Raw genomic sequence first — 271,241 nt, 5'->3', positions numbered from 1 at the left:
TTTGCTAACTCATGTTCTGTTTAATCCAAGGGGCAGGGAGACAGAGATTTTCCCTTAGTCATCACAGTAGCAATTCTGAAGGTGAGGAGAATGCTGTGGAGGGAACAGCTTGCCCTTTGGAAGGAAGATGGTTCATGTTTCGCTCCTTGAATTCAACTTGTCACGGGGTAGTCATGTAATGATGAAATCAAGTTAATTATCTCTTTCTATAAAAATGTGCTCTGACCACACTAGTTAAACATTAGGACTCGGAGGAATCAATTTTTTAAAAGACTTCCCTAAAAGTTATGGGCTTCCCTAGTGGCCCAGCTGGTAAAGAATCTGCCTGCAATGCGAGAGACCTTCCCTAAAAGTTATTGCAGAGGGGGAATAGTACATAGAAATAATTCAGGGGTAAAGTTTTATTACAGAAACTTGGCCCTTGCACTCACATGATGTGTGGATGGATTGAAGGAAACGTTTTGTTGTCGATCTGATTCTTCATCCTCATTGTCTACAAGGCACAGAGTTGGTGCTGACTGAGTTAGAGTCAATCAAGAAAGGCATGAAAGTGTTGTTTTCCCAAGTAGAACCCCAAACACCTGGACCAGCACAAAACTTGTATTATTGTAATCTTAGCATTTCCAGGGTCCAGCACAGAACCTAAATAGTGGCTCAATTTGTGTTTGTTGAACTGAAAGAAAGTGAAAATCAAATGAGATAATTATGGTAAATGCTTCTCTAATGAGAAATCTTATATATAGTAATAGTATAAAGTTAATATATTATTGATATAATATTAAATACATAATTATTTTTATAACATATGCATTTAGCTGTTTAATTTTAACAATTGTGAAATATGCCCTATTTTTATCCCCCATTTTATAGATGGGAAAACTGAGGCAAGGAGCATTTAATGAATTTTCCCAAAGTCACATGGCCAATAATGGGCTCACCTGGGATTTGAACCCAAGTTTTCTTGCCTCAGAGTCCAATTTCCTAACCATTTAGCAATACCTACTCCAGAGTTGACTCATTGGAAAAGACCCTGATGCTGGGAGGGATTGGGGGCAGGAGGAGAAGTGGATGACAGAGGATGAGAGGGCTGGATGGCATCACCGACTCAACGGACATGAGTTTGAGTCAACTCCAGGAGTTGGTGATGGACAGGGAGGCCTGGCATGCTGCGTTTCATGGGGTCGCAAAGAGTCGGACATGACTGAGCGACTGAACTGAACTAAATTGAACCCCCTCAGAAAGTCTCATAAGAGAATGTTTGTCCTCAGGTCCTGTGTATTTGGTCATGCATTCAGTTGTTATTTTCCTTACTGTGCTGTGAACTCTTGAACTCTTCTGATCTCTTCTAGGAAGGGCCCTGGGGCTACTCACCTGGATCAGCTGACCCTTGAACATAGTAGTCTGTTTTGAGTTGAATAAATACATCAAAACTAAATCCTCATCTCAGAGGAAAGGACAACCTAATGGGACTTCAGAGTGATGATGCATGAGTCCTGAATTCTCATCCATTCAGATATCTCATGACTAAACTCCCCTAAGAAAGGAAAAGTGGGGAAGTGACCAACAAGGACCTAGACCGAACCAAGGAACCCTGAACTCTTTAGGAAAAACCTGAAGCACACAGACGGAAAACACAGCTTTCTCAGAGTCATGTTAACCTGGCAATACTCCAAGCAATTTGGTTGAGATGAAAACAGCAGCAGCTTAGTGATGTCTGCCAAGTGGCAACATAGAGGGAGAATCTTCTCCTGTTGGATCTTTCAGCATCTCCTGTGAGCAGATTGATTACCAGTTTATCAGATTAGTCAGCAGGCACACATGGAATAACATATGGAATGGGAAGGTGTTAGTGAGTGTGTGAAGCAGGAAATGTAAATGGCACAAGATAATGGCCTTTAGATACCAGGGGGCCTGCAGGGCTCAGCAGACCGCTGGTGACAACACCTTGGCCGGTATTTGTACTTGTATGTGTGGGTTATAAAGATGTATTTTGGTAATACACATAATGCATGAAATGTTTTACCAAGTGTAGGAAGACCTGACCTTTCTACAAATGGTGTAACATTGAACAGGTGGTTATATTCTTAGAGTCTCGGTTTCCTCACCTATAAAATAGGAGGGACTGGACTAGATGATTCCTGTGGCTCCTTCCAGCTCTAACATGTGGAGAATCTACTGTGAGTCATCAGGGCCAAAATCAGCTTTAATCACTCAGGGTTCAGGAAAAAAACAAAACAACAACAAAATAAGAAAAAGAAAAGAAAGGAAGAAACAGAGGAAAGAAAGGAAGGAAGAAGGAAAGAAGGACGGACTTCACTGGTGGTTCACTGGTTAAGAATCTGCCTTCCGATGCAGGGAAGGCAGGTTTGATCCCTGGCTGGGAAACTAAGATCCCACGTGCCACAACTGGAGAACTCACGCACTGCAGCCAGAGAAGCCCAAGTGCCGCAGTCAAGACCCAGTGTGGCCAAAATTTTTTTTTAAAAAGAAAGAAAGAAAGAATTGGTCAAGAACTTGCACCACCTGAGAAGGCAGAAGGCCCAACCCAGCCCTCCCGCTGTACTGTCCACCACTCACTTTGCCCTGGATGAAGCTTCCTGTTTTACCATCTTTAAAAGCTACCCAGAACCAAGGTACCTTAAGTAAACAAAAATGTAAAATTAAATTATAAATAATGAAAATCTTCTGAAAGGAAGAATTGAAAAAAGGATATGAAAGGTTACACTCATTTTGGAAATCTCTTCAACTGTTAAAAGTAAAACACGGCAAAATCAGAAATAACTAGAATTGTACAATATTCCGTCACACTGAGGTTGATCACTGCATCAAATATGCAAACACAGTGAAAAATTATCTTCTGGTCTCTCTAAGGGTCCAGGGACTTGAATTTCTAAATTCAGGTCTATCATTTCCACCAAGAAACTGATAAATCTGAGATGAAAAGAAGTTACCTACAGAGAGTAAGTCTACAATCACAGTGTATTTGTTTACAAATGTATACTGTTCTTACACCATATGGTTTGAACAAGGACATCAAAAAGTGAAAACAAGAGCAGGTCTAGGGCAGAGAGGCCATGGAGACGGCTCAGTTTCCAGGTCTGGGATGTTCTCAGAGACACATCCACTCCCAGTCTATTCAATCACAGACACCTCTGTTTTAAAAACATATCTGCACATCTGTACCTCCCTCTCCCCTATGGACGAATTAAATTCACGTTTTACCCACCAGATCCAAAAGAGAAAATGACCCTCCCAGTTCCAATGGGTCCTTCCTTTCAAGAATATTGCTTTATTTGGCTATTCCCTGCCTCCCTCCAAAACTTTGGTCACCTGAGGTGAAGAACCGACACATTAGAAAAGACCCCGAGGTTGGGAAAGATTGAAGGCAGGAGGACAAGGGGACGTCAGAGGATGAGATGGTTGGATGGCATCACCGACTCAATGGACATGAGTTTGAGCAAGCTCCGGGAGTTGGTGATGGACAGGGAGGCGTGGTGTGCTGCAGTCCATGGGGTCAGAAAGAAGTGGACATGAATGAGTGACTAAACAGACTGAACTGAACTGATACTATTTGAGAAGAGCAGGTGGCAAAGGCCCAGCAGACATAATGACAGGAACAAGAGGCTTGTTTGCCTTCAGGCACATCCTGTCACACATTTCTGAGGTCTCTGCTCTTCCTTGTCTGAGTGACCTGATTGCTGCCTCTCTGTTCCCTCCCTCTGCCCCGCCCCATGTGGTTCAAACCACACTGGTTAGCTCTCCTCTGGCTCTGCACCCCTCTCTGCTGCAGGGAGGATGTGGCTCAAAAGAGCTGCTTGGCAGTTCAGTCCAGCAGACTTCTAGGTATTAACACTGAAGCATAGAGGTTTCATCAGAGAACCTCCAAATGCCAATATCTTGCAACATATCCTCCTGTCTATCCACTGATCCCCCCTCCCCATTTTATCTTTTCTCCTTCCTCTCTGTCCTACTCTGGATCCAAGGGCTACATACCCAGTCTCCCTAAACAACTGCAGTGTGGTGGGCAGGCACCAGGGAGATGCTGGTGAGCAGAAAACAAAGGTCAGGGTCTCCCCTCCCCCACAACTCTCTCCCAACTCAGCGAAAGGCTCTAGCAGCATCTAGAACGCTCCACACTTCACTTTCTGCTGAAAGGGCTTTGGCCAACTATTACATTTCTCCCTGGCCTCTATTTCCCTCCCTGTACCTTCAGCTCTGGGGATATGATGGCTTCCTACCAATGCTGGTTGCTAGGTGACTCATCTCTCCCTCATCTGTTCATTTACAGACTGTAAGCAGTTCCTCCATTAATGCCTCTTCATCTGAATCATAGAGAATATGCTTTCCTGCCAGGACAGTATCCATGGGGGTTTTCTTTGGAACACTTCAGTTTCTCCAGTGAAGAATTCTGTAATATTTATCCAGGGGATAGAGGAAGTATATCCCTGACTCAGTGCTCACACACTAAGGAGCATTGGGCTAGGCATTCAATTTTCCATATCATCTTTATTGCCTCTTTCTCATTTATCATTTTTTTAATAGTAGCTCTACCTTATCTGCTGTTATCCTTGGTGTTTTTGAGATTTACTCTCTTCAATGAAAATTTCTGGTTTCTTGGTGGGGTTGGGCTATGGGGGATGGAAGACAGGATCATTAGGTCTGGCCATCTGTCAGAGATTTTTTGATGAGTTCTTGTTTTTTCTAACCCCTTGTTTCATCCTAGTCTCATGTAGAAATAGGTACCATTAAGTTCTGAATTTTTCCCAAGTTTTGTGGTATGACTTGATCTTTTTACTGATATATAGATGCCATGCTATAAATTTCCTTCTAAAAACTCTTTTTCTGCATCCCCAAATTTTGATAAGTTATATGTTCATTTTCATTTACTTCAAACTATTTTAAAATTTCTCTTGAGATTTCTTCTTTGATGCATGCATTGTGTAGAAGTGTGTTATTTGGGAACTTTCCTGGTGGTCCAGCAGTAAAGACTCTGCACTTCCCATGCAGGTGGTGTGGGTTTGATGCCTGGTCAGGGAACTAATTCCCCAAGGGCCGCATGGCAGAAGTGTGTTGCTTAATCACCAAGTTTGTTGGGAATTTCCAACTGTTTTCTGTTCCTGATGTCTTGTTTAACTCCCTTGCAATCTGTATGATTTCTTTTATGTGTGTTTTATGGCCCGGAATGCGGTATGTCCTGGTGAATGCTCCGTGTGAGCTGGAGAAGAGTGTGTACTCTGCTGCTGTTGGACAAAGTGCTCTATAGAGGTCCATTAATCCAGCGGTGAATGGTATTTTTGAGTTCAGCTGTGTCCTAACTGATGTTCTGCTTGATGGATTGCTGAAGACTCCAAGTATGACAATGGGTTCATCTATTTCTCCTTGCAGTTCGATCAGTTTTTACCTCCTATATTTTGAGGTTGTGTTGTTCCATCCATGTACATTATAGATTGTCATGTCTTCTGGGGGCAGAGGGGAAAAAACAAAAAGGTAAAATGGGGACTTTTTATGAAATTTACGAAGTGTTTTGTGTTATAAAACCTCTCCTTCATGTCCTCCAAAAATCTTCGAAACAACAATGCAAAACTTGTTTTACTCACTTACGATTTCTGCCTTGGGGAGGCTCTAAGGGAAAAGGGCTTGATTCCATTATGAGTTAAGGGCACACATGGAGACAAACAGCATTTGAGTTCTGTTGCTCTTTTTATGTTCCTTCCTTCATTTCTTTTTCTTCCCTTTCTTCCATTCAACAGATATGCACTATATACTCAGATATTATACCAGCTGCTATAGATTATAAATATGTGCTTTCAATATATTAACAATAGAGTTGGAGATACTGAGATAGCACTGATATTATGGAAAATTTTGAAGAAAGTGTGTGAAGTGTACAGCAGAGAAACAGGGCGAGTACTTGGTGTAAAAATGAACAAACCAGTTTCGGGGCTTCCCTGATGGCTCAGTAGTAAAGAGACCATCTGCAATGCAGGAGAAACAATTTTGATCCCTGGGTCAGAAAGATCCCCTGGAGAAGGAAATGGCAACCCATTTCAGTATTCTTGTCTGGGAAAGCACGTTGACAGAGGAGCAGAGTTCCAAAGAATGTCAAGGAGAGATAAGAAAGCCTTCCTAAGTGAACAATGCAAAAAAAAAATAGAGGAAAACAATAGAATGGAAAAGACTAGAGAACTCTTCAAGAAAATTAGAGATACTAAGGGAACATTTCAGGCAAAGATGGGCACAATAAAGGACAGAAACAGTATGGACCTAACAGAGGCAAAAGATATTAAGTAGAGGTGGCAAGAATACAGAGATGAACTATATGAAAAAGATCTTAATGATCAAGATAACCACAATGGTGTGATCACTCACCTAAAGGCAGACATCTTGGAATGCGAAGTGAAGTGGGCTTTAGAAAGTATCACTATGAACAAAGCTAGTGGAGGTGATGGAATTCCAGCTGAGCTAATTCAAATCCTAAATGATGATGCTGTGAAAGTTCTGCACTCAAAATGCCAACAACTTTTGAAAACTCAGCAGTAGACACAGGTTTGGAAAAGGTCAGTTTTCATTCCAATCCCAAAGAAAGGCAATGCCAAAGAATGTTCAAACTACTGCACAATTGCATTCATCTTACATGCTAGCAAAGCAATGCTCAAAATTCTCCAAGCTAGACTTCAACAGTAGAACTGAGATTTCAGCACAAGTGAAACAGAGAACTTCCAGATATTCAAGCTGGATTTTGAAAAGGCAGAGGAACCAGAGATCAAATTGCCAACATCCTCTGAAGCACCGAAAAAGAAACAGATTTCCAGAAAAACATCTGCTTCATGGACTATGCTAAAGTCCAAATTGGATGGTGTGAATCACAACAAACTGTGGAAAATCCATAAAGAGATGGGAATACCAGACCATGTTACCTGCCTCTTGAGAAACCTGTATTCAGGTTAAGAAGCAAAAGTTAGAACTGGACATCTAACAGACTGGATCCAAATTGGAAAAGGAGTATGTCAAGGCTGTATATTGCCATCTTGCTTATTTAACATATATGCAGAGTACATCATGCAAAATGTTAGACTGGATGAAGCACAAGCTGGAATCAAGACTTCTGGGGGAAATATCAATAACCTCGGATATGCAGATGATACCACCCTTATGGCAGAAAGCAAAGAGGAACTAAAGAGCCTCTTGATGAATGTGAAAGAGGAGAGTGAAAAAGTCGGCTTAAAACTCAACATTCAAAAAACGAAGATTATGGCATCCAGTCCCAGCACTTCCTGGCAAATAGATGGGAAAACAAATGAAACAATGAGAGACTTTATTTTTGGGGGCTCCAAAGTCTCTGCACATGGTGACTACAACCTTGAAATTAAAAGATACTTGCTCCTTGAAGGAAAAGCTATGACCAACCTAGACAGCATATTACAAAGCAGAGACATTACTTTACTGACAAAGGTCCATCTAGTCAAAGCTATGGTTTTCCTAGTAGTCATGTATGAATGTGAGAGTTGGACCATAAAGAAGGCTGAGCACCAAAGAATTGATGCTTTTGAACTGTGGTGTTGGAGAAGACTCTTGAGAGTCCCTTGGACTGCAAGGAGATCCAACCAGTCCATCCTAAAGGAAATCAGTCCTGAATATTCATTGGAAGGACTGATGCTGAAGCTGAAACTCCAATCCTTTGGCCAACTGATGTGAAGAACTTACTCATTTGAAAAGAGCCTGATGCTGGGAAAGACTGAAGGCATGAGGAGGAGTGGATGACAGAGGATGAGATGGTTGTATGGCATCACCGAATCAACAGACATGATTTTGAGCATGATCCAGGAGATAGTGAAGGACAGGAAAGCCTGGCGTGCTGCAGTCCATGGGGTGCAAAGGGTCAGACATGATTGAGCAACTGAACAACAGACAGTCTCCATCCACAAAGGGCCCACATTCTAGACAAGGGAGGGTGGAACCTAAGTATTACCAGGAGAACTAAGTAGAAGATAATGTTCTGGACCATACAGAAGTTAAGTGCAGGGCCGGGAAACCTGAAGCTGGGTGACGCAGTTTCAGGTACCCATTCGGTATTGGTGCAGGGAAGCATACAAGTGGGAAATTATGCAAGGTGAGCCTAAGAGCAGACTGGGGGAACTAGTGCATTTTGAACATCATTCTGAACACTGTGGAGAGATCTTCAAGAATTTGAGGATGAGGGGTGTGATAGAAACAGATTTAGATTACTAAAAGACCACTTGGCAGCACCATAGAGTATAATGAAGTAGGGCGAGGTGGAGGCACAGAGACCAGAAGAGAAGCAACTGAGGTCCAGTCATCATAACAACTGCTGTCCATGATGGCGAGGCTTGAACAGTGGCAGCGGATCCAGAGATGAAGGAGACAGTAGGGGAGGGAGGATGTTGTGGTGGGTGGTTAAAATCTAGCCTACACTCTCCGCAACTAGATAAAAGCCCACACAGCAATGAAGACCCAGCAAAGCCAAAAGGAAATAAATAAATAGATAAAATTAATTTTTAAAACTTCTATGATAAGCCATCATGGAAAGGAATATGAAAAAAAATACATATATATGTATGTATAACTCAAACACTTTGCTGTACAGCAGAAATTAATACTACATTGTAAATCAAGTATACTTCAATAAAAAAATAGATAAGTGTAAAAAATCTACAGAATCTGGTCATGGGTTATCAGTATGGAGGAGGAAGCAGAACTGAGGCTGGACACATCTGTGAGGGTGTGGGGAAGTGTCCCTGAATACCCTGAGAAACCACCTGAAGGACTCTCGGTGTCCCTCATGGGAGTCCCAGGACATGCCATCAAGTGTATGCTCTTATAACTGCATACAAAGTGCAGCTGAATAGGCACATCTGTTGAGACTGAAAGTGGAATCCTGGTTGCCAGGGACTGGGAGGGAGGGCAATAGGGAAATGAGGAATGATTGTGAATGAATAATAGGGTTTCTTTGGTGAATGATGAAAGCATTCTGGAATTCAATAGTGGTGATGGTTCCTCAACCTTGAGAATATATTGTGCTTAGTCGCTCAGTCGTGTCCGACTCTTTGTGACCCTTTGGACTGTAGCCCACTAGGCTCCTCTGTCCATGGAATTTTCAGGCAAGAATACTGGAATGGGTTGCCATTAAATGCCACTAAATTGTAAACTTTAAAAAAGCAAATTGTATGGTTTGTGAGTTATATCTTAACTTAATAGATAGATAGATAGATAGATATACACATGTATAAATTTACACACATACAACCAAGTCTCAGGGCCCAGGTGCCACTAACAAGACCATGTGGGACATCTCCTTGTCTTAGGACCTTTGGACCATTGCATTGCCCTCTGAACTGGGCTCAGCTCATCTCACTGGAAACCTTTTTTCTTCACCAGTAGAAGCTTTAAGATAGTGGCCTCAGAGCAATGGAGACTCAGATGTAGAGAAAAGACTTGAGGACACGGAGAGGGAAGGAGAGGATGGGATGAAAGGAGAGAGTAACGTGGAAACATATACACTACCTTATGTAAAACAGAGAGCCAGTAGGATTTGCGGTGTGACCCGGGGAGCTCAGTGACTCACAAAGCAGGGCTTTGCGGCAACCCCGCGGGGTGGGAGGGGGTAGGAGGTGGGAGGGAGGTTCAGAGGGAGGGGACATATGTATACTATGGCTGATTCATGTTAATATACGGCAGAAGCCAACACAATATTTTAAAGCAATTATGCTTCAATTAAAAATAAATCAATTTTAAAACAAGATAGTGGCCTTACTCATATATCCAAAGAAAACTCTAAATCAAAAAGAGATAGGCATCCCAATGTTCATAGCTGCACTATTTACAATACCCAAGACATGGAAGTGACCTAAGTCTCCATCAAGATATGAGTGGATAAATAAAATGTTGTATATATGTATATATACATGGATATGCTTAGCCATAAAAAGGAATGAAATGTGCCATTTGCAGCAACATGGATGGACCTAGAGACTAACATACTAAGTGAAGTAAGTCAACAGAGAAAGACAAACATCAAATGATACCACTTATTGTGGAATCTAAAGTATGGTACAAATGAAATTGAAACAGACTTGCAGACAGAAAACAAATGTATGGTTACAAAGGGGAAAAGTAGATAGGAGAGGGACAAATTAGGGGTTTCAGATTAGCAGATACAAGATACTATATATAAAATAGATAAACAAGATAATGCAACAATATTGCACAGGGAACTATATTCAGTATCTTATAATAAACCATAACAGAAAAGGATCTGAACAAGAATAAGAGTTAGAGTCACTTTGGTATATACCAGAAAATAATGCAACATTTTAAATCAACTGCATTTTAATAAATAATCTCAACACATAACAATTAATCTTTTTAATTTTTTAAAAAGAAAGTGGGCTTAATAACACTCTTGGTCGTCTTCTTCTCTTATCCTTAGAGGGGGAACCTATTATCTATGGACAAAAATAGAAGGAACAGGGAGAGAAGACAATTATTCCAGCCAGCCCAGATGAAAAGTGTCTGCAGTTCCCAGCTGACAAGTGGCCATTTTCTGTAGGCCACTGAGACTTAGTTTGTCAAAGAAATAAATGCACACACAAACACACAGTTAACATGTACCTACCAAGGAACAGCGACCTTCATCTCCTTTACCTTCATTATGCTTAAAACCTAGTGAACTTCTTGATTGCATTAGAAAATAACAACGGTATATTAAAATTTCATTTCAGTAAGATTGGACTGGGTTTTCTTTACTAAAAACTAGATACCACATGACTTGGGCTAGTGTGACACAGTGAGAAGATCATGGGCTTCAAAGTCAATATGAGATGAGGCTCACCAGTGGTAGTTTGTGGTCTTGCACAAGTTATTTGAAACACCATAAGCCTTTGATTCTTTAACTCTAAATTGAGGATAATACCTACCTCAAAATATTAAATGCCATAAAATGTGCAAAGTGTCTAGTAGCATTTGGCATGATGTTGTCAATGAACATCACTCCTTCCCTGCTATGACAAAGAGAATATAGTTCTCTGGTCTTCTCTCTCTTTCTGTCTCTCTCTCCACCCCATCCTCCCTCCCTCTCTTTCCCTCTCTTCTACCTTCCTCTAAAAATCTGGATTGTCTGACTTGCACTAAATTTAAGATTCTTTAAGATTCTTTGAATGTCTTCTTTAAACAAAAAAAGGAAAAATACTATATTAATTTTTACTTGTTTCTCTGAGTCATAGAAATATAAAAAGTGGAAGATTCTGGTAGCTCAGTGATTTTCCATTTCTCACGCATAATAATGTAGCTGATAAGTCTGGCCCTTTCATCACTACTTTCATCCAAGCTGTGTTCAGTTAGGATATCATTTGCATGTTGGCAAGATGATTACTTTAATACGCAGTCATTGAAAAAAAAAAGACAGAACCCAAACAGGAAAATAGAACACCTTTTAAATAATTGAGGTATTAAAAGAGGAACAGTTTCCTTTCATGAGAATATATTACTTGACCTTCTGCAAAGACAAGTTCATTGGCTCTAATTTTAAGGAACCAATTACATTTTTTTCTATCCAGAGAGATGGTTTTATTTGATTGAAATCTGGTTAGGATGCAAAGAGGCTATTAAAATGATTTTTAGCATTTTTTTTCCCAGAAAGTGATCCATTAATTGCCTGTGAATATTCATCGCTCAAACCTCCTACTCTATTAGGCTCAAACCAGAGTTGTAAGATTATGATGTTTTTATTGATACAATTAATAACAAATGTTACCCATTAACTTGATTATCATCAAATTGGACAATTGACAAATGTACTCAGGACCTTACTCCAGTGAATTTAATATAAATACGAGGCAACATATTGATATGAAAAAATGAAATCAAGAATGTTACTGTAGAAATAAAAAATGGAGAAAGTGCTTTACCAATCTTTGGGAAAATCTAAAAACAATGATTTTTAAAATGAATTCTCTTTAGATTTTTCCAAACACAATGCTCAAATAATTTAAGACATCTGTTCAATATATGACATCAGTTGAAATGATAAAAGATAGCTTAGAACACCAGATGTGAGAATACCACAAAAAGCAATAATATGCAACATGCAGAGATTAGATTATGAAAAAAATAATAACCTACCATACCACTGTACTTCACTCCTCATTGTACAACCAAGAATCAAGCTCCATATAATCAGAAAATCTCAGAAGTAACAGCAATGAAATCTTTCTGTCCTATTGTAATGCTGCAAATTGTAACCTTGAAGAGCATACTCAGATGTGTACCAGTGGATCTTAATTGCAAAACAGCATAAGGAATGAAATTTGTAAATAGAGTCTAAGGACCTAAAATAAGATTTTAAATCAGGCTACATTAATTTGGAATTTATCCATGTGTTGATGTTTGCCTTTAGGTTATTTGAAAGAAAAATCAGAACGTATCCAGGATTTTCTTTTATTTAAAAAAAAAAAAAAAGCACCTTTTGATAGCTCAGCTGGTAGGGCAGAGGACTACAGAGGTGATTTTTTAAAAAAACAAACATACTTTTTCAAGCTTTAAACAACAAACTTCACTGAGCTAACCCCTGCCCTACATGCACAGTCAGGGTAGGGATGGAAGGGAGGTGAGAAACATTAGAAGAGTGGGACACACATTGCGACTTGACAAAATTAAAAGTAGATAGAGAAGAATGCCGGTTCCTTGAGGCCAGGGTAAGTGCTGCGTTATCCCATTTCACAGATCAGAAGCTGAAGCTGAGCGGTTACTTCTGCAAATCCCACAGCTGAGAATCAGTTCTGAGGGATTTTCTTTTACCCCTAACGCCCCCATTTTTCCTGTTAGACTGTCTTCAGAAAGATAATGCAAGAGTCTCAAGGAGTAGCTGGTTAACAAAACCCTTCTATGATTATCCTTCCTCCCACTAGAAAATGGAATGCTGACCAGGCTGGCTCGAGTGTCCCTACCTCCTACTCTTTTCAATGCTCCTCAACTGAGACTGGGGCTTTGGGCTCAGACAGTAAAGAATCTGCCCGCAATGCTGGAGACACGAGTTCTATCCCTGGGTCAGGAAGATCCCCTAGAGAAGGAAATGGCAACCCACTCCAGTATTTTTGCCTGGAGAATTCCATGGACAGAGGAGCCTGGGGGGCTACCTTCCATGGGGTTGTGAAGAGTCAGACATGACTGAGCGACTAACACTGCTGAGACAGGGCTGTTTCCTTGGTGCCCCTAAGATAAACCAATATGAATAGAGGTCTCAACAGCTAGAAACCAAGATGCCCCCTCCCTCACAGGTCAAAGTCAGCTGTAAGCATCACTGTTAGGCACTGTGTAGGGGTTCAGAGAAATAGAATACTATTGTTGTTGATAAGATGCTTCTAGGCTGATTAGAAGACAAGGCAGGATCATCCCCCCAAAATAAATATAATGAGAATCCCAAGCAACTATAGAGGAAAGTTGAAAGAGGTATTTTGCTTCAGGACTTCGAGAGATCCTACATATTAAACTGGGCTTCGCAGATGTCTCAGCAGTGAGGAACCTGCCTGAAATGCTGGAGACATGGGTTCGATCCCTGGGTTGGGAAGATCCCCTGGAGAAGGGCATGGCAACTCACTCCAGTAATTCCATGGACAGAGGAGCCTGGTGGGCTACAGTCCATAGGGTCGCAGAGTCAGACACTACTGAAGTGACTGAGCATTCACACACATATTAAACCACGTGGGTGACAGTCTAACTCACAAATGCGTAAGGTCATATGGATCCACCTAGGTGTGAACTAGATGGATGTTTTACTCCATTCCTTTTCTTTACCCCCTTTCCTGTTTTCAGTGCTTTAACACCCCTCGTCCTATTGCTCGCCCAGTGTCTCCAGATGCCTAAGCCCTGCCTTGACTGTGCAGGATAGTTTTATGCTCAATATCTTTTCCTTTCATTCCTTTCCTTTCCAAACTCACTAGTTCTATTTCTCCATTCTTGGTACTCAGCTGTCTTCCGGGAAAATTCAAACTTAACTATCGGATATCCCAAATAAATATTATGCCTTTGCAGTTACTGGGAATTACTATTGCTGGCAGTCAAGTTAGGCTGTGTAGATATTTTAAAGAAGATCAGAAAAATAACTTCCAAACAAGTGCTTATAATATATTCTTGCTCGGATTCAGACTATATCTAAGGACAATGGTCCCCAAACCAAACAATCTTAGGAAGTCTCTTGATTAATTTAATTTTACTTAAAAATGGAAAGCAATTAATATTCTTAATGCAGCATCTAATTTGACCTCTGTTCAGTTCTTTTTTAAGTTCAACAAAAAATAAAAGACCCAAGTTACCTTGCTAAATTAGTTAAAAATAATTCATTTTAGGCACTTCAAATGTTTCAATATTTTGTGTATAACTAACTAAAAAGAAATTTATTTTGGCTGTATCTTTGAATTTTCATTGTATTTTACAATTACTGACCCTTACTAAGTATTGAAAACTGAGACTTCAATGTATTTGAGGTCCCAGAATACTTGCATACGTATAAAACAAACAAATTGAGGCTTGAAGAATAATCCTATCTTGGTGAAAATGTGAAAAAATGGATGACTAAAGTTGCCATTTAAATTGCATACATCAGAATATAACCATTTTCAGTTCACTTTTATAAACCTGCATAATGGTTTCACATCCAGTGTGCATGTGCTCAGACTCTAAACCATGTCCGACTCTTGGCCGCTCTATGGACTGTAGCCCACCAGGATCCTCTATCCATGGGATTTTCCGTGCAAGATTACTGGAATGGATTGCAATTTCCTCCTCCAGGGGATAAGGTACAAATACGAACACTCAGTTCAGTTGCTCAGTCATGTCCGACTCTTTGTGACCACATGGACTGCAGCATGCCAGGCCTCCCTGTCCATCACCAATTCCTGGAGTTTGCCCAAACTCATGTCCATTGAATCAGTGATGCCATCCAACCATATCATCCTCTGTCCTTTCCTTCTCCTCCCACCTTCAATCTTTCCCAGTATCGGGGACTTTTCAGATGAGTCAGTTCTTTGCATTAGGTGGCCAAAGTATTGGAGTTTCAGTTTCAACATCAGTCCTTCCAATGAATACCCAGGATTGATCTCCTTTAGGATGGACTGGTTGGATCTCCTTGCAGTCCAAGGGACTCTCAAGAGTCTTCTCCAACACCACAGTTCAAAAGCATCAATTCTGCGGCACTCAGCTTTCTTTATAGTCCAACTCTCACATCCATACATGACTACTGGAAAAACCATTGCCTTGACTAGATGGACCTTTGTTGGCAAAGTAATGTCTCTGCTTTTTAATATGCTATCTAGGTTGGTCATAACTTTCCTTCCAAGGAGAAAGCATCTTTTAATTTCATAGGTGCAATCACCATCTGCAGTGATTTTGGAGCCCAAAAAACAAAGTCTGACACTGTTTCCACTGTTTCCCTATTTCCCATGAAGTGATGGGACCGGATGCCATGATCTTAGTTTTCTAAATGTTGAGTTTTAGGCCAACTTTTTCACTCTCCTCTTTCACTTTCATCAAGAGGCTCTTAGTTCTTCTTCACTTTCTGCCATAAGGGTGGTGTCATTGGTATATCTGAAGTTATTGATATTTCTCCCAGCAACCTTGATTCAGCTTGTGCTTCATCCACCCCAGTGTTTCTCATGATGTACTCTGCATATAAGTTAAATAAGCAGGGTGACAATATACAGCCTTGATATACTCCTTTTCCTATTTGGAACCAGTCTGTTTTTCCATGTCCAATTCTAACTGTTGCTTCCTGACCTGCATACAGGTTTCTCAAGAGGCAGGTCAGGTGGTCTGGTATTCCCATCTCTTTCAGAATTTTCCACAGTTTATTGTGATCCACACAGTCAAAGGCTTTGGCATAGTCAATAAAACAGAATTAGATGTTTTTCTGGAACTCTCTTGCTTTTTTGATGATCCAGCAGATGTTGGCAATTTGATCTCTGGTTCCTCTGTCTTTTCTAAAACCAGCTTGAAGTTCATGGCTCACATATTGTTGAAGCCTGGCTTGGAGAATTTTAAGCGTTACTTTACTAGCGTGTGAGATGAGTGCAATTGTGTGGTAGTTTGAGCATTCTTTGGCATTGCCTTTCTTTGGGATTGGAATGAAAACTGACCTTTTCCTGTCCTGTGGCCACTGCTGAGTTTTCCAAATTTTCTGGCATTTGAGTGCAGCACTTTCACAGCATCATCTTTCAGGATTTGAAATAGCTCAACTGGTATTTCATCACGTCTACTAGCTTTGTTTGTAGTGATGCTTTCTAAGGCCCACTTGACTTGACATTCCAGGATGTCTGGCTCTAGGTAAGTGATCACACCATTGTGATTATCTGGGTTGTGAAGATCTTTTTTGTACAGTTCTTCTGTGTATTCTTGCCACCTCTTCTTAATATCTTCTGCTTCTGTTAGGTCCATACCATTTCTATTCTTTATTGAATGAACACTGGTAAGAAACAAAAACTAACTATAACCATCATTAACATGATTGGATTTTATATTTTCTTAAGAAATAATTCTCCAAGTTAAAGATGTGTAAATAGGCTACTCAGACAACTATATTTTCCAAACCTTAACAACCAATTTCTGATACCTCATGAAAGTAAAGCATTTTGAAATATAATTAACTTGAAAGAACTATGATCTTGGAAAATATTACAATTTTTAAGAGAAAGTATCTTACTATAAGGGCTAAAAATATAGGTGGCCTAGTCATTCTAAATATAAAAATTAAATAGCAAAGATTTATCAGTGTTTCCATCACTGTCTAAGGGACTGGATAATTTTCCTCTAAAAATAAAGTCCTATAATGGAGAAGTGATGGTACTTCCCTTTTTTTTTTTGCACAATTTATGTTTTTTTGGTTTTTTTGGCCACTCCTCACTGCACATGGGATCTTGGTTCCCTGACCAAGGATCAAATTCATGCCACCTGCATTGCAAGCATGGAGCCTTAATCATGGACTGCCAGAGAAGTCCCTAGTACTTCTCAGTTTTAGTGATTCTTTTCATTGTCCCAAGAGACTGTGACTCCCAACTCCAGAATAGTATAGTTACCAGGAAGCCTTCTAGTATTGATCTTACTTTGTAAATAAACTTTCCTACAGGAAACACAATTTACTGTGCAGTTCTGTGGGATTCTAGTCAACTTCTCATTGTTTTTGTCATAAATTAATAAACTGAAATTTTTATATATAAATAAAATCTTTCAGCATCTTTCAGATTTACTTAGCCCTGACTAAACTGTGAAAATTGAGTTTCAGTACCTGAAAATTGCTGGATGTGTGATCAACTCATCTTAAGTAGATACTCTTTGAGTCTCAAGCTCTGGACAGCTTCTCTCTCTGTCACTTGGCATTTGCCTCATGAACATGGTTCAGTTCAGTTCAGTTCAATTGCTCAGTCATCTCCGACTCTTTGTGACCTAATGGACTGCAGCACTCCGGGCCTTCCTGACCATCACCAACTCCTGGAGTTTACTCAAACTCATGTCCATTGAGTCGGTGATGCCATCCAGCCATCTCATCCTCTATCGTCCCCTTCTCCTCCTGCCCCCAATCCCTCCCAGCATCGGGGACTTTTCAAATGAGTCAACACTTCGCATGAGGTGGCCAAAGTATTGGAGTTTCAGTTTCAACATCAGTCCTTCCAATGAATACCCAGGATTGATCTCCTTTAGGATGGACTGGTTGGATCTCCTTGCAGTCCAAGGGACTCTCAAGAGTCTTCTCCAACACCACAGGTCAAAAGCATCAATTCTTCAGCACTCAGCTTTGTTTATCGTCCAACTCTCACATCCATACATGACTACTGGAAAAACCATTGCCTTGACTAGATGGATCTTTGTTGGCAAAGTAATGTCTATGCCTTTTAATATGCTGTCTAGGTTGGTCATAGCTTTTCTTCCAAGGAGTAAGCGTTGTTATGCCCGATGTCCGAATCCCCGAGCGGGAAGAGAGAAAGCTACCAAGAGACAATGCAAAACGCAAGAAGGAAGTTTATTGCTAGCTCGAGCTAGGGCCCCCGCTGTGTCCAACGCAGTGGCGCACAGGCTGAGAGCCCCGAGCCCGGTTTTTCTATCCATATTTATAGGCCATCCAATTTCAAACATAAGCAGGGGTCAATTAGCGAAGCGGATTGGTTACATGTTCGCGCGCGCGGGACTTTTCCGAAAACAAGTTCTGATTGGCTGTATCTGGGTGGCCTGATAATCGTCCTAGTTGCCAGAGGAGGGTCTTTCCCTTCCCGCCTCTGTCTCCTATCATGGCGTTATGTTTGCTCTTCCTACATTCCGTTTGTTCTTCCTACAGCGTCTTTTTATTTCATGGCTGCAGTCACCTTCTGCAGTGATTTTGGAGCCCCAAAAAATAAAGTCTGCCACTGTTTCCAGTGTTTCCCCATCTATTTGCCATGAACATGGTAAATGTTAATTTTTAAGATTAGGTATCATTACTTTCATCTTTTTTGCATACATGTTTAGGACTAATTTCAATTGTTTTCTTCTCACTTTTGGAAAAATAAATCACTCACAGTATTTACACTGATGTCTTAAGAAAAATACTGTTATTCAGTAAATTTTAATAGTGTGTGTCAGACATCATTTAAGAAGGGAATTGGGCTCTGAAATCAATCAGTAAATGAAAGAAAGTAACTCCCAAAACAGTATGGGGCTCCCTTTCTGAACCTATAAGTTCTGTCTATAGGATAAAGCTGTCGATACAAATACTTAGGGCATTTGGAGTGAAAAAGCCCAGCTTGAGGCTCTTAGGCAAACAGAACATGCTTAATTTATAACCCACTTACTCACAGCTACTGAGAGAGTCAGTTCCTAGGCAGGTTGATAAGAAGTCTAGGGGTCCCCAAGGAGAGAGAGGTATGGAATATTCAAGGAGGAAGAAAGGACAAACTTTTTTACTTTTTTTCCTCTACATTCCTTAGGATTATATAACAATAATGTATCCTGCCTGAGGACAGTCTCTGGCTAATTCTGTTATCTTAAAACATAAATTATGGGAGTAGGTCTGGTCTTTACAAGGATGTATCCTGCCTGAGGACAATCTTTGGATTAAACCTTCTAGCCAACTCTGTTATCTTAAAATGTAAATATGGGAGTGGGTCTGGTGAGGTCTTTGCAACCTCCAGACATTCTTTGGATTCATTGGAGAGTATATAACTCCATTGCTAACACTAGCAAAGGGGGTACTCTTTTGCCCCCTTCTGATGCCTATGTCAGAAGCTTTCTCTATCTCCTTTATACTTTAATAAAACTTTATTACACAAAAGCTCTGAGCGATCCAGCCTCGTCTCTGGCCCCGGATTGAATTCGTCTCCTCCGGAGGCCAAGAATCCCGCGTCTAATCGTTCAGCAACAACCTTTCACTACCAAAACCTATGACCTATTGCCTTTTAAAAAACTGTAAAGGACTTTGCCTGGCTGTCTGGTGGTTAGGACTCCATGCTCCCAATGCAAGGGTCTTGGGTTCTGTTCCAAGCTGGGGTCTAAGATCTGGCAAGCTGCATGGCAAGGCATCCCCACCTCCCACCCACCCCCCAAAAAAACAGAAGACAAAACTAACAAACAAACAAAAAATGGTAAAAATTTGGAGCCAGGTGATAATTTAGTGATGATTAAGCTGCAGGAGACCTGGGATCCATCCCTGGGTCGGGAAGATCCCCTGGAGAAGGGAATGGCAACCCACTCCAGTATTCTATTCCTGCTTAGAGAATTCCATGGACAGAGGAGCCCGGTGGGCTACAGTGGAATCACAAAGAGTTGGACACAGTTGAGTGACTAACACTAAGCCAAACACTTAATCTTTCTGAAAAAGGGGTTGTGAGAAGTTCCAGGGCTTACCTGCCATCACACTATCTCCCAGGAGTAAACCGGACCCTTCACTATAGAATTAGAGTTTCCCACGGCCCTATCCTTTCTTCCATTTTAACTTTCACTGAGGTACACAACTCATGTGCTTTAATCCTCTGTGACTTTATCACCTAGAAGCATTATATTGAGCAGGGGTAAATAGTTATTTTATGTAGGTCTAATTAAGTTCAAACTGACTTGCATTTGCCCCAGACCTTCTTTGTTCCTTGGAGTCAGTCTAATAGGAGCAATTGAATCTCTTCAGTTCAACATGTATTTGGGAGGCAGAGGCACCTACTTGGGGTAAGAGAGAAGGGATCACCATTTCACTGAGCAGAAAGTTTCAGTTGCTAGAAAAATGTGAACCAGAACTAAGCCATTCCAGCTCACAAGATAAAGGAATCGCCCATAGCAAAGCTAGTTGGAAACCAGGTTGACATGCACTGTCTTTACTTTTAGGTTACAAAGAAAAAACAAAACTCTCTGAAGAATTATCCTATGGTAAGTAAAATATGTATTGCTTCATTTTAAATAGTCCTAAATTGTAGCTAAAGAATTTTTTTCACAAGAGATCAACATTAAATGAAGAATGACTCTTATCAAGAATGTATCCCACCATGTACAAAAATAACTTATGAAGTATAGTAGTTTTCCAGTTTTTTGGTTTTTGTTTTTAATGTTTTGGCCACAGCAGGGGGGATCTTAGCTCCCTGACCAGGGATGGAAGCTGGCCCCTCTCACACTGGAAGTATAGTCGTAACCATTGTACCTCCAGGGAAGTCCTCCAAACATTTCTTTTAATATCCTTTAAATAATTAACTATAGGTATGACTATAGGTAATTAACTATAGGTATGACTCTAAGAGTCATAGATATTTATCTTTATTTGGTAAATAGGTTTGCCTACTATCTCTTCTTCCACAAATTCAATGTAACTCACCTGTTCTGTGCCTCAAAAATACAGCAGGGCTGTGAGAGAGAGCAGATGGCTCCGGGCAATTTGCCCGTGGGGACAGTTCAGTCCAAGAAGTGCGCCATTAGGATCTTCTAGTGTGAAGGACAACTCCTTCACCTCAAGCTAAACTAATGTCTGAGATTACATGATGCTAGGCAATCTTGAAGTCACTACTAAGCTTTTAGGATTCTCTTTGGAATTAATGCATAACTTCCTTATATCCGTTTATCAGTCAACTATAAGCCAAATATTGTGCTAGGTGTTAAGAATACCAAATCAAATACAAACAGGACTCTTGCCCTAAAGAGCTCATAGCCTGGTTCCAGGTTTTTATTTAGTCCAACACACCAGTGTCATTTAAAGCTGGTTTCCATTCTGATTGATTGACACCTATGTCCTACTGATGCTTACATGTTTTAAATATTCTCTACCACCTTGTGGTCTGTAATTGCAAATTGTAGGAGCATGGAAGAACTTAAAAACATGCCACCAAGTGAGCTTTAATAGATATGTGTACAAGGTCCAGTAGAAAAATCAAATAAGGAGTGGTGAAATCACATGCTGATTTTTAAGCTAGGAGGCTTCACAGAGAAGATGATATGAGAAACTTACAAACTGAAGTTTGGGAGTGAGGGTGGGAATGGAGGAAGGACCTGGAGGAGTAGAAGTCTGGGCGTTACCACAATTACCAGGACACACTCCTTGGTTTCCCGGGTGGCTCAGTGCTAAAGAACTTGTCTGCAATGCAGGAGACGTGACCCAGACGCTTCCTGAGTTGGGAATATCCCCTAGAGAAGGAAATAGCAACTAAATCCAGTATTCTTGCCTGGAAAATTCCACGGACAGAGGAGCCTAGTGGGCTACAGTCCAAGGGATCACAGAGAGTCAGATATGACCGAGTGACTGAAAAACAAGAACTCCTTCTTACTGAATAATATTTGGAAGCACTCAAGTACCGTTACCACAAGGTATATAATATAGCTTTAATAATTTAATACAACAATTTCATTTAGTTGAAAAGATAAGACTACTCTTCATGATTTGCCAAAACATTCAAGGGTATTTGAGAGCATTGGTTTAAAATAAATAAATAGGGTAAGAAAACAGTAAATAACTTGAGAATAGGAAAGACTGTCATTCAAAAAATTTTTAAAGAGCTTCTTAGAAGGACCTTCCTCTCACTTTCCTGTTCCTGGTTACTGGTCTTCACTAGTCATTTAATTCTGACTAAGGATGCTCAGGAGGAATTGTGGGGAACATGGCTTTTGGCTGCCTGCCAGCCTCTGAACTGAAGATGACAAAAACACTAAAGTACAATAATAATGGTAAATTATTCTGTCTTGTTCCAAATGATTTTAATTTTTTTTGGAGAGCTTTCAAATGCTTTTGGATTAAGAGAATGATTGCAATCCTAAATTTTAGGAACGTGACAAAACTTAAAATGATCCTATTAATTTAAAGTTGAGGTAGCTCCATTTTTAACACATGTTATTTTACAAGTGCTTGCATATTTCAAGGCCTAAATAGATTTTTTTTTTTCAAATGTTCTTAGGGCCCTAACTTCTTTATTATAACAGAAATAATAGAGACTCTTACTTAAATGTAGAAATTGAATATATATTCAAATACCCAATAGAAAATGTTGTATATTAGCTTGTTAGTTAAATTACATTTTGTGAGTAAACAAATTTAGAGCTTATGAATGATACCAGATGGGGAACTCAAAGTATCAGTGTTTGCCATATTTTGTCTGCAAAGATAGTTACTGAGGAAGCTCACCTAGCACCATGCCTCAACCCTGACCTCCAGAGGCCTTTCTAAGAATGACAGAGGGTTTCTAACATTTAACCATTGACTGAATTTAGATAGTCAGCTAGTGGGAAGCTGCTGCATAGCCTGATGCTCTGGGTTGACTTAGATGGGTGGGTGGGGGAGGGTGGAATGGAGGCTTAAGAAGGAGGGGCTATATATACATACAACATATCTGATTCATACGGTTGTATAGCAAAAACTAGCACAACATTGAAAGGAAATTATACTTGACTAATACAACTTTTAAGATTATTTAAAAGCTATCATGTTTCAATGCTGTTCTCTTGAAACATCCCACCCTTGCCTTCTCCCAGAGTCCACAAGTCTGTTCTGTACATCTGAGTCTCTTTTTCTGTTTTGCATATAGGGTTATCGTTACCATCTTTCTAAATTCCATATATATGTGTTAGTATACTGTCATGGTCTTAATTTGTCCAGGCTTCCCAGGCGGCTCAGTGGTAAAGAATCCACCTGCCCGTTGCAGGAGATGCAAGAGAAGCCGATTCAATTCCTGGGTCCGGAAAATCCCCTGGAGAAGGAAATGGCAATCCACTCCAGTATTCTTGCCTGCAAAATTCCATGGACAAAAGAACCTGCTGGGCCACAGCCCATGGGGTCACAAAAGAGTCAGACATAACTTAGCACTAAACAACAAACATTCCCAGGATATACAGAATATGAGTTCCACGAATATGAATATGATCAGATTTGAGGACTTGTTATTATGGCCAAATACCTTGCTGAGTATGACATTGTGATTTACAAGAAATATATGTAGAAACAAAACTAAAGCAGAGCCACTTATGTTGGAGAAAAAAAACGAGCTGGCAACACAGGTGCATTAAAGAAAAGCAAAACTTTACCTTACCTGACATAAACTGCAGGAAATTGACAGCTCTTCTCAGAAATCAGCAGAGGACAGCCAGACAATCTATAAATGCCAAGTCTGCTCACACCACCTCTGTACTTCCTTGTTCCCCTTCTTTGTTCCCCTTAGTCCGCTGGACTGATTCAAAAAGAAAGACCATCAGGCAACCAGTCAGGTGAAAAAGACAAATAATTCCCTCATTTAACCCATAGAAACCCTTCAGTCTGTAAACAGCCGGAAACTCACTTTGAGTTTCCCTGCTTGTAGGTTGAAACCCTTGCCATAAACTCATCTTTCAGCTTTGTTTCACTTAGCGTGCAGAGTTTGGTTTTTCACATTCAGGTGACCAAAATTTATTTCTCAGATATATTTGAACTTCACTCGTGGTTTCTAGTTCACAGCTCCCCAAACCTTTGGAATTTCCTCAATGAGTGGCAAGAGCAATGGAAGCATCTTTTGTTATAACATTTGGTCTCTTGTCCTCAGTTTCTGGAAACACTTTAGAGCCACAGAGGTAAAGTAGGTGTCTTGTTATTCATAATAAGCCCTCTATCATTACTGTATTTATGTTAAGGATGTGACTTTGGGATAGCACATAAGGATAGGGACTGGTTGCCAGAGGAATAATTGAAAACCAATGAATTTTTCCAAAGTTACTTCCACTTTCTTACATCTTCCCTACCAATTCCTCCAGCAGTGAAATAAAACCAAACAAATGTACTTAAATATAGTCAAACCAAAGATGGCAAAGAATATTTTCTAAGCAGGGCAAGAAACTGGAAGGAATGATTGGCCAAATCATCAAAAAAAATTTTTTTTTTCAAAGATATTGCTAAAATCAAGCAGTCCCTGTAGTGTATGGAGTTGCTAGGAGTTGTTTCTCAGTTGCTAGGTCATGCCCAACTCTTTGCAACACAATGGACTGTAGCATGCCAGGCTCCTTTGTCCTCCACTATCTCTTGTAATTTGCTCAATTCATGTCCGTTGAGTCAGTGATGCTATCTAACCATCTCATCCTCTGTGGCCCCCTTCTCCTTTGGCCTTCAATCTTCCCCAGCATCAGGATCTTCTCCAATAAGTCAACTCTTCATTTCAGGTGACCAAAGTATTCCAGCTTCAGAATTGGTGTTGGGGGCACCTCTAAAGCAATGGGATGCTCAGAATTCATTAAGAAGTCAATTTTGAATGGGGATGAATAAGAACAGAATGAGAAAATCTTGCTCAAGAAGTCAAATGTGCACTCAAACTCTTACCTGTGTCCTGGTCACTGTGTTTTCTTGGAATTCACTGTGTTCACACCAGAATGAAAGGAGAGGATGGGATCGAGAACCCCACAAATCAGCTTCCATGGTCCCCAGCAATGAGTGTACATAAGAACATGGAGAAGAGTTGTTCTCAGAATATCAAGTCCTCTTTTTCTTTGGGAGAAAAATAGTATACACTGGCCAAAGTTGGAAAGATTGACAAATCTATTTTAAAGGATGTTTAGTGAGGTGTATCTCTGGTATTAAAGCTATGCTTGTTAGTATAATTAAAGGAGTAAAATTCTAATCTCCTCATAAACACTTTCTCACAAGTAACTAGAGAGACAAGAGGATGTGTTACCCTCTTCTGCTCGAGTAGAGGAGAGTCCCTTCCCACGAGAGACATGAGGGAAAGTGAGGGTGTGATTCACCATGAGATTAATTTCCCATCTCTTTCATTACCAAGTGCTTCTCTCAGTTGGGAGGATCGTTTTGATTTTTGGTAAACGTTTTTTAAAAAAATCAGCTAATGTTTTGCCAAGTCTGTAGGGATTAGTCAATTAACACACAATATGATCATTAGCTGGAAGCAGCTTTTGGAATAATCTTGAATTAAATTAGTTATTTTATTATAATGGAGAGAGAAAGACATTTTCCTATGGAATAATTTTTTAAATTGGTTTCTTCTCAGAGTTGTAAGATGTTAGCATTCACATCTCGCCTCGGCTTTACAGCTAGACATCACTTTTTTCATTAGGAGAAGGAAATTATGACTAGCACTCAACAGTAGGAATATTGCCTGGAAAAATGATTGTTTATCTCATTAAGGCTTTCAAAATGACTTCTGAGATGATGATATGTTATTTTACATTCCAGGAAAAGAAGAGACAACTGTAACTATAGTTACCAAGTGTATCAGGGACCTCTGATTTCCAGAATAGCCTCCAGACTAAGTATTTCTTCAAGGGAGTTATCATGTAAACACTGAGAGGCACGAGGTTAGAGAAGGCTTTAAATGCACCTGTCACAAACATTTTAATATGCAACAGTTCTTCATTTTTTTCATAAAACACTATGTACTTTGAAAACCCCCTTAAGAGATATCCTCCCTCGAGCTGTCTAGACAAAAACTGTTAGATGGTGTTAGCCCCACTACAACAGGTACTTATTTTCTAGGCTTTGCATGTCCAGGATGGATTGCTCTTAGATGGCCTTAACTTAATTTTTAACTGGAAAGAGGGAGTTTCCTATTGTTTCAGAAGACAGAAGGGAGAATGTCCGACTCCCTTTGCCTCTAGAAAACACTCCCACCACTTACTTTATGGATATAAAATTCCAGTGTGCTAGGTAACTTCTGGAATCAGCTGTCTTTCCCTGGGGCTGTGCTATAGGCTGTGTTTTATTTATTCTACATATTGATGAACTCAACCTATTTGGCTTATTCAGAGTGTATAAGAACACAGGATTTAAAATCAGGTACCTGGACTTGAACACTGGATACTTCATTTACTAGATATGTGAATATGTCCAAGTTACTTGTCAAACTCTATTTCCCCATCTGTAAAAAAGAGAAAATAGTAGTGTCTTCCTCAAAGGTCAGTTTTGAGGATTAAATGAGGTAACTCTCCAAGGCTTAGTATCTTCCAAGATTTCTCTACCAGTGTTAGAAAGAAGATAATCTTTCTCATTTTCCAAGATAATCAATAAGAAATAATTCTTTAAACATGCACACATACACCTCCAAAGGAGAGGGGTGAAATCTAGAGTCAATATAATATTGAAGAAACTATTTTCCTTAAAAAAACAAAATACAAAGTCCATAACCCATAGAGGTAACAGCTTGATATTATTAGGCACAGCAGCATGAGTTTCCTTTTGTTCATATATTTGATATACATATTACAGCCCTAACCTTGGGCTCTTCATCCTGGTAGGGTTTTAACTCCCTTTGAAAGTAAAAGTGAAAGTCTTTGGAGAACTTCAATTATTGCTACTGCCTTAGCCAAAGAGTCGGACCCGACTGAGCAACTGAACTGAACTGAACTAGGCAAAGTTGAGGGGAACCAAGGACTATACCCAGGGCCACTGTTGCTCCTTTGTCAGGAGCCAGTAGAAGTCTTAGAAGTTTAGTGCACAGGAAGATTCTTGTTTTTTTGGCCAAATTATTGAACTAATATTATTAGATGTAATATTTCAGTTCATTCCCTTTAGATTTTCTAGGCATAAATATAACACTAAATTATGAAAATGCCAATGCTTCTTATCCAATATGTATTCATGACCACATTCTTAGAGGGAGCAATTTTATATACATATTTTCATTATTGATGTTGTTAAAAAAATACAGGTTCAAATATTGTCCAAAAATATTTGTTTTTTAAAAATGACCATTAGTTTAAATAGAAACAAGTTTCAAATCACACAGAAGAATAATAAAACAATTTTATTCACTCAAGTAAAAGTCAAAGAATATAAAGAAGACAGCAGAGTAAAAATTAAATAGGGCTTCTGCTTCTGGACTTGACAGAACAAGCTGGTGCAAATATCATCGCCTCTACAACTATTAAACTGTAGAAAGTATGTAAAATAACCATTATCAGGAATTAAACAACAGACAGCACAACACTAGGATTCTCAACAAAAAAAAAAAAAATACAAGCTGAGCGTCATGATAGCCCTAGATCTCTGCTTAGAGGTTACTTTTCTATTTTGGACTCAAGGAGGAGTGACAGGCATTAAGGAAGCAGAAATTAAAGTTCCAAGTTGCTAAAGGGATTGGCTTTTAAATGGAAGTTACCAGAGGTCAGCAGAGAGATTGAAGGTGGATTATTGGCTTGAATATGCACAAGATGAGATTTTGGGAAACTTAGCAGAGATTGTCTGCTATAGGGCTGCCTTTTGGTTCAACGAATTCTGTAAAGGCATTTTCCAAGTAATTAACATTCATTTGAAGCTGAGCACAGGGAAGATATTATTTAAAATGATCTTAACCCAACCTAATCAGAAAATTTGAATAAACACAGAAGCTTGCTAGATGGAGAAACTAAATGAGAAAGCCATTCAACTGGTAAAATAACTTGGAATGCACAACAATCAGGCCCATTTGTAATATTACATGTAAAGACCCTTGATGAAGTGTCTTTAAGCTTGTTTCAAGAACCATTCCCTTGTAAGTCATATTCAAATTATAGATCTCAAATTTAGAGATCTTTAGCTAAAAAATATCATGGCACGTGACTCATTTCTCATTTGTGTGCATCAGTTCTGTTCTTAATTTTGCTGGACTATCAAAGCAAGAAAAACCAGAGACTAGTACTTATGACTCCTAGATTCTTTACATGTAAATCAGAGGCAAATATCTGTGGCATTCAAATACAAAAGCTACTGAATAAATACTTTTTGATTATTTGAGCTTATACTGCCAAAAAGGGGCTATAAACTGCATACAAATCATAGTTTTATTATATTTTCCTGATTAACTCATTCAACAAACTATTTTTTAGTGTTAACATATGGTGATGTTGTTTGGAGAACAAGAATTAAGTAGCGAACAAAACTAACAAAAATCTTAGCCCTTATGGTGTTTGAAGATAATCATAGTAAGAAAAGTTAATAGGACTTAGAGGGTTAGGTTTGCTTATTTTATTTTTTCCTGGCTAATATTTTTAGGAATAAGTTACCGTTGTGATCTTTTTCATGCTTTGGCTTTATTCCTTATCTTAACAGTTTAGGCTGCTTGTTAAAGAAAAACTGCATTTGATTCATTCATGATAGTCATGTATCAGGGCTTCCCTAATAGCTCAGTTGGTAAATAATCCACCTGCAGTGCAGGAGACCTGGGTTCAATCCTTGTGGCTCAGCTGGTAAAGAATCTGCCTGCAATGCAGGAGACCAGGGTTCAGTCCCTGGGTTAGGAAGATGCCCTGGAGAAGGGAAAGGCTACCCACTTCAGTATTCTGGCCTGGCAAATTCTGCCTGGGTTGCAAAGAGTCGGACATGACTGGGCAACTTTCACTTTTAGTCAAATATCAATAAGTAGTTTTAAATATGTACAATATACTTGAGACTTTATACATACTGAGAATTTATTCTGAAGAAATAACTCAAAATGAAGAAAAGTATTTCACCAAAAGGACATTTATCACAGGTTTATTAGAGCAGATTTTGTTTTCTTTATTTTGTTTATACGTATATTTAAATTTTTCTACAATGGTGGCTTTTGTTAGAAAAAGAATATTATTTTTAATTTTTTAAATATAATGCCTTCTAAATTCCATATATATGTGTTAGTATACTGTAATGGCCTTTATCTTTCTGGCTTACTTCACTCTGTATAATGGGCTCCAGTTTCATCCATCTCATTAGAACTGATTCAAATGAATTCTTTTTAATGGCTGAGTAATATTCCATGGTGTATATGTACCACAGCTTCCTCATCCATTCGTCTGCTGATGGGCATCTAGGTTGCATATATATATGGAATTTAGAAAGATGGTAACAATAACCCTATATGCAAAACAGAAAAAGAGACTCAGATGTATAGAACAGACTTGTGGACTCTGGGAGAAGGCGAGGGTGGGATGTTTCAAGAGAACAGCATCGAAACATGTATATTATCTAGGGTGAAACAGATCACCAGCCCAGGTTGGGTGCATGAGACAAGTGCTCGGGCCTGGTGCACTGGGAAGACCCAGAGGGATCGGGTGGAGAGGGAGGTGGGAGGGGGGACCGGGATGAGGAATACATGTAAAGCCATGGCTAATTCATTTCAATGTATGACAAAAACCACTGCAATGATGTAAAGTAATTAGCCTCCAACTAATAAAAATAAATGGAAAAAATATATATATATAATGCCTTATACCATCTACAGAAAACTAGGTCATGAATAAATAAACATAAAACTAGCTTTTAACGTAACATTTTTTTGAACCTAGAAGTCTATAAGTATACCTATACCCTAAGCAAATTATGAAATTTGTGGCAGCATCTTTGGCTGAAAAATCAGGACATTTCTTAAAGCAATGGACTGGGGGTGGGGGGGAAGCAATGGACTGGAGAAAAACCTTTTTGTGAAATATTCCCTGGGTCATCAAGTTTTAACTTGGTACTTTTTGATGTGCACCGCTATATGTTTCTACATGAATGAGAGAGTTAACTCTTAGGCAGGTTGATAAGAAGTCTGGGGTCCCCAAGGAGGGGAGAGGGGTCTGAGGAACTTGAGAAGGAGAAAAGAACAAGCTCTTTTTCTACATTCCTTCATCTTAGTCACATAAAACTTTTTTTTTCTTTAAGCCCAGAGCTAATGATTACACAACAAAATGACTCATCTTGCCTAAGGATATGTTTTTCCTTAAACTCTGTACCAGTGATTATATAACAACAATATATCCTGCTCAGTTCAGTTCAGTTCAGTTCAGTCACTCAGTCGTGTCTGACTCTATGCGACCCCGTGGACTGCAGCACGCCAGGCTTCCCTGTCCATCACCAACTCCCAGAGTTTACTCAAATTCATGTCCATTGAGTCGGTGATGCCATCCAACCATCTCATCCTCTGTCGTCCCCTTTCCTCCTCAATACCCCACTCAAGGACACGTTTCTCCTTCTTAAGAACCTTCTGACTAATTCTGTCATCTTAAAATGTATATTATGGGAGTGGGTCTGGTAAGATCTTTCTATTGTTAGTTCTAATCCCATTATCTTAAAATGTATATTGTGGAAGTGGATCTGCTAAGACCTTCACAGGCTTTAGACATTCTTTTGATTTACTGTAATAACCAATTGAAAAAGTATATAGTTCCCATGCATCCAGCCCCTGCTAAGACTAGTGAGCGAGGCACTCTCTGTCCCCCTTCTGATGTCCATGTCAGAAGCTTTCTCTGTCCCTCTTTATACTTTAATAAAATTCTGCTACACAAAAGCTCTTGAGTGATCAAGCCTGGTCCCTAGTCCCAAAGTTAAATCTTCTTCTTCAGAGATCATGAATCCGACATCATTCACCATAAGATGTCAATGAAGGAACACTAATTTATAGGAAACAAGCTTTCTGTTGCTTAAATAGAAATGCCATTACATCAGTGATAATTGTCCTGAGTTTAAGAATCAACCTGGATGAATAGTGAAAGCCTTCACTGTTAACACTCTGCTAAAAGTGATGGCTAAGAATTTTTTTTTAATGAAGTCAGGTAAGTACAAAGATACAGATTCACATAGCCTGACTATCTGTGTGAGGAAATTTTTTTTTCATTTATTTTTATCAGTTGGAGGCTAATTACTTTGTGTGAGGAAATTTTAAAGTAAACTGGAACTACTGTTGAAAGTTGAGTTAATATTTGTAGGTATAAGTCTCTCTTTACAAAAAAAGAAAAAGAAAGGCTTAGCCATTGAAAGTTGTCACTGAACTGAGCTAAAGTCAGTCGACGGTGAGCCCCTTTATATGAGTGAAGTGCTCTGTGAGTTGGCATGCATTAGGTTTGAAGTGATTGGTACATGAAGGAGTAATGGAATGTACTATGTTTCTTCATGCCCAGAAATATGATCACTGGTAACAAGAAATAAATATTTGCTTTTACCATATTAGTTAGATTAGATCGAAGAAAAATTTCCCTAATTTTCATTTCAGATTAGAGTTTACTTCACTGGTTGCTAAAATCTGGATTTTTTTTCGTGGAACTTTAAGAAACCCCATTTCTTTTTCAGAGGTAATTTAAGCTCTAATTATGGACACATTTACTTATTTCATCAACACAGTTGCTAACATAGCAGAAAAAACTACTATCTGGAAATGTCTTTTAGGATCATAAATTTGTAAATCTGGTGCTTTTATGTTCTTACTTCATGTTAGTATGTGTTCTCCATTCATATATCCCGGCTCATTTTCTCTATGGCTACAAACTAGACCATCAAAAATACCAATTTTTAAATTATATCATTGCAAATATCAGTAAGACAAGCCATCTATGATGCATGAGATTTTCATACACTGATCTGCCGCTGAATCCTTTCAAGTCAATATCCCAGCTGAACAAAATACTCTGACCAGTCTTTTAAGATTTGCCAAAATGGAAGTAATACACAAATGGCATCTCATTGACTGTCCACTCAAGCCTGGACATTGCCCTAGCGCAACACTTCCAATGTGTCATAGTGGTGCCAGTGTAGGGTGAATTGTGCAGTTGTGCCCCCCTCAAAATGGTATGCTGATGTCCCAATCCCAGTATCTGTGAATGTGGCTTTATTTGAAAACAGTATCTTTGCAGATACAATCACGTTAAAAGGAGGGAATATGGAATTAGAATGAGTTTTAATTGAATTTCCTCCTCATAAGAGGAAAATTTGGACAAAAAATTCAGACAGGGAAGACAGTTGTATGAAAATGGAGGCAGAGATGGGAACAGCGTGCCTACAAGGCATGAAACACCAAGGACAGTGGCTCAGATGGTGAAGAATCTTCCTGCAAGCAGGAGATCCGAGTTAATCCTGGGGTTGGGAAGATCCCCTGGAGAAGGGCACAGGCAACCCACTCCAGTATTCTTGCCTGGAGAACCCCATGGACGGAGAAGTCTGGCAGGCTACAGTCCATTGGGTCACACAGGGTCAGACACGACAAAAGCAACTTAGTATGCACTCGTTCACCAGAAGCAGAGAGAGGAATTTGAAAAAGACACTTTCTCAGAGCCTCTAGAAGAAACCAGCCAGGTGGACACTTCGACTGTGGAATTCTAGATTACATGAACAGAGGAGCCTGGTAGGTTACAGTCCATGGGGTCGCAAAGAGTCGGACACGACTGAGCGACTTCACTTTCACTTTCAACCATGACAGTAAATTTTTGTTGTTTGAAGCCACTCTGCTTGTAGTACTTTATTATGGCAGGACCAGGAAACCAAAGCAAGTGCCAACGGCTTTATGCAAGGGGACAAGCACACAGAAAATTTTCTCAAATGTAATATGCAAATATAATTTTTAAATGACAGAACTTTTAAAGGCTTTGAAAGTTTTAGAACTTTTAAAAGTTAGAAAAAAATCTAACTAAAAGGGGAGATTGATTTATATTGGGAAGACAAAAAATGGCTAGTAGACCCTTCAATTCTTAAAATTCTCTGGCTCTTAAACAAGAAAAATTGTGTAATCAAGCAGTTACCCACACTTTATTAGTCCTCATGAGATTAACTTACTAATGAAAGAATCCTCTGAAATGGGGCATGCTAGTCTGGCAGTCTGAGTTGAGACGCCTTCACTTGTGTTCCTTGGTGATATGTTATGTCAATGTTCCTTTATACCAAAGGAGAACTTTGGCCTAAACTATCCATCTTACCTATCAAAATTAAGCTTCCCATGTGACTCAGTGGTAAGGAATCTGCATGCCAATGCAGGAAACTCAGGAGATGCCGGTTTGATCCCTGAGACGGGAAGATCCCCTGGAGGAGGGAATGGCAACCCACTCCAGTTCTCTTGCCTGGAAAATCTCATGGACAGAGGAGACTAGTAAGTTACAGTCAGTGGAGTCACAAAGAGTCAGACACAACTGAACAACAGAGCACACACCACATGTACCTATCAAAATCAACAAAATCACCTGTGTTGCATAAACATGATTTTAGTGTTCATATAATTGCTTTTCAGAATCTAAATACTTAACATCCTATAAACCAGGGAAACCAATTTTTTTTTTTCTGGGATACATATATTTCCAGTGTAAATTTTTTAGACAAAGAAAAATAGCATAAATCTTTTCAACAACTATAATTTAAACTTGAACCAAATAAAAGCAATTTAGTATTTTCTTAGAGAGGCATGCTCCCACAAAGCAAAAAGAGAAAAATAGAAATAGTTTAAAACAAAAGAGCTTGATTTAAGACAAACATAAACAAAGCAAAACAGAAAAGGTCTTGCTCCCAACCAAACACTGCAGAAAATGTCAGCATAACAGAAAATGTCAAAAGAGAAAAAATTTAACCTTTTTTCAAATCCCATTCATTTCCTACAGACTGTAAGAATCTTTCCTTTTTAAATAAAAATTTGCTTCCTCTTTCATATTGCAGGAAAGAATATAAATCAATCTGGCACTGCCCTATAAAACTCAGACTTGTACTAAACAGAAGCAACAAAAGTGTGAAATGATCTTCCCTTCCCCAGGGCTGCCTTTCCTTCAAAGGCCTTGGAGCATCAGTAACAGAGACGGCTTACAGTCCAAGGTCGAGCAGCAGAGAACCAAAGGAACCTTAAGTTTCAGTTTACCCTTTCCTTTGCCCAGGGCAAGAGAGCAGAGTGGAAGGGCTGCCATTTACAGGGCGCCAGGAGTGCCCTTCCCATCACATGACCTACGTTTCCAGCATCTCAGCAGAAGAGTTCAGAGCTAACCTTTCCAGTGAGTGGGTGAGAGCCAGTGTGGCTCCATCACTTACCAGCCGTGTCACCATGGCAAGTTACTTAAACCTCCTAAGCCTCAAATTCCTCATCTACTAACAAGATAATAACATTCTGTGTTCATGGGATGGTCAAGGAGCATAAAATAATGGAGGTACCAGGCATTACTTGAAGGAACTCAACAAATCACGGAAGTATTGTTAATATATATAAGCTTAGGGGAACGGAAAGTTAGAAAAGAGTAAATCTCCCTTCTGGGTCTCTGCTCCACAAGAGCCTTCATATGTACGTTCCCCACCCTACTTCCTGACATTCTCATTTATTTTGTTCTCACAACTCTTTTAGTAAACAGCTAAAGCTCCAGTTATGAGGTGATATGTGCCCTTGATAGAAAGAGCTGCTATCTCAGCTTGGTATGGTAATAGAGATTCAGCTTCCAATTTCCTACAAACTGTGAAAGGCACTCAGGCTTCTGCCCTGATGCTCAGTCAGTGGCTTAGAGAAGTGACCAGCATGAGTGAAGAGAAACTGAGTTAAAGACACATGTAAGCTGGAGCCTTTGTGGATGCTCACCCATACATAAACATTTGGGGAGTTAGTAATGAGATGAGTATCCTCTCTGACAAAACACTGGCGAGTTTTGACCCAAGATCCAAAAGTCTCAGGTGTGTTGCTGGTCCCTCAACCAGTAAGCCTAAAGATGTACACTGAATTTCAGCTACATCAGAATGAAGTATTTTACCCAAGAACCAAGACAGAAGAAGCAAGCTGACACTGGGTATCTCCCTTAAATGCCAACTGGTGTGTCAGCAATCTTGAAATGAAGCTGTTGGACCAAGTAGACATTTTCCTCAGTGCAAATAGTCCTTCGGATATGTGACACATTAGATCTATGTGAAGGCATCAACTATAAGAGTTTCTTATATTAAGTCACAGTAAAAATTTCAACTTTCAGAATTAATTTTTTTGCCTGCATTCACCCAGAAGTAAGAATGGTGTTATTTTGGCAAGCCTTAAAATTAAGTCCTAGATTTAATAGAAATAAAACAAGTAAAAATTTTAATGAACTTATGTTTGGAATTGGGGGTCTTAGAGTGGGTCATATTTATAGTTTGTTATGTATCCTAAGAAAAATGCTTGAAGATGGGTTTGAATAAAAATTTCAAAGAAAAATTATTTCAAAATGAAATTCAAATCTTTTTATTCTCCATCAATCAAAGTGTGTACTGAGATTTCATTTGTCAGTCAACTATAATTTTTAAAATTCAACTAAAAATTATTATTTTTAAAACTCACTGGAATATAAGCATACTAAAGAGAATTAACATGTTAAATAGCTTATGAAATTTCTTGCTTTTGCTGCATGAGCTGATAATATCTTTTTAAAAAGACAAAACCATTATCCATATGTGTCGTTTATATACTCTCTTTGTTTTTTCTCTTTCTGACTTACTTCACTCTATATAACAGGCTCTAAGTTCATCTCAACATATATACACCACCATGTGTGAAATAGATAGCTGGTGAAAAGTTGCTATATAAAACAGGGATCCCAGCCAGTGCTCTGTGATAATGTAAAGGAGGGGGTTGGGGGTTGGGAAGGGAGGCTCAACAGGCAGGTAAGAGATGTGTAATTATGCCTGATTTGCATTGTTGTATGGCAGAGACCAATACAACATTGTAAAGTAATCTTTCTTCAATTAAAAAAAAAAGTCTAGGAGAATATGTAATAAAATGATAACTTCAGAAAAAACAAACAAACAAACATGTCATCCAGTTTAGAAGGACAGCTCTGGTTATTAAAGAGAATGGTCTTCCCAACCTCTAAAATTGTAAAAACAAAACAAACAAAACTAACCTACTGTGTGCTGACAAAGTAAGAATATATTGTTGGAAGTCTGTGTGAAAGCTGGTTATAGAGACAAATTCTGCTCATGTTTTGCTGTGTGTCCTTTGCGAAATGAAGGCTGATGTTTCCTTAATGAACTGCAATATTAGCAATTATGGTCATTTAGTCATTCTCAAAGATGAAGATTTACTCTGAAGATAATAAAACACATATAGTCAATGTGGTGACTATGGTTCTCAGAAAAGAATTCATCTATAGAAACGTAATAGTCAAACCACTTTTTTGAAAATGTCTAGTTTTAAAAAATGACTGTATTGAAGTGTTCATTATATGACAATATATTTCAACTTATGTCTAATGTGTCCTTTTTCTACAATACAGTATGAACTTTTAGAGAGAAATTTTAGACAAAACATTTCCTTTAATATTTTTGTAGAAATGTTAAATTTTGTAGAAAAGTCTGCTCATGGACAGAATGATTTTTAAATGCAATTAAATGAACTGAAATTCACTCTGCATGGGCCATCATTCTCTAAATGATAGAAACCAGATTCAAAACTTACTTAACTCCATGGACATTCTATTTAAGAAGGGGAAAGAATTAAAGGTTTATTTTGAATGTTATGTTTCCCTATAGTAGGAATAACATTAAGAATTATATTTAATGCTTACAAAGAACCAGATATAACGCCGAGTGTTTCATGCAGCATTCTATATCTTCATTTTGAAGTTGCAAAAAATTCCATGCAATAAACTGAATAACTCTCCCTGGCACCCAGGTAGATAAGTAGCAAAATTGGGATTTGAAAGCAGAGTTCTGACCAGGAACAAGTGCCCTTAGCCACTGCACTACAGACTCTAAAACTGAGCACTTTGATATGCAGGTTCTACACGTAGATGTGAAAACAGTAGAGGTCAAGAATAAAATTTCTATTTTTTGTAGCATGTTTTTCCAGTTTCTAATGAAAGTGCAAAAGCTGTCATCAGGAAGACAGGAATACTTGATATTTGTGCCCTTATTCAGAAATAGATCAAAACAGAGATGATTTCCTCTTTATTTTCAATTCTGTCCTGCCTTCAAGCCTCCGTTATATTTCTCAGGAATCTGTCCTTAGCTCTCTTTTTTACTTGCAGTCCCTGTTTTCTTATTTCCATCTATTTCTGATGATTCCTAAATTTATAACTCAGGCTTCACCCACCAGTCTCCTGAGTTCTGCTCCCCAATCCCCACTGCTTCCTGTATATCTCCTTTGCATGTTTCATAGGGACCATATCTTAAGCAAGTCCCAACGAAGTTTACCATCTCTCTTCAAGCCTGCTTCACCACTCCATCATCAATCCTTCTTGATCGGTGCTATCTTTACCCTTCAGCTGTCTCAAATTTAAAACATCAGGGTCATCTTTTTCCACCCAACTATATTCAATTCCCTGGTGGTTCAGATGATAAAGAATCTGCCTGCAGTGCAGGAGACCCAGGTTTGATCCCTGGGTTGGGAAGATCCCCTGGAGAAGGAAATGGTAACCCACTGCAGTATGTTTGCCTGGGAAAATCCCATGGAGGGAGGAACCTGGCGGGCTACAGTCCATGGAGTCGCACAAGGTCAGACATGACTGAGCGACTAACACTTTCACTTCCATTTTCAATTCAATAATCTATTACTTAAATCTAACATTCTGCTTCTAAGGTGTTTCTTGTATTCACAATGTCTTCATATCTATTCTGCTTCAAGCCCTTAACATTTTTTTTTTCAGGACTCTTGCAACAGAATCTTTAGTGGTTTCTAATCTCTTCCTCTCCAATTAATTCCCTAAATATAATAGTAGGCTGTGATATTGTGATTTACAGTGTAGAACTAAACTAAAATGGAGTCACTTGTGTAGAGGACAGAATGGAGTTGGCCAACCCAGGTGCATTAAAGAAGATGAAACTTAACATTACCTAACATCAGTTGAGGGAATTTAAAGCTCACTTTAGAAACCAGAAGAGGACATCATCAATCCCCAAACATCAAGTCTGTTCACAGCATGTCTGGACTTCCTTGTCTCTCTAATTCAGTTACCCCGATCCAAATAAGGAAGAAGACCACAGGCAATCAACCAGTTGAAAAAGATAAATAGCTTCCAATTTACCACATAAAAAATGTTTGGTCTGTGAGCAACTCAAAACTCAGTCTTGAGTTTCTAGATTGAAACCCTTGTAATAAACTCATCTTTCTTTTTTTTGTTTTCTTTGGTGTGCAGAGTTCAGTTTCTGACCATGTGAAAAAAATGTATATCTCATCTTCATCCCTGTTTCTGGCATGGAGCTCCTAGGATACATGGAATTTCTTAGTGATGAGAACATAAAAGTATATTTTCTCACATTAAGGAGGTGACTCTTGGAAAGTGTTTAGGATGGGGGTTGGTTGCCAGTAGAACCAAGCACCTGATTAAAGGGTTGAAACTTTCAGTAGCCCCTTCCTGCTCCATCTCCCACTGCACCTCCAGACAGAGGAGAGGAGATTGTCAGCAGCAGAGCAAACATAAGGCAGAATTATGGTTGATGACAACTGGACTAGAATTATAAAACTAGAATTATAAAAATTCTAATGACAGTGAAGACTGTCAGGTGCATGTGGGAGGCTTCCCAGGTGGCTTAGTGATAAAGAATCTGCCTGCCAATGCTGGAGACAGAGCAGACCTGGGTTTGATCCTTGGGTGGGGAAGATCCCCTGGAGTAGTAAATGGCAATCCACTTCAGTATTCTTGCCTGACATATACCACGGACAGTGGAGCCTGGTGGGCTGTCATCCATGGGGTCACAAAGAGTCGGACACGACTGAACGATTGAGCATGCGTGCACGCAGTGACAACCAGCTTAGACTAACACAAGAATGTGGCTCAAAGTCTTTAAGGTTTACAGATACATTTGGAATGGCAACCACAAAGTGGTCTCATGGGAGACATTTTGAATATAGAAATTGCAGTTCTTCTCAACAATCTCCCTATAGAACCATTAAGGTTTCACACCTCTTTGGTATTCTTTCCATCATGCCTCAATGCCTGAAAGTCAAAGGTGAGTGAATACTTGGCTTCTGACTTCTTAGACTCTGAGATACACCATAGTTATGATCTTTGACTTGGTTAATACTTCCTCGGGGTTAAAATCATTCTTGACGGCTTTCCTCTCTAACTCAGGTTTAGCAGATTCATTTTTAGTGAACAGTAAAACTTAAGCTAGAGCTCTATCTGAGAAGTCCCAAGACATTTAAAATGCTAATGTATTTATCCTCTCACATCAGTTTGTGAAAAGGTGAAGATAAAGACTAAAATGTCTAACAGAATTATAGAAAAGAGATAGACCCATTAAACTTTGTAATACTACTTTCTCAATCCCCAAATGGATACAGTACACTTGTAGCAAGAGAAAGGATTCATGTTTTCATTTATTAATAAATTCATCTATTCAGGTCAGTTCAGTCACTCAGTCATGTCTAACTCTTTGCGACCCCATGAACTGCAGCATGCCAGGCTTCCCTGTCCATCACCAACTCCCAGAGCTTGCTCAAACTCATGTCCATTGAGTCAGTGATGCCATCCAACCATCTCATCCTCTATTGTCCTCTTCTCCTCCTGCCTTCAATCTTTCCCAACATCAGGGTCTTTTCAAATGAGTCAATTTTTCTATCAGGTGGCCAAAGTATTGGAGTTTCAGCTTCAGCATCAATCCTTCCAGTGAATACTCAGGACTGATTTCCTTTAGGATGGACTGGTGGGATCTCCTTGCAATTCAAGGGACTCTCAAGAGCCTTCTCCAACACCATGGTTCAAAAGCATCAATTCTTCTGTGCTCAGCTTGCTTTATGATCCAATTCTCACATCCATACGTGACTACTGGAAAAACGATAGCCTTGACTAGATGGACTTTTGTTGGAAAAGTAATGTCTCTGCTTCCTAATATGCTGTCTAGGTTGGTCACAGCTCTTCTTCCAAGGAGCAGGCGTTTTTTAATTTCATGGCTGCAGTCACCATCTGCAGTGATTTTGGAGCCCCAAAAAACAAAGTCTGTCACTTTATCCATTGTTTCCCCATCTATTTGCCATGAAGCAATGGGACCAGATGCCATGATCTTAGTTTTCTGAATGTTGAGCTTTAAGCCAACTTTTTCACTCTCCTCTTTCACTTTCATCAAGAGGCTCTTTAGTTCTTCTTCACTTTCTGCCATAAGGGTGGTGTCATCTGCATATCTGAGGTTATTGATATTTCTCTCAGCAATCTTGATTCCAGATTGTGATTCATCCAGTCCAGCATTTTGCATGATGTACTCTGCATATAAGTTAAATAAGCAGGATGACAAGATACAGCCTTGACGTATTCCTTTCCTGATTTGGAGCTAGTCCATCATTCCATGTCCAGTTCTAACTGTTGCTTCTTGACCTGCATACAGATTTCTCAGGAAGCAGGTAAAATGGTCTGATATTCCCATCTCCCAAGAATTTTCCACAGTTTGTTGTGATCCACACAGTCAAAGGCTTCATGTTTTCATTTATTAATAAATTCATCTATTCAAAGGACATTAATTAAACATACTCTAGACACCAAGCATTTTATTTTGACACATTAAGTTTTTAAAAAATAAATGAGCTGCAGTCCCAGTCTTTAAAAAGGTTGAGGAGACAATCAGTTAAGGAGCAATTACAATATAATGCAATAAAGTGTAAGGAAAGCACTGATAGAAGTAAGATGGATGCTATGAGAATCCTACTCTGAAGTCAAGTTGTCAAAGGGAGTGAGCTAGGAGGAGAGCAGGCAGTGGCCTCAGAAGCAAAGCTTGAACCTGAGATTACACATGGTTGCCCTGTAGCTCTTATGTCAGCCTCCTTATTGTAAGAAAGTTTCTTTTCTCCGCATGAGAAGAGGAAACTCAATTAGAGTAACAATTGTCTCTCTTTGTGCCTTAACTCACTGTACCCCTAATGCAGATTCAATGGTTTATATGAATAGAAATTTGGAGGAACAACCCATACTTGACTTGACTCCCCCTTTTTCCTTTTGGAAGCCCATCCTTCTAGAGAGCACCATTCTCCTCATGTGCTCATACAGGGCTCCCTCTGTCGTGGGAAGAAGGGGAGGGAGAAAGGCAAGCTCCTGCCCAGTCTTGCTAGGAACTACATGCTTCCTGATTCTTGGGTTCAAAATTATAAGTTTATGTGGCCTATGAACCTAATATTCCCATAGAAGATGGAACGGCTCCTGAGAATTTGAAACCCAAAGTTGATTCTATTCCAGAATATATGCCTCTTGGAGGTGGCTGAATCATCACCTTTTTTTTTTTTTCATTAAAGAGAACAAGTTTAAGAGTCAAGTGTGAGTGAACTTAAGACCCACATAGGAAAGAATCTTCTTCTCATAGTGGTTAATCTAAAGGGACAAGCAGGATGGTTTGGAAGCCAAGAGTGGAAGAGGGTGTGCTATCAAGACAGTCGTCAACTCTTCATTTAGGATGTAGCATGCTTGCAGGGAATACTGGAAACAACATGGTTTTGGAGTAAAACAGAGATCCCAGTTCTACAGTTGCCATTTGCTTGTAAGCTTCTTTAAGCCTCATTTTCTCATCTATAATATAGGACCTGCTCATGCATACCTGATTGGTTGCTTCAGTCGTGTCCGACTCTTTGCAACTCCATGGACTGTATAGCCTGCCAGGCTCCTCTGTCAATGAGATTTTCCAGCAAGAGTACTGAAGTAGGTTGCCATTTCCTCTGCAAGGGGATCTTCCCAACCCAGGAATCAAACCCACATCTCTTATATTGGTAGGCAGATTTTTTATGACTGGGCCACCCGGGAATCCCATAAAAAAAACACACTAATACCAAACTTGCAGGATATTATTAAGATCAGAAATGTGTTTGTAAATATATAGCAGCATCATGTGTTTACGAGGTAATCATATACTAGACAGCTGTATCCTTATAAAATGAGAAAAATGATAGACAGGGATTGAAAATAGTTGTGCCATGATTTAAACCTGTGCCAAGAAAAGGAAGTACAAGAAACTTGCCTCAATTTGATACAGTTTCCCTTCTCCAATTATTCACAACATAGGGAGGTTTAGTTCTGTCACAGAGACACAAGCCAGCCTTGTATGTGCAACATGGAGAAGAGCCTCCTGAAAGAGGTGGAAGCCACTGTCTGTGGACCTGGACAGATGTGTTAGAGAGTTAACCTGAGTCCTCGGGTTACAGAAAATCTGAGAATACACCTATCATCAGTTTAAAAATCTAAATATGACAAAATGCCAATTCTCTCTCTAAACATTTCATTTTTGTTTTCTGAATTCTTATTAACAGATGCCCCTAACTTAGACTTCACTGAAAAACTATTCATGAGCCTATAAACATCTTTTCAAACGTACTCAGCTAAATCAAAGTATGTTTAAGCAAATCTCTTCTAATCTTTAGTAATCCCCATATGCTAAAATTTCTCTATTTTAAATAATTTAAAGTAGAAATTTCAATAGCACAGTGAGATAAACTGTTAATACAGTAAATTTGTATAAAAATAAATATTGTCATAAAAGTAAAAAGATATATTCTTTCAACAAATATTAATTGCATGCTAAATACGTGTACTGATCGTGGTACAACAAATAGCAGCATGCAGGTCCTTCTTTTAGTTTCTCCTTGAGGCTAAAAAGATTCATTTCCAAGCCAATTTGTTCAACAGTAATTCAAAACTGGTAAATCGATCAAAGACTGATTGGAGAACTCAGCAAATTTTGTAGTTCCATCAAGGAGACATTCAAGTGCAACAAAGGATGCACTCTCCTTTAGAGCCTTGTTCAGTCGCTCAGTCGTTTCTGGTTCTCTTGCTTCCTGACCTAGGAGTCAAACTCATGTCTCGTGTGTTGCAGGTGGATTCTTTACCACTAAGCCACCAGGGAAACCTTGGGCCCTAATTAACAGTTGCACTTTTCAGATTTTTTTGGTAATTTACCTACTGACTCTGTACCTCAGTCTTGGGCTGAATGAAAGATAGCTCGATTAAGCATCAGAGGACATTTGTACAAAGAATAATTTTAACTAAATTGCAAAAGCAACCAATTAATGAAAAAAATGAACTAGTGAAAGTGTTCATCTCATGTCTTAAAGAAGACTTACCCTACGAAGAGAATTGATTTAATTCATATCATCCCTGTCTGTTTCTCAACAGTTCAAAAGGCTTCTTCCCATGTTTGATGTTTTCTTGACAAAGCATTGTTTGTTTGTTTGTTTCAACCCTACTGCTATTAGCTGGATGGCAGGCATTTTTTTCCTACCAAACTGGAGAGGAAAATTTACTAGATTCATTTCGTTTTTCTCTCAGTACCTCTAAAGTTTACTTAAGTAAACTCGATCTCCACATTTACTCTAATTAATCCCTAGTCAAGGATTTTCTCTGAGAACACAACCATATCTTTTCCCAAGGACACCATTATTGATTGACTGTCTATCAGTTACAAAGCAAACTCAAAAGAGTTTACTCAGGTTATACATTTATATAACCATTTCGTTCCAAGAATTGCTGAGACCTTTGCTGGCAAACATACCACTAAGCAAACGTGACATATGGAGATTCAGTTTCTCCTAAAAGATAAAGTGAGGATACTTTTCTTTACAAAAGGAATTGCTGTAGGTTTTGTTCTGCCAACTCTGATGCATACCATCGAACATATTTTAAAAACATTATTAAAACTGGGACTTCCCTAGTAGTCCAGTGGTTAAGATTCTGTGCTTCCTGCATGAGGCACGGGTTCGATCCCCAGGTGGGGAACTAAGGGGGAGCTAAAATCCCACATACCACATGGTTTAGCCAAAAAACTTTTTTTTTTAAATTATTAAATACTGTCGAGAAGTTCACTCTGTGAGGTACAGTGGAGAATGACCATCCTCAAGGAATTTACAATTCAAGTGGAATAGAGCTACATAAACAACTAACTATAGCTCAAAAACTTTAAATCACCTAGAAGTAGGGGTTCAAACAGCATGTTGTAAACATAGAAAGCAGAGAATAATACACTCTGATTAAAATATTAGTGAAGATTTGCCAAGTACCATATCATAAGAATTAACGTATCAGAAACATTTTGATAAATGCTGCAACAGACTGTCTTGGTGTCCTGCTCAGAACTCCTGCCATCCCTGATGAACCCAGGCCTTAGTCGCTGCAGAGTGCTTCAGCTAACAATTCACACCTCCAGTCTCCTCTGGAGGCATGCCTGGGATGATTGAAGCCGTCTTCATGCCATTTGTCCCACTGCAATGGTCAATGATTAACTGGACAGGAATCTAACAGCCGCACTCCCTGTCTCAAGATGGCAGTGTTTGTGATGCAATTTACATTTCAGAATTCCCCACCATATCCTGACGACACTAGAGTCTTCCTGAAACTACCAGGGATTGGATTTCTTCCACGCCTTCTTGTTCTCTATATTGTTTCCATTTCTCAGATTTTACCCTGAAGGAGTTACAGGCCCCAGACTCTACTAGCTGGAACCAGGAAAATATGCCTGGGATGGTTGCAAAGAATACTGGACCAAGTGGTGGCAAAACAGGCTGGATAAAGCAGAGTTTATCAATATGAGGGCACACTTCCTGCAAGACAGACTCTAATGTCCTCTCAAGAGCCTCAGTCCTGAAGCACGGCTGGGGAGGTTTTTAGATGCTTGGGAAAGTGTTAGCTCCCATTAGATGGGTACCAATACCAGAACTCTCTGGCAGTGTGTGAAAAGAGAGCAAAGGCTTAGGAGATGAGCTTGCTAGAATAGATCAAAACTCCCAGTGGACTGTGTTTTTGGAATTCCCAGAGGACTCTCCTTTACTTGGTTGATTAGCTCCTTGGTGGTCTTGGCCTCAAAGAGCAGACCCTAATGTAACAAGACTTGTCCCTCAAGGCAGATCTTTCCAGTTGTTGTTGTTTAATTGCTCAATTGTCTCTGACTCTGGGACCCCATGGACTGCAGCATGCCAGGCTTCCCTTCCTTCACTGTCTTCTGGAGTTTGCTCAAACTCATATCCATCAAGTCAGTGATGTCATTCAACCATCTCTTCCTCTGTCGTCCCTTTCTCCTCCTGCCTTCAGTCTTTCCCAGCATCAGGGTCTTTTCTAATGTGTCAGTTCTTTGCATGAGGTGACCAAAGTGTTGAAGCTTCAGCTTCAGCATCAGTCCTTCCAATGAATATTCAAGACTGATTTCCTTTAGGATTGACTGGTTTGAACTCCTTGCTGTTCAAGAGAGTCTCTTCTCCAGCACCAGAGTTCCAGAGCATCAATTCTTTGGAGCTGAGCCTTCTTTTTGGTTCAACTCTCACATCCATGCATGACTACTGGAAAAACCATAACTTTGACTATGTGGACCTTTGTTGGCAAAGTGATATCTCTGCTTTTTAATACAGTGTCTAGGTTTGTCAAAGCTTTTCCTTCAAGGAGCAAGTGTCTTTTAATTTCATGGCTGCAGTCACCATCCACAGTGATTTTGGAGCCCAAAATAATAAAGTCTGTCACTGTTTCCATTGTTTTCCCATCTATTTGATCTCTCTAGCATGCATGATAAAGGAACCCCTGGCCAGTATGACCAAATGGAACGAGTCTGAATTGCAGTATATATAGATCAGCTGTCTTTTAAAAAATAAAAATACATGGGGCATAAGCAAAAAAAAATAGAAGGGAATTCAAATCTTTCCAAGAAAACCAGTGAGACTAGAAAAATGATTCTGAATTAATCAGAAATGCCCCTCCTCCTTAGAGAAAAGCAGCTACAATGGATGTGAATCCAATTCAGAGGTTTTATGTCAGGACCAGATCAGACCCACATCACCCAGTCCCTTCTCTATTCAACCCTATATCTCAGAGTGGATCAGGGACCTGATACGTGAGACTCGAGGCAGCACAGAGCAGAACATCTCAGTGCCTGCAAAAGCTCTTTCCCACCAGTAGGGAAAACCCTGTTGATGGGACTGAGTGTGCTATAACAAGAGCAATTACAGCATGAGCGATTACAGCCTCAGAGATTAGCACTTCTGTTATTCCATCTCAGAAGGTGCATTTGGAGGCATTGACACATGGTTTGTTGGGAGGAACATAATGTTGGCCCCCAAGAAAGGTGCTCCGTAGCCATGAGAAGTATGGCCCTCCTCCTAGCAACATCTGTCACCTTTGCCGTACCCAAAGTGTTGTCACTGAGGCTTTTTTCAGAATGCATTTGAGGCTTTCCTTTTAGGCAAGCTATCACACTCACATTGCCATCGACCCTATTACAGCATTTGCAGAGACATATGCAAAGAGCGAGGAACAGGATAGCTTTGGGAAAAGTGAGAAAAGGGCAGAGCCAAAACTGGTTCTAATCGTTAACCCAGAGTTTACCCAGCATGGAATTCTAGAAGCAAGAATGTTTGCAAAACAGAAGAAATGTTCATTGCTTTTATATCATAAATGTCTTGAAATAAATCTCTGTCCAACAGCTGTCATACCTATGCTTGAAGATCATATAAATCAGTACAATATATACAAAATAACATGCTCCGAGTTTGCACTAGCACCTCCACTCTAAACACCACACATGATCTGTCTGCTTTCAGTTATTATCAAATCTTTCCTGTTACATAGGGAGCTCAGGCCAGTGCTCTGTGACCACCTAGAGGGGTGGGGGTGGGGGGTGGGAGGGAGGCTCACGAGAAAGAAGATATATGTATATTTATGACTGATTCACATTGTTGTAAGGCAGAAGCCAACACAACATTATAGAGCAATCATCCTCCAATTAAAAATAAATTTTAAAATATTAGAAATCTTCCAGGTTAATAATTTTTATTTGAAATCAGTAGAGCCTATTGTCTCTTTAAAAATGCATTGAAAACAGCAAATCTGGTTTGATTTAACTTGACTTGTTCCTAGATTTGCTTATCACAGCAAAGCAGCCACAAGATAGTACCACAATCCTATGTGACTTTATGCCAACCATCTAGTCCCTCTGAGCTATAAATGTGTCATCTGTACGTCTCCTCTTGGAATTTATAACTATAGAACTGCTGACTTTTGGACCTGATACTCATGTGTAAGTTATTTGCAAGGTCATGAAAAACCCGTGTCAATAAAATTGAATTAAAGTGGTCTATTGCAGGTTCTGTTCTTCAGAAGCAGAACTGAGGTAAGAGATTGAGGGAGTTGTTTATTAGGGATGAATACCTGGGAAGGGAACAAAGAGGGAGCAGGATGGGCTGGAGGAAGAAAAGGAATAGCGATGCAGGACAACGCCTCAGTCAGCCCAGTGGGGTGATCTGGAGTGAGTATTCCGAATGGGGTAGGTATAGCCAGGCCATTATGCCTGCTTCATGGTCTCTTGAAGATCATATAAATCAGTATAGTATATACAAAATAAGGTGCTCAGCATTTGCACATACAGGCAGCTCCACTCTAAGCCCCACAAGTGATCCGTATGCCTTTGGTTATTGCTAAATCTTCCATGCTACACAGGGAGCCCAGCCGGCGCTCGTGAGGACCTAGCGGTAGGATGGGGGTTGGCGGTGGAAGGGATGCTCAGGAGGCAGGAGATACAGGGATACCAGTGGCTTCCTACAGCTGAAAGAAGCTGAATGCAGTGGCTTCCCACAACTGAGCAGAACCCAAGAGGATAAAAACTGGAGGTTGTCTATTTAGCACACTCTCTGCAGTGGGGCAGCAAGTTCTCTCTTGAAAGTAGATCTAGATGCTGTATCTCTGTGTCAATCACACAGTTTCAGAGTGATGCTACCCTCTGGGTCCCAGCAGCAGAAAATATTTTCTGGGAGTAGTTCCTGATTTGTGCCTCTTAGATTAAGTTCAGCCAAATATGAGTTCAAAATAATAAAAGTAGCAAATGCATAAGCAAATAAACCAGTGTGAGAGAGAATTGGAAAAAATAATAAAATATATTGACACCACACAAAACTTGAATAGTGACTAGAAAAATGTTAGCTTCAATTGAGTTTTTAAAGTAAAGATATATTGAAAGCATAATTGAGAAATAAAAAGCTGTCATATTTACTGGACAACTTCATATAATTCTCTGGAACTAGGTTTGAAATTCTAGTACAAATTGTTAGTCTTTTAGGAAAATTAATTTAGCAGAATTGGCCCAATTGAGATAAAAAGTCCAAAGAGAACTTTTAGTTCTTAAAAAGATTAAGAAAATTGTAAAAATAACTTTCATGTTAAAATGTATGAGGCTCAACTAGTTTCACAAGGGAATTTTATTGGATTTTTCAAGATCAAGTAATCCTAAAGCTATTTAAATTATTTTAAACCCTAGAAAAAAAGAAAAACTGAAAAATTATTTTTATGAGGCAGATTCACATTTAATGTCAAAATATGTTAAAAACTGCACAAAAAATATAGAAAGATATCTTTTGAAAGACACCTCCTTTCAAAAAATTAGTACAAAAATTTTAAGTGATTAGCAAGGACACTTGAAAAATAAATTAAAAAACAATATGTCATGACCAACTAGCATTTACTTCAGGAATCTAAGGTGATTCATTGTTGGGAATCCAGTAATATATTCATCACATTTTAAAAGTAAGGAGAAAAATCATGGATTTTTAATGAAAATTTGACAAAATTCAAACACCATTTAAAAACCCCAGTTAAAAAAGGTAACCTACTGAATGACAAAATATTTGCAAATCATATATCTGATAAGATGTTAATATTCAAACAACTCATACAGCTCAACAGCAAAAAGAAACCCCAAACAATTTGATTAAAAAATAGAGAATCTGAATAGTCATTTTTCCAAAGAAGACATACAGATGGCCAACAGTTACATGAACAGATGCTCGACATCACTCGTCAGGGAAATGCAAACTAAAACCACAAGATATCCCCTCACACATGTTAGAATGGTTGTTATCAAAAAGACAAGAAATAACTAGTGTTGGCGAGAGTGTGGAGAAAAAGGACTCTTTGTGCACTGTCAGTGAGACTGTAAATTGGTACAATCACTATAGAAGACATTACAGAGGTTCCTCAAAAAATTTAAAAATAGAACTATCATATGACCCAGCAATTCCACTTCCAGGTATTTATCTGAAAGGAACAAAGACACTATTTCAAAAAGATATATACACCCCCATGTTCACTGCATCATAATTTTATAATAGCCAAGACATGAAAACAACCTCACTGTCCCTTGATGGATGAGAGGACAAAGATGTACTATATATCTATATGACGGGTTGTTGCTCATTTGAGAAAAAGAAGAAAATCTTGTCATTTGTGACAACATGATAGACCTTGAGGGCACTATGCTAAGTGAAGAGAAAAATCAGAAGAAATAAGTCAGAGAAAAATCAAATGCCATATGATTTCACTTATATGTGAAATCTTAAAAAACAAACAAACCCGAAGCTCATAGAGAGAACAGATTGCTGGTTACAACAGTCGCAAGGTAAAAGGTGGGAGAGATGGGTGATGGTGGTCAAAAGGTACAAACTTCCAGTTATAAGAATAAAATGAATCTCGGAATGTAATGTTCAACATATCACAATAGTTAACACTGCTGGATAACACACAGAAAAGTTGTTAGTAAATCTGAGTCCTCATCACAAGGAGAATATTTTTCCTTTATTTTTTTCTCCTTTCTTTTCTATGTATTGGGTCTGTAAGAGAAGATGGATGTTAGTTGAACCTATTGTGGTCATCATTTCACAATATATGTAAATCAAGCCATCATGCTGAACTCCTTGAACATACTTACACATTTTCCAAGCTGGTACAAATCTGCTCTGTCTTCCTGCTTAGAACTGTAATTTGCTAACATTAAAATTGCTTAACCTTGACTTTTGGGGGTATAAATGATTCAGACTCCAGAAGGAAATCTCTCAGCATTTCAGCAGACTTTTCTACTCTTTTGAAGTAAATCTTCCTCATTGCATCTTTCTGATGTAAAATCTATTGCCTTTGCTTTGAGCTTTGGCAGGTGAGAAATCCCCTTGAAACTGTGTGCAGTGGACTCCTGACAGGAAGTGAAGGGAGCTTGAATAAAGCATGGAAAATCATGACTAACCAATTCAATGGCAGACTTCTCTAAGACTAGAGAGAGAATTGTAACTTGGAAAATAGCAAGGCATTTAAGGCACTTACAGGCAGTCCTCCTTTCTGCACCCTTAGAACTCCATAAATTCCACCCCATGAACAAAACCGGGTTCTTAGGTTTGAACCTTTAAGCTCCTCTTGGACGCCTCCCTTTGCTCTCTCCACAACAGGTAGATCAGCTGGTCTCAGTGAGCCTTTTCTCACGTGGTCTCCCAAATCCATCCCTCCATTTCTGCCTAGAACTGCTCTAATTCCATTTTGAGTCACTACTTTCCTTTGCTTCTCCCAAATATCCCATAAATTGTAGCTGGTTGAAGATAAGAAGAATGATGATCACTTTTCCCATCAAGTCAAATGTTGACTCATCTGCAAAGGTCACAATAGCTACCCTCCAGAGAACGACATAAAGGAAACTGGTCAGGCCAAATTTTTCTTTCAGTTTGAAAATCTTGGTTGACTTTGGCAATCCTAGATCCTCAGCCTTTTTTGAAAGTGTCCCTGTTTGGGGCACTAAATTCAACTTTTCCACGTTTACATCAAATTCAAATTACTCACTGGCTATGTCCTCCCAGTGGACATATATCATCTATTGGGATTATTTATTTAAAAAAATAAGAGAGAGAGAGAGAAGAAGAAGAAACAAATGAAAAGGAAAAAACCCTAGTGAGTAGAACCCAGTCAGTGGGTCACATTTAAAATCTACTCAATTCAGCCACACATCAAATACTCTCTTCATTATATTCAAGTCCAAACTCTCTTTCATTATACTCAGTCTTTTGCCACTTCTCTCTCTCTTAACCCTGTATCCCATTATAGATACAATCACTGGGCCTGGAAGTGGGCTTGCTTCAGTAAGTCCTGCTTTACTATTTCCACAACTACAAGGCAATTAGCTTTTGCACATCACCAAGTAACTATTTCCCAAATACTCCTTGAGTTCTATACTGACCTATTCATTCCCAGACAGTGGTTTTATCTGAAGAATTGCACTAATTAAAGATATGGTAGGTTACTTCGAAGTCCATGAACATGGAGTTGGCTGAGGAATCACTCACCTACTGAAATGGAACATTTATATAAATAAGCTAGGGAAAGTCTGCACAACATTTTGCATCCTTCCATAGACAACAGACAACACTAAAGCAAGAAAAGTCCAGGTTACCACTACTCTGTCTTGGGCCCTGACTTTCTGTATTGGCCATGAAGACACATTTCAGAGGATTCATCCATATTTTATTAGTTTTGCAGTTCTTTTGTACTTTAATTTAGCTGTAATTCAACAAGCATGTTTTTGGACATGTGATGCTTAGAACCATGCTGGGCTTTGTGAGAAAGATTATTTCCTTTATTAGTTAAAACAAAAACCTGAAGAAAGCAGGAATGTTATTTAGCTTGAAAATGCATCATTTTTAATAATACCAGTTAGAAGTATGTACTTAGAAACTACAGTAAGGAGAAGAATGTGACTTCCAGGCCGTTTTGGTCTCTATCTGAGAATGTACAAATGTGTTCTAGTCCTTATCAGTCAGTTTCCAGTGAAGAAAACAGAAATTGTTCTAGGTACTTCCAGCAAAGAAGGATTTAGTTCAGGGAATTGGTAACAAATGTGTCAGCAGGTCTGGCTGAACAACACAGAGATAGGATGTCACTCAAAGACCAGAAAGGTGCTGCCACCGAGGCTCCAGAGCCAGAAGGTTAGACTCACCACTGACCCTACTGGAGACTCAACCACTGCAACGGGGAAGGACTGGTCCGGCTGCTTGTCCTGGGTCTCCAGTGCTAACTCTAGAGAGCAGCTGTCTCCAAGGCTGCTGGATCTACCACCACCATGAGGAATCCTGCCACCTCCAGGGCCACGAACAGAGGAGCGCTACCTTCCTCCTGCCTTTGTGTTTCACTTCCATTTCTCCTACTGGAACAGCTATCTGAAACCCAGCCCTCAAAGGAGTCTAAGAAAATGGTTCCAGTCTTCCTGAAAACAGAAGAATGCATGGAAGAGAGGGGTTGTGGTTGAGTATTAGCAAACAGGGGACTTCCCAGGTGGTGCTAATGGTAAAGAATCCACCTGCCAAGGCAGGAGACATAAGAGACGCAGGTTCCATCCCTGAGTTGGGAAGATCCCCTGGAGGAGGGTATGGCGACCCACTCCAGTATCCTTGCCTGGAGAACCCCATGGACAGAGGAGCTTGGCGGGCCACAGTCCATGGAGTCACACTGAGGAGGACAGAACTGAAGTGACTTAGCATGCACACACTAGCAGACAGTCCCTGGCACACTTAGAGATTTTAAAAAGAATATAAAGAAGAAGGAATTATACCATTAAACTGGCTTATATCATAACAGTTCCAGGCTAATGCACGTCTTTAAAAATGCCCATTAAAAGAACTGTACATAGTTTCAAGAAAAGCTTGTTTCTTAGAGAATCAGTTCAGTTCAGTCGCTCAGTCATGTGTGACTCTTTGCAACCCCATGGACTGCAGCACACCAGGCCTCCCTGTCCATTACCAACTCCCGAAGTTTACTCAAACTCATGTCTGTTGAGTCAGTGATGCCATCCAACCATCTCACCCTCTGTGGTCCTCTTTTCCTCCTGCCTTCAATCTTTCCCAGCATCAGGATCTTTCTAATGAGTCAGCTCTTCGCATCAGGTGGCCAAAGTACTGGAGTTTCAGCTTCAACATCAGTCCTTCCAATGAATATTTAGGACTGATTTCCTTTACAATGGACTGGTTTGATCTCCTTGCAGTTCAAGGAACTCTCAAGAGTCTTCTCCAACACCACAGTTCAAAAGCATCAATTAAAAAAAAAAAGCATCAATTCTTTGGCACTTAGCTTTCTTTATAGTCCAACTCTCACATCCATACGTGACTACTGGAAAAACGATAGCCTTGACTAGACGGACCTTTGTTGGCAAAGTAATGTCTCTGCTTTTTAATATGTTGTCTAGGTTGGTCATAATTTAGAGACTACATAATAAAACAGGTTATTGACTCTAGTTGTCTTTTAAACTCTACTTACTAGAAAAAATAAGTAAAAGCCAAGTTTATGTGGTATATCATTAAGCCAATCTTCAGTTAAAGAGATTTCTAATCTGAAGCTTTACTTCGCAGTGAAACAAGAAGCTAAAACACAACATCATTCATTCATCCACTCAACAGTTTGATAAGGGATGGCTCTATCATTTTGTGGATAGATCATGAGAATACCCATGGCTTCATCTGTACCCACACAACTGAGATAATCTCCCAATGAATAATCACAGCGTACTGTAATGTGGTGCAACAGACATTTGCACAAGATACAATAGAGGCATAGAGATGGAGTGAGAAAGAGCATTAGAAGGCAGGAGCAATAGTACATGCAAAGCTAGAGATGCATGAAAAAAAAATGTGGTGGGTTTGGGAAGTGCTATTGAACTGTCTCCCAATATCAATTTCACCTTATTACTTTTCTGTATCTTCGACCCTCCATCAGCATCCCTTAACAGCAAAAGTCTTTACAAGGCCCTGTGCACTCTGTCCCCCACCTGCCACTTGGACTTCTTCTCCTCCCCCACTGGCTTTCTTGTTGTTCAAGCCTCAAGGTCTTGGCTCTTTCTGTTCCTTTGCACAGATCTCTCCACCTCAAAGTATTTTCCTGGTTTACTCCTTTGCATCAATTAGGTTGCTGTCAAATACATGTTATCAAAGAGCCTTTCCTGACCACTGTTACTAGTAGAATTTCTCTCTTCTAACCTTAACTTTTCTTAATGGCATTTATCTACAGCTGACACTATATATTTATACTTTTATATTTCAGTATAGTCAGCCCTCCGTGTCCATGAGTTACACATCCACAGGCATGGAGGACTGACCATACTATTTTATATTCAATATAGGAGATTTAAGCATTCCCTGGTAGCTCAGACAGTAAAGAATTCACCTGCAATGCTGGAGACCTGGGTTTGATCTCTGGGTTGGGAAGATCCCCCGGAGGAGGGCATGGCAACCCACTCCAGTATGCTTCCCTGGAGAAAACCATAGACAGAGGAGCCTGGCAGGCTATGGTCTATAGGGTTGCAAAGAGTTGGACATGACTGAGTGACTAAGCACATCACAGCACAAGCATCTGCAGATTTTGGTATCTGCAGGGGTTTGGAAACATTCCCTGATGTTATACTAAAGGACGACTGTACTTATACATACTTATGTATTTGAACATTGTATACATATCCATTCGCATCATGTGTTACTTACCCATTATTTGTCTCCTCCCCTAGACACACATATGGGTTCAAGGACATTGCTTCATTCATATACTGTTGTTCTGTACCTCAGCACCTAGAACAGCCAAGTACTCGGCAGATACTTAACAATCACTTGCAAAATGAATTAAAACATAACCAAATAAGCAAAAGAACTGACAAGTAGCTGAAAGAGTGAAGACCTGTATAGAGTACTCTGGTAGGAAAAGAGAATGTAATATGAGAGAATCAGACCCTTATATTTGAGGTCAAAGAAGTGCCACCGGAATGAGTGACTACATGGGAGGGTAAGAGGGAGCCCCCATCTATTTTCCCAGGTTCAGAATTTTGCTTAACATTGGCCCTTTGGCAAATCATTGTGGCTTTTCGATTCAAGAGGAAATGCTTCTGCTATACTTAGGAGACTTGCAAGGGAGAAACTCTACATAATGTTACATCAAACTTCAGCCTAAAAAAAAGGAGTTATTTGCTTCTAAACATTGTAGCCAGAATAAATTATGCAAAGGATAAAAATATCACAGATCTCCGGTTGTAAATCCCCTGCCCATCCTCCCTCCCCAATCATTGTCTCCCACAGTAATTTCAGGGAAATCTCTTGGAGATACATGTAGTGAACGCAATCAGTTCTAAAGAAAAAAAGGAACAGTGGAATTAAAATTAGAATGATGACAAGGCAAGTAAAATTAACACCAGAAAGGGAAAAGGGCTTGAAATCCAAGTCAGCCTGACAAGCAACAAGCAACAGCACCACTCACACATCTATTCCCCAGCTGTACTGGCAAGATTGGAGAAAGTTCTGCTTTTCTCTTTCCCAAAGAACCTCTCCCCATTAGCCACCCTGGGTATTTCCACTCCCAAACCGTCACCAGACACTCTCTCACTCCTTGCCTCTGTCTCCCTGACTTCGAATCCAGGCTCGTTTTCCTTGGTGCCTTGCCAAGAAAAAGATGTAAATTCCACATAAATGTGAAACAGGACTGTGAAGCCCCTCCTTGATCTAATAAATTGGCTTTCCTGGCTGAATATTCATTGAAAGGACTGATGCTGAAGCTGAAGCTCCAAGACTTTGGCCACCTGATGTGAAGACCTGACTCATGAGAAAAGACCCTGATGTTGGGAAAGATTGAAGGCATGAGAAAGGGACCACAGAGGATAAGATGGTTGGATGGCATCACTAACTCAGAGGACATGAATTTGAGCAAATCTTAAAACGTGGTGAAGGACAGGGAAGCCTGGCGTGCTGCAATCCATGGGGTCACAAAGAGTCAGACATGAGTGAGTGACTGAGCAACAACCTGGTTGCTTACTTAACTGGAGCACTAACACATAGATTTTTCTCAATTTATTCAACATGTAAGACACTTAACAGAGGACATCAGGGAATCTAGATTGGGAAGCAGGATACATTCTGAGCCCCAGTAGGGCTTTGTAGGATGGTTGAAACACAATATAAGCAGCTTACCTTGTTATAATCATTATAATGATGTAAATTACTTATATAGATAAGCACAGATAAATGTGAAATTAAAATGCCATTAATGAATATCACCATGCTCTGTTCTGTTCTGTTCTGATGCACTTGAAAGCTTTTGAGAATGAAAAGGCATGTTGATGAAGATGAAGAAAGTGTACTAGAATAGATGCCTAATTAATCACTTTTCTGGTTTAGTGAAAGTTCTCTTCAATTCTCTGCCTTTTTTCAAATGAATTGGGATACATAAATGCAGAGAATTACCCTACAGTAGATTTGCCAGATTTAACAAACAAAAATACAGCAAATAGACATTCAGATTTAACTGAATATTTTGTGTGTTATCTGGCAACTCCACTCCATGAGGCGCTTGTCTTATTCAATGTCATGATCAAAAGCATGGCTTAGAGACATACAGCTCCGTTACCTTAGTAGATAGTTTAACCTCATCAAATTTTTGCTCCTTCATATTCAGAAATTATTTTGAGAATTAAATAATTCAGAATGGTGTTTCACACATAGAAAATAATTTTTTATCATCAGTACCATCATTATTATCAAGGGATGATGAATTTTTAATCAGTTAATGAAATTAATTTACAGAGGATTATATACAAGTAAAAATTCAAGCAAGTTTCCATATTTTGATTTTGTTTTGTTGTGTTTTTAACTTTAGGAATTGCTCTTAAAACTAAGAATAAATGGTATATAAAATTATTACATAAATATTAAAAATATCAACTTTTAATTTCTATATTGGCTACCTAGGAGGAAAGGGGAAGGAAACGGAACAGGGGAAGATGAAATAAAGGAAGACAAAAATAAGCAGATGTGCTTGGTTTGGACTGCATGGTATCTTAAACGCTATTTACAACCCAAAAGTTTCAAGTTGTTTTCCAACACTTAAAGACTGGGAGAGTTCACATAAATATCCACAGTTCTGGCTCCTCTGGACAAGTCAGACGCCCAGTCCTTGAGCAGGGTTGCCCTTACTAGATGGAGCATGTGCATTCCAGTTCAGCCCCTACTATCCACCAGACTCTGAGGCTTAGTGTCTTAGTTCCCATCACTCATTGCACTTGGTACTGTTTTCATTCTTAGACCTCATCGGCTTCACTCATTTATGTTACCTGCTTGGCACAACAGGGGGGTCTAGGGCTGGTTTCTGATTGCATTAAACTTCCAAAATAATCTCTAACCCAACTCCAAGCCACCCAAATAACCAAAACATGCAAGCAAAGAACTGGTGGGCTTGATGAGATAAACTGACTTAAGACAAATCACCAAGACCAACAGACTGTGAATATCTTTGCTCAGTTACCTCCTAAAGGAATTCTGAAACCTTTGTACCTCTTGTATATATTTATGTTGAAATTTAAAAAATGCTGTCTTGTGGTTTAACAGTTGAAATGATATAATTTCTAGCATAATGTAAGTACTGTTTTAAATAGAACTCATATCATTCCTTTAAAAGCATCTGATGGACTCTAAATAGATTTGCATATTTTCAGCATTTTATATTGAAATTTTAGATTTTAAGACTCAAAGATAGTACAGAATGCTCTCTGTGCCCTTCCCCCAGCTTTTCCTAATGTTCATATCTTACATAATTTTGGTATAAGTATCAAAACTAAAAAATTAACATTGCTTAAAAAAAGTATTAACCAATACTAATGATGAAAGACTGGATTAGACTGCCCTAGCTTTCCCACCAATATCCCTTTTTTAGTCTAGGGTTCAATCCAGGGTGTGCATGTATGCTCATCCACTCAGTCATGTCTGACTCTGCAATCCCATGGACTATAGCCCACCAGGCTCCTCTGTCCATGGAATTTTCCAGGCAAGAATATTGGAGCAGATTTCCATTTCCTATTTCCGGGTATCTTCCTGACCCAGGGATCACACCTGGATCTCTTGTATTTCCTGCATTGGCAGGCAGATTCTTTACCGCTTGAGTCACCTGGGAAGCCCATCCAGGCTACCACATTGGGTTTATTGTTATGTACCCTTAGCTCCTCCAATCTGTGATTGGTCTTTCCTTATTAGCTTTCAGTATCTTGACATTTGGGGGAGTACTCATCAGGTATTTTACAAAATGTCCCTCCATTTGGGTTGGTCTCATATTTTCTCATGGTAAGACAAGGTCATGGATTTGTGGGAGAATTCCACAGAGATGATGTTCCCTTGTCATTGCATCACATCAGAAACTACATGATATATCAATATGCCTTATTACTGGTGATGCTTTCCTTCATCACTTGGTTAAGGTGGTATCTGGAGGCTGTCAGTTTAAAGTTACTAGACTTTCTTTGTAATTAATATATACTTTGAGGTAGACACTTTGAGACTACTTAAATATCCTATTTCATCCATTGAGTATCCATGAATGGGTCTTGCCCATGACAATCACTCTGGTGTTCTAAAGTGATTTTTCTGTTTCCCTTTTCCCTTCTTCATGTATTAAGTAGAATTCTTCTGTAATAAACAGTTTTCCCATTTATTTATTTACTTATTTATATTAGCATGGACTCATGGATATTTATCTTATTCTTTGGGTTATCAAGGGTTCTCCAGAGACACAGAATGAACAGAACATGTGTGTGTATATATATACACATATATACACATATCTGGGGTGTGTGTGTGTGTGTGTGTGTGTGTGTGTGTGCATGAAGAGAAACTGAGAGAAGAATTTCAAGGAATTAGCTCACACTAATGTGGAGAAGCAGGTCTAAAATCTACAGTTCAGGTCAGTCACTCAGTCATGTCCAATTCTTTGCAACAACATGGACTGCAGCACACCAGGCCTCCCTGTCCATCACCAACTCCTGGAGCTTACAAAGTCATGTACATCGAGTCAGTGATGCCATCCAATCATCCCATCCTCTGTCGTCCCCTTCTCCTCCTGCCTTCAATCTTTCCCAGCATCAGGGTCTTTTCCAGTAAGTCAGTTCTTCACATCAGGTGGCCAATGTATTGGAGTTTCAGCTTCACCATCAGTCCTTCCAATGAATATTCAGGACTGATTCCCTTTAGGGGGACTAGTTGGATCTCCTTGCAGTCCAAGGGACTCTCAAGAGTCTTCTCCAACACCAAGTTAAAATCATCAATTCTTCGGCACTCAGCTTTCTTTACAGTCCAACTCTCACATCCATACATGGAAAAACATACCGGGAAAACCACAGCTTTGACTAGACGAATCTTTGTTGGCAAAATAATGTCTCTGCTTTTTAATATGCTGTCTGGGTTGGTCACAACTTTCCTTCCAAGGAGTAAGTGTCTTTTAATTTCATGGCTGCAATCACCATCTGAAGTAATTTTTGAGCCCCCCAAAATAAAATCTCTCAGTTTCCATTCTTTCCCCATCTATTTGTCATGAAGTGATGGGACGGATGCCATGATCTTAATTTTCTGAATGTTGAGTTTTAAGCCAACTTTTTTACTCTCCTCTTTCACTTTAATCAAGAGACTCTTAGTTCTTCTTCACTTTCTGCCATAAAGTTGGTGTCATCTGTGTATCTGAGGTTATTATTATTTCTCCCGGCAATCTTGATTCCAGCTTGTGCTTCATACAGCCCAGCTTTTTTCATGATGTACTCTGCATTTAAGTTAGATACACAAGGTGACAACATACAGCCTTGATGTCCTCCTTTCCTGATTTGGAACCAGTCTGTTGTTCTATGTCCAGTTCTAATTGTTGCTTCTTGACCTGCATACAGATTTCTCAGGAGGCAGGTCAAGTGGTCTGGTATTTCAATCTCTTTCAGACTTATCCAGTTTGTTGTGATCCATACAGTCAAAGGTTTTGACTTAGTAAATAAAGCAATAGTAGATATTTTTCTGGAACTCTCTTACTTTTTTGATGATCCAGCGGATCATGACAATTTGATCTCTGGTTCCTCTGCCTTTTCAAAATTCAGCTTGAACATCTGGAAGTCCATGATTCACATACTGTTGAAACCTGGCTTGGGGAATTTTGAGTATTACTTTGCTAGTGTGAGAAATGAGTGCAATTGTGTGGTAGTTTGAGCATTCTTTGACATTGCCTTTCTTTGGGATTGGAAAGAAAACTGACCTTTTCCAGTCCTGTGGCCACTGTTGAGTTTTCCAAATTTTGCTGGCATATAGAGTGAAGCACTTTCACGTCATCTTTTAGGATTTGAAATAGCTCAGCTGGAATTGCATCACTTCCACTAGCTTTGTTTGTAGTGATGCTTCCTAAGGCCCACTTAACTTCACATTCCAGGATGTCTACAGAGGAGGTCAATAGGCTGGAGACCCATGAAAGAGTTGTAGTATGAATCCCAAAGCAGTCAGCTTGCATAATTTCTTTTTGCTCAAGGGAAATCAGTTTTTGTTCTATATTCAGGACAACTGATTGGGTGAAGTCCATCCACATTATGGAAAATAATCTGCTTAATCTCATCTTAAAAAAAGACACCTTCACATAAACATATAGAATAATGTTTGACCAAATATCTGGGCACCATGGTGGAGCCAAGTTGACACATAAAATTAATCATCACAGGTTATAATCTTGTGACTATTATTTATTTGGTTTCTCAAAAATTTCCCTTTATCTGTTAGGAGTTCCTTCAGGTTGGCTCCTATATTCTCTTGACAAGCTTCTTTCCTTTTGTACTTTTATAGTTCCTGGAAGTAGGAAATATCCCAGGCTCATTTTGTATTGATATTGTACTTGACCCAGCCCTAGAACCAACCAATTCTCCAAGGAACCTTGCTGTTTTTATGGAGAAAGCTATTTAGAAATAAAGATTGAGACACTAGGTGTGCTTACTGCTACTGGGGTATCAAAGCTTGTAGGACCTCTTTGTGGGCAGAGTTAAGAAACATGTTTATGTACACTTAGCTACATATATGCACAAATACATGTTTATTTCTGTATCTATCTCTTGGAATATTTTAAAACATGAGTTTACATGAATATATCTGACTCCAATTTAGTGCCACAGTTCTAGCCTTCCCTCTTTTCTTATTTGTAATGTCTTTCTCCAATAGTTAAAAACCTTTTCTAACATTATACACAACATATTTTTTGTTTACTTTTAGCTTACATATAAAGTAGTTTCAGTATTGTTAACCCATACCCCTGTAGGAAACAAATTTACCAACCAGTGTTCAACGATCCTGTTTAGTAATTTGGTCTTACATTATCCAGTCAAAACTCTGCTTTTCAAAGCTACTTAAGTCATTTCCTTTCATTCCCACTTCCTTCAGTGTGGTTATGACATTCCTTTGAACTACTTAAAATCATTTGTCACAGTCTATTGGATGAAGCACAAGCTGGAATCAAGATTGCCAGGAGAAATATCAATAACCTCAGATATGCAGATGACACCACCCTCATGGCAGAAAGTGAAGAAGAACTAAAGCGCCTCTTGATGAAAGTGAAAGAGGAGAGTGAAAAAGTTGGCTTAAAGCTCAACATTCAGAAAACTAAGATCATGGCATCCAGTCCCATCACTTCATGGCAAATAGATGGGAAAATGGTGGAAACAGTGGCAGACTTTATTTTTGGGGGCTCCAAAATCACTGCAGATGGTGACTGCAGCCATGAAATAAAAAGACACTTACTCCTTGGAAGAAAAGTTATGACCAACCTAGACTGCATATTAAAAAGCAGAGACATTATTTTGCCCACAGAGGTCTGTGTAGTCAAGGCTATGGTTTTTCCAGTAGTCATGTATGGATGTGAGAGTTGGACTATAAAGAAAGCTGAGTGCCAAATAATTGATGCTTTTGAACTGTGGTGTTGGAGAAGACTCTTGAGAGTCTGTTGGTCTTCAAGGAGATCCAACCAATCCACCCTAAAAGAAATTAGTCCTGAATATTCATTGGAAGGACTGATGCTGAAGATGAAACTCCAATACTTTGGCCACCTGATGTGAAGAACTGACTCACTGGAAAAGACCCTGATGCTGGGAAAGATTGAAGGCAGGAGGAAAAGGGGATGACAGAGGATGAGATGGCTGGATGGCATCACCAACTCAACGGACATGAGTTTGAATAAACTCCGGGAGTTGGTGATGGACAGGGAGGCCTGGTGTGCAGCAGTCCATGGGATCACAAAGAGTCAGACACGAGTGAGAGACTGAACTGAACTGAACTGATCTTCCATCTTTAGTTCTTCCACATCATAGTCAATTTTTTCTTTGTATTTACATGCAGCAAAATTCTCTCTTGGCAGTGGACCATTCTGTGAGTTTTTACACAGTCCTATATCTAATACCATGATCTTAACATTTTGCTGTTTATTAATTTTTTTCTATTTTTGTCAAAATTAACTTTATAGTATTACTTCCATCTTATCTGGGATGGAGTATACCACTAGAATAAAAAGCCTAGTTTTACAGATTATGGTCACTGTTTAGACTTTATCTATTTCACATTGTTTTTCTAAAGGCCAAATGAGATCATCATATAACGTTGTGTGGTAGGAGATAACTGGCTTCAGGCTTTTGGACTATCAAATATTTCTTTCTCCTACAAAAATATATTTTTGGCTCTTGTGGATATTAAAATGCATAAATTCATCTTTAAAAATAAAATGAAATAAAAATAAGTGATCTTTCATTATCCAAGCTTATTATAGGATCTCAGGGATCCATATGTTGATTCTAAAGATACTTTTCAAAAGCCAAATCCATACATAAATTTACACTGGCAAGAATCCTTTCTTCCTGCTGTAGTGCTTTAAAATTCAAATGCAAAGAGACCATCCTGAAATTATCTTGCCTTGTGAGTGACATCCTCCATTAAGGCCTAAATTTACCTCCAGCCCACATAGATCCAGTGTTCACAGAGTTTGCTGCTATGAATTTTAATAGCTGGAGTGAAGAATAGTGAAATAGAGGTTTGAGAGATTACTTGTGCTGAAAAACCTTAGCCTCACATCAGTTTAGATATCCTTTCTGAACATTTAGTTTCAAAGAGGGAGATTTACAGAGAAACCGATTACCGAGTTGGACTCCAGAAAAAATAGGAGGCATGAGTCAATACACCTACAGAGGGCAGCCTGTCTTTTGTCACCTGAAATCAAGAATGGCTTTGAGGAAAAATACCTTGTGGCACCTCTCAGACAGTAAAGCTGGAGTTAAAGAGAACGAGGTGAAATAAGATTTCTATAGTGCATCCCTACATAAAGAATGTCAAAATTTATGGTAATATCTATGGAAATAAAGGGCTTTCCAGGTGGCTCAGTGCTAAAGAATCTGCCTGCTAAGCAGGAGACCCAGGTTCAATCCCTGGGTAGGGAAAATGCCGTGGGGAAGGAAATGGCAACCCACTCCAGTATTCTGGCCTGGAAAATTCCATGGACAGAGGTGCCTGGCAAGCAGCAGTCCATGGGGTTGCAAAGAGTCAGATATGACTAAGTGACTGGGCATACATACATGGAAATAAAGAATAAAAATTGGGTACAACGTTAACTGTAATATTTCAGGTATCAAATGAGAGACTGTCATTTTAAAAATGGTTCTCCATCTTCACTTGCAATGGAACAGAAAGCACAGGTGTAGTCTGTGACATGAAAAATGATTGGTTAAGTAATAGGAATTTCACAGCTGGGAGGACCTGTAGACTGTGGAATGGTTAACAAGTGAAGGTGTTTTCATTAGTGAAAGCATTTTGGAATCCATATTCACTCTTAGATTTGTTGCTTCCTTTTTGGGGAGGGGAGGGTGGCGGGAAAATGCACTTGATCACTAGAAGAGTTCACCTCCCACTGATTATGAAAAGAACACGGGTCACCATAGAAATAGAAAGCTAAGAAGACATAGACGGTGAATATTATCGGAAAAAAGTCTGAGGTAAAAAGGGGCTTGTTTATAAAGTAGACAAAGTTTGATGCTAGCACAGTTCACCTCCCACTTTCCTCTCATTCTTATGTTTCCAGACCCTTGCACCCTGCCTCCAGGTCAGCCAGTTCCTCTAGCATCCTAACACACGGGGTTAATCCTTTCTCTTCTCTATCCTCCAAAACTCAGAAATCGAAGGAGGTTTGCATGTATGTGGACTTCTTGTTCTTTTCCTTATATATGCTCACAAATGTAAGCTGTATCATTGTTTTCTTATTTTGTTCCTCCTGAGGATTTTTTTCTTACCTTCTCTGTCATACTTCCTAAATGTCCTCATATTGTGTTTGTAGTTTCCTAGATCTTGACAGTGTCTTATGAAGATGCAATAATACATGTAAACCACAGGTTGTGCATGTGTCTCCAGATACTCCAGGATTCTACCCCAGAAATTCTGACTCACTAAGTTCAGATTTTTTTTAAAGATCCCTTGGTGATTTCAATGGACTCTCTACTTGGGAACAAGTGATCAATAGATATTTCAAAGGGAAGTTATAACTCATCCTAACACTTACACCGAAATGAGAAACAGTTATCTTGATCAAGTACTTTTAAAAGTACTAAGTACTGTATCTGTTTTCAAGGTGAAGCAGGCTCTTCATCCTTATATCTGTAGGTGTTTGTGTGTATGTGCATATGTGTAATCTCTTTCTCTCTATAGATAGATTGATATTTGCTTCTTTCCTTTCCTACTTTTCCTCTACTTTAATCCCTTTCTCTACTTTTTTTCCTCTCACCTCCTTTGACCATACCACAGATTTACATGCTCAAATGTCTACAGAAGTTAGGCCAGTGATGGCCCCAGAAATTCTGCACCAGGGGAGCTAAAAGCCAGCAATAATGTGAGAAAGGAAAGCAAAGTCAGCAATTTTCAACCTATAATGCATGGCCCTGTGACAAGGAGGGCATAGGACAACTTTTGAGGGATGTAAGGACACCTATAGTTTAAAAGAATTAACTTCACATACTTCCATCATTCATTTGCATTCTTTCATAACATCAAGTAGACTCTATTTTCCATCTCTCTTTTCACAATATCTCATCTCTTACCAATGTGAAAGAAAATATAAAGGCTGAAAATGGTTTTTTTTTTTTAACTTAGGTGTGAGCATTTCCATTTTTCTCAGTATTCACCCACAGAATGAGTGATTAGGTGGAATAAAAAGTTCCTGTAAATAACCGAAGAAGGAGAAGTACCACCTCATTCTAATTACAATAAGACCTGCAGATGTAAATTTAAACTTATATCATCTAAACTCAGAAAAATTAAAGCATACAATGAAGTGATAAAATTAAAAACCTATTTAGTCATCATACAGTAAAATGTATATAGATATACACATGTCTCATAATATATATACACATTATATATAGTATATATAATTAAGTCTTCAACCTTTTAATTCACTTCATAAAATGTTTAATATTTAGCATATTCTATAGTACATAAAAATACACAGTAACTACTGGGTCGATTAGTTTTTAGTAGTGTATACTTCTTTCTTTTGCTAGTATCAATACATCAGAAAAGTTTAATCTTAAAATCTAAAGAAATTAATGGAGCTACTTCTGACATTTCATGTATAATTCTTTTTAAGTTACTCCCTAAAGGTGAACATCACAGTCTAATATATGAATGTACACCCATTTGTTCAAGGAATACTATGCCTTTTAGCATCTTCTTTGCTTCATAAATAATATTAGCTAGTCGCACAATGCATTAGTAAAATTAAGTAATGAATAATAGCATATAATTTATTATTGTCTTTAAAACTCTCCAAAAACTTAATTACAGTAGTTATGTTGGCTACAGTAGTATTCATTACATTAGTTCTTATATAATTTTAATCTTGAATTAACTGCTTTTCATAATCATTAATGAGATTTATTCCATAATTTATCTCAGTTTTATAATATCCTGAAAGTTCATATTTAGGTAATTGTGTATATAAACTGAAAAAGAAAGCCAGAATTTCTGACAGAAATGAAATCTAATTTGACTGACTGTGCTGTCTTTGAGTATATATATGGTAAGCTCAGTTGTTCAGTCATGTCTAACTCTGTGACCCTAGTCCACCTAGTCCTCTGTCCATAGGATTCTCTGGGCAAGAATACTGGAGTGGGTTGCTATTTCTTCTTCCAGGGGATCTTCCCGACCCAAGGATTAAACCCGGGTCTCTTTTATCGCCTGCAGTGGCAGGCAGGTTGTTTAACCATTAGAACCACCTGGGAAGACATGCGTTCCAGCATACAATTCATGAATTTAAGTAATTTAATGACATCACCAAAAAATTGAAATTCCAGTGTATATGACTTTTTGTTGCAGAGAAATATGACTGTGATCAATAAAAGACTTTCAAGCACTAATGTATACTGATTTTATCAAGATAAAGTTCTGTGAGGGAAGTAGAATTGTGAAAATATAATGCTCATGTCATCCTTGAAAAGGTGGTTACATGGACTATGAGGAATATCCAATTGCTATAGTACTAGTTTCACCTTGGAAAACAGAAAAAGCATTATTCCCACTTTTGCAACAAAGGAAAACCTGAAAAAAAAAGTCAAATTAACAAGTTTCCTTTGACCAATAAGATCCCTGGGGACACAAGGGAAGCAAATGACAGAAATCTGATGACAGATGCCTACAGGAAGAGGTAGTTGCTTAACTGTGGTGGATGCTATCAGATGCCACAGACACCAGTAGGCAGCCAGCTGAAAAAAGTTAATAAGTTACAAAGGGATGAACCTAGGCTAGTGTGACAGGTTAAGCTCTTGAAGGCCAGATACCTGCAGGTAAAAGGTCTTGAAATCTCTTGCATGCTTTCCTCCATAAATCCCATAAGGCACTCACTGAACTGACGGTGAAGAATCTAGGGAAAGTTCCCTCGTGGTACAGTTTGGGAGAGGATCAGCAACTACCACAGAAGAACTCTGAAGAACCATTTCAGATGTTACCCTTCTCCTGAGTCAATCCAAATTCAGATCTGGTTTGTATTTCTTATAGACTTAAAATTCTGGGAAATGCAAGCACCACAGACATTGTCGGGGTCAAATGGTTCATTGTAAAGACAGAGAAATTAAGTTGCTTATCCAAAGTTAAACACATAGTACAATGCAGCGTCAAAACTAGAGCCCAAGTCTCTTCAAACATCCCATGGATCCTTTCAATAACTTCTCATTCTCTAGCTTTTTTATGAATATACATTCTAGCCTAAACAGCATATATGGGGACACTATAAAATTGTAAGTGAGATATGCTGTTCAACCTTCAGAATCAGTCACATTATTCTAGCTAATTTGTGTGTTTTAGAGCCACACATAATGCTAACTGGCATTTCTACTTTGGACAGGTGATTTCTCTAGGCATTTTTCTCAGGCATTTCTCTACCCGAGCATTGCTAACGAAAATACAGACCATTGCACAATGTTCATTATTTGGTTTCCTGAATGGCATCCCTTCCCAGAGATATGGGCAATCTCTTTCAATAAATACGAACTTTTCAGAGGCATATTTAGTTTTGCTCATAATATCTCATTAGAACAATTCAGAGAACAGGAAAAGAGAGAGAGAAAAGACAGAAAACTTGGAATGATTTGACTTTAACAGTTGGAAACATTCAACATCTAGATTTCATAGATGAATAAACTACTAAAATAAATTGTGTTTGAGTGAACACTCCTTTCTTAGATTGAGTAGTTTTAAAAATCTAATAAATTCAGTCAGTCTGATATACTCATGCATTATTTCAGAGGATGTAATTTTTATATCTGAAGTCAAATCATGCATTGCATATATAATTGCATTGAATAAGAACCTGCCTCAAACTTTTCTTCTTAGAAATGTGCCTTTAGGTTATATGAATCTGAGTAATATTATATGCAGAGTCAAATATATAAAAGATATATGACTGAATCTTCATCTTGGAAAACATAGATTTTATTCAAAGAGCAGCACTTGACTGTTTTACATTTTTATAAAATAAAACTATATTGCAATTACAACATAGTACATTTGTTGAATATAGCTAAAGCACTGCCTACAGGGAGATTTATAAGATGAAACGAATCTATGAGAAAAGAGATTTTACATCAATTTACTAAATTTCACTTGAAGATCAGAAAAAAATAAGTAAATTAACCCCTCAAAAGTAGAAACAATGAATCAATAAAAGAGCAGGTACTAATGAAATATACAGCAAGCAATAGAGAAATTCAATTAAGGTACCAATAAAAGAAGGGAGAAAAATCTTTTCAATAAATTGTATAAGAACAACTAGATATCTTCCATATTAATAAAAAAAAGCAGAAAATTTTAGAATAGAGTAATTTGCAGTTACTAGCCTATTACATTTGAGTTACATCATTCAAACTTTGATATTATGCACAGGATCATTGATTTTTATATATGATTACAAGCATTTTAAACAGAGTTTAAAAAGAAGATATGCAGAAAACACCAATTCATTGAGAGTTTTACCATGCGTTATTCAAGAGTGTTAACATTCTAGGAAAGGGGTGCAGGATGAGGGACAGAGAAAGTGAAGGAAGAAAGAAAAGTATTGCATGTATAGATTTAGTATCCAATAGAAATTATTATAAATATTTAAACTATATTATTATTTGAATATTTTTCATCACAGGCATGAGTTAACTTTATATAAAATAAATTTATTTTGTAATTTCAAAATAAGAAATTGAAAATTTAAAAAAAATTTTTTTTAAGAAATTTTTATCAGTCCTTTTCTCACATAACGTCCAGAAATTAATTCAAGATAATCAAGGACCTAACTATAAAGCTTAAACTAGAAAGTAGAAGGAAATAATATCAATATTGTATATCAATATCAGTGTATCAATAATATCAATAACAATAATATCAACTTTGGGGAAGGAAAACTTTTTTTAGAGAGGAAACAAAAAGTATAGACTGCCAGAGAAACAATTGATCAGTTGGATTTTAACAAGTTGCAAACTGTTACTTGTGAAAAGACACCATTAATAAAATTAAACAGAGAGCCATGAACTAGGAGAAAATATCCAAAATACATGTATCTAACAAAGGACCTGTATCCAGAATTTATTAAAAAATTTACACCTATCACCAGCCCAGGTTGGATGCATGAGACAAGTGCTCGGGCCTGGTGCACTAGGAAGACCCAGAGGGACGGGGTGGAGAGGGAGGTGGGAGGGGAGACTGGGACGGGGATACATGTAAATCCATGACTAATTCATTTCAATGTATGACAAAAACCACTGCAATGTTGTAAAGTAATTAGCCTCCAACTAATAAAAATAAATGGAAAAAAAAATTTACACCTAAATAATAAGAAAAACAATTCAATTAAAGAGTGGGCAAAACACTTGAAAATAAATATTCCAATAGAATGCATAAGAAATGATCAATATGAACCCGAGAACTGTTCAACATCATTAGCCATCAGGGAAATGCAAATTAAAATTACAATGAGATGTCACCTACCTCCAGCAACATGACAAAAAGGCCAACACCACCAACTGCTGGTGAGGATGCTGAGCAAAGAAAATTCTTGTATGTTGTTAGTGGGGGTATAAAATAATACAACCAATCTGGAAAATCAATTAGCATTTTCTGCTAAAGTCAAAGATACATGTAGCTGACAACCCAACAATTTCAATTCTTTGTATTTAGTCAATAGAAATGAGAATATATGTCTCTTAAAAGACTTGATAAAAGAAAGTTCATAGGAGCTTATTTGTAACAGCCAAAAAAAAAAAAACCACTGAAAACAATCCAAATAACACTCAACAATAAATATCAACAAGCTGCTGAGACATCCATCAGTGAATCTTGGAAATGTCATATTGAGCAACAAGAAGCTAAGCACAAGAGTTTTTTATAAAACCTAAGAACTGGCAATGCTATTATTAGATGACTGAAATCAGACAAGTGATAGTCTATGGTGGGTAGGAACTGACTATAAAGTTACAGAAGTACTTTCTGAGGTAACATAAATGTTTTATAATTTGATGGTCTTATTGTATACACAGGTGTATATATTTTTTGAAATCCATTGAATAATACATTTGGGATCCACATATTTCACTGCTTACAAATTTTACCTCAACAATAAAATGATGCAGTAAAATTAATTTCTTATGTACACTTAAGTCATTGCAAATAGAAATTGTAACTGTAGGTATTGGGGGATTTGGGATCCTTTTCATGAATCAGAGGTTGCCAGATTTATCTTTTAAAATATAGCTTTTACTTTTAAAAAAAGTTTTTTTGCTAGCTTTTATCATAGCATTTTTATTAGCATGTTGATGTTTTTAAAACAAAGTACAGCTATGATGTGTCAAATACCCCAGTCCGCTTTCCTTTTCTGTACTTCCATAACTCATAGAGGAAACCTGAAGACTATGTGACATTTTGGCCTACATAAGAAAGTTTATCCATAAGAGTTATTCACAAGGAAAAGATGGTTTAAATGGCAGATCAAAATGAGTTAGGTCAAATAATACTGTCAATTAAAAAGCTGGAAAAAATAGCAGACATAAAATTGTGCTAAAAATAGTATCTTTGGAATTTTGTCCAAAGAAAACAATTACAAAAATATATTGTTAATATAAAAATGGTGGGGATTTTGTAAGCAAATAAACATTTTAAAATTCTTTATTAGAAAGAAACTTAAATTTTTTTCAACTCAAAGTTTTTCTGGTTACTTGCTGTGCATCAGTTCAGTTCAGTTCAGTTCAGTTGCTCAGTTGTGTCCGACTCTTTGCGACCCCATGAACTGCAGCACGCCAGGCCTCCCTGTCCATCACCAACTCCCAGAGTTTACCCAAACTCATGTCCATTGAGTTGGTGATGCCATCTAACTATCTCATCCTCTGTTGCCCCCTTCTCCTCCTGCCTTCAATCTTTCCCAACATCAGGGTCTTATCAAATGAGTCAGCTCTTCGCATCAGGTGGCCGAAATATCGGAGTTTCAGCTTCAACATCAGTCCTTCCAATGAACACCCAGGACTGATATCCTTTAGGATAGACTGGTTGGATCTCCTTGCAGTCCAAGGAACTCTCAAGAGTCTTCTCCAACACCACAGTTCAAAAGCATCAATTCTTCAGCACTCAGCTTTCTTTATAGTCCAACTCTCACATCCATACATGACTATTGGAAAAACCATAGCCTTGACCAGATGGACCTTTGTTGACGGAAATTAGTTTCTTACACTGGGAAACCAACTCCAGTCGGTTTTATTCATATCAATTTAGAAACAAGTAAGAAGAATAGAGCTGTCACCATATATAACATTTTATTCTAATAATTGGTATTTTTAAAACTTCTACATTGTTAGAGAATATTTGTAAACTAATAAAGCCTAAAAAGTTTAAGACCACATGCAGTGCTTTGTTTCAGAGCCTCCTGAAGTTTGAAAGAATTACTGGCTTTACAAATTAGAAAAGAGAGAATTAGCGAGTTGTTGTCTTCCTAAAATTGCCCAGCTGCCTCTAATTTCGGAAAGATAAATGCAGGTTAGGAAGACCATTGGGAGCTGCCAAACAGAAGCATTAGCAGGAAGCCAAGCTGAGTGGGAGGAGAGACAGAGCAATCCATCTGCAGATAAAGCTCCTGTGAAGTTGGGGAAGTTTTTTCTGAGTAAGTGCCACCGAGAGTTCATAATAACTTCTTGAACACTTGTACAGTTCATAGCTGCAAGATCTCAGCAGTAGCTGTTCACATTTTCTACGCCTGAAAACTTCACCTCCAGAAGATAGAGTTCTATTCTCTTTTGAACCACTTTCACGTACATTAAAAGGAAATAGTGAGGACAAGGGATGAAACTTGGACTGAACTATGATACAATGGCTTTGGACAAATGCCTACTGCGCCATGTCACTATTGTATGTTAATAACCAGGTAGGGCACTAAGAAAATGACCCGTCACTGAAGGGTAAACCTAATATCGTATGTCTCCTACCAGCATACTGTTTTACTTGACATATGGCCCCAAGGCATAATAACTAGCCCATATTAAACTCAAGAAATATATGTTGAATAAATGAGTAAATAAATGAATGAAGTACAGTTGGGCTGAACTTGAAAGATAACATAGGATTGGAATAAGCAGAGCAGAGAAGTGAAGGTAGAAAAGAAAACGGGAATATCTAGCACATGAAAAGGCGTTCCATCAAAGGGAGATAGAGACGAGAACAATTTGAAGAGCCCTTAGGAAAAAATAACCCAATTTCCTTCTTTCAATTACTTGTTCTTATACCTAATTCAATTCACAAATCCAATACTGATGTGAAATGCCAAACTCCAGGATATCATTTTGTTGGAGAGTCAGAAAAAACACAGACTTCTGAGTTGTACTAAACTTATTCTGTTCAGATTGATTTGTATCTGCATCCCCTATATTCATCTTCACATCAAGTCACTTGAATCAGCAGTGATTCAGTTCAGTTTAGTTCAGTCGCTCAGTCATGTCCAACTCTCTGTGACCCCATGAATCCCAGCATGCCAGGCTTCCCTGTCCATCACCAACTCCCGGTGTCTACCCAAACCCATGTCCATCGAGTCAGTGATGCCATCCAGCCATCTCATGCTGCGCCGTCCCCTTCTCCAGCAGTGATTAAACATTGCTGAATTCAGTCTTGATATACTCTTACTTCAGCTTTGACACAATGTAAAAATGTCAACTCTCTAGAATCTGAGAACAATCACTCTTTGCATGTATTTCTTAAGATCATAATTTAATTCTGAATTGTATGTGGGAGAGAAGAAATTCAAATTCAGTTTACATTTCACAAACATCTTGCAACAGCTGTCTACAAGATCCTATGAAAAGCAGATTTTGAGGCTTTGTAATTATCACAAACTGTTCATGTTTAAGAAGTTCATAATTCATATATTTTCCTTTCCTGATTATATAAATACATATTTATGAATAAAAGTATTTTAAAATATGAAAATATTTCCTTTGAACCATTAAGATTGAAAGTTGAGTACAAGCATATATTTTTTTAAGTTAACATTCATGTATAATATGTTAATCTATTTTTATCTGCATCAAATGTTGTATAAGAAATGTTTTGAAATATTGACAGTGCATTAAATTTAAGCTGGTGAAAGGATTATCAGAATTCTCTCCAAGTCAAGAGCATCCAGGGGACTTCTAATTTCCAGTGCAGCATGTAAAAGCTTAGAAGTCACCATTCTGCCCTAATAAGTAAAAAGCTAAACAAACTGAAAAATCAACAGCTCTTCTTACATCTGTAAGAAATGTAAGGTCACAGGATGAACCCCTACCCCCAATATTGGAGAGAATGACAGACAAATACAGAGAATTACAACCTATTGGAGCAGAAGCTTCTATGGGAACCAGTGCCTGGAGAGGGACCCTGAATTGTAATTGATGAATTGCTAGAGGCTCAGTGTGGACCCTGTCTGAGACAGAAAATCCATCATCAGAGATATCCACCTTTTTGCAAGTTTTATTTCCTGGAGCTTTACAAGACTCTCACAGTGAACACCAGAGAAAAATGCCCTCATGCTTCTAGAAAGCTGCATGGGGAAATGAATCATTTCAAAATATGCCAGATTATTCTGTTCCTCTGAACATAATCTGCCCTCTGGAGAAACTAACCAGAGACAAACCTCCTAGGACTTTGTCAGAGCCTAACTGACCTGGGAGAAGGGAAATGCCCAACTTCATCTCACTCTAGTTCATCCTGTCCCACCGAGAAAGAAAAACCAAAACCAGTGAGTACCTGTGAAGTCACAAACCAGACTCACTAAAAGACTGACACTCAGTCATGGAGCTAGAGAATACTTCCCCTCCCCCCACACCTTACCACCACATGACTGAAGTCCTACGTTACAGTTCTTTTTACCCAATTAGTGCCCTGTTACTAAAAAAAAAAAAAAATTACAGCACACACTAAAAGACAAAAAACACAGTTTGAAGAGATAGAGCAAGCATCAAAACCAGACCCAGATATGGCAGGGATATTGGAATTATGAGACCAGGAACCTAACACAGCTCTGATTAATATGCTAAGGGCTCTAGTGGATAAAGTAGACAATACGCACGAATTGATGGGCAATGTAAGGAGAAAGATGGAAATCCTAAGAGAGAACCAAAATGAAATGCTAGAGGTAAAAACACTATAACAAGTGCAGATAAAATCAAAACTTTTGTTTTTCTTGTTCTTAATCTAACAGATAAACTTGTTAGATTAATTAGGATTCATTAATTAGCGAAATGTATTGACTATATGCACATATATATGCTTATGTATACTTACATAAGGGAAACAAATGACAGCCGCAATACAAGGGATGGAAGGGAAGAATTAGGATTATTTTGTTATAAATCACTGCAACTACCTGTGAAGTGGTACAGTGGTATTTGAAAGTGGCCTCAAATTAGTTGTAAAGGTATATTGCAAACTCCAGGGTAATCACTAAAGTGTGAAAACGTTTGTTACTCGGTCATGTCTGACTCTTTGCAATCCCATGGAGTGTAGCCTGTCAGGCTCCTCTTGTCCATGAAATTTTCCAGGCAGGAATACTGGAGTGGGTAGCCATTGCCTTCTCCAGGGGATCTTCCCAACCCAGGGATCGAACCTGGGTTTCCCGCATTGAAGGCAGAATTTTTGCCGCCTGAACCACCAGGGAAGTCAACCACTAAATAATATGAGAACTATGAGAAAATTTTTAAAATAAATGTATCTGATGAGACCATAAGAATATTAGAGTAAATATAACTAAGAAAGGAGAGACAATAGATTCATATAAAATACTAAGTTAAAATAAAAAACAGCAGAAAAAGAACAGAAAACAGACTAAGAACAAAGAACTTGTGTAACAGAAAGAATGAACAGATATTAAAATTACTCCAGCTATATCAACTATCACTTTGAAAGTCACTGGTTTAAATGTACCAATTAAAAAACAGAGATTGTCAAGGTGTATCATCAAAAAATACCCACCTATATGTTGCCTCCATAAAGTGAAAGTGAAAGTTGCTCAGTTATGTCTGACTCTTTGCAACCCCATGGACTGGCTCCTCTGCCAGGCTCCTCTGTCCATGGAATTCTCCAGTCCAGAATACTGGAGTTGGTAGCCATTCCCTTCTCCAGGGGATCTTCCCAACACAGGGATCGCAGGTCTCCCACATTGCAGGCGGATTCATAAAACTCACCTCCATAAAACTCACTTTAAATACAAAGACAATTTTAATACAGATGAAAAGTAAATGAGTGGGAAGAAATACTCTATGCTAATACTAATCAAAAGAGAGCATGAGTAGCTACATTAATTTCAGATCAAGCAGACATCAGAACAAGGAAAGTGCAAGGATAAACAGCGGCACTGTGTATGTGTGCGTGCATACATGTGCGCTCAGTTGTGTCTGGCTCTGTGACCACATGGACTGCAGCCTTCCAGGCTCTTCTGTCCATGGGATTCAGGCAAGAATACAGGAGTGGGCTGCCATTTCCTACTTCAAGGGATCTTCCCGACCCAAAGATGGAACCCTTGTCTGCCTGTGTCTCCTGCATTGCAGGCAGACTCTTAATCACTGCACCATCTGGGAAGCCCCGTAACGAGTGGCATTACATAATGATAAAGGGGTCAGTTATCCAAGAGGACATAACAATCCTTAACGTGTATGCACCTAACAGCAGAGCCTCAAATTGCCCGAGTCAAAAACTGATAGAACTGCAAGAAGAAATATATGAATCCACTTTCACAGTTGGAGACTTCAATACTCCTCTATTATAAATAGATCCAGTAGGCAGCAATTCAGTAAGGACATAATTGAATTCAACAACACCCTCAATCACCTGAATATAATGGATATCTACAGACTATATTCTCCAACAGGATATACATTTTTCTCAAGCCAAAAGCATCCACTACATTATTTTCTTTCATTCTTTTTTTTTTTTTTTTGCTAAACTCTTAAAATTTTTAATATGCCTTTTTAACTGTGAAATAGTTTGAGAGCTCTGTAAGAGTCCATGATACCTCACTACTGTACCTTAAATAAAATTTTTTCTGCCCTTCAGAACTAGGTTCTTGCTCTGCTTTTTTCTGCTCGTATATGTCAAATGGAACCATAGTAGGCTGCTATAGTGGATTGAATGGTGGTTCCTAAAACCAAGTAAATGTGACTTTATTTGAGCAACGAATATTTCCAGATGTGATCATGTACTGATGTGAAGAATCTTGAGATGAGATCATCCCAGATTAGCCAGGTAGGATCTTAACCCAATGACAGGTGTCCTGATAAGAGACAGAAGAGAAGACACAAACACACAAAGAGGATACGGCAAGGTGACAACACAGGCATAAATTGGAGTGATGTGGTCAAAACAGCCAAAAAATGCCTGGAGCCAGCAGAAGCCAGAAGAGACGATGAGGAATTCTCCCATAGGACACAGAGAGAGAAAGAGGCTCAGCTTACACCTTGTTTCAGGCCTCTGGCCTCCAGAACAGAGAAGAAATCCCTGTTGCTTTAAACCACCTAATTTATGGTCATTTGTTACAGACTCCCTAAGAAACTATTCGATAATACAGCTGTCCATTTCATGCCTGCAGATCTGATTACCAATTAGCCATTGTTGTAAATCCCTGCAGGGACTCTGCCCCTAGGGTTCTTATTATAACTCTGCCCACTATTTTCCTGATTAAGTTTCAATGTGGCTTCTAGCACTGGGGATTGCATTATTCCCTTTACATCAGGCTGTCAGATATCACTGCAGCCACCACTGTCATCTCCAGTTTTCATGGAACAGCCACCACAAATTTTTCAAGGATGCTAGTAATCCACTTATGCTCATATTTCTTAAAGCCTTGGTGAAGATCCTCTTTTTGTAAAGTGTAGACACCTTTAAGAAGTGTCTAAGAAAACTGCACATAACACTGCAACTCATCTTCCTGAGTAATGTTTCCAGGGAAGTTCAGGCATTTCAAACTCACTGATATAGGCTACTTTTGAGTTTAGGCTCCAGGTAACATATCCAACAATTCTCAGGGCTTCAAGCCAATACATTAAATCCTGAATTCTAGGCAAGAACTTCAATTTGGCTTGATTCAATCTTGTGTTTTACCCTTTTTAGTCTCACACCTTTACAAAAATTCTTGTATGGACTCCCCTGGATCTAAGTAAGAATTGACACAATCCTGCAACTCTTTCGGTGTACAGTACAGGCTAACTCATACCAGACCAGACCTTTTTCTTTCTCACTAGTATACTTACCTTAGCAGGAAATCTAACCTAGGTGCACATCTAAGTGACAACTCTACACACCTTACAATCAGTTTCTAGACTTAATCCTTTCTATATACAGGAGATAATTTCTTTAGAGTTTTCTTAAGGGCTTTCCAAATTTCTGTCTGGGTCTGTGTGGGACATTCAAGATTTTCAATATACCCTTTTCTTTATGGATTCTCTCTAGTGTAAGAAAGACCATTTTATGACACAATCTTTGTCATCAAACTAATTGCCTCAGCCATTTGACCTCCCTAAGCTTATCTTCCATCTTCACCCCGCTCCATGCCTCCACTGGTTATGTACTGAGAAATCATGATGTTATTGCACTCCACATATTCAGCTCAGTTCAGTCGCTCAGCTGTGTTCAATTCTTTGCGACCCCATGGACTGCAGCATGCCAGGCCTCCCTGTCCATCACCAACTCCTGGAGCTTGCTCAAACTCATGTCCATTGAGTCAGTGATGCCATCCAACCATCTCATCCTCTGTCATCCCCTTCTTCTCCCATCTTCAATCTTTCCCAGCATCAGGGTCTTTTCAAATGCGTTAGTTCTTCACATCAGGTGGCAAAGTAATAGAGTTTCAGCTTCAGCCTCAGTCCTTCCAATGAATATTTAGGACTGATTTCTTTTAGGATTGACTGGTTGGATCTCCTTGAAGTCCAAGGGACTCTCAAGAGTCTTCTCCAATACCACAGTTCAAAAGCATCAATTCATGTGTTTGTTAGCCATCTGTATGTCTTCCTTGGAGAAATGTCTGTTTAGTTCTTTGGCCCATTTTTTGATTGGGTCATTTATTTTTCTGGAGTTGAGCTGGAGGAGTTGCTTGTATATTTTTGAGATTAATCCTTTGTCTGTTGCTTCGTTTGCTATTATTTTCTCCCAATCTGAGGGCTGTCTTTTCACCTTGCTTATAGTTTCCTTTGTTGTGCAAAAGCTTTTAAGTTTCATTAGGTCCCATTTGTTTATTTTTGCTTTTATTTCTAAAATTCTGGGATGTGGGTCATAGAGGATCCTGCTGTGATTTATGTCGGAGAGTGTTTTGCCTATGTTCTCCTCTAGGAGTTTTATGGGTTCTGGCAGCAGACGAATGGATGAGGAAGCTGTGGTACATATACACCATGGAATATTACTCAGCCATTAAAAAGAATTCATTTGAATCAGTTCTAATGAGATGGATGAAACTGGAGCCCATTATACAGAGCAAAGTAAGCCAGAAAGATAAAGACCATTACAGTATACTAACACATATATATGGAATTTAGAAAGATGGTAACGATAACCCTATATGCAAAACAGAAAAAGAGACTCAGATGTATAGAACAGACTTGTGGACTCTGGGAGAAGGCGAGGGTGGGATGTTTCAAGAGAACAGCATTGAAACATGTATATTATCTAGGGTGAAACAGATCACCAGCCCAGGTTGGGTGCATGAGACAAGTGCTCGGGCCTGGTGCACTGGGAAGACCCAGAGGGATCGGGTGGAGAGGGAGGTGGGAGGGGGGACCGGGATGGGGAATACATGTAAATCCATGGCTAATTCATTTCAATGTATGACAAAAACTACTGTAATGATGTAAAATAATTAGCCTCCAACTAATAAAAATAAATGGAAAGAAAAAAAAAGCATCAATTCTTTAGTGCTCAACTTTATAGTCTGCATATTCTATATATTCTATATAATCTGCATATTCTATATACTCCACATATATTCTATATACTCCGCATATTACTAGTGTACCATTTCCTATATGGAGGGTACCTTCATGCTCCTCAAACCCGTGAGCAGCCCAAGCCTAGGATTACATTTTAAAATCCATTTGCTGGGACTACAACTAGTACCAATTACTGTTTTGTTCAAGGTCCAGAAGGAACCTGTTGGCAAATTCAAACTGGCTAATTTGAGAAGTACTTAGTCAAAGGACTATTTACAAAGATGATATGGTTTAAGGAAATTAAAAAAGTGAAGCACCTTAACCTAGCTACTTATGGGTTATTATGACCCATAAGCTGAAGAAGTAAAAAGAAGGAATGGTCCCCAGAACTCAAAGAGAGTTGTAGAATAGGAGGATTGGCCATCCAACTAGAGTTGGCATCTTGGGCCGATAAAAGAAGCCACTTGCCAACAACTGACCAAGAGCCAGCGGAATAAATATCCCAACCTCTTTCTCTCATACCTCAAACTTCCTTCTGATGCTTCCTATTGATCAAATCCTACTAAGAGATATTATGCACTCACTGAGGCAGTGCATAAAGATCAGCCTCCAAGGGCACAAAGCTGAGAAGGGAAGGAAGGAAGGAAGAGCCGAAGAGGCACATGAAGACTAGCCAGGGAAACCAAATACTATTATCTTTTAATACATTTTTTGGATTTGGTTTGTTAATGTCTTGTTTAGGATTTTTGCATCTATATTCAGAGTGAAATTGGCCTATCGTTTTCTTTCTTGTACTATCTTTGTCCAATTTTGATATCAGGGATACACTGGTCTCATAAGGTGGGGAGTATTCATTCTTTTTATATATATTAGAAGAAGAATATCTCGTAGAATCAGAATCTTTCATTCCTTCATTGCTCAAAAGTGACAGGAGATAATCTACCTAAACTACATAGAGCAAAAGCATTGTTACATAATCCTGCCTCACTTCGAATGGTTGGAGAATTGCCATCAACCACCCAGTGTTCCTGGAAAGACGAGAGAAACAGTATTTTCTATTTCTTGACTCATTTCTCTCTTTTTTCATTTTGAAGGTTTTCTGAGTCAAGAACTGTGAAGTATCCGAAATGTTACCCTAACTGCAAGCTAACAAGTTTGGTGCTGCAAATTCATAAACGGTAGGAGAAGACATGAAACTCCTGGGTCAGAGATAAAGCACAATTTACTGTTCACAGAAAGAACAGCTGCCAGAATATCAGCATTTTGCCCTAATTCCCCCTGGGTGACGCATGCACACAGTGAGCTGCTTTACAGGCTGAGAATGCGGGCTAAGAGATGCTGAGTCTTTTACAGGGAACAGTAAACACTATCTCTGTCTTCTAAGACTGCTTGTTTTACAAATATCCTTAGAAAAAAAGAACTAAGTACCTCTACTCAAAAGACAAGCAGAAACGTTAAAAACCTGTGGAGAATTGTTTCCCAATTGACTTTTTGTTTTAAACCTACTTTCATACCGAATGTAGAGATGATTAATTTATATTGTGAAAAACAATTTACCAAAATAAAGTAACTTCTTTTGCTCTGCTATTTTTCTTCTCAATTTCATCCTTGATATGAATATTGCCACCAGTTATTTTGGAGTTATAGAAGGTATCTATTTGCGTATGACTGATATAGTGTTGCTAAATATCCTTAAATGCCATCTTATTGGGGATACATATCTAGCACATAGCTTGTAATTCAGTCCTTTGATACCACATGAGAATAACTGTCCTTTACTAGAATTTTAACCCATTCAAATTTATGCAGTGATTTTTTTTTGCACTGTGATATTTTTAATCTTATTTTTCTCTCATGTATACCTCCTTCCTCTTAACCTAAAAGACAAACATACCACAAAACCTCTTTATTTCACAGTAGTTCTCCTGTTTGCTGCTGTTCCCTTGTCTCTCTAGAAATGTGGAGTTTATCATTCCATTTTCATTCTGCTAGGATTTGTCTTTAAATTTTTTAACTACATATTTGAATATCTTCTTTCCTACCTACCTATCCATTTGCTCATCCCCCCTTGAAAAGATCTGAAACACTTTATCCCCCTGGATCTTCCTACAACAGAATTTAGTTAGAACACTCAGGGTATTTTTGTTGTTTTTGATTCAGATTTTTGTTTTTTGCAGTAGAGACTTCTTTTTGAAAAATTATTTGTGTTCATTACATTGTTCCATAACCATTCAAGTGATGATCCTTTAGAAAGAATCTTGAAATTTTAGTGCTCACCGCCGTTTCTCATACAGATTATCATGCCCGGGTCGTTCCTCCAGTGTCAACGTCAGCTGGAGCACAGAATGAGCCCACACAGATTGCTGACTTGCTTCCTGCCTAACAATGTCTTTCTGTTGTTTTCACACACCCCACCCCCCCCACCCCCCCGCAAAATTGTCTGAAAGTGAAACTCTTGGATCATTTTTTTACTCAAAATTCAAAATTCTTCAATAGAAATGTTCCTCCATTACCTTCTGGCATTTAGCGTTGGGGAGGATAAATCTAATGCTGTTGTTACTGACTTTGTGTGTGTGTGCGCGCGTGGCTTTTCATCTCCAACTTGAATGTTTATAGAGTTTGTTCAAAATTTTTGAAATCCATAAATGTCATGAAGTTGTGTCTATGTGTGTCTCTATATTAATTTTCCCAGTTCTTGGTAGACACTTTATATAGCCTAAGGACTTATGTCTTTTTAGTTAGGGAAATCAGTTTTAAACCTTTGTTAATTGTTTCTCCTTCTATACTCCATTTTAGGCTTACGCTATTTCTAGGGTGATCAAAGAAAATCTGTTAAACTTATTATTTTGCTCATCTACTTCATTTCTCGGAATTTTCCTCTGAATTCCAGGAGACTATCTTATGCTAAATCACCCAATTTCCGTGTTAGTTTTAGCTTTCAAGTAGCAAATCTGTTCTTCATTGCCATCAGTGTGTTGTTTTTGTGATTCAGCAACTATTTTATTGTATCTATTTATTTATTGTAATTATTTAATAGTAATTTTTCCTAGTATTTTCCCCAAAGGATGAAAAATGCTATAAAATGTCCTTAACATAGTCAAGAGATTTGTTAAATAAATATGTGTTTTCACTCCTCAAATGGATCTCTTTTTGATTTTTGAATCTTTGCATATATGGTGACTATCCTTTCTTCATCAGCTTGTTTTTGTGATAGTGGGATATAACCCTTTGTTCTGTTCTGTTGTTTAGGCCTTTATCAATATATACAGTCCTCCTGAAGGAGAAGGAAGGAAACCCTTTCTGTGGTTTTTCATTTGTTAGTGGGCTAGGGAAGGCATGCTCAACAGGTAATAAACTAGAGGAATGCAGATACTTTACTTCAAAGGCAGGGGAATGAACTTCTTAGCTAGTTGCTTTCCGGTATCCTGAGGCCAGGGTTCTGTAATAGCAGGTCACAACTGAACTTCTTCCCCGCTGACTGCCCTCCAGCCTGACACCATCTCCCGCCCCTTCTGCTGTGGATATTTGGACATTTGTATAAAAAGAGAGCTGTAGTTTCAGCGAGATGGAAAAGAATTTACCAGAAGACCTGACTGTATTAAGGAAAGTCTCTCTGCTGTTGAGCCTATCTTTTTCACTCTTCGTGGTTATTTTCCTAGCCCTAAATTGAGGTGCTGCCCTTTTTCATGCAGGATCTAAGAGCTCTGGTTGCTCCCCCACCTCAGTTGTACTCCACCAGTCTCCCCTCACTGTGAGCATGAGATATGTAGTCAGACGCCTTACTCCAGGGCAACGGAGGAAGGCTCACGTCCTCTACCTGCCCTTCTCGGAATGTCTGTATATTGATTTACCTCTAATATCATGTACATAAAATTTTAAATAAATTAATGTAGAAAAAGTAAAAATAAAATGTTCTCTTTGTTTATTTCAGTAACAAAATTATATTTAAATTTCACACTATCTAACAATAAAGCAATTGGGGATGTTTTCACCATAAAACTTATGACGGTATAACAATTAAAATCAATAAAAGGATAAAATTCTACTTCTGTATTGTGTGACCTCTGTATTACTCTATTAGCAGTGGACAAAAATTCTGATCATCAAACAAAGAGTCCTGGATCTTCTAAGGACCAGGCCTCTGGACTTCTAAAATCTTAGTTGTTGGTTCTGACTCATGCTTCTTTCTGATTTCCTCTACTTCACCATCATCAAGTAAAAATGAAGCCAGTAGCGGAATTTGAGAAAAATAGTTCTTAGCCAGGAAGTGTTTGTGTTTGATCTTGTGAATAAACAAGGGTTCATATCCCTGAAAAGAAAAAAAGTCAGATTGTATTAAATGTCACAGATAAATCTTGCCAAACAAAAACACTTTTATGCCTCAGTGCCTTTGCTTGTCAGTTCTTTCAGCTCAGGAAACTTTTTTTTTCCCTCACTTTGTCCATCATTTTACAGGGCTCAGCTTTTGATACGTAAACCTGGAATTCTTTCTAGATTTTCTCTCTGAACTGAGTCCAAACTAACTCCTCCTTCTTCCATACCTACAAGCACTTTCATATATTTTTAACTGTAATATTTAATTCATTCTGCCTTGGACTTCACTATCTACTTGCAAGTCTCTTCCATGATAAATAAAGAAGACTCCTTAAAGATTCAAATTGGGTCTTTTTCATACATGTGTCTCTGGTCACCTTAGGTAAACAGTCAATCAATATTTTTGTGTGAATGCTCTTGTCACCTTGGTTCTCTTTAAATCTATTTCAATACTGATACAATTACCAACTTGAATTTTTTTCTAAAATTTGTCCTTCCCTCTACATCTCCAGAGTTCAAAATAAAGATCACAATGTACAGGAGAAACTAATACAACATTGTAAAGCAACTTTTCTCCAATAATAAAACAAAAATTAAATAAATAAACAGTGGTGCTGTGACCATGTAAACTTCTTTTCTGTCACCCTTTTTGCAACCACAGATATGAGCTCCTGCACTATTCCTCTTCTGTCTTCTAAACAGAAAATAATCTTCTGCCTTTAATAAATTTTTGTGCCTTTCCATTTTTGTTATTAACTAATATTTACACTTCCTGTCTCTCCACAGCTGTAACAGCACTTTGAACTTTCTCTGTTAGGTAGTTCTGCCACATTACAGACAAAGAAAACATCTGTTTTCTAATAAAAGGGGCACAGTGCAAGTTGCCAAACCAATATTCATTCTCTCTTCCATTCATATTTAGAGGCCTGATTTTACACAGGGGCCCGATTTTGTATTCTGTGACATGCTTAGCTTTCTTAGCCTTTATTATAGCTAGGGTTGATCACATGACAAGTTTCTGGCATTCCTTGAGAGCTCAGCTGGTAAAGAATCTGCCTGCAATGCAGGAGACCCAGGTTGGGTTCCTGGATTGGGGAGATCCCCTAGAGAAGGGATAGGCTGCCCACTCTAGTATTCCTGGGCTTCCCTGGTGACTCAGCTGGTAAAAAAAATCTGGCTGCAATGTGGGAGACCTAGGTTTGATCCCTGGGTCGGGAAGATCCACTGGAGAAGGGAAAGGCTACCCACTCCAGTATTCTGGCCTAGAGAATTCCATGGACTGTATGGAATGGGGTTGCAAAGAGTCAGACATGACTGAGAGACTGTCACTTTCATGTATATGTGTATGTGTATATATATATATATATATATATATATATACATACACACACACATATATATACATGGCAGAAATATATATATGTGAATATATATACACACACATGTATATGTGTATATTTTTTATTTTATTATTTGTGTGTGTGTGTGTGTGTATTTTTTAAAAAGAAGTCACTGGATAAAGCTTACAGGGAAGCTCTTTGGGAGTGGAAAGCCTCACCTGTCAAGTACCTTTAGGCTTTTGCTGTATCTAGGAGGTGGGTATAATGCAGGAGATAAAGTAACTATCTATCTCTAAGAGTACACGATCATTATGATTAAAGCCAAAGTTTAAATATGGCTGTGGAAGAAGTTAGAGGGCCTGGATTTTTGAGAACGTTGTAAAGCTACCACACAACCACCCTGTCATTGTCAAACTCTGCATTCCTGTTATATAAGAAAAGCAGCCCCATATTTGGTTAATTTGTTAAATTAACTTGCTTGCAAATTGCTTAATTTGTTATTTACAGCTAAGCTCAAATGCAACTGAAATAATCAAGAATTGTGTCCATTAGATTTCTCCGTTTTTCCCAAAGCACTTATCACAGTAACCCTCAGATTCAAAAGCAGATTCTGGTTGAATTAACAAACACCATCTATTCTCTTTATTAATTCTACCTGACTCTTCTTTTCAATGAAATCACAAATACTACCTGTACCTCCTCCTAAAATTTGTTTTCTGAAAAGTCAGCTATCTCCTTACTAAAGATGCTTCCACAGTGTCAAGTTAAAGAAAGTCCTGGAGAAAAGGAAACAGAGGACATGGCATTCTTAAAGAAAGCAGAAAGTATCCTGGGCTCATTTTAAGGTTTCCTCTCTAGGGTATGTTTACATATATACACAATGGAATAATACACAATTAAAAAAGAAAGAAAAGTGGCCATTAGCAACACAGATGGACCGAGAAAGTATTATGCTTTAGGGAAATAAGTCAGAAAGAGAAAGACAAATACTTCATATTATCACTTACCTGTGCAATCTAAAAAATAAAGCAAATATACATAACAAAACAAAACAGAAACAAGTTATAGATACAGAGAACAAACGAGTGACTACCAGTGGGAAAAAGGAAGATGTGGGGGCAAGAGAGGATTAAGAGACACCAACTACTGTGTGTACATAGATAAGCAACAAGAATATATTGTACAGCATAGGTAAATATAGCCATTGTTTATAACGACTTTAAATAGAATATAATCTATAAAAATATTGAAACATGTTTTACACTTGAAACTAACTATATGTTATAAATCAACTATACTTTAATAAAAAAAAATTCTTCTCTACAGACAAATTCACCGAGGGACTTCACTGGCATTCCAATGGTTATCACTCCATGCTCCCATTGCAGGGGGCACGGGTTCAATCCCTGGTCAGGAAACTAAGATCTCACAAGCTGCACAGTGTGGTAAAAAAAAAAAAAACAACACTCATCTAACCTCCTCCCAACACTTCTTAGCCCATATTTCATTTAAGGAATACTGACACATTTCTGTTATATTAATATTAATACAACATTAAACAATACATGTAGAGAACCTAACAGATTTTCAAAGTGCATAAACAAAGCCCAATCAATCATTAAAGATGAGAATACCACATTATGTTATATACAATAAAAGGAACAATAAGTAACTCTTAAAGAATAATATAATATGGAAAAATATCCAATATTCATTATCCCCATGTTATATATGAGAAAACTGGGGTATTGAGACAGTAACAAACTTGCCCAACTTCTTGCAACTCATAAGTGATAGAATCAGAATTCAAAGCTAAGGCTACTCTTACCCCCTGTGACTTGCCTGGTGGCTTAGACAGTAAAGAGACCACCTGAAATGAGGGAGACCTGGGTTCGATCCCTGGGTTAGGAAAATCCCCTGGAGGAGGAAATGGCAATCCACTCCAGCATTCTTGCCTGGAGAATCCCATGGATAGAGGAATCTGGCAGGCTATAGTCCATGGGTTCACAAAGAGTCAGACCCGACTGAGTGACTAAGCATAGCACTCTAATCCTCTATGCCAGTTCCATGTTTTTAGCTAACTTTTATAAAATTTTCAAAGCAAAGAAGGCAGGTCCTAATGTCTTGTGGATCCTCAGTGACAGATGAGGAAATACTGGGTCAGGTCTCCTGACTTTAAATCCACCATTTTCCTACTTTGGCCAATGTACACACTGTGAGAAACTGACCTGCCTCACACACAGTTCAGAGAACAGAAGCCTTTTTCCATGCTTTCCCTACAGTTTGTGTCATGACTATAGGAGTCAAGATTATTTTAACTTTTAAGTATTTTTTTTTTCCTCAATGAGATAGCAAATGTGTGTTAAGTCGCTTCAATAGTGTCCAACTCTTTGAGACTCTATGGACTGTAGCTCTCCAGGCTCTGTCCATGGGATTCTCCAGGCAGGAATACTGGAGTGGGTTGCCATGACCTCCTGCAGAAGATTTTCCCAACCCAGGGATTAAACCTGCCTCTCCTATGTCTCCTGGGTGGGCAGGTGGGTTCTTTACCACTAGTGCCACCTGGGAAGCCCTTTGATAGTAAATAGCTCTCTGTATTTCGGAAATTCTGGAAATGCTTTACTTTGCCACAAGACATAAACTGTTCTTTAACTAGGATGAATACTAATACTTAAAAGATTACACCAGCCCAAACCCATAAAACAGCAATTTATTTTAGTTTGTCTGAAATAACAATTATGTTTGAAGTCATTTCTTTATTTACACTAGGCTTACTTAGTGTAAATGGAGCTCTATTTACAGAAATTCAATAAGATCCTGAAATTAGAAACGCATGTGAATAAAACATTTAATTTGATACTGCAGTAACTTGATTAAATACACAAAGGGAGTTTGTGCATTAATTGAAGCAGCAGTGGAATATCACCTTTGGGAATGAACTTTAATTCCACTATGGCTCCTATATGAAATGATTCTGCTAGTATTGGCTAGGCTTCCAGTGATTAAATATTTATGGGGCAGCTTAGTTCACTAAGTATAATATTTAACACAGCTTCAGTTTGTTACCCTTTCCTCCAGTCCCTAGGGTGAAATTTTTCTTATCCTGGCATCTACTGGAAAATTCTTCAAAAAAGCGAACAATTTAATTACTTCCTCCTCTTTACACCTTCCCCCTCCCCAATAAAAACATGTACAGGGAAGAGCATGATTCAAAATGACTATTATGTTTGAAGTCATTTCTTTATTTTCCCTTAGCTGACATCTCGCATCGAATAAGTACAGCAATTTAATCAGTGGGAAGCAGAGATTCAGTACCAGCTATTGGGATCATAGGTTTACTTAGTGCAAACAGAGCTTTCTGAGAACTCATCAGGGACCCCTCAATTCTGTTCATCAAAATGTTTTACAGATTGCATCTTGTAAGTTACTGAAATTAAATGATGTTTAATTTTTATAGCACTTTCCTCACTCCTAGCTAGTTGGAAGCAAATGAAAAATTAAGGCTCAGAACTACACCCCATTGGTAGGATTGACATTTAGGACACAAAATTATGAACCGAATTTATTTGAGAAGTTAGTGTGCTTTTAGGTAGACCTGTGAATAATCAAAGGACAGACTCTAGGTTCCATAATAACTATCTGGTGATAGTATTCATTTATTCATTCAACAAATACGTATTAATTAGCTACTCTGTCACACTGTTGTGATTAGAGATATAGACACACAAAAACTAAACAATATCCCTAGCTTTTGTGAAATTTACTGTAGTACTAATGTGCTTGAACTTGCTATTATTAGGAGGTAGTGGTTTCATGTTAGGTACTTGTAAGACTTCCAGATGTCTTATCTTTATCTCTTATGTGCCTTAACCTCCTTTAAATTTCAATCTCTGCCATACATACCATCCAGGTATGTGTTACTGTTATCCATGGGTTCTCTGTTGCTTAATCCAATGAAACTATTCAAATTATGCATGGAATATAGTAAAAGGCAGTCAAGTGAAAGTGAAAGTTTCTCAGTCATGTCCACCTCTTTGCAACTCCATGGACTATATAGTCTATGAAATTCTTCAGGCCAGAATACTGGAGTGGGTAACCTTTCCATTCTCCAGGGGATCTTCCCAACCCAGGGATCAAACCCAGATCTCCCACACTGTGGTTGGATTCTTTACCAGATAAGCTATCAGGGAAGCCCTAAAAGGCAGTCAAGTTACTTCTAATAATTCCAGTGGTCAAACTAAGGTCACAGATTGACTTTCTTACCTCTTCAATACTCTTTAGCTTGAGATGAATAGCGCCTTCATCTTTGGTAAGAAGAATGCAGTTCCAGGGAGACCATTCCACAGACTTATCCCATCTGACCATGACCAGATCATTGAGATCCTTCCAAGCACTGAGCACAGACTGGGATGCCCAGATGTTCTCTGTCAGGTACTGAATATCTTGTAGCTACATGTCAAAATATATTTGTAAAATAAAAATATTCTAAACATAAAATTTTATTCTAAACACAAAATTTCTTTAAGATTATTATATCCCTTGAGAAAACAAATTGAATGTATCTTTTAAAGGGAAACATTATTCATGAGGTTTTCAGCGCACATGGTGATGGTGATTTAGTCACCAAGTTGTGTCTGACTCTTGGGACCCCACGGACTTAGCCCGCCAGGCTCCTCTGTCCATGAAATTTTCAGGCAACAGTACTGGAGTGGGTCACCATTTCCTTCTCCAGGGGATCTTCCTGATCCAGGGATCAAACCCGGGTCTGCTGTGTTGCAGGAGATCTTCTGCACCGTAGGCAGATTCTTTACCAACAGAGGCACCAGGGAAGACTCTCAGAGCCTACGTGTGTGTGCTGTGCTTGGCCGCTCAGTTGTATCTGACTCTTTGTGACCCATGGACTGTAGTCCACCAGGCTCCTCTGTCCATGGGGATTCTCCAGGCAAGAATACTGGAGTGGGTTGCCATGCCCTCCTCCAGGGGATCTTCCCAACCCAGGATCAAACCCAGGCCTCCCGCATTGCTGGTGGATTCTTTACCAGCTGAGTCCCCAGGGAAGCCCAAGAATACTAGAGTGGGTAGCCTACCCTTTCTCCAGGGGATCTTCCCAACCAAAGAATCGAACCAGGGTCTCCTGCAATGCAGGTGGATTCTTTACCAGCTGAGCAATCAGGGAAGCCCAATCTCTGCTCACTCTGTCCAAACTATGTTACCAGTCTCACAGTCCTGACTACATCCAGAGAAAGCAGTATGTATTTCTTCCAACATGCTAATTTTACCTTACATTTATATGGTATTAAGTACTTTCTAAAATTCATTAATAACTTTCAGCTTATCCTCAGGGTTACTTGCAGATCATTTTATTCCCATTTTAGAAATTAGGAAATTAAGATGTGAAAAAGAATAAGCAATTCATTTAGTGTTATTAAAAACTTCATTGTTTTAGTGAAAAAAAAAAGAGGGAAAGGGGGGAAATGAAATAACTGCTTATAAACTTTTTAAAAATTTAAACCATATTAGCTACAGCTCTTGAAATGACTTTTTATCAAGAAGACTGCATATATAAACTTAGGACTGCCAGAGGGGCAAGCTTCAGAAAGAATAAACACAAGAAGAAGAACCAAGGCTTGGATGGGAAAGCAGAAATCTTTTCTGTAAAATCAATGAACAGGTTTCATCCGTGATTGGCAACATTTACTCATCATACCTGTATCAGAAAAGCAATTTCAGAATCATCTTCATAATCAGCTTCTGAACAGTAGAGCCGTTGAAGTAAACATTTGTACTTTAAATATGATTCTCGTTTTCGACTCTCATTTTCAAGGTTAATGCACTGACGGCATTGGTAAATGCGGTGTGAGGTGGATGATATAGGAAACTCTGCAGAAGGCAAATAGAGCTGGCAACTGTGGCAAAAGTAAATTTTCTTATAGAACTTCAATGGGTCCTGAGGGACCTAAACAATTAAAAAGAAAGAAAGAAAAGTTTAATAGCCAGGCCAAACATTAAGGGCTAACTTATCTTAGAATAAGATAAATATTTGGTTAATTTTAAAGTTATATTTTTCCCTAACTTCTAATCTATGCAAAATTTAAATTTCAAGTCATATTCATTCACTCTGTCAAAATTTTAAAAATCTATTGTTCATCAACTTTTAGATACATGTGGTAAAATCACCTAGAAAATTAACTGGCTGAAAAAAATGAGTAGGTAGAGGCTTTGAGTTGCAACCATAAGAAAACCTTCCAAAAAGAAGGGGAAAAAAGTCCTTTGACACTTATTTTTAAGAAGAATTTAGATTTTTGGTGCTATTCTGTATTAATTTTTCTTACAAGCAGTATATAAATTCATACATAAATAAAAGCCCATTAAAACAAGTGTTCTCATTTCATTCCAACTTCACACTAAATTTAGGTTGGTTCATTCATCAGTGTTCAAACTTTGAAACTCTGCATTATATAGTAGTTCTATTTCTAATTTTTTGAGGAACCTCCATAATGGCAGTACCAATTTACATTTCCACTAACAGTATACAAGGATTCCCTTTTTTCCACATCCTTGCCAATACTTGTTATCTTCTGTTATTTTAATAATAGACATTTTAACATTGAGGGGGTGATATTTCATTGTGGTTTTGGTTTGCATTTCTCTGATGATTAGTGACAATGAGTGACAATTTTTCACATACATGTTAACTATTTGTATGTCTTCTTCAGGAAAATGTTTGTTCAGGTCCTTTGCCAATTATTAAATTGGATTAAAATTATTTTGCTATTGAGTTGTACAAGTTGTTTTGGATATACCTCATCTGATACACTAATTAAAAGTACTCTTACTCAAAGATGCTGAGTGTTCTTTTTTCTGGTGGAAGGTTTTATATTTATTAGATTTTTTAAGTATTGAAATATATAGTTGATGTACAATATTATGTTAGCTTCAGATGTTCTACACAATGATTTGACAAAATGATTTGGTGAGAACTGCCAATACCATGTTGAATAAAAGTGGCAAGAGTGGGTATCCTTTTCGTGTTCCTGATGATAAAGGAAATGCTTCCAGCTTTCTACTATTGAGTATTATGTTGGCTGTAGGTTTGTCATATAGGGCCTTTATTATGTTGAGGTATGTTCCCTCTACACCCACTTTGTTGAGAAATTTTAAACACAAATAAACGTTGAAGACTGTCAAAACTTTTTCTGCATCTACTGAAATGATCATATAATTTTCATTCTTCAATTTGTTAATGTGGTATATGATACTGATTTGCAGTGTTGAAATATTCTTGCATCCCAGAGATGCCTCTCTTGATCACGGTGCATGATCCTTTTAGTGTGTTGTTGAATTCAGTTTGCTAACCTTTTGGTGAGGACTTATGCATGTATGTTCATCAGTGATATCTGTGTGTAATTTTCTGTGATGTCTTTGCCTGGTTTCAGTATCACAGTGATGCTGGCCTCAAAGAGTGAATTTGGAAATATTCTTTCCCCTTCAGCTTTTTGGAGTAGTTTGGGAAGGATAAATGCTAATTCTTTAAATGTTTAGCACCATTTCCTGTGAAGCAGTCTGGTCATGAGCTTTTGTTTGTTGGGAATTTTTGATTACTGATCCAATTTCATTACTGGTAATTGGTCTGTTCACTATTTTTACTTCTTCCAGATTCATTCTTGGGAGACTGTATATTTTTAAGATTCTATCTATCTCTTCGAGTTTGTCCATTTCATTGGTGTATAAACTGTTCATAATAATCTCTTATAATCTTCTGTATTTCTGTAGTGTTGGTTGTAACTTTATTTCCTTTTTTATTTCTGATTTTATTGACTTGGTACCTCAATTTTTCTTGATGAGTCTGTCTAAAGGTTAATCAATGTTGTTTATCTTTTCAAAGAACCAGCTCTTAGATTTATTGATATTAATCTTTATTTTATTTACTTCTGTTCTGATTTGTATTATTTCTTTCCTTCCACTAATTTTGTGTTTTGTTTGTTCTTTTTCTAGTTTGCGTAAGTGTAATGTTAGGTGGTTTATTCTGCAATTTTTCTTATTTCCTGAAGTAGGTTTGTATCACTATCAACTTTCTTCTTAGAACTGCTTTTACTGCATCTCATCAATTTTGGATCATTGTCTTTTCATTTTTGTTTGTCACCAGGTATTTTTTTAATTTTCTGTTTGATTTATTCAGTGAACCATTGGTCATTTAGTACACATTGCTTAACCTCCCAATGTTTGTGTTTTTTGCAGTTTTTTTTTTTTCTTGTAGCTGATTTCTATTCTCATACCATTGTGGTTTGAAAAGATGATTGATAGATTTCAGTCTTCTTAAATTTACTGAGACTTGTTTTGTGGCCTAGCATGAAATCTAGACTGGAGAATGTTCCATAAGCACTTGAAAGGATTGTGTATTTCACTGCTTTTGGATGGAATGTTTCATATACATATTTGGTCTGAAGTGTCATTTAAGGCCACTGTTTCCTTATTGATATTCTGTTTCAATGAGGTGTCCATTGATGGAAGTGGGGTGTTAAAATCTCCTATTATTGTGCTACTGTCAATTTTTTCCTTTATGTTTGTTGCATTTCCTTTACATATTTAGCTACTCCTGGTTTGATACATATATATTTACAATTGTTATCTTCTTATTGGATTGATCACTTTATAATTATGTAATGTCCTTCTTTGTCTTAGCACAGTCTCTGTTTTAAAGCCTATCTTGTCCCTGGTGGCTCAGACATTAAAGAATCCGCCTGCAATGGGGGACACCTGGGTTTGATCCCTGGGCTGGAAAGATCCCCTGAAGTAGAGCATGGCAACCCGCCCCAGTATTCTTGCCTGGAGAATCCCCATGGACACAGGAGCCTGGGGGCCTACAGTCCATGGGGTCACAAAGAGTCGGACATGACAGCAACTAAGCACAGCTAAGCATGCGCCCCAGTTTCCTTCTTGCTTTCATTTGCATGGAATACCCTTTTCCAACCCTTCACTCTAGTCTGTCTGTCTCTTTAGATCTCAAGAAAGTCTCCTGTAGGCAATATATACATGGCTCTTGTATTTTTTTATCTATTCGGTCATTCTATGTCTTTTATTTGGAGCATTTAGTCCATTTACATTTAAAGAAATTATTGATAGGATGTACTTATAACCATTTTGTTTATTGTTTTCTGGTTGGTTTACAGTTTTTTAATATTGTTTTTGTTGCTCCTTTCTTCCTTTGTTCTCTTCCTCTTATGATTAGATGACTTTCTTTAGTGTTGTGGTTGGATTTTCTCTTTTGTGTGTATATCTATTACAGGTTTTTGGCCTGTGGTTACCATGAGGTTAATATACAACAACATATATCATTTTTAAGTTGATGTTCCCTTAAGTTCAAACATGTTCTAATATCCCTGTATTTTTATTCCCCCAGCCACCACTGCCATTTTTAATATTTCTGACATTATATTTTACATCTTTTGTTTTTTGTATCCCTTTATTACTTACTGTGGATAAATGATTTTACTACTTTTGTCTTTTAACCTTCCTACTAGCTGTCTAAGAGGTTGATCTACTATCTTTACTGTATGTTTGCCTTTATTAATAAGATCTTTGCTTTCATAATTTTCTTATTTCTAGCTGTAGTCTCTTCTGCTTAGAGCAGTCCTTTAAAATTTCTTGTACAGGTGTTTTAGTGATGCTGAATTATTTAAGCTTTGGTTGTTAGTAAAACTCTATCTCCCTTTCAAATATGAATGATAGCCTTGCCAGGTAGAGTATTCTTGATGGTAGTTTTTTTCCCCCTTTTTTCACTTTGAATACATTATGCCAATCCTTTCTGGCCTGCAAAGTTTCTGTTGAAAAGTCAGCTGATAGTCTTAAGAGCTTCCTTGTATACTACTAGTTGCTTTTCTCCTTTTCTTTTGAATGGAATCTTTTTTTTTTGAGCAGTAGGTCTCAACAGTGTGCTTAAAATATTAACCTTAACTAAACCATGGTTGGAAAAAGATGTGCTGTTATATAAACTCTGTTGTTCGATTTACAGAGCACAGGCAGAATAGCTTGGTAATAAATCTTAAGGGCCCTAGTATTTTCCGAATAGTAAATGAGCGCTGGCTTAAACTTAAAGTCACCAGCTGCATTAGCCCCTAACAAGACAGTCAGTCTGTCCATTAAGGCTTTGAAGCTAGGAATTTGACTTCTCTCTAGCTATGAAAGTCCTAGCTGTCATCTTCTTCCAGTATAAGGCCATCTCATCTATACTAAAAATCTATTGTGTAGTGTAGCCATCCTCATTAATTATCTTGACAAGATCTTCTGGATAACTTGTTGCTTCTATATCAGCACTTGCACTTGTACTTGTATGTTATGGAGAGCTTCTTTCCCTAAATCTCACGAACCAACCGCTGTGAGCTTCAGACTTTTCTTCTGCAGCTTTCTTACCTCTCTCAGCCTTCAAGAAAATGAAGAGCATTAGAGCCTCGCTCTGGACCAAGCTTTGGCTTATGGAAATGCTATGGTAGGTCTGATCTTCTATCCAGACCACTCAAACTCTCTCCATACCAGTAACAGGGCTGTTTCGATTTCTTATCACTCATGTATTCACTGGAGTAGCACTTTTAATTTCCTGCAAGAACTTGTCCTTTGTATTCACAAGTTGGCTGACTGGTGCAAGAGGCTTAGCTTTTGGCCTATTCTCATTAAGTTTAATCATTTCCAGCTTTTGATTTAAAGGGAGAGGTGTGCAACTCTTCTTTTCGCTTAAACCCTTAGAGGCTATTGTAAGGTTATTAACTTGCCTAATTTCAATAATATTGTGTCTCAAGGAATAGGGGTTGTCTGAGGAGAGGGAGAGAGAAGGAAGCACCACCAGTTGGTAGAGCAGTCAGAATACACACATCAATTAAATTTGCTGTCTTATATAGGCAAGGTCTATGAAGTCCCAAAACAGTTATAATAGCAAGATCAAAGATCAATGACCACAAATCACTGTAACAAACATAGTAAACATGAGAAAGTCTGAAACATTCTAAGAATTACCAAAATGTGACTCAGAGACACAAAGTGAGCAAAAGCTGTTGGAAAAATTGTGCCAATAGATTTGCTCAATGAAAGGTTGTCACAATCTTCAATTTGTCTTAAAAAAAGAAAGAAAAACAGCATCTGCAAAGTTCAATAAAGTGAAGTGCAATAAAACATGGTATGCTTGTACATATCATATGATTCCATTTACAGGACAGGGTTAGGTATAACTACAGAAATAAAATGCTGAACAGTGTTTGCCAAGGGTTAGGCATCCAGGGGAAGGACTGATTACAAAGTAGCAGAAGGAGAGAATTTCAGGGAGGTGAAAAGACTATTTTATCTTGATTGTGCTATTGGCTGTTGATTACACAACATTGCATTTCTCAAAACTTATCAAAAACATTGGATTTTACCAAAGGTAAATTTAAAAAGTGAATAAAATAGTATAATGTTATGTGAATGGATAGAACATTGAATTTTATTATACTACCGCAAGTATATGAAAATTGTGTAAGTCCATAGAAGACTAAAAGGTAGCTTAGAAAAATAGAACAATGATAAATAATTTGATGGTCAACTTTTCTCTTGAACTTTTGTTATATTTTTCTCTTGAACTTTTGTTATATTTTAAAGTTCTCCTGAAATCTAATTAAGTTTCAAAAATTCGTTAAAAGAAAGAATATAAAAATTAAACAGTTTTACTTTTTCTGAAAGTTTCTGCTGAGATTTTTGCTTATTTTAAGCAAAATAGATGTTTGGTCAGCTTCTTAAATTATTAGAGATTATTACTCTAAAAATAATCATTGGAACAACACTATTAATATTTCAAACCCTTTAATAAGCCCCTCAAAAAATTTACTAAAGGTGTTTTATATAGTCTTGCAATGTAAGAAGGCAAAGTTTTTAGAAAGAAAAATCTCCAAAGACGGCTAAGCATATTGGAGTTGGAAAAAGCAATTTAATTCAAACACATATTACATTTGAAGTTCTTGCAGAATATCTATGTGAATCAGTTCAGTAATAATTATAACTATGTGGTAGGTATTATAAAGGGACACAAAGGTGAGTGTAGAATCTCAGAAATGAAGAGTTTTACTCTCTCTGAGGCCTAGTGAAGAAGAGTACATGTGAACTGAGTCCTAAAAAATGAGGAGCTGGCTAGCCAAAGTCAGTGACAACATTCCAGGAGGAAGCAACAGAATGTGCAAAAGCTTGAAAGTGTGAGAGATTGTGAGGTATTCAATATAGCACAGTATTCAACTGGACACTTTATCCAGAGAGTAGGAGAGAATTCAAGGTTGGAAACACAAACAAAAAATGTTAAATGGTTCATTTATCAACATAAAAAATATCATTCAAAGAAAAGTTAATAAATAAGATGACCTTCCACATGGACCCCTAGTAAAGTACTAAAGCAAAATTTGAATACACCTCATTTTACTATAGCACAGAATTCTAATAAAGGAATCCGGGGGGGGGGGGGGTGGGTAGAATACCTTCAGGTGTCTTGCAACTTCTGGATTAAACAGAGGTGTTTTTATGTAATGAAAAAAGAGTGTTGCGATCCTTTTTCTGAGTCCTTCCAGATTCTGATGTTTGACTCCTCTCATCATAAGGTCAACCTCCCTGTCAATCAATTCGAGGATTTCCTGAGTCAGTTTACATTCATGTTCCTGTGTAAAATACACACACAATATGTTGTGTAGAATACTAAATATCATCAAGTTAGTTTTTAAAGTTATCACCAAACAAGCTAAGATTAGATTCCAAAAGTACGCTAATGTAAGTAGAGATGAAAGTGAAAGTGAAAGTCGCTCAATCAAGTCCAACTCTTTGCAACCTCATATATAGTCCATGGATCTCCAGGCCAGAATACTAGAGTGGGTAGCTGTTCCCTTCAGGGGATCTTCCCAACCCAGGGACTGAACCCAGGTCTCTCGCATTGCAGGTGGATTCTTTATCAGCTGAACCACCAGGAAATCCAATAAGTATAGATGGATATCACTAATTTGGAAAAGAAGCTGACATTATCGAGAAGAATTTAAGATATCCATAATCTACAACCCAGCAATTCTACTCAAGTGCTTTAAAGAAATGTGCATGGGGTCATTGTTCAAACCAGTTCAAAATCAGAAATAACCAAATATCCATAAACAAATTGATTACATAAATAAGCGAAAAAGTAGGTGGCTCAGATGGTAAAGAATCCACCTACAATATAGGTTCAACCCCTGGGTCAGGAAGATCCCATGGAGAAGGGAATGGCTACCCATTCCACTTTTCTTGGAGAATTCTATGAACAGAGAAGCCTGGTGGGTTCACAAAGAGTCAGAGACAACTGAGTGACTATGAGCAATTAACACTTTTGGTTCATACAATAAAGTATTATCTATACAGAAATGAATTAACTAGAGCTATACACAATAACAAATTTAAATCTTACAAACTAATGTTTAGCAAATGAAGCAAGGCACAAAATAATACTTACTGTCTCATTCCATTTAAATAAAATTCAAAAATAAGCAACACGACAGTATATTACTTAGAGATGTATCAATTCAGTTCAGTCGCTCAGTCGTGTCCAACTCACTGTGAACCCATAAACCACATAACGCCAGGCCTCCCTGTCCATCACCAATACCCGGATTTTACCCAAATTCATGTCCATTGAGTTGGTAATGGCATCCAATCATGTCATCCTCTATTGTCCCCTTCTCCTTCTGCCCTCAACCTTTCCCAGCATTACGGTCTTTTCAAATGAGTCAGCTCTTCGCATCAGGTGGCCAAAGTACTAGAGTTTCATCTTCAACATCAGTCCTTCCAATGAGCACTCAGGAGTGATCTCCTTTAGGATGGACTGGTTGGATCTCCTTGCAGTCCAAGGGACTCTCAGGAGTCTTTTCCAACACCACAGTTCAAAAGCATCAATTGTCCGGCACTCAGCTTTCTTTATAGTCCAACTCTCACATCCATACATGACCACTGGAAAAACCATAGCCTTGACTAGATGGACCTCTGTTGACAAAGTAATATCTCTGCCTCTTAATATTGTGTCTAGGTTGGTCATAACTTTTTTTCCAAGGAGTAAGCTTCTTTTAATTTCATGGCTGCAATCACCATCTGCAGTGATTTTGGAGCCCAGAAAAATAAAGTCAGCCACTGTTTCCACTGTTTCCCCATCTATTTGCCATGAAGTGATGGGACAGGATGCCATGATCTTAGTTTTCTGAATGTTGAGCTTTAAGCCAACTTTTTCACTCTCCTCTTTCACTTTCATCAAGAGGCTCTTTAGTTCTTTCTTCACTTTCTGCCACAAGGGTGGTGTCATCTGCATATCTGAGGTTATTGATATTTCTCCCGGCAATCTTGTTTCCAGCTTGTGCTTCTTCCAGCCCAGCATTTCTCATGATGTACTCTGCATATAAGTTAAACAAGCAGGGTGAAAATATACAGCTTTGACGCACTCATTTTCCTATTTGGGACCAGTCTGTTGTTCCATGTCCAGTTCTAACTGTTGCTTCCTGACCTGCATACAGGTTTCTCAAGAGGCAGGTCAGGTGGTCTGGTATTCCATCTCTTTCAGAATTTTCCAGAGGTTATGGTGATCCACACAGTCAAAGGCTCTGGCATAGTCAATAAAGCAGAATTAGATGTTTTTCTGGAACTCTCTTGCTTTTTTGATGATCCAGCAGATGTTAGCAATTTGATCTCTGGTTCTGCCTTTTCTAAAACCAGCTTGAACATCTGGAAGTTCACAGTTCACGTATTGCTGAAGCCTGGCTTGGAGAATTTTGAGCATTACTTTACTAGCGTGTGAGATGAATGCAGTTGTGTGGTAGTTTGAGCATTCTTTGGTATTGCCTGTCTTTGGGATTGGAATGAAAACTGACCTTTTCCAGTCCTGTGGCCACTGATGAGTTTTCCAAATTTGCTGACATATTGAGTGCAGCACTTTCACAGTATCATCTTTTAGGATTTGAAATAGCTCAACTGGAATTCCATCACCTCCACTAGCTTTGTTCGTAGTGATGCTTCTTAAGGCCCACTTGACTTCACATTCCAGGATGTCTGGCTCTAGGTGAGTGATCACACCATTGTGATTATCTGGGTCATGAAGATGTTTTTTGTACAGTTCTTCTGTGTATTCTTACCACCTCTTCTTAATATCTTCTGCTTCTATTAGGTCCATACCATTTCTGTCCTTTATTGAGCCCATCTTTGCATGAAATGTTCCCTTGGTATCTCTAATTTTCTTGAAGAGATCTCTAGTCTTTCCCATTCTATTGTTTGGTAACTATGAACAAAAATCAAGGAAATGACTACCATGAAAGTAAGTATGGGACTTCTCTGGTGGTCCAGTGGTTGAGAATCTGCCTGCCAATGCAGGGGACACTGTCTTGATCCTTGGTCCAGACAGATTCCACAAATTGCAGAGCAAGTACGCCCATGCACTTAAAGCCTGTGTTCCTCAACAAAAGAAGTCACTGTAATGGAAGCCTCACACCTCAACTAGAGAGTATCCCCTGCTTGCTGCAACTAGAGAAAGCCTGTGCGCAGCAACAAAGATCCAGAGCAACTAGAAATAAACAAATAAACAATATTTTTTTAAAAAAAGAAAAAGAAAGCATGGTAATTACTTTTAGAGGATGAGAAGGTAAATTGAAAATATGAAGAGAAAGGGAGATGCTGACAAAGTCCTGTTTTGGGCCCAGGAGGGTGGCAACAGGGTTGGTAGTTTTACGTTTGCAGATATATACTTGATACGTTTATTTCTGTATATTTATATAGTTCACAATCATTTTAAATAAAATAATTGAAATGATTGAATAAGAAAGGCCAAATAAGAGTTAAGCGATTAAAGTAGAAGTATTTAAAAGTAATAAAATAGAATCAAGTTGCTCCAACTTCCCAAGAGGGACTACAAGAAACATAGTTTGAATGAAAGAATCAGAAGGTAAAGTCAGTAATTATAAAATAATGCTCTTCTTTTTTTTTTAATGCATACTTGGTATGGCTAATAAAAGGATCTGCATCGGTTGTCTTTGAGAGCCCATTGCAATGACCTGGAGTGATTTTTAAAAATCTTAACATTGCTATCACACTTGAGGATCCAACTGACCTGTTCTGAAATGGGGTCTAGATATCATTGCTATTGATTTATTCTCATATTCTCTCTCCCCATTTCTCTATATAATTCTTTATCTCTTTCAAGTTGTCCAGATGATTCTAATGTATATTCAAGTTCAAGATTCACTGGTCTGTATGAGCAACTGTCATCAAAATAATACTTCTTATTTATTGAGGGCTCCCTATTTGTAAACATTGAGACATACAAATTATATATTTTATTTATATTGTATATACAGATGTATGTAGAAGTATATATACAGGTATATATTTATATCCTCAAAGCAACTAACTTTACAGATAACAATAGCTTCAGAAATACTCAATAACTTATCTAAGGTTGTACAGCCACAATAAATAGGATCAGAATTTGAATTATGCTTAAAGGCCTTGATCCTCCATCAAATATCGTTCAGTAAATGTGTATGTGGTTATGTTAGGTTAAATGTATTAATATATGCACAACTTACCTTTTATGAGTCTGCCCTCTGACTCTTTTAAGTAACCAGCTAATGGTTCTGATCACATCCGGTAAGAGGATGCACCACTGTACGTCCCTACTGTATGTATTCTACTGTACTCCCTACCGGAACTCTCTTTTTGCCAATCTGGTCATTTTATTGCCCTCTAAAGAGATCATGTTTATTTCCTGCCTCTGAACCTGCTGCTTCTCCTTCTCCTCCTAACCATCTCTAACTTCAAAGGCATAGTTACAAGACACACATCTCTGTAAAGGCAGCCAATAACCTAATTGAGTTCATGCCTTTGCTTTCAAGATGGGCAGTAATGTGAAAGAACTATGGAGACTGAGCTTCCAATCAGAACCATTTACTCAACTACTTAATGTGCCTTAAATCAATAACTGATAAGGAAAAAGAAATAAAAATACTTATACAAATGCTGCTTTAAAATGGATAAAAATAAAATTTTCATCACAAGTGTCAGAATATATAGACAATAATTGCTGTTTTATTGAGTATTAATCTCATGCTATATATAACTGCATTCATTTCAAAAAGAGACATTTATATTTAGGTTATTCACTGTGTGATATATACATTAGTATGTATCATATAGTTTGAGAACTTTTAGATAAATACTAATGCATAAACCATATCCTCCCCAAATTGTACCCAAATGATATATTGTTGACAAAATAAGATTAATAATTTATTATCTTTATAATTACTTAATAGAAAACATTTATTTTAGTATTCAATATTTTTACTGATGATGTGACACCCAAAAACTAAGAGAAAGTTAATGTACCTTTACTGTATGTTTAAGCGTTAAGAGTACATCCAGCCTCTCATCTTGCGAGACATTCTTCAGCATGATGCAGTTATAGATGTTTTGCAGCTCTCTGGCTCTGATGGTAAATTGTGTATCCAACTCAATTATTTTGCCATCAAATCTTCTCCATGTCTTTGGAGCTGAACACTTAAAAATAATATTATGTTTATAACTATCAGTTAATTAAAGTTTCAAAAATAACTTTATTCCGTCTACTGTAAGTTAACTTTATCATCGGGTGATTTAGGAATAAAAATATCACTAAAACTTTGTTTTTCAGTCACTAAGTTGGCTCTGACTAGAAAATTAATTAAAGAATTTGTAGACCACGGGAAAATAAAACAATTTAGGGGAAGAAATATCAGAGAGCTTCAGTCTACAGAAGTGCAAATATTTTCTCAAGATTCAGAATTTGCTACTTATTTGTACTAACTAGTATGATTGCTGGGTTTCCCTGGTGGCTCAGTGGTAAAGGATCCGCCTGCTAATGTAGGAGATGCAGGAGGCTCAGGTCTGATCCCTGGGTCCGGAAGATGCCTTGGGGGAGGAAATGGCAGCCCACACTAGTACTCACGCCTAGGAAATGCCATGGACAGAGCAGCCTGCTGGGCTACAGTCCATAGGGTTGCAAAAGGGTTGGATGCAACTGACTAAACAACAACAAAGTATGATGGTTAGCTTGATGGATTCGTGAAATAACTCATTACCCCCTTGGGAAAAACATGCTATTTAGAATGCTAAAAAGATAATCTACTTGTTTCAATTATGTTGAATTGGATGAATGTGCCTTGACAATTGAGAACGACCTTTGTGGAACAATTGTTACAATCCTCAATGTGTCAGACCTACAACTACAGTGAAATGGAACTCAGTTATGGTTCTGTTTCCCATAAAAATAAATCCATAACAAGTTCACCGTTCTTTACAAAGCAGATGTCCACAGGAAAACATCTGTATTTAGCTATGTTAGCAAGTGCTTTGGCCCCTGCCTCCCTGATGATCGGCAAGACTCTCACTTTCTATTTCCAAATCTGGCTTGGTGTGTCTCAACCTAGCCCACCTCCTGAACTGAGGGTCACAGATGGAGTTAATTTGCCCTGAAGCTCATACAGGGAGTCCCACTCTAAGAATTCAAAGACAGGAAATAGTGAGTCCTCAGCTGACTCAGGACACCAAGAGTATTTAGAGACTATGTTTGCCAGTGCTTTGGTTCCCTCCTGCCAAGACTACCAAAACTTTAAGAGAAGATTTGTTGACCTAGAAAGAGCACAGTGAAAACTCAGTGACTGTTCTACTTTAAGGTATAAAGCTGCTGAGTTTCTTTCCCTGATTATAGTTTATCAAAAAAGGTGACTATGTTGATCAGAACTTCTAACCGTTCAATGTATTTTTTGTAGACTGATAATTTGAGGCTTGGGAGACCTGTAGTTCAATTTATGCCATACTTGCAAGCATTTCAATCTCAGATTTGATACAGTTTAAAGCTTAAAGGGAAGCCCACATATTGGAACAAATCATCAGGAATGTAGAATAGCCAGATAGAGAAACTATACAAACCTGTATTTATTTAGTATGACAACAGTAAGAGGAATTCTTAGTTACAGCCTCAATTTACCTTTTTTTTTTTTTTACATTTCATATTAGCTCAATTACATTGAAAACTATCAAACTACTATTTAACAACAAATGTATTTGATATGTTTTCAAAGTAATGGCATCATTTTCTGATCAAAGGTAAAGTGGATGTTGTGCAGAGCTAGGAATCTTCATTAGAAACTTTAGATCCTCAGTTCTAGTTTTAATCTAGCAAATGAAAAGCTGCAGCTCTCTGATTTCTATTTTTAGAGCATAAATCTAATATTAAATAATGTAGTTAATTATCAGACTGATAGAATTAATAAGATTTATTAAGATTATAAGAGGGAAATAGCTCAATAAAAAATATTTTATGATTTAATTAATATCACTTGGAAATTTTAAAAATACATTGTTTTCATGGATATACCCTTGTTTGGGGTAGATCTCAGAGTGTTATTGAAATCTATTATTTATTGCAAAGCTCTTTTTGAAACTTCTAAGGAATAAGCAATCTTAGGATACATTTCATACAGCAACCTTCTAAAGTCTAAAGCCTTAATCTGCAGAGTTTTCCTCAGGGAAATGCTATTAAATGTAATTTCTTTTCTTTTCTTCCAGTAATGTGAACAATACCTTCAGCTCTGCAGGCTGATAAGTTATTTCATTTGTAATAATCCAAGTACAATAACCTTTTAATGAAATGCTTAGTTCATCTACTCTATTGTGGTTCTTCTTAGCTGTGGTATTGATTTAATTCTACCTTTCCTCCAAGTTCTTGGTCCCATCTAAGATACTACAATATAGTAATACCCTGTATTTTTCCAAAAATATTCAACATCAAATCCTTTCTACCCTTCAATTTTTAACTTAAATCCTCTTTTTTGTAAAGATTCTTAACTACTGTGGTATGAAACCACTGAAATCACTATTATCCAAAGTTCTATTGTATTTGTTAAAAACAAACACACACACAGCATATGCAGTATCTATATTTCAATAACTCAGGGCAATGCAATTTGGGTCCAAATAGTTCTATAATTATTTTGTTTGCTAATTCTATTTTCCTTACAGATTATAAGAAATAAATTTCTTATGTAGCTTTATATATTTCACAAGGCCTACAATTTTCACTCATTCATTCAAGAAATATTTATTGTGTTTATTGTATATTATTCCATGTACTAGGTAGCAAGTAGATAAATTCCAATTTCATGAACTCCAATCTAACAGCATAGAAAAATTTAAAAATAATTGAAATAAAAGTTGATTATGCTTCTGATGCAGGTAAACAGGTAACTTCAAGTTAATATGAAGCACTTAACTGGTAAAAAGAAAATAATATTTAAGATAAAACTGAAAAAGAACTAAGGATTAGCCAGATTAAAAGTAAACTGAGTGATACAATCAGAGAGTCCTAGATTCAAAGTTTGAGTTCCCTAGTGTCAACACTGAAAAGATATTTTAAAAAAAAAAATCTGTTTGGCAAAGTTGTTTTGATACTTGGATACATTTCTGTCAACACGGATAACATGGTCTTCAAGTCTAAGATTTTTTGATTTCAGTCTTTAAGGTAATTTTTATTACTCTGAGGCAGGAAAATGTCAATTTTGCTTACTTCTCTTTTCTATTTTTTTTCTTTGAATTCTGTGGCTTTAATAACAGATGAACAATAGTCATGTTCTTAAATTGCTTCAGAAAACAAGAGCATAACAAATTCCATTTAGGTGCCAACAGATGAGACAGCATAGATTCTGGAGGAGAGAAACAGAAGGACAGCAGGAAGACACACTTTGAGGACGGGAAGGTGGTGAGATAACAAAAACCTTGAGAGCAGCAAGCTTCCACCAAAGAGAAGAAATGACTGCACTATGAGAGCAGAGCTTTTCTTTCCCCTAAATTAATACTCTAGTCCCTCAGGGCACAAGTTAAGAATAACACTAACCCCCAGAGCTACTGGGTAGTGATCAACTTTTCTTTTACACAGCCAAGGGATTTTGTTCATACACAGAGGACACCCCTGTGTACTGTGGTGCTGAGAGAGAGGAAAGAGCTGGTTGCATTTTTCCATCCCATTAGCTGCTGGCCACCTGAGTGAGGAGAAAAACAAAACTAAATGACACAGTTAACACAGATTGCAGTTTTTTAGCTTGTGATTGTGAGACACAGTATGTGAATCAAAGAGATTCAAAGAAATAAATGGCCTTGACCCCAGGAAAACCTTTTGCAGAAATTCAAATTCAAATTGTCTCTTTACACAGTTTCGGTAAGCAGCACCCAAGATATATTAGAAACTGGTTGATGATTTTTCTTTAAAATTTCTTGACCTGAATTTCTTCACCTCTGTCAATTTGCGAGTTTTTAACATTTGACAACCTGTGGCTGTCAATGTTTGATGGGATAAAATTAGACTGTTTAAATAATGCTTCAAAAATCTTAAAGGGTTAAATAGATTAACCCTTTTATGGAGAATATAGGCTTAGTATAGAACCCTAATAACTGATTAGTTCAGTGCTTTTATTGGACTAATACAAAACAATCATCATTCCATTACTCAAGAAAAATTCTGTGTCCTCGATAAAATATAAACATTAATTCAATATACTACATAATACTTAGACACATTGAAATTAAACTAAAACCAAACCATGAAATATCATTTTCCAAAGTTATTTCCAAATTATAGGAAAGTAAATATTCTCTTTATATATCCATATATTATGGCATGAAATGTGGATCTTAAAATCCACATCATGGTCCTGGTTGTTAGTATTCACATTTCAAAACGCTCTGACCTGGTCTAGCCTTAAGAATTAATTCAAGCTGTTTTTTTCTTAGCAATCAAAAAAACCTGTAGAATAAGTTACTTCAAGTTTTATGAAATCAGTGCTGACTCTTCCTGAATACTTATTAGAGACATTGCCAGGCATGGGTAGGGTGGGGTGGGAAGAGGCAGCCAGGCATGAAAAGGAAGGAACTGGCATTGGAATTTATAACAAAGGACTAACTATAAAATCTACCTAACTGTTTTCTACGATGTTCATTACAGCACCATATACAAAAAGGTAATTTAAATTAATTTTGTATTAGAGTAACAAAGATTTCACAGTTTACTATAGAGGTTAAAAGCAGGCCAAAAGCCACCACTAGTCAATATTTTTAGAGAATGGATGAATTACGTTATCTCATCGAATGAGCACTGATTTCAAGTGTAGTTGTTCTAGTCCATGGTTGTATTTGTCTTACCCTATGTAACATTTTGGTCAAAACTGAGGTAAAATTCTCTTATATCCGCTAAAACATCCATTTCTTCTGAGTCTTAGCCTGGAGATTGGTGAGATTAAGTGGTTTATCAGCTGGGGTAACCATAGGTTCAGAACCCCAATTCTAAAACCTCAACCCACAAAAAACCTTTTTCGTGATTTCTACAAGTTCTTGTGGCCAGCATTTTCATTCTTTTTGCAATCTTCTGATCTTGCACCTTTGTGCATTGCCCTGAATCAGTCTGGATGCTAAGGCCTAGTCATTTCTCTTGTTCTTTTTCCTCTTATAGAAAAAAAAAAAGAAAGAATCCTCTTGCACTAAATACTTCTATTAGTTAGTGCTGTAATGAATGAAATCACAGAAGCCACACTGTGCCCCACTGACCTCTAACTGTGTCCTCCCCTTCCTTCTCTCCAGCAACACTCAAGGACCTCCATGCTTCTGGCACGATTACCTGGCAATTCTTCCTACACTCAGGATCATACAGGGTCTCGGATCTGACCCTTAAACTAATCAACATATTTACCAAACAAGAAAACAAAACAAACGACAACAAACTAACGTCTTCTTCACAGGAATTCTCATGAACAAAATGTCCACATCTCATCTTTTTGGGAGAAATTTCAAGAACTTCTAGATCTGATAGAGTGCCTGATGAACCATGGACAGAGGTTCGTGACATTGTACAGGAGACAGGAATCAAGACCATCCCCAAGAAAAAGAAATGCAAAAAAGCAAAATGGCTGTCTGAGGAAGCCTTGCAAATAGCTGTGAAAAGAAGGGAAGAGAAAAGCAAAGGAGAAAAGGAAAGATATACCCATTTGAATGCAGAGTTTCAAAGAATAGCAAGGAGAGTTAAGAAAGCCTTCCTCAGTGATCAATGCAAAGAAATAGAGGAAAACAACAGAATGGTAAAGACTAGAGATCTCTTCAAGAAAATTAGAGATTCCAAGGGAACATTTCATGCAAAGATGGGCTCAATAAAGGACAGAAATGGTATGGACCTAATAGAAGCAGAAGATATTAAGAAAAGGTGGCAAGAATACACAGAAGAACTGTACAAAAAACATCTTCACAACCCAGATAATCATGATGGTGTGATCACTCACCTAGAGCCAGACATCCTGGAATGTGAAGTCAAGTGGGCCTTAGAAAACATCACTACGAACAAAGCTAGTGGAGGTGATGGAATTCCAGTTGAGCTATTTTAGAAAAGGCAGAGGAACCAGAGATCAAATTGCAAACATCTGCTGGATCATCAAAAAAGCAAGAGAGTTCCAGAAAAACATCTATTTCTGCTTTATTGACTATGCCAAGGCCTTTGACTGTGTGGATCACCATAACCTATCGAAAATTCTGAAGGAGATGGGAAAACCAGACCACCTGACCTGCCTCTTGAGAAACCTGTATGCAGGTCAGGAAGCAACAGTTAGAACTGGACATGGAACAACAGACTGGTCCCAAACAAGAAAAGGAGTGTGTCAAAGCTGTATATTGTCACCCTGCTTATTTAACTGTGTGCAGAGTACATCATGAGAGACGCTGGGCTGGAAGAAGCACAAGCTGGAAACAAGATTGCCGGGAGAAATATCAATAACCTCAGATATGCAGATGACACTACCCTCATGGCAGAAAGTGAAGAACTAAAGAGCCTCTTGATGAAAGTAAAAGAGGAGAGTGAAAAAGCTGGCTTAAAGCTCAACATTCAGAAAACTAAGATCATGGCATCCGATCCCATCACTTCATGGCAAATAGATGGGGAAACAGAGGCTGACTTTATTTTTCTGGGCTTCAAAATCACTGCAGATGGTGACTGCAGCCATGAAATTAAAAGACACTTACTCCTTGGAAGGAAAGTTATGACCAACCTAGACAGCATATTAAAAAGCAGAGACATTACTCTGCCAACAAAGGTCCATCTAGTCAAGGCTATGGTTTTTCCAGTGGTCATGTATGGATGTGAGAGTTGGACTATAAAGAAGGCTGAGCACCGAAGAATTGATGCTTTTGAACTGTGGTGTTGGAGAAGACTCTTGAGAGTCCCTTGGAAACAGCAAGGAGATCCAACCAGTCCATCCTAAAGGAGATCAGTCCTGGCTGTTCATTGGAAGGACGGATGTTGAAGCTGAGACTCCAATACTTTGGCCACCTGATGCGAAGAGCTGACTCATTTGAAAAGACTGTGATGCTGGGAAAGATTGAGGGCAGGAGGAGAAGGGGACGACAGAGGATGAGATGGTTGGATGGCATCACCGACTCAGTGGACATGGGTTTGGGCAGACTCTGAGAGTTAGTGATGGACAGGGAGGCCTGGCATGCTGCGGTCCATGGGGCTGCAAGGAGTCAGAAACGACTGAGCGACTGAACTGAAACCGAAAGAACTTCTTAGCTATACTTGACAACAGAAGTAACCATCATCAACTGGCTCCAGAAGCACTTTTATATGTTGGGACTTGATCTCCCTCTGGCCTCTCTATACTTCAAACATGATTAGAGATTTTGCTAGACATGAGGTTGGAAGTTGGGGGTGGGGTGAGGGGTATAAAGGCATAATGAAGAATAAACATTGTATAAGTATTTACAAGAAGAATTTAAAATAGCCTAAAGGAAACAAAGCAGCAGATAAAGCAGAAGCAGGAAATCCAGCGCAAGGTTCAGTCTTAAACAAGGCAGGTAAGTGCTACCCTCTTCCCGGGCCACTGGCACCGCAGAGGCCTCAGCTCCTTCTTGAGCCCTGGGTTCACGCGGCCCTCTGACAGTTAACAATCAGACACATAAGGAATACAGCGCCCAGTGATGAAGTTGGATTCAACAAAAAGCAACTTGCTAAAAGGAATTATGTTTAGTTCAAAATATGACTCAGGAGAAGTGTGAATATGATGGCTTCCATACAGTAGGACTCACCATTTCTAGAATGAAGATATTTAAGCATTTGAAACGATAGCATCTACATTGCATATTTTCTTATGGTACCTGAAATATAAAATTACAAAAGCAGTATTTCTGTTCCTTATTTTTCCTCCCTACCTTCCTCCACAAGCACTTATTGATACTCTATGATGAGCACTGAGCTAGGATATGAGAATATGGAGATAAAAGTATAGCTCTTGCCTTAAGAAGTTCAGAATCCAGGAGGATTCAGACATAATCCTGACAATAAAACTGACCACTATGCACTAAGACGGAAGTGAAACAAAGTCTTATGAAGGTATATGCAAGCAAGTGTGCTAAGTTTTTTCTGTCCATGGGATTCTCCAGGCAAGAATACTGGAATGGGTTGTCATTTCCTTCTCCAGGGCATCCTCCCAACCCCGGGATAGAACATGTGTCTCTTATGTCTCCTGCATTGGCAGGTGGATTTTTCACCACTAGCGCCACCGGGGAAGCCCATGAAGGTATACAGTACAGGCTAAAGTAAGAGAGTCAGGAGTCCTTTTTGGAAGAAGGGGTATCTGAGCTTGTTTTGAAGGGTGAGTAGCTGGTTACTGAGGAAGGAAGGAAAGGATGCTACATGCAGAGGCCACAGCAGAAGCAAAAGCACTGAGAGCATGTGGTTTTTCTGTGAATGTGCAACTGAGGGTGTAACTGGAAGTCTGGCTGTGGTGCGTGAGCAGGGATAATGGGATGGGTCAAGTGTGCCAAGAATCGACTAAAAAAGTCCTGTTCCCGGAGGGCAGGGGAGGAGCTGTGTGGGATGAGGTCCCTATGGCAGCAATATGGAAGATGGGGGAGGGAATTAAGAAGTGAACCTGGAGGTTGAAAGCCTCATTTGGGGACATAAAGGAATCCAGATGGGAAGGAAACCCAGATCCAATTAAATCAGTGTCCAGCTCTCACACCCAAATTGAGACCTTCTCATGACAGCCTCCCAGGGAGAGAGAGGGAAGCAGGAAAGCTGAGGTGCTCCATAACATCTCCTCAGAAGCTTCCCACCCTCTCGAGTTACAACAGGAGCACAAGGCATTCCACCAAGACTCACATTAGCTGCAGTTCAAGTCTTTGCCTACATGGCCTATTTGTAGACATGCAAGGTCATCAATGTGTCACGGCAGAGCCACCTGCCTATAGGCAGTGGTAGGCAGTTTGTAAGGAAGAAGTAAAGAATTGAGGCAATGATTAAACTAACAGAACAGAGAGGATGGTGGCTAAGCAGGACATCAAGAATAATGCCCAGGTTTCTGCCTGAAGCAACTTAAGTGCATGATGAAACATTCATGGAGATAAATTATGTGAGTGCTACAGAATAGGAGCCTCAATTTGGAGGTGAGGGGATGAGGAATGGTAAGACGAGATGAAGTAGGAGTTGACATGTCAGCTTGAGTTGTACTGTGGGACATCCAAGGAGCAAGAGAGTAGGCAATTCAGTATGTGATTTGCAAGCTCATAAGAGAGTTCTGGCCTGAAACTAGGGAGCTCCAGGATGCAGGCAGGAGTTAAAGCCACAAGAAAAATTGAGATCAAACAGGAGAGTGTACAAGATGAGTAGGAGGCATTTATAATATCAAAAATTATGGTTTTTAAAAAATAAATGTTCTCAAATAACAACAATCGCATAACTATTAGAATCATTACCGGCAAATATTTTAAAGAACTCCATCCCTTTTCTTCTTGTGGCTGGATAGGCTTTTAATTGTTTGGAGAGATCAAGTTTATAAAAGGAAATTGGTCACTATGGAAACAGGCTATCCAATATCAAACAGGCAGTTTTACCACAAAAGGGTAATTACTTTAGTTTTTCCCTTAATTGTATGTTTTCATGGTTTTCAATAATCATATATCCTTTTGGTTAGAAATTTTCAGTGAGTTAATGACCTAATAAGCAAAAGCAGAAACACTAATTCATAGCTCTTTGCCCAGGTGGCTTACTATGGGCACCACAGATCCATACATTTTGTGACTGCTATAGTCTACATTTCAGTGGGATGTGCAATTCACCCAATTTCTATAGGCAGCCTAAGTCTAAATGAACAGAGTCACAAGGATGGTGTCTCCATGTTTTCCTTCACAGCCAAAGCTCTTTTGTTAAGAACATGTTAATTTCATGTTACTTATCAATCATTATTCTAGGCTGCAGTGAAAATCTAAAGCTGTGTAAGAAAAGAAGAAAATTTATGCAAAATTTCAGTAATTTCAAAATTATACAAAATTTCAAAAATTATGTCACCAAAAATACTAAACAAAACTCATGAAAATTCTTACAATGTAATTGTCTTCTTTAGTTCATTATCCTATATTTTTAAACTCAGGACACATTCATATTTAAATAATGTTACTTCACTAACCTTATCCAAAAAACTTTGTATCTCTGCTTCCTGGTTCTCTGTGTAAGTGATATATCTATGTCTCCCAATGGAAGCAATTATCTGCGTCTCTTTTTCCAGAAGTTCACACAAAGCAGCTTTCCTTTCAGCTCCAGTGAAAGACTGGTTAATGCGTGTGAGTTCTTCTTGCCGCCAGACTACAGGAATAACATGAAAGACTCTTGAGTTTTTAAACACCCACATCTTTACAGAGCATTTTTTACTATCACATCCTCACAAGCAGTATTTTATTTTTATATCAATTTAAATAAAATTATACGCAAATAGCATCACTCATATTGTACACCTGATACATGAAAAAACAGGATGAAATGGAAGCTGAGACAAAGCAATAAAAGTAGAGTCAAGCAAACAGAAGTCGTAAGACATCAGCACAGATGATGTCAAATTACGCCTCTGGGTAAGCATACACACACCCCCAGTACTGGGAAAAATACGGCCTGGATTTAAAGCAGCCGTGAATGCGTCCTGCTCAGCTTCCCTCTAAGAGAACGACTGTAGCTAGGAGGCCAGGTGGCTGACAGTACCAGCTACAGCATTTCAGATCTGCAACCATGTTGGAGCAGAGGCCATACTCCTCTCACCAAGCTGTCAGTCAAAAAGTAAGAACCACGGGAGAAGAAGGGCCTGGCCAAGGCTGCCCAACAGTGGCCTCTTCTGTGGCCAGTTCTTATATCGGAGCTGACCATCTGGCTGGCTCAGACTGCCTCAGAGTTGTCTGTCTGAGGATCTCCATCCCGCATCCTTTCTCGTTCCCTCTCTCAACTTTCACAGGTGTCAACTCATATCTCAGTCTGAAGACTCTGTCTTTCCCCGCTCGCCCTTCCCTTTATCTTTACTTCAAACTTCATCCTGGTGTCTGCTTCTGCCAGTATCCAAATTGACAGTTTTATGTAGAATTGTTGACTTCAATTGTTTTCTTCATTACTAGCACTTTTAGTACCATTTTCCATCTCTTTACAAAATCCTAATTGTATCAGCAAATGTTATAAAATAATTACATTTACACCTAACTCAAACCAATGAATTAAAATAATTTAATTCAATAATGAATTAAAATAATATTTACAACATTTTAAAGTGTGGGTTTGAGGACTTCCCTGGTAGCTCACTCAGTAAAAAGCAAACCTGCAAAGCAGGGTTTGGTTCCTGGGTTAGAAAGATTCCCTGGAGAAGGGAATGGCAACCCACTGCAGTGTTCTTGCCTGGGAAATCCCATGGACAGACACTTTGGTGGGCTACAGTTCATGGGGACACAAGAGTTGGACATGACTTAGCGTTGGACACCACCAAAGTGTTGTTGTTGTTATCCAGTCCCTCAGTTGTGTACGATTTTTTGCAACCACATGGACTGCAGCACGCCAGGCTTCCCTGTCCTTCACTATCTCCCAGAGTTTGCTCAAACTCATGTTCATTGAGTTGGTGATACCGTCCAATCATCTCATCCTCTGTTGGCCCCTTCTCCTCCAGCCTTCAATCTTTCCCAACATCAGGGTCTTTTCAAATGAGTCAGTTCTTCACATCAGGTGACTGAAGTATTGGAGCTTCAGCTTCAGCATGTCCTTCCAATGAATATTCAGAGTTGATTTCCTTTAGGATTGACTGGTTTGATCTCCTTGCCGTACAAGGGACTCCAAGAGTCTTCAATGCCACAGTTCAAAGGCATCAATTCTTCAGCATTCTGTTTCTTTATGGTCCACCTCTCATATCCATACATGACTAAAAGAAAAACCATAGCTTTGAATGTACTTTGTTGGCAAAATAATGTCTCTGCTTTTTAATACACTGTCTAGGTTTGTCATACCTTTTCTTCCAAGGAGCAAGCGTCTTTTAATTTCATGGCTGCAGTCACCATCTGCAGTGATTTTGGAGTCCCTCCAAAATAAAGTCTCTCACTGTTTCCACTGTTTCCCCATCGATTTGCCATGAAGTGATGGCACTGGATGCCATGATCTTACTTTTCTGAATGCTGAGTTTTAAGCCAGCTTCTTCACTCTCCCCTTTCATCTTCATCAAGAGGCTCTTTAGTTCCTTTTCGCTTTCTGCCAAAGGATGGTGTCATCTGCATATCTGAGGTTATTAATATTTTTCCCCGCCACCTTAATTCCAGCTTGTGCTTCATCCAGCCCAGCATTTCACGTGATGTACTCTTCATGTAAATTAAATTAGTAGGGTGACAATATACAGCCTTGACATACTCCTTTTCCAATGTGGAACCAGTCTGTTGTTCCATGTCTGGTTCTAACTGTTGCTTCTTGACCTGCATACAGGTTTCTCAGGAGGCAAGTAAGGTGGTCCAGTATCCCATCTCTTTAAGAATTTTCCACAGTTTGTTATGATCCACACATTCAAAGTCTTTAGCTTAGTCAGTGAAGCAGAAGTAGGTGTTTTTCTGGAATCCTCTTGCTTTCTCTATGATCCAGTAGACGTTGGCAATTTGCTCTCTGGTTCTTCTGCCTTGTCTAAATCCAGCTTGTACATTGGGAAGTTCTTGATGCACATACTGTTGAAGCCTAGCTTGAAGGATTTTGAGCATTACCTTGCTAGCATGTGAAAAGAGTACAACTGTAAAGTAGTTTGAACATTCCTTGGCATTGCCCTTCTTTGGTATTGGAATGAAAACTGACCTTTTCTAGTCCTGTGGCCACGGCTCAGTTTTCCAAATTTGCTGGCATATTGAGTGCAGCACTTTAACAGCATCATCTTTTCGAATTTAAAATAACTCAACTAGAATTCCATAACCTCCACCAGCTTTGTTCATAGTGATGGTTACTATCAATAAAAAATGTGTTGCACACTACAAAGTGTTGGTTACTATCAACAAAGAATGTGTTGCACACTACAATATATAAGATAGGTAATCAAGGAGGACCTACTGCATAGGAGAGGTAACTGAATTCAGTACTCTATAATAACCTGTAGTGGAAAAGAATCTGAAAAAGAACATGTGTGTGTGTGTGTGTGTGTGTGTGTGTGTGTGTGTAAATCACTTTGCTGTATACCTGAAACTCACACAACTTTGCTTCCCTCATAGCTCAGTTGGTAAAGAATCTGCCTGCAATGCAGGAGACCCTGGTTCGATTCCTGGGTTGGGAAGATCCGCTGGAGAAGGGAGAGGCTACCCACTCCAGTATTCTTGGGCCTCTCTTGTGGCTCAGCTGGTAAAGAAGCTGCCTGCAATGTGGGAGACCTGGGTTCAATCCATGGGTTGGGAAGATCCCCTGGAGAAGGGAAAGGCTACCCACTCAGACATGACTGAGTGACTTACATACAACATTGTGAATCAATTATACTCCAATATAAAAAATTTTTTAAAAAGAATGTGTTACAAAAAAAAAAGAATGTGTTACATGAAATACACTCTAAAAGCAAATCATAAAATGCCAGAGAATAGCATTTTTATAAACTTAATTTACCTAAAGATTATGCTACATTCTTAAAATTAACCAGAGAAAATACAGAGTACTAGATCCTACCCCAAACTTACACAAATCAAAATTTCTGGGCTCAGATATATTTATTTTAACAAGCACTACATTTATTTCTTATACATTATAAATTTGGGGAAGAAAACTGTTTTATATCCAACATTGCAAAAAATGTCAAACTTACATTAAAGGAAAAACAGTGTTGGAAAGAACCTTAGAAATTAAACAGTTCAACACTCGTCCCCATTTAAGATGGATTCTCCTCCTAGCAGTGCGGACAGATTTCATTTGCTCACCCTGGTCCCAGTCCTAGTCTGTGAGGCAAAACATAGTCAGTCTACTCTGCACGACATGGCACCAGAGATAACTGTCACAGTACACTTAGATTTTCTCTTTTCCAGACAAAAGCTCTTCCCTTTCTTAAACTGTATATAATTTGACATAATTTCATGTCCCATCCAGGTCTAGTTTCTTTTTAATATATGACACGCCAAGTTTCTGACAAGATGAAGGTTTGTATACAGACTGCTAGCTGCCCTCTCCTACGTTCTTCTAGAAATGATACAAGAAAAATGAAATAGGGGGAGGAAAAGGAGAGACTGGAATCAATACTAGAAATCAGAGAGAGGTGTGATCCACGTGGTAGAAACTTTCAGGGAAGTTCTTTAAGACACAGTTGCAGCTACCACTGGAAGACACTCAAGAAGGCACAAGTGTCGTCCCTCAAACAGCTGCTGTCTCGTCTCAGAAAGTGAATGCTCTAGCAGAAGGTAGCAAACTTTAATTCAAGGACTCAGAACTAGAGCAAAGGGTGGGCTATAAATCCATTTGATAGTTAACCTCTTTTAAGAACATCTTTGGCAAACTCTAAGAAGGAATAAAAAAAGAATGCTTACATTTCAAATCATTGCAGAAAATATGAACAATCATAAATGTTTGTGCAGAAAAAGACCAAAAAATTAGAAACAAAAAGCATAAAGCAAGATGACAGAAGCAAAATCAGACATAATGATTACATTTAAAAATATGAAATGGCTCAATTTTTGACTGAAAATAAAATGTTATATTTCTTTAAAAATCCAATGACATAATATTTTCCAAAGGTACACTTAAAGTGATGCCAAAGACTAAGGTCAAGCACAGAAGGATGATAAATATGAACAACAACAAAAAAACAGGTGTAGCAATATTAATATTTTGAAAATAGGAGGGAAAAGACTAAAAACTCAAACCTTGGAGTAGAAGATAATTTTATGAAGAAAGGTATGCCTTTCATCAATTTTATGATGACCGCCATGAATATTTATACTGAAAATCACAGCCCATCAAGCCATATAAAGCAATACTTCTATCAGTTATAAACACTACTATGGTGAGTATATTTTATTTTATATAAACAAACAGAATGCAAATGAGTTAATCTATGAGAGTCAAGTAAAGAATTAAAAATCAAATTGCCACAGTATGATTAACAAGTTGAAATTAACATACATCAAGCTCTAAACATCAAAGACGAAAGTGTATCTTATTTTCAAAGCTCTATGAAACATTTATATAAATTTAAATAAATTCTATAAATTTAACTAAATTTAAAGAAAATCAACCCTGAATATTAATTAAATTTATATAAATCTAAATGAATTCTATACATTTAAAGGAAATCAACCTTGAATATTCATTGGAAGGACTGATGCTGAAGCTCCAATACTTTGGCCACCTGATGTGAAGAGCCAACTCACTGGAAAAGATCCTGATGCTGGGAAAGACTGATGTCAGGAGGAGAAGGGGACAATAGAGGGTGAGATGGTTGGATAACATCATCAACACGATGGATATGAGTTTGAGCAAACTCCAGGAGACAGTGAAGGACAGGGAAGTCTGGTGTGCTGTAGTCCAAAGGGTTGCAAAGAGTCAGACATGACTCTGAACAAGAAGAAATAAATTCTAGGAGAAGGAATGGAAGAAAACATAAACTCCCCAAATCAGAAATGACAAAGACTGCATTTTTTTGACACAGTGCAATTCAACTACAATTAATAACAAAGTTTAAAAAAGAAATATATTCCTATCTACTTAGAAATGTAAGAAATTCTATCAAAAATAATACCTAATCCAAAAAGGTATGATTATCAACCATTATGGAAATAAAGGGGTTTCTCTGGTGGCTTAGTAGAGAATCTGCCTACAAAACAGGAGACCCAGGTTGGATCCTTGGGTTAGGAAGATTCCCTGGAGAAGGGATGGCTACCCACTTCAGTATTCTTGCCTGCAGAAATCTGAGGCGATAATTAAAAAAAAAAAAAAAAAAAGCACTATGTATCACAATGCATGGGATGAAACAAAAATTGCAGTAAGGTCAATTTGGGGGGATTTTATATAATTAAGCCTCAAATTTAAATCGGGCTTCCCCAGTGGTTCAGATGATAAAGAATCCACCTGCAATGTGGAAGATCCCCTGGAGGAGGGCATGGCAGCCCACTCCAGGTATTCTTGCCTGGAAAATCCCATGGACAGAAGTACCTGGTGGGCTACAGTCTATGGGGTTTCAAAGAGCTGGATATGACTGAGCAACGAAGCACAGCACAGTACATATTTAAATCAGGCACCTGAACATTGTGTACTGGGGCAGGGAGGATGGTGAGAGAGTCAATTCCTAGGCAGGCTGATAAGAAGTCTGGAGGTCCCCAAGGAGAGAGGGGTCTGGGGTTCTCAAGGAGATAGGGGGTATGGAATTTTCAAGCAGAAGGAAAGGACTAAGTTTTTTTTTTTCTCTACATTTCTTAGTCTTAGTCACAGAAAACTTTTTTCCTTAATCCCTGAACTGATGATGACACAACAAACAACTCAGTTTAAACTCTGTACTAAGGATTATATAACAATGTATCCTGCTTGAAGACAGTTTCTCCTTCCTGAAAACCTTCTGGCTAATCCTGTTATCTTAAAATGTAAATTATGGGAGTGGGTCTAGTAAGATCTTTATAACCTCCAGACATTCTTTTGATTTATTGTAATAACTAACTTAAAAAGTATATAACCCCCACGCTAACACTAGCGAGGGGGGCAGTCTCCATCCCTCTTCTGATGTCTATGTCAGAAGCTTTCCCTGTCCCCTTTTTATACTTTAATAAAACTCTGCTATACAAAAGCTCTTGAGTGATCAAGCCTGGTCCCTGGCCCCGTTTTTGTCAGTTAATCACAAGCCTTCTCTGGAAGGTCATGTCTTCTGGGCATGCCTCACATTCTCCATGATTATTCAGAGATAACAGGGTGGCTTTGATCCCCTGGGACATACATTCAGATAGGGAACTTAAAATCATTTAAGCCATGTTTGTTCTCTGTTCAAAACAAAAGTAGAAATGGTGACCTACTGTTCTTTATTCCAAAAAAATATTCCACGAAGTCACTCTAGTTTTTGACATTTATGAGTCCTTTACAACGGGAACTTATTAGTTGCTTTACTAGTGGAAAGCCATATTTACTTAATTAGCATGCAATTCTTTCCATTTACATAGAGATGATTCATTACTTTATTGTCAGAATGATGAAGCTTCAGAATTGCATGAACTGCACTCTGGCCATGGATTCAAACCTATTTTTTCTCTGAACTTCAAAACCTAGTTCCCTGACCCGGTATTATACTTGTCCAAATCCTATCACTTCCTCGCCAATTCAAAATACTCAACAGTAATTTTGGAACAATTACTATCTGAAAGGAACTATATAAGGTTTGATGGTACATACAAAAGTGAGAAAGGCATAATGCCTTCTCAAAGTGAACATGTCTCTTTGCCTGTCCCTAGTTGGACAGACCATAAAACCCTTCCACTGGGACAGAATTTTTGCTTTTATTTCAGTCATCTTTACCCAAAAGCTTATCATTTTTCATCATTATGTTTAAAGACTTGCTTTGGGTAAATATCCTTTGACATAAGTTTACTTCCTCTTACATTCTATTACATATAATTCAATCAAGTAAAATGTACTCTTCAGTTCTTATATTCCAAGCTTGATTTTTACTCACTTGTTGCATTGCAGGGTTATTTCAGAATACATTACATTTATATATAATTTAAATAATTAGAATTTACATTTTCCTTTCATTAAAATTTTAGGTTTACTTTTAACACTAGTCTCTGCATCGAAATGTAAGTATCTGAAGCCGTAAGTGTTGTTTCTGCCCTCTTCTGTAATAACCACTAACTTTCATGATATCCAGTTTACAGTTTTGTCAGATTATTTCTTCCTCCTCTCAAATTTCGACTTGAAATCATCCAGCTAAGGTCAAAGACTTGTCAGTCATGCTCTTTATAAGAATCTATTCTGTCCTTTACCAGGAATACATTATTCAGACACTGTACAGCTTGGTCTATTTGAAAAGAGGATTTGTGAATTTAAAAGCTAAATTGTATTCAGCAAAAGGGTTGAAAATTTAATAACTAAATGATGTTATGAAAGTCCAGAAAATCCATGATTGATGAGTATACCATTTAAGAGTAGTTTTACCAACCAAAAATTTTAAAATTTGACAATATATATATATACTAAAAGGCAGTATATGAATAAAGATGAAAATTGCTTGCTTGTGGAAATAATAACTGAAAATATTTACCTCATGGGATTATATGGATGTTCCCAGAAAGCAAATAAAAATTGAACGATATTAGTAAGCATATTTTACTTCCTAGTTTTACATTAGAAATTTTTGGTACTGGTAATAAATTTAAGCCACTAGAATATTATTTAAACTATTTTGCCAACCTCAAAAAGCAATATACTGGTCAGTTAGATTAACTAGGTGAATCTATACCTATATATATGTGTCTTCAAATACTTTTATATCCATATATATTCAGATTTTACATTTTGTTTAAATTATTAGTATGACTTTAAAAAAAGAAACAACCCAATGAGGCTAATTAGAACTATGAAATAATGGACCTTATTTCCAATAAAATTCTCTATTAGATGAACAACCTCCATGTAAAGGTTAAAACCTGGTGTCAGAAAAATACTATGACTCAACTACCAATAAGGAACAGAAAAACACAGGAACCAGGAACAGCTATAAAAAGCTGATTTTATAACTGATTTGACAGTTTCTAGAACTATACACAAAAGACAATGAGAAAGATGAGAGAGTCTTCCTACTCTCATAAAATATATGCTCCCTGGGAATGATAAGAAAAGCAAACAAAAAAAAAAATTGGAATCCTGCATTAGTTTGCTAGGGCTGTCATAACAAAGTACCACAGTCTGGGTGACTTAGAGAATAGAAATTTATTTTCTCAGGGCTCTGAGTGATAGGAGCTCAAGATCAAGACCAGTTTCTCCTGACGGTCTCTCTCCTGGGCTGGAAAAGCGGCACCTTCCTCCAGCCTCTTATCAAGGTTCTCTCTCTGTGCAAGTGTGTCCTTATGGCCTCTTCTTAAAGTCAGATTGGATCCGGGTCCCCTATGACCCCACTTTTTCTTCATTACTTCTTTAAAGAACCTATCTCCAAATACTGTCGCATTCTGAGGACTGAAGTTAGAGCTTCAACGTTTGAATTTTAGGGGAACACAATGCAGCCCATAACAGACATCAGCAACCTCCAGTATTCTTAAAGAAAAAGATATTAAAGCAACTGGTTCATTTGAAAGAAGACAATTATCTTCCCCGGTCTCAAGTTCAACTATAAAATGAAAGTGCAGTAATAAAATATAAAGTCCATACACATTCTAAAATTTCTGAGATAGAATAAACTTGGTATTTCCAAACAAGAAACAGCAGAACATACAATATTGTCCCCATCACTAGCAATTTCTATGCATTTGCTTTTAAAATTCTCACGACAGACTGGAACCCTAAATGGAAAGAACCTAGAAAGAGTTATACTGAATCCCAGGCTCAGATCTGTCAATGGATAGAGCCCAGGGAGTCACCAGAGGCTAGAAGTCAAGAGACCTTGAGATTAAGAGGTAATAATTAAAAGAGAGAACACCATTAGCACAAGTTAAACAAAACAAAGGGTCACTTCAGTTCAGTTCAGTTGCTCAGCTGTGTCCAACTCTTTGCAACCCCATGGACTGCAGCACACCAGGATTCCCTGTCCATCACCAACTCCCAGAGTTCACCCAAACCCATGTCCATTGAGTCGGTGATGCCATCCAACCACCTCCCTCTGTCGTCCCCTTCTCCTGTCCTCAATCTTTCCCAGCATCACAGTCTTTTCAAATGAGTCAGCTCTTCACATCAGGTGGCCAAATATTGGAGTTTCAGCTTCAGCATCAGTTCTTCCAATGAACAATCAGGACTGATCTCCTTTAGGATGGACTAGTTGGATCTCCTTACAGTCCAAGGGACTCTCAAGAGTCTTCTCCAACATTACAATTCAAAACCATCAATTCTTCGGCGCTCAGCTTTCTTTATAGTCCAACTCTCTTTATAGTCTCTCTCTTTATAGACCAACACCCATACATGACCACTGGAAAAACCATAGCCTTGACTAGACAGACCTTTGTTGACAAAGTAATGTCTCTGCTTCTTAATGTGCTGTTTAGGTTGCTCATAGCTTTTCTCCCAAGGAGTGAGTGTCTTTTAATTTCATGGCTGCAATCACCATCTGAAGTGATTTTGGAGCCCAAAAAAATAAACTCAGCCACTGTTTCCACTGTTTCCCCATCGATCTGCCATAAAGTGATGGGACCAGATGCCATGATCTTAGTTTTCTGAATGTTAAGCCAACTTTTTCAGTCTCCTCTTTCACTTTCATCAAGAGACTCTAGTTCTTCTTCACTTTCTGCCATAAGGGTGGTGTCATCTGCAAATCTGAGGTAACTGATATTTCTCCCAGCAATCTTGATTCCAGCTTGTGCTTCATCCAGCCCAGCATTTCTCATGATGTACTCTGCATAGAAGTTAAATAAGCAAGGTGACACCATACAGACTTGACATACTACTCTCCCTATTTGGAACCAGTCTGTTGTTCCGTGTCCAGTTCTAACTGTTGCTTCCTGACCTGCATACAGATTTCACAAGAGGCAGGTCAGATGATCTGCTGGTCCCATCTCTTGAAGAATTTTCCACAGTTTGTTGTGATCCACACAGTCAAAGGCTTTAGCATAATCAATAAAGCAGAAATAGATGTTTTTCTGGAACTCTCTTGCTTTTTCAATGATCCAGCAGATGTTAGCAATTTGATCTCTTGCTCCTCTGCCTTTTCTAAAACCAGCTTGAACATCTGGAAGTTCACGGTTCACGTATTGCTGAAGCGTGGCTTGGAGAATTTTGAGCATTACTTTACTAGCATGTGAGATGAGTACAATTGTGAGGTAGTTTGAGCATTCTTTGGCAAGGCCTTTCTTTAGAATTGAAATGAAAACTGACCTTTTCCAGTCCTGTGGCCACTGCTGAGTTTTCCAGATTTGCTGGCATATTGAGTGCAGCACTTTCACAGCATCATCTTTTAGGATTTGAAATAGCTCAACTGGAATTCTATCACCTCCACTAGCTTTGTTCATAGTGATGCTTCCTAAGGCCCACTTGACTTCACATTCCAGGATGTCTGGCTCTAGGTGAATGATTACACCATCATGATTATTTGGGTCATGAAGATCTTTTTGTATAGTTCTTCTGTGTATTCTTGCAACCTCTTCTTAATATCTTCTGCTTCTGTTAGGTCCATACCATTTCTGTCCTTTATTGAACCCATCTTTGCATGAAATGATCCCTTGGTATCTCTAATTTTCTTGAAGAGATCACTAGTCTTTCCCATTTTATCATGTTCCTCTATTTTTTTGCACTGATCACTGAAGAAGGCTTTCTTATCTCTCCTGGCTATTCTCTGGAACTCTGCATTCAAATGGGTATTTCTTTCCTTGTCTCCTTTGCCTTTCGCTTCTCTTCTTTTCACAGCTATTTGTAAGGTCTCCTCAGACAGCCATTTTGCTTTTTTGCCTTTCTTCTCCTTGGGGATGGTCTTGATACCTATCTCCTGTACAAAGTTACAAAGCTCCACCCATAGTTCTTCAGGCTGTCTGTCTATCAGATCCCTTAAATCTATTTCTCACTTCTACTGTATAATCATAAGGGATTTTATTTAGGTCATACCTGAATGGTCTAGTGGTTTTCCCCACTTTCTTCAATTTAAGTCTGAATTTGGCAATAAGGAGTTCATGATCTGAGCCACAGTCAGCTCCGGTCTTGTTTTTGCTGACTGTATAGAGCTTCTCCATCTTTGGCTGCAAAAAATATAATCAATCTGATTTCGGCATTGGCCATCTGGTGATGTCCATGTGTAGAGTCTTCTCTTGTGTTGTTGGAAGAGGGTGTTTGCTATGACCAGTGCATTCTCTTGGCAAAACTCTATTAGCCTTTGCCCTGCTTCATTCTGTACTCCAAGGACAAATTTGCCTGTTACTCCAGGTGTTTCTTGACTTCCTACTTTTGCATTCCAGTCCCCTGTAATGAAAAGGACATCTTTTTTGGGTGTTAGTTCTATAAGGTCTTGCAAGTCTTCTTGGAATCCTTCAACTTCAGCCTCTTCAGCATTACTGGTTTGGGCATAGACTTGGATTACCCTTATACTGAATGGTTTGCCTTGGAAATGAACAGTGATCATTCTGTCATTTTTGAGATTGCATCCAAGTACTGCATTTCGGACTCTTTTGTTGACTATGATGGCTACTCCATTTCTTCTAAGGGATTCCTGCCCACAGTAGTAGATATAATGGTCATCTGAGTTAAATTCACCCATTCCAGTCCATCTTAGTTCAATGATTCCTAGAATATTGATGTTCACTCTTCCATCTCCTGTTTGACCACTTCCAATTTGTCTTGATTCATGGACCTAACATTCCAGGTTCCTATGCAATACTGCTCTTTATAGCTTTGGACCTTGCTTCTATCACCAAAGGGTAGAAGAGTCAATTCAACAAACATTGCCTAGACCTAATAAGCAAGGTCCTATCTGATGCCCTAAAGTACGGACATGGACAGTTAAGAGAACAGTAGGTACAGAGAATCACAGGGGAAGGAAAAGAACTCTGAGCACAAGCCATGCTGTTAATTTCCTCAGGATGATGTCTACAAGTCTGAGATAACAGTGACAGTTCAGATAACAAAAGAAGTCACCCTCAACATACTGCTGCTGCTGCTGCTGCTAAGTCACTTCAGTCGTGGCTGACTCTGTGTGACACCATAGTCGGCAGCCCACCAGGCCCTGCCGTCCCTGGGATTCTCCAGGCAAGAACACTGGAGTGGGTTGCCACTTCCTTCTCCAGTGCATGAAAGTGAAAAGTGAAAGTGAAGCCACTCAGTCGTGTCTGACTCTTCGCGACCCCATGGACTGCAGCCTACCAGGCTCCTCCGTCCATGGGATTTTCCAGGCAAGAGTACTGGAGTGGGGTGTCATCGCCTTCTCCACAACATACTGCTATATATTAAAAAAAAAAAAGACATAAAAATCAAATGTTGCCTGGAGATATTCTTGTCTTTGATATAGCATATTATCTTACATAGTTAAAATCATTCTCCTAAACTGACTTATTTTGCTTTTATTACTGAACAACAGGTTATCTAGAGAAAAAGTTAAGATTTGTTATCAGTTTTACAAAACTGTGCAATTATTACTATGAACCACAAGAGGGCAACAGTTTCAAAGACCGGAGTAAAGAATATAGAATGAAAATTATTATTATAAAGTACTTAGCTTGTGAACCAGAATTTTAATTCCCCCCAAAAAGCAGAACTTTAACAATACGATTCTTGGAGTTCTTATGCAGAATTTTAGGCCTAGAAGAAAACTAAAAGGATATCTCTTTTTGTGTAAGAAATTTCATTTTCATTTTCTTCCATATAAATCATCTAAGTCGTATCCAACTCTTGCAACCCCATCGACTACAGCCCTCCAGGCTCCTCTATCCATGGGATTCTCCAGGCAAGAATACTGGAGTGGGTTGCCATCTTAGCCATATAAAATATCTCTCTTCTTCTTTAATTTAGAAAATTTATATAAAATTATTTACTGTATAACAGTAACTTACACATGCATATATCTTTGTATTTTTAAGTACTCTCCATGAATGTAATATTTTGTATTACATTATAAATCCCTCTAACGTAGATATGCCAGAAATTATTAAGTCCTTTTATAGATAAAGAATCTAAGGCTTAGTAGAAAGGAGTAACTTGTCCAAGTAAATACCATTAATAAGTAGAAAAGGTAGAATCTCATTAAGCACATTTTCCACTAGTTTACACAGTTGCCTGTTAACAAAACAAGATAACAATGATACTTTTGGTCTATTCATATAAATTTAGAATATTATTTAAATAGAGCTCTGCTATAACACAAATTTACTTTTATACTTATCAATAAGACCTTTCACAGACAACTTGCAAGCAGTGCTCACTATTTAACTATTAACACTAAGAAACAAACTTAGCTTTCATCTGAGAGAAGATGGGAATAGAAGGGACATTTAAAATAAAACAGTATTTGCAGAGATCAATGACTAGGAGAAAGGGAAATCAGACACAGAAACCATCAGCAAGCTTAAATGTTACTTCCAAATACTGTCACATTCCCAAAGCCACTCAATTTTGCATGTTATAAAAGAAAGAGACAGATGTATTAACACTATTGCTTTGTTAAACCTGGTGTTTAATTGTTTTGTCTTCAGGAAATAGCACAGTATCATAGAGCTACTTAAGTAGACTCAATATCTGACACCTAAAATTGTATTCGATTAGAAAGGAAAGGACAACATGAGTAACAGGACACATAATAACATCCACAAACACACAGTATATAAAGAAAAAAAGTGACAGTAAGAAAATCTGCTTGAAGTTAGTATTATGAGTAATTACAGAGATGTCAAAGACGATTATTTCTTTGGATAAAAAGGTTGTGTCCAACTAAAAATAAAAAACTGTGGCTATTTTTAATTTTTTTAATTCTTAACTGTTATCCCAAGAGCGCAACTTTACTTGCCCATATCTAAGGTAATAAATAACTCTTCTGGTTACTTCCACTTTAGAGGTACTCCTGGGAAAGCAGAAGCTAGAGACAGTTGAATTGCTACATCCTTGGGTTCCCCCTCATTCATTCATTTAATCATTCTACCGATATTTGTTGAGGTAAGTACAAAAAAAGAGATCATCCAAAAAATAAATGAGTCATTTGCTTATGGAGCTGACAATCCAGTGGTAAAAATTAACATTACAAAATATAGTTACAAACTGTGGTATTACAAAGCAAAATTTGGGGTGCAGTGAGAACCATGATATGATAATTTGGATATCCAAGCTGTATTGTCTGTCACAGAAGCCTTTGAGTAGGTGACATTTAAGATGAGATTAGAAGCTGGGCACTGAGAAAAGGCTTCAAGAAAAATAGTGTATCCTGCCCAAAGTAGGGAGTGATTAGCTTGTACAAATAACAGGCTTTTTAACTGTGTCAGTGACTAGCACACATCCTGTGGAAGAAATAAGCCATAAAAACCCAGCGTGCAGAGAATACATATGTGTGTGTGTATGTGTGTGCTGAGTTGCTTCAGTTGTGTCCGACTCTCTGCGACCTTATGGACTGTTACCCCGCCGGGTTCCTCGGTCCATGGGATTCTCCAGGCAAGGATACTGGAGTGGGTTGTCATGCCCTCCTCCAAGACTTCTTCACATCCCAGGAATCAAACCCGTGTCTCTTACGCCTCCTTCATTGCAGCTAGTTTCTTTACTGTTAGTGCCACCTAGGAAGCCCTATGTATGTGTATACTCACATATATATTAATATTTATAATCATTGTAGAGGGGAATAAAAAAGGTATCTCCTCTAAAGAGGAGAATCAGAGACAGGATGCTGGACTGAGGGGTTCAAGACAGTCCAACTCTGAGTTCACAGATTTCTAAGACCATTAGGAGAATCAGACTGGACAATACTTTCTGTTTTTATCTCTCAGGGATAAGGATCAAATGAGATAATACACTAATGCTGAATAGTTTATTTATCTATTGTTAATATAAAACCATTTTCAATTTTACTCCGGCCTTAATTCCTGTCCCAAATCTAAGACACTATTCATATTTTAAAATTTTCTAGTCCAGGTTCCCCAGACAACTTCTTAAAATAACAAGGTCTTCCTTTTGTCTTTAGTAAACCCGTTTTTCCTACTAATGAAAAATTAATATTTTATGCAAAGCCTATTTCAAACTTACGTTCTAGTGCATTATAAAGAAGTTCGAACTCTTCCTTTGTTTGAGGATTATGCCTCCGGTAATAATCCAGTTTCATCCACTCTTCTTTTTCTCTTATCTTCCTGTGTTCTTCCTCTGCTTCCCATTGCAACCGGAACATTTTCTGTCTTCTTAAATCCTCTACCACAACTTTAGCATGCCATCGTCTGCAGTAAGTCTGTATCACAATTATCTATAGTTAAATAAAATAAAATATGGTCAACCTTATGCGACAAGGAAAAGAAACAATGATTATTTCTATTGTAATTCAACAGCTACTAAAAAATACTGAGTGTCCAGCTTTAGCTCTATGCCATAAATTCTCACAAACATTCTAACAGAAATACAACAGCTATCTGACTTTGAAATCTGGTAGCAGGTATACGTTCATAGGAGACAGTTAGTATGATGTTAAGAGCACAGATTCTGGAATAAAAATTAGTTTAAATCTTCCCTCTTCCTACTACTCACTAGTTAGTTAATTTTTGGTAAGTTAGCTGCCATCTCTGTGATTTAGTACCCTCATCTACAAGAGTGATAATAACAGTATTATGCATATAAGTGCTTAGCTCAAGACAGGTACACCACAGGTCCTCTATAAATACTACTATTGCTATGAATATTAATTTATCTCCAGTTTTTCTTGTCATTAGCTTAGGCTCATATCTTTTAAAAATGGCGCAATCCTAAAGGAAATCAATCCTGAATCTTCATTGGAAGGACTGATGCTGAAGCTGACGCTCCAATACTTTGTCCACCTGATGCAAAGAAGTGACTTGTTGGAAAAGACCCTGATGCTGGGAAAGATTGAAGGCAGGAGGAAAAAGGGATGACAGAGGACAAGATCATTGGATGGCATCACCAACTCAATGGACATGAGTTTGAGCAAGATCTGGGAGATGGTGGAGGACAGGAAGGCCTGGTGTGCTGCAGTCCATGGTGTCACAAAGAGTCAGACATGACTGAGTAACTGAACAACCACCACATAGCAGGGCTTCCCAGGCAGCGCTAGTGGTAAAGAAACCACCTGTCAATACAGGAGACATGAGAGACACGCGTTCGATCCCTGGGTCAGGATGATCCCCTGGGGAGGGCAGGACAACTCACTCCAGTATTCTTGCCTGGAGAATCCCACGGACAGAGGAGCCTGGCGAGCTACAGTCCATGCGGTTGCAAAGAGTCAGACACGACTGAAGTGACTTAGCACACAGCCACACAGCACATAAGTTACACGTGGAAATCACCAAAGCAAACATGAATTTATTAAATTGTGAGAAAAATATATATATCTGGAGATACAGCATAGTACTAGAGTCTAAAAAAGCTTGTGACATAAGTAAGAGAGTTTTTGTTTTTTATTTATTAAACTCATTTTTAAAAAGTAAAATATAGAGAGGCTAGATCAAGATTGAGGGTAGAGAATAGGCTGACACATCCTTTCCCCTCATCCTAGTCCCTAATCACTACAGAAAAATTATAGAAGCAGAAATCAGTAAAGACACTGGAGGTATCTTCCAATAGAACAGAAACTGTGAAAAAATCCCTTTAAGAAAGGAGACAAGCAGAATAAATTGAAGAAGGAATTAGTGTTACGGCTCTTTAAGAATTTTTCTAGCAGGATTTCCAATCTGTACTGAAAAATCCCCCATGGAGAGAAAACACTGAAGGAATCCACAGCCTAATTATGTACCGGAGAGGTAAGCTAGACAACACAGAAGTGTCTCTAAGATGTTTCAATCCCAGAATTGGTGGATCCTGTGAGCAGAAGGGGCCTTAAAGCAACTAAAAAGATGACTGCTTAATAAATGCAAAAGAGACAGACTCCTCCAAAGCAACTCCGATAAAGATCACCAGAGGTATTTGCCTCTAAGTACCTAGTACCTAAGTATCTAAGGTAAGAGTGGGCTTCCCTGGTGGCTCAGATGGTAAAGAATCTACCTGCAATGCAGGAGACGTGAGTTTGATCCCTGAGCCTGGAAAATCACCAGGTGAAGGGAATGGCTATCCACTCCAGTATTCTTGCCTGGAGAATCCCATGGACAGAGGAGCCTGGTGGGCTACAGTCCATGGGGTTGTGAAGAGTTGAACACGACCAAGTGACTAGCACACACAAGAGTGCTTAGTGTCCCAGAAGGCTGGTGACACCCAGAATGAATACAAGCCTCCTCTCCAGAAAACTAGATGCCTTCCAGAATTAAGCCTTGCCCATCCCCTAAAGCCACTGGGGTTAGTTAGGCTACAGTAAAGAAATATGCTATAACACACAGGGCATCAGGAATTTCAAATACTCTGGAGTACACCTCTAAGAATAGACAAAGATTTGAGAGGAACCGACAAAATAAGAAGTAATTACATTTGTGTGCAAGAGAATCACTAAAACAAAGGTTCTCAAAGTATGGTGGCTAGAGTACCAGCAGCAGCAGCAACTGGAAAATTGGTAGAAATGAAAATTCTCAGGTCCCACCCCAGAGTTACTGAATTGGAAACTCTGGGATAGGCATGGATTCTGTATATTCACACATTTTCCAGATGCTCTGATGCCTGCCAAAGGTTTAGAACCATTCTTAGAGAGTAAAATGAAACAAAAAACAAGACCAGACTAGACAGAGTTAACATTTTCAGAGGGAAAGGAAAGGCCATTGAATCAACACAAAAGAAGCAACAAAAGACTGTGACCAAAGATTACTTTTTGAAATTAAAAAAAAAAAAAATCAGTATAGTGGGTTTAGCTTGGGGGCTATTAAACTTATTGAACTTATTAAAAATACTAAGACCCAGTTGTTTAAACAACAGTTTTTCCCTTCTCATGTGATAATCTAAGGATTGGGTCTGGATTGGCAAACGGTTTAGGGCTAGTAGGAAACTCTGTGTTAATATTACAGGTGGCGTCCTCCTTGTATATCTCAGGGGTTAGTCAACTTATCATCATCTTCTAGCCTGTCGAAAGGGGAAAAAGACAAAAGAATTGCAACCCAATCACTTCAAGAGCAGTATCCAGAAGGGGCACACATCATTTCCGCTCCCATTTCTTTCCCCAGGCCTCACCAACATAGAAAAGAGGTTGTAAAATGTAGTTTTCAATGTGATAGCCTCTTCTGTGCTGTGCTGTGCTCAGTCGTGGCCAATTCTTTGTGACCCCATGGACTACAGCCTGCCAGGTTCCTCTGTCCATGGGATTCTCCAGGCAAGAATACTGGAGCGGATAGCCATTCCCCTCTCCAGGGGATCTTCCCAACCCAGCAACTGAACCCGCGTATCCTGTGTCTCCTACACTGGCAGGTGGGTTCTTTATCACTTTCCCACAACAGGTGGGAAGCCTGCTGTAGTCTCATGCCCAGCTAAAGATTTACTACAGTGAGAAGAATGAGTATCAGCCAATAACTATTAATAGTAGTTTATTCTGTTCATCTGCAGAATATGTGGAGTCTAAGAGGGAATCAGTAAACAAGAAATTTAGGCAAGAAAATCTTTTAGAACACAGGGTGAAAGATTGTAAAAATTAGAAAGAATGGAGGAAAATTGAGAAACATGGAAGATAAATGTAGACATTCCAAAATATGTCTGATACAAATTTCAGACAGAATGAAGAAAGTTGGATTAGAGAAATAGCTCAAAATATAATAGAAGAACATTTCACCAAACTAAAGAAAGACACAAACTCTCAGACAGAAAGGAACCATCACCAGATCAAAAGCACCAGATCAAAAGCACATCGCAATAAGATTACTTCATGCTCAGTTGTTCAGTCATTTCCAACTCTTTGCAACCCCATGGACTGTAGCCTGCCAAGCTCCTCTGTCCATGGAATTCTTCAGGCAAGAATACTGGAATGGGTTGCCATTTCCTTTTCTGGGGGTTCTTCCTAACCCAGGTATCAAACCTGTGTCTCCTGCATCACAGGCGAATTCTTGACCCACTGAGTCATCGGGGAGCCCTACAGATTAAGTCAAAATCCTAAAAGCTTTCATGAAGAGGAAACGAAGAACTGAGAATCCCATTTACATCAGATACACTATCTTTGTAGCTGTTTTAATCAAAAGCTGCTACAAAGGTATAAAAGAAAACAATTCTGAAAATAAGTTTGAATCTAACCTACTACTAACTAAAACCAAAATGAGATTAGTTCAATAGGACTTACATGGTTCACCTCAAATGCATAATCTCTGAAATAATTACTAGAGAACATGCACTAAGAAGAACAATAAATTGAAGATGAAAAATTAAAGAAGTGAACAAAAACTTCCAAAGAAGGTTTTAAGGTATAACCTTTATTATTTGAAAAAATCATGTATAATATCAATGTAAATATAGAAGAATAATCTGAAGTCATAATTATATAGCAAATTATAATGATATATACACACTTGTAATTCCAATATCAAATCCTCACTGAATGGGAAGAATGAAGGAGGAGGAAAAAGAAATGAAAAAAAGCCAGATAGGGTCCTTGACTTATTCATGGAAAAAAAAATAGTCAGCCTGATTAAATATGCATTTGACTTCCCTGGTGGCTCAGATGGTAAAGAATCTGCCTGTAATGCAGGAGACCTGGGTTTGATCCTGTGTTGGGAAGATCCCCTGGAGAAGGGAATGGCTACCCACTCCAGTATTCTTGCCTGGAGAATTCCATGGACAGAGGACCCAGGCAGGCTATGGTTCATGGGGTCACAGAGTTGGACATGACTGAGCAAACGACACTTTCACTTTTCATAAAAAATTTAAGTGCATTAAAAAATTTTATGAGTAGCCACTAAAACAGTAGAAACACAGTACCTACTTCTAAACTATGAAAGAACAAAAAAATGAAAAGCTTAGTCAAATCAAAAAACTTACTTAGTAAACTAAGTCACTAAATCAAATCAAAAAGGGCAATAAACAAACAAGTATAAATAAATAAAAAGCAAAATTATATGAATGGAAGGAATGACTAGGAAAATATCAGTAGTCACACATAATATAATTTTATTCACAACAAGAAAGATTTAAAATAAATACTAAGCATTGAGCTTAGTATTAGAAGTTCAAGAATAAAATAAACATGACAAAAAATAGAAAGGAACCAATCAAGATAGAAGAATTTATTAAATGGAAATTTACTCCTTATACTGTCTTTTAACCAATCCCTCTGCCTACAGCTCACATCTCACTTCTGTCTTCCACAGAAACTCCAATTCACTTTCAAGATTCTATGGGGCAAACTAATTTGGTTTTTTATGCTATCCCCCTTGGCAGGCATTTAGATTTTCACTTTCTCTGCTCAAGTAAGTCAAGTTAACACTTCTCCATCTGCTTTATAACTTTAAAAAATCGACTGACATTTACTGTTCTCTCTTCTCATATATTCTTTGTTCCTATGTTTATAATTTTCTTATTCCTTTAATATCACTTTATCGGAGTCTGAAAAGTGTTGTAGTGAAAACCTAACAACTTTTCCCTCCTATTTCCATATAAACTTCAATCTTACTCAGGAGCAACAACATAAATCTTTAAAAACGTAATTATCACATACTCCCAACATGGAAGGTCACATGACCCAGTTCAGGCCAATGAGCTGTAACTTGAATCACTGGCTTTCAGGGGAAATTGCTAAATGGCCTCCATGAGACATGCTCCACGACTTTTCCCTTCTTCTTAATGATGCAGACATTATGCTGAAGGGTGATAAACCTTTTTATTGATAAACCATTTTATCATCACAATAGTAACAAGCTCATGATAATAAGGGGTGTGTGTGTGTGTGTGTGTGCACACGTGCACAAGCGCATGCACTCCATTGTGTCTCTTTGTGACCCCATGGACTGGGGCCACCAAGCTCCTCTGTCCGTGGAATCTTCCAGGCAAGAATACTGGAATGGGTTGCCATTTCCTACTCCAGAGGACCTTCCCAACCCAGGGATCAAACCCATGTCTCTTGCATCTCCTACATTGGCAGGTGGATTTTTTACCACTGTGCTGCCTGGGAAGCAATAATAAGATTAATGGAATGTAAAGGTAATAGGAGTTCAGGTTCCTAATGACACCACAGAGCCACCAGCCAGGCCGTGTACAGCCAAAAATTAATAATTAGTTAAGACTGAGAAAAGAGGAATCCGTCAAGCTCAAATACCAGGCATGAGTAGAGTCAGCTACAAAGTTAATAGGAAGTAATCTTTCTCCCAAGGACAGTCTGCAGCTATAAAATGTCATGATAAATCCCTTCTTTGAGTGACTATGATTTTCTTACTCTGAGAAACTTTGTTTCCTAAAATCATAATCTATCACAAACTTTGCTGTCTGAAATTAGATCACTAAGGATGAAACATCCCACTCTTGCCTGGAGGATCTACATTATTTTGACAGAGAGAAGCAGCCTTGATTCACAACCAACGTGCTGAACTTCAGAGAAGAAACAACATCTCCCTCCTAACTTTGTTACGAAAGGAACAGGACTCTGGTCCATGTCTCAGTCCAGACCTGATGTTGATCCATCTACACACAACCCTGTTTTATACCAAAACAATCAAAATACTGTATCACTTAAATTTCACCAAAACATCACTCCTCCCCAAAACTCTATAATAGCTCCATATTTTCCTTTTGTGAAAATTAGTTTCGACTGAAAAAATAAAAATTACTCAGGCTGAAATAACTTCAGGCACTGATAAAGTCAGCTACAAAGTTAGTCCCACAGTCCCCCTGGTGAGCAGTCCCCCTCACCGCAATGAGTCCACAGACACAGGAAAGGCTCATCTCTCAAGGTCATGGGCTAATTGGCTAGAACAGCAGTCTAGATCCAGGTTTCTTGTCACACAAAAAGCAAGATCACTGATTTCAATTCTTTTTACTGAAGCAAAATGATGCTAGGAGGTAACGCAGATAAAATGCATCTGTTCCATATGTCATGTTTAACTGAAATCCCAAATGTTTAATAGGGTAAAGATGTCAATTTTTAAAAATATAGATACACAAATTTGCATGTACACAAATACACACAATAAAACAAAGTTATATGTATGACTATTGGGTGATACAGCCTTCTACAATAATATATAAAATGCAAAAACCATAAAAGGGAATATTATTAATAATAAATTTTACAATAAAGACATCATAAAGTAAGTATGACTGATAGGCTGAGAGAAAATATAAACATATATGTAATATCTATAAGGAGACAAAAAATTGTAAATGTTATGTGCTACTATGATGGGTACTCCAATACCCTTGCCTGGAAAATCCCATGGACGGAGGAGTGTGACAGACTACAGTCCATGGGGTCGCAGAGAGTCGGGCACGACTGAGCAACTTCACTTCACTTCACTATGAAGTCAGCATGGAATGGGCTCTTATAAATAGTTTCTGGGCATATAATTTGGTACAGTATTTCTGAAAAACACTGGAAATATCTTAAGACTTCAAAAAAGTCATCATTTTTCTCCTAGTAATTCAACTTCTAACATCTCTAAGTAATTTTTAAATGCACACTACAATTTACAGAGCAGTAAAACATGTCTACATGTCCTACAAAAGGATGTAATTAAATTACACTGTTTATATTATGGCATAATATAATGCCATTAAGTCATTTATAATAAAAAATAAAAGGTAGAGAAATGTTTATGATACAATGCTATGTGTACAGGAAACTTCTTTAAAATTCCATGCATAACTATCTCCCAATGGAAAGTAAGAAAAAGAAAAATCTGAGTGAGAAATTTTCTGCTTTTTTTTTTTTTTTAATGATTAATGCCATTTGGAGGGCTTCCCAGGTGGTGCAAGTCGTAAAGAACCCGCCTGCCATCGCAGGAGACATGAGATGCAGGTTTGACCCCTGGGTCAGGAATATTCTTGCCTGGAGAATCCCATGGATAAAGGAGCCTGGTAGGCTACAGTTCATAGGGCTGCAAAGAGTCAGACACAACTTAGCATGCAATGCCATTTGCAAAAAAGAAGGAAAATACTGTATTGACTATGTTCAGGATTAGAGTTAGATATGAATAAATTTTTGTTTAAAATACATTGTCAGGGAATATCAATAAAGACACAGAAATTAAAAAAAAAAAAAAGAACCAAGTAGAAATTTGGGGTTTGACAGTAAAACAACTGAAATGAAATGAAAACACAAAAAAACATGCTCAACAGCAGATTTTAACTGGCAAAAGAAAGAATGAATTTGATGATAAATCATTAGAAATTATCCTGTAGGTGATTGTTATTTGCTTTTCCTATTTAATAGGCATGTTTAAACAAATATATATATTTAAAACTTAAAAAATAAGAGTCAACTGCATAAAAACAATAATTATAAAAGGAATTATAGGACTTAGAACATAAAAAGAATATACGTTTGTATGTTGATAGCACAGATAGCACAAAGAAGGGATAAACAGTTCTATTGAAGCAAAGTTTCCATTTTTATTGAATTTCAGTTAGTATTAATATGAAGTATGTTGCTATAAAATGAGATATATATTCTAATGCCTAAATTATACTTGGAGCAACCACTTAGCAAATAATTTTTTAAAATTCTTAAGCAATAAAGCAGTAATAAAAAAAAACTTCATTAAAATTGGGCAAAGTATCTGAATTTACATTTCTCCTAAAAGTATATATGCAAGTTGTTAATAAGTACATGAAAAATATTTAGTGTCATTAGGGTATGCAAATCAAAACCACAATGAGATACCACTTCACACTCACTAGGATGGCAATAATCCAAAAGTGTTGATAAGGATATGGAGAAATTAGAATCCTTACACACTGATGGTGGGACATAAATATGGTGAAACTGCTTTGGAAAAGAGTCTGGCAGTTCCTCAAAAAGTTACATGGAATTACCATTTGATCGAGCAGTTACATTCCTAGGCATATACCCAAGAGAAATGAAAATACATATCCGTATAAAAATTTTTATGTGAATGATTATAGCAGTTTTATTCCTAATAGCCAACAGGTGGGAAAAAATCAAATGTCCATCAACCGAAAAATGGATAAACAAAATGTGATGTACATATATTGACCTACCTATAGTAGGTATATACAATTGGGTATATACAATGTGTGTGTGTTAGTCGCTAGTCATGTCTGAATCTTTGCGACCCCATGGACTGTAGCCCACCAGGCTCCTCTATCCATGGCAAGAATACAGGAGTAGATTGCCATTTCCTTCTCCAGAGGATCTTCCTGACCCAGGATTGAATCCGGGTCCCCTGCACTGCAGGCAGATTCTTTACCATCTGAGCTATATGTCTTGCAACACAGAGACTATATATTGTATGATTACATGCATATGAAATATCCAGAATGGGCAAATCAACAGAGGCAGAGAGTATATGAGTGGTTGTCTAAAGCAGAAAGGACTGGAGGGAAACAGGGTCTGGCTACTGTTAGATGTGGTCTTTCTTTCTGGGATGATGATGTTGTTTAGTCACTAAGTTGTGTCTGATTCTTTTGCAACCCCATGGGCTACAGCCTGCCAGTCTCTTCTGTCCATGGGATTTCCCAGGGAATACTGGAGTGGGTTGCCATTTCCTTCTCCTGGGGATGTCCCCAACCCATGGATCAAAGTCACGTCTCCTGCATTGGCAGGTGGATTCTTTACCACTGAGTCACCAGGGAAGCTGTCTGGGATGATAAGAATATTCTAAAATTGATGTGGTAATGGTTGCATGACTCTATTTACATAGTAAAAAAAAATTTTTTAATCACTGAATTGTACACTTTTTTAAAAAGTACACATTGTATGGAAAATAAAAGTTTTAATTAAAAAAAATGAATTGAGATGGTACTAGAAAACACTTATTTAACATTAAAGAAGGCACTAAATGAACAGGGGAACCAGAGAGCCACACAGCATATAGAAAACAAATAGCAAAATGGCTGATATACTCCAGTCTTATCAATAGTCACACTATAAATTTATTAAACATTCCAATCAAAAGGCAGAGATTAAAAAAAAAAAGGCAGAGATTATCAGACTAGATAAAGAGACGTGATCCAATTATATGCTCTCTAAAAGAAATATACTCTAGATTCAAAGGCTCAAATAGATTGAAAGCAAAAGGATAAAAAAAGAAAAACAGATCATGTAAATAATAATATAAAAGTGATGGAGTGACTTTATTAATATCATATAAAATAGATTTTAATATCCAATTGATCTATTAGTTTGGAAAGTTCCATATAGGTGATTCAAATGTCAGAGGGTTCAGGCCAAAGGACAGAAGATTGAAGCCAAGGGACAGAAAGGACAAAGCTAATAAAAAGGAAAGGGATTTACTAAAGAAAAGGGAAGGATTAGGAACATTTAGGATTCTGGTTCCTTATCCTGGGGTGTGACTGGAGACAGTGACTGCTTTTTAGCAGCAATAAAACTTGACTCACACTGGGCTTTCCAGGTGATGCTGCTGCTGCTGCTAAGTCACTTCAGTCGTGTCCGACTCTGTGCGACCCCGTCCCTGGGATTCTCCAGGCAAGAACACTGGAGTGGGTTGCCATTTCTTTCTCCAATGCATAAAAGTGAAAAGTGAAAGTGAAGTCGCTCAATCATGTCCGACTCTTTGCGACTAATGGCCTGCCTTTACCACAAACGCTGTTAGACTGGTTTAGCCAGGATTCCCCCTTACTCCAGATGTTTTCTCTTTGTAATTTCCATTCATTGACCCCCTCCTACCCTGTTCCTTGGCTATAGTTGCCCCCTTTGCCTTACTGCATTCAAAGTTGAGCCTAATCTCTCTTCCCTATTTCAAAACTCCATTGTAGTATTCCCTTTTGAATTGTCTGCTTACCAACTTTAACAAGTGTTAAGAATAATTTTTTCTTGAACAACGACAACACTCATGTGAGTTCCGTAAGCAAGTGTGCTTAGGGAAATACATACAGAGACACACAAAGAACAATTGGCTTATAAATTTACTTTTTAGTATTTCCCTTTTAATAAGTTATCTTACCGCCTGTAATCTCTTGGCATGGTATTCTGCTGCTGAAAAGTATTTTCCTGGTTTTACCAGTTTATCAGTAATATTTGATACATACACACCAATTTTAGTCATCTGTGTGGACGTTGTATTTGTAGTTTGCTGGAGCTTTCCTTTCTGAAAAACTGTCTAAAATAAAAACAAAAAAATTAAGTATACACTACACATAAATTGAGTAAAGAGCATATTTTGTACATATTTAATGTAACATTTTTCATTATTTTAATCACCATATAATTCCTTAGAATAATTTTAGAGAGCTACACAATATAACCTGTGCTGATTCTGCAGCTTCAAAAATCCATATGGAAAAATAAAAATATTACCTGCGTATCCCTACAAAATGCATTCAGTTTTTCAGGAATCTTTTTAGGTACAGTTTGTGTTCCAGCATTGTGATATTCTATTCCTGTTATTTTATGTCTGAATCCACCAAGAAATGGTTTGTGAAAATCAGATTTTATCATCTCAACAGCTACTTCCTGGTACTGATCAATGCCTGAGGAGATAAAACCAAGTTTAAATGAAAGTTCAACTACAAACAGACTCTAAAATTCTTTATCTAAAAGATATCAAATAACAAACCAGTTTGTACTCTGACAGTTATGATTTGAGAGGCTGCAGCTGATCTAGCTATTCTTCTGATTGGGTATAGATCTTGCTGTAAAGAAAACATTTCCACTTGCACAATATCCTGGGGCTTAATTCCATGTTGTAGTAGCGTCTCATGATTTTTAAGAACTGTTCCTAAAAATGAGATAAAATTATAAAAATATTATGATAAAGAAATGATTATATATACTCATTTTAAGGAATGTTAAACATCAAAGGTGCCTATATGAATGTATATTGTTTAGTTACCAAATAAAAATACTGGTGATGTCCATCTCTTGCTGTATTGTTAGCATGGAAAACCACAATGGAAAAAATTAAGGTGGTATTCCTGACCAAGAATTCAGCATTAAAAGGAAAGTAAAAATATAACTCTCAACTCATCAGAAATACAAATATACAATAACTATGCAACCATAAACATTTAAAAATTAAAAACATATTCTATAGTATGAGCAAAATCATATTCTAAGCAATGATTCTCTAAAAAGAATCACAATGTATTATACATTAAGCATAGATCATATCCATATCAGGGAAAGCCTGATTAGTTTAATATACACTCTTCTCTTGAATGCAGAAAAGTATACACTCAGAGTCTAAAGAATCCCTTTCTTTCTGTTTTATTATCAGAAATGCATATAAATTAATTCATGCCAAGGTGGAGCTAGGCCTGTTTCTTGCTGAAAAAAAAGGTACATGACCACTTTATTTTTATGTTTATTGCTTGAACTTATATCTTCAATCCACTGGTTTAATTCATAAAGTCACTGTAAATTTATTTCTATATTTTAAGGCACACAGAAATACATACAATGTTACTGGCTGCTGCTTTGTATAATGAATGACAGAATCTATATCAATCTTTCCAATGTATGTTCATCCTAAATTACAATTAGGAATTTAACATAGCAAAGGTTTGTTTACTCATTCTTAGAAATATGTCAGATACCACTAGTCTATTTTAGCTATGTTCATGAAAGCACATTCAAAAATCTTTGAGTTTCAATTTCACCTTAAATTCTTAATTTAAAACATTAACATTAACATTATAGGGATTTTGTGAAAGGTTGAATAATGGCCCTAAAATATATCCATGTACTAATTCCCAGAATCTATGAAGGGTAGATTATCCCAAGATGATGATATGACAAGTAGAGAGAGATTTAAAGATGCTATGCTGCCGGCTTTGAAAATGAGGAAACTCAAGAATGCAAGAAGGGCAACTCTAGAAGATGGAAAAGGCAAGGAAACAGACTCTCCCCAGAACCTCCAGAGAGAGAAAAGCACTGCTAATACCTTGACTTTATCCAAGTGAAACTGATTTAGGATATTTGGCCTCCAGAACTGTAAGAGAAATTAATGTGTTGCTTTAAGCCAATACTTCTGTCAATTGTTACAACAGCCATAGAAAACTAATACAGAACCTTCTTCAAACTAATACAGAGCTTTCTTCATTCTTCTAATTGTTTCCAGAATAGGCTTAGCCCCACCAAACCTAGACTTCAGTGCTAGTACTAGAAGAAAGTACCTATCTTAGAGTATGATTGGCACAGAATCAAGCTCTTTTTTTACTGCTGCTGACATAAGTCTGTTATCCAGTGCTACGCTGAGCTTAATCACTCAGTCATGTCCTACTCTTTGCAACCCCATGGACTGCAGCCCACAAAACTGCTCTGTCTATGAGGATTCTTCAGTAAAGAATACTGGAGTGGGTTGTCATGACCTCCTCCAAGGGATTTTCCCAACCCAGGGATCGAAGCCTGGTGTCCCGCATTGTAGGCAGATTCTTTACCATCTAAGCCACCAGGAAAACCCTGTGATGCATAGTACTTACACATAAAGACGAAAGGTCATGAAATGCAAAGAAAGAGATTCTTAGGTACCACTGGCCAGCTACTCCAGTCTCAAAACACTCTCTCATCTCCAGCTTTGAACCTTACCTTATAGTGAATGCCAAGCAGTTCCAAATTCCCTTTTTGGAATCATGCCTACAATTAAGTTCAGACTCTCACACTCATAAGATGTGGGAATTTGCACAAGTTCCTTGAGCTTTAGCTTCCATCTCCCTTCAAAAAGTTAACAGTAATATCTACCTGAAGGGATTGTTGTGTAGGTTGAATGATAATGTGATAACGTAGACAGAACATTTTGTAAAAGGACTAGCACATAGTGCTCATTAAATTCAGTTCAGTTCAATTCAGTCACTCAGTCAGGTCCAACTCTGTGACCCCATGAAATGCAGCATGCCAGGCCTCCTTGTCCATCACCAACTTCCAGAGTTCACCCAAACCCATGTCCATTGAGTCGGTGATGCCATCCAACCACCTCATCCTCTGTCGTCCCCTTCTCCTCCTGCCCTCAATCTTTCCCAGCATCAGGGTCTTTTCAAATGAGTCAGCTCTTCGCATGAGGTGGCCAAAGTATTGGAGTTTCAGCTTCAACATCAGTCCTACCAATGAACAGCCAGGACTGATCTCCTTCAGGATGGACTGGTTGGATCTCCTTGCAGTCCAAGGGACTCTCAAGAGTCTTCTCCAACACAACAGTTCAAAAACATCAATTCTTCGGCGCTCAGCTTTCTTCACAGTCCAACTCTCACATCCATACATGATCACTGGAAAAACCATAGGCTTGACCAGACGGACCTTTGTTGGCAAAGTAATGTGTCTGCTTTTTAATATGCTGTCTAGCTTGGTCATAAATCTTCTTCCAAGGAGTATGTGTCTTTTAATTTCATGGCTGCAATCACCATCTGCAGTGATTCTGGAGCCCACAAAAATAAAGTCAGCCACTGTTTCCACTGTTTCCCCATCCATTTACCATGAAGTGATGGAACCAGATACCATGATCTTAGTTTTCTGAATGTTGAGCTTTAAGCCAACTTTTTCACTCTCCTCTTTCACTTTCATCAAGAGGCTCTTTAGTTCTTCTTCACTTTCTGCCATAAGGGTGGTGTCATCTGCATATCTGAGGTTATTGATATTTCTCCTGGCAATCTTGATTCCAGCTTGCGCTTCCTCCAGCCCAGCATTTCTCATGATGTACTCTGCATATAAATTAAATAAGCAGGGTGACAATATACAGCCTTGACGTACTCCTTTTCCTATTTGGAACCAGTCTGTTTTTCCATGTCCAGTTCTAACTGTTACTTCCTGACCTGCATATAGGTTTCTCAAGAGGCAGGTCAGGTGGTCTGGTATTCCCATCTCTTGAAGAATTTTCCACAGTTTAGTGTGATCCAAAGCCCATTAAATTAGTCATCATCATCAATATCATCTTCATCTGTATCATTGTTACAATAACTATTTAAATTTTAGCTTTGTTTCCTCCGTCAAACTTTAATAACCAGTTGTTTGAATACACTGACATCTTACTATTGGAACACATTCATTATAATAGTTTTCTAAAAATAATCTTGAAATTTCTCTGATTTAGCAAGGAGGAAAAACTTAATAGGTATGGCTTATTCCTATTTAGCACTTAGAATTTCCTCCCAAAAATGTTCTTATTATTGCCCTAGAAACTTTGTGGCATCTTTGTAAAGTTAATACGAAAACTTTTAAAAAACAAAATGTCATGATCTGTGTAGGCATAATCTACAGAAACATTTACTGAGCTATGCCAGTCTGTTTAATTCTATCACAGTTATTAAGACTACAGCCTGTCATGATACAAGGCTAATTAATATAAGGTGTGGTACTCCATATTGCCCACAAAATATAGATAAACTTGAACATCATCAGAACCTGAATTGACCTTAATGTACAGAAGACTGATAGATAAACCATTTTCAGTCCTCTTCTCTTTCTATACATGCTCATTCATCATTTATTTTTTTAGACTCATTTCCTCATACTCTCCATAAAGAATTTACTTCTAGTACCTCTAAACTTCTTACCATTTCCCCAAAGACCCAGGTTTTCTCACCTCTTTCGAACTTAACACAAGTATCTCACTTTAATTAGCTGAAGCTTTCTACAATCTCCCAGTTTTCTTCCTCCTTGTTCTCACAGTTTTTTTGACCACATCTCCATTAAAACATTTACACAATGTGTGGTAACAACTGCATATGTCTTCTTCCTTCCTAGTCTACGAGCAACTTGAGAATAGGGATTTTATTTCATGTTTCTTTCTATCTTTGATTCTTAGCAAAGTATTTAGAATTTTGTCCTCAGTAATAATTGTTGAATGAAAGAATGTATATAACAGCAATATAATGTTCAAACAGTAAACATCAAGATATTTAGTTTTACAAATCAAAGATCTTGCTTATTTACATGTTAAGACTAAAGAAGTCTTGATAAGTTTTATTAGCCTCAAAGCTTACCTGCACATCTTATCTGCAGGACAAAAGCTGGGACACCTAACAGGGATGAAAAATGATCCTTCAGGCATCTTAGAACAGTGTCAACTTTAAAGGGAATTACAATTTCCTGGCCCACAGGAAGAAGTATGACTTTTACTGTAGATAAAAAGAGAAAAGAAAGAGTCAAAGTTAAATGCAAGGGTCAGCATCATATAGTATACAAGCAGATAGAGAATTATGGGACAATTTGTGATCAAAGGAATGCAAGTTGCTTCCAGGTCTCCCATCATGCCTCCATGATAAGAGTTAGTTTTCATTTTCTAAGAGAAGAAGTGATAAACATTCATTTGCAACATTTTTGCTTTGAAAATCAATCCATAATCTCAAGAAATAGCATCAATAGTCAATGACTGCTCTCCCAGCTCCAGCTCCAAGTTCAGCTCTCTCTTCCACTGCCTACTATGAGATCTGTGCATGTTCGAGATTACCTCCTCACCCAGAATACCATGAGAAATAGGAAATGAGACTAAAATGCTTTTAAAGATTCTTTTAAAGTAATTTAAAAATTTTAAAGATTCCCAATATCTGGTAGACAGTATTTAGATATCAACATAGGGAATATCTCAGAAAAATCAAGTGTTTTTGTGTGGTATTACAAAGCGAGAACCTGAGACCTGAACTTAGAAATGTACATGCTTTGATTACATATTGATAACAGGAATCAGGAAATCAATGCATATTCATGAAGTTAAGAAAAACCAATAAGGAAATTTTCAGAGAAAATTTTCTTTGACCTTGCAATGACAAAAGATCATCTAAGTCCTTTCTTCTTTCCATAATTGATCTATGTCTGTAGCTGGCAGAATGCAAAACAGAAAATCACTGTTTATTATAAGTATCTGGAATAACTATGCACAAATCTACTTGTCACAAAAAATAGACATTATGTGGTTTACTCCTGACTCTAAAATAAAAATCAAGACACTTACATGTCAAAAATTGAGAAAAACTGTTACTATAAAATGATTATCTGTTCACAAATTGTAGGAAAGAAATAAAGTACTGAAATTATTATGAGGTAAACTGTTTACTTTTACATCTACAAACTTTATATGTTAATAGGGAAGATGTAATAAGTAAGATGGAATGAGGAGTACACATTTCAAACCAAAACAGTTTTGTATATTTCTAGATGCCTTGACATGACAGTTTTCATAAAGGTCTATGAGACATTTATCAATAATCCTAGCATGAAATATAACAAGGTATTGTTGATGCTAAGGTTCTTTAAGTTTATTTTCACAGCTCTTTCCCAACAAGAACACTCTTACAGATGTTAAATTATTAGAAGGCTATTTTAACTGTTTCCTGGGTTCAAAGTTCTACAATTAATATATGTTAAACTTTTCATGGCAGTGATTTCCTAAGCTTTGGGAAGGGAAACTGTGTTCAGGAATCTGTGAACCTCAGAAAGTATAGGACCAAGACCACGTCTTTAAACCACCACGTGTTTGTTATAAGTTAAAATCATAACTGAAGAAATACCAAAAAATGATGCCCAAATTTACACCAAATAATGAAATTGGGGGATAACAGCTTCAATTAGGTATAAATGAGCTTGATTACTTTCTCCTCCTACTCCTTTATATACTTTACTTGAGGGACACACCACATAAGAGCTAATACTTCCCTGGAAGCCATATTTTACCAGCCAGACTAAGCTGCTGTTATTGTTAAATGATGGCCCATGTTCTCCACTCTATGGATGGAAACTTTCTCAAAACTTATGAACAACGAGGAGAAGGAGATGTCAGTTTTACCACCCAAGTACAATTCTCTGTGTAACCACCTTCTTGCTGCTCCCCTTCTGCTTTGCTCCCAGCGATGTAGTAATAACTTCTAAACGCCATGCCATCAACATTATGTCTTTAATAGTAATCCATAATGAAAGACAATAATGACTTTCGTGAGGCTGAATATAAAGTTAACACTAAGAAATATGGAAATACATAAGAGCAACAAGATATATGGAATGAGCACTGTAGAAGAAACTAGAAAAATACAGTGTCAAGTTCCCATCCCACCTGTTACTAGCTATGTAGACCAAATTCCACAATGGCACATAGAAGAATTACAATTATACTCAAAAATTTCTCCCTAAACATTAAAAGAATCTATTTTATTTGGGAAAAACAGATTAACTATCACTTAAAATTTATTGATTTTCCTTTATTTAGGGAAAGTAAATACTGCAGCATAGAGGAGAAGCTTCACACAAAATTAAAAGATTCATGTGGCTCAGCCACAGAATAGGATAAGGGGGTGGGAAAGTAATATCAAGTATAAAATGAATCGACAAGCAAAAAAAAAAAAAAAAAAAATCAAGACAAAAAAAATAATTAAGTCTGTCTTCCCTGTCTGTATTCCCTAGGTAATACCTGTTGCTAAAGAATCTTTTGTTGTTATTCTCAGAGATTCCTTCACAGCCTTCACTTTTTCCAAAAATGTCAGAGACGCTTTTGAATATGGTCTGGCTGACTGCACTGCGCTCCCAGACTTCGTCGGAGAGCCTCCACCATCTTCAGCTCGTTCAGCCATCTTAACGTCGTCCATGAGTTGCTCGACATCGTTCGGTTCCAGGCTTGAAAAGCTCTGGTCACTGAGCTCCTCAGTGCGTTTTTCACGGCCTCCACTAGATAGATCTAGTTCAGATTCATAGTCTTCAGTTTGATCTGACTCGGGAACCTCTTCCGAGGGAACTGGAATATTGACAGACACCAAAGCATCCTCTCCTTCTTTTGATGAGTCAACAGCATTCTGAGAATCAGCTTCTTCCTCCTGGTCAGACATTGTCCTGAGTTGAAAAAATAAATAAATAAATATATTCACTACACAAAAAACTTCTACATCAAATATAAAATTAATTGCTGGTATACAGTAATGCTTAGAATATACTATAACGTGGCTCATTATATATTTAAATATTCTCTTAGTAATGGCATTAAGTAAAAAATGGTGGTGAATTTTTAATTAAAACGTCACAAAGTAAAAATGTATACCAAAAAGAGAGCCACAAAACAATAAATTTGAGAGAACTCTTCTGTGAAGAAAATAATTTTAAAACATTCTAAAATATACTGTCATCTCTTATTCAAGGACTAATCAATTCTTCTTGTGAAAAATTTTTTCAATAACTTTTTCTAAAATATTTATTTATATATTTGGCAGCACTGGGTCTTAGTTGTGGCATGTGAGATCTTTTAGTTGTGGCCTTCAAACTCTTAGTTGTAGCATGCAGGATCTAGGTCCCCGACCAGGCATCAAACCCAGGCCCTGTGCACTGGGGGCATAGAGTCTCCACCACTGGATCACCAGGGAGGTCTCTGTAACCTTTTTTTTTTTTTTTAATACAAAACTAACACAGGATTTATGCTTCTGCATTACAATTGAATAGAAGCATCAAGAAACCTGTTATCTCCATAGCAACTATATCCGGGAAAGTATACACTGGGCTTCCCCGGTAGCTCATGCAGTAAAGAATCTGCCTGCAGTGTGGGAGACCTGGGTTCGATCCCTGGGTCGGGAAGGCCCCTGGAGAAAGGGGTGGATACCTATTCCAGTATTCTTGCCTAGAGAATTTCATGGACAGACCATGGGGTCGCAAAGAATTGGACACAACTGAGCGACTACACACACACACACACACACACACACACACACTCACTCTATAAAAGCTTTGCTCTCACAAACTCCAGCAGAGGTGTCCAATGACCTCTGCCCACAAAACACACACATCAGCAAACAAACGCGGGTTGATCTTGGAGCTTACTAAGGCCTTAACCTCAGCCACCAAGGGCTTTGGCTTGGAAGTCAGTGTGACAGTATACAGAAGGTTGGGCCAGGCTGGGCCAGAGCCTCCGAGAGCCAGGCTTCAGAGGCAGGAGCTGGAGCAGAGTCCTGAGGACCCAGGGTGGCCAGGAACCTGCCTACAGACACTGCCAGGAAGAGGGGGTGGGAAGGTGGACTTGAGGCTGATTGCCGTGGCAGCAGGACAGGGAAGATTAAAACTTGAAATGGTAGTGAGATGGGAAAGCTGTGTTTGGAACTTCCACTTTAAACGTAGATCCTTATGCAGAAAAAATTTTTAAAAAAAGAAAAATTAGAAAAACAAAAGTATCTAGGATAAAAATGTATACTTGTTGAATTTAATGAATACAGCATTAAAGCTGAAGAGAGAATCAGTAAACTGGAAGATAAATGAAAAGATTTTATATAGAATGTTGCAAAGAGATAAGATATGAAAAATATAAGAGATTAAGGGCCATGAAAAAAGAAACAAAGTCTAGCATATATTTCTGCTAAGCATTTATTAACATCTTGCTTTGAGCTAAGAATAGCTTTGTACTATTAAAATAAAAAACAAAAAAGAGTGTAAAACGGGAATGCCTGTAGCCTGTGAAGCCCTTTTCAGAAAAAGTCTGCCAGCTCCTGATCTGGCATATGGCAAATTGGAGTCCTAGAAGAAAACAAAGAAAGAAAATATTTTAAAAGCTAACGGCTGAAAACTTTTTAAAACCAATTACAAATATGAATCTACAGGCCCAGGAAGCACAATATAAAAATATACCTAACAAGATAAATAGAAATAATTCATATCTATAAATTATAGCAATATAATGTACATGTATATGTATATAGTTATATGTTATAACTAAATTACAGAATAACAAAGACAAGATCTGAAAAACAAACAGCAATAAAGGACATATCATCTCCTCTTCTGAGTCATATTAATCTGGTGGCATTAATGAAAAGGAAAGAAAAATGAGATCATTACAAATTTCTCATCAGAAAAATAGAAGTCAAGGCAATAATGGACTAATTAAAAGAAGGCAACTATCAACCCAGAATTGTACACCAAGCAAAACTACCTTTAAAGAGAATAACATAAACATTTACAAGCAAGTTATCACTAAGATATCTGCCATAAAGGAACTTTTAAAGGATACGCTTGAGGAGGAATAAAATGGGCCAAGTGTAAATCTGAGTGCAAGAAGGAAAGGCAAACAAATAAATCATAAACCTATGGGCAAACCCAAGTAAATACTGTCAACACAAAACAAAAGCAGCAGAAAATTAAAATATGAGACAATAATAGTAGGTAACTGGGAAGGGAAAGATGGGAATAAACTATTATCAATCCCTTGTACTATTTACAAAATTGAGATCAGTTCAGTTCAGTTCAGTCGCTCAGTCGTGTCCAACTCTTTGCGACTCCATGAACCACAGTATGCCAGGCCTCCCTGTCCATCACCAACTCCCAGAGTTCACCCAAACCCATGTCCATTGAGTCGGTGATGCCATCCAACCACCTCATCCTCTGTCGTCCCCTTCTCTTCCTGCCCTCAATCCCTCCCAACATCAGGGTCTTTTCCAATGAGTCCGCTCTTCGCATCAGGTAGCCAAAGTATTGGAGTCTCAGCTTCAACATCAGTCCTACCAATGAACACCGAGGACTGATCTCCTTTAGGAGGGACTGGTTGGATCTCCTTGCAGTCCAAGGGACTCTCAAGAATCTTCTCCAGCACCATAGTTCAAAAGCATCAATTCTTCGGCACTCAGCTTTGTTTATGGTCCAGCTCTCATATCCATACATGACCACTGGAAAAACTTGGCTTGACTAGACGGACCTTTGCTGGCAAAGCAATGTCTCTGCTTTTTAATATGCTGTCTAGTTTGGTCATAACTCCTTCCAAGGAGTATGTGTCTTTTAATTTCATGGCTGCAATCACCATCTGTAGTGATTTTGGAGCCCCAAAAAGTAAAGTCAGCCACTGTTTCCACTGTTTCCCCATCTATTTGCCATGAAGTGATGGGACAGGATGCCATGATCTTAGTTTTCTGAATGTTGAGCTTTAAGCCAACTTTTTCACTCTCCTCTTTCACTTTCATCAAGAGGCTCTTTAGTTCTTCTTCACTTTCTGCCAGAAGCGTGGTGTCATCTGCATATGTGAGGTTATTGATATTTCTCCCGGCAATCTTGATTCCAGCTTGTGCTTCCTCCAGCCCAGCATTTCTCATGATGTACTCTGCATATAAATTAAATAAGCAGGGTGACAATATACAGCCTTGACGTACTCCTTTTCCTATTTGGAACCAGTCTGTTGTTCCATGTCCAGTTCTAACTGTTGCTTCCTGACCTGCATACAGATTTCTCAAGAGGCAGGTCAGGTGGTCTGGTATTCCCATCTCTTGAAGAATTTTCCACAGTTTATTGTGATCCACACACTCAAAGGCTTTGGCACAGTCAATAAAGCAGAAATAGATGTTTTTCTCGAACTCTCTTGCTTTTTTGATGATCCAGCGGATGTTGGCAATTTGATCTCTGGTTCCTCTGCCTTTTCTAAAAACAGCTTAAACATCTGGAAGTTCATGGCTCACGTATTGTTGAAGCCTGGCTTGGAGAATTTTAAGTATTACTTTACTAGCGTGTGAGATGAGTGCAATTGTGTGGTAGTTTGAGCGTTCTTTGGCATTGCCTTTCTTTGGGATTGGAATGAAAATTGACCTTTTGCTGTCCTGTGGCCACTGCTGAGTTTTCCAAATGTTCTGGCATATTGAGTGCAGCACTTTCACAGCATCATCTTTTAGGATTTGAAATAGCTCAATTGGTATTTCATCACGTCCACTAGCTTTGTTCGTAGTGATGCTTCCTAAGGCCCACTTGACTTGACATTCCAGGATGTCTGGCTCTAGGTGAATGATCACATCATCGAGATTATCTGGGTCATGAAGATCTTTTTTGTACAGTTCTTCTGTGTATTCTTGCCACCTCTTCTTAATATCTTCTGCTTCTGTTAGGTCCCTGCCATTTCTGTCCTTTATTGTGCCCATCTTTGCATGAAATATTCCCTTGGTATCTCTAATTTTCTTGAAGAGATCTCTAGTCTTTCCCATTCTATTGTTTTCCTCTATTCTTTGCCTTGATTGCTGAGGAAGGCTTTCTTCTCTCTCCTGGCTATTTGGAAATCTGCATTCTAATGGGTATATCTTTCCTTTTCTCCTTTGCTTTTCGCTTCCCTTCTTTTCACAGCTATTTGTAGGCCTCCTCAGACAGCCATTTTGCTTTTTGTATTTCTTTTTCTTGGGGATGGTCTTGATTCCTGCTTCCTGTACAGTGTCAGAAACGTCCATCCCTAGTTCTTCAGGCACTCTGTCTATCAGATCTAGTCTCTAAATCTATTTCTCACTTCCACTGTATAGTTATAAGGGGTTTGATTTAGGTCATACCTGAATGGTCTAGTGGTTTTCCCCACTTTCTTCAATTTCAGTCTGAATTTGAAAATTGAGATATGAGAATTTGAAAATTGAGATATGATAGCCTTAATCCTAGATACTGTTAAATATGCATAGTTAAATTTCAAGAACCAATCTAAGAACTGAAATAAAGTTTTAAAACTCCAGAAAATTAAGGAGGATAAAGATGAAATAAGTCAAAGATGAACAAGTTTTAAGAAGTTCGAGAAACCTCTTAGGCTGTCACCCACACACACAAAATCTTCCTTTGGATTTTTTTTTCTCCTATAACAAAGTTTAATTCTTTGATTAGAAAGAAAGCAGCATAAAGAAGGCTTATCTCCTAGCAACATAATTATCTGCCCTTTTTGGAGAATCTGAAGTAATGCTTTCTATCTGGTGGGTCATTCTCCCTACAAAAAAATGGCCAAGATGGCATCTTCTAAATGGCAATAATAACAAATAAAGAACTTCTGCTATTCAAAAAAGACAACTAGAAGAATCAAGTCAAACCATATACTCGGATGTAATTTTTTGCAAAACTCATATTTCATAAAAGACTCATATCCAGAATACATGGAGGCATCCCTTGTGGCTCAGATGGTAAAGAATCCACCTGCAGTGCAGGAGACATATGTTCGATCCCTGGGTCAGGAAGATACCCTGGAGAAGGGAATGGCTACCCACTCTAGGATTCTTGCCTGGGAAATCCAATGGACAGAGGAGATACAGTTCATGGAGTCACAAAGAGTCGGACACAACTAAGTGACTAACCACGAGCATGATCCAGAATAAAAACAGAATTCTCAAAACTCAATAGTAAGAAGAAAAAAAAAAAACAGTGAAAAAAATGAGTAAAACATTTAAACAGCTCCGTCACCAAAGAATATACACAAAAACACAATTAAGCAGGGCCAGGACAAGACCGATACAAATGAGGCATCTGCTCTGCCCCATATGTATTTTCGTGCCTGAGAATAAATGCCACCTAAAATTTTCAATCTAATTGCCTCAGTTTCCTCACTCTAATCCTGACCCTGAGGACAATCACATGAAAAGATGCTCCATATCATTAGTCAGTGGAGAAATGAACCTTCAAAACACAATGAGATTCCAAATTATTCCAAGAATAATTTCAGCCCAACTATAACCAGTGAGTATAAATATGAGTGGAAAACTCTTGTATCTTGATAGTGAAAATGAAAATGGATATAGCATTTGAGGTAACTGTCAGCTTTCTTGTAAAATTAAACACATATTAATCATATGACCCAGCAATTCTGTATCCTTTACTCAAGTGGAATGAAAAACTACAATCACTCAAAACCTCCACATGCGGGCGTGCTCAGCCATGTCTGATTCTTTGCAACCCCATGGACTGTAGCCTGCCAGGCTCCTCTGCCCATGGGATTCTCCAGGCAAAAATACTGGAGTGGGTTGCCATGCCCTCCTCCAGAGGAGGATCAGCCACCCCAGGATCAGCCGAGCTCTGATCTCCAGCAGCTCCTGCATTGAGGCTGATTCTTTACCCCAGAGCCATCAAGGAAGCCCCAACACAAAAGTTATGAAAGATTTTAGTTTTCATCACCAAAGACAGGAAACAACACAAACATTCCTTAGCTGGGGAATGAATAAACATACTGTGATGCATTCATAAAGTGGAATACCACCCATCAATTAAAAGGAATCAACCACTGATACACACAAAAACATGGGTAAATCTCCAATGAATTATGTTAAATGAAGAAGCCAATTCTAAAGGCTACTTACTGTATGGTTCCCTTAAGTGGAAAAAACAAAGCTCTTGGTTTGAAACCTCTAGAAATCTCTGGGTAAAGTAGAAAGTGAGCCCGGTACACAGGGAGTAAGGATAACTGAAGAAAGAGGCAGACCACTTCAGACTGTTAAGTGGCAAGGAAACTTAGAAGAGGATTGACTTGGACAGCCTAAAGAGAGTAAATCTCAACATCCACCGCCAAAATTCTAAGAGTTTATGAGACCTTAACTGGGTTCAGTCATGGTATAAACAGTTTCATCGGTCTCAATAACATATCCCTAGTTCAGGAACAATGGGGGACGGTACATTCCAAGGACGGGAGGGGGAAAGAGTCTCCAATTGACCACGTGGGTAGTGAGTAAATAGATGGTCATGTCCTTTCAATGACTTCCAACAAAACCACATGCTACTATATACAATGTTACAGACACAATTACATATTTGTATATGCTTAGAATACTCTGGAAGGTGAACTGGAGGGCAGGGAGTTGGGGAACATGCGTGGAAGACAGGTTTTCACTGTTCATTCTCTTTACTGTTTGAACTTTGAATCATTCTCTTTACTGTTTGAACTTTTCTCTTTAGTGTATTATTATGTATTCAAGCATAACTGTTATCGTCTTTTAAAAACTGTTTAAAAAGAAAAAATACTCTGCATACAAAAACGCTCCCCTTTCACCTACAATGTATATTTCGTTGATATACCTAAGTTTAAGTAGTAAGACAAAGATCCAGCTTTGCCTTCTACCAAATAGGCTTGTTGAGTTTTTAAGTTTTCTAAGAGGTGCAGCAAAGACCTTAGGTGGAGAGAAGTGAGAGTCTGAAAGCGCTCTACTTACTAAAAACTGTAAACGGCCACAAAGGATGGCTACTGCTGCTGCTAAGTCGCTTCAGTCGTGTCCGACTGTGTGTGACCCCATAGACGGCAGCCCACCAGGCTCCCCCGTCCCTGGGATTCTCCAGGCAAAAACACTGGAGTGGGTTGCCATTTCCTTCTCCAATGTGTGAAAGTGAAGTCACTTTAGTCGTGTCCGACTCTTAGCGACCCTATGGACCGCAGCCTACCAAGCTCCTCCATCCATGGGATTTTCCAGGCAAGAGTACAGGAGTGGGGGGCCATTGCCTTCTCCGCAAAGGATGGCTAAACGGTTTCTAATACGAAACCTAAGTTGCACACAAGTCTTGCATCTCTATTATTAACCATGATAAGCACTTGGGGTTGGAGGTGAGGTAACCTCCTAGATTGCTGCTACTTCCATTCCCAAAGTAAAGGTCCGGAGCCAGAAAAGGAACCAAGAAAGATGGGGTGTTTTGCACAGTTTTTTAGGCAAAGGTGGAGCACTCAGGACTGGCCAGTCCCCAGGGCCCAGGCTGCTTTAGCACCCCTCACAGAGCCCTCGGAGTCCGGCGCCTTAGCCACCCACTCAGAGTTGGTCTAGGGATCGGGCCAGTAGAGGGCAGCCAGAACCTATCCTCCTACCTGACCAAGAAACGCAGTTACTCCAGTGGAAGCTGTTCCCCCGGCTCCTAGAAAGCAGAGTCCACACTCCCCGAATTCTGTTACCGGCCGTTTCCTAGCAACGGCCCTGGTACCACCCCCTCCCACTAGGACACAGTTCCCGCGAGAAGAGGCGGAGCCCGCGCTGGAAGGGTGGGGGGGTGGAGGAAGACAGAGAGGAGGGGCGGAGCCAGGGAGAGGAGGGGCGGAGCCAGGGAGAGAAGGGGCGGAGAGAGGGAATGAGGCCGAGGGAGAGGCGGGTCGAGGGAGCGAAGGGGTTTGATACCTACTCGTTACATAGATTATTAAAGTGGTTCTGACAGTAACCACTCTCTAAGATGTCTTTTCATACTTGTGAAATGGCACGGTTCTCCAAAACAAATACTGACATCAATCTGCCCTTTATGAAAAATCAAGGTTAGAGGAAATATAACTATGAAATGAGAGTGAAGACCTAGGCAGAGGAGAACGCAGTTATACAAAAGCAGGTGCCTACTTGGTTTTGTTAAACTTGGAACTTGGCTCTTGCTTCCCTGGCAGCCAAAGAGAAAAGGGAGATAGGCGCTATTAAATAATTCCTCTTTTAAGTCTGAAGAAGAAAAGTTATTGCTAATCACTGAATTATAAAATAATTACTTTCTATTACGGTAAAGTCCTTCAACTGAATTTATAGGTTTTTAAAGAAACACATATCATTGAGGGAAAGGATCAATTTTATTTCTAATGTAAATTTAGCAAAAAATACCTCATGCACTTCATAATAGCTAACATTTATGGTGTTATTTGTTGCTAAGCACTTTACCTATACTTCTAATTTAATTTTTACAAAGATTTTATTAAGGAAGAACTGTGATCAGCTTCCTTTTTCTAACAAGGCAACTAAGAAAAAAAAAGGAAACTAAGGCCCAGAGAGGTTTGGTGGGGGAGCCAGAAATAAATCCAAGCAGTCTGACAGCACAATGTCCATTTTAAACCACTATTCTATGCTGCCTTTAACCTAACACTCTTTGATATTTAAAAAGGATGTAAGATTACATGATGAAATTAAAATTTGTATTTTGTATAGTACAGGTCCATTCTTCCTTCATAATATTCAATGTCTTCATTCCTTTATGCCATTCTGTTGAAATTGCATTCTTCTCTCAATAACTTCCTAACGTTCAATGTCATTTTTTTCAGTCTCATTTTAAAATAAATATCTCACTGAAACAATATAGAATATGTATTACATTTCCAGATGAAATTGGCTTTACTAATGGTTTTATTAATAAATAAAAGAAACTGCACTTAAATCACTTCACAAATCCACATATTCATGAAGTGCAGAGAAAGGGGCATTTCAGTAACCACTATGGTTAGTATCTCGAGTTAAGTCAGGTGTGACTAGAGGTATTGCAGGCAAGTTCCTTCCAATGCGCCCAGCTCCCATCTCCGAAAATCATAATGTATCTTAAATTTTACCAGTAATGGGATTTAATTTGCCTTAAACCCTCATCTTTCTGGGTCTTCTGTTAAAAATTTATCGTTCACTGCCCTCCTTGTTAGGCACAGTATTAAAAATTAGATTTAGGCTTTTAAAGGCAAGAGAAGGGGGAATGCAAACCTGGCAGTAGATAACTTGAGTACTTCACCATGTTAGATGTGACTTGACTATATGTTCATATTTTATTAATAGTTTGCTATGGGGGCAATCTTATACAACTCAGTTTTACAATATAAGCCTAACTTAATTGGTAGGCTTTCCAGGTAGTCTACATAGGTCGCAAAGCACATCAAACTCACACACATACACATACATATATTTGTATGTACATATATATACACACACACACATACATACACAAGTATATGATTGTTTGGTCATACAAAATAAATGTAAATGTAAGCTGAAAACAACCAATCAGAAAAAGACCCTCAATTCTGGAGACGGAAAAAGGTAATTAAAAATACCATTTTCCATTTTACTTTTCACAATGAGTTTATGCAGTTTCCTCAGAATTTATTGCCCAAAATAACTTACCACTGTTTCTCATGAAATAGGAATCCACTTTTATCTCAGTCTTTATTTATTCAATAAACATTTCTTTTAAATTTCTTTTATTTTTACAAAGATGCCATCTAGTGGCTTTATGAAATCAAGCATTTCAAAATATTCCCATTGTTATGTCAGGCTAAAATACATTTTGATGTAAATGATTGAATTAGAGAAAAAAAGCATTAGAAAAATTTAGGCCAAGGACCTGAAAATTATCCTTTGGAAATTATCTGTATGAGCTGAATTTGGATCATAATACCTTCGTGAGCTTAAGAGGCTAGAAATACATAGTCCCTTTTCTGAAACCTTGAGGGACAGATGTGTTTGAAATCTAGGTTCTTTCAGATTTCTGAATGGTGTGCTCAGTTGTGTCGGACTCTTTGGAGCCCCATGGACTGTAGCCCGCCAGGCTCCTCTGCCAATGGAATTTTCCAGGCAAGAATACTGGAGTGGGGTTCCGCTTCCTATTCTGTTTTGAATGGTAATATGAATATATACTGGGCTTCCCTGGTGGCTCAGATGGAAAAGAATCTGCCTGCCATGCAGGATACCCAGACTTGATCCCTGGGTGGGAAGATCCTCTGGAGAAGGGAATGGCAACACACTCCAGTATTCTCTACTGAAATATTCCATGGACAGAGGAGCCTGGTGGTGGGCTACAGTCCCCAGGGTAGCAAAGAATCAGACATGACTGACTGACTAACACACACACGGATATGTACTGTATATTTTGTCAAACATTCAGTGGGTCTGGGGAAATACTCCAGAATCAAATATATTAATACTTCTGTGGCAAAATATTATTCACTATCACATTAAAGTAGGATAAAGAGCATAAATAGCCTCATATCAATGCAATCAGGTTTTACTTGCAAATGAGTTATGAAAAAACTTTCCATTTTTAAAAATTTTTGGTTTATGGACAGGGAATTTACCCTAAGAAAATGAATTAAGCCTCCCTTTCTTATTGAAGAAGTTAAATGAAATGTCTTATCATAAAATGGTAATGTTTATCTTTAAAAATGGCTAACATGTTCACTTGAAAAAGAAACCAACATATTTGAAGATTATGAGAAACCCCTAAGACACTTTTCAGCTAGTAATGTATAGAAGGAAGCTAATCCATTTCATGTAAGTACACAACAAAAACTGAGCATCTAATGTAATCTGAAAGACCACTTGGAAAACTCATTAGCAGCGCATAGCAAGCTAAATTTGAGCTTTATAGTATATTCCAAATTTTTTAAATTTTGTTTTGCTATTTCATGTTTCTATACGTGCTTTGCATGTCCCCGTTCCCCTGCCGCTGTGTTTATAAAAAGGATGTGTTGAAATGTCCTTATTTTCGGCCTGTTCCCTTGTGTGACTCTTGAGTACTGCCATTCCATGGCATGTCACTTTTAAGTCTTAGACCAGTCAGAAGAACCTAGAACACTAGAGGAAAGTGTCTTCCTCCTTGACAAAGTCAAAGTGGGAATGGATTACAGGAACTGAATTATTGATGGGGACTGGAGAAATTTATTTGTATGTTTTTATTTAGAAGTTATTAGCCACTTCTTAGTGAAGGAAATTATGAGAAAAAGAGTGAATTAGAATAGGCTTTCCTTAAATGCTAACTTAGTACAACGTTTGTTTTCTTATGGGCTGGGAGTGCTCAAGTCACACAAGGGATTCAGGCTGAAAATAATGACATTTCAACACATGCTTTTAAAAACAGAGGCAGGGAATGGGAACATGGCTGGCTTAAAACATTCAAAAAACTAAGATCATGGCATCCAGTCCCATCACTTCATGGCAAATAGATGGGGAAACAGTGGCTGACTATTTTTCTGGGCTCCAAAATCACTGCAGATGGTGATTGCAGCCATGAAATTTTTAAAAGACGCTTACTCCTTGGAAGAAAAGCTATGACAAACCTAGACAGCATATTCAAAAGCAGAGACATTACTTTGCCAACAAAGGTCCGTCTAGTCAAAGCTATGGTTTTTCCAGTGGTTATGTATGGATGTGAGAGTTGGACTATAAAGAAAGCTGAGCGCCGAAGAATTGATGCTTTTGAACTGTGGTGTTGAAGAAGACTCTTGAGAGTCCCTTGGACTGCAAGGAGATCCAACCAGTCCATCCTAAAAGAGATCAGTCCTGGGTATTCATTGGAAGGACTGATGCTGAAACTGAAGTTCCAATACTTTGGCCACCTGATGCTCATTGGAAAGACCCTAATGCTGGGAAAGATTGAAGTCAGGAGGGGAAAGGGACAACAGAGGAAGAGATGGTTGGATGGCATCACTGACTTGATGGACATGAGTCTGAGCAGGCTCCAGGAGTTGGTGATGGACAGGGAATCCTGGCCTGCTGCAGTCCATGGGGTTGCAAAGAATCAGACGCAACTGAGCTACTGAACTGACTGAAGACACAAGAGAAAAATCAGACATATTTTAATAATACGTATTCATGGGAGTGACCCAGGAAAACCCAAGTAACTCACCAAAACGGCTAAAACCCTCAGATTGCATACCACTTTCACCTGAAGACAAAAGATGCTGCTGCAGGCTGTGGTTTGGGACTTCGTGGGGAGGACAGCATTTCACCAGTATATAGAAAAACAAATGTTTGGTAAATGTTTGTTAGGCCATGCGGAGTAAGACACCAGAATTTTAACAGATTTTGCTAGGTTCCTCACTGTCTGAACACCTAGTTCATGTTATAGTTATGTATGGTGATAGCTTCCTTCAAAATTTCTTCCTGAGTCTTTAGGCCTTGTTTTCAGCTCAAAATAATCAGCATACCAGAGACTTAGTGGGATGGCATGTTTCACTCCTCTACAATTTGTGACTTCTATTTAAAAACCTCTTCATCCTCCTCTAAACCAACTCTTACCTTCTCATTTACTTTTGTCTCATAAAATTACTGTAATTGTATTTTAGGCTGTAATACCACTGAATACTGAGCTTCAAAGGAAATTCTGCCCTCAAATGCAAAATACTCATGGTATGTTCAATAATTTGCTGTTCTACCCTAGACCCCAGAACACGCTTGCACAGGTGGTTTCTTTAACTTCTATTTGTTGATATAACCATAGAAGCTGGAAGAAAAAGAAAAGGCTGATTATTAGCCTACATTTGAGAATTTTCTTCTATGGAGCACTGTTGATTTTCTCCCTTAGAAGAAAAAAAACTAACAAACATGAGATTAGCAACTACGTTCCAGTGATTGAGGTCTGATATATTAATAGATAACTGGGGAATTGGCAAGGGTTCAAGATCTCAAGTTCTCCTTCTGCAGTTAAAGAACATTAAGTCCTACAAGACCTAAAGATTTTGGCTTCTTGAGAATAAAGAAAGTGATCTTCAATTTATGGAAGAGTACCTGGTGAAAAAGGACACAGACTCTCTGGAAAACCAACTTGCTTATCAGAAGGCATTAGATGAGCTGGTCTTGTGGGAAGGCTCATTTGAAAAGCCTGCTGGAGCATCAGGTAAAGGAACTTAACATCTGAAGACAACCCAACAAGTCTTCCCCTTGTAGTTTAGGTCCCCAAATCTGCTATGGGAAGAATCTGGTGACAAGACCAAGGTGGACCTGAGGGAGCAGCCTGGAGCAAGTGAGAGGCAGGCCCACAGCTGGGTTGACCACAGAGAAGATGGTCAACCTCTTGTTGACCCACCTGTGCCCCACTTTGCAAATGTGGACCAGGCAGCCCTCAGGGAAGCCAGCTCAGACATGGAGGCCGACAGGCTGCTCACTCCTGGCCCCACCAGCATCACAGAATAATGTTAGTTGCCTTCAACGGTGAAAAAATAAAAAAATAAAAATACTACCTTTGAAGGTAAAAACTACCAAATTTAAGTATTTAGAAATGATAGGTGGCTATTAACAAAAAGAAAAGGTGAGGACAAATGAAAAGTAGTTTTATTTTTGTTTAACCTTAAACTTACCAAACTGCTTCTTTCTTTGAACAGCAGTTATCTTCTGTTTGATACCCAGCTGCACTTATACCGAAAATTAGTGAAAACTACTTAACAATTCCACTTTGACGTTATAAGCATACAACTAAGATGTTTTGAATATAAGCCTATCTGTATGTCATATAAACTTTAGGAATTCTTAGTGTCTCTTCTTTTACAGAAATTCTCTTTCTATCCTGTTATACTTTGGTTATCAAGAAAACTAAAGACTAAGGGCCAGAAAACTAATTTCCTTAAATGAGACAAAAGGAAAAGTTTTTCCAACTACTACTATAAATGAAAATCTTTCTTTCAAATACCAAATCAATTTTCCCAAGTGTACAATGAATTCTAATTTGATGGTTTTTTCCTTACTATTTCACTTTAAACAGTGACCTATTAATTTGTTTCAACAACAATAATTATCTTTTCTGTTTTTCCATAATAAAAAAATTAAATCATCTGTTGAAGATACTACTAAAAACACTTCACCTTTCAAATATGGCCCCTACAGTGAAGATCTATAGGAATTCTTCCAATTAAGTTTTGGAAAAATTTAATTGGAACCTGTTTTTTTAAAAAAAAACACAGGTTTTAAAACACAACCTTTAAAAAAAAATTACCTTTGAAATAATTTGAATGAATGCTCTACAAATCAAAAACTGAATTCACAAATTACCACAATCAACTTTAACAAGTCACTTAAATGTGTTCTGTATCAGTTTTCTTGATGATAAGATGTCAATAATATGGAAACATTTTTTAACATATAACAATATTTAATTACATCACTCTCCTATCAACAGATAAGTTAGTTAATGCTGTTTATATTGGCCATTTCCATTGGCTGGCTGGAGGCTCTTCCACTAAAGGCTCCCATGGTTTCCACTGGATCATTTTTCTTGCCAGACTAAGTTCGTTTTCAGCCTGTTAATAAAAGATTTTTAAAAGATCATTTGATTATATTGTTTAGTAGGTATTTACTATAGCTAATAACTGAAATATAACTATTAGAACTACTTTGTACATGTTAATACCTAATACGCTGTTTCATCATCAAATGTGGAACATACTTAAAATTACCTTCATCATCATGAGTGAGAAAGGATGGGTTTTGATTTTTCTATTTGACTAAAATTTGCATGTAGAGTGTTCAAATTTTAGTTGGTGAGTAAAGGATCCATGACATACACATATAACTAAAACAAATCTAAAAATATTACCTTTACTAGCTGTCATGCTCAATTTTCTGATGAATGTAAAAAAAAAAAAAACTAGTCACAGTCTACCTAATTGGTTTCGTGATCCATAATCACTTTAGACCAACAATTTGTAAAGCAGAGATCTATGGAATATAATAATAGAATAAAACAGGTGTATTTTTATTGATCAATCGAATCAGTTTCCTTAATCAGATTATGTTACATTTATTTTCCTTTCAAATGCAATTTATAACATATTTAACTCATAGATTTTAGTTTTCTTTTTGCTTCACATTATTTTCTACAGCAAAAGATCTATGACAACTCTGGCCAACTAGAAGAACACTGCTGAACACTTGTCAGAACATCAGAGAAGGAATTCAGACACAGAACCAGTGCTTAGTTTCTATGCCAGTGATGTAGAAGAGGCAAATACACTTAGTGGTAACAGTCTAAAATGTATACAAACAATGAGTTAAAGAATCAGTTCAGCTCACTCGCTCAGTCATGTCCGAATCTTTGCGACCCCAGGGAGTGCAGCACGCCAGGCCTCCCTGTCCATCACCAACTCCTGTGGTTTACTCAAACTCATGTCCATCAAGTCGGTGATACCATCCAACCATCTCATCCTCTGTCGTCCCCTTCTCCTGCCTTCAATTTTTCCCTTTATCTTTTCCAGTGAGTCAGTTCTTCGCATCAGGTGGCCAAAGTATTGGAGTTTCAGCTTCAGCATCAGTCCTTTCAATGAATATTCAGGACTGATTTCCTTTAGGGTGGATGGTTGAATCTCCCTGGAGTCCAAGGAGTCTTCCCCAACACTACAGTTCAAAAGCATCAATTCTTCAGTGCTCAGCTTTCTTTATAGTCCAACTCTCACATCCATACAGGACTGGTGGAAAAATCATAGCTTTGACTAGACGGACCTTTGTCGGCAAGGTAATATCTCTGCTTTTTAATATACTGTCTAGGTTTGTCATAGCTTTTCTTCCAAGGAGCAGGTGTCTTTTTAATTTCATGACTGCAGTCACCATCTGTGTGATTTAGGAGCCCCATCCCCCCCAAAAAATAAAGTTTCTCACTGTTTCCATTGTTTCCCCTCTATTTGCCATGAAGTAATGGGACTGGATGCAATGATCTTTGTTTTTTGAATGTTGAGTTTTAAGCCAGCTTTTTCACTCTCTTCTTTCACGTTCAAGAGACTCTTTAGTTCCTCTACACTTTCTGCCATAAGAGTGGTGTCATCTGCATATCTGAGGTTGATATTTCTCCTGGCAATCTGCATTCCAGCTTACACTTCATCCAGCCAGACATTTCGCATGATGTACTCTGCATATAAGTTAAGTAAGCAGGGTGACAACATACGGCCTTGACATACTCCTTTCCCGATTTGGAACCAGTCTGTTGTTCCATGTCCGGCTCTAACTATTGCTTCTTGACCTGTAATACAGATTTCTCAGGAGGCAGGTCAGGTGGTGTGGTATTCCCATCTCTTGAAGAATTTTCCAGTGTGTTGCCATCTACATAGTCAAAGGCTTTGATGTAGTCAATAAAGTAGATGTAGATGTTTTTCTGGAATTCTACTCTTTTGATGCTCCAACAGATGTTGACAATTTGATCTCTGGTTCCTCTGCCCTTTCTATATCCAGCTTGAACATCTGGAAGTTGATGGTTCACATACTGTTGAAGCCTGGCTTGGAGAATTTTAAGCATTACTTAACTAGTGAGTGAAATCAGTGCAACTGCACAGTAGCTGAACATTCTCTGGCATTGCCCTTCTTTGGGATTAGAATGATAACTGACCTTTTCCAGTCCTGTGGCCACTGCTGAGTTTTCCAGAATGCTGGCATATTGAGTGCAGCACTTTCATAGCATCATCTTTTAGGATTTGAAATAGCTCAACTGGAATTCCATCACCTCCACTAGCTTTGTTCATAGTGTTGCTTTCTAACGCCCACTTGACTTTGCATTCCAGTATGTCTAGCTCTAGGTGAGTGAGCCAGTCACCATCGTGATTATCTGGGTCATGAAAGATCTCTTTTGTACAGTTCTTCTGTGTATTCTTGCCACCTCTTCTTAATACCTTCCGCTTCTGTTAGGTCCCTACCACTTCTGTCCTTTATTGAGCCCATCTTTGCATGAAATGTTCCTTTGGTATCTCTAATTTTCTTGAAGTGATCTCGTCTTTACCATTCTATTGTTTTCCTCTATTTTTTTGCATTGATTGCTGAGGAAGGCTTTCTTATCTCCTTGCTATTCTCTGGAACTCTGCATTCAAATGGGTATCTCTTTCCTTTTCTCTTTTGCCCTTCACTTCTCTTCTTTTCTCAGCTATTTGTAAGGCCTCCTCAGACAACCATTTTGCCTTTTTGCATTTCTTTTTCTTGGGGATGGTTTTGGTCACTGCCTCCTGTACAGTGTCAGAAACCTCCATCCATAGTTCTTCAGACACTCTGCCTATCAGATCTAATCCCTTGAATCTATCTGTCACTTCCACTGTATAATCGTGAGGGATTTGATTTAGGTCATACCTGGTCTAGTGGGTTTTCCCCAGTTTCTTCAATTTAAGTCTGAATTTGGCAATAGGAGTTCATGATCTGAGCCACAGTCAGCTTGCAGTCTTGTTTTTGCTGATTGTATAGAGCTCCTCCATCTTTGGCCGCAAAGAATATAATCAATCTGATCTCAGTATTGACCATCTGGTGATGTTCATGTGTAGAGTTTTCTCCTGTGTTGTTGGAAGAGGGTGTTTGCTATGACCAGTGCGTTCTCTTGGCAAAACTCTGCTAACCTTTGCCCTGCTTCATTTTGTACTCCAAGGCCAATTTGTCTGTTATTCCAGGTATCTCCTGAGTTCCTCCTTCTGCATTCTAGTCCCCTGTGATGAAAGGACATCTTTTTTGGGTGTTAGTTCTAAAACGTCTTATAGGTCTTCATAGAACTCCAGAGTTATCTGGGGTCAGAGGTATTTATTGCTGAAATTGGGAAAATACTGATTAAAAATATCTCTAAGGATCGCTCTTTTTCTGAATGCCCTGTGGCCTGTTTCTCTTGAACACTCATCTTTCTCTATTTCCCCAAGTGACAGCAGGCTGGGGAGGGTTGTTGTTTAATAGAGAAGTTGTCTCCAATTCTTTTGCAACCCCGTGAGCTGTGGCCCACCACGCTCCTCTGTCCATGGGATTTTCTAGGCAAGAATATGGAGTGGGTTGCCATTTCCTTCTCCAGGGAACCTTCCCAAGCCAGAGATTGAACCTGTGTTTCCCACATTGGCAGGTGGTTTCTTTGCCACTGAGCCACCTGGGAAGCCCAGGCTGGGGAGGGTCCATATCCTTGAATATCACTGAGATCACAGAGCTCAACTCAGCTACATGTAGCTCCACTCCCTCCCTCTCCTCCAGCCTCCAACACACTATCCTTTCCTTATTTCTCTCATACTGGCCCTCCAGAAATGGGCTGTCCAATAACATAGCCACTTCCTACCTATGACTATTGAGAGAACACTAAAAATATAGCTAGTTCAAATTCAGATGTGCTGAGAGTATAAAATACACCTCAGATTTTAAACACTTAGTGTTCAAAAAACTTTTCCAGTGTCTTACTTTCTATATCGATGATATGTTTCAATGATATTTTAGATCTCTTAGGTTAAATAAAACATTATTAAAATTAATTTGATCTTAATATTGCCCATGAAGATGTGAGAATTACACAGCTAACTTAAAAATACTTAGTGTACCCTAAGACTTTAATTGCATGATAAATTAATGTATCAATTAAACTAAAGTCAAGATCCAAGTGAAATCAGGTATAAAAGAGGAATAGGAGGAAAATAATAAGTTTGCAGCAAGTTCCTGCAATACTATATCTAGTACCATATTCCACCCAGCAAAGGAATAGAAAGGCCAAGAAAACAGGCCTTTGAGTGACTGAACAGTCTACATTCATAGAAAGCTATCTGAATGCTCCATTCCTCTTTTAGGAAAGACCTCCAACAATTCTTTTGAATTTGTGTATCATTGGTAAATCATTGTATATCGCGTATATCACTGTACAATTGTATATGATTGTATATCATGGTAATATACTTTGATAAAAAGGAAGAAAAAATAAGAAATGGTTACACTTTTTAAAAATATTTAAAAAAATTATTAAAAAAAAAAACAAAAAACAACTTGGTACTTCCCTGGCCTTCCAGTGATTGGAATTTCATGCTTCTACTGCACAGGGTACAGGTTTGATCCCTGGTTGGGGAAGTAAGATACCCTCATGCCATGCAACACAGTTAAAAAAAAAAACTCAAAAAGAAAATATAAAGAGAAACACAGTAAAAACATTCAAGATATAATTTACAAAATATGAAATACAAAAAAAAGACATGTGCTATAAAAATTTAACCTTCAATAGTCAAAATGATAATAAATATTTAACTGACATATGTCAGAAGTATGTATTTTCTTATGTGACTAGTCTTATATTTGATGAGTTGACATAAATTAAACATTTTAGTTTTCCTTTCTTTCTGGAAAGTCAGTTTTATACCTCTATACATTGTGTCTTTGAACACTTGAAGCCAAATATCTGAATGCTCAATTTTTTCTTTACCTGAAGAATCACCTCTTCTATTTGGCCACCCTGCAGTCGCTCTTCCAGTTTTTTAACATCTGGTTCCTGTAATTTAAGGAGAAAAGAGAAAAACATATTTAAACAAAGCAGCACAAAAAGCAATTAATGTGACAGACATAATTAACTTTTCTTTCACTGTACCGTTGCTACTTTATACCAAATATCTGGTGAAAAGCCATTTTGTCTCTCTACTATTTTATTGCTTTTCTGTCTTAATATTAAAAGGGTTAAACATTTAATGATATGCTTATCAAGGGTAAGAACATGATGTTTAATGCAGTTTTTCTGAAATACAGATTTTAAGCAATGCTTTATTCTGAGTATTTCCTATCCTTTCCTTTAAACATTAGCATTAAAAATAAATGCCACCCTATGACCTAGAACTCTACTCCTAGATAGAGATCAAACAGAAATGCACAGTACATTAAACAAATGACAGGTTCAAGAATGTTCAAAGTAGCACAAATTACAGCTCCAAACTAAAAACAATCCAAATGACCATAAATAAAAGAATACATTATAATATTTGAATATAATACCATAGAGCAATGAGGATGAACAAACTAAAACTGTACGCAACACAGATAATTCTCTCAAACATAATATTAAGCAAAAGAAACCAAATACATATTGATGATTCCACTAATAAAAAGTTCAAAACCAGGCAAATATGAATTTGTGGTATTTGAGGTAAGAAGAGTAGCTATCTTTAGGAGGGTAATAACCTTGAGGGGAAAGAGAGGGTTTGGGCATTCTGGAATTGTTCTCTTTCTGATTTGGGGTTGACACGTGGATTGCTTTGTGAGAATACATCAAGTTCTATACTTATGACTTCTGCACATTTCTTTCTGTATAGTATTCAATAAAAGGTTTTGTAAAGAGAGATGTTAATATAGTAACTAGAACATTCAATAACATATATTTATTTTCTAGTAGACTACACTTTTTGAGAGTCAGAAACCATGTCCAATATACACATGTGCAAATGTAAATAGGGTATTTTCTTGGCTTAATAAATAGAATGAAAAGGAGGGAAAAAAAAGTTATTTTCTATAGGAATTGACATGTGTCTCAGGGTGTCTGCTGACTGACCCAAGTCATCTGTATGCCATGTTCCTCCACTTTCATCAAAGTCTTCGCTCACACATCTTCTTAACTGGGGAGTACTCTGATAATGTATACAGTGGTAGGCTGGAACACTGCCACACAAAATGCACACGAACTAGTCCCTGGAATCTGTGAATGTTACCTTATATGGCAAATACTTTGCAGATGTGAGTACAGATCTTGGAATGGGGAGATTATCCTAGATTATTTGAGTGGGCCCTAAATATGAATACATTCATATGTGTCCTTGTAAGACAGAGGCAGAGAAGAAAGTAATGTGGCCACAAAGGCAAAGACTGGAATGACTTAGTCATAAGCCAAGGAATACCAAAAGTCCACCATTCCTTAAACAGGCAAGGAATGAATTCTATCCTAGAACCTCCAAAGGGAGTGCAGGCCTGCTGATACATTGCCTTGGGCCCTGATACTACTCATTTTAGACTTCTGGCTTCCAGAAATGCAAGACAATAAATTTCTGTTGTTTCAACTCACCAAGGTTGTTGGAATTTGTTATAGCAGTCACAGGAAACTAATACATACTGTAACATCCGTCATCACCTGAGTACCTCCTATACATCATTCTTCCCTCTTTAATTTCCTTCGCTTTATACTATATTCTAACATACTATGTAATGTACTTCTTTATTCACTTATTTATTTGCCTCCCATCATTAGTGTATAATCTCCAAGGCAGGAATTTCTATGTTTTGTTCACTGCCATGTAGGCACTAGCTTCCATGACCAGAACCATATGTGGTATATGACACATGCAGTAAATGTGTCCTGGATACATACAAAATAGATAAGGAAAAAGAAAGCAGATGAATAGGTTTGATAAAGACTGTTTAACTCACAATGACTAAGTGATGAAGCCTAAACAGGGAAGCTGGTCATTATTATAAGACCCAGGAGGAAGAATATAAAGAAGGCAAGGAATATTCAACATTATTTTCAACTCAGGAAAAACCTGTGTTGGAAGAACAATTCAAAATTTGTCTTACTTGAGTCAATAATGGGATTTTTATTTACTAACAGTGTAATGCCACCAAGCTTAATAAGGTACCATGGACTGAATGCTCCCTATATGCTTGCAACTGTGTTAAGCAACTGTACATCTATCACCCATTCAGTGCTAACAAGAGATGAAGGCAGGTATTATTATACCCATGTTTTGTTTTGTTTTTTTATACCCATGTTATAGATGAAATTGAGACAGAAAATGGGCCATATGCCAACTCACCAAGTAAGTATTAGACCTGAGATGAAAATTCTGCAAAGGCCACAAACCAATGATTTTCACCACTATACTATTCCCTAGTATAATCTGGGGGGAAAAATTTATTTTTATTTCCATTTTAAATTTAGCAAATATAAACTTTACAATCATTACAATAGTCAGTGAAGATTCTACGGCTCTACTGGGGGAGTGTAAAATCTGTACTGATTTTCTCCAACAGGATTCAGCAATACAGATATTATTAATAAACAGTGCTTGATGTTCTTAAAAACTATTTGTAATAGGCACTTTGGGTAAACAAACATTTCTAAGGAACTTATTAAATGTCAGGCACTAAGCTAGATTTTTTAGATAAAAAGAAAAATGCAATTTACAAGTAGTTTATAGACTACTAGAGACGTTATAAAAGGCTTCACAGAGGAAGCGACAGATCTTGAGAGCTGAGTAAGAACTGCCTGGCAGAGAAAGTAAGGCTATTGGAGGAAGGAGGAACAGAAAAAACAAAGAAACCAAAAATAAAATCACATGGAATTCATATAACTGCCAACAGTCTTGTGTTAGTGAAGCATAGTGTACCAAACAGGAAATGCCAAGGTGAGACTGAGAAGATAACTGAGCGCCAGATCTCAGGGGGCCTCCAAACGACGGTAAGGGCTTGTCCTCTATCTGGCTCTCAAACCTGGCTATACAGCAACATCACGCAGATAAAGGTGGCCAGACGTTCAAACCAGCCAAGCACAAACTCTTCAACTCGCCTTTGAGAAAACGCCAGACAGGAAACCATAGTAAACCAAAATGAAATACGATGGAACTATCCACAGCCAATTTAGTTATAAGATGACTGAAATAGACAAGAGGTTAGAAAAGAATTTTAGAACTAAGTGAAAGCAGTAAAGGTGAAGTGTTCTTTGCCTGACTCTGGCAAAAGGAAAGGAAACATAAGGGTAAGTTCTCTCTTAAGTAAGAAAAAGCTAAATACATTTTGAGGTTAACTGAAAGATGATGATAAAATGGGAGACTAAAAGAAAAACAAAGAAATAATTAAAGGGGAAAAAGGTTACAGAGAAGAACAAAAGAGAAGACTCTACACATGGACATCACCAGTCAATAGCGAAATCAGACCGATTATATACTTTGCAGTCAAAGATGGAGAAGCTCTATACAGTCAGCAAAAACAAGACTGCAAGCTGACTGGCTCAGATCATGAACTCCTTATTGCCAAATTCAGACTTAAATTAAAGAAAGAGGGGAAAACCACTTGACCATTCAGGAATGACTTAAATCAAATCCCTCACAATTATATAGTGGAAGTGATAAACAGATTCAAGGGATTAGATCTGATAGGCAGAGTGCCTGAAGAACTATGGACGGAGGTTTCTGACACTGTACTGGAGGCTGTGACCAAAACCATCCCCAAGAAAAAGAAATGCAAAAAGGCAAAATGGTTGTCTGAGGAGGCCTTGCAAATAGCTGAAAAAAGAAGAGAAGTGAAAGGCAAAGGAGAAAAAGAAAGATATACCCATTTGAATGCAGAGTTCCAGAGAATAGCAAGGAGATAAGAAAGCCTTCCTCAGCAATCAATGCAAAAAAATAGAGGAAAACAATAGAATGGTAAAAACTAGAGATCTCTTCAAGAAAATTAGAGATACCAAGGGAACATTTCATGCAAAGATGGACTCAATAAAGGACAGAAATGGTATGGACTAGATAGAAGCAGAAGATATTAAGAAGAGGTGGCAAGAATACATAGAAGAATTGTACAAAAAATATCTTCATGACCCAGATAATCATCATGGTGTGATAACTCACCTAGAGCCAGACATCCTGGAATGCAAAGTCAAGTGGGCCTTAAGGAACATCACTATGAACAAAGCTAGTGGAGGTGATGGAATTCCAGTTGAGCTATTTCAAATCCTAAAAGATGATGCTATGAAAGTGCTGTACTCAATATGCCAGCAAATCTGGAAAACTCAGCAGTGGCCACAGGACTGGAAAAGGTCAGTTATCATTCCAATCCCAAAGAAAGGCAATGCCAAAGAATGCTCAAACTACCACACAATTGCACTCATCTCACATGCTACCAAAGTAATGCTTAAAATTCTCCAAGCCAGGCTTCAACAATACATGAACCATGAACTTCCAGATGCTCAAGCTGATGCTCAAGCTGGATTTAGAAAAGGCAGAGGAACCAGAGATCAAATTGCCAACATCCACTGGATCATCAAAAAAGCAAGAGTTTCAGAAAAACATCTACTTCTGCTTTACTGACTATGCCAAAGCCTTTGACTATGTAGATCACAACAAACTGTGGAAAATTCTTCAAGAGAAGGGAATACTAGACCACCTGACCTGCCTCCTGAGAAATCTGTATGCAGGTCAAGAAGCAATAGTTAGAACTGGACAAGGAACAACAGACTGGTTCCAAATAGGAAAAGGAGTATGTCAAGGCTGTATATTGTCACCCTGCTTATTTAACTTCTATGCAGAGTACATCATGAGAAAGCTGAGCTGGACGAAGCACAAGCTGGAATCAAGACTTCCAGAAGAAGTAACAATAACCTCAGATATGACACCACCCTTATAGCAGAAAGCGAAGAACCAAAGAGCCTCTCGATAAAAGTGAAAGAGGAGAGTGAAAAAGTTGGCTTAAAGCTCAATATTCAGAAAACTAAGATCATGGCATCTGGCCCCATCACTTCACGGCAAACAGATGAGGAACCAATGGAAAAAGTGACTGACTTTATTTTTTTCTGCTCCAAAATCACTGCAGATGATGACTGCAGCCATGAAATTAAAAGACGCTTGCTCCTTGGAAGAAATGCTATGACCAACCTAAACAGCACATTAAAAAGCAGAGACATTACTTTGCCAACAAAGGTCTGTCTCGTCAAGGCTATGGTTTTTTTCAGTAGTCATGTACGGATGTGAGAGCTTTCTTCAAAAGCACCGAAGAATTGATGCTTTTGAACTGTGGTGTTGGAGAAGACTCTTGAGAGTCTCTTGGACTGCAAGGAGATCCAACCAGTCCATCCTAAAGGAGATCAGTCCTTAATATTCATTGGAAGGACTGATGCTGAAGCTGAAACTCCAATACTTTGGGCACCTGATGCAAAGAACTGACTCACTGGAAAAGACTCTAATGCTGGGAAAGACTGAAGGTGGGAAGAGAAGGGGAGACAGAGGATGAAATGGTTGGAAGGCATCACTGACTCAATGGACATGAGTTTCACTAAATTCCAGGAGTTGGTGATTGACAGGGAGGCCTGACGTGCTGCAGGCCATGGGGTCGCAAAGAGTCAGACACGACTGAGTGACTGAACTGAACTGAAGGTTATGGAGAAGGAAAAGCAGAGAAAGAGTAGAATACACAGGTGAAGAGATTCACCTCATGAAAAAAAAAAAGTGAAATTTCTTATTCAGAGATGAGAGAAAATAAAGCAGCCCATTTTCCTTAGACAGGAATTGAAAAGAAATGTTAATATCTCCCTTAGATACATAAAATCTGAAAATTACTTCCAGATCTGCCAAGATAAGAACAGAAGTTCCAAATCAAATTGCACTGTTTTGCCATACACCTGCAGAAAATATAAGAATTCCCTCTGGACTACTGAGGTTGGTGATCTAATAATAAGAAAACTTTATTAGAGCCACTTACTACCTGCATGTAAATTACTTTGGGGGTTTATAGACACTACTTTGGATAATAACAAAAGTCCATGAAATAACTGCTGGTGTGGAAATTTACCAAGAGTGCAATATAGTTTGGTATAAAAGAAGTGGCAGCAGTCTACTGTGTGCCTGACTAAGGTCTATGATTCAGAAGATGTAAAATGCTTCTATTAGTCTACCTGGGCTGTCGTAACAAAATACCACACACAGACTGGATGGCTCAATCGAGAAAAATGCATTTTCTCACAATTCTGGAGACTGGAGGCCAAGGCCAAGGTACAGCAGAGTCAGTTTCTGCTGGGAGCTCTCTTCCTGGCTTACAGACACTGACTTTGCTGTGTCCTTACATGGCAAAGAACGCCAACTCTCTGGTGTCTCTTCTTCAAACAAGAACTCTCTGGTGTCTCTTCTTATAAGGACACTGATGACACTGATCCTATTGGATCAGGTACCACTCTTATGCTCTCATTAATCTTAATTACTCTGCACTGGAGGTTGGGGCTTCAAAATATGAATCTGGGAGGACACATTCCGTCCATAACAATGCTCAATATAATTTCTGGCAGTTAAGAAATTAACTTGATCCTCTTGTCTTTTTTTTGGTAACGAAGCACTTTTTAAAATAGCTAGTCCTGACAGCTGTTAAACACAACGTACATATTTTTTTTCAGTTTTGTTTTCATTCTTACTCTAAAAGTAGAAAAATGAAATAAAGATTGATGTACCAATAGATAAGAGGTAAAAGATCAATAAAGGGCTGGACAGGTAACGGAGGTAAAAGAAAGTTATAATGTTAATGTAAGGAAGGGACTTGATCTTATTCTTTCAATCCTGTGTTTAGTAGTGCTTGTGATTTAAAAAGTATTCAGGTAGACAGGAGTCTGATGAATGAAAGGGAGAAACAATGGAAGAAACACATGAAAGGAAGGAGAATAGAAATGAGAGAGGAAAGTGTGCAGAATATGCAAAAAGTAATCAAGTGAATTTGCTTTGTTAAATGTTACACTGCACACCAAAAATCCTAGAAAAACAAACCAAGTTAGCTACTTACCGCTTTAACCATACTCAGCTTCTCATTTGTAATCTGTTCTGTATACTTTCTATACGCTGCATTTTTAGGGATGTGTCCAAGAACATCAAGAATTTTTGTATACAATATTTTTAGCCTCTGAAAAGACAACATACATATTTCCATTTTAAAATATCACCAAAGATTTTAAAGTTTCACAGATGATATTAAAAAAAAATTCACATCTGTTTTTAAAGAAAGCATTTAATTATTCCTTGCTGTAATTTCTTCTTGTTTATGCTTATCTACCCCCTTTTGCTGCTGGCGCTCAGTCACTTAGGTGTGTCCAACTCCTTGTGACCATTTGAATTGTAGCCCACAGGCTGCTGTGTCCATGGGATTTCCCAAGTAAGAATACTGGGGTGGGTTGCCATTTACTCCTCCAGGGGATCTTCCCCACCCAGGGATCAAATCCTGGTCTCCCGCATTGGCAGGCTGATTCTTTATCAGAGCCACAGGAAAAGTTATTATAGCAGATCCGAATTCACAACAGTACATTAATATTAAGTATAATAATAAACATACCAAGCAATGAAGAATTTTTCCTTATTATTTCTTTGTATTTGAGATTTGTTTTAGTTTAATTGTATAACACCATAGGTGCAATACCTAATTTCATTCATATATATTTACCATATATACTGTATATATACGGTATTATATACCAACCTTGAGGGCCTCTAAGAATCATTTTTATTAAAAAGTACTCTGCATATTTAGACTTTATACTTGACTATGATGTTCCATAATAGAGGGTATTTTACTATACTAATGTAGAGCTTGTCAGATAACATATAATCTGAATTGTGTGTGAAGGGGGGTGGTTTAGCCTCATTTTTTAATTTAAGGGATGACAATACAAGGTCTTGGAAGAGACTTAGGTTCTAAAATGGGGGTGTTAATAGGATACTGTATAACTTAGAACAGCACCTGGCACATATTAAGTTTCTATAAATAATAACATTATTAGTCTGTTAGGGAAAGAGAGTCCATCAGCAGGTATCAGAGGTTTCCTAGCAAAGGCAGCATGTGAGACAGACTGGAGGGATGGCACGACTGAGACACTTGAAGATGTTAGAAAAGGCAACCTTACACACAGCATACATACAGAAGACTGAATGGCAGAAAATATAGGGAGCATTAAATAATTAGTACATGGTTCTACTCCCCTACAACTGTGTTGTCCAAAATAGCAGCCACTAACTAAATTTGGCCAATGAGCCCTTGAAATGTGACAATTCTGAACTAACAAGTGCTGTTAAGTGTAACTACACACTAAATTTTGAACATTTAGCATGAAAAGAGACTATAAAATATTAATTTTTATATTGATTATATATTGAAATGGGCTTCCGTGGTGGCTGAGACACTAAAGAATCTGCTTGCAATTCTGGACACCTACGTATGATCCCTGGGTGGGGAAGATCCCCTGGAGAAGGACATGACTACCCACTCCAGTATTCTGGCCTGGAGAATCCCATGGACAGAGGAGCCTGACAAGCTACAGTCCCGGGCCTGGCAAAGAGTTGAACACGACTGAGCAAATAACACACACACACACACACACACACACACACACACAAATACTGAAATGGTAATATTTTGATATGTTGGTTAAAAATATATTAATCCTTTATTAAAAAAGTAATTCCTAGAAAATTTTGAACTATCAATACAAACAGTTTACATTTATGACTCGCATTATATTTTCATTGGACAGCATGAGGCTTGAGTTTAGTATACATAGGAAATGCTTAGGAGATAAGGTTAGAGAAAATGCGAATCCGGTTGTATGTGGTTCTGCATGTCAAAGAAAGCATTTGGGCTTTATATTGTGGGCAATTAAAAGATTTATGGAAATTCTGGTTAGATGTGTGCCTCAGAAAAATTAATCTGGCAGTAGTGAGTTAAAGTAAAATGATAAAGGAGCAACAGAGAAGACCAGTAACAAAGTTGTTGCAATTCTCTAAACAAGAACAAGGGACTAAACTGTAGTAATGACAGCAGGAAAAGAAAACAAAGAGGAGAGAAATGGCGTGATTATGGAGGGAGGAAAAAGATCAAGGGAGGCTTTTGGGGGTTTTTTGTTTTGCTTTTTTATGGAAGCATGACAATATTAGCGGGAAAGTCCCACTAGAAGGGAAAACTGATGACAAAAGGGTGTAACTCCTAAGAGTACTATCTTAGGTAATCGAAAGTGTATAGAATCTAAGGCACTTAAGAAAAGTGAGGCAGGGGAGAAAGGTGGAAAAACGGTGATTTAGATTCGGGAAAACATTCACAAAAGTACAAGTGACAATACGAGAATGCCACGGAAAAAGTCAACAAGAAAAATGATTTGAGAAAGAGATCACGGCAACAAAAACAATAAAAAGTGGCACCAAATCAACGAAATAACTAAATACCGCTATTGTCTTTTAAGAGTTCACGCCGACTTGTAAGCCGGAGCAGGATAAATGCGTATTTCGTTAACCACTCAAAAAACAAGGTCGCGGGGCTCTAGGCTTCCTTGGAAACTCAGGAAGGAAAGAAAGAGGTACATACCTCATGTGGAGTTTCACAAATAGCCAATCCCACCAGGCCAGTGGTCTGTTCAAAAACCAAACAAGATTCATGCTGTTAACTACAATTCCGAGGGTCCCCACGCTAAGAAAAGCAAAACCATCACTGTCTTGACTAAAACTGGCCTAAAACCAGCTACCGGTATCTCAGAGCCTCCGGTTCGGAGTTTTTTTTCCTGCCTTTCCAATCGAGACCGCTAAACTGGTCACCCCTAGGGGCACAGCAAAATAAGTCCCCAAGAAGTATCGCTAGCCCGCACCAGTTCAGGCCACCACCCGCGGACTGACTCCATTCCCGCAGTCTAAACTCCAGCAGTGACCTCCGCGCGTCTCACCTTCTTCAGCAAGCCCGCCATGACAGCGCCGAGAAGCCGGGACGCGCAGCCCTCTGGGAACCTCTCTCAGACCCGCTCAATCCACCGCCGAGGCCGCCGCTCCGTCACCTTGGAAACAGCTTGGCCCCGCCCGCTGAGGCTCTGCCCAGGGGCAAAGGCGCTGCACCAACCACTCCTACGAGGAAAATTGATGCCTGAGCAATGAGTGAACAAGTCTATGAAGCACAATCAGGGAAAGAATTCTCTTAGATGGCTCTCGTCTCAGTTCCTGTACCTTTACAAAGATCTATTGAACACCCATTGTGTGTTAGTTTCTGGGACAGAATTTGTGCGACAGGATCTCACATCCCGGAATTCACAGAACAAAGACCAAGACATGCGTTAATAAGTAATGGGGTAAGTGTTCCAAAAGAGGTTTGTGCCAAGTGCGGTGGTAGCAGGTAAGAGGAAATGACTAAAGATTGTGGGGCTACAGATGTTAAAAAGGGCATTTGATTAAAAAGTCAATGAGAGAAGAGCACAAAAAATTGAGACTACATATAGCTTAAGCATCAATAATAAAACAGCCCACAGAATGGGAGAAGATATTTGCAACCACATATAATCACCAAAAGATAAGTGGTGCCTAGAATATATAAGGAATTTCCTTCAATTAGTAAGAAAGGAACTAATAACCAGAACAAGTCTTCCTGCTTCGGTTCTTGCCTCTCTCTGTAGTATATCAAATGAGTTTGTAAATATGTAAAGGGCCTGGCTCAATGCATGGAACATAGCAACACACAGGTGACAGTGTTATTTTTTATTTTGCTGTTATTCTCAACCCAGTAGCTAGACTAGTCCTTTTAAATGTATTTTGCTCTTCTGTGATTTTTCACTCAAAGTGTAGAAACCAAAGTCCTTGCATCTGCCTACATTGTCCAGCACTGTTGCTCCCTCTGCCCCCTCCCCTCGGACCTAACCTCCTGTTCCCCTCTCCCTACCCAGATAGCTGCTCTTCTAACCCTTTTCTTGGGAAACTCTTCCACCAGACGGGTGCCTGGTTCGTTCTCTCACCTCTTTCAAATATTTGCACACTGTTACCTTCCCAGTATGTCCCGCCCTGGCTTTGAGATTTAAAAATTGCAAATCATCACAAAGACACTCTTTACCCTCTTCTCTGCTGCAGTTTTCTTTGTAGCCCTTGTCATCCTCTAGTATGCTGTCTACTTATCTTTTATTTTTTTTTATGTATCATCATTTTCTAAAATATAAGTCATGTATGAATGGAAATTTTTTTTCCTACCATATCTCAAGGGCCTGAAATAGCACTTAGTACATAATGGACACCCAGTTAATACAGGTTTAGTGAATACAATAGAAAAACAGGCAAAAGAAATGAATAAACCATTGGCAGAAATGGAAACAGAACAGTCAATAGACATGAAAAGGACTCAACCTCCCTATTAAGAAAAGAAATGCAAAGTAATAATTTTACTGCTGTCTTATGGGCAAAAGTTAAGGACTGACAATGCCAAGTGTTAACTAGGATGTGGAGCAACAGGAATACTCGTACACCACTGATGGGAGTGAATTAGTATAATCACTTTGGGGAATAATTTTGCGGTAGTTAGTTGAAGATATGCAAAACCTATGATTGAGAGCTATTGGTGAATCTAAATTGTGTCCCCTCAAAATTCTGTTGGAAGTCCTAACCCCACAACATCACAATGTGACCTTATATGGAAATAGGGTCAATGAAGATGTAATTAGTTAAGCTGAGATCATGGAAATGGGCCCTGGTCCTATATGACTGATGTCTTTATTAAAAGGGGGAATTTGACACAAATGATACACACAGAGAGAACATCATGCAAAGATGAAAGCAAAGACTGAGATGATGTTTCTACAAGCCAAGGGACACCAAAGACTTCCAGAAACCACTATAAGTTAGGGGAGAGGCCAGGAATGAATTCTTTCTCTTAGCCCTTGGAGGAAACTAACCCTGCTGACTCCTTGATCTTGGACTTCAGCCTCCAGTTCATTTCAGTTCAGTTCAGTTGCTCAGTCGTGTCTGACTCTTTGCGACCCCATGGACTGCAGCACATCAGGCCTCCCTGTCCATTACTAACTCACGCAGTTTACTCAAACTCATGTCCATTGAATCGGTGATGCCATCCAACCATCTCATTCTCTGTCGTACCCCTCTATCTTTCCCAGCATCAGGGTCTTTTCCAGTGAGTCATTTCTTCGCATCAGGTGGCCAAAGTATTGAAGTTTCAGCTTCAACATCAGTCCTTCCAATGAACACTCAGGACTGATTTCCTTTAGGATGGACTGGTTAGATGTCCTTGCAGTCCAAGGGACTCTCAAGAGTCTTCTCCAACACCACAGTTCAAAAGCATCAATTCTTCAGTGCTCAGCTTTCTTTATAGTCCAAGTCTCACATCCATACATGACTACTGGAAAAATCATAGCCTTGACTAGACAGACCTTTGTTGGCAAAGTAATGTCTCTGCTTTTTAATATGCTGTCTGGGTTGGTCATAACTTTCCTTCCAAGGAGCCTCCAGATGGCTGAGAAAATAATTTTTATCCTGTTTAAGTCACTCAGTTTGTGGTATTTTGTTACAGCAACCCTACAAACTGAGTAATAGATTAGTTTAATCATATGCTCCTCTCTTCTCTTAAAGGATAGCTGCTCCTAGACACCTGAGCTATGGGGATATAATCTTTCCAGTTCAGAGTACCCAAGAATTTGTTATTTTGTTGTTTAATTGCTAAATTGTATCCAACTCTTTTGCATCCCCATGGACTGTAGCCCACCAGGCTCCTCTGTCCATGAGATTTCCCAGGCAAGGATACTGGAGTGGGTTGCCATTTCCTTCTCCAGGGGATCTTCCAGACCCAAGGAACAAACTTGCATCTCCTGCATTGTGGGTGGTTTCTTTACCACTGAGCCACCAGGGAAGCACCCAAGAATTAGGCTTTACCATAACTTCCGTCATAATTTCCAACTTTTGGGAGGCCCACTCCCATGACCTCAGCTTAACTAATTACATCTTTAATGACCCTATTTCCATATAAGGTCCCATTATGATATTGTAGGGGTTAAGACTTCCAACAGAATTTTGAGGGGACACAATTCAGATTCACCAATAGCTCTCAATCATAGGGTTTGCATATCTTTTAGTACTTAAATCATCCACAGTTACAGTTCAGGAACTGTACTGTACTGTACTGTACTGTACAGAGGAAATATTTAGTAATAAATATGCATGAATAATGGCATTTTAAAGATACACAGACACATGTGCATGGATATACACACATATGTAAATGTAAAGAAACTGTTGATTTGGAACAAACCATCTGATCCACACATTTGCTCTTACAAAGATGACATTTATATCTGGACATACTAGATTAGATTCAGAAAACGGCATTAGGGCTAAGAGGAAATGTCCTTTTTCAAACCAGATAATGCTGAAAGAGTGACTGGAACTTAGATGAATAGAAGGTTATGAGGTCACAGTCTTTGTTCCCTGTCCCTCCAGATTCTAAGAATTTTCACCATTGTAGGGTGTGTTCTAGAATGTAGAATCATGTGATTATAAAAAATGCATGTGTTTTCATTGGTTGTAACTTTGAGTTCGGGCTTCTGCTGTATCACCTTTGCTAAAGACACCACAGCTAAACAGACCTAGCTGATCCTGGCTAAGGTACTGCACAGTTAATCACTTCTATGTGGTGGGAAGATGTGTAGGTTTTCGGAACTAATCCCTTTGCAGAGGTGCCAGGCTGTGTCTGGAGGGGTTTGATGGTGGTGTCCCATGGCCGGTGGCAGTAGATTTAGCTACAGAGGGAAGTCAGCCTTGGCATCTATGATATCAGAAGGGGATTTGAGAATATCTTACTGTGAGTAGCAAGAGCATCAAATGCACTATATTCTCAGGTGAGAGTTCCTAGAGGGGTAAATATTGGAGATAGATGTTGGGGAGTTATTTGGCAAATAAAGTTAGCAGGCCAGGTGACTTAGAGCTAAAATCTGTGACACAATTCGCTCTGCAGGACCTCTAGCCTAGCCAATAAAGTGAAAGTGAAGTCGCTCAGTCTTGTCCGAAGGTCTTATTTCTCTAAAATTAATTAACTGGGAGAGTTAGAACCTCCTACACTGCTTCTTGGGCTTCCCAGGTGGCGGTAGTGGTAGAGAACCTGCCTGCTCATGGAGGAGATATAAGAGATACAGGTTGGATCCCTGGGTAGGGAAGATCCCCTGGAGGCGGGCATAGCAGCCCATTCCAGTATTCCTGCCTGGAGAATCCCACAGACAGAGGAGCCCAGCGGGTTATAGTCCATGGGGTCACAAAGACAGAACTGAAGCAACTTAGCACGCATGCACGCACACTACCGCTCAATGACTGAGAACTCGTGTGTGAAGGGCCGGGTCTTACCAAAGCTAGGCAGAGTGTGATCTTAGAAGGTATGGCTCAGGGACCTCTTCCCTGAGACAGGCATGAGACCGAATGACTGAAAAAGAAGAAAACAGCTCAAGTTTCAGAGCAGGAGGAGTTCATTCTTCAAAATCTAGAGATGACAGTCCTGTCTTGGTCACGCTCACCTTAGTTTTCGTGTCAGGAGCAGGGGTGAAAATAATCGCCATTTAGGGAGTATTCTTTCCTCTTCTAACTTGGGAACAAAAAAAAGTTCATTTTTCTCAAGTTAGTGCTTAGAACAGACTGACATATTAAAATTCTAATAGTTTGGATATTATCCATCTCTAATGCTTCCATCCATAACAATTTGGATTTCTTCCTGTCTTCTTCTCTATCTGTGCTATGGATACTTCTAAAAAGTGTTCGTAACCAGATAATTAGGTGTTTCTGGTATGGTGGGTTTTAGAACCTCATTCTAAATTGGGCTGTAAGTCAAATAAAAGCCATTACCCAGTTTTATCTGACTGGCTATTGGCTTCCAGATGTTTGAGTTATCTGATGTGTCAGAATGGGACTAACCAACACTCCCAGCTGGGCACCGCTGGTGGCTCAGACAGTGAAGAGTCGGCCTGCAATGCAGGAGATCCAGATTCAGTCCCTGCATTGGGAAGATCCCCTGGAGCAGGGAATGGCCACCCACTCCAGTATTCTTGCCTAGAGAATTCCATGGACAGAGGGGCCTGGCAGGCTACAGTCCATGGGATTGCAAAGAGTCAGACATGACTGAATGACTGACCCAACGCTCCCACCCAGATTTGATTTAAGCTTAACAACTGAGATTAAACATAGTCATCTCTATTGAAAAATGGAGAAAACCTATGGGAGGAAGGAATAATAAACATGTCTGAGGGGGCATATCTGTGTACTTAAGTCTGTCACTTCTTATTTAAAAGCAGGAAAGAAAGTAAAGAAGTGATGAAAAACAGGAATTTTGTTTAAGGAGATAAACTATTTTATGAGACTAAAATAAGTATTTATTAATATAAAAGGTGATAAGAATATACTAAAAATGGTAACAAAACTAATTATTTTAAAAATAAATTTCTTAACAGAATTTAGAAATAGGAAGATAAAATGAGGTTATAAGAAGAAAGTTGAAAATGGTGAAAAGATAATCAACATTGTATTTTTTAACTAGTTCTTCCAAAGTAAAAGGACAAATTAAGTGAAATGAAATAACCAGGATAAAATGGGGGAAGGGTGGCACTAGCTAAAGCAGAGAAAGAACTTCAGAAATGTGAGAGGAAGCATATGACTGCTTTTAAAAACTGGACAAGTAACAGAAAAACTAAAATAATCATTCATTAAACAAGTGTATGTTGATTGCTTACTTTGTATCAGAAGCTACCATGGGTCCTAGGATCTGTCAGTGGACCAGATGGTCAGGTCTCAGTCGTCAAGGAGCTTTGTTCTAGTCGCTAGACATACAGTAAAAACATAAATTGATTCATAAATAGAATTACCAAATGTGATTATTTTCAAAAGGGAATGAAAATAATTATTTGCATAATCTCCATCCTCAGCCTCCAGACTGTCCCCCTTCCACAGAGACCTCTCAGGACTGCTGCTGGTACAGAACACATGTCCACAGTCACGTGATGCCTTCTTGACCAACCTTTATTTGGGGGATGTTCTAGGCATGGGAAAGGAAAGCTGAATATATTAAGAAACTGACTTTCCATGTACTCATTTACTGCAGTAGGCATGCCTGCTCATCTTTACCTGTAGACTTGAACTGATACACCTCGACAAATTATGGTCTGAGCAGATTGACCCTAGAGTCCTTAGTTAACCAGCTATTAATTCTGCAAGGGACTCAATACAAGAGAGTTACCAAGCAATTTCTCCTCCCCTATCTTAATTTGGAAGAATCAAGTAAGCTGTACGTCTTACTTCTTCAGCCCTGCCCATTCCCTACTCCCACTGAAATTTATATATTCCTTCTGAAACATATACCCCACCCATTCACTCAAAATAATTATGAACTGAAAGGAACTCTAAGCAGGAATATTGGCTCCACTGTTTACCAGCTCTGTGACTTGTGTGCGTGTTCAGTCACTTGAGTTGTGTCTGACTCTGCGACCCCGTGGACTGTAGCCTGCCAGGCTCCTCTGTCCATGGGATCCTCCAGGCAAGAATACTGGAGTGGGCTCCTGTGCCCTTCTCCAGGGGATCTCCCTGACCCAGGGATCGGACCCAAGTCTCCCACGTTGCAGGCAGGTTATTTGCCACCGAGGCGCCAGGGAAGCCCAGCTCTATGATTTAGGAAGGTCCAGTGTGTTTTACCATCAGTATTTTGTTTTTACTTTCAGCATTTCAGACTCAAAGATCGATGAAGGAAAATATTCATCCAGGCTCTGAAGAAGTGTTCCGGAGCTTGAGCATAAGCTATTCTCTATTCTTCACAAACACATCTTTGGCCTGAGGCTGCACTATTTAATTTTTATTTATTTATATTTTAGCAATCTCTATTTACTCTAGCAATTCATTCAGACAGCTAGACAGTTGATTCCTTCACCTACTGTGTTTTGTTTAGAAGACCTTGTACCAATATTTTTTCTTGAAGAGTGAATTCATTTATTATCCAGGAACAGGCTATATATAATGTGTTTAAGTTCTTACAGTCTCATTTTCCCCCATAGGACTTTTTTAGTTTACTTTGAAAGTGTTAGTCACTCAGTCGTGTCTGCTTCTTTGCACCCCCATAGACTGTAGCCTACCCTGGCCCCCCTGACCAGGGAATTCTCCAGGCAAGAATACTGGAGTGGGTAGCTGTTCCCTTCTCCTGGGAATCTTTCTGACCCAGGATTTGAACCTGAGTTTCCTGCACTGTAGGCAGATTCTTAATCATTGAGCCACCAGGGAAGCCCCTATTTTAGTTTACTTTTGCTTTATTTTTCTGTTTCAGTCTTGAAGACTTGATTGGATTTAGATCCGATTCTATTTCCTTCCTGCTTCCTTGGACTCTATTTAAGACACATAAACAAAAAGATGGAGAGAAAGGTAAGAATCCACCATAAATATGTCAAAATGATCCTTTTTCTTAATCAATGGTAAGCTCATTTCATTTAATGAATGACAGATATGTTTGTTTTGGTTTTTGTAGTTTTTAAAATTATCTTTTCCTATGCATCTGTTTCTATTTTTTATGTTGTTCTTCCAATATTTAGGAAGACTTTAGTTTTTGTTTCATGATTATATTTATAATATTATTATGTGTCTCTCTTGGTTTCCAATTTTCCTAGACAAGTTTTTAATTTTCCTGTCAGTTTTCTACTAGGAAAAATTGATAAAATTATGAGTTTCCTTTTTAGTCTCCTCTGCTCTGCATTTCCTCTCCTATTCAATTTTAGCAAAAAAAAAAAAAAAAAAAAATTCCTTTGCTTAGCGCTCACCTTCACATGTTAAATATTTTCATGCTCTGACATTTGGTATGTCAGATTTACTTTGTATCATTTTACTCCCAGCTACACCGGAGGAAGCAATCTCTGCAACTTACCTTCTTTTTCTTTCTGTCCCAAATTTATGTACCAAATAATTGTCTCATATCTGTGTTGTCAGGGCATATAACATCAACACTCCATTCTGTCATCCTAATGCCTACATTTCTTTTTCTACAGTAAATATATTTTTTCAATATTCTCTGCCATCAAGAATGGGAAATTTTTCCCTTACTCCTCTTGGTTATTTTGGCTGGTCTAGTAATTAAATGGACACAAGGCAGATTAACAGGGGAAAGAAATAATTTTGTATGTACAGGAGTTCATAAAAACATAGACTCAAATAAGTGACCAAAGCAGGCAACTTTTACACCTTTTAGACGAAGAAACAATAAATTTGTGATGAATTGAAAAGACAAAGAAGTTTGGACTTGAGGTAGTAAATTGATAAAGAAGTAACACATTTTGTTTATACAGCCTTCTTGGCCCTGAACTTCGCATCTCTGGAGATAAGGATGTCTCTTTGCCTTCTGGCACAGAGAAGGTTCCTTTCACAGGGAAGATTTATTTCCTGCTTTCAAGGGAGCAAAAGAGAGTCAGAGGATCCTCCTCACACCAGCTGTTTCTTAAGTAACTCTAATTCAAAATAATCAACATGTCAAAGTGGCATATTTGGGGGCATCCTGCTCTGACCTCTATTACTGCTAATCCATATGTCATGTTTATCCCTGTCATTTATTGTTTGGCAGATTTAATCCTTGAGCCACTTCTTTTTTTTTTCCCTATAGGTGATTATCTAATCTCATCTGAATTTATGCTGATTCATTATATGTGTCAGGAATTTCTGATGTTCAGCAGTGATTCAGTTATACATATGCCAAGCACATATAATTTGCACATAGAAACTGCTATTAAAATATTGAGTGAAGAAATGGATATATGAATAGTAAAATAAAGTTCAAATGATAAAAGTTATTCACAGTCCATACTGGATAATCTAGACCTAACTGCTCACAAACTATCTGCTTATATTTTTGATCAGTTTAAAAAAATCATGGCACTTTCCCTTCCAAAGCTTCCTGATGCCTCTTTCATTCCCTGTTTTGTTCAGACTTTACCAAAAGTAGTTCTTTGATCAGAACTGACTGTTCTTTAGTCTACAGGAAATAACTTGCCTCGGCCTGGATACCTGTCATTTTAATATTCGCCATTTACCTAATTTGTGAACATAGGTTCAGTGGTAAAGAATCTGCCTGTCAATGCAGGAGATGTGGGTTCGATTGCTGGGTTGTGAAGATCCCCCTGGAGAAGGAAATGGCAACCCACTCCAGTATTCTTGCCTGGGAAATCCCATGGACACAGGAGCCTGCCAGGCTACACAGTCCATGGGGTTGCAAAGAATCAGACACAACTGAGCGACTAAACAACAACAAAACTGTGAACATACTATTCTTTCCTGCTTCTACTTCTTTCTCTTTAATAAACTGTTAAAATAAACTTTAAAAATTCTGTAGTTTTAGTCCTTGTCCAATCATTCCTTCATTCATGCCATCTCAGTTAATTTGAGGCTTTAGCTTTTAACATTATTAGCACCAGTCTTTATATTTATCCATGTTATAGGGACCTTTGCCATCTATTATACAGGCCCTTTTAGTATCTGAGCTCGTTAAAGAGATTGCTGTGAAGCCCAGTAATTTCATTCAATGCCTTCCCCTTTCCTTTCTCAGTCAAATTTGTTTGCCTGGTTAGAATTTTCTATCCTATGGTCTTCCCTCATTCTTGTGTTCAACTGAATCACTGTCATCTAGAAACTTTATGAATTTTGATTCCTCTTATTTCCTTTCTGAGAAATATAATTTTTGTTTTCCTTAGTGTAAATCTATGATAACATAATTTATACAAGATATATTTTATATGTAAAGATTAAGAATCAAGTAACAGTGTTAATAGTAGATGTTATACAATATATAAAAATGTGGGTCGTGTTTATTTTACCAATTATATTGAGTACATTGATTCCATAGTAACAGCATGTTTTCTTTGATAATTTCAAAGCTTAATTAGGAAAAAATCTTAGGTGAAAAATATCTTCTTAGCTAGGATTGAAGAATAAGGATTTTAAGTTTATTTTTAAATGAATGTCGACTGTTAAGTTTATACATTGCTATGTACTCACTGAAGAGGTTATAATAGTTATGTTCTCTGAATTTTTTTTATTACCAATTCACTTTTATGCAAAATAAATCCTCCATAAATATGGTCAAAAATATTCTGAATGGCTTTTCTTTTTTTTTTTTTTTTTTTTTTTTTTGCTTTCTTCTGTTTAACCCTACCTGGCTTTAGCCTGAGGGCCAAAAAGGTAATTGTAGTCAGAATAGAAGTTTAAAATCAATTCAGAACTGTTTGCAACTTCCCTGATACCAAGGGCTTTGCAAATCTATAATTCATTCAGCTCTTGGAAGCTGAGTTAATTATGGCAAATCACACTAATTAAATTATTTACAAGGTTTTTATTAAAAATAAATCTATTATGTTTAGCAATGCACTGTGGATTGAGACTCCCAGCTGTCTTTCCCGACATATTTCCTAGTTAGACGTTTAGTTTAAGTGAGAACGTTAAGCATATGGTGAAGCTGCAGGTTTCTCCGGCTGCTGTTTAGGCCCCCAGGCCTTCAATTCAATTCAGATTTATTGAACACCCTTGCTGTTCAAATCCCAAGTGTTATATTCTCTGTCTTCAGAGTTTCCAAATAACAGCTGATGTAAGAAATGTACATAAATGATCACAATTCAAGGCAAACAAAAAATACATCATCAGAAAATAAAAAAGAAAAACGGATGGGCTCTGACAGGATTAGAACTTCATAGAGATGGAGAGCGAAGATTTAGACTGGGTCTTAAAGGAGCAGAACCTCTGCGCTGCAGGCCGACATCGGGAGTGGCACTGAGGGCCTTTGAGTCAGGTCACAGGGTGGGACCCAGAGGGAAGACCCTGCTGAGCCTGATCAGAGGCAAGCAAGTGGAGCTAGGGGAGCCGGGGAAGACTTGAGGGGCATGGCAACCCTTGGGTCTCCGCTGCAGTGCCTGGTAAGAATTTGGTTTGGCTACTTGGTTGAGTTGCTTGAATTAGTGGACAAAGCAATCACAGCACAGTCGAACTTGCGGGGAACAGGGTAGCTCTGAGCTTGCCTCTGCTTTGGGCCGCTTGTGGCTGCTCTGCAGTGCAGTGAGGGAATGACATCTCCTGCTCCAGTATGGGATTGGAGGGGGCAGTGATTCCCAGGAGAGCCTGGGTGCACACCCTCACACACGCCCTCCGTCACACTCCTGGGAGCCCTCCAGCACGGGGGCCAGCCTGACTGTGTGAAAACTGAAGCTCTGCCCCTAGTAGCCATGCAAACCTGGGCAATTTACTTAGCCCCCTAAGTCTTGCTTCCTCCTTGAAAGTCTTCCTTCCTCCTACATTGCAGGAATATTGTGAGGATTTGTTGTTATTTAGTCACTAAGACGTGACCAGCTCTTTATGACCCCATAGACTGTAGCCCGGCAGGCTCCTCTGTCCACGGGATTTCCCAGACAAAAATACTGGAGTGGGTTGCCTTTTCCTTCTCCAGGGGATCTTCCGGACCCAGCGATCGAACTGGGGTCTCCTGCCTTGCAGGCAGATTGTTTACCGTCTGAGCCAAAATACAGAATAGGAAAGCAAATCCCTGAGTAGCCTTCTTGTGTGACTATCCTCCCACTAGGTGGCGCTGTGTTCCATGCAGGTTCTGCTGCTGCTTGCTTTGTTGAAACTGACCTCCGTCTAGAAAATGGCTTTTATTTACCAATCATTCGATCGATAGCCACTTGGAATCTGTGTCCCACAGGCTTCCTTTAACTCCTTGGAGGTGTTATGTCTCAAAGTGTATACTTAAACAGTGCTTCAAGGAGATGATTCTCACTAGATGGTGGAAAGCTGAAGGAAGGCTGTCAGCTGTTGTGAAAAAAAGTTCCATTAATTTCCTAACTCTTTGGATTCAAAACCAGAATGTTGTCAAGAATTTCTTTAACAAGTAACAGCACCACTTTACTCTTTGACAACCTTTGGCATTGCTAGAGTGTGAGTGTGGAGGCAGGACATGATAATTCAACTGTGTGATTATAAAAAAGTCAATCTCCAACACCTAGTCTCAACACCAGAAGATTCTGCTCAACTTAAGTCCTAAAACTGTGTTTTTGTTATTATCTTTATAATTTTTAAATGTTTTTGGTTCTAAAGAACTTGTGAACTTCACTACACATTAAAATAAGTTTTGGAGAAGTCTTTCAGTTAAAGTTGTATACATCAAATTATGAGGATAACTTGCTACTTAAATTATTTATAAATTACTTTATAAACTGAAATTTTTCTTTTATTGCTGTCTAAGTCTAGTTGTGAATACAACATGTATGTTTCATAGTTTCTTTTTCTCAATCCCAAGTCTGACAGATTTGGAGGGGAAAATATGAGACTTTGTGGGTATTTTTCAAAAGATTACTGCAGACCACTCAAGGTGAATGACAATTTTTAAGTAAAGCAAATGGGTTAACAAACTGTAAAGAGCCTTGTGACTGCTCCTGCCTTTCAGTCTGGGCAGTGCTGAGGTGTGCGTTGTGCTGCTGGCGCTCCAGGTCCATTTGCAAACAGAGCACCTCCTATTCATTTGGAACAAAATCTACCTCTCAATTTTCGTGGTGAAATATCTGCAAAATGAGAAAAGGGAGGAGAAATTGTGAAATCAGGTCAGGGCATTGTCCTGCCTGGAGTGCTCCTGTAGCTTCCTCTTGCCAGGGCAGTTCTCAGAATCAGATGTTTGCAGGATAGACTCATTCCCCAGCATTTGAAGCTTACATCTTTGTGGAAGGAAGGGTGAGAGACTAGGCTATATTAGAATATTCAAAGGGAGTGTATGTTCAAAATGTTCAGACCCTACACACAGCCTTTGAGATTCTGGTGAGTAAAAAATACCACATATACTAGTTCACCCCAGGGAGAAAGCTCTTTCCCATCTCTACTGCCCTAGAAGAAGAAATAAAATCCTGAATTCCCTTAGTTCAGTATATAACATCCTACACATTATGACTTCTGCCTAAGTCTCCTGCTCATCTACTGCAGGCTTCCCACTGCATTCTGTGACCAGCAATTACCCATACATGGGGGTAATTCACAATTAATTCACAATTAATTTTCTAAAGGAAAATAGACCTATGTGCATTTTTTTTTCTGCCTTGAATACTTGTCCCTTTTTTAGATAACAACAACAACAACAAAAAAAATCCTCATCCTTCTGTGTGTCCTTCTGTGACACACTCTTGTCTTCTCCTGGAAGCTAATTATCACCTTCTTTTGGTCATCTCTTTATCTACTCCATTAACTGATACTAAAAATGGCCTTGTTTAGTATTATCAATGTACCAGGCACATAATAGCAAATAAGCCCATGCCTAGTGAATAAATGAGTGTAGCACTGTTCAAAGGGGATACATGTCATCTAGGTTATGCAGAAATTAGAACTTAGGACTGTGAAAGAAATCAATGTAAACCTTATTTAAGAATTAATTAGCCTTTTAAAATCTAATTTAGATCGAAGGCAATGAGATGGCACACATCACAAACAAAAATACTTTAGCAGAATCTGAAATTTTAAAAGCAAAACATTCAGGCTATATAGAAGATGAAATGATAGCATTACAGATTCTTAAAAGAGAAATTCAAGCTCGTGTAGTTCCAGGCCTAATTTCAGTATTTCACCTGAGAAAGAGAGGATCCCAAGAAATAAGAGACTGACCCATTTCAAAGTATCTCGGCGCTTTCCTTTCTGATGATCTTATATCACAGGAAGCGATATGGAAAGTGAGTTCTCAGGACAAGCTGAAAGTAAGGGCCGTGAAGCACAGCAAAATTCTAAGAAGCCTAGGAAATCCTCTTGCACGGCTCTCACCGTGGCAGTCCTGAGGTCCACCATGACCGCTTGCTGCTTCTGTGTCTGATGATTTTTCTACGGAATTATAATACAACAGTTTTCAATTCTACTTCAGTTTCTGCTTTTTGACATCCTTTTAATCCTCAAGCAGCTGTTGATATAAACTTTAAAAGAACTGATTTTAAAGATCAATGGCCCTTTTTCATAAAGTGAGACAAACAAAATGAGCTGAGAGATATTTTTCAGAGAGAAACAGCCTAAGTAAAGGAAGTAATGTCCCTAAATTTAGGGAAGTTGTATGTGGGTCTTGAAAGCCCCTAGCCATAAGAACCCTGTGTCTTTATTCTTTATACTGAGAAGCAGGACAGAGAGGGGCAAAGATGGAAAACCTCTGAAATTAAGTCAGTTAGGGAGATGATTCTGGAATAGAAGACACACCGACAGTTTGCTGAGTCCCGTGGTCAGTTCTTAGTCCTCATCTTACTTGGCCTGGCAGCAGAATTTGATACAGTTAATTGCTCTCTCCTGCTGCAAATATTTTTCTTCCCCTAGCTTGCGTTCTCTTCTATCCTGAGACTTTGGTTAGCGCAAGGCTAGTCCCTTGAATGCCTGTATTTTTATGCCTTTGTGTATTCATTTGGTGAAATTATCCAGCCTCATGGCTTTGTGTATCACCAATTTGTCTCTCCAGCTCAGACTCCCCTGCCTAAATGTGGACTCGCATTCACCTGCCTCCTTAACCTTTCCACTTGCTTGGATTTTAACAGGTATTTCATGCTATACATGATCCACGCTGAACTCCTGTTCTTCCTCTTTAAACCTGTGCTTTCTGGGACCTTTTCCATATCAACTGATGGTAACCCTATCCTTCTGGTAGTTCAGGCTCCATCTTTCTCTGCCTCGTACACCTGACATCAAATCTAAGACAAATTCTGTACATTTACCTTCAAACAGAGCAAAATACCTTCATGCTAGCTGATGAAATGTTATGCTCTTTCCTGTATCTTGTGCTCAATCACTCAGCTGTATTCAACTCTTTGCAACTCCGTGGACTGCACATAGCCTGGCAGGCTCTTCTGTCCATGGGATTTCCCAGGCAGGAATACTGGAGTGGGTTGCCATTTCCTTCTCCAGGAGTTCTTCCTGACCCCAGGCATCAAACCCATGTTTGATGGGTTTTCCTGCACCTCCTGTATTGCAGGCAGATTCTTTCCCACTGAGCCATCTGTATCCTGAGTACCCTCTTGTATCCTGAGTCCCCAGAAAAGAAAGCCCTCCAGAAAGTATTCACTTACTTGACACTGGATGGTCCGGATCTTCAGGATCGGAGAATTACCCAGACATTCCAAACTGCATCCAAACATTTTCACCAAACCTCAAAACTCAACCTGATTTTAACATTTTTGATTTATAGTCCAAGTGAAGGAAATGTGAAAATCTGCCTTATTTGTATTGTAATTGCATATATTAAATCCTAAAATCAAGCTACAACTAAGCTGTCTATAATAAGTAGACATTCTATGTCTACTTAGAATAGTAGACATTCCATTTTGGAAAAATCAGAGTGTTTTATTCCTGGATTGACACTATTTACTAGAGGTAAATCTAAGTCTAGCAGAAATAATCACATTTTTCTGGTTTCCTGAATCATTAAGCTTAATTTTTATATTGAAATTGAACAAAATGGTAAGTCAGTTTTGAAATGTAAAAAATAAAAGATCTGAATGCAAGTGGGGCATTAATGTATCTCTTAATGGTAATGAATTTATGTTGAAATTTTAAAATTTTAACATGGTAAATTTTATTCATCAAATTCTTATAATTTTTCCATAACAGTTACTGTCAAAATGCTCTTTTTCATAATTAACTATTAATAGGGGAAATGTCATACCCTAGCAACTTAAAAAAAAATCAAAACATAACAACAAGCGCAATTCTTTTCAGAAAGAACAGAATACTGAATTTTTAGTAATTCAGATTTTACTTTGGTTGTCAGTATGAAGCTCTGTTATACAGTCTTGATTATGATTATGTTCAATTGATATAAAAAGATACTAAGAATAGTGAGAGTCTCCTTGCCTTAAGTCACTATCAATGTAGGATATGTAAGAGGTTAGAATTAGAAAAGATTAGAAGAAAAGGACTCAAAATACTTTGATTATCCATTAATGTAAAACTGATCTCTCTTTTTAAAATTCAAATGTGTATATGTATGAGTCTTTTGTTCTCTGACCCTCTCTTCTGTAGCCTACTTATGTCTTATCTCTCTTACCAAATTTGGGCCTCTTTTCTATTTATTTTTCTCTGCAAGGTGGTAAACTTCTTCAGGACTAGAGCTGTGTGTCCCACCCATCTTGGTGTGCAGGCCTGGAGCAGTCTGGCACCACATTCTATGTATACTAAAATGTCTGCATTTATAGCATAGACGACCGAATGGGACAGTTGCTCTAAGTTCATTTTATATCCCCAGAGTATGGTACTATTAGTACGGACTTTGTACAGTGATTACTGTTTTTCAAGGAATCTCCATCATTATGCTCTTATTTTATTCTCATCGCAGTGGGAAGTAATGAGAGCAGTATTTACACAGGTGGGGACTAAGGCACAAGCATTTCAGTGATTTGCCTTAATTCACAAAGGTATGGGCAGATCTGAGACTAAAGTACAAATTCCCTGCCTTCTTTTAGTTTAGAGTTCTTTCTCTTAGATGCACTTGAAATGTCTCTCATAATGTTGAAAATTAAGAGCTTTGTTCTAAAAAGAGAAAGAAAGAAAGATCAACTCGCTTTCTTAAAATTCACCTTAAGTTTTAACTGAATCAGCCTTTACTTTAAGTGAGGCAGGAAGTAACTGCTAACCCGGTGTTAGGCAATAATAAGTCCCCAGTGTTGGCAGAACATTTAGCACATATTGATGTGTGCTTTCTACGTGGCAAACTCTTTACCAGACACTGCTGATGAAGTGGTAAGTGAACTGGGGCCAGTACAGAATACTCCCGCTTTTTGCCCATCGTTAGTTCAGTGTGCTAGCTACAGCACTGTCTTACTAAAAACTACCTTCTCTTCACTTGCCTTTGTCCCTCTGCGTGGAAACAAAAGTGACAGTGATGTCAACAATGCAGGTTCTCCCAGGGGCCTGTGACATCAGCGCTACTGATGGAAGGCAATGCTAATATATTTGACTCAGAGTTCTAGTTGTTGCTCAGTCTGGGGAAAAAACAGACAATAGAAAGCACAACAAATGCAAACAACCATTTATCAAAGTCCTAGGAAGCACACGAAAATAAAAAGCATACTTTTCTCACATTTTTCTACTGTTTTATACCCAACTGAAATAAAATGTGCATTTTTTTTTTACAACAGCCCCCAAGACCAAACTAATGAACAAGTGTAGAAAGGGAGGAAGGAGGAGAAGAAAATCTGAACTATACTAAAGTAAAAATGAAACCAAGTGAGGTACACAGTACCGCTCACTAAACTACAAAATAATAGAGCAGAACAAGGTTGGGTTCTCCAAGGTGTGTAAACAACCCCATGTTGTTCAGGAGGCAAAGCTAAATGCTCTGATAAGGCTTTTATGAATAAGGGGATGTATTGAAAGAGAATATGGTAATGGCCTTGTGGGGTGGATGGCATTATATGGCTTATCATAGCAAGAGTTGTGTGTTAAAACTCACAGTCAAAGGCCCAAAAGCCCCACGCCTGTTTTCAGGAACACAGAATACCTGTGGGCAAGTGAGAAGTGTGGCCGAAGAGCGTGTCTTAAACATGAAGGCCAGGAAGCCACGTCACTCCCTAGAGTTCATCATGCAGTGCTGCCCGAACCTCCTGTCCCCCAAATAAAAAGGAGTGGTTCCAGGGACAGTCCCTTTAACAATGTGTTACAACCATTTCCACCGAAGCCTCCTGGTGTCAGCTGCTGAAATTAGCATCTTGACACAGGACATGCATTTCTTGCTATATATAGATAGAAGGGACACGTATTTGGATGTTGGTATCATTGTATGTACCTTCTCAGAACAATGATAATATTCAGTAGCCCTTCACTGCCTGATCATACCCCTCACTGAAACTCACCCTAATCTACAAAACAGGGGTGCATGGTTCAAAAACCCAATTCGCTTTGTTTCCACTTGAGAAAACCAGCAGGAAAAGTCAGTTTCCAAAACAAGCAAATGCGGAAGTGATTATTACCATTGTGAAAAGCTCATTTTCTTAAATACTTGAATTACGCAAAGCCTGTTTCACTGTGTGTGTATAGATGATTAGCTACTTGAGAAATAAATCTCGTAAAAATGGTGAGTGCCAAGGTCATTGTGTTATTATTTTTTATTATTATGGTTTTGATTACTATTACCCCCATATTACAGATGAATAAACTGAATCTCAGAGCTTTGAAATAGCAAATGTAAGGTGACAGAGTAAGTGGCAAGGCAAGACTTGGTCATAGATCTGTGTCATCAGTAGCATATTTTCATTTATTTGATACATTGTTTCTCTTTTTTGTTCTGTTATATTAAGCATTATTTTTGATATTGTGCAACATATCTAGATCCACAGTAATCATTATATAAATGCATAAAATGGGCATAAGTTTATTCATATAAGAGCAGAAATGTCCCTGAAATGTGCCAAATCACATTTTTAAATGTTGAGTATAGATTTTTCTTAACCTTCATATAAATTTTTAAGTATAACTTAAGAAAAGCTCGATAAAAAGTAGAATTTCACAGTGCTGCTTGCTTTTTACAGGAATGCTTCTTTGAAAAATTTCAAATCAGATTAATAATTATAAAACATACACAGTATTCTAGCCTTCAACCTTGATTATTTCAAGACATGGTAATAATGGCATAAATACAAAATATTTCTTGGGATTTGTTCCAAGGCTGACAGAAATACAGCCTTTTTTTTTTTTATATATCAGAAAGAGAAGGTAGAACCTCTGATTTCACATTTATGGTTTTCCACATTTTGAAATAAACCTAATAAATCCACTACAGTCCATGTGTTTATTCCTTAACACTAATTACAGAGTGACACAAAGAAAAATCAGAGAGATACAAAGAAAAACTAATGCATATAGTACTCCCCGAAGCCTCGGGAGTAGAGAGTTCTCGGAAAAAAGGGAGGGAGTAAGAGCAGTAAGTCCAATAGAGGGCCTGAAAACTAAGAAACAGAAAAGTGTCTGTCGATCTTAGACACTAGCAAGTCAATGAGACCCTTGAGACGAGTTGTTTTAGTGGAGAGGTTGGGACAGAAGCCAGATGGCTTTGTTAATGCTGACAGTGACCGAGTTAATCCAGGGATACCCATGTCAAGACAAACTTCAGGCAGATTATTTTCATTAGAAAATCAGTGAGACCCTCAACTTTTTAAATAGAAAACAAACAACTCTTTGCCGATTAAAATAATTTTCTGCTTGCTTTATCTCTGCTGCTCACTTTATATGTTTTATAACTTGACATTAAAAGTCTTGATCAGATTAGATGTCATTGCATATCATATCCCCATCTGTGTATCAGACTGGCAGTTTTGAAATGCAAATCAAATCAAAGCCAGTAGATTCCTACAACAAGAAGATTGTATTTAATGAGATTTGACATGAGTCTGAAAGATGAAGAATGAGAAATAATGTGTGTTAAAATTGACTACAAGTGGACTGGAGTCTGCAAACACAGAGAGTCACAGGTTTGTTTCTTGAACCACTGATTTTAAAATGTTTTAAAATTTTACTTAGCTGGTTTTGCTTTTTTTGGGTTGGCGGATCGTTTGTTTTCATGAGAGCTCTTTGAACCAGTGAGGATCTGGATAATCTTATTTTACCTCTGCGGCTGTGTGCTTCTTGTGATGAGGGTCCAGAGAAGTGGTGGGTAACACTTCACTGTGCGCCAGGAATCGCTCATGTTTCAGTTGTACAAGGTCAGAGCTTAATTTAGCCACCAACTGGGTACTTAATTTTAGATACACAGAGGAACACATTGGCTCCAGGTCACTTCCTCTGATTTAGGGAGGCAAGGCCCTGGATAAGAATGACAAGACGATCATTCCAAAAGGTGAGATTATGAAATATTTGATCTGTACCTCATCAACTAGCTTCAGTAGTTTAGTATTAGGAATATTTTGAAGAGATGGAAACATACTGTGGTCACTTCTCATTACCTTCTTTCTGATTGATCACCTGTTGGTTTGCTTGTCAATGGCCTTTTTAATTATAGAATAAAGCCAGGGTCGTTTTGTTTGTTTACAGAATATTAACTCAATTGCATAATTATTAAGCTTAATAAAAAATAGTATCATAAGTAAAGCAGATCAAGAATGAATATGCTTCTAAGTATCAGTATATACACTGTGGAATGTCTTTGCTAGCTTTGGTTTCTGAGGAAGAATTAAATGATTGTTGTGAATAATTAAATTTCTCTCAAGACTTTTTAAAATCACTTATAACAAAAAATGAATTAAATTTTAAAAATTTAATTTATATTCTGATAAAAAATTCCTTTAAATTCTTTTTAGTCAGATGGAAAACAAAGGAACTCAGTAGAATTGTAAATTCACTTCTGGAAGTTCAGTCAGAGTCTGGAGGCTGGAAGGTCCTTAAAACGTACCTGAGACCATCACTCATCTGGTTCTTCAGTGAACAGATGATTTCTAAGGAACATTCTACATCTAAAATAAAATGGTTCCTAGGAAACAGCAGTAGCGTGCACGGAGAACACTCTTTTTAACATGCTTTTTGCTGAGAACATTGTACAATTGTAAAATATCGTAATTCTACACTTTGTTTTTTTAATGGGAATACCTTGTTTTGAAATGAAAATATACCTAAAATATTTATAGTTTTACTAGAGTTGTTTGGCAGTTTGCTAGTTGCTTGCTTAAACTCATTAGAAAATTTTTTCTGGGGCTTGTGAATATTTGGATTATAGAATAAGATTGTTTGGTATTAATTCTGAGTAGCTGAGTCATCAGTTACAGTACAAGAGTCAAGCTGTGTGACCTCCAATGTCAAATGCCTCAGTTCATATCTACATCTCCATCACTCAGTAGATATTCAGGCTTGGACAAATTACCAAACCATTGTGTGCCTCAGTTTCCTCATCTGTAAAATGGGAGGAAAATGTGTCATAGAAATTATATGACATAACCTGTTTAGCATACTTAGCATAATGCATGTCACAGGTAGGCACTTAATAGATGTTACTTATAATAATTATTAAATTTGATAAAACAAATATTTATTGAGGACCTGCTGTGTGCTTGACTCTCTGCTAAACCTTTGAAGGAAGGGCAGATATTGGTGCTGTTTCTGGGGAGAATGCATTATTTAAAGGCAGCAAACTCCTTAGTGCATGGATCCTATTGTCTGGTGTCTAGCAGTGTGCCTGAAATATAGCAGATATTGAATATTTTTGAATGAGCAAATAGGATGGTCTGAAATTCCTAATAAAACTTAATAATAATTATTGAGAACTGGTGAGTCAGTGTTCCTCATTTGCTTTTTTGTCTCAGTGGAGAAGGAGAACATAGTAGATACTACGTATCTGTATTTCAACAAGATATTTGACAGCATCTCTTGACGACGGTCTTGTTATCAAAAAGGAGACATTAATACTAGATGTGGTGTCTTTGGGAGGATTTGTAAATGGATAAACAGACTTTCTTGAAGGGTGCTAAATAATAGATCAACGTCAACCTGAATGTCTCTGTCCTACGCCAGTTTCTGTTAACATTTATCATTATTAATGGAGCAGGTAGACACAGAAGACTTGCAAATAGAACAATAATACTTGGAGGATAGAAAATGTATTTTCTTTTAGCTGATTGAAATAAAGGTCAAATCCAAAAGAAAGAAGTAAATGGAATAGGACTAAATAAAGAGTCCAGTACAGAATTGTGCAGCAATGATGAGGATGGAAAAAATAACATGTAGAATTTAGGGCAACAGGAATCCAAATCAGGTCTGTAACATGAGAGCCCCAAATTCATCTGAACTTGGGTTAAACTAACACCTCTTCAGTGTCCAGCAAAAGGGAAGTGATCACAGTTGCTTAATGTGTTGGTTTGACTGTAGCTGTTGTGTTGCCTTCAGAATCCATGGTCCAGAACTGCTTCTAGGAAGAGATGGATAAACGAGTGTGTTTACAGGAAAGCAGTCATCATGGTGGAGGGCGGTAAGCTGTTGACAGGAGGAACAGTTGTCCAGGCCTGGGCGGAGAAGGCTCAGTGGGACCTGACAGCCTTCCTGAGGGCTCTCGTGTGGCAGACAACAAATATTTTCTCAGCGTGGCTCTGAAGAGTAGACCTAGGAGCACAGAATACTGACTTGAGGAGATGGATTCAAGTTCAATATATTTTCTAATTGTTAAAGCCGGCCCAAGATGAAGGGCTGTGTGGGGTATAGTAATCTGCCTGCTACTTTGCTTTTCAAGCTGAGGCTGGACAATTTCTAGACAGCATCTGTAAGTAGAATTTACAAGTGGGGCTTACCTAATGGTCTTCAGCTCTGAAGTCTGGTGATTCTAAAGAAAAGAAGGAAAGAAGAAAGTGAAGTCGCTTAGTCATGTCTGACGCTTTGCGACCTCATGGACTGTAACCCATCAGGCTCCTTGGAGCCTGATAGGATTTTCCAGGCAAGAATACTAGAGTGAGTTGCCATTTCCTTCTCCAGGGGATCTTCCCAACCCAGGGATCAAACCCAGGTTTCCTACACTGCAAGCAGACACTTTACCATCTAAGCCATCAGAGAAGCCCCGGAAATAAAATAATGAGTATGCCAGAGAACCTGTTTTAAGATAAGGATTAGAGCTCAAACCACCAGACAATCCTTAGAATTCTACTTCCTTGTTCCAGAGGGCTTCAGTCACAGAATAATAACAGGTAACAGGTAATGTTTCTTGACTACTTGCAACGTCAGACACAGCTAATAAGGCAGTTAAGCCAGGAGGGCAGGTTCAATTACTGTCTCCAGCAGAAAGAAATCAACAGCCTGTATATGATTTCAAAATAACATATGAAGAAATGCAATGACTCATTATTGTTTGAGTTTTGAATGAAAAAGGATTTGATGAGACCAAACAGACCACAGTCCCTGAGGTCACAAAGAATCTGACATGACTGAGCATCCGAGCAAGCATGGACGCAAACAGGAACTTCTGCTGGATTCAGTGAAACTTTTCAGGAACAAATATTTTTAGAGAGAGAATATATGTGTATGTATATATGTATTTGGGCTTCCCTGGTGGCTCAGTGGTCAAGAATCTGCCTACAATGAAGAAGACGCAGATTCAATCCCTGGGTCAGGAAGATCCCCTGAAGGAAGAAATGACAACCCACTCCATTATTCTTGCCTGGGAAATCCCATGGACAGAGGAACCTGGCAGGCTATAGTCCATGGGGTTGCAAAGAATCAGACACAAATTATTGACTAAACAACAATAACAGTATATGTTTTTGTATATGTATAAGTACATATATGCATATGTATGCACATTTTTATTAAGGTCTAAAGATATTATTTTTATTATTGTGGCTAATTCATGTAATCAGAAGTTTTTTACTCACCCTACACCTCAATTGTATAATAAAATTGTGCAAATAAAGTGCAGCTATTTTATAATCTGTAACTGGCTTCACCATCCCCAGGAGCTGCTGCTCACTGATTAGTGCAAAATAAATTTGGTTTCATGCAGATGACACAATAAGTTAGGTGATGAAACCTTTGCTTGGATGACTCATGTAAATGGATCAGATTTCTGCTGCTTCTTCTCTATTAAGTATTAAGTGAAGTGAAAGTAGCTCAGTTGTGTCTGACTCTTTGCAACCCCATGGACAGTCCATGGAATTCTCCAGACCAGAATACTGGAGTGGGTAGCCTTTCCCATCTCCAGGGGATCTTCCCAACCCAGGGATCAAACCCAGATCTCCTGCACTGCATGGATCCTCCTTCTCTGCTTTACTATAAATGAGGGCAATTTTCTCTCTTCTCGACCTCACAAAGTCTGGCCTGCCAGGAAGCAACCTATCTTACCACCTGTAAGGTTCAGCCTGTGAACCAGATACCAGGCCTGTTTTCTGGAAGACTTTATAAGATTTGGCTCAAAAAAGTCAATCTTAGTTCCCTCAGAGTGTCAGGTCATATCTGATTACAGGAACCTCATTCTCTTATATGATACTTTATAGTATTAAGTATTCTTCAAGGAAATGACTGTTAATAGCTGTATAGTTTTCCATAGCTTAACTACACAATAATATCTTCTACAAATTCCCTCTTGTTGGACATTTTATATTGTTTCTAATGATTTGGAAGTTCAACTATGCCTGAGATGAACATTTTCACATACAAATCTTTTTCCACATCTCTGAATCTCTATAAGATAGATTCTTAGATTTAGAATTACAGATAAAAGGGTGAGTCTTTAAAAGGATCAAGTTATCATGCCAGCTTGTGATAAGGGCACATCTATGAATAAGTTGCCTCTTCACAGGCCATGCCTGCTCTATTCTTATTCATTCTCTGTTTGTATTCCTCGGGAAATCCACATAATTGTAAACCTAAAGCTCCCTCCTACTTTACATCACTTTCAAAAGGTAGTATGCCATCTTCCTTCATCTATCACAATTGAAATGGCCTTGGAAATCAATATTACAGAGTAAAAATGTCTAATGTTGTAATATGGAACTAGAGATAAAGAAAACTAGTATGACAGGCTTTATCATAGTATATTTACCTAGAAATTAAGCCTAAGTTAGGGCAGTCCTGAAATTGGAAGTGCACTTGGCAAAAACATGTGTGTGACATGGAGAAAAAAAAAGGATAGCTTAATCTATCCTTTTGCTAATTTTAAGAGTGTGTTTAATTTTTTATTCATTCAGCAAATACATAGTGAATTCTTAATTACATACTAGATATCATACTTAGTGTCTAGAAAAAAATATATCTATGTTGGCTTTTTATATCATTTCTAAAGTGTTGAAGGTATTTTGTTGTTGTTCAGTCACAGAGTTGCGTCTGACTCCTTGGCAGCCCCATGGACTGTAGCCCACCCGGCATGGCTGGCGTATTCTTTACCACTGAACCACCAGGGAAGCCCTGAAGACATTTTAAGGCAACATAAAAGTAGCATTCATCATCTGGACTAAGGGGTGTGTGTGTGTGTGCATGTTTTATCAGAGCTAGCTGTGCTATTAAGAAAGATGCTGCTTGGACTGGTCTAGGTCTCCTTGTCATCCGTAGGATTTCTCTCTAATAGAAAAGACAAATATCATCAAGAGGGAATGACTGTGACTTATTACTTGTAGATAGAAGTAACTTGTGTCTATGTGTTGGAAACCAATTCTGACAATTTTACCTCCTCCTGAAATCTCTTGGGGACTCGTTGACTCTGTTGCTGAAATGAGCCTAATGAAGCTGATTTGCACTTTGTACTACAGGATTCTGAAGAAGCAAACGTGTGTAGCCACCAAATAAAAAAACAAAACTGTTGCAACATTTTATTTGTTTTTATTTCTGTATGTCTTCAGATCTACACAAGTGAATGGTCAAAGTGCAGAAAAATGAAAGCGAGTATTGTTTTGCGTACACTAGCTGTGAAATCTTCACAAAACCAAAATGTGAAAATGCCTTTTAACTAAAGCTACTCTTCTCGTAGGACGAATCCTGATGATTCTCTCTGGAATCTCCAGCAGATGGTTTTCTCTGGGACCATAGCGGTTTCAAGGTAAAAGAAAATGTCCTCAGATAGCAGCAGTATCAGATACTGCCCCGTTGTTGCTGCCCCGTCCCCGTGCCCCTGTTTCAAACAGCAGAACCTCAGAGCATTTGGAATTGGGCTAGCCCTGTATAAAGAAAACCAAATTTTACTGTATTGCCCTTTTCTTATCCCCTCCTGTTACCTCCCACTAGATTCAGTCTTAGTGAAAGTGAAAGTGTTAGTTGCTCAGTTGTGTCCAACTTTTTGCGACCTCATGGACGGCAGCCTGCCAGGCTCCTCTGTCCATGAAATACTCCAGGCAAGAATACTGGAGTAGCTTGCCATTCCCCTCTCTAGGAGATCTTCCAGACCCAGGGATCGAACTCAGGTCTCCTGCTTGCAGGCAGATTTTCCTTACTGTCTAATTAAGCCATCAGGGAAGCCACCAAGATTCAGTCTTAGATCGTTTACCATCTTCCCCACCCCATTCAACCCTCAGCAACTATTCCAGGAGATCCTGGTTCTACACTGGGGGCCAGTCTGGTGCTACTGGCATTTTCAAAGGGGGAACCAGAAGATGGAACAATAAGCCACAAAGGACAGAACCGCTCACTGATGTAAGAGAATTGCACTGATGTGACAGGTGCTGAGGCAGGCTGATATTTATGGACACAGAGTCCTTCCTTGCATCATAGAAGCACCTGTCCACTCTGGGAACTCTTAAGGCCAGCCCTGTTTAGGACCCACAGAGATGGTTTTTATGCCCCAGACAGAGCATGTGAGTGAGAGGTGTGAAGACTTAATGTAATTGGAAAGAAGCCAACCAGACAGTTCACAGGGGACAAAGTTATATTGGCTCTGGTCCCCGTAAAAGGAGAACCTTGAGCTCATGTTCTGGGGGCTCCCGTGTTTCAGGGGAAGGTCTGAGGGGCCTCACAGACTTATCAACAGTAGAGGAGAAGCCTGGATCGTGGATTGAGGGTGGTTTAGAAAATTCAGCCCCAAGAGGCATCATATACCCATATTCACCTCTGCCTCATATCCTGTAACATTGTCCCAACCCCCTGGCCACTTCAGGCAGGCACCAAATGGAATGTTGATCCAATTTTTTAGACAGTAATGTTTAGACTCCAAGAAAAAAATACAGAGTGAAAGCAAGTTTAGGACACCACATCCCCCCTAAGCAACACGAAGCCTTATTGCACAGAGTCAGTGATAAAGATTCAAGTGTCCCTGGAAGCTATGTTTTATTTTTGGAAGTTATTGTCAACAAGAGCCGGCTGACAAGATCAGAGTGCTTTCTTTTAAGGACAACAGACTGTGGGTTTTTTTTCCTGCAGCTCTGGAAAGGCATTAAAGTGAGGTACCATTCCCTGTCCAGACTACTTATCAGCCCTGTGACAATGGGTGGGTCTGTTAACCTCAGAAAATCTAAGTTTCCACTTATGCATGATGAGTCTCTAATACCTAGAAAGTAGAACTGGAGGATTTAAAGCAAGGCAGCATAGGCAAAGTGCTTTACATGGTGCTGGAAACAAAGAAAGCCCTCAATAACTTATGACTATTATTATAACCACTATTTTTATGATTACCAAAGTTATTCTAAAATGTACATGATCACCAAACTTTCCGTTTTCCCACTGTCTAGATCTAGGATTTCATTCAGTCCATATCAGTAAACTAATAATTCCTGGCCTCTGAATAATGCATTTGGAAATCCTTAATTTAGTAGTTCTTTAACTGGGACACAAGAATGGGCTTCAGAGAACCCCATAAATGCCCTACAATTGTATGCAAACTTTTGAGTGACATACCTCCCTCTGGAGAGAGAATCCATTGCTTTCATCACACATGTTCCTGACTCTAAGCAAGATTTGTTTTGTTCACTCTGTCCTTCACCATCTCCCAGAGCTTGCTCAAGCTCATGTCCATTGAGTCGGTGATGCCATCCAACCATCTCATCCTCTGTTGTCTCCTTCTCCTCCTGCCTTCAGTCTTTCCCAGCATCAGGATCTTTTCCAGTGAGTCAGCTCTTCGCATCAGGTGGCCAAAGCAAGATTAACCAGTGCCCGAAGTGAAAAGGCTAACTTTCCAATAGGATTGTCCCAATTATTTCATATATCAGCTACTTCAAGAATAATTAAATTTCACTAATGGGCTTTTCCAGAACAAGGTTGACAAACTGTTATCTAGAAAAAGTCAATTAATTATCTAGTTGGAGAAGAGGGACTCTCATGAATAGGTCTTAGAGGATGTCAAATATTTGGCCCTTTCTCACACTGCTGGCTGGTGCTTTATTTAAATAGTTTTAAACAAAGCCTGGCAGTAGACAGATATCTCTCCTCCTGCCCTCCTCTGCATCTTGATGTCTCTGGTTCCGTTCGACTGATGGTCCTTTGATTGTCTGCCTGACACCTTACTGCACCTGCACACAGGTCTTCACTTCATCCAAAGCTTTCAGGAAAAGGTTGGAGACAGCTTGTTTTAGATGGGGGTTGCTCCACGTAGCAGTAAGAGTTTTCTCTCCATTGAGATCCCACTGTTGTTAGGGATACCAAACAGTTGTTGTTGTGTGTTAGTTGCTCAGTTGTAACTCTTTGCGACGCCATGGACTATAGCATACCAGGCTCCTCTGACCATGGAATTCTCTAGGCAAGAATATTGGAGTGGGTTGCCATTCCCTTCTCTAGGGGATCTTCCTAACTCAGGGATCTAGCCTGAGTCTTCTGCATTGCAGGTGGATTTTTTAATCATCTGAGCCACCAGGAAAGCCCACAAAACAGTTAAGAGTTTTAGATAATTTCCTTCTTGGTGGTAGTTAAAAGACATTTAAAAGAACTTTTCACAGAGCAACTCAGTTCTCTAAAGCAGGGGTCCGCAACCTCCTGGATCTAATGCCTAATGATCTGAGGTGGAGCTGATGTAATAATAACAGAAATAAAGTGCACAATAAATATTATGCACTTGAATCATCCCAAAATCATCTCCCCAGCCCTGGTCTGTGAAAAAATTTTCTTCCACGAAACTGGTCCCTGGTGCCAAAAAGTTTGGGAACTGTTGCCGTAAGGAGTCTGTGATATCTCATGTACCGGAAGCCCAAATTTCAAGCAGGTTTAGCGTTAAGCTGGTGATTTAAATAGGCAAAAGGCTCTGTATCCTATTACTAATCCCAGAGCCGTGCGATAACCCCCCATCACCACGTGACATTAGTGAGAAAGGCAACAGGCGATGCCATACCTCTAACTTCATCATCCAGTCCAGCTACCTGAAGACACTCAGGATTTGTCTGCCTGTAATGAGTCAACAACTCTTTTCCAGTGACCATGAGAATGGCCATTTCCTATAGTTGACTAGGAGTGGGAGCAGAGAGAAAAGATATACAGGACAAAAAAGCAATACTTTTTTCCCCTCAGAAAATTAATAGTCCTGGTGAGAATACAAAATACAAAAATGTAAACAACTTGCAAAACTAATACAAAATGATTGGAAAATCAGTTGGAAAACACTGGGTAAGCGGAGATACTCAGAGATAAAGAGGGCCAGAGAGGAATTGGAGAATTCACCAAAGGCTTCCACAGGATGAGTGGCCGGAGCCAGGCTTGAGGCTGTGGGGACCAGGAGTGTGAAACAGCTGGGAGGGCCTTGTGAATGAAGTGAGATAAGAAATAAGACATAAAAGCACAGAAGGGAGAAAAATGAAGCCTAACACAGAATGGGTAATCAAATTCATCTAATCAGAATAAAGACTCCAGGGACTTCCCTGATGGTACCATGGTTAAGACTTCGCCTTCCAATGCAGAGTGTACAGGTTCGATCCCTGGTCAGTGAGCTAAGATCCCACATGCCTCATAGTCAAAAAACTAAACCATAAAGCAGAATCAATATTATAACAAATTCAAGAGAGACTTTAAAACTGTTCCCATCAGAATAAAGACTCTCTCTACAGAATATGGTTAGTTCTAAGAATAAAGCAGAGCCTAGATTATGTTAAGTTCATTTATTAATTCATTCATTCATTTTTTCATTCTTTCAACATGTTTAGAGTCCATATACCTTAAGATACTGCTTTCCTAGTCTCTGAAGGTAGACTAATTCTCTGCTGTTATTACATGACATTCTAGGAGGAAGAGATAGATAATGAACCAATAAGCAATAAATTTTTAAAAATGCCATCTGAGTCTATTTGGTTAATAGGATCCCAAGCCCATGTGTCAAGTGGTTGCTAAGATACCCTGGTGTGAGAAACATAGGTAGTGGAGTGCTATTACTATCTCATGGACATCCTCCAAACATTATCACTGTTCTCCCCTTTCTGTTTCAAGTTTATAGTAAGGCCACTGGTACAGAACAATACGCAATAAAATCATGATGCCATTGAGTTCATGTGCAGTCTGTCCACAAGTCAGAGACCTTGATTGCCAGCATGTATAGAACTGTCGTTAAGGTTTGAACAACAAGAAGAGGCAAAGCAGGAATCAACTGTGTTTTGGAAATTGCCCACAGAATACTATTTGTGACTTTTCCCCCTTGAAAACACACTGGACAATGTAAAATTTTGCATAGATAATACATTTTGGCTTGAAAAGTGCCATGGCTCAAAATAATTTCCTGTGATTATCAGCCAACCTAGCTGTAGAACTGGCTTCCCAGGTGGCACTAGTGGTCAAGAATCTGCTTGCCAGTGCAGAGACATGTTCCAATGCCAGTAAGAGACATGGGTTCAATCCCTGGGTCGGGAAGATCCCCTGGGGAAGGAAACCCACTCCAGTATTCTTGCTTGGAGAATCCCATGGACAGAGGAGCCTGGTGGGCTACAGTCCATGGGGTCACAAAGAGTCAGACATGATGAAGCAACTTAGCATGCGGCAGCTGTAGAACTATTTTGATGTGTATACTTACTAAATTTTCTCTTTATAAGGTAAAGCAGTTGATCCAACTGTAATGGGAGACACATACTCCTCTAATTTGATATCTGAAAAAAATAAGACAATGAGAAATAAACTACCTTTTTGTGTTTGTCTTCAGAGGAGCCAGGCCAGTCAATAGTAGTGGTTTGTAATAGAACAGTGCTAGGGAAGAAATGGGGAATCTATAGGACAGCTGATTTCTAATCTGGCCATGGAGTTAAAATGACCCAAATTTTAACTGTTCAAATGTTACTGAGACCCAGTCAGACCTTAGAACTTTCCCTGTAAAACAAGGCAAAAGAAAATGTGAACCAAATAGTAGCTGCATAAAATTTCATGAATATCATGGGTATGGTGTCCCTATTCTTTCTGAAGGAGAATAACCAAATCCTGAGGTCCTTCCACTTTGGGAAAGGATTGAAGACTAGATGGACATGTAAAAGATGTCATGTCTGTTTCTCCTCATTTTTTATCTAAAATACTAAATAACTTGGCCTCTTTTTGTTTAACTTTCTGGTGTTAAAAAATGCTCAACTGAGTTCAGGAATCCCACAGGCTATAAGACCTTTGGTGCAAATGAAGAAAAACGCTGCTTCCTTGGGGTGTGCATAGAGGCCTGCCAGCGGGCACAGCTCATGTGGGGGAGGTTTGGCTGGATTTTATCAGCCAGGAGCACTTGTGCAGTGTGCAACCTGCACTCCCATTCATGGTGGCTCTGATTTGGTTGAAACATGTATTAGGGAAAACTGAAACAGCCATCAATGAATGACATAAGTCAGTCCATAAGTTTTTCTGTTTTGACTGTTTCTTCAAAAGTAAGAAGTCAGTTTTGGTTCAGTTTCTTGTTTGCCAGTTCCCACATTTAAACCTCACTGGATAAAGCAGGTCCTTACCACTTCCTTACATTAACACTTCAGCATCCCTAACTGCATTAGGGATGTCCTTCTGCCAAGGTGTGAGAAAGGATCTTTCTACAGCCAGGAACACAGGTAGCCCAAGTCCATAAATGTGGATTTCTGGGAGCATCCAGAGAGCCACATGATCTATCAAACCCATCTGGTCAGCAAGGAAGTTCTTCAAGCGCATAAGGCCGTTTTTATCAGATTAATTCTCTCCTTTATTAAAGTTCTGGACTTCTGAAAGCTGTTCACTTCATTGTGAGACTAGACAGTGTTTTCTCAGGAAGGACAGCGCTGAAAGTTGTCAGTGCCTTCTATTTAAAGTTACCTTTGTGTCTTCTCCATGTACGCCATCAAACTTCCTGAGGGCAGAGTTAGGTCACTATGTTTGTGACATTCCGTTCTCTCAACTTTAATTCAACAGATGTTCACTGGGACGCTTCCTGATGCGAAGCACCTTCTAGAGTTGTAGGTGATGCAGAGATGAGTCACATAGAACCCCTCACCTCAAAGAGTATAGATTTTGGTAGAAGGAGTTGAATGCAAATACAGAAATAACTGCATTCAAGGCAGTCAACTCAAACCACTTTGGGAGTAGAAAGAACTAAATCAGTGAAAAAGCACACACAGAGGACAGAGAATAAAGAAAAAGTAAAGAATGTGAAGGACTCCCAAGTGGCTCAGTGGTAAAGAATCCACCTGCCAGTGCAGGAGACACAGTTTCGATCCTTGGGTTGGGAAGATCCCCTGGAGAAGGAAATGGCAGCCCACCCCAGTATTCCTCCAGGGAAATCCCAGGGACAGAAAAGCCTGGTGGCCTGCAGTCCATGGGATCCAAAAAGAATTGGACATGATTTAGCAAAAAAACAGCAAAGAGAAAGGCTAATTGTTCTTTATTCCTTCCTTTGTCTGTCTTCTCAAGAGTTTTAAACTTCTAATGTGTTATGTAGAGCAATGTCTTGAGGAAATGATGGGCCAAATTAGTGTAAGTCAGAAATGTAGAAAAAGTCATTGTAAGCCCAGCTGTAGTCATTACTCAAAAGAAAGTAAAAAATCGGAAAACGCAGACACTTAAAGGGCAGGTAATCAAAGGTTTCAAAAGTTAGAATGGGCATTTAATACATATATAATATAAATGTTAACTACATGTGTATCTTTTTAAATGAGGAAAGATGAATGTATTTTTCATTTTGCCTCTTTCATGTTGACTCTATATGCTGTTCTGTGGCTTTTGCTGATAATAAGAAATTGCCTGTTTCAAAATTATATCCCGTCATGGATGCTAATGATGACCCTGAGGAAGATCATCTCACAAGTTATGATGTTCAGCTCAGTATTCAAGAATCTATTGAAGCCAGCAAGACTGTATTTTATCCTGAAAGGTAACATTCAAATTGATGATCCTCAACTAAACTTCATGGCATTCGTTTTTTATAAGATAAAATGAATGATGTTTCCAGTCCCCTCTACCTTTTTTGTGTGTCAGGGAATCCAATACCTTTATAAGAACTGCAGTGCACAGGTTTAGCCATCTGATTCTACAAATTCCCATCTCCTGTGAAATATCAGACTACCTCAATAGGGAATTCCCAGTTCAATTTGATTGTATAGGATTGCCTATTTCCTCAATTCATATAGAATCAAAAAGGACAGTAAATAATGTGAATGAAATTGTAAACACTGTTTATATGACTGATGTATAGATACATATACAGAATCTGTTGTGCTACTGACTCAGGCAACCTTTATAAGTAATATATTCCATTTTGCACCTTTAAAATATGAAGAATAATGCTAACTCACCTGCCTATAAGCTTAATGAGTGGGGAAAGAGTTGAAGGCTTTTATAATATATGGCAAAGTGATATATAAATCAGAACTTATTTAATTATCTACTGTTAAAGTGACAGCAGTTAACAAATTATACATGAAATTGGTGTTTTGTGTTGGCAAGAGTTATAACAGCTAAAACTGCCAAAGTAAATTTTTGTTTTGAGCAGAACACATTATACTTCTGACAAAACTAAACTTTAATTTACCTTTAAATTCTATTATAGCATTTAGAATCCTGTATTCTGAAATTAATAGTGCTTTTGAAAAGATTCAGTGCTATAAAATGATTGCTTTTGAGCTTTTAAAAAACAGACATGTTAACATTTATATTTCTGGTCTCTTTCATTCTTCCCTTATCTCCCAGGAAGGCATTCACAACCCTGGAATACCAGTGGATGTTTCTGCTTTAATAGAGTTAAATCATTTTGTTATTCAGTACCTAGTCACCTTTGAATAAACACACATTAGAGAATTTCCATGAGAGTTGACAATGACCTCCTGGGCCAGTGATTGGAATTTGTTCAGTAAATGCTCAGCCTATTTTTCACTAGTTTTCAAAGTTGATTAAAGACTAACATGCAATATACAGCATATGCTCCCAAATAAGCAACCATTAATTAGCCATTATTAAATTCAAAGCAAGAAACCTTTATTGAGCATAGAATTTTTAAAATGGGGAGAAACCTTAGAGATCTTCCTATATAATCTCATTTTACTGATGCAGGAACCACCGTCCAGAGAGGCTGCTGGCCTCAGGATCACAAAATCACAATATCTGAAAGCAGCTCTTCTGCCTCTGACTCGTTATTTACCCCCTTTTCATTGCCTACAATTAATTTCAGAGACAATGTTTTAACCTTCTACTTTTCCATCTTCCCTAATATTCATAGGTCCAGTGTATCATAAACATACTCTGTACCTGACTTTTAGACATTTACATTTTTTAAGTAGATAACATCAGTTGTGTGCATTTCTTGAAGATCCTGATTATTAAACATATGTGTAAAAACTAAATAAATGTTTTGGGTCCTTGGAGTATACCATGAATACAAATATGGCTTGTATTTCTTTCCCTAGTAGATTTGTACCACTAAGCGATCAGAACAGAAAGCTTGTGGAGGCCATACAGCAAGGTAAATGGATTTATCACCTACAGTAAAATAGACTGGAGATTCCACCTGGCTGAGAGATTTGTTATCAGCCCGTGTGTTCATTTTAGGTCGCATTCTTGAACTCCAGGAGTATGTGAAATATAAACATGCTTTGGATGAAGCTGATGAAAAAGGATGGTTTCCATTGCATGAAGCTGTTGTTCAACCCGTTCAGCAGATACTTGAAGTTGTCTTGGATGGTAAGAAAATGCAGGCTGCCCTTAACCAAACTGCAGCCCAAATACAGATGTTCTGGAGCATTCCCAATGAACATAATAAGCAAAAAGAAAAAGTAGAATAAAAGGTGATCTGCAATTTGGAAAAGATAGTACTCATGTTTTAAACTGAGTACAAAATTAGCCTATTTTGTGGAGTTCATGGTTTACCCTTTACATCTTTCTAAAAATATGACCCAGTTTGGTGGGAAGATGTGATTATCACCTAAAAGTTTATATACACCATTAATTAATTGATTTAAATATAAAATATTTTGCTTTTCAAAGTTGGTTGTAAACTTTCATACTGAACTGAGTTAATAGTTTCCAAAAGAGTATTAATTTTGTACAAGTAATACTTACATTATTTGTCCTTATATTACATTAATTTTTTCATCCTGCAAACATGAATAATGGTTGTGGTATATTTACCCAAGGTTAAATATTATTAATAATTTCTACATTCTAACAGTGTTTTTCACATCCCCACATCTTATAAAACACTTTGAGAATGCCCTTCTTTTCAACCTTCAATGTTGCTTCCTAGTGCTGTTGTAAGAGATAATGATAGCTACTGGATAATTAACTATCCAGCTAGTCAGCCAGTTACAAAAAGTTAAAAATAGACAAACAGGCAGATAGATAGTCAGACAGATATAGAAGATGATGTTAAGCATGGCATTTCTTTTCTAACATATTCTGATAGGATAAATCATTGATTCAAATACTTCTCATTCCCACAGGCACAGACTTCATTTGACAAAAAACAATTTTAAGTTCAATTTAAATAATAATACAAAGGATTAGGGAAGTTGTTTATTATTTATTAAGAAGTGAGAAGTCACAACCCATTATCTTTTTTTGTAAAAAACACCTTGAAACACAGATGTTGGTTTGCTAGCTGTCAACTTGATTAGCAAGCCCATGCTCATCTATTTCTACTCACCATCATTTGCTAGACTTTAATCATTTCTGTTTTTAGTCTTCTCTTTTTCGTCAATTGACTTTGTCCAATCTACTGTAGATGATATTGCATCATTTCTGTTCTATATGACATCCTTTAAGTAAAGACTTTTAATTTTCCGCATGCTTTCATATCTCAGCATCTTATAAGACGCTCTGGGAGTTCAAGACCTCTGATGGAGAAACACCTTTGACTTTGGCAGTCAAAGCTGGTCTGGTGGAAAATGTAAAAACTTTACTAGAGAAAGGAGTGTGGCCAAATACCAAAAATGACAAAGGAGAGACACCCCTTCTGCTTGGTAAATAACTTTTTTTTCCTAGAACTTTTATAATCTGAGACAAATAATATCTATTCAGTATTTAATGGAAACCACTGTGTATTGGCTAAAATTATGTGACCTCATCTGTTTCTACTCTCTGAGGTCCTTTCCTAACCCCCATCTCACCTGCCATATGATTTTGTTTTCTTGTCCCACCAGGAGGTAAAATGTGAAAGCTCTTTCAGCACCAGTTAATCAGAAGGGATCTAATAAGGAGTTGTATGAGGCCAGGAGTGCCAGTTTTGAAAGAATATTCTCTAAGCGGGATCCGGCCTGTAAGGGATATTGCATGTGTGATCTGTAGCTTAAACAAAGAGGCAGAAAGGGGACTCCAGAGAGAGACATGAGGTACAGAGCAGAATGATGAAACCAAACTTGAAGGCAGGAGACCCAGCAGATTCTGAGCACACAACTGTGTCACTGGGTCACCACTGTGACAGATCAAAGGAATGATTGTAAGCCCGAAGATGTTGTTTATCTATACACAGCTTCTTCTCAGGCTTGTATATCCTGCTGTTTGTTGACCAATAAGAATTGGCACATCTGTTTGCAGTAGCAGAGAGAGATGAGATTAACTATAGATGACCACAGATAACCTTTCTTTCTCTCAGGGACATAGGTGTAGAGTAAGAATTAGGGTTTTGGCATCTGAGATACTTGTATTTATTTTTCTTCCATTTTATTGAAATGTAATTGACATATAACATGGTACTAGTTTAAGGTATACAACATGATTTGATGTATGTATTACTATGAAATGATTACAACAGAAAGCCTAGTTAACATGCCTCACTTCACAGTTACACACTGTTTTTTCTCATGTCGCAGACTTTGTTTTGCAAACTTTTAAGATCTACTCTTTTAACAACTTTCAAGTATGCAATTCAGTATTGTCATGTGAATGTTAATTCTAGCTGTGAGACTGCAGTTATGGGTCTCAGTTTCCTCATGTGTAAAATGGAAATACAACATCCACCATGCAGAATTAGCCTATTATACAGTGTGAAGTAAGTCAGAATGGAAAACACCAATACATTATATTAACACATATATATGGAATTTAGAGAGATGATAATGATGACCTTATATGCAAGACAGCAAAAGAGACACATATGTTAAGAACAGACTTTTGGACTCTGTGGGAGAAGGTGAGAGTGGGATGATTTGAAAGAATAGCATTGAAACATGTATATTACCTATTTCTATATGTGTATGTAGTAGGAGAAGGAAATGGCCACCCATTCCAGGATTCTTGCCTAGAGAATCCCTTGGACAGAGGATCCTGGTGGGCTGCTGTCCATAGGGTCGCAGAGTTGGACACGACTGAAGCGACTTAGCGTTAGCATGTAGTATGTATGTGTGTTTTTCACATGTATATGTGCAATAGATCTCCAGTCGAGGTTCGATGCATGATACAGGGTGCTCAGGGCCAGTGCACTGAGATGACCCAGAGGGATGGGATAGGGAGGGAGGTGGGAGGGGTGTTCAGGATGAGGGACACATGTACACCCATGGCTGATTCATGTGAATGTATGGCAAAAACCACTACAATGTTATAAAGTAATTAGCCTCCAATTAAAATAAATTAATTAATTTACAAAAAAAAATTAGAGAAAAATGAGTTCAGTTCCATTCAGTTCAGTCGCTCAGTTGTGTCTGACTCTTTGCAACCCCATGGACTGCAGCACATCAGGCTTCCCTGTCCATCACCAACTCCCAGAGTTTGCTCAAACTCATGTCCATTGAGTCGGTAATGCCATCCAACCATCTCATCCTCTGTCGTGCCCCTCTCCTCCCGCCTTCAATCATTCCCAGCATCAGGGTCTTTTCAAATGAGTCAGTTCTTTGCATCAGATGGCCAAAGCATTGGAGCTTCAGCATCAACCTTCCAATGAATATTCAGAGCTGATTTCCTTTAAGATTGACTGATTGGATCTCCTTGCAGTCCAAGGGACTCTCAAGAGTCTTCCCCAACACCACAGTTCAAAAGCATCCATTCTTCGGCACTCAGCTTTCTTTATAGTCCAACTCTCATATCCATACTTGACTACTGGAAAAGCCATAGCTTTGACTAAATGGACCTTTGTTGGCAAAGGAATGTTTCTGCTTTTTAATATGCTGTCTAGGTTGGTCATAACTTTTCTTCCAAGGAGCAAGCAACTTTTAATTTCATGGCTGCAGTCACCATCTGCAGTGATTTTGGAGCCCCCAAAAATAATGTCTCTCACCATTTCCATTGTTTCCCCATCTGTTTGCCGTGAAGTGATGGGGCCAGATAACATGATCTTAGTTTTCTGAATTTTGAGTTTTAAGCCGACTTTTTCACTCTGATCTTTCACTTTCAAGAGGCTATTCACTTTCAGCCATAAGGGTGTCATCTGCATATCTGAGGTTATTGATATTTCTCCCAGCAATCTTGATTCTAGCTTGTGCTTCATCCAGCCTGGTATTTTTCATGAAGTACTCTGCATATACATAGGGTGACAATATACAGCCTTGACATACTCCTTTCCCAATTTGGAACCAGTCTATTATTCCATGTACAGTTCTAACTGTTGCTTCTTGACCTGCATACAGATTTCTCAGGAGACAGGTCAGGTGGTCTGGTATTCCCATCTCCTTAAGAATTTTCCACAGTTTGTTGTGATCCTCACAGTCAAAGGCTTTCGAAAAGTCAATAAAGACAATAGAGCAAAATATTAATATGTAAACTGCCACATGGTAGATGCTCAGGAGAGGAGAGACGTTATGAAATAATGCACATGGGGCAGGAGAAGGGGAAGCAGCCCTGAAATTGTTCACCAGTCATCCAAGTTCAGTTCAGTTCAGTTGCTCAGTCATGCCCGACTCTTTGCGACCCCATGGACTGCAGCACACCAGGCTTCCCTGTCCATCACCAACTCCCGGAGTTTACCCAAACTCATGTCCATCGAGTCGGTGATGCCATCCAACCATCTCATCCTCTGTCGTCCCCTTCTCCTCCCGCCCTCAATCTTCCCTAGCATCAGGGTCTTTTCAAATGAGTCAGTTTTTCGCATCAGGTGGCCAAAGTATTGGAGTTTCAGCTTCAGCATCAGTCCTTCCTATGAACACCCAGGACTGATCTCCTTTAGGATGGACTGGTTGGACCTCCTTGCAGTCCAAGGGACTCTCAAGAGTCTTCTCGAACACCACAGTTCAAAAGCATCAATTCTTCAGTGCTCAGCTTTCTTTATAGTCCAACTTTCACATCCACACATGACTAATGGAAAAACCATAGCCTTGACTAGATGGGACCTTTGTTGACAAAGTAATGTCTCTACTTTTAATTATGCTGTCTAGGTTAGTCATAACTTTCCTTCCAAGGAGTATGCGTCTTTTAATTTCATGGCTGCAATCACCATCTGCAGTGATTTTGGAGCCCAGAAAAATAAAGTCTGACACTGTTTCCACTGTTTCCCCATCTATTTGCCATGAAGTGATGGGACCGGATGCCCATCTTAGTTTTCTGAATGTTGAGCTTTAAGCCAACTTTTTCACTCTCCTCTTTCACTTTCATCAAGAGGCTCTATAGTTCTTCTTCACTTTCTTCCATAAGAGTGGTGTCATCTGCGTATCTGAGGTTATTGATATTTCTCCCAGCAATCTTGCTTCCCGCTTGTGCTTCAGCCCAGCATTTCTCATGATGTTCTCTTCATATAAATTAAATAAGTAGAGTGACAATATACAGCCTTGATGTACTCCTTTCCCGATTTGGAACCAGTCTGGAGGTCACAGTAAACCAGATGCTATGCTGAACCGCACAGTACAGATGGAATGGTCATCTTTCAAAGAGTCTAGTGAGAGAGCCTAGATATGATCGAAATAGAGAATAAGTATAAATAAATGCAATAACAAAGGTGTATATCCAAAGTAAATTGGGGAAATAAGAGAGCAGTGGAATCTGTGAAACTACCAAAGAAATAGTTGTGACTCATGGCACATAGAGGGGATCAGCAACAGGTCTTCGCCCCTGCACATAAATGTTAAATGAATAGTGTCGTCACGGCACGGGAGCATTCTGCTCTGATTTCTTCTTTACTCTTGCCCCATGTGGCAGCTTTCAGCCTTCTCCAATTCAGATTAGATTGGAAAAGCTAATTATTATAGTCAGGGTACAGGTAAAGCTTCCATAACAAAATAAGCAAACAAACACAGATACATAAAACAAACTGCAATGACTTCGAAAAGAAAGAAGTTCATTCCTCTCTCACACAATTCAGAAGTGAGTGGTCCAGGGTTTGGCAGGATGGCAGTACCACCTTTACATAAGACTTCAGATGTTACATTTTTCCATCCAGCAGGGAGGAGGAAAGAGGCAACCTTGGGAAAATTTCAGCCTCTAAGAAGATGACCTAGATGATGTACACAGCACTTCTGTTCATACCCTGTTTGTTCAGAATTTGTCACATAGTCACGCTTAGGTGCAAGGAAGGCCAGGGTATTTAGTTTCTACCTGGATAGACTGTGAACAGCTAAAACTCAGGAGCCTCTGATTCTAAAGGAAAAGGGGAAATACAAGTACTGAAGAAGATATGGTTTTCTCTGCATGCATGTTACCAGACTTTATGTCACAGTAACATGGTGCCTTTTAAAATGAACAGAACTCTTTTCCTGAGCAGGATCTACAGATACTAAACAGAATATCACATATGGTTGCTTCACCACTATTAGTGTGACTTATTATTTTTGCAAAGGCATATACCATGGAGTATTTGCATGTATTTGTTGCTATTTCTATAGTCTTTGATTTCTGCAAAAAACATATACTCTTCCAGAGTTTATATACAATCTCACATTGCAAATATAAAATTATTCTCTACTTGCTATTCTCGATCCACTTGATACTGTTAAGGGACAATTAAGCCATGATTATCACTCATTCATTTTCTTTTTACTTCACTTAAAATTTCCTTTACTGCTTAATGCCCACAACAGAGCATTAAATATTTGTCTGCATTTCAAAGTCTCAAGTGTTAGTCTCTCTACTCTAGCAATAATTGAAATGTGGGACAGGAACTTGATCATTGAGTTATAAGAAGCAAAATAGAATTAATGCTTAGAAATAATATTTTTAAAAACCAAATGGTAACATCATAGATAAAACAAAAGTCTCACAGAGGAAACATTATGAAGGTGTTCACTTATGTCTCCACCAGCCACATTTCTGGAGGATAGGGACTCCCCTTGGGTTACCTTCTTCAGGCCATTCATTGTGGATCCTACGTCATCTGTTTAGGTTCATAAGAAAATGGATCTTCCATGGCACTTTCTGTTTTCCCTTTTCTTGAATTTTGGGGCTACTTGAAATATGCTACCCATAGTTTATTAACTTATAAAGGAGAGATGAGGGGGGAGAGTGCTGTTTCCTTTTTTTTTTTTTTAATGTATGCACACCATTTTTATCTTAACCTGATACTATTACCTTTGTCTTTATTTATGAAGTATCCTTGTGTGTGCTCAGTCACTCAGTTGTGTCCGACTGCAGCCCTATGGACTGTAGCCCACTGGCTTCTCTGTCCATGGAATTTTCCAGGCAAGAATACTGGAGTGGGTTGCCAGTTCCTACTCCAGGGGATCTCCTGAACCTAGGGACTGAATCTGCGTCTCTTGTGTCTCGTGTGTTGGCAGGCAAATTCTTTAACACTAGAGATATCCTTTAGAAAGAAAAAAATAAGTTCACTTGCGGTCCCTCAAAGGCCCTTCTTCCCCCAGCAACCATCTGACCCTCACTTATTTACTTTGCTCTATTACAATCTTGTTATACAGTTACTTGCTGAGTGTAGATGTCTGATTTGTGATGATCTGATAGTTACTAAGTGTTTTTGCACGCAGACTTCTTCTCAGCCCATCCCTCTAAACGTGGTGTCATCTTCCTCCAGTAGGACAGTCACATGCTTGTCCTGGCCAGAGGGTCCCAGGCCGCAGAGGAAGCCAAGGGAACTGTCTGGCACAACAGTTCAGCTCCTCTGCTTTCCACTTGCCCAAAACATGGTGCCTTTCACAGCTCAGTTGATTTTACTTCATTTTCTTTCTCACAAATCAGTATGTATCCTCTTTACTCCATCTCCTCTTTCAGTCTTCCAATCTTTGTCTAGGTACTGCAGAAGAAAATTTCTATTGGTATGTCATATGAGTCAGATGATCTCTGAAGATATTAAGTAAATTATACGGGCAAAACGCATGAAGAATAGGACATTACTGAGCTAGTGGGCTAGAACTGGAAGGGCAAAACACATACATCCAGAAAGAAAATGACAAAAATTTTTTTTAAAGAAAGAAAGTGTCAGCAAACTATGAAGTGTTCCAAAGTGCCTATAACCTATGCAAAATACCCCCTTAAATTCCCTAGCTCTTCAACTGAGGCTTGCTCTCCTCTAAGCAAATAAAAATACATATATTATGTGAAATATATTCTTTACTTCATAAATTATTTCATTTATATTTTACTTAGTTACATTACACACATACTGTACCTTGTTAGTTTTCAGTATTTTAGCCAATTATTGGTTAAGGATGTCTTCACGGTTTAGGTTGGAAGAGGGGTTCCCCACGATTTTCAATATTATTTCTATGAGAAATAAAATATATTCTTGGTTTCAAAAACTGAACTACAAATAAAGTTTTATTTTTTTAGTTATTTCAAGTTGAATATGGCTTATATATGCTGTTATTTTCTTGAGGAAAGGCTAGTATCTCTAATCAACATGTTCCCTGAGTCAGACGAAAGGAAAAAAGATCATAAAAGAGGTTCATTATTTTATTACATTTTTTTTCTAATTAGAAAAAATGGAATAGAAGCAAGAAGATAAATGAAGGCACATTATCTCTTATTTCGTTTAAGTTATTGATGTTTGCTTCGTAAGAGCACCAGCTAGGATGAGGTAATTAACTGTAATTAGAGCTGCCAGTGGCAGGTGGGTGATTCAGAGAAAGGCATTTGTCAACAGACTCTGCTTCAGACAGTGAGCAGGAGAAAAACCGAAATTTCACTGCAGTGATGGCTTGCTTGCCTCCTAGTGAAATAGTTTGTCTTCATCCTCCTTTTCTGCCTTTTGCAGCCATTTCTCTTGCCTTGGCCGCAGAGCCTTTCCACCTTCGGCTTCTTACCTGCCCAGGGTATTCCGTGTGCCCCACACGGTCTTTCCCAGCAAAGGCCCAGACTTTGAATCTTTATTCAAACAAGGCAGTATAACCTTCACCTCCAGGTGGCAAATTCCCCAAGTGAGAAACATGTATGTCTTTTTCCTGCTGCCCCATGTACCTAACAAGTGGCCCCAGATGGTAAAGAATCTGCCTGCAATGCAGGAGACCTGGGTTCAATGCCCGGGTTGGAAAGATCCCCTGGAGGAGCCACTCCAGCATTCTTGCCTGGAGAATCTCCATGGACAGAGGAGCCTAGTGGGCTACAGCCTATGGGGTCACAAAGAGTCAGACACGACTGAATGACTAACACTTACATATAACCAGCACATATTAACTGAATGAAAGAATGAACAAATGAATAAGAGTTAGAGAGTAACCTTCATCCTGCTCTGTTTCTTAAAATTTTTACATACTGATAAGAGGAAAATGCATTACATCTTGGAGAAGTATTTATATCTAACCTGGGAGAATCCATTAACAATCTGAAAGAGAAAAAGACTTAACAGAGTAATTTCAGCTACTAGAAAAAGATAGGGAGAGAGACATTTGATTTACTGAACCTCAGAAAACATATAGTACATCAGCTATCATGTACTTCACCTGTAAGAACAACTGACCTACCTAGATTCTAAACATTCCTATTGCTAACATCTCATAAGAGTATGGGAAAGAAACGTTCATTTAATGTTTCCTCCTTTGGTGAGAAAAAACTCTTTCTAGAGGGAGAAAAACTTGATAAACATTATCTGCACAGGTGGCTCCATGATCCTAGAAGTGAGGAAATCATAATAATAATGTTATCATTTATTGAGCTCCTACTGTATACTAAGCATTTTACATACATTACTTAATTGATTTATTTAACTGATGCAAAAGTTGGTATTATTTTCATCTTGGTGATGAAGTGGAAGTTTAGAAAGAGTACACAAAGTATGCTAACTCAGTGACATGTATCCTGTTTTCCACGAAACTCTTACCCCTCCTCAGGTCGGGGTCTTAAAGAAAAGGCAGTGTCATCTTATATGCTTACACTCCTCAAGGGAAACCTGTTATGAGAAACAGAGGGGTATGGAAAATATAAGAAAAGGTGTCACTAATATCTCTCTTGATATGAAATCTAGTAATTAGTTTAGTGCCATGTAAGGGATTCATGTTATATGCCTCCTGTTGACTGTTCTTTTTAAAAATCATCTTCAAGCTGTAAAAAGAGGCTCCTATGACATGGTGTCTGCACTGCTTAAACACAACACCAGTCTTGACCAGCCCTGTGTGAAGCGATGGTCAGCAATGCATGAAGCAGCCAAACAAGGCCGCAAAGACATCATAGCCCTGCTACTAAACAATGGAGGCAATGTCCACCTGAAAGACGGATTTGGAGTGACCCCATTAGGTGTCGCGGCCGAGTATGGTCACTGTGATGTGTTGGAGCATCTGATCCACAAAGGTACGTGGAAAGGAATTGCATGTTGCTGATACTTCTCCTAGGCTTCCCAGGTGACTCAGTGGTAAAGAATCTGCTTGCCAATGCAGGGAACACAGGTTCGATCCCTGGGTCAGAAGATCCCCTGGAGGAGGAAGTGGCAACCCTCTCCAGTGTTCTTGCCTGGGAGATCCCATGGACAGAGGAGCCTGGCGGGCTACCGTCCGTGGGGTTGCAGAGCTGGACACGATGGAGGCAGTCAAATTTTCACACAGACGGCTCACCAACATTTCGCACTCATCTTCTTCTAAATTGTACTCCTCTTCTTTCACGCTTTTGATTTAATTTCTCTCAGCCAAGACTGAAAGCTTAGATTTTATCTCTCACTCCCCCATCACCTTCTTCTTCAAGCACAGTCAGCTGCCATGTGCTGTAGCGTCCCTCCCTCTCACCCATTCTCACCTTGGCATGGCCCCTGGCCTGTGTCCTCCATCCTCCCTGGGCCAGTATAATTGTTTCTTAACCATTTTCTTGGTTTCCAGTCTCTCCACCTGAGAATCCACACTTCATGTGACAACTTAGCTCTTCTCCCTAAAGATCAGCTATAGTAAACTATTCAGAGAATCCTCAGTGGGAAACTTTCCTGGTGGTCCAGTAGCTAAGACTCCATGTTCCCAATGCAGGGGGCCTGGGTTCGATCCCTGGTCAAGGAACTAGATCCTTCATGCCACAATGAAGACCAAGATCTGTTCAGTTCAGTTCAATTCAGTCGCTCAGTTGTGTCCGACTCTTTGCGACCCCGTGAATCGCAGCACACCAGGCCTCCCTGTCCATCACCAGCTCCTGGAGTTTACTCAAACTTGTGCCCATCGAGTCGGTGATGCCATCTAGCCATCTCATCCTCTGTCGTCCCCTTCTCCTCCTACCCCCAATCCCTCCCAGCATCAGGGTCTTTTCCAATGAGTTAACTCTTCGCATGAGGTGGCCAAAGTACTGGAGTTTCAGCTTCAGCATCAGTCCTTCCAATGAACACCCAGGACTGATCTTTAGGATGAACTGGTTGGATCTCTTTGCAGAAGACCAAGATCAGGTGCAGCCAAATAAAAGAAATATTTTTAAAAATCCTCAGTGGCTCCCTTCTGCCTACTGAATCATTCTCATGTCCCCACTGTGCCATCCTGAGTTATTTCCCAGGTTTGTCTCTCACTACTCCTAATATGTATCCTGTACTCCTGTTAAATAGGCTAGCAGTATTCCTAAACATGGGGGCTTCCCTTGTGAGTCAGACAGTAAGGAATCTTCCTGCAATGAAGGTGACCCGGATTCAATCCCTGCTCTGGGAAGATAGCCTGGAGAAGTGAATGGCAATCCAGTCCAGTATTTTTGCCTGGAAAATCCCATGGACAGAGGAGCCTGGCCAGCTATAGTCCATGGGGTCGCAAAGAGTCAGATACAACTGAGCAAGTAACGCAGACACACACACACACACACACACACACACACTCCTAAACGTGTCTCCCATTCACTCTTTCTGGGTTTGGGTCAGGTACTTGCCCTCATCTGAAATACCCTCCAACACAATTCAAAGTTATTGTCTTAAGACACCTCCTCCCTGAAGACTTTCCTAATTCCTTCCAACAGACTGTGATGTTGTCCTCCTATGAAACCTCCAAGTGCTTTATACAACTACAGAACCAAGAATTGAGATACCTACCAATTTCTTGGGGTTTCCCTTATACCTCAGTTGGGAAAGAATCTGCCTGCAATGCAGGAGACCTGAGTTCGATTCCTGTGTTGGGAAGATCCCCTGGAGAAGGAAATGACAATTCACTCCAGTGTTCTTGCCTGGAGAATCTCATGGACAGAGGAGCCTGGTGGGCTACAGTCCATGGGGTCGCAAGAGTTGGAAATGACTTAGCAACTAAACCAAACCAACCACCAACTTCTTAAACTGGTTTCTGCCACCTACCCATTGTCTGCCACTCACCTAGTTACTTAAACACCTAGGCCTTAGTTTCCTCATCTGTAAATAAAGGCTAGGACCACATTATTCTCAAGGATCCTCTGTAGGGAAAATAACATTTTTTAACTTCCTCCACAGTGCAGCTCATTTAATTATCAAGTAAGCCATATGAAATAAGTTATGTTACTGTAGTTTACAGATAAGGAGTTGGAAGTTCGTGGAAGTAAGTAGCTTGCCCCAAACTCTCACAGTCAGCAACAAAGCCATAATTCAAACAGACCACTTTCCCCTACATCATATCTTCTGGTCCTCATGACATTTGGATATTACACAATTTGTGTTCTTTAATGATATTTTGTGTCATTTCCCCTCTGAGCCATTTAAGATAGTCAGGCTTATTCATCTTAGGATCTTCTGATGGATCATGCATGGTGTTTGCACATAGAAGACAGTTGATAAAAATTTGTTGAAATGAGACAGAGCATTACTGTTGTCTTTAAAAGTCTAATTAGACTTTTTTTAGGGAGCATTTTCCTATCATGAAAATTGACTTGATTTCTCAGATGTCAATGAGGGAAAGATTTTCTAATAGAACGAAATATGCTTCATGATTGTTTATTGAAAAGGCTAAAAACACAGATGTTCTTAATTCTATATTTTTAAGTCCTAACCAGAAAGGAAAACAACAGGTTATTTTTAAGGAGACGATCTTGACATTTGCCCAGTGATCACTCCTCTGCGTGTTTTATCCTGCCAGGAGGTGACGTGCTTGCTTTGGCGGATGATGGTGCATCAGTGTTGTTTGAGGCAGCAGGAGGGGGCAATCCTGACTGCATCTCCCTCCTGCTGGAATACGGAGGAAGTGGAAACATACCTAACAGGGCAGGGCATCTCCCGATACACCGAGCTGCCTACGAGGGACATTACCTGTGAGTAATAAATCACAGCATGATCCCTTCGAGTTGAAAACACAAACTTGTATATATGGTATGATCTTAAATATGTCTCCCAAAATCCAAAAAGAGAAAGGTAAAATGTTCACAAGTTTTGTATATCGATGTGTTTATTTGATTTTCCTCTTCTTTTTACATTCTTATACCTTAAAAAATTTCCATATTGAATTTATACTGCTTTTCAAAGGAAAAGATATTTTGTTTAAGAAGAAAGTTATAAGTGAGACTTCTGCACATGCCACCCAAATGTGCCTTTTTTTTTTGTTAACCTGTTTAACAGAAGGCTATGGGGCTTCTAAAAATTTTGCCCTTGGCAAAGGATTAAAATTTGTATTACTCCAATTTTTATCAACATCAACAGATATTATAATGTAGAATATATCCTTGAATAGAAAGGTGTCATTATAAATTTAGGTTTCTTTAAGAAAATGGCCAGATATATTTTACAGTCACAAAATGTGCCACGACCAACACATCAATAGAAATCTATAATCATGATAAACTACCCTCCTTGAAAGGATGGTTTTTGGCAATTAAATGTATTTCATAAATTCAAAAACTGTGAAATCATTAGGCTTCATCACTTTCAGTGGTGACGTTGGCTAAGTTAAGTGGCTAATGACAAGTAATTGATGCAAAGTGACATGTTGTTAAAGTTTACCTGGATTTACTCCCAGTGTTCATAAATTCACACCTGGTAGCTCTGAATTAGGCACAAGAGATCAAGTTCTCCTTGCCTGTGGCTCTCATAGATGTCCAATTCATCAGTCAAGTGTGAAATTCACAGCTATTCATCACAGGTTCTTAGTAATACAAGCTGTGGTTAGTTATCTCAATTGAACTTATGTAAAATTGATGGAACAATAAAGACTCTTCTTATTGCTAATAATTCAAGTTCAGGTAAGTAGAGAGGATATACATGGACAATATTAAAGCATAGATTGTTCATGGAGCGGTGAAAGCGGAATAACAAATAAGAATTCAAGAGGCCTAAATTCTACTCAATACTCTTCTGCATATGTGTGACCTTGGACAAGTCATTTCACTTCTCAAGTCTTTTTATGGATCTCCTGGTAATAAAAGGGTTGGACTCAGTGATGCCCAAGGTGACTTCCAGCTCTAATTTCCTGTGACTTCATGGTTCTAATTAATGGTCAACAGTATGAAGCATTCATCTGTGATGTTGAATGGACCTACTTTTCTGTTATACTTTCTTCATTAAGTAGCCTTGGTTGATTATAGATAATATGTTGTTCAGAGAAGAACTGGAAAATGGGGAGGGGTCCTGAGGAATCACAATTTTAGAACCAAATATATAAGATCTAGTAGGTTCCCCAGGAATATTTAGACTGGGAAGCTAAATCGAAACTAAACTGAATAGTACTAAGTCTCTGGACAAAGACTGAATGTTTTTGTGTAAGGTTATCTAGAGAAAATAAAGGAAACTAATCAAATTGCATTCACTTGTCCAACACGGAAGCTGGTTTATTTCACTTCTTGGTTTTCTTCCTGCCATGTGGATATTTGGTTTTGTTGTTTTTTTTTTTAGTGCACTGAAATATCTTATTCCAGTAACATCCAAACATGCAATCCAGAAAAGTGGGCTAACACCAATTCACTCAGCAGTAGACGGACAAAATGCACAGTGCCTAGAACTGCTTATTGAAAACGGCTTTGATGTCAATAGCCTGCTTTCTGACCACATTTCTGAGAGCTATGATGACGAACGGAAGACTGCGCTCTATTTTGCTGTTTGCAATAATGATATCCTTTGCACAGAAATCCTCCTGGCTGCAGGTGCAGACCCAAACCTAGATCCCCTCAACTGTCTACTGGTGGCAGTGAGGGCCAATAATCATGAAATTGTCCGGCTGCTTCTTGCCCACGGAGCTAATGTCAATTGTTACTTCATGCACGTGAATGACACTCGTTTCCCCAGTGCCATACAGTATGCCCTAAATGACGAGGTAATGCTCAGGCTGTTGCTGAATAATGGCTATCAGGTGGAGATGTGCTTTGAATGCATGCACGGGGACATCTTTGGAAACTCGTTTGTGTGGTCGGAGATAGAGGAAGAGGTACTGCCGGGATGGACATCTTGTGTCATAAAAGATAACCCGGTGAGTTACACCCTTCTCTTCTTCGTATTGGGTCAGCATCATAATTTTGCTCATTTAGGGATGTTCCAAGAAAAGAAAAATCAACTCCAACTTTTATATTTTTCTTCTTCTTGTGTTTTTGTTTGCAATGAGATGGGGAAATAAGCATAAAACTAGACCCCCAAAAGTGTAGTTTTCTTGAATTGGAAACCAAATGTTGAATAATTTGGAAAATGTATGTAATTAATAACTTATGCTTATTTGGTGGAATTTGGGGGCTAGAAACACAGTAAGAAGAATCATGGAAGTTAGCATGGTTCTTCCACATTATGCTGAGTACTGTCACATCAGAGCCACGCATGCTCCAGGGCTCACTGTTTCACAGAAACAAGCAAATCATTTACTTTGCTTTTTTGGTTCATAACAAGAAGGGTACTTTTATTTCATGTAAAAAGGAAAAGGTAGTAATTTTTCAGAACAAAATTGTTTATGAATATAGTATATTAAAAGTGCTACTAACTTCAATTTTATTACTTCTCTCAGTTCTGTGAGTTTATTACAGTCCCCTGGATGAAGCACTTGGTAGGCAGCGTTATTCGTGTATTAATAGATTACATGGATTATATCCCTCTGTGTGCTAAACTGAAATCTGCACTAGAAGTACAGAGAGAATGGCCAGAAATCCGTCAAATACTAGGTAAACACAAAAATTTTTCTTACAAAATTTTTTTATGGAGAATGTGTATAGGAAAAATTTCTTAATGTCAGTTTTGATACTTTTTCAGTGCTACCTTATTTTCAGAATTATCTGTTTTCTCAAATCATCCTTAATACTTCCTCTGATATAAGAAACTTTTTGCTTTTTCTTGACACTTTCCACCTGTTTAATTGTATAATGAATAATACCATAACTATATTAACATTCTGAATAGAACTCACTTTTTAAAAGTTAACTTCTATAATATCATAAAGTATAGGATTCTCCATTTGGGCAGGGATCTGTTTTGTTTATTTTTGTATTCTCGGGGCTTAGCCTCATAAGCAGTAGATACTCAATAAATACTAAATAAATGAATGAATGGAATGAATTAAAATATCCTTTTTGAGCTAGTCTCTCTGGGTCTTTACTGACAAATTCCTACTGTGAAAAGTATGTTTTACAGACAGGCCATTTTGTATTTTCTAGGTTAAAGCTTAGTTATAATCATAAAAGTGAATCATATTATAAAAGTTTCAATAAAAATACATCTAAAATTACTCCAAATACATACAGCAACCAGAAAAAAAAATTATAAATTGGGAATGTTTTCTCTTTCAAAATATGAGTTTGGAAAAATGTACTATCAAAACCTACTTGGACAATTTCATGGAGGCTAAAGAATCATCCTAGAACCTGACAATATATTTAAATATTCTGGCACTCTTAGTACACCTAAATCAATCTTCAATAGTATAACAAAACCACAACATCCCATTCTTTAAGATCAGGCAAATTTTATGCAAATTAGTATATTATATTTTATAGTCAAAAAGATGAAATTGAAATGTTTATCTGATTTACATACCATGTTTGTTAGATATAAAGTTATATAAAAAGAAATGTTTATCTAAGCTCTCTGTTTCAATCAGAGTCTCATACATTAACATATATAATCTGAATTTGGACTGTTTTGACCATGGTAGCAAGAGACAGAAGTTGGCAGAAACAGTGGAGATTTGATTGCCTAGAAGGAGTGTAGGTTCAGCTGAACACACATTAGGTGGTAAGCTTGGATTTTCCTCACTTGGCTCTTCCACTAGAATGAGTTCTATGATAGAATAGACTTTGTGGCAACTAAAGATTCTCAGAGAATCTAGTGAATGATAGAGCCTATAAATTGACCTCTGGGGTCAGATAAATCTGAAACAGGATGCAACATTGTTCTTGCCCTGGTGTAGAATTGCTGAGCCACATACTGCATAGGTCTTTCAGGGCTGATATTTTCATGGAAACAAGCAACAATTTATTCTATCATTTTTGTTTCATTCAGGGGAGGGGATTTTTGTACTTTTTAATTTTTAATTTCCTATAAGAAAACCAAGATAGTCATACTGGTTTTGTGGCTTTGAGCATGGTTATTTATTCTTTTTTTTTTTTTTACTGATTCTTTTTATATCAAGGTTTTCCCACTGCAGATTTACCTCTTAAGGTTGTTGTGGGAATTTAAAGAGATGTCACATGTAAGGTGCTTAGCATAATGCCTACAGCATTAAAAACACTTAGTAAATTTACTTATTTTAAAGACTAAATTATTAGTATTTTTATGTTATTTTTATTACATGGTAAGGTTATATGAAGTATCTGAAATGTATATGTAAGCATGTCATGAACCCCCACAACTTGAAGAGTTAGGTATTATCATTGCTAATTTTAAAAAATAAAAAACTAAGGCTAAAGGGGACTTACATAATAGTCTGGACTCTATAAATTCTTGAAGCTAGTTACCATTCTGAACAAAAGCCTCTTAGGAGTGAAGTCAAAATCAAGCAGGACAGATGAAGAACTATAGCATTTTGGGTCTTAAAGATTAACTGAAAGACAGAGAAGGGGATGGAGAGAAGGACCTACAGTTTAAAAGAGTTAAAAAGAACACATCAAACTAAAAATAAAAAATTGTCAACACTATAGTTTAGGGATAGCACACGAAGATAATGAAGCTGTAAAGAAAGTGATTACTATAAAAGTCTAAAGAGTAGTTTCTTACAGGGAAGGAAGGAATGAAGTTTGGATGGATTGTGGAGAGAATTCTGGGATGGCTGGGGAAGTTTTATTCATGACCTTGGAGAGGTTTGCAGATGTTCACCTGATAATCACTTAAGAAACTATATGTACAGTTGCTTTATCTATATTTTACAATGAAAGAGTTAAAATATTTCGGAGATTGTAAAGTAAAGAAGCATAAGGCTTATATAAATTATTTCCCAAAGTTACAGACAGAAAAATAACAAAACAAGGATTTGAACTCTAGTCCATCTCATTTAAACACAGGCTCTTTCTCCAATACTACTGTACTTCCTGTCATAGAACAGATTTTGCTTCTAATTAGTAATACATTGTCCATGTGTTTGTATTGGAAAAGAATGACAAATTCTTGTGACTCTAGAAAAGAAATCCAAGTAAGAATAAGACCAGAAAGTTTTCTAGTTGTTTCAGACACATGGCAACTGGAGTGTAGTCAGTTGATTGCTATGAGTATAGTTAACCACTGGATGTCAGGATTTCTCCAGCTATATGTACGGCAGAGTCTGTTAGAGGAAATAATAATTTTTTTTAAAGATGGGTTTATTCTGTCTATTTTAGTAATGATAACTTTATCTCAATAGTTTTTGAAAAACAATCTTAATTTTTTCAAAATAACTTGAGTACTTATAATTGCAAATGTAACAAAAAATGTGATCTCTTTGATTACTGAATTGAGTGATCATTCACAAATGATTACAGTGTACCAAACACTTTTCTAATGCTTTACATGAATTAATTTGTTTGATATTTAAACAGCCCTATGAGGTAAGTCCCATTGTTATCCACCTTTCCCAGGTGAGAATGCTGAGATCATAGGGGTTAAGTAACTTGTCCAGAGTAACACAAATACTATTTAAGTGGCAGAGACATGATTTTAACCCAAGCCAACTGAGTCCAGAGCTTACCTCTTAGCCTGTGGGCAGTGCTGCCTTTTCACTCACTCCTGTTGCTGGATTAATATTTTGGTGCTGTAATTATACTAAAGATAAAGTTACTACAGATAAAATAAGAGTTGAAAAGAAAGACTAACATCAGTTATTTGAATAACATTAGCAGACTTTTTGGAAAATGTAAATTTTTTAGGTATCATACACTGAATCAAACCTAAGATTGAATCATAGACATATGGAATCGGTTGTATCAGATGTTTCACGGATAACTATTCATCAGAAAGATTGGTAGGAGAGAACAGAAGTGAAGGAATTTATCTCTAAAATACTCAGTTCTAAAAAATAAATAGAGGGCGATATGAGCATTTGCTTTCTTTAATCAAGTCCATTCATTCATTTAACATATTCTGTACTTTCCTGATGGTCCCGTGATTTAGATTCCACTCCATGTTCCCACTGCAGGGAGATTGATCCCCAAGGAAGGAAGATCCCCCATGTCACATGGCGAGGTTAAAAACAAAAACAAAAAGTATATTCTACTTGAACACTCCCTAGAAGTCAAGCTCTCTTTTTGACACAGAGGCACGCTAAATGCCTACCTCCATGGAGCTTGCATTCTAGAGGAATGATGTGGAATGCTTAATTGCAATTTGAATTTTACTTAGTCACCAGTTACTAACATGTGCATGCTTGTTTTTTAGAATGACACTTAGTATTATTCTAAAACAGTCCATATCTTATAGGTTAATTCATTCATATTGTTTTTATTTTTTGCTTGTTTTTCCCATTCACTTTAGAGAATCCCTGCTCATTAAAACATTTATGTCGGTTAAAAATTCGAAGACTGATGGGGCTGCAGCGGCTCTGCCAGCCAACCTTGATGGAGAAGCTCTCTCTACCACCAACTATTCAAAGATACATATTATTTAAAGAGTATGACCTTTATGGACAAGAGCTAAAATTGCCATAATTTAAAATAATATTTTTAAATGTGACTTTAAAAATATGTTTAAATGAGATTCCCTCAGAGAATTTCTTGGAATCATTTTATATCCTGACGTATATTTAAATCCATTGACAATTTTATAACTGGATCCTGGGTTCTTTGGGGAACACAATATTTCACATCTTTAAAGAAATTTACAATGTGATATTTTTAAAGCTAGTTAATATTTTGCATTTGAATTTCTATTGATTATCTTCACTTGCAACAAGTCTTCAAACTCTCCTTATCAAGTGGTTCCTACAGTATCCAAGAGCAAGTCTCTCCTTTGTTGGTAAAACAAAGAATCACTGTCTCTAACCCCAGTTGCTGGCCCATTCTGTCCTTTCTCTTATTGCTACACTGTATAAAAGAGCTCCTCCCTGTCTCTGCAGATGCCCTCATTGTCATCTGCCTTCTACTCCCTCCACTGCCCTTCCCAAGGTCCTTAGCAACTTGCTTGTTGCCGCTTTCAGTGAGCATCCTCCAGTCCTTACACCTGATTGCTGCAGCATCTGACACTATTACCTGCTCTACCTCCAGGAAATGGTCTTCCCTTGGTTTTCCAGGTATCTTGCTCTCTTGCCTCTCTTCCAACCTCTCTAACCACTCTGCCTCTAGCCTCTTTCGGTGTTGTGCATCTCCTACCAACTCTTTAGTAACATATCTTACGTTCTCTTCTTTTATGCTACATTCAACAGGAAATTTCATCCATACCTATGGTTTTATTTACAGCCTACATGTGTCTGACTGTAAGATTTATATCTGAAGTTCAGCTTTTTCTCTCATGCACATGAGACCTGTATAGACACTGGCCTAAAGGACCTTTGAAATCAAAGAAACCTCAAATTCAACATATCCTAGAGCAAACGTGCTGTCTTCCTCCACAAAAAAAAAAAAAAAAGCTCCTTCTCTTACCATCTCTAGCTCAATTATTCAGTTGCTCAGTTATATCTGACTCTTTGCGACCCCATGAACTGCAGCATGCCAGGCCCCCCTGTCCTGCACCAACTCCCAGAGCTTGCTCAAACTCATGTCCATTGAGTCGGTGATGCCATCCAACCATCTCATCCTCTGTCGTATCCTTCTCCTCCTGCCTTCAACCTTTCCCAGCATCAGGGTCTTTTCAAATGAGTTAGTTCTTTGCATCAGGTGGCCAAAGTATTGGAGCTTCAGCTTTTCAGCATCAGTCCTTTCAATGTATATTCAGGACTGATTTCCTCTAGAATTGACTGGTTTGATCTCCTTGCAGTCTAAGGGACTCTCATTAACCCAATTATCGATTCAGTTTGCCAAGTCAAAAGCTTGGACATCAAACTTGACCATCCCATTTTCCTTATCCAAGTTTATTTCATGAAGTCATCTTCTTCTACTCAGTCTCACTGATTCAGCCTGAATATCAGCTCTTATCTCCTTTCTTCCTGGGATATTGCAATGCTGCCAAACTGATCCTCCTCTCTGCTATCTTGCCTCATCCAACCCATGTTCTACACATAACATCCCAGAGTGATCTTTTACAAATGTAAGCAAGTTTCACTCCCCTGCTCGAAATCATTCCCACTGCTCTTGGGATAAAGTCCAAAGTTCTCCATCTGCTCCAACTCCCTGCCTTCCTCTTAGCCTTATCTCTTGGTGTTTCCCTTATGCCATCTCTTTAAACATGTTAAATGCCTCTGATAAGTTAATGCTTTGAACAGTGATTTTCAAAAACCATCACTGTGGTGGTGGTTTAGTCGCTAAGTCATATCCGACTCTGGCAATCCCATGGACTATAGCCCACCAGGCTGCTCTGTCCATGGGATTTTTAGGCAAGCATACTGGAGTAGGTTACCATTTCCTTCTCCAGGGGATCTTCCCAACCCAGGGATAGAACCTGGGTCTCCTACACTGCAGGCAGATTCTTTACCAACTAGGCTACCTATACATCACTAGTTTCTGTTTTAAAAATAGGGTCCTCTATTTTACATATACATATATAAAATCTATTATCATGGATATTTCATAAAGGAAGTGCCATTTTAATGCTAGAAAATGGGCTGCCTTAAACTCCATTATTAAAATTGAATAACTTTATCTTTGTAAAAACTTAACAGTTTGGTCTTCATTTCCACATTGATGAGTGAAAATTTCATTCTAGCCCAACAAGTCTCTGAGGTCTTTGGTTTGGGAACCACTGTTTTAAAAGAGTATATTTTCTTGGCCCTCAGGGTCTTTGTATGTTCTTCTGCCTGGAATCCTCTTTCCATCTCCTTCTTCCTCCCTACACCCCTTATCCTACAGGTCTCACTTTAGGTGTTCCTTCCTCTAGGATAGGAGGCCCTATAACAGCACTTTTCATGCTGTATTACAGAAACCTGTGTTCCCATCTGTCTGTCCACTAGAATGTAAGCTCTGTGAGGGCAGGGTCTATGTCTGATTTGTTTTACAGTGTTTTCTTAGGGCCAAACACATTCCCTAGAGCATAGAGAGAATGCAAAAATTACTTGTTGAGTACATTGAATGAGTGAATGTTATATAAGATCCAGACAAAATTAATCAGTGACCTCATGGTAAAATGATAGTTCTGAATCTCTGAATTGGTTATATTGCTTTAATTATGTAATTACTTGGATTCATTCTTAGATTTTCTTATAATCATTTTTATCTTGAGTTATTGTATTTTCAATAGTACTATCTCACTAGTTTATGAGCTATACAAATTGTATTTAGCTCTAGCTATAAGTATGAAAAAACTGTATAATTAGACATATAGTTTTAACCACTTTTATTCCCTAAAGAATATATTTTCATATAGATTAAACTCTAATGTATTTAATTAGAACTATAATGTTTTGGGTATGGGATTTTGTGATTCCTTTGTTGCTCTCCTACTTGTGGCTAAAATGCATTGTTACCTATAACATTACTCTAAGTAGATTTTTTTTTAAAGATTTAAGTGTACCATATGATACTTCAGATATTAAATAAACTAAAACTTGGATATTTACTATATTTTTGAATAAATACATTCAAGATACCTCAGATATTAAATAAACTCTAATACACAAAAGTTTGAAATTTTCTTTAGTGCATTTTTTGTAAATATATTCGAGAAACACTTGAATGAAAGAATATGAATTCCCTGTACCTACTATGGGTTGAAAGTGGTTCTTTGGTACTTGTGAAGCAGGAGAAAAATATATTCTATGAAACTGAGACAATCACTGTATTCAAAATGGATTTAACTTCTTTCTTATTACATGTTGACATTTTCTAGCAGTGTTTTTGTTTTGGGGCGAGCTGGATGGTAAGAGGATTATTTTATATCTAATTAGGACTCTGTTTCTCCAAGAATATGTCACTTTATCTGGGAGGGCAACAGCTGTTTCTCCCCAGTGAGCTTCAGGAGAAGCCAAACATTCTACATGGTGCCTATTTAACCACTATCATGTTTAATCAACATGATAGTGTTTTGATGACATCTTCCATGCTGCCAAGATGATCATAGCTGTTTTGGTAACTGTGGGTTCTGTTTTGTACCATACAGAGACTCTGGTTGGGAAGAAGCAGATATGGCCTCTCATTTGAGCGAGGTTTGTTTAGTTTTTCAGTAGGTCATCTTTAAATACTATTTCCATTTCTGACTTACAATAATTTCATAAGCTCATTGAAACCATGTACCTCCTGAAGAATATGGGTTAATCATTTTAAATAGTCTCAGAACATGCTTCCAGGCAGAAGTCAACAGTGCATAAGATGTGACAGTTGTGTAAATGTTGTACAGCAAATATTCTTAGGTAACACTTGCTTTGATGCGGGTTTTTGAAAAATCAGTGCATAAGGGTAAGACAGCATGGACACTTCCAAAAAGAGATGGAGTCTTTTATGAGATAGCACATGAAACCCCACATCTGCTATTGCTCGATAAAGTCCCGATCATCAAAAAGGAAGAAGGGCTTCTTAGGGGAGAAGATGTGTAGAAGGAAATAGACTTATTTGACCTCAGTGGCCTGTGTTGTGTAATCTCACAGAGTGCTAGAGATGTCTGGGGATTTGCTGTTTTCGGAAGGAGACAGTCTAGTAATTTGAATCTGGGCACTAGGAGCGCCTGAGTTCTAATGATGGATTGACCAGGGATTCCACCAGGGGCACTGGACGGGTGCTCATATTCTGTGTTTCAGATTCTAGGCAGTCATTTCTCTTTCTTTGGAAGTCTTTCATCCCAGGAGATTCCAATGAGATTTTAGATAAAACTCCTTGGAAGCAGCCTGTAGTGTTGGATAAGGTAGAAGGTGTGGAGGGTGATAAATGCAATACTTACTTGAGGATTGAGTGGGTGTGAGACAGCAGTATCTGGTTCTTTCTGTTTGAAGCAAAGCCTGTACTAGCTTCTCAAAAAAAACTTTTTCATGCTTTGTGGAAGTCAAATAACCAGACATGACATTCAGTAGTCAACAATGTATGTTCCTGAATGTTCTAATAGCCCCTCATGATCTAGTTACCCCAGTTGGTTTAATATTGTTTCAGTGAAGCACCGGTTTTAATAATTTTTGCCTGGAGGATGGAAATATTTGCTCAGGCTTTAACTCATTAGAAGCCTTTCAACTTGTACTCAGCTGTGGCCCTAAGCCCCTTACTGGGGGCTTGACTGTCAGAGTCATCTAAGGTATCCAAGGGGCAAAAACTGAATCTGTGGGTTGGATACCCTGATGAAATTTGAACTCCAGCTGTACTGAGTCGAACTTCATGATTGATTCTAGGATATCTGAAGACCCTCTCTTCAGTGGGAAGCAAAGCCTTTTATTTGACAATCAAAAATGGAGTTTAAAATACAAATACATTTAAGAGAGAATCATTTAAAAATCTTTCCAAATAGCAGGGTTTGGTAAGGGAAAATTATGAGAACTCAATGACCATGGAGGGAAAGGGTAGTTACTTCCTACCATCCTACCATAGATCATTTGTTCTATGAATGTGGAAAGATTCTTGAGAGAAATATAGTTCATTTTAATATGTTCCAGCAGAACTACTTCAATAACAACGCCTTTCCTTTGTCCTGTATTGTACAGTTCACAAAGCATTTCTCATGTGTCATCCCCCTTTGCTGTGGGAGCAGGACAGTGAAGGGGTTAATGAACTCCACTCTATAGATAAGAAAATCATTTTTACAGTTAACTAAGATACTAAATGCTGGGGCTAGTATGCAGTCTAAGGCTCCTGATTGCAAATCCCATGTTGTTTTCACCACATCATTTTTAGTACGGATTAGGAGAGCATTGTTTAGAATAACCCAAAAGTGGAAGCAATCCAAAGGTCCATCAACCGGTGAATGGATAAAGACAGTATGGCCAGTCTATACAATGGATTACTATTTGGCAACATACTACAACATGGATGAATCTCAAAAGAATTATGTTGAGTGAAAGAAGCCAGACATGAAAGAACACCATTGCATGATTCCGTTTGTATAAAATGTCCAGCCAAAGCAAATATACAGAGACAAAAATCAGAGCCACGGGGGCACAGAGGTTGAAAGCAAGTGGGCACAGGGATTTGGGGAGGTCACGGGAAATGTTCTAAAATTGAATCAAGGTGATGGTTGCACAACTTGGTAAATTTACTGAAAATAATGATTGAACTTTACACAAAGTTGAGTGAATGTTATGGCCCATCAACTACATCTGAATAAATCACTTTAAAAAAAACAAAAACAGAAACGAACTAGGAAGAGCATGTCTCTTGCTGACAGGTGATGCCATGTTTACAACCTCGCTGAGGTCGCCCAGCTGAACAATGGAGTCATCTGGCTCGGAGGAAAGCACTCGGTTCTTGTGCTGGCAGCCCATGATTTATTAGTTTTGCTCTGCTGATAAGACCATGAAAATCAGATGGGGACACAGCATTCAAGGGCAGTGCCTGTTGCCTTCAACCAATCTCACTGGCTCTCAAACCCAAACAAACACAGCCTGCTCTGCCAGCCTCTGACATTTCTAGCTTGTAATATGACTTTCCCACCTATTATTATTATTATCTACAAAACACACAAAAAACATACAGTTTAGAGAGCTAAAAAGAAAGCTTTCCTGTCCAAGTGAGGGCATAAACTGACAAGGAATCACGGTATCCTGGGATGGATGGGTGTTTTGTAACCCTCATGAGAACTAGTTCGGATTCCCTGGGGGTGCAGTGGGAAAGAAAACCAGGAGAAATGGGGGGAGGGATGGCATTCCAGGGGAAATCAGAGAAGGCAAGTTTTCAAAAGGCTGTGGATCTCAGGAATCCAGGACAACTGAGGAAGGAAATGTCAGTGAGGGACTATGAGTCTGTGAAAAGACAGTGCCCTTGATTTTCCTGAGAAATTTGCCAATGAAAAAGCTCAGTAACCAGACACCAGCTCTCAAGCACTGACTGTGCCTTCACAGAGCACACCGTGTCCCCACAATTCCCAGACTTTGACACTGAATTTACCTTTCTAGCCCCTCTTCACAGTGGAATCTCAGTTGTTGTGCCTTTTCAGTTACCACTTCCCTGCAGGACTGGAGTTTTCTTAAGTGATAGTTGTCATAAACCTGAGGGGAGAGCCCTCCCAGGGAACTGATCTGTGTCTTGGGTGGTCTTGAGTGCCGATCATCCACGTCATTCTTCCTAATACACAGTGAACAAACCTGCCCCAAACTGTCATATCAACCTGTGGGATTACAACTAACTGGCTACTGAAATGAATGAAAGCCTCAGACCTTCCAGGATACCCCACATAAAATTTCCTTTATCAGGATTTCATATGATATATGTCAAATCTGTTCCTGCTTCTGTAAGTGGAATTCCATGTTTATGAGCTGCCTTAGGAGGAAAACCTGATTGAAGAAATTCAGCTATTCTTTCCTCACTTTTGAATTTTTTCTGAAAACCACTTTTTTTTTGGTCTTTATTATTTTAACATTATCAGCTCGTCTATAAACTTGCACCAGGGCTCATTTTTACGTGTTTGAATTCGTTCAGCATAGGATACTTGAACCTACTACATGCAAGGCAAAGCGTTAGCTGTGCTATTAAAAATTTCTGTCTTTCATCCCATCTGTCTTCTATTTAGGTACATTTTGAAATGACAAAGTGGAAAATTTCAACATGAGAAGCACTCGGACTTACAGAACATAACACTAATTATCACATCGTAGCTGGGTATACTTAAAGAGACTTTTTAACCTCTCAGAACCCCAGAACCCATTTTCACCCTTTATAAAATGGGTGGCATAGTATCTATTTCACCAAGCGTTGCCTCACACGCAGTAAGTGGCAGCTACACACAATTATTCAGTGGTGATCCGATTACTATGTCGGACTGCCTGGCATGCTGCAAGTAAATGCGTTTTGTAAACTATAAACGTTATACAATGGCAAGATATTAGTTTTATAAATAGCTTTAATAATTTTAAATTTGACTCATGCTCACAACCACAAGCTGGCACAGCTGGGAGATTTGCTTGGCTGCCAAGCCTGAGAGAGAAGACTTGATAAGGGTATTGCCAGTTCTCATCTGATCCATGGGGCCTGTTTGGTTGTTGTCTATGCTGGGCCTGACCTTTGCCTGACATTCCCCCCGGGATCCTGTCTCTTGCTATCTGAGAAGCTCCCAGCAGACAGACTGAGTGAAGTCGGAAGCTTCACTTCCTTAGGGGTCATTGCGTTAGTTCTGCAGCCTTTGGACCAACCAGCCATAGGAAATGTTGAAAAACCAAATTCTTCTGCATAAGTGAGAAACAGGTTAAATCTAGTTCAGGAAGCAATCTGGCAACTGTACAATGAGAAAGATGAGCTAAGCCTTTAAAAAACAAAAAGAGCAAAAATAGAAGAAGTAAAAGTTAGGAATAACTTGTTAACAGTAGATAGTTGATACTTGTGAAAATAAGGGAATTTCCAGTTCCCCAACTTTGCAATTGACACTGTAGCATGATTTTCATGTTTCCTCATCAGCAAACCGAGAACAATTTAAGTAAGAAAGGCATCCATGAAGTGAACAAGAAAGTCATTGTGAGATTTGAACACATAGTGACCAGTCAGGCTAATTTGTTAGTTTGGGAGCCACATTCAGAGGCAGACTGATCACGAAGCAGGAGCTTCTGGGCCCTTGTGAGTGTTGGGAGTCCCAGGAGTAATGGAGTGTTGAGAGGGGTTTTGTGTGAGAGCCAAGAAGCCAGGTTATAATTAGGTACCATTTCTCTACATGCATTTCTGGTAAGCCACTTCAAGAGAAAAAAGCTCTGCTTGCTCAGTCGCTTCAGTCGTGTCCAACTCTTTACAACCCCATGGACTGTAACCCTCCAGGCTCCTCTGTCCATGGGATTCTCCAGGCAAGAATACTGAAGTGGGTTACCATTTCTTCCTCCAGGGGATCTTTTGGACCCAGGGATTGAACCTGAGTCTCCTGCATCTCCTGCATTGCAGGTGGATTCTTTACCACTGAGCCACCAGGGTAGCCATGTTTTACACACTCTTATGACTAATTTTGTTTTATATTATTATTCTTAAAGAGGTCCCCACCACCGTAAAATCTCTAGACTCCATAAGACCTGGATCTACCCCTGCCTACGCTGGAAACCATCTGAGTTGTTTTTACAACTTTTTCTTTCTTTTATATTTTCACTTTATTTTATCTTATTTATTTATTTATAGACTGTGCCAGATGGCATGTGAGATCTAGCCCTGGCTGGGGAACCTGCACCCACCCCCCCGCCACCCGCGCATTGGGAGCCCTGAGTCTTAATCACTGGACTGCCAGGAAATCTCTGGGTTTTGTGCTTTAAAAAAAAAAAAAAAAACATTCTTCTTAAACACCTGAGAACTTTAATAGGCCTTGGGGATGATGAATGGGCAGACATAGCTCCTTCCTTTGGGAAAAAAATTCCTTTCCTGTGAAGACAAATTCAAATCAAGTGATCCCAAGTAGGATGCAGCATAGAATAAAGTTTTGTGGGAACTTAGAGAACTAAGCTGACCTCAGGCATCAGGAAAGATCTCCCTTTGGGAGTGTTACTTAAGAGTAACGAATCTAATGAGGTGCATGAACCTAGAGCCTATTTTAAGAGTGAAGTCAGAAAGAGAAAGATAAATAGCACATACTAATGCACATACACTTCATGGCAAATAGATGGGGAAATAGTGGAAACAGTGGCTGACTTTCTTTTTCTGGGCTCCAAAATCACTGCGGATGGTGATTGCAGCCATGAAATTAAAAGATGCTTACTCCTTGGAAAGAAAGTTATGACCAACGTAGACAGCATATTAAAAAGCAGAGACATTACTTTGTCCAGAAATGTCCATCTAGTCAAGGCTACGATTTTTCTAGTGGTCATGTATGGATGTGAGAGTTGGACTATAAAGAAAGCTGAGCGCTGAAGAATTGATGCTTTTGAACCGTGGTGTTGGAGAAGACTCTTGAGAGTCTCCTGGATTGTAAGGAGATCCAACCAGTCTATCCTAAAGGAGATCAGTCCTGGGTGTTCATTGGAAGGACTGATGCTGAAGCTGAAACTCCAATACTTTGGCCACCTGATGAGAAGAGCTGACTCATTTGAAAAACCCTGATGCTGGGAAAGATTGAGGGCAGGAGGAGAAGGGGACGACAGAGGATGAGATGGTTGGATGGCATCATCGACTCGATGGACATGGGTTTGGGTGGACTCCAGGAGTCGGTGATGGACAGGGAGGCCTGGCGTGCTGCGGTTCATGGGGTTGCAAAGAGTCAGACACAACTGAGCTACTGAACTGAACTGAACTGAATGCATAGACATGAAATCTAGAAAGATGGCACTGATGAATTTACTTGCAGGGCAGCAATGGGGAAACAAACATAGAGAACAGACTTACAGACACAGGGAGAGGGGAGGGGAGGGTGAGATGTATGGAGAGAGAGTAACACGGAAACTCACATCACCATATGTAAAATAAATAGCCAATGGGAATTTGCCGTATGTCTCAGGGAGCTCAAACAGGGGCTCTGTATCAACCTAGAGGGGTGGGATGGGGAGGGAGATGGGAGGGAGGCTCAGGAGAGAGGGGACAGATGTACACCTATGGCTGATTCATGTTGATGTTTGACAGAAAACAACAAAATTCTGTAAAGCAATTATCCTTCAATCAAAAAATAAAATTAAAAAAAAAGAATGTATAAAATAGTAACTGCCATAGAGGGGAAAAAAAGAGCAAGGAGGAGGAAGAAGAGGCCTCACAGGCAAGTGCAGAGCGTGCAAATGGCTTGGGATGGGACCCAGCCTAGGGGTCAGAAGCCCAGAGTGGCTGAGGGTGAGGGTTGGAGGAAGTCACCCAAGTTGAGGCTGGAGAGGTGAGCGGGGACTTCTCCTGGAGTGGCCAGAGGGCGCAATGCAAGATTCTCTCTGAAGGACAATGGGAACCCTAAGAAGGTCTTAGGCAGAGAATGACAGATGAGATCTGTGGTTTCAAAAAATTACTCTAGCTATACTGTGGCAAAGGAAAAGATGTCGGGCATCAGGGAAAATGAGGACAGGAGCTTAGACTGGGACCGGGTGGAGCATACACAGAAAAAGTAGGATTCAAGAGCTTGTGACTGAATATGGTAATATTGGTGAGAGAAGATGACACACAGTCTCCATAACTAGGTGGATGAGGAGACCATTTTCAGAAATATGAAAGCTTTGGGGTGGGGGAAGTGGAAAGAAGAAAATCAGGTTACTGATTTGGAGCAAATTGAGGTTTTCGTGCCAAGAGACAGCACTCCTCCTACCCCACCTACCCCACCTCCTCTCCACCTCCAATGAGGTTTTTATTGGTGGTTTCATAAAAAATTGCTGAGGACACACATATTAGCTCAGTCAAATTACATGTTATTGTAAATCTTGGCCCTTTGGGGTCCTTTCAAATTGCTGAAACTATGTATATTAAATTTGTGAGCAACAGTGCCTACAGTAGAATAAAGCCAAGAACCAGGGGAAATGAAAAGGTTTATTAAATATATTCTTCTAATACATTCATTTAACTTTTCTTTGTGGTTATTAATATTAAAAATGCTGATATAAACTTTTTTCTTTTCTGTTATGACTTATTACACTGGACATTGAATATAGCTCCCTGCTCTATACACTAGGACCTTGTTATTTATCCATTCTATATATAATAGTTTGCATATAAATATTTTGAAATATGAACAGTTCCTGAAATTACCAAATTCTTCCTGAAATGTGGGGGTTATTAAAGAAAATAAAGACTCAATTGATAGAACCTGAGGTGATGGAATTCCAGTTGAGCTATTTCAAATCCTAAAAGATGATGCTGTGAAAGTGCTGCACTCAATATGCCAGCAAATTTGGAAAACTCAGTAGTGGCCACAGGACTGGAATAGTTCAGTTTTCATTCCAGTCCAAAAGAAAGGCAATCCCAAAGAATGCTCAAACTACCGCACAATTGCACTCATCGCACATGCTGGTAAAGTAATGCTCAAAATTCTCCAAGCCAGGCTTCAACAGTATATGAACCATGAACTTCCAGATGTTCAAGCTGGTTTTAGAAAAGGCAGAGGAACCAGAGATCAAATTGCCAACATCCGATGGATCATCAAAAAATCAAGAGTTTCAGAAAAACATCTATCTCTGCTTTATTGACTATGCCAAAGCCTTTGACTGTGTGGATCACAATAAACTGTGGAAAATTCTGAATGAGATGGGAATACCAAACCACCTGACCTGCTTCTTGAGAAACCTGTATGCAGGTCAGGAAGCAACAGTTAGAACTGGACATGGAACAACAGACTGGTTCCAAATAGGAAAAAGAGTATGTAAAAGATGTATACTGTCAGCCTGCTTATTTAACTTATATGCAGAGAACATTATGTGAAATGCAGGGCTTGATGAAGCACAAGCTGGAATCAAGATTGCTGGGAGAAATATCAATAACCTCAGATATGCAGATGACACCACCCTTATGGCAGAAAGTGAAGAAGAACTAAAGAGTCTCTTGATGAAAGTGAAAGAGGAGAGTGAATAAGTTGGCTTAAAGCTCAACATTCAGAAAACTAAGATCATGGCATCCGGTCCCATCACTTCATGGCAAATAGATGGGGAAACAGTGGAAACGGTGGCTGATTTTATTTTTCTGGGCTCCAAAATCACTGCGGATGGTGATTGCAGCCATGAAATTAAAAGACATTTACTCCTTGGAAAAAAAGTTATGACCAACCTAGACAGCATATTAAAAAGCAGAGACATTACTTTGTCCACAAAGGGCCATGTAGTCAAAGCTAAGGTTTTTCCAGTAGTCATGTATGGATGTGACAGTTGGACTATAAAGAAAGCTGAGCACTGAAGAATTGATGCTTTTGAACTGTGGTGTTGGAGAAGACTCTTGAGAGTCCATTGGACTGCAAGGACATCCAACCAGTCCATCCTAGAAGAGATCAGTCCTGGGTGTTCATTGGAAGGACTGATATTGAAGCTGAGACTCCAATACTTTGCCCACCTGATGTGAAGAGCTGACTCATTTGAAAAGACCCTGATGCTGGGAAAGATTGAGGGCAGGAGAAGAAGGGGATGACAGAAGATGAGCTGGTTGGATGGCATCACCAACTCAATGGGCATGGGTTTGGGTGGACTCTGGGAGTTGGTGATGGACAGGGAGGCCTGGCATGCTGTGGTTCATGGGGTCACAGAGTCGGACACGACAGAGTGACTGAACTGAACTGCACTGACCTCTCAACATTTCTGAACATTAAGAGCCAAAAGTACATAAGCCACAAGCCACCTTAAAGAGAGGGTCTCCTGCAATTATCGAGGGTTAGGTTGAAGTAGTTTTTACACACCACTGGAGTTAGGAGGTGTCTGATCACTGCCTAAAAATATTACTTACTGAAATACCAGCTCTGCTAGCAGGGCCCATAGTGCTGATTTTTGGAGGTGCTGATGAGTTTTGCTCTTCTTGAGTTTCCATTAGTACCAGGACACTTGCTGGGATTAACAGTAGCTTGTATTTAAGAAGGCAAGTTGTGGTTATGGGATAACGTTAGAGATTTCCACTTAACTTTAGATGTAATAAAGTCAAAAACTCCTCAACACGACCCTTCAAATATAAAATATTCAACATCTGTATGTGTCTACCAGGTGACAGCCATGATGGTGGTGGCTAGGAGGAATAAAAAGGAGTTGCGGGGAAGTAAGAATCAGGGCCAGTTTCTGCCTAGCTCCACCTACTCCCCACCTGTACTGAACAATGCCTGGTTTTGCTTTTGTTTGTGTTTTTGATTTCATACTCTTGTGTGTTTGCTCAGAGCCTTCTCTCTCTTCCAGGAAATCTCTTTATGGTTCCTGTGACTTCAGCTGCAGCCACGTGGGCTGCCTTGCTTCTTCATCTGTATTTATTCCATGGCTCTACTCTTGTTGGCACCTCGGCGGAGCTGTCCCTGAACTGTGTTTCTGTCAGCTGTCTGCCTCTCTCTGAGAAGCTTGAGCTCCTGAGGGCAGCAGTATCTAGATCAATTTTTATTTTTCTGCTTATAACCCTAGCTTCCAGCACAGCACCTATCCACACAGCAGACATCTGGTAACTGGACGTTGAATAAAGAAACAAATAATAGCATTTTCAAGAGGAAATCAAAGGGAAAAAATGGTTGAAAGAAAAAAAAAAACACCTCTTTTCACTAAAAAAGAAATTGCTGATGTCCTGGGAAATAGTGTATATCTGATTGACAATCAAGAAGCTTGAAAATAATTCCCTCAGAGAGAGACTGTTTTAAAGAGAAAATGCAAATCTTCAGAAGGCTTGTAGTACTGATGGCTCTAAAAGCAATTCTACTGGAAAACACAATGTGATCAGGTTAAAAATCCCAAAATAGAAATGGTGATGCTCAGAGAACATATGACTGGGATTTTTCCCCTCAATGCAGACAAGTTTGCAAGGAAATCTAAATTTTTCATCATACTTAGGTCTGGTCCAGAGTCAGGCAATGATTTTTAATTAGTCAACAGAATTTTATCCAATGGATTTAAAGTCTGCGGAGAAAACATAAAGAGGGATCCAGTGAACTAAGATCATCTATAAGCTGTGATTATTATCATAATTAGAGTGATTTGTAAAATATATACTAGGATGTCTGAATGACCATTGTTCTTAATGGAGTGTCTTGAGAGACCATAATTTTTTTTTCCAGTGATGCTGCCACAGAGCAAAACACTTTAATGTCTTCTCTTCCAGAGTTATTTTCAGAGTCATTCATGGGCTACCCAAGATTTGGAAGAAGAAACTCACATGAGAACATATTTATTCTGCATTGTTCCAATGAGAAAGCAAAAATATATTTATGGTGATTTTTCAAGAGATCAGTTTCAACACAATAGAAAGACAGATGTAGTGATTTGAGACCTCCAACAATGGAATGAGTTTTGGGTAATGTACAGTTTGTATAGTTTTCACCGAAAGTACTCAAGCAAATACTAAATTACCACTTATAGAAGTTACAGAGGTTTGATGTCTTTCCAAGTCCCTTTGAAAGCTGAGAATCTGTGATTCCAAAAATATCTCAGTCATTATTTTATAGTCACATTAACAGTGTATTATAAGCTGTATCAACACCTTACTTCAGATCTGTGCTCAAAAGTCACCTTATTAAAACAGAGCTCTTCCCTACTTGAAATACTACCTGCACAATCTTCTTTCCTCCTTTTTACCCCACTTTATTTCTCTCCATTGAGCTTCTGTTCTTACTCACTTATTTACATATTGTCTGTTTCCCCCAGTGAGACTGTAAACTCCATGAAGGAAGGAATTTTTATTTTTGGTTTTCTTCAATGCTCTAATGCCAGCACTTAATTTAGAATCTGACAGGCAGTGTATGTTCAATAAGTTGTCAAATGAAAATAATATTAAAATGTTATAGAAAAACTACAAGCAAGAGAGAAAGAATAAAACACAATTTCATTTTTTTACAGTTATGCATCTCAAATTTATATAGTGGTCAGCATATCATATGTGCCTAATACATAAATGTTGAAGAAACAAAAGTATACTATCATTTTAATTCATTTTTCATCTTTTTTAAAAAAACAGAGGTTTTTATACAGTTGTAATCATAATTCATCTTTTAACCTAAAATTTATTATTCAGCTGAATAACTCATCTTATTCATCAGATTTGGGTGTAATATTTGATGTAATTTCCAAAAGTCAAAACTATTTTCACATAAAAAATGTATTATCACTAAGGCTACAACAAAGGTATATGCTAAAGGCCATAAAAAAACAATGAACTCATCATTTCTAATATCATAATTATCCCAGTAGTATCACTGAAAAGAGTCATAGTTATTTTGGGAGACAGAATTTCATAATGAGTTAAGACCATAATACTTAGCCAAAACATTCTTGCAAAAGAAAAAAGTGAAGAACTTATAGTTCCTGGTTTAGTACATACTACAAAACTATAATAATTAAGATGAGGTGGTACTGTCTTAAGGAAATAGATTCACAGATCTATAGAACATAACCTACTGTCCAGAAATAAGCCCTTACATTTATGACCAATTAATTTTCCACAAAGGCACCAATGCAATTCAATAAAAAATCTTAAGACAATTGGACATCTGTATACAAAAAGATGAATTTAGACCATTACTCTACACAGACGCAAATATTAAATCAACATGTGTAATATACCTAACTGAAAACCCAAAACTATAAAACTCTTAGAAGAAAGCATAAAAGTAAGTCTCAGATCTTGTGTTAGGAAAAGATATCTTAGTTATAATACCAAAAGCTCAAGCAATAGAAGGAGAAATAAATAAACTGAACTTCATCAAAATTAAATATGTTTACTTTTCAAAAGACAATCCACAGAATGACAGAGAATATCTGCAAATCTCATAAAGTCCAGATTATAAAAAGAATTTTTATAACTTAGTAATAAGACAACCCGATTAAAAAATGAGCATAAGATTTAAATGAATATTTTACCAAAGTTGACATGATTGCCAGTAAACATATGATATGATGCTCAATATCACTAGTTATAGGCTTCCCTGGTGGATCAGATGGTAAAGAATCTGCCTGCAATGTGGGAGACCTGGGTTCAATCCCTGGGTTGGGAAGATTCCCTGGAGGAGGGCATGTAACCCACTCCAGTATTCTTGCCTGGAGAATCTCCATGGACAGAGGAGCCTGGCAGGCTACAGTCCATGGAGTTGCAAAGAGTTGGACACGACTGAGCAACTAAACACGGCACATATCATTAGTTATTAGAGGAATGAAATTTAAAACAATAATGAGATACCATTTCATAGGCACTGAAATAGCTATAACCCAACACTTCAGCAAAAACATGTTAAGATGTGGAGAAACTGAAATGCTCCTCATCACTGATGGGAAAGTAAATTGGTACAGCCATTTTGGAAAATAATTAGGCAGTTTCATGAAAAGTAAATTTACCATATAACTCAGTAATTCCACTACTGCAAACTAGCTACCCAAGGGAAATAAAAACATGTGGCTACATAGGCTTGCAGTGAGTATTCAACATTGTTTATAACTCCCCAAACCTGGAAACAACCCAAACATTCACAACTACTGAATGCATAAACAAAGTATAATGTATTTGTGTTGATACATGTATAGTTCTATGTATATACATTTTAACACATGTTCATATACCTGTATGCTACAATGATATATTTATGAAACCCTGTAAACTGTGTGTGTATTCCATCACATTCATAAAGATGTGGGCAAGTATATAATTTCAAATTAGCATCCCTTCAATTTTCAGCCCAGACACAAATCCAGTTGTGGGATTAAGTGAGATAAATGTTTAAAATGCTTAGCACTAGACTGGCGTAGTGTCAGTTCATAATAAATCTTGTCCAATATTGTTATTTGTCTTTTGGGGAGTCTTGTTTGTGAATCAAGTTGTTTACTAATATTCCGGGGTGAGGAGAAGGAAGCCATTTTGTGCAGAGGAGAGAGTGCAAAGGCTTCCGCCCTTCTAGCTGTCTGACTTCACTTAATTTCTCAGAGCCTCAATTGCCAAAATCTGTAAAGGAAGACAATTAATGTAAATCATCTCTCAGGACTTATGATTAGGAAAATTACATACAAGCACTTTGTAAACTGCAAAATGCAATGACAATAGAAAATTGCTATATCATTATAACCTTCTGCTCTCATCAATGCAACCCACGATATGTTTTTTAGGAGAACTAGAATAACTACTCTAAAGGCATGTGTAGTCATTTCTCATCCTGGAAGATTATAAGAAGAGAGTCTTTTCATGACCATGGTGGTGGTAGTGAGCCATTTTAGAAATATATTTTTACCCTCTTGTTGTTTGAAAACAAAGTAAGAAGCCGGTTACTTCCTATCTGAAGCCCTGTCTGCCTGTCCTCATGAGCCACTAGGCTCGGCTAAATATGTCCCTGGCCAGTATGTGAATAATCCCCACTGGTTTCTGAGACCTCCATCCACCACTGATGTGACATTCTTTGTGTTCAAATGTCTAGCTGACGTCTGATGCCTAAAACAGCCTATGCCTTCACCCCTCTCTGCATTGTCACAGCCTGTATCACCACTCTTAAAAGGCTATCGCAGGCTCTCCCAGCACCAGTTGCTAACCAGCCTACCCACTCTCCTCCCTGCCTGCTGCTGGCTGCCTTGAATGCCTGGTTCCCCAAGCTCCTTGTGGGTCTGACAAAGCAGGGACCATGTCTACCTTTGGCTACAGGAGAGGACTTAGCAAATATGAATCCATCGATGAGGACGAACTGCTGGCTTCCCTGTCAGCCGAGGAGCTGAAGGAGCTAGAGAGGGAGCTGGACGACATTGAACCTGATCACAGCCTCCCGGTGGGGATGAGGCAAAAGAGTCTGACCGAGAAAACCCCCACAGGGACATTCAGCAGAGAGGCGCTGATGGCCTATTGGGAAAAGGAGTCCCAGAAACTCTTGGAGAAGGAGAGGCTGGGGGAGTGTGGAAAGGTAGGCTCTCGGATTTTTTTCCTTAGCTATTCCCAATCCCCCAACCCCGAACCCAGGAAGCTTTTTTATTTTTTTCTAATTTTTCATTCCTCATCACTTTTCTTATAACCCACTTTGCACCTGCTATTGAAAATTTTCTCAGGCTGAAATAGTCATCTAACTTTTATGACCACCTAATGGATTATATGAAAGATTCTTAGTTGGGGGGTCCTGTGATTGACAAAGATGGGATCTTCAAGAGGAAAATAATTCACAAGCAAATCATGGGTTTAGATATTTTGCCAAACAAAAGTCTAATTTGAGTTATAAGTTAAGGATGTGGTATACTTGTTTTATACATACATACACACACACACACACACACACACACACACACATATATGGTAGTTAAGTAAATGTATATGGCGGCTAAGTAAATTTATTTTCTTCTATAAAGACAATAGTGGGTAATCTGTTGCTTGGACTGTGATGGTGGCTACAATAAAACTAATTCCTTTTTCCAACACCAAGAAACATGGGGTGGTGAGTAATATTTGGGGCTGAGAGTCAGGGCACCTTATTTCTAATCCCTGCTCTGCCCTGAAGTTGTAAGACCTTGAACAGAGAGTCAGTTCTGCAGAGTTCTCTTTCATATCAATGGAGGGTGTTCTTCAGACACCATTTTGAGATTTTAATGTTAAAGACTTTCCTAATAAAATGCATGTGTGCTTGTGCAAACATACAAAAATTTTGCATAGAATTTCGAAATGGTGGCACACATCCTGAAACCCTCCTAAGGCTCCAGGTTAAGCATCCTTGCAAGGATGACCTCTAAGATTCCTTCCTATTTTATAATGGTGATTCTGAGATCAGAAAATGCGTTTCTATTAGAGGTCAGGTCTATTAAGTTCTTGTTCTCTGCCCAGTAAATAGTTAATTTGAATTTGTCAAATAAATCATTCACAGAAGGGAGTTCAAAAGACTAAGCTCCGAAAATATAGTTATGGCAATAAGAATATCAAAATAATATATTCCTGAATTTGTGGAAGAACACTGGTCAGGAGCAATAGTTTAAAACCTGTGTGCTCTACTAGAATCATCTAAGATCAAAATGGCCTGAAGCCAATGGCAAGACTTTCATAGTACTAATCCAGGAACTGTTAGATGATCTTGACGACAGAGTGTGTGGGCCACATTTGTAGCAAGATATGTGTGAGTTTTGTCCATGTCAATCATTGCAGAATGGGCCACCAGAATCAGGCCAGGGCTCGCCAAGGCCACAGTGGTGACCTGCCCTGAAGGTCTGAAGGTGGGTGGTGAGAAGGAAGGATACACAAAATGGGCCAGGATTTGGGTTGGTCAATTATTCCACAAACATAAGGTTTTTTTTTTTTTTTTTTTTGATGTGGAAATGTGTGTCCGAAATCTGGTCAAATATAGGAAGTATCACATTTCCCTAATAGTTCTTAAAGATTTTCCCTAATAAAAAAAGATTAAAACTGCCTCATAACGTCCAGGACAGACAGCCATTGGAGTGATCACCCAACAAAGGCATTTTAATGTCATGACGTCTTGAGATGAGTGGAAAGCAAAGGACAAAGCCTGTTGTCAGCTGTTGATGAAACCCACCTGCTCCTGCCAAAGGTTTTGCTGATCCCTGAGCCCTGCCAATGACTTATCAGCTCAATTAGAGAGGCTGTGTGTTGATGAACTTTGATTCCTTTCTCAGCTAGTTAACTTTTCTCTCGCTCCTCTTTCCCTGCTGGCAAGGTGTCTCTAGAGTCACAAGGAGTGCTGAGCAGAAGTTTGCCAGTGGAGGGTGTCAATCCATTTCAACTCCAGGAAAAAGCTCAGAGCAGCTGACTGGTGGGTGGGGGGGTGGGGGTGGGGGGTGGGGGGTGATGTTGTAAGTGAAGAGCAGCCCGGTGTAGACCATGAGGAGGAGATGAGGGGTCACACTTATCAGGCTACTGCTGGCTCTGTAAATATTTATGAAAATCATCTTCAACACCTATTGAATGACAGCTTCTGCCCACCTGGACTCCCACAAACTTATCCTGCATTAAACATCTCCAAGAGGCCTTGGAGACCCAAAGGTCCATCTCCCTGAGCTTGAGCATCTGCTGGGTGTCAGGCATAGGTGCTAATAAGTACATTCACATCACTTCACTGAACTCGCACCTTCTGGATGTGAGAAGTGAGACCGGGACAGGTTAAGAAACTCATTTGAGATTAACAGCTTCTAGCTGAAATTCAAACCCAGTCCTGTTGGCACAAAGACTGCAATTCTCAGAATGTGGGTACATCAGCATCACCTGGGACCTTCCAACTCATTCTAGGACTCCCCCAGACCAGCCGAATGAAGAACGCTGGGGGTGGGGCCCAGCACTGTGTGGCTTCACCAGCCCTCCTGGTGCTTTTGACAAACCCTGGGGTTGGAGAACCGCCCAGCCCTACTGCAGTTTCCTTGAGCCCTTCTGTGCCAGAGGTTTAGTGATTTGTCTAAGATCAAGCAGCTCTTTTTGAGCCTTCCCTGGTGGTTCAGTCGTAAGGAATCTGCCTGCCAATGCAGAAGACGCGGATTCGATCCCTGAGTGGGGAAGATCCTCTGGAGAAGGAAATGGCAACCCACTCCAGTACTCTTGCCTGGAAAATTCCATGGACAGAGGAGCCTGGTGGGCTACAGTCCATGGGGTCACAAAGAGTAGGACAAGACTTGGTAACTAACACAACAAACAAAACCAACTCTTTATGGGTAGAACCAGAACCAGAATGGGAAACCATGCTTACTGACTCCGTCTTCATATAATGGTGCCAGGGAAGTAATAAGAAGAAATGGTTGGCCACCCTCTTCTTGTTGCCTTATTTATTCCCTAAGTGTACCCATATTCGCTTCTCCCTATCACCCCCTTCAGTGCCTCAAGCTTCACTGCCTCACCTCATCCCCATTCTTGCAAGTGTTAGTCTATCATGTGCGACTCTTTGTGATCTCATGGACTGTAGCCCACCAGGCTCCTCTGTCCATGGGGATTCCCCCAGCAAGAACACTAAAGCGGTTGCCATTCCCTTCTTCAAGGGATCTTCCCAACCCAGGGATCAAACCCAGGTTTCGTGCATTGCAGTCAGATTCTTTACCATCTGAGCCATCAGGGAAGCCCTTGCAAGGATCTGGGTTAACTCTAGAGCAGTTGCAGATAGGTGATCTGGAGCACTGCAGTCAGTCCAAACGCGGGAATAATTTTGAAAGTGGGCAATGATTGCTTTAACATCATTCTTCCTCCTTCTCTGGATACTTTTCTCCCTTCTGCTGTTCTTCTCTGAGATATCCCCCAACTAGTCTGGGATTGTGTAGATTTTAGAATGCAAAACTCTGTTTCCTGGGATACCTTTCAGCCCCAGGCAAACCAGGACAATCAATCACCTTCGTCCCATCCACCCCATCTGCACTATTCTCCAAGACCTCCCCTGACTTAGAGGCTGTTACACTGTCCTGTACTTAGTCACTCAGTTGCGTCCGACTCTTCGTGACCTCATGGACTGTAGCCCCCGAGGCTTCTCTGTCCATGGAATTCTCCAGGCAAGGATCCTGGAGTGGGTTGCCATGCCCTCCACCAAGGGGATCTTCCCAATCCAGGGATCGAACCCAGGGCTCCTGAATTGCAGATGGATTCTTTACCAACTGACTCACCAGGGAAGCCTGAGGCTGTTAACCAATGTCAATTTAGAGCCATTCAGTTAACAAATTTTACCGAGTCCCTACTACCTGCTGAGCACTGTGTGAGGTGAGAACAGACATGATCCTTTTTGTCACCCTGCAGACAGTCTTTTGGGAGAAAAAGACAAATAATTAAAGAGGTACTTTATTGGAGGAGTTACAGCATCATGGGATCACATCACGAAGATAATTTGAGGAGGTGTCAAAGAAGGCTTTCTGCAGGAAATGTCATTGAGATGTCACAGGACAACTCATTGCTGGATAAGAGTTTCGGATATGATCTCTGCAAATATATTTAAGGGAAAAAACACCTCTTGCCAGATAAAGCCTAAAGGTCTTTGAAAAACTAGAGGAGTACCATTTAACAGTGGTGTGACAGGGGGTACACCTTGAATTTTGAGACAGGCCTCTTTCCTCCAAATACTGAAACATGTAAACACACACACACACACACACACACACACACAGTGTCACTCTCCTTCCTGATCCTGAACAAGTGAGTAAATTAAGACTGGACAAGCCATCCCAGGAGTGGCTGACCCCTTCCCCAGGCCATCACTTGGTGCCTGCCACTCCAAACAAGCGGATAACTGGAGGCTATTTCATGACACCAACTGGGCAAACAAACTTGGAGAGCAGCGCAGTGTTTTCCAAAGCTCATTCCACGTGCCTCGGGCAGCAGGAGGCTGGGGTCAAAAACATTCCCATGTAGAAGGAAGAATTCTGGCTTTGGGGACAGGAAAGGGTCTCCAGGCTTTAGAGAAACTAAAGGGCTAAAAAGATAGCATTATGGAAAATCAGACTCTGTCAGCAATTGTCAGATTTTTATTTTATCAGAAAAGGTAGTGAGGAAAAGAAAAAAGGGAGAGGGGGAATCAGCTGAACTTCTCAGTACAAAGTCTTGTAAACAGGAAAGACCAAGATGAGGTGAAATTGTGTTTGCCTGAAAGTCCTTCATAATTGATACCTAGTAAATAATTTAAGACCATCAGGCTGAGGCAGTGGCTTGCTTCAAGATTTTTCTACTGTTCTCTGCTGTTCTACATGATGGTTGAAATGTAGTTAGTGCCAAAGGCAATTATCTCTCCCACCTCGTGTCTTCTGAAGTCCCGTCTCATTTAATCCTGTGATAACATGAGATTTCAAGCTGATTTGCTGCAAAGGGTGAGTTTCTGCATAGAGATGGGTTTTGACCTGCTCCCTTGGTTTCTTTCCCCAGAAAAAGACAGAGACAGCCTCAGCTTCCATGTGGTGTGGTCTCTGAGACCCCGTGCCAAGCTCTACATAGAGGGAGGTGCCCAGCCTCTGTATGCATGGACATAGGACATGGCAGAGGGCTCTGGGCTCCTGTCACAGAGACTGTAGGCGGCAGACAGGGGGAAGAATTTCTGAACATTAAGAAAGGGAACCCAAGGATTTCCCTGATGGTTCAGCGGTTAAGACTTCGCCTTTCAATACGGAAGGTGTGACTTTGATCCCTGGTCAGGAAGCTAATATCCTGCATGACTCAGGGCCAAAAAGCCAAAACACAAAGCAGAAGAAAGAACAGAACAAAATTCGATATGAAGACTTTAAAAATGATCCCCTCAAAAAGAAATCTTAAAGAAAAGAAAGGGAACTCATAAACGTGTTATGTATTTTTGTTGTCATTTGTATGTTTGGGATGGAGAAATAAGGAAGGACAGAAGGGTGATTCCCCAAGGGATGACTGAATCTGCTAAACGGTAAGTGGACTAGAAGTCAGGTCATTCAGGAGAGGGAGTTAAGAGAATAAAAATGCTACCAAGGGTTTTCCAGAGCAGGAGCTCCCACTTATTTGTTAAAAACTGGCAAAATGATGGCAAACTCTTATTCCATAAACAGAATTCTGGATATTTATTTTGCAGAATACAAAAAAATTCTGCAGAATACAGAAAAAGCTGGTGAAAGTTATGCAAGGAAATGTTATCCCTGGTCACCTGAACTAGGAAGATTAGTAGCTGGAGACGAACTTTTTATTCTTAGAAAGTTTTGTCTTACTTGCTTGTGTGTTACTTTTTAAAGAATTTATTCAGATATAACTGGCATATCACATTGTGTGAGTTTTAGAGCAACCACGTGATGATCTGATACATGCATATATTGCAAAACCGTGTGTTATTTTTGTAAAATTTAATAATGTGCTTACAGTGGCAAACTTCATGAGGATACTCTGCTCTTTAGGTTGCAGAAGAGGACAAAGAGGAGAGTGAGGAAGAGCTTGTCTTTACAGAATGTAACAGTGAGGTTTCTGAGGATGTGTACACGGAAGAGGAGGACGAGGACGAGGACGAGGAGGAGGAGGACAGCGAAGGAGAGGAAAGAACAGGTGCGAAGGAGGGAGGGATGAACGGATCTGTGCATTCCGATAGTGTCCATTCTGACAACGCGAGGCCAAAGACATTTACAAGTCAAATCGAAAACATCCATCTGACTAACGGCCACAGCGGAAGGAACACGGAGTCTCCCCCCGCTGCCATTCACCCCTGCGGGAACCCCACAGTGATCGAGGATGCTCTGGAAAAGATTAAAAACAACGACCCCGACACCACGGAAGTCAATCTGAACAACATCGAGAACATCACTTCGCAGACCCTCGCCCGCTTCGCCGAGGCCCTCAAGGCCAACACGGTGGTGAAGGCCTTCAGCCTGGCCAACACGCGCGCCGACGACAGCGCGGCCACGGCCATCGCGGACATGCTCCGGGTCAACCGGCACATCACCAGCGTCAACATCGAGTCCAACTTCATCACGGGCAAGGGCATCCTGGCCATCATGAGGGCGCTGCAGCACAACAGCGTGCTCACCGAGCTGCGCTTCCACAACCAGAGGCACATCATGGGCAGCCAGGTGGAGATGGAGATCGTCAAGCTGCTGAGGGAGAACACCACGCTTCTGAGGCTGGGCTACCATTTCGAGCTGCCAGGACCAAGAATGAGCATGACCAGCCTCTTGACCAGAAACATGGATAAGCAGCGGCAGAAGCGGATGCAGGAGCAGAAACAGCAGGAGGGATACGACGGAGGAGCCAACCTTAGGACCAAAGTCTGGCGGAGGGGCACGCCAGGCTCTTCACCGTACGCATCTCCCAAGCACTCCCCCTGGTCTTCCCCCAAACTCCCCAAGAAAGTCCAAACTGTGAGGAGCCGTCCTCCGTCTCCGGCGGCCCCGCCCCCGCCCCCGCCCCCTCCCCCGCCCCCACCGCCACCCCCTCTTGCTCCCCAAAGGCTGCCACCCCCACCTCCGCCTCCCCCGCCTCCGCCCCCAGAGAAGAAGCTCATCACCCGCAACATCGCGGAAGTCATCAAACAGCAGGAGAGCGCCCAGCGGGCCTTACAAAACGGACAGAAAAAGAAAAAAGGGAAAAAGGCTAAGAAACAGCCAAACAATATCCTAAAGGAAATTAAAAATTCCCTGAGGTCGGTGCAGGAGAAGAAAATGGAAGACAGTTCCCGACCGTCTACCCCACAGAGATCAGCTCACGAGAATCTCATGGAAGCTATTCGGGGAAGCAGCATAAAACAGCTAAGGCGGGTAAGTAACCCAAGGGCAGACTGGGGCGAGCACCCAGCGTAGGAGTCAGCCTCCACCGCACTCGGGTACCAAATCACCTCTCTTAACACTTATCAGTATAGGCCGGAGCATGCTGCCAAATCCGGAGCATCAAGAGCAGGTCACTTGCGAGAACACATTTCTGTTTGAGAGATGTGCTTGGTCCACGTTCTTGGCATCACAGTCTTTTAAGGGCCAGGCTCATCTTAAGACATTACAACCTAAAAAAAAAAAAAAAAATCCCAATTTCCTTAATAAGAAATCAGGGTATATCTCTCCAAAACAGATTCATCACTTAACAAAAATTTTACCACCGAGTTGCAAGTGATTGAACTTCCCTGGTGGCTCAGAGTGTTAAAGCGTCTGCCTGCGATGCAGGAGACACGGGTTCGATCCCTGGGTCCAGGAGATCGTCTGGAGAAGGAAATGCCAACCCACTCCAGTATTCTTGCCTGGAGAATCCCTCTGGATGGAGGAGCCTGGTAGGCTACAGTCCACGGGGTCACAAAGAGGCAGACACGACTGAGAGACTTCACTTTCTTGTCTTTCTTTCTGGCGAGTGATTTAACACCTAATTTATAATAAAAAAATTTGAACATCACCCAGCAATAATCTGGGTTTCCCAGGTGGCACTTGTGATAAAGAACACACCTGCCAATGTAAGAGAGGTAAGAGACCTCTTGGGTTCAATCCCTGGGGAAGATCCCCTGGAGAAGGGCATGGCAACCCACTCCAGGATTTTTGCCTGGAGAATCCCATGGCCAGAGGAGCCTGGCAGACCAACAGGACATAGAGTCGCAAAGAGGTGGACACAACTGAAGCAACTTTGCACACGTGCACTCACAGCAATCTGAGTTCTTTCTAGAAAATACTGCTAAAGTCATACTGTACAGAATTTTTTTTTCACTTTATCATTTTCATTGTTTTTATTGAAAGAGAATCCCCTATTTTTGTAGGTGGAAGTTCCAGAAGCTCTGCGATAAAAGCCTGATTTTTAGAAGAGGATGCAGAATTATTCAGTTGGTATTAGATAAAATGTATTGTGAGATGTTTCTAAAATACCTTCTTCAATTTGAGATGTTCTCTGACTTTAAAAATAGCCTCACCCATTAATTCCAAAGAGAATGTTAAGAAACTACCAGCATGTTTCTTCTGTAAATATTAAAATAAACTTCTTTTTTATGTCATGAGATTTGTATTGACAAGAAGCAGTTTATTTAAACATGCTCTGGATGTGTTGGTAACTCTGAGCTATAATGAGTTCATGAAATGTGCTATTATTTTTGTAATCCTAATAAATTTGGATTGAAGTTTTTTGGGTTTTTTTAAGCAAACTAATTTTTTTTGTAAGTGGATAATCACATCTGTCAGGTGTGTATGTAACTTTGCTAAATCTTAAAAATATTACATTCTCACCCATAAAAAGGTTTGGGTACTTAGCATTTGCCTATGTTTTCTCATGTCTAAGAAAATCTAATCAGAGCTCTCTCTAAAGATCTGAAATCAAGGACCTTCTTAAAGGTCTTTTTGGTAGTGAGATACTAATAAAAGCTTGGGAAAAGACCCAACTTGACCATTGTCATCCTAGAGGCATGAATATTGGACCCATTATGTCAACTGACACTCCCCCATTCCCAACAACACCCAGAAGTCGTTCGATCATTTATAATTAAAGTTAACTATTTCTGGAAAAAAATGGCAAATTAGAAAGTTTCTTGGTAGAGATGAAACAAGTGCTGAGGGAACACCTGGAAGATAGGCCCCCCGCATTCAGAGCTGTCTTGAGGGTAATGCTAAAGAGTCACCACTCAAGTCTCCTTTGAGCTCTGGCTGTGATAAGCTTTAGTTTAGGGCAGCGGTCCCCAACCTTCCTGGCACCAGGGACTGATTTCATGTAAGACAGTTTTTCCATGGAAGGGGGTGGGGGAGGGGAAGATGGTTTCCATATGATTCCAGAACATTACATGTATTATGTACTTTATTTCTATTATTATTATATCAGCTCCACCTCAGATCATCAGGCGTTAGATCCTGGAGGTTGGGGATGCTGAGTTTAGTGCATCTCTGTGTTCTGCCTACATAGTGGTGATGTCAGCGTCCACTACATACATCCACGGACAAGGGCACATGCATTTGAAATCATCCTACCCCATCTCTCTTTCATTCAAGAAAGATCTGGGTTTTCAGATAAGAGAAAGATCTGTCAGAGATTACCTTCATTCCACCTGGTGCTGGGCTCCAGCTTATGAAAGCCACAGATCTCCTCTGAAGTCCTTCGCATTATCTTTGATTAGCAATGCTTCCTTTGTGTCCTACAGAGTATGACAGAGGTCCTGGTCAGCTCTTGGGGCACCCATTTAATAATTATTTCCTGACTTTGTGTGGGGAGTGACTGACATTTTTCTGAACTAAGTTGTGTACTTTTCACAACAACTTTAAAAGGTGCTCTTCCTATTTAATCCACGAGGAAACCCAGGTTCAGAGAGGCTGGGGATGCATGGGAGACTGTTTCAGAAGCCCATGCATGCTCCTTCTGCATCACTGCATGTCTCTGCTTCCTTCTGAACTCAGAGTCCTAAGGCTCCCTGTGCTTAGGAGGACAGTGGGAATGTCAGTTTCCTTTAGCAGTGACTTCAGTATTTTACCCCTTTTCATGAGTGTTCACAATCGTGCTTGTTGCTGTTGTGCAAAAAAAGTGCTAAAATATAGATTTTTAAAAGGCAAGCATGGGTGTGTGTGGGGGGGGTGGGGGGGGTGGGGGGTGTGAATTAGCACAGAAAGCCGAGACTGACCTTCCTTTCCCCTGACCTGTGTGTGCATGAGAACAGGGCTCTTCTGAATGTGAAGAGCTTTCAGCTCCACCAGGATGAAGCAAAGGAGTAAATGGTTGCTGATAAATAGATCCTTTGATAAAACCATGTATAAATCCCAGAAAAAAGGGGGTGTGCAGAGCTAAGAGGAGGAGGTTACTTCCTGGGCTGCCAGGAGATGCTAGGCTGTGGGGACTGGCTAGGCCTTTTCACCAGACAAGAGTGTTTGGGAGACAAATATCTCCTCCTTCAGATTTTTGCCTTGCTGGAAACTTTTGGGCTTCGGGAGAGAGGAGCATGCACTGATAAGGCACTTAACAATATGGATCCCCATACTCAACCTACAAAACATTGTAAAGCCCCTAATAAGGCAAGTATGATAAAGTCAGACACTAAGTTGGCATATTTTTCGTTCCCGGAAAGCACTTTTAGAATGTGATTTCAGAAGACAGCACTGGAGCCAGGCAAGGTATCACGACTCTTCAGCACAGAACAGGAATCCCAAGTTCATCGTTCCTGCAAACTCACAGAGCTGGTATGAAAGCTAGCTAGTTCATCCCCTATAAAGAGCATTCAGCTCACTGGGAGAGGGGCTGTCCAAGACCAGATGAAGTGTTTAGACCATGATTTATATCTGCACATTAATCTCTTAAAGTACACCTCATCCTGGTTGAAACAGGGACAAAATGCTGAGTCTCACTCTGCGTCTGGAGCCCTGCTGCCACAGGTATTCAATAACTCAGTGTCAGCAGGATCATGATTTAATACCTGCCCTGATGTAGTTGCTCCAAGTGAGGGAGAGGAAGAGGTAAAAACAGACTGCAGTGCGTGTGTTGAGAGGCACCGCAGACAGGGGTAAATCGATACGTTCTTGAAAAGACCTCAACTCCTTCCTTTCGTGAGAAGTTCACCCTGTCTTTCTTTGTTTCTCTGAGGTTTGGAAGGTGGGGTTTTGTTTTCATCAGTCGTCAAATAGTAGATGTAAAAGTCACAGATCTGACCTAAGAATTACAAAACTCAGAAATATGGTACTGGTACGGAGGCACTGCTGCTGCTGCTGCTAAGTCGCTTCAGTCGTGTCCGACTCTGTGTGACCCCATAGACGGCAGCCCACCAGGCTCCCCCGTCCCTGGGATTCTCCAGGCAAAAACACTGGAGTGGGTTGCCCTTTCCTTCTCCAATGCATGAAAGTGAAAAGGGAAAGTGAAGTTGCTCTGTTGTGTCCCACTCTTAGTGACCCATGGACTGAACTTTCACAATTGTTCTCTGAGTGCCTGCCATGTTCCAAATACTTTTGGACACCGAGGATGTGCAGTGAACAAAGGAGATAAAACTGCCTGTCTTCATGTCACTTACAAGTCTAGGGGAGGGAGCTGACACCATTCCTTCAGGCATCATGTGTCTATCAGGTGCCTCCTGTGGATGAGGCTCTCTGCTTGATGCTGGGGAGACCAATTGAATTAGAAAGTGTCTTTCACTTCCAAAGCGTGAGGATCCTCCTTCCTTCCAGAATTTGCAGTAGGTATAGAGTCTTTTGTGAGCACTGAGGAAGCCTAATGTTCTAAAACTGGTGTTAGCAAATTTCTATAAAGGGCCAGAGATATGTAAGATACTGTATAACATATTTAAACATTTTAGACTCTGTGGGCCGCTTGTTCTCTGTCACAACTACTCAACCCTGCCATCGTAGGGTGAAAACAGCTACAGATAATATGCAAATGAATGAGCATGTCTGTGTTCTAATGCAGCTTATTTGTAGCCACTAGAATTCAAATTTCATGTAATTTTCATGTGTTGCTCATATTCTTCTTCTGATCATTTTTTCAACCATTAAAAAATGTTAAAACTCTCTTTAGTCTGCAGACTGGACAGTAGAAGTGTTGAATGGGTTTGACTTGTGAGCCAGCCACTGTTTACCATAGACCCTTGACCATAAGCAGATAAGGGGTCAAGAATTCAAGGAAGGTGACATTTGTTTTAGAATTTTAACGAATGGAGAGCACGCCAGGCTGAAAAAGGAATCAAATGGTAGGGATGATGAATGAGGAGAGACATTTAAGCTTGAGAGAACAGGGTATTACAGAAAATAGAAAATCATAGGGTTAATGTCATTCTATAAAAAGCAAGAATTTGGTGAAGAGTTAATATTTCAGTCTTTCTGCTAGTATTGATAGGTTTTGCGGATTAAGAATAGTATTAGTATTTAGTTTCCATATGGTCTTTAGCAAAAGTAGTATGTGATCATTAAGACAAATTAGAATATACAGATAAGGCAATAAACATAAAAAATCTCCACAATCTCACCAATGCAGAATTACTGACAACCCTTTAGTGTACATCCTTTTAGACCCTTCTTAATGCATATTTGCTGCTGCTGCTATTTAAACACACATATAACTTACATACCATCACATAACCTACTGTATTTTATTTAAGCAGTTTTAATAATTTGGATATTTACGTTATTTTGATTAGACAGCTGATTTGGAATTTGGTTTGTTCCAACTTATCTTTTTGAGTCATTCTAACTTTTAACTTTTCTAAAAAGCCCTCAGAAGAAATGACTGACTGAAAAAAATCACAGCTGAGAAGCCATCCCCCAGTTAGACAAGGGTTTGTGAGTAAACCATCATTATGGTACACCAAAGCTGGAAATTAGGTTTCAACCAAACTGTCATGTTTACCAGCTTTCTCTCAGTCAAATTATATGCCTATCTGAACCACAGAGGCATGCCTTGGTAAGACAAATTTCCAAAATTCAATAAAATTTTCTATGTCTGAAATAAAAAGGCTGGAAGGGTCTAAGGGCCACAATAGTCTGCCCTGAACAACTCAGTTCAGTTCAGTTCAGTTCAGTCGCTCAGTCGTGTCTGACTCTAGGTGACCCCGTGAACCGCAGCACACCAGGCCTCCCTGTCCATCACCAACACCCGGACCTTACTCAAACCCATGTCCATCGAGTCGGTGATGCCATCCAACCATCTCATCCTCTGTCATCCCCTTCTCCTGCCCCCAATCCCTCCCGGCATCAGGGTCTTTCCCAATGAGTCAACTCTGCATGAGGTGGCCAAAGTACTGGAGTTTCAGCTTCAGCAGCAGTCTTTCCAATGATCATCCAGGACTGATCTCCTTTAGGAGGGACTGGTTGGATCTCCTTGCAGTCCAAGGGACTCTCAAGAGTCTTCTCCAACACCACAGTAAAAAGCATACATTTTTTGGCACTCAGCTTTCTTCACAGTCCAACTCTCACATCCATACATGACCACTGGAAAAACCATAGCCTGACCAGATGGACCTTTGTTGGCAAAGTAACGTCTTTGCTTTCTAATATGCTATCTAGGTTGGTCATAGCTTTCCTTCCAAGGAGTAAGCATCTTTTAATTTCATGGCTGCAATCACCATCTGCAGTGATTTTGGAGCCCCCAAAAATAAAGTCTGACACTGTTTCCACTATTTCCCCATCTATTTGCCATGAAGTGATGGGACAGGATGCCATGATCTTAGTTTTCTGAATGTTGAGCTTTAAGCCAACTTTTTCACTCTCCTCTTTCACTTTCATCAAGAGGCTTTTTAGTCCCTCTTCATTTTCTGCCACAAGGGTGGTGTCATCTGCATATCTGAGGTTATTGATATTTCTCCGGGCAGTCTTGATTCCAGCTTGTGCTTCTTCCAGCCCAGCGTTTCTCATGATGTACTCTGCATATAAGTTAAACAAGCAGGGTGACAATATACAGCCTTGACGTACTCCTTTTCCTATTTGGAATCAGTCTGTTGTTCCATGTCCGTTCTAACTGTTGCTTCCTGACCTGCATACAGATTTCTCAAGAGGCAGGTCAGGTGGTCTGGTATTCCCATCTCTTGAAGAATTTTCCACAGTTTATTGTGATCCACACAGTCAAAGGCTTTGGCATAGCCAATAAAGCAGAAATAGATATTTTTCTGGAACATTCTCTTGCTTTTTCGATGATCCAGCGGATGTTGGCAATTTGATCTCTGGTTCCTCTGCCTTTTCTAAAACCAGCTTGAACATCTGGAAGTTCTCTGTTCACGTATTGCTGAAGCCTGGCTTGGAGAATTTTGAACATTGCTTTACTAGTGTGTGAGATGAGTGCAATTGTGCAGTAGTTTGAGCATTCTTTGGGATTGCCTTTCTTTTGGACTGGAATGAAAACTGACCTTTTCCAGTCCTGTGGCCACTGCTGAGTTTTCCAAATTTGCTGGCATATTGAGTGCAGCACTTTCACAGAGTCATCTTTCAGGATTTGAAATAGCTCAACTGGAATTCCATCACTTCCACTAGCTTTGTTCATAGTGATGCTTCCTAAGGCCCACTTGACTTCACATTCTGGGATGTCTGGCTCTAGGTGAGTGATCACACCATTGTGATTATCTGGGTCATGAAGATGTTTTTGTACAGTTCTTCTGTGTATTCTTGCCACCTCTACTTAATATCTTCTGCTTCTGTTAGGTCCATACCATTTCTGTCCTTTAGCGAACCCATCTTTGCATGAAATATTCACTTGATAGCTCTGATTTTCTTGAAGAGATCTGTAGTCTTTCCCATTCTGTTGTTTTCTTCTATTTCTTTGCAGTGATCACTGAGGAAGGCTTTCTTATCTCTCCTGGTTATTCTTTGGAACTCTGCATTCAAATGGGAATATCTTTCCTTTTCTCCTTTGCGTTTTGCTTCTCTTCTTTTTACAGCTATTTGTAAGGCCTCCTCAGACAACCATTTTGCTTTTTTGCATTTCTTTTCCATGGGGATGGTCTTGATTGATCCCGGTCTCCTGTACAACGTCACGCACCTCCATCCATAGTTCATCAGGCTCTCTGTCTATCAGATCTAGTCCCTTAAATCTTTTTCTCACTTCCACTGTATAGTCATAAGTGATTTGATTTAGGTCATACCTGAATGGTCTAGTTGTTTTTCCTACTTTCTTCAATTTAAGTCTGAATTTGGCAATAAGGAGTTCATGATCTGATAATGGGCATTCATTCTGAGGGTCATGGCAAGCATCAAAGAATTTCAAAAAGCATGACATGATGTTTATACAGCTTTGCAAATATATGGCTTTGGCCACCTGATACGAAGAGCTGACTCATTGGAAAAGACCATGATGCCGGGAGATGAGGGCAACAGAAGATAAGATGGTTGGATGGCATCATTGACTCAATTGACATGAGTTTGAACAAGGAGATAGCGAAGACAAGGAAGCCTGGCATGGCAGTCCATGGGGTTGCAGAGAGTCGAACATAACTGAGCAACTGAACAACAGCAACTGAGAGAAGAATGGACTCAGTGAGGCCCAGGCTGGTGGTAAGAAGACCAGTAAGGAGACCACTGCAATGATCTAGAAATGAAGTAATGCAAGACAGCCTGTGGACACTGCGTAGGGGTGAAGACATCAGAACAGATAAAGCAGAGACTGAGAAAGCACGTGCTCCACAGAATTTAGTGACTGATTAGATGAAGGGAGGCAGGAGTAAATAGAAGAGAGGTGTCCAGGTTGACACGTCCAGGCTGGGCCATTTGGGTGGATAGTCATGCCACAAAATGGGAGCACAGGATACAGCAAGTATTGGAGGAAGAAGATCCATTCAGTTTTAAATAGTGTTGTGTCTGAGGTACCTGTCCATTTGAAAGTAGTGATCATGGGGAGGGTAGGTTTGTGCTGGGAATAAGGATGTGAGGGATTGAATATGAGTAGCACTTAAAGATGGGGGTTTGGACGAGGTGAGTCCGAGAAAAGGGCAGAGGTTGAGTATGTCTAAAGAAAAACCAGAGGAGAGTCAGGTGGCAAAGCAGAGAGTTGCAGTAAGGAAGGGCCAGTTGGCAACACAAAATGCCTCAGTGGGTTCCTGAGCTCAAAGGTGTTCACTCGAACTGGTGCTCTTGGAGGGAGCACATCCATGGGAGCTGTGAAGATGGACATCAGGTTGGAGGGGAAGAGTGCGATAACTCTATCATGAGGATAACAACTATAGCACAATGCTTCAGAAAATGGATATGCTCCTCTTGAGGAGGGTCAGAGCATCCACAAACCTCAGGACTAAAAGGCACATATTCCTGGTATGTCATTATATTATATTGTATTATACATATTGGGTTGGTCAAAAAGTTCATTTGGGTTTTTCTGTAACTTCTTATAGAAAAATTCAAATGAACATTTTTGGCCAACCAGATGTATTTACATACACAAGTATTTACTATAATTTTTACTTGATGTAAGAAAATCTTATTTATATATAATATTTACATACTTAAATATAAATACATGTGTATATTATGTACATATTTTTCCTCATGTCAAATAAAAGTGACATATGTATGTGCATATGAGGTGATGTGACGTTCGTCACAGTCATGTCCGACTCTTTGTGACCCTGTGGATTGTAGCCCGCCAGGCTCCTCTGTCCTTGGGATTTTCCAGGCAAGAATACTGGAGTGGCTAGCCATTGCTTTCTCCAGGGTATCTCCCCAACCCGGGAACTGAAGCCGGGTCTCCCACAATGCAGGCACATTCTTTACCATCTGAGTCACCAGGGGAGACTGTATGTGCCATACACATGTATTCAATAGTCAAGATGAAGTTAACTGGAAACCTCAGTGCATCTCCATGTCAGTCGAAATTTCTGAGAATTCCTGGGATGCAGGGGTAGGGGCTAGAGGCTTATCTGCTCATGGTTGTCTCTGGCTCCATGCACCAAGCATGCATCTTGCAAACCTATGGTTGCCTGGCCCTATTTCAGTCAACAATGACCTAATGTGACAATGAACCTGTGACATTCAGCCCTCTTTCTTGGTTTCCACAGGCTCGACATTACATGAAAACCTGGGAAATGAAGGAGAGGTTGTTATTACAGTGACACAGTGACTTCAAACCAAGCATGAGATGTTGTAACAGTAACAGAAGGACTAACTTCCTATTGGAGATTTTTTTCCCCCCACTAACATTCTATTACAAAATAATAGTCTGTATTTTATTGTTAGTTTATCACTCCTCCTTCTCTCATGATTAGTCTTCATTACTATCCTCCTAAGTCACTCCGGGGAGTTCCAAGTTCTTTTCATTCTGTTTTGCACAGCAAATTCAACTCTCTTCAACCCCTGCCAAAGAGCAGCTCCAGTTTATGTTTGCATATGCAAACTGGTCAGAGTGGGGCAGATTAGAAGAAGCTTTAATTTAACAAGAGTTTCCCTCAAGTTATGGCCATAAATAGAATTTCTCCTCTTAAAAATGTCATATCCTCTCCTTGACCACCATTAAAACCTTTGAGGAAAAAAAACTTAAAAAAAAAAAAATAAAACCTTTGAGGAGTCACTCACAATCTGTTATCTGGATTGTTGCTTCAGAATTGGTTTCTTCCTAAGCAATTGCTTCCTAACTGGTTTCTCTGTCTCCATTCTCCTTCACCCATTTTTTCTCTACTTGCTTAGGTGACATTTTTCCCAAATGCAACTCTGATCACATCAGTCATCTGCTTGAAATTCTTCCATGATAACCCACATTCTACAGAATAAAGCTCACCTCCATTGGCCTGGCAAACGTGGCCCTGCTGATCTTTCATCCTCATCTTGATGCAGGCAGTAGATGGGGCCCTCGAGGGTAAAGTGATTGGCGACTCATTCCCTGTGGACCAAAATTCCAAGACAAGAAAAGCAGGACAATTAAAATTGGGCCCTACCCAGACCACATATTTCTCATTCTCCAAGTCAGGAGACCTCCCCTACTACACATACTCAGGAAAGCTCCTTAGAGATCAAAATGAGAGTGATGTCAAGGGATGCTCTACCCATAGGCCTTTGTGGTAGAATTCATCTTGGCTAAGAGTTGTGTGTGAACTCATGGGAGGATCCTGAGATACACCAAATATGGACTGTGACTCAGGCAAACCAAAAGGATTGGCCAAAGGAAACCCGGAAGAAATGCCCCACAAAAGTAGTTCAAGCTGCCAAAAGGGTGCAACTCAGCAACTCTCTCTCTCTCTGAGATAGTTCTGTTTAAACATACTATACTTCTTTTTTCTAATAAATACTTTTACTTGTTTGACTATGTGTATGTTAGTCACTCAGTAATGTCTGACTCTTTGCAATCCCATGGACTGTAGCCCTCCAGGCTCCTCTGTCCGAGGATTTTTCCAGGCAAGAACACTGGAGTGGGTTGCCATTCCCTTCTCCAGGGGATCTTCCTGAACCAGGGATCAAACCCGGGTCTCCTGCATTGCAGGAAGACTCTTTACCATCTGAGCCATCAGCGACTACTTTGCGTCTTTGTGGGAGTTCTTTTCTGCAAAGCCGAAGGGCCAGGTGCCCTGTCACAGACCACTGGCCTAGTGGTTAGGATCTGGAACTCTCGCTGCCATGACTCAACCCCAGTCTCGGCCTGGGAACCCAAGCCCAGCCTCAAGTCACTGTAGACTGAGACCACCCGAGATCAGTCTGTCCTCATGCTCCCCGTCCTTAAGCCATGCTGAGCAACGCGCGGTTCACTGAATCAGTGATGCCACCTCCTGACACACACCTTTAACAGGCCATTGACCTGCCTGGAATTCCCTTCCCACTCTCTACATCTGGGGACCGCCTACTCATTCTTCAGAAGACCTTGAAAGATGAGTTGCTTACTGCACCAAGGAGATGGGGAAAGGGGCATCTTTCAAAGGAGATCTATTCTTTTCCACATTCTCCCTGGGAGACCTCATCCAAAGTCTTATCTTTAAATTCCACTCTTAGCACATGATGCCCAAATTCTTACCTCCAGCACAAATACCACCCTTATGATTATAAATCCACTCTTTTAAAAGAACAGGCACCCCAAACACAGTGTATTTAAGGCTGAACTCATCTTCTTCCTCCATCATCTGCTCCTCTTGTATTCTACATTCCACAGTCTCACAAAACATCTTGCCTTGCATTATATATGCTATCTGTGTAGATGTCTTAATCTTTCTGCTCACCTACTGGATTCTATATCCTAGAGATCAGGGACTTTATCTTATCTTCATTGCTCATAAACAGCAAGCACTCAATACATATGAGTTGGTGGAGATGCTTAGCTGCTCAACAATGAATAGACAGTGTGATCGAATCTCCTCGCCATTCCTCCCCAGGTGGCTAAAGGGTGATGAGGAACCAAACACGATAGTGGTTGAGAAATGAAGTTTAGAGGCAAGATTTATCCCAGGGTCTATGACAGGGTGGGGCCTCTCTGGTGGCTCAGTGGTGAAGAATCTGCCTGCCAATGCAGGAGACTCAGGTTCGATCCCTGAGTAGGGAAGATCCCCTGGAGAAAGAAATGGCAACCTACTCCAGTATTCTTGCCTGGAAAATCCCATAGACAGAGAAATGTGGCTTGCTATAGCCCATGGGATCACAAAGAGTTGGACTGAGTGACCAAACCACTATGACCACTCATGACAGGGCAGGACCTACATGTGGAGGTGAAGGAGCTCCAAGGAGGGCATCTCTAGGGAGCAGCCAAGGGTAGGCTGGCCCTCTGCATGCATGGCAGGGCCAGAGCTCTAAGAATATCTGCATCCACTCCTGCTGGCTCTCTCCTCTCAAAGCCTCACTCCACCCCTTCTCCCGTGAGATCTGGGATCTGTGCTCAGAATGCAGTCATGAATATTTGGGTGAGCCGAGGACTGACAACTGGAAAACAAAAGTTTTGTTCTATACATAAACCATCCTGAGGTCAAATTTGTATAATCCTTAACCCCCTAACATTGAACTCATTAGACAAATTCACACTCCGAAGCTGAGGTCTTTACTTTGATCTATTATCTGCTTGTTCATTGGCTCTTCTGCACTAATTTTCAGATGACTAATCACTTGTCTCAGATTGAAACCTTGTGTAATTAGCCATGTAGGCTTTATGACAAGTTCAGCAGCTTCTTGACAATATGACTTGTGGTTATATGTTTAGAAGTTTTAAAAATTAGGTATGTATTTGGAAAGCCTGGTCATCTCTGATCAAAATCCTATGATCAGGAGCACCAACTGTTAAATTTTCTCTCTTCCCGAGTGAAATCTCAGTTGACCCATCTGTGCGGTCATTGTTGTGGAGTCGTTAAGTCGTGTCTCACTCTTTTGCATCCCCGCGGACTGTAGCCCACCAGGCTCCTCTGTCCATGGCATTTTCCAAGCAGAAATACTGGAGTGGGTAGCCATTTACCTCTCCAGAGGATCTTCCCGACCCAGGGATCTGAACCTGCATCTCCTGCATTGCAGGTGGATTCTTTACCTCTGAGCCACCAGTGAGATACATAAATACAAAAATGATCTAAAGTCAGTCTCAGGTTACAATGGGGAAGCTGCCCTTCCTGCATTTCTCAAGCATTAATTCCCGTCCAAGCTGGGGCTGGGTGGCAGCCGCACTTAACATACACATGAACCAATAATCCAACAAACAGCAGTCGGAGAAACTCTTAACATTGGAGAAAAATTGGGACAATTAAGTTTTTATATATTTATTTATTTTGACATTTAAAGGAAGTGTCAAATGGAAAATACATTCACTTATATGTATTTGTGAACGTCTTTCTGGCAGCTATACTTTAATCTGCAGCTCTTGCTTCTTCATCATCATTTCCAGTCGGGGGATACAGAATATGCAGGAGACCAGCAGAAAGCTGAAAATAACACAGTCAGGAGGAGCAAGATCATACTCTCCAATGCATATATTTATTTTTCTCTGAATGCTGCCAAGACTTTTTAGTGACTCTTCTCTGAGACACTTGTAGGAAGTATAACAAGTGTAACAAGAATCTTGACCATCAAAACTTATGGGGATGGTATCCATGCTTTTACCCCCAGAATCTGTCATTAATATCAATAAAATTTGTCTTTAAAAATGTGAATTATTTTTAAGAGAAGCAAAAGAATAAAAGGCAAAACAAATCCAAATTCTTCTCCATGTATGATAGTCATAAGTTAAAAGTCACCATGGGGTGAAAAAATATGAAATCAATGAAAAATGCTTAAAGAAAGAGACACATTGACAGAGGTTACTTGAAATTCAGAGACAGGATTCTGAGGTAATTCCAAATAAATTCTTGTGTAATCATTTATTAAGCATTTGGGATGACTTAAATCACTTGTAATCATTTATTAAGAATCTGGGATTATTAAGCATGCCAGTTACTTAATCTAATATTTAAATGGAAAAAAAATATTTTGATGGTGATGGAAGGAGGAAGGGGAATTGGGGATGAGCAAACAAAAAATGATAAAAGATTCTATTCTTGAATACTCCAAAAATCTGAGGCTGTAGTAATCTCAAAACTTGCCTTGGTTTGCTTTAGTGGCTGCAGGTTTAGCTGCATGATTTTAACAAATTTCTCTCTCTCTTTTTTAAATAGTGTATCACTAAGAGCAAAAGTAGTGGAGGTGATGGAATTCTAGCTGAGCTACCTCAAATCCTAAAAGATGAAGCTGTGAAAGTGTTACACTCAATATGCAAGCAATTTTGGAAAACCCAGCAGTGGCCACAGAACTGGAAAAGGTCAGTTTTCATTCCAATCCCAAACAAAGGCAATGCCAAAGAATGCTCAAACTACCACACAGTTGCACTCATCTCACACGCTAGTAAAGTAATGCTCAAAATTCTCCATGCTGGGCTTCAACAGTACGTGAACCAAGAACTTCCAGAGGTTCAAGCTGGATTTAGAAAAGGCAGAGGAAACCAGGGATGAAATTGCCAACATCCATTGGATCACAGAAAAATCAAGAGAGTTCCAGAAAAATATCTACTTCTGCTTTATTGACTATGCCAAAGCATTTTACTGTGTGGATCACAACAAACTGTGGAAAATTCTTAAAGAGATGGGAATACCAGACTACCCTACCTGCCTCCTGAGAAATCTGTATGCAGGTCAAGAAGCAACTGTTAGCACTGGACATGGAACAACAGACTGGTTCCAAATAGGAAAAGGAGTACGTCAAGGCTGTATATTGTCACCCTGCTTATTTAACTTATATGCCGAGAACATCATGCAAAATGCAGGGCTGGATGAAGCACAAGTTAGAATTAAGATTGCTGGGAGAAATATCAGTAACCTCAGTTATGCAGATGACACCCTTGTGGCAGAAAGCGAAGAACTAAAGGGCCTCTTGATAACAGTGAAAGAGGAGAGTGAAAAAGCTGGCTTAAAACTCAACATTCAAAAAATGAAGATCATAGCATCTGGTCCCATCACTTCATGGCAAATAGATGGGGAAACAGTGGAAGCAATGAGAGACTTTATTTTGGGGGGCTTCAAAATCACTGCAGATGGTGACTGCAGCCATGAAATTAAAAGATACTTGCTCCTTGGGAAGAAAAGTTATGACCAACCTAGACAGTATATTAAAAAGCAGAGACATTACTTTGCCAACAAAGGTCCATCTAGTCAAGGCTATGGATTTTCTAGCAGTCATGTATGGATGTGAGAGTTGGACTATAAAGAAAGTTGAGAGCCAAAGAATTGATGCTTTTTATTGTGGTGTTGGAGAAGACTATTGAGAGTCCCTTGGACTGCAAGGAGATCAAACCAGTCAATCTTAAAGGAAATCCTTCTTGAATAATCATTGGAGGGACTGATGCTGAAGCTGAAACTCCAATACTCTGGCCACCTGATGTGAAGCACTGACTCACTGGAAAAGACCCTGATGCTGAGAAAGATCGAAGGCAGGAGAAGGGGACAACAGAGGATGAGATGGTTGGATGGCATCACCAACTCAATGGACATGAGATTGAGCTAGATCTGGGAGTTGGTGATGGACAGGAAAGCCTGGTGTGCTGCAGTTCATGGGGTCGCAAAGAATCAGACATGACTGAGCAACTGAACTGAAGAGTATGACAGCATTTCCCTCTGGGTCTTCACATGTGCAAAAGCAGAACAATTCCAAGTCTTCTACATTTGAATTAAGACAATGGAGTAATATTTTAATTGTCTAATCAGATCATTACTGGTGTCAATGCGCTTAGGAGGCAGAGAACTATAGTGGTTGAGGCTACGTCTTTTGTATTAAGTGGGACCTAAGTCTGATGCTCAGCTCTGCCATTTGCTATTTATATGTGTTAGCCACTCATCATGTCCAACTGTTTCTCTTTGCAACTCTTAGGGTTAGGGTTGGGGTAAGGATTAGGGTTAGAGTTAGGGTAAGGGTTAGGGTTAGGGTAAGGTTTAGGGTTAGAGTAAGGGTTACGGTGGACTGTAGCCCACCAGGCTTCTCTTGTCTGTGGGGTTCTCTAGGCAAGAACACGAGTGGATTGCCATTACCTTTTCCAGGGGATCTTCACAACCCAGGGATCAAACCCAGGTCTCCTGCATTGCAGTCTGATTCTCTACCATCTGAGCCACCAGGTAAGCCTCTATTTACTATTTAACTTTGAGCTAGTAGTTTAACTCAACTTTGCATTTGCTTGACTAAAAATTGGAATAATATTTCTTATATAAAACATTTCATGTCACG

At 38.9% G+C, this 271,241-nt stretch overlaps 4 protein-coding genes and 1 non-coding gene across 11 annotated transcripts; 3 read left to right on the top strand and 2 right to left on the bottom strand.

Moving 5' to 3' along the window:
• Positions 1-82,479: 82,479 nt before the first annotated feature.
• On the bottom strand, positions 82,480-153,974 carry IQUB (IQ motif and ubiquitin domain containing). Of its 2 annotated transcripts, XM_070466344.1 has the most exons (13): positions 153,868-153,974; positions 145,753-146,168; positions 143,336-143,470; positions 138,979-139,140; positions 138,720-138,892; positions 138,367-138,522; positions 127,421-127,631; positions 111,762-111,937; positions 101,617-101,787; positions 96,717-96,893; positions 89,936-90,184; positions 88,492-88,677; positions 82,480-82,883 (listed from the first exon to the last, which is right to left on the bottom strand). In XM_070466344.1, exons 2-13 carry the CDS (start codon positions 146,162-146,164, stop codon positions 82,701-82,703), a joined length of 2,391 nt encoding a protein of 796 aa, XP_070322445.1. In that variant the 5' UTR covers positions 146,165-146,168; positions 153,868-153,974; the 3' UTR covers positions 82,480-82,700. The 2 variants fall into 2 exon arrangements, with proteins under 2 accessions (XP_070322445.1, XP_070322447.1); XM_070466346.1 differs by lacking the exon at positions 101,617-101,787.
• LOC139036626 (U7 small nuclear RNA) lies at positions 129,023-129,085 on the top strand. The gene has a single exon (XR_011489450.1). It is a non-coding gene; the product is annotated as a U7 small nuclear RNA (small nuclear RNA).
• A 6,648-nt stretch (positions 153,975-160,622) lies between the features above and the next one.
• On the bottom strand, positions 160,623-175,740 carry NDUFA5 (NADH:ubiquinone oxidoreductase subunit A5). Its single transcript, XM_020909476.2, has 5 exons — positions 175,668-175,740; positions 175,316-175,360; positions 172,754-172,870; positions 165,669-165,734; positions 160,623-160,791 (listed from the first exon to the last, which is right to left on the bottom strand). The coding sequence occupies exons 1-5, from the start codon at positions 175,686-175,688 to the stop codon at positions 160,690-160,692; spliced, it is 351 nt and encodes a 116-aa protein (XP_020765135.1). The 5' UTR covers positions 175,689-175,740; the 3' UTR covers positions 160,623-160,689.
• Positions 175,741-175,795: 55 nt separating this feature from the next.
• On the top strand, positions 175,796-232,804 carry ASB15 (ankyrin repeat and SOCS box containing 15). 5 transcript variants are annotated; one of them, XM_070466336.1, is made up of 12 exons: positions 175,796-176,063; positions 183,047-183,141; positions 201,173-201,241; positions 208,266-208,402; positions 209,934-209,986; positions 210,073-210,204; positions 211,323-211,481; positions 219,865-220,110; positions 222,807-222,978; positions 224,552-225,122; positions 225,645-225,798; positions 229,571-232,804. In XM_070466336.1, the coding sequence occupies exons 4-12, from the start codon at positions 208,296-208,298 to the stop codon at positions 229,741-229,743; spliced, it is 1,767 nt and encodes a 588-aa protein (XP_070322437.1). In that variant the 5' UTR covers positions 175,796-176,063; positions 183,047-183,141; positions 201,173-201,241; positions 208,266-208,295; the 3' UTR covers positions 229,744-232,804. The 5 variants fall into 5 exon arrangements, with proteins under 5 accessions (XP_070322437.1, XP_070322416.1, XP_070322427.1 ...); XM_070466315.1 differs by having other exon boundaries at positions 209,931-209,986; XM_070466326.1 differs by lacking the exon at positions 175,796-176,063 and adding an exon at positions 179,264-179,364 and having other exon boundaries at positions 209,931-209,986.
• A 14,490-nt stretch (positions 232,805-247,294) lies between these two features.
• On the top strand, positions 247,295-256,292 carry LMOD2 (leiomodin 2). 2 transcript variants are annotated; one of them, XM_020909484.2, is made up of 3 exons: positions 247,295-247,714; positions 253,611-254,960; positions 255,935-256,292. In XM_020909484.2, exons 1-3 carry the CDS (start codon positions 247,442-247,444, stop codon positions 255,959-255,961), a joined length of 1,650 nt encoding a protein of 549 aa, XP_020765143.2. In that variant the 5' UTR covers positions 247,295-247,441; the 3' UTR covers positions 255,962-256,292. The 2 variants fall into 2 exon arrangements, with proteins under 2 accessions (XP_020765143.2, XP_070322408.1); XM_070466307.1 differs by lacking the exon at positions 247,295-247,714 and adding an exon at positions 252,057-252,572.
• Positions 256,293-271,241: the final 14,949 nt, after the last annotated feature.

Source organism: Odocoileus virginianus, chromosome 1 (genome assembly GCF_023699985.2).
Source record: "Odocoileus virginianus isolate 20LAN1187 ecotype Illinois chromosome 1, Ovbor_1.2, whole genome shotgun sequence".
In the NCBI taxonomy this organism is placed as follows: Eukaryota; Metazoa; Chordata; class Mammalia; order Artiodactyla; family Cervidae; genus Odocoileus; species Odocoileus virginianus.
The sequence above is the reverse complement of the archived record's forward strand: the minus strand, read 5'-3'. Positions and strand labels throughout refer to the sequence as shown.

Coding starts and splice junctions, on each gene's coding strand:
- LMOD2 (XM_020909484.2), top strand. CDS start 247,442: ATGTCTACCTTTGGCTACAGGAGAGGACTTAGCAAATATGAATCCATC. Junction 247,715..253,610: donor GGCTGGGGGAGTGTGGAAAG/GTAGGCTCTCGG, acceptor TCTGCTCTTTAG/GTTGCAGAAGAGGACAAAGA. Junction 254,961..255,934: donor GCATAAAACAGCTAAGGCGG/GTAAGTAACCCA, acceptor CTATTTTTGTAG/GTGGAAGTTCCAGAAGCTCT.
- IQUB (XM_070466344.1), bottom strand. CDS start 146,164: ATGTCTGACCAGGAGGAAGAAGCTGATTCTCAGAATGCTGTTGACTCA. Junction 138,523..138,719: donor CATTTTGTAGGGATACGCAG/GTAATATTTTTA, acceptor TTTTTATTTTAG/ACAGTTTTTCAGAAAGGAAA. Junction 88,678..89,935: donor AAATTGCTTTTCTGATACAG/GTATGATGAGTA, acceptor TTTGACATGTAG/CTACAAGATATTCAGTACCT.
- ASB15 (XM_070466315.1), top strand. CDS start 208,296: ATGGATGCTAATGATGACCCTGAGGAAGATCATCTCACAAGTTATGAT. Junction 209,987..210,072: donor TGTGGAGGCCATACAGCAAG/GTAAATGGATTT, acceptor TGTTCATTTTAG/GTCGCATTCTTGAACTCCAG. Junction 210,205..211,322: donor ACTTGAAGTTGTCTTGGATG/GTAAGAAAATGC, acceptor TTCATATCTCAG/CATCTTATAAGACGCTCTGG.
- NDUFA5 (XM_020909476.2), bottom strand. CDS start 175,688: ATGGCGGGCTTGCTGAAGAAG. Junction 172,871..175,315: donor TTTGTGAAACTCCACATGAG/GTATGTACCTCT, acceptor TTGTCTTTTCAG/AGGCTAAAAATATTGTATAC. Junction 160,792..165,668: donor TAGAAGAGGTGATTCTTCAG/GTAAAGAAAAAA, acceptor TTTTATTAACAG/GCTGAAAACGAACTTAGTCT.